The 241169-nt window shown below is 45.3% G+C and overlaps 1 protein-coding gene across 1 annotated transcript; it reads left to right on the plus strand.

Annotated features, from left to right (window-relative positions):
- Positions 1-37901: 37901 nt before the first annotated feature.
- Positions 37902-227150, plus strand: NEO1 (neogenin 1; the record flags this gene model as incomplete). Its single annotated transcript, XM_080626581.1, has 29 exons — positions 37902-38016; positions 96213-96530; positions 117151-117426; positions 121920-122073; positions 129935-130071; positions 161225-161379; positions 162203-162323; positions 179602-179821; positions 185608-185762; positions 186301-186449; positions 187255-187393; positions 191680-191729; positions 192533-192677; positions 193486-193596; positions 198367-198561; positions 199334-199429; positions 200477-200700; positions 203544-203682; positions 206828-206935; positions 209941-210135; positions 210961-210993; positions 215461-215533; positions 216445-216588; positions 218308-218546; positions 219178-219270; positions 222511-222669; positions 223947-224201; positions 224520-224656; positions 226552-227150. 29 exons carry the CDS (start codon positions 37902-37904, stop codon positions 226633-226635), a joined length of 4419 nt encoding a protein of 1472 aa, XP_080482707.1. The 3' UTR covers positions 226636-227150.
- Between the last annotated feature and the right edge of the window lie 14019 nt (positions 227151-241169).

A 241169-nucleotide genomic window follows, 5' to 3' on the forward strand; every position in this document is an offset into this window, starting at 1 on the left:
GCCTCTGGATCTGCACTTACGGGCTTGGAACTTAGGCATAAACATGCAGGGATCCTTCCTGAAGGGGTTTTGGTAGCGTTTCCTGCAGGTTAGAAGATTTTAAGATCTAGCAGAAGATGGAATAGAGAGGAACACACTTTATTTACTTGAGCGCATATTGGACTCGTAATAAAATTGAGGTGTAACAAGCCAGAGGCAAGTTTTGTTCCATTCGGAGGTGAGCCCGTGTGCAGCTGCTCAGCAGGTCCAGCAGGTTCCCTGGCAGATCCCTGGGCTCCCATAGTGGATCCATGGAGCCCCCTTTTCCCACACGGGCCCGCCCTGCTTTCTCCCTCAGGTGTGGGTGGCTTGCTCTGTGCTGAACTGTGGTACCTGCCTTTCCACAGCTCCCTATCTCCTAGATTCAAGCTGCAGCCACACAGGGCAGTTCCTCCCTCTTCTCTGCTAGAGGCTTCTCCCCACATTTGGGTCTTGTTTTCCTGACCACCTCCAGGGGAAGTTCCCTCCTGCTCCTGTCCCATTCTTGTCCTCTCCCAGACCAGCTGCTGTGACGTACTCTTCTGCCCACATCTCCTCCTCGAGCTCTGCAGCCCCCCTGCAAGCTCTTCCCATACCTCTACCTTGAGAGAGCATCTCACCAAGGCCACTTTGTGGCTTCAGCTGGTTTTGTCACAGTGCTCGAGGGGCCTTTGCATGTGAAAAGCAGAGCGGGTTCCTCCTTCCTCCTGCCCAGAAGTGGAGCTTCTGGGAGAGCAGATAGCCAGGACAGATGGGGTACAGCTTCTTCCTCCTGTGCCAGAGCCCAGCTGGGCTTGGGCTTGGCTGTCCTCCTTGGAATAGCCAACCCTGCCATGAAACAAGGACAAAACCCTTGTAGCCCTCAGTGATACCAGGTGGCTCCAGCCTGGTCCCATCCTGGCCATTTCTGGAGCATTCAGTCTCCCCAAATGCCCTGCCAGGTGCACAGAGTGGGTATCTGCTTGTCCTCAACTCCAGATCTGCAGTGAGAGATACAGATCAGTTAGAGACAGGGTCCTGGGCAAGGTGCCTGATCAGATGCCCACTCGTGTGAGCAGATGCCATGAGTGGGAGCTGAAGCATCATAATCCAGCCCATAATGCTCCTTTAAAGACATTTCAGCTGCTCAGTGAAGTTTCCACGTGTGTTTTCTTCCCCCCCCCCCCCCCTTTGCTTTCATGGTCATTTAAAACAAGTAAAGTGAGTAGAGCAGAGTAGTGTGATAACCACCAGTTCCCTCCCTCCCCATGGGTCTCCCCATCATTTGGTGATTCAATGGCAGCAGGGGGAACATTTAAGAGACAGGGAGGTGGGAGCTTCCCACAGGGATGGCTGCTCACAAACCAGGACCCCTGAGCACCTAAGAGGAAATACGTGCCTTGGGTTTGCCTTTGAAGTCCCATGGATGTGGTGAATGGAGCACCAGAGTCCAGCCTTGGAACAGGAGTGGCCACCCGCTCCCCACTTGTGTGGCGTCCCCGTTCCCATTGCACGCCTCAGTGCCCTCGCTGTTCTGGCATTGTCAGGTGTGGATGAAGACCAGTGTTGGGGATACATTTCACACTGCTGCGCAAGCACAGTGTGAGGTGAGGAATTCAGACCCTTGGACAAGGAGACAAGAGTGGATTTTCTCATAATAAAGAAAAGCAGCCAGATCAGAGCCTGCCAATTTCTCCTCAGTGCTCCCCACTTCCCTAGGAGGTTCAAACAAGCCCAAGCTTTTAAACTGGCAGAGACAAGTACTTTGTATTTATTTAAACCCCCACACAAATCCTTTTGGATCCTTATTTTTTGCATCATTCTCCCAACCTCTGCCTTGGTGGGTGACTTTTCCAGCTCTCCCCTGTTTGATCTGCTGGAACCGCCGAGGTAGCGGAGGAGAATGCCATGTGGTTTATGTGTTTGTGAACAAGTGATAGAGGTACCACGTTTCACTGGAAAAGCATGTAAAAGGCACCCCAGGAGGGCAAAAAATGACAACTAACCAGACTGTTCAGCAATGCAGAGCTTTTGCTGTCCTGCAGGAAAGCACAATGTGGGGGGCTGCTTATTCATCAGCAGCAGTAGATAATGGGTGCTCACCTTGAGCTCTCCTTCAGCCAGTTCTTCTCCCCAGCCTTGGTGCTAGCAGAGAAAGGAAACAGGTCCTGGAGTCTGGATGACAAATTGGGGGTTTATGGCTGTTTAGCTCTTGTTTTCTCCCTGAAAAGCTCTGTTTTCCTTGCTTTGGCTTTGTCTTCCCCAGCATCAAAAGCCTGGCCTGCATTCTGCCAGTCTGACACTGAAAATTAGTCCTGAGCCATTTGCCTGAACCTGTCAACCCCACATCAGAGCCACACATTGTGTATGCAGGTGCTCTGGCCTGGGAAGGACGCATCATGCACGTTACTCATTTAATACCTGTATAATCTAATCTCTCACAACAGCAGCCTCAGCAGTTTTTCTTACCCCTCGTGCAGTACCTCGGGATGTGTTTCCATCCCCGTGCTAGGAGGAACCATTGGCTCACCCAGCACCGGGGTGGATGGCTCCAGATTCCCTTCTAGAAGGCTGACTGTCTGCCCTGTGAGCCCATAGCCTCCTCACTGGGGTCAGACCCTACAGTTGTCCCCTTGACAGCTCCAGCTGCACTGGGAGTCTCCAGCCTGTGCCTCGCCATCAACGGTTCACAGCATCCCTTTGCATGCAGGCTTTCCACGGCGTCGCTCAAGCTGAGCCTGAGCCTGGAGGCACAGAGGTTACAGAGCTCTTCCCCCCAACCATCTGCACTCCAAAGCCATCCTGTCTTGTATAATTTTCCAGTGGGGAAGAGATGGGCCGGGCAGTGTGGATGTGCCAGGCGCTTTGGATGTCCTGACAAGCCATGAGTGGGCAAGTCCTGCCGAAGCATGTTGACCAGGAGAGCTGGAGGCACCGGCTCCCTAAACCCTGTGCTTTCCCTAACACCTTCAGAAAGTTTCCTGAACGAAAATGATTCAGGAAACACATTTTCAGGCTGTCAGTGAGATGCATTCATCACTCCCCTGCATATGCACCAGATTGTTAATGCTTCGGGCCAAATACCATGTCTTTTTTTAATGCCTACAAAATGTAAAGCGTGTTGCTGGCTTTGTACTCATAATAATTATAAAAGTAACGGGAGTAGCTGCATTCCTATAGGCTGGAAATGGCCGGGCACAGACAAACCCCGTGATTCATTGTTGCAATTAATGCTTGAGCTTGTACCTGTGATTCATTAGTCTGGTGATAGCAAAAGAGCAGGGTGAGAATTAAGGGAGACAAGTGCCAGCTGTTGAGGTGGTTTGAGTGCTATTTAGTGCTCCCTCCTTGGGCTGCCTCTGCCCCTTCAGTTAAAGGCACTGATAGACCCATAGGCAGGTGGTGCAGGGTATTTATATAACAGTGCTCAGTACAAAACTTCAAACTTAAATTCCCATGCAGGTCTCTAAATAGAACTTTGAAATGTCAGAGATGCGGAGAAGAATGCTGGCACCGGAGGAGCTGCCATCAGCGAGAGGCAACAGCCGCCACATTTATACTGGGCTAAATACGCAGGTGACTTCTCAGCTCTGGTGTTGGAGGGAGCCTGGAATGCTCTCATGGACATATTTCATGCGGGGGGAGGCAGAGAAACCAGCAGGAACACGTGCTGCAGATTTGTACACATGGAGGTGTCCACTGCTGATCCCTGTGGATTAAAGCTGCTGTGATCCAATGCCAACAAGAGGTTTAGGTGTGATGGCTGCAGGGGGCCAGGGCAGGAGCTGTGGGGCTTTAAGCAGAACCCAGTGTGTCGTTCCCCTGTGGTGTTGCGTCCACAGCCTGGCACATGGCAAATGATACTGGTGTAGGAATGCCACCTCCATGTTTCCTCCTCACAGGTACCACTGAGCATGGCTGCGAAGGGATAGGGTATGGAGAAGAGAGCATTGACAAATGCAGCCTGATGAGATGCTGATGGAGAGAAGGAGGATGAGAGTTGTTCCACTGAGACCTGCCCAGGGAGATGCTCTCCATGGAAAAGGCTTTGGACCCTTTGAACCACATCAGTGCAGGGCTGCAGTTTGCCTCTCTTAAATGACCTTTTGCTGACTTTGATCTCACAAGGTGTTTCTCCCTTCTCCTCCCACCCTCCTTTTCCTCTAGGTGCATCCTTCAGTGAGGAACAGCTTTGTTCTGTTTTTACAGGTGACTTTGATGGGTGAGATGGAGCAGGGGCAGCTCCCAAGAGCCTGCAAGTTCCCATGAAGCACAAACCACTCGGAAGCACCAACCTTCTAAGGTGAGTTCTGGTGGCAGTTTCTCCTCCAGGTTTTATCCATCACTCTTTTTGCTGGCTCATTACCTTTCCCTTCTGCATATTTGTGCCTCCCAACACCCCAATTCATTTCCCCAGATGCAGCAGCTATTGACTGGGTGATACAGATGGGGTTTAACCAGCCCTCCCGCTGGCTGCTCCTGAATTGCTGACGAGGCCGATTTGTCTATTCACACATCAATCTGAAAGCACATGCAAAGTTCTATCTCGGCTGACTCAATTGTTAGGAGCTGCAACCCCAATGTCTTTGTAAATAAAATAGTTTAATCTCATGGGGCATGCCTGAGAGAGAGTCGAATAAATACATCAATATGTAAATAGGTCCACGGAGGAGGATGAACTGGGACTTTGCAAAACTGATAAAGCATCTTAGGAGATGTGTTGTCACTGCACTTCTTGCATATTCTGATGAAGGAGACAGCAGCGCTGGGTTGCAGGAGAGGCAGGGAGGGAGGAAGAAGTGTGGGCACGAGCGCACCGTGACTGAAATCCTTGTATGGATTGATTTGACTGAAATGTATTCCGAGGCTGGTCTAATTGCTAGTTTAGTCTCAGGCTTTGATTTTCCTCTTGTTTTCACATCTTTGCTGCTGAGTCTTTCCTGCATTTCAAGCAGCCCGACTGGGGGCAGAGTCCAGACCTGAACCTCTGCTAGACCAGAAGAGATGACGCCTGTCTTTGCTGAACCCTTCCATGAAGCACAGAGAGAACGAGTTAAAGGCAGTGAAGGTCAGACTTGTGCTGGGTCTCCATAGGCAAAGCCTTTACTTCTTCCTGCTCTGTGGCAGCACCGTTGCACTTCCACCGCACAAGTGGAAATACTGAGGTTCAGTTCACGAGCAGCAGCTCCACCTCGGGCACTTCTCTGCTGATTTCCAGGGCAAGGAGAGGAGGAGAAACCTCCCCCTGCATTGTCTGGGCGCTGCCTCCCTTTCTGCAGGCTGAGCTCCAGCCCTTGTTTTGCAGCGCGCCACGGGGAGTTTTATCACCTTCAACAATGAAATCTGTCACCTTCAAGCTGCTTTATTGTGATCTGGGGACTTGTGCCCTGTCCGTTGTAACCCGGCGCAGGGCTCCTGCCTTTCTCCCCGCACCATCACTAACATCTATCGATCAGGCTCCTCGCTGCAACCAGCGGCGGCAACTTCAGGGACCACATTTGTACTTGTTTTCTCACCGGGATCAGGCCGTTAATTGAGCTGCTTTCTTTCTCTTTGCCTCCTTCTGTCTCGTGTGCATCTCAATCCCCTTCTTCTGAGGCTTCGCCTCCCCTCGCAGCCCCCTCCAATGTGGAGAATAAAAGCCAATCAGACATGCAGCATAGCCAGTATTCCGGAGGTGATCCCATGTTTTAAAGAGGAACAAATACATGTTTTAAACCACGATACCTTTGTGTTGCATCAGTTCTGAAGATACAGATGTTTGAATCAGATTAACTGGCGTATCTTCTCTTGGAGAAAGCCGTTTAACGGTAAACTTGGGACACCCCTTCAGCAGCTGTGGCTTGGGTGGCACAGTGTGTTGTTGTGGGAGGCTGGCAAGTTTGGTGTGCCAGGATGAGATAAACTGACTTTAGGAATCTGCTTTTATTATATGCTAAGTTCAGAACGCTCCTGCTTTCCTGTAGCTTTGATCGTAGATGCCTTTTTGCTTTAGGGAGTCAGTAGTTTCATTTGAAATGCAGTTCTGCACATTTGCATACACATTTGGACAGGCTAATTAAAAACTTAGAGTTGGTTTTGTGCTAACAATGGCTCTACAAAACGTTTGTAACTCTTTGCAAGTGTCTGCTGTGGTGCCGAAATCTGAACTTTCTGGAAAATCATGCGGTCAGATCTTCAAGGTTTAGTTTTTCAATGAATAATCAGAATCTGCAATAACAGATTTGAACAAAAAAGGTGGCCATTGGAGTTTCTCCACAGGGAAAAAATCTATAACATGTATTATTAAATATAAAGAGGCTTATGTCTTGTGTTTCATTGTGCTAGAGCTTATAATAGCCCTTCAGAAGCTTGAAATGGGTTTTCTTTCATTAAAACCCCGCGTTCCCCTGCTGCATTCATTACAGGCAGCATATTGGCAGGTGCCTGTGCCGGGCAGTCCTGGCCTGGAGGGCTGATCCCGTCCCTCTCCATCAGTGCCAAGAGTTATTTCATAAGCAGTGGAAATACCTGTTTCCAAAGTGGATGTGGAGGGGATGGCAGCACACGGAGGTGGGAGCAACAGCAAAGGGGGAAGTGCATTTTCTTGGTGGCATTTTTATACATCTGCCTCCTGAGCATCTAAGAGGGAACTCTGAGAGAGGTGCCTGGTGATGAATGGGGTAGTTGATGATGAGTGCAGCTCTTCCCCAAGTCTCCCTCTAGCCAGTGCTCTTAATTCTGACCTGTGCAAGTCCCTGCCTCTTATGCATGTGGATGTCTTAGGAAGCGTTGGTGGTCCAGGCCTGGGAATACAAGGATTTCCAGCACCACCAGCAAGGAGCTGCAGGAAAAATCTCATTAATCGGCATCCCTTCAACTGTTGGATTTGCCAGAAGTGGGACGTGCAGGCCAGTGCTCCAAAGCATTGCTTTGGCATCCAAGCAGTCTTGGAATAAAGAAATGCTTCACTCATGTTTTCATTCTCCATGACTGAGTTCCAATATCCAAAATGGGATTACCAGAAGTGAAATGCAGTTGAATTTTGCCTCTGCTGATCTTTGTCAGCTGCTGTTCCAGCTCTGGTCTCTGGAGAGCTCTGGGAATGCAACTCCACACTGATGTCTTAGTCTGATACTCATAGGAACACAGACTGGTTTGGGTGGAAGGGACCTTAAAGCTCATCCAGCTCCAACCCCTGCCACGGGCAGGGACCCCTTCCACTGGAGCAGCTTGCTCCAAGCCCCTGTGTCCAACCTGGCCTTGAACACTGCCAGGGATGGGGCAGCCACAGCTTCTCTGGGCACCCTGGGCCAGCGCCTCAGCACCCTCACAGGGAAGAGCTTCTGCCTAAGAGCTCATCTCAGACTCCCCTCCTTAATAATCCTGCCTTAAACCTGTCCTAAGCTGAGGCAGCCAACTACCATACCCAACTGGAGAGGTTTTGTGACAAGCCAGTGGAAACCTTTCCTCCAGCACATACAAATATGTTCTGCAAGATAAAAATAAGCAGTAACGCAAATACCGTACTCTTTATTTTTTCTTCTTCTTTCCCTGTCTTTTTTCCCTTTGCTTCAGGGAAGCAGGAAGAGGCAGGAAAGGATTGACTCTATCCTACCGAGGGCTTTTCCTAAGATGCCTGCTGGGAACGCTCGCTGTCTGTTTCTCTTTAGGTAGTAGCTCTTTTGATTTCTCACTGCCTCACCAGTCACACTGAGGTGCCTGGAGAAGGATTTGCTGATTGCTTATGAAATCCATTCTCCCTTGAGATTCTGCTCTTTCCGTCTTGATCAACTTTTAATTCTTGCTTTCTAATAACACCCAGGGACGGTGTTTTATGGCTTTATGAGGATTTGGTGATTGATGTTTGTCTGTGCTTGCAGGAGACCGGTAACCTCATTTCATTTTTGACAGAACATTGGGGGAAGAGCTCTGTGTCCTTCGCCCTTCTTGGTCATGTATAAATGAAAGAGAAAGGAAGGTGGATATAATGTGTCCAGACCGGTCAGCCTGGCTCACTTGTCCTCTCTCGCCACACTGGTGGACTTCTGACACTGTTTCTCTCCAGCCTGGCACATGGGCACGTGTGGAAGGACACCGTTGGCTCATTTTTGATATCATTCCATTATCTTGCTTTTATTCTTGGTTCTGCACACCAGCGTCTGGGATGTTTGGAAGTAGCTGCTTTAAGTTGGCGTGGGAGTAGATTGCTTAAATATTACCTCACAGAGTCAATGTAAATTGAGAGCAGATAAGACTTGGACCCCAAATGCCTTTTTTTAACCCATTACTGTCTTTTTCCCAGTTCCATTCTCTCTGCTCTTTCTGATTTTGAGCAGGTTTGAGAGGAATGGAACTCCTGGTTTATGCTTAAACCAACCTTATCTGTGCTACCCAAAGGCACACACACACGTATCCACCACTGGGAAAGGCTTTGTCAGTAAATGAAATCCTGCAGGAAGAATGCCCACAATGATGAATTGAGAGAAAAAGCACAAAATCCTGTACCCAGATAACCTGGTAATATCATTCACCAAACTGTGACTCTGTTCTTGTAGAGAAATGGCATTTCCCTTTACAAATCCATTTTCTTTCCTTAGCAGAAAGGACATTTAGAGCATCTCTACTGAAAGGGAGAAGGTGGAAGAGGCTGTGAGCACGCCGTGCTTCCTACGCTGGTCCACAGATTCTAAACACAGGTTTGGTTATTTCTTATAGATGCTTATTTTTCCTCTCTGTTTTTTGCTTTCAAATATGTGCTTGTGTTGTCAATGAACAACAGCTGAGAGATCACGCAAATGGCTTAAGAATTCAGCGGGCTGTAAGCTATTTGGATTTAAAATAGTGCCTGGGAGAGAGCTTTTTACACTGCCTGGCTAAACAATCCTCCTTCTGTCACCATCCGAGGTTGCCATCCTTTGTTCCTCACATGTCGCCTTCCCTCTAACTCTCCAGAGCCTTCAAGGGAAGCAGGAGAAGGGCTAACGAGGGGTTTTCTTTTTCATTTTTAAATCCCCCCAAGTCCTTCTTTAACACCCCCCCCCCTTCTGGCCATCTGCCTTTGTTTCAGTTGTGCTTCTTGGCTTTGTTTCTTCAGCATTACCCTCTCCTTGCCCCTTTGCAGGGCACTGTTAAACACTCTGGGAGAGCTGTGCGAAGGCAGCTCAGCATCCCTGGCCTCAGCCACAGCACTTGTAGCACCAGAGCCTGCTCGTCTGGCTACGGCCAGAGCCATCCCTGTTCCCTTGTTTGCTTCCCTTTCCCATGGCAGGGGGTTGGAACTGGATGAGTTTAAGGTACTTTTCAACCCAAACCATTCTATCATTCTGCTTGCAAAAGCAAAGCTGGGGCTGCTCTGCTGGGGGAGCGGGGTGCTGGCATCAGGCACGACAAGCTGGGCACCCCACTGCTTGTCCCCGCTGCTCCTCAGCAAAGGCAGGGGAGGGAATCACTGTCCCACCATGCTCAAGGCCTCTGCTGCCTCCCTTTCGTGTGCAGGCAGGTGGTGGAGGGAGGGTCCCATCACGCTCTGGTTCCCCCTGATTCCCTCTGCAGACGCAGAGACAGGCAGGAGGGAGGTGGTGTCCAGGGCTGACAGCTCATCCTTTCGCCTTGGATTTGCAGGGGATCGAGAAGAGGGCTGTGCCAAATGGACGGGCTCAGCACCGCGCACGCCAGAGGCAGGTGAGGCGGCCAAGGGGCCCTGACACCTTTTTATCACAACCCCGGATCCATTGGAGCTGTGAGCGGGACCCATGTGCCACCCTCAGCTGCAGGCCACCCTCTGTGTCCTGCCAGGGGGAATCTGCCTGCAGGACACACAGGCTCAGCTTCTGGAGTGTTTCTAAAGCTATTTTTGTTCCACAATTCCTGTTGCTGGTTTTGCTGACCTCAGCGGGCTCCACCTTTTCCAAATGTTTCTGACGTTTCTCACAGAGTAATCTATTCACATTGCAGACAAGGATTCTGCTGACTTAAGTTTGGCTTCTGTTTCCCATTGGATGGGCTCCTCTCTTTATGGGGGAATGCCTCAAGCCAAAAAAGAGAGGGGGAAAAAAACCCCAGCCCCTGAGCTAACTGAAAACAGGCCCAAAGGGAAGCTCTTTCCAGCCACATTGCTTCTCGCCGGCTGGCTTCTGTTCTGTGCTTGGGGATGTGCCAGCCTTCGGTGCCTCCATGCTTTTGATTCCTGTTTATCCCCGGCAACATGATTGTCTATAATTACATATAATCTCCCCCTTGTTTACTCTTCTTCCTCCAGGTCTGAACACAAGCTCGATGGCAACTCTCTGCTCAGGCTGCCAAGGCTCCGGCTCCCAACTGCATCCTCCACCTTCTCCTTCAGAACACAAAGACGCTTGGTTTCTTCCCAGCCCTTCTCCCCTCCCCCTCGCTGGCACTGGGGTTATTTATACAGAATGTGGAAACAATTTGCAGGAAAGTGAACAATGTAAGCTGAGGAGGCAAGGGAGGCGAGTTCACTGCGCGTGCTTCCAGCCCAGGAGAGGAGCGCTGCTTCCCTGGGGAGGGATGGAGAGGGAGAGGACTGTTTTCCCTTCTTTCTGCTCCTCTCTTTCAAGGTCCCGCTTTCCATCTTGCCAGGGTTGGGTCCAAACCAGAGCAACCAGATCTGACTGCGTGTTTTGGAGGGAGTTCAGGTTGGATCCCTCCCTGCATCACAGCTTGATGAGGCAGTATCTGTGTACTTAATCCTTGCGGAGGTTTTGCTCTCGGATCATTGCTGCTCCTGGATTAGCATTAATGAAGAGCATGTGTGGTTGAGAGGTCCTGATTCAGGCCTTGAGAGCTGCAGCATTGCTACAGGCATTGTTTTATGTTCTACATAGCTATTCCAAAGAGCAGTTTGGCTGGAAGATAAGATTCCTCAGGAGTTAACAAGACAGCAAAGTCTAATTTCAGTTTCTCTCTCCTCACCCGGTTAGCATGATGTTTTCAGAACATCCCGGCACCTTGCTAGCACCAGTGTGAGTGTCCTTGCAAATCAGTTTGCTTTAGTGCCCACCGAAGAGCTGAGCTCTGCTGGAGCTTGGGAACGTGCAGAGTGTCAGCTATGGGAAGCTGGACCAGCATTAGGTTTGGTACCACTCAACAGGTCTGAGGTCTTCAGGTCTTGCTGTGCCCTGGGCTCCGTTGCTGTGAAGTCCTCAAACAAAAGCAGCCCAAACCCACACACCTTTGGGTGCTGCAGAGGGAAGGAAATGTTCTCCACAGGTTGCACGTCCAAGTGCCTGCCTTGGCAAGCTCCTTCCTTCCCAGGAGCTTGCAGCCTCCCTTCTCAATAGCCTCAAGACTTGGGACGTGATCCATGCAAGTTGTGCGGAGCTGGTAGGGCAGGGCTGGGAAGCTGCCAAGTGGGACACCGTGTTCCTCCCTAAACCAGGTGAATTTCCAGCTGTGAGGTGGTGCAGCAGTTACACTGTGATCTGATGGCACAGAGGGACAGTTGGGAACCTGTAGTAGGGCTGTTCCTCTGTGAGATCTTGCACTGGGGCTTCCAACACAAGAGCGATGTGGAGCTGTTGGAGTGAGGCCAGAGGAGGCCATGGAGATGCTGCGAGGGCTGGAGCAGCTCTGCTCTGGAGCCAGGCTGAGAGAGCTGGGCTGGGTCAGCCTGGACAAGAGAAGGCTCCTGAAGGGAAGACCTGAGAGCAGCTCCAGTGCCTAAAGGGGCTGCAGGAAACCTGGAGAGGGGCTTGGGACAAGGGCCTGTAGGGACAGGCCAAGGGGAATGGCTTTAACCTGCCCGAGGGGAGACTGAGATGAGCTCTTAGGCAGAAGCTCTTCCCTGTGAGGGTGCTGAGGTGCTGGCCCAGGGTGCCCAGAGAAGCTGTGGCTGCCCCATCCCTGGCAGTGTTCAAGGCCAGGTTGGACACAGGGGCTTGGAGCAAGCTGCTCCAGTGGAAGGGGTCCCTGCCCGTGGCAGGGGTTGGGACTGGATGAGCTTTAAGGTCCCTGCCAACACAAACCAGCCTCTGATTCTATGATCCTCTCCACCTTCCAGTACTTACTGCTCCTTCTCAGCCTTCATCCATACATGAGGTGTGAACTTCTAGTGTTTGTTCTGTAAAACCACACATCTGCTCTGCCACATGGATGTCATGTGTCTCTGTGGACAGGCTGACCCTCCTAAAGCTAATGCTGCGGCACAGAGACTGTTCCAAGTGCTGCTTCTTTAGCCAGTTCGTGGCCTGAGTTAACAACTCTAGGCGTGAAACACAGAAAGGGCTGGAGCAAAGATACTTTTGCCACCTCTGTTTTCTGGTTGGGGGCAGTTCAGCTCCTTTCTTTGGGCTCCTCTCATTTTCACTGTCTCTCAGAAGTGCCCAGGAACAGCAGCAGTTTGTTTGCTCTTCCAAGCCAGGCACCAGCACAGGGACTGGAAGCCCATGGCTGGGAGCAAGGAGTGGCTGTCACAGTCTGCCCATCCCCGTCGCCTCAGTGCCCACATGTAGGAGTGCAGCCCCTCTGCAGCAGCCGTGGCCCCGTGGAGCGGTGGCTCTCACAGGTATCATTCCATCCACAGCGTGCTCCTCAGCCTGGCTGCCTCCCATCCCTGCAGCTGCCTCCTGCAGAGGCTGTGCATGTCTGCAGCAGCCTGCCCAGGCACGTCGCATGGGTGCTTTAGCTGGCTTGCAGTGTACTGTGTTATGGAGGGCCCCTCCGGTCCCTCCTGCAGCCATGCTTGCAGGCTCAGGCTGTAAGGACAGCAGCTCTGGTGTTAAGGGGTAGTCTCTGGACACCCCCCCCTGAAGGCTTTAGGGACAGACAGACATTTTCAATCTCTTTCTGGCTCCCAAGGGTCCCCCTGTTACTCCTGGAAACCTGTGCCATTGAGTTAAACTACACGGAGAGCTCACGACCGAACAGCAGTACAGGTCTGGGCAAAGTAGAGTCTTGCAGCTCTACCTATAGAGACTTTAAAATGCTGAGAGCAGAGGGATCAATGTGATTTCAGGGAAACAGGCATTGGAGCACTTGTGCTTTTTCCCTTCTGGTTCTAAATGTTGGAATTCTCATAAAAATATAAGAGAAACTCTCCTTAGAATGATTGTGCTGCTGAAACCATTGCTGGCTTTTTGGCATTTCCTCCTTCATCTTGTTCTCTTTTTTCTTCTTAAATTACTGCTTTTAGGGCTCTTTAGGTGAGAACAGATTTGTGTTCTTCTTTTCCTGCTGCTCACCTGAAATCCTCATCTGCTTTTTGCAGTTCCCAACACAACCATGAACAATCTCCTGAACGGAGCGTTCTAACTTCAGGTGAAGAAAAGCAACTGAAGCAGATGGGCTTGTAAACAGCAGAGGCTTGGCTCTCCCACAGAGCTCCTTGCGGAGTGGAAAGGAGGAGAGTGGTTAGTAAACACCAAGCAACTTTCATTTTCTGGGCTGAAATGGGATGATCTGGGGGGGTAGGAGAGCACAGGAACAGCAGCTATCACATCCTGGCACAATCAGCTATTCCCAGCAGAAGCTGTTCGTGTTTGAGCTTGTAGCAAATTGGAGAATATGGGAAAGGGGGGTATGTTTTCTGCATCAGGGAATTTGTGGGTAAGGAAAACAAGATTTCCAGCAGCCCTTTTGCTCTAGCATTTTAGTCTTGGTTTCTGAAGAGGCATCCTGCTGTTTATGTGCCATTCTTCCCTCCCTGTGAATTACTTCTCAGACTGCCAGTCAATCAGTAGCTTCGCTGAGAACAGAATTCCCACAAGTTACCTGAGGGTTTGCAGCTGGACAGAGGAAAGAGAAACCCAAAGGAGAGTCCCCACCGATGGAAAGGAACCTCCAGCACGCATCCGTTTGCGGTAGCAGCAGCAGCCAGCTGGCCAGGCAGCTCCAAATGAGCGTGCACTGCTCTTTGTCCGGCCAAGCACATGCAGGACTTGGAAGTGAGCAGGAATACTGCAGGGAATGGCAGGGGGAGAAGATGATCTGTGGGATCTAATTCCCTAATAACCCAGCTCAGGTTTCTCAGGGATGCGCTTGTCGCTGCAGTGTTCCATGAGTGCAGTGATGGTGAGGAGCTCCAAGGTGCATCAGCCTCGAGTGGGATGTGCAGGGACCCTCTCTGTCCATCCTGCCACGTCGTCTCCTGCAGGTGCACCACGGGGACAGTCACAAGGGAGATGGGCAGAAAAGCCTGGTGCTGCCATGGACCATCAGGGCCTTCAGACCAGGCATTGGCAAACCTCTGAGTACATCTGGCTGTCCCCAAGAAGCAGCACATGAACTGTTTCCTGTGGGGACACAGATCACTGACTATGTAAAGTCCATATTTTCTTGCCCTTTCCTTACCCTGTGTGTAATGCAGCCTAAGCCTGAAGCAGGCAGGCAGGTGTCTTCCCCTAGTAGAGGGCTGGGGACTCCTTATTTTTCTTTCACACTTGGGCAGGACCCTTTTTCCTGCCATTTCCAGCCACCCTCTGCTTCCCAGAGATTCCAGGGGGATTTGGTTGCTCAGCCTTAGAGCCAGGAAATGAACAAAGAGGGGCAGGAAAAGAAAGGAAACAGAGCAAGGAGGTTCACTTCCATCATTTATTGAGCCCAGAGAGATTTCTAGAAACCACATGTTACCAGGTGTAAAAGAAATGAAAGATGAGAACCAACATGGAAGGATGGAGCAGCCCAAAACTCCCACAGGCCGGTGAGTCTCCAGACACGTTGGAGAGGCTTCAACAGCAATTTAATGTGTACCTGCTGGCAAAGAGCAGCCCCTCCTGCTTGTGCCTGTCAAGAAGAGGTCCTGATTCATGTCAGTGTTTTCTTTCCTTGAACAGGGAAACTGCTGCAGATCCTGGGGAGTGCAAAAGTCACGGAGGAGGGAGACCTAGGAAAGATGGTTCCACATTGGGATTTCAGAGAGGTTTGTGCTTGATCTAGGGTTGAAGAGTTTGTGTTTCTGCTGTTCTCGGGGATTGGGAGGGGGGAGATCACTGAGTCCCTGGGCCTTACCATAAAATTGTTAGAATCTGGAACAGATTCAATAAAAGACATTTAGAGGCAAGTAAATGCACAGAGCAGCTTGAATTTACCTTCCACCAGAGTTCATCCACTCCTGGATAAGGCCTCTGAAATGGGCAGTGCTTTAATCATAGAATCATAGAATGGTTTGGGTTGGAAAGGACCTTAAGATCAGTTCCAACCCCCTGCCATGGGCAGGGACACCCCACACTAAACCATGTCACCCACGGCTCTGTCCAACCTGGCCTTGAACACTGCCAGGGATGGAGCATTCACAACCTCCCTGGGCAACCCGTTCCAGTGCCTCAGCACCCTCAAGTACATATATCCGGGGACTGAAAACACAAGCAAGAATGCTGAGGAGGAAGGGATGACACTTTCTTTGTTCTTTAGAAAGGGAGAAAAAGCCCAAAAGTTATGAATTTCTTTTTCCTGGGAATGTCTCAGCTGGACAAGAAGCACTACAGGGTAAGGTGGTCCCAGAAGCCAGAACTGGCAGCACTGGGGGGCTCACTTTGTTCTGGCACAAGTTGTTCTGGCATTTCTAGGGAGATCTGTAATTGCAAGTAATAACCTCGGAGGTTAATCGAGGTCTGACAAGCAGTTCTGCGGGTTGGTGGGCCAGAGGGGGCTTTAATGAAGTGTTTAGCTCAGTGTTGCTTTAAGCATTAATTGCGCCTGGGAAAGGGAGCTGCAGTATTGGGAATGACACCCTCACACGGACCTGGAGACAGAGAGCCAGGGGGTCTGGTGAAATCTCATCGCCTGTTACAGCAGATGGAAAAGAGCTCTGAATTAAAGGAATTGTTCCTGTTTGGTTTGGGCCCCACATAACTGGACTCTGGGTAAGGCCTGATTGCCTGAGAATGGGCACTCAGCAGTTTCTGACAGGCTGTTGGAGGGAAGCTATCCAAAATGCAGGCTATACACATCTGAATGAATTCCTTTTGCCTTATTTCTCTTTACTGCTTTGTGTGTCATATTCCCCTTCCAGCTTTCCAGCATAGAGCGACTCTTCTACTTGCTCCCCTTTGCCTCCTGCTGAGTCAATTCCTGTATTTTCCACCATTATTTGTACTGTAGCCACTCCTGGAATCTGGGAGATCTCCCTCAGAAGTCTCCTTGTCTCCTGAGCTTGCTGCCAACACTCCCACTGACACTTTCGATTCTTTGTTATAGAGAAGAAAAGGCCACAGAAGTGTGCCATGACACCCACTGAGGTGCCGTTACCCTGTAATTCTTCAAACACTCTCTATGCATTTGGCTGCCAGAGAGGGACTCCTCATCAGGGACTGTAGCGATAGGACAAGGGGTGATGGGTTCAAACTGAAACAGGGGAAGTTCAGGTTAGATCTAAGGCAGAAGCTCTTCCCTGGGAGGGTGCTGAGGCGCTGGCCCAGGGTGCCCAGAGAAGCTGTGGCTGCCCCATCCCTGGCAGTGTTCAAGGCCAGGTTGGACACAGGGGCTTGGAGCAAGCTGCTCCAGTGGAAGGGGTCCCTGCCCGTGGCAGGGGTTGGGACTGGATGGACTTCAAGGTCCCTTCAAGCCAAACCCCTCTGGGATACTGTGATTCTATGATTTGTATTCACTGAGAAATGCCGGAGCAGGAAGCCCATGGACTGAACTGGTGTTGGCACCTGGAAGAGAAGCAAGTGCTGTGGCCAGGTATTGGGCACCAGGCTCTGGTTTTGGTTTGGACACTGACTCACCCGGTGAGCTTGGGGAAATCATTTCCCTTCTCTGTGCACCTGCTTCCACTCCCCACCTCTAATTGCCTGCCTGGTTGGGCTCGGAGCTCTTCAGGACACGGCCCGTCTCTCACTGCGTGTACATACAGCGCCTCAGCACAATGGAGCCTTGTCTTGGTTGGAGCCTTAAGGTGTTCCTGTCATCCAAACAGGAATAAAAGGTATGCCCAGACAACAAGGCAAGCTTCCCAGACGTGCTGCTCTGCAAGCATGTCTGAAACCCAAGGTGCTGGGAACTGCTTCTGTTCCCACTCCTTGGCTTCTCCCAGCCAACCAGCAATGCATTACCCGGTTCCAGTTACACTGCAGAGGTGAACTGGCTCATTCCCAGTTCCACTGGGAGCTGAACTCATTTTGCAAACTCCAGCAGAGCCTGATAGGAACCTCCATCCCTGCAGCCCCGGATAGGAACCTCCATCCCTGCAGCCCCGGATAGGGACCTCCATCCCTGCAGCCCCGGATAGGAACCTCCATCCCTGCAGCCCCGGATAGGAACCTCCATCCCTGCAGCCCCGAATAGGAACCTCCATCCCTGCAGCCCTGGATAGGAACCTCCATCCCTGCAGCCCCGGATCTGCACTACCTCCCTGCGGGTGCAGAGCTCCTCACTCAGCCCTGAAGCTCAGAGCCAGCCCATCCCACTCTTAGCCCACACTGGCCTCAGCCTGCTCCAGTTTGCCAGGGGAGAAACGAGCAGAGACATTTTCCTCCCTCGTCTGAGGAGGTGTGTGCACGTCTTGTTGGCTTTTCTTCTTGTCCACGGGCTTTTGCACAGCCCCTTCCTCCCGTTGCCTGTTCATTCCCTGCACTCCATCTCATCTTTTGCATTCCTCCCTGGTTTGATACAGCATCTCGCTGGTCCTGCTTCACACCAAGAGAAGGGGTATTAGATGGATTCCCCATAGAGTATAAATTGAATGGAGAGAAGTGGCTGGTTTCCCAGCAATAATTTATCTGATTAAAAAAATACTCCCCAAACTCCCCCCCCTCTGCTGGTCCCGCTCCCCCTCCAGCAGGAACACTGGCACTCGGGCTGGCGTTTGAACTGTATTATTCAAATTGCTGGAAGGGGGATTTAGATGGGAAAATAACTGTCAAAAGATGGCTCTCGGGGGATTTTCCCAGAGCGTGAGCTCTGAAATTTGGATCCTGGGTTGTTGGATGGAGGAGGCAGAGAGCAAATAATTGTGAGTCAAGGACCACTGCGATTGCCAGCTTTGCCCTCATCTAACAACCACCTTACACAGATAGGCGCAGATGCTCACACACATGCTCACACACGTGTCCACACACACGTTTCATAGAGGAAGCCGTTTGCAGGAGCTCCAGAGCACAGCAAGCTGTTCTGCTCTTCCCTTCTCCTCTCTCTTTTGTTTTACCTCACTTCAGGGCTGATTCCAAATACAAGAAGAAATCGGCTTCAGGAAACGCCTGTCTGCCTGTGCAGGCTTCATTCCTTTCAAATCAGCGCTATCCAGAGCTGCTCATTTTCTGCTCCTGCCACCAACATTCCTTTACTCACATCGAGTGTTGTAATCAGGGAATGGGAAAGTCACCCTGAGACCCCTCTTCATCACAGCAATGCACGGAGGTGACCTGAGCTCCGCATCTCTGGCCTATCTGTATTGCGCTGTTGCCTTTTCCTTCGCGGGAGAGCACCAGGTATTGTACATTTCATCCTGCTCCCACAGACTGCAGTGATTTATAACAGGAGCTGCCTTATTAATGTCAAGGGCAGAATTGCTACCAACATTCCAGCTGCAAGAGCGTATGAAGATCATTCCGTTAGCTGTGGCGTGATCCCAGCACCCAGGGCTTAGCTGATGTTGCTCTCTCTGCTCGCAGCCTCGGCCAAGTCTGGGTGCTGGTTTCTGGGCCAGTGGGTGAAACATGAACAGGCCCATTCCAAGCTGGAGCTTTTCAGCCTTGGAGCAGCCCAAAGCGAGTGGTGGGGCTCAGGTTTCTGTGCTTTTGACGGAGGCACTGCTGGGATGGAACCTCTCTCTGCTCCTTCTGGAGGATTTACACTGCCACAAGGCTTCATTTTTTCCAGATGTTTTACCTAATAAATCAAGGAGTCTCATCAGAGGATTCGAATCCAAAAGGCTGTTACCATGACTTCAAAGGCGCAGGCTGGAATGGAAAGAAGCAGTGCAGACATTTTGTACCACTCTAGTCACTGATCATGAAAATACACTCCGCTTCCAGGGTTGTTTTCCCTGTGGATCCCAAAACTCCCCTGTGATTAAATGAAAAGGGGCTGTGCTCCTCCAGCCAACCTTTGCTTTAAAGAATCGAGCTGCAGTGCTCACAGGTGCCATGGCTGGCAGTAACTGAGGATGGGGCTGGTCCCGGGTGGAGGCGAGCTCTGCCACCCCCTGTCCCAGATCAGGGGCTGTTCTTGCAGGTTTGGACTCGTTCTGTGTCTTTTCAGATCAGTGCAAGGCCTCCTGTTCTCCCTGAGAGGTGGTTTAAGCTGTTCCCACATAAAGGACTCAGATGGCTATTCATGTGCTTCAGATGTTTGGGAGAGGGGAAGGTAAAGAGTTACGTGGCTGCAAAATGTGATTGTTCACATTGGTTTGTTCCTTGGTGGAGAATGTAACTCTCTTCTTTAAAGATAGTGAACCCTTTCTTTTTACAGTGTCTACACAGTGTCATTTGCTTTCACTGTTACATTGCTAAAGATAAATGCTCCCTGCTTTGACAAACTGCTGTGTATGTGTTTCTAATTACTTGATAGCAGGGTACTGGTGGAGAATGTAATGAAGGAAAGCAGCTGAAGAAAGAAAGGCTGTTCCTGCGGGTAGATGAGCAGAACACCTACAAGGTTGTGTTTCTTCTCCCTGTGCTCCCAGAAAGTGCTGGTATGGCTCCAACTGCCCACTGGAGCTGCCCAAGTTAGGATCCGTCCTGCAGCAACTCCTCCTGGCAGCAGTACCAAGGCAAGCTGCTCTTCTTTACCCTGTCCCTCATCTCCCCTGCCCATGCAGATACCTGAGGGGCCATCCACCAAACAGCTTCCCGCTTGGATTTGTCTCCCCACTCCAACAGTTGTACGAGCAGGACCGAGTGGATGGTGCCAGGCAGGAACAGGCTGCTTGTGGCAGGAGGGAGAAGGTGGCGTGGCTGGGAGTCCCTTCAGCCATCAGGAGAGGTGCCTAGGTTGAGTTTCATGAGAGGAGTTGGCTGTCTCTGCTCCAGAGCTGCCCTGTGCTGCCTCCCTGCAAAGCCAGGAGGAGGGGAAGCTTTGACGCCCCCCTGGGGCTTCCTACAGGCGGGGATGTGAGCGGTGACTCTGCCTTGTGCTGTCTGAGGGTTCTGCTATGTGAATAAGTTGTCACTGTGGGGCTGTGGAGGGAGGGCTGAGCTGCCCCTGGCTTACACCGGTTGCAGGTTCGAAGCACATGGAGAGCTCTTACTGCAAAGCAGATGTGTGGTAAAGTGCTTGTGGGGCAGGTCTCTAAGGGGAGTGGAAGCTGCAGCCCTTGGAGTGCTGTGAAAATGCAATGCAACCCCCAGTAAACACTGTAATTACATAGAACAGACCTGGGATGTGAATTTACTCCGGTTAGACCATATTCCATGTGCCTCAGGCAGCAAGCAGGGCATTTCGTCCTGCAACGCATTTAACCACTATGGTTACCCAAGAGGCGGATGTTTCGGAGAAGGAGATGTCATGGGGCATTCTGGTGGAGGGTTGTCAGAGAGGGAGGAGCCAGGTGCCTCTCTCCTGTGCAGTAATGGTGTGTTCAGGCTGAAGAATAAGCTCATCTAAATGTTGGTAATCGAGTAACAGTTACTGTGATAGAGCTGCTTCCTGCCACAGGCGTAGAGAAATTGCTGCTTGTCTTTTCCTCCCCAGGATGCTGAACCCAGCACCCCGAACTGTTGCTGCTGCTCGGGATTGGTGCCATCTAGAATGAAACGTGTTGGGCCGTCAGAACGGAACGGGAGCAGCACAGATCGGCTTCGGGAGCCAAAAATAGGTACTGTCATTTCTGAGCTGGAGCCTCCCTTCACTCTCCCCACCCAGCCCTGCCTGTTTGGCACATGCAGCACATAATCGTAAGTGTTTGTGTTGCACCAAAGGAAAATCACATTCCTAAAGCAAGCTGTGCATTAAGTAGTGGACAGGCTTTGGAGGCAGGGTGTGTTATGACATGGATCCTAAATTGGGGAGCATCAATGATGATGGTTTGCAGATTTTCTATGGGCAATGGGTATAGAAAGGAGCACAGCTCATCTGCTGCATTGCCATGTGGAAAGACATCAGAGATGTTCAGAGACGTGCTGTAATAGGGAGCTTAAATTCTTTTCACCAAAGAGCTGCTCAGATACTTGTAATTGAATGATTGAGAGATGAATGTGGCACATTTGAGATTTCTCTGGATCTTTTCTCTCTTTTATTCTGCAGCTCTGTGGATGTGTCATGCTTTCACCTTTAAGTCTGCTCTCTGGAATCAGTATTTGTCTGCTTCTGCCAAACCCCAAAAGCTGCATTTCATTAAAACCCCTGATTATTCAGGAAGGGTGAAGTTTGATTCACAAGGATAACGCTCTTTGAAGGTAGACTCCTTTAGTAGTGACTGATTTAAATGGTTCCCATTTTAGTATGCCTGTTACGCTGTTCTCAAGGCCACACAAAGGAGGAGGAATTGTGCAAGGCCATATAAATCAGGGTTAGTTATAGGGATGTCAAACACAACTGCACCATGGGGTGTTAATAGTGAGCAGGCGCGTAGTCAAAAGCAAGTCAGAACCAACTAACAAAAGCCACAAAGCTAATCTGTCTGGTTCCTGATGCTTCCCAAAAGCTCAGTGTCTGCACACTCATGCTCTGTTCTGGGAGAAGCCTGGGGTGTTAGACTGATCCATATCACATTTTCAAAGTGTTCCAGTAATGGGCTGAGTCGTTTTGGTGGAACATCTTTGGTTCTCAATTTCTCCCATCAGGAAACATCTAAAAACGAAGCAGTGTGAGCACATAACCAGGCCACGTCTCTTCCTACTTACTGACGCCAAGCTCTCTCCACTGGATTCATGCTCAACTAAAGCAGTGGTGACCCAGCCGCTGGACACACACACACAGCAGGGACCTGTTGGGTTAAACTTCAGTTGAGGAGTTCGTCATTGTGTGGAGGAAGAAAACTCCCAGTCTTTGGCACGGAAATCAGAGATTCCTCCTGTCCCAGCAGCACTTTGTGGGCAGGGTGGAGGGCAGCCAAGGGAATTTAACCAGACTGCGAAATGTAAAAACCCTTTCAGTGCACACTTGAAGAGAAGGCTCTGGAGCATCATTTCCTGTGTGCCTGACCACAGGTACTGCACATGCCGGAGCGTATGGGAAGCTTTGAGCACTTAGGTTTGCAGAGGTTTCTGCTCACTCTTTCCATCACTTGCTCTTCTCTTTAAGACTCAAGGCTGCATGATGGACTGTGAGTCTTGAAGGCAGGTTTGTGGGCACTGAGCATGTCATGGGGGGACAGAGTTTTCTCTCCAGAATGATGGTGTGGTTTTTGCAGCTTTCCAGATACCCGTTAGTCCAGGAGAGAAACTGAGCTCAAACCTCCCAAAAAGTGTTGGGTTTTCTAGCCCAGAAGAAGCTGTTAGAGCTTTAAAATGGGCCACAAGACTTCATTTTTACAGAAGGAATTCAAGACAGTGGGAAGTTTCAGGGACTGAATGTAACTTGTGAGCCAGGATCTTGGATGATCTCACGAGTCCATTGGGCAGACTGCACACGCATGCATGCACGTGTGCCTGCGGGCACATACCACCGTGGTTTCTGAGTTAGGTTTTGTTATTTCTCAATATTGCCATTAATATTCAATGTATTTATCTTGGTTGCTGGTAATTACAGCAGTGAAAGTGCTGACTCTTCTGGGACAATGACATTGTCTTGGGACAACCCAACATTTTTGTGGAGGCCTGCAAAAACTGTTCTGCCCCTTACTGTCCAACCCCAAGAACATTCCTGGTTCCTCTGATAGCATCCTTAAGCACAGCTCTACATCTTCCATGTAGATGAATGACTTGACACTTCCAAATATTATTTCTTTCCCAGGAGTTCTGGATCATCATTCTAAGCTATTTGAGTTCTACCTCTTCCTAGCAAGAAGGGCTTCAGCTATCTCAGCTCTGCACCTGCAGCATCCCTCCGTTTCATAGATTGTGTTTTGGAAATAAACACATATGGCAAGACTGTGAGCAGGGAATGAGGAGAGCGTAATGCTGGTGCCCTGATATGGAAGGCAGTAAATGAATAGGAAAGGAATAGTCCTGGTAGGGAGGACAAGCTGGGTGAACTCCAGGAAGGGAACAACAGAGGGTGCTGCAGGTCACAGCTGAGCTGGGCTGTGAAGAGGGTGGCACATGTTTCAGCTGAGGTGCAGGGATGCAGTTGTGATCCCTGGGGCTGCTGGGTTGTGTAGTGCTGGTGACAGGAATAACTGGGTGGGAATGATGGGTCAGGAAAGACTGAGGTACAGCTGGATGATGCCAGGTAGTAACCAGTAGTTAGTGTTAGGAGTTTGTGTCTCCCTTTAAAACCAGGTCAAGCAGAGTCCTGCTTCTTCTCCCAAGCCAAAGCGCTGCGTTTAGGAAGCTGCAGCTCAAACTTCCAGCTTATCTGTTGGGAGCCAGGGGCGCTGTTGGGCAGAGCAGAGGAAGCACTCGGGCACTCACTGTGCACACAGATACCCTCCAGCTCCATGCACAAAGGCTGGATGTTGCCTCTGTGAACACTTGGCAATTATAACATATCATGTGCGTCAATAATGCCTCTAACTTGCCTTAATACCTTTATATGAGAATAAAATTTGTTCTTGTATGGTGCTTTTCATGCTCAAGGCAGCTCAAAGCGCTTCGCTAAGCACGGTAATGAGTTAGATCTGGGGAGCGCAGGGATTGTGCAGGCAAATACAGGGACTATTATGTGCTCTGCAATAACTCACAGAGCAGCCCCTGCTAGAAATGGTTTTATTTATTGAGGGGAGGAATGTTGGCTGATTCTTGTGCCTGTCCTCTGGAAGAGTTTAATGCTCTTCAGCTTCCATGGTGAAACTGGAGCCAACAAGAGACCTCGATGAGGAGCAGCACGTGGAGCTGTGCAGCACCGAGGCAGCTGTGTCTGCTCTGCTGAGGGACCCAAGATCAGCTGCAGGCCTCAAGCTTGAGATTTACCTTTCTCAAGGTTATTACATTCCTCTGAACCCCCTCACTGCCTTCATGCTGGCTCTGTTATTTGATGTCCTCATTTACCTTATTTCTAAGGCAGAAGCCTTTTTGTGCAGTACCTTCCACCCCTAGGTCTAGAAGAGGGATTACTGAGGTTTACAGTGGCACTGTGAAACCCCCTGGGAGGATGGTCGTTCTCCACTGGAATAAAGGGAGATCTAAGGCTAGATCCAAGGAGACATCTGAAGAGAAATGTGCACAAAGTTTAGGCTCCTTAGTCCAAAAAGGAGTCCTGAAAAACCTGCTCTCAGCTTTCCCTGCTGCAGGAGCTCCTGTGCATGGCAGACTCTTAACTTGCGGTGTTTAACTTCTTCCTGGGCCTTCTCACAGGCACTTGGGGGGATGTCTTCCCGTAGAGACCTTTTCTGCTGAGCTGCTGACAGACTGGCTGGTGTTTCTCCCTAAAATATTTGGATCAACATGAGCTGGTGTGGTGGAGGAGGGCAGGAGCTCTTCCACTGGCCTGCCCGTCTGTGCCAGTAGATAGATACCTTGTGCATGACTGCAAACCACTGTGTGCAGTCCAGGCCTCAAAGAAAAATGACGTCTTTTTACCTTGCCTAGGAAAGGTCAGATGATCCCCAGAACATTGCCCTTGGCTTCTGTGGGAATATACCAACGGTTGGGACACCCTTCCGACTATTCTATGGGCCTTGATGGATAAGATACATGATCCGCTTGGGCTCTTCAGCAGTATTTCTCCATAGGGAGCCAGCTTTTCCCTATTACTGTATAATGAGTCTCTGACTACAGAAGCCTAAATAAGAAAGTGAGTGGAGTCAACGAGGAAGATGCTTGCCCTCTGTGTGTTGTCTCAGCCTACACATCTTCACAGACTCATTACTTAAGCACCGACCTGGCCGGTGCAGTTGATGGGCTGTTCAGTGTATTGTGCTTACTGAGCGTTTGCCTTCATGGCAGAGGCTCTATCCTTTGGTGTCCCCGTGGCACACACGGCAGTTGTAATTAGCAAAACTGTTAAAGACAGTTTCTTTGGCATTTGTGATGCCCCAGGAAGCATCCCATGTTCAAGGGTGGCTTTGAAACTCCTCCTTATGCTCCTGTGAGGCCACTTACGCTGCTGTTCCCGGGAACAAAGAGAATTTGCATCACTTTTCCACATCTCCCCATACCCAGTGATTTGTGAGTTCACTCTGAATAACAGTCACTGGCCCTCTGGAGTCTGGGGCACCAGAGGGTTTCAAACTGCATTGCAAATGGGGCAACCCCGCTGACATGAATAGAGCTGGTCCATTTGGAGTGTAAACGGGAGTCTTATTATGGAACTCACTTCCTAACCATCATAGCAGTGAGGATGGCAAGGTGCCACTTCAGGCTCCTCTGGAATGGGACAGGGAGAGCAAGACTACACCCAGCTAAGGCTGTAAGTAAAGACTAATACTACCTCTAATTGAAACCAGACAAAACCAGCCTACAAGTGCTTTACAAAAAGTGGAAAGCAAATGCTTTCTGTGTAGGCATTAATCTTTATGCCTGACTAGGGTCATAAGCAGTAGTGAGAGTGCATGGAGAGAAATCAGCTCACTCAGCACTGGTCTGTAAAGGTCTATGTCCAGTTTGGCCCTTAATTCTGTTTATCTGGGGCTATTAATAAGCTCCTTTCAGTTTCCCCATGAAGGTCTGTATGTCAGGTCTACTCTTGCACGTAAAGATCTGTCATTGATTGCTTGGGCAGCTGAATTGGGTAGGCAGTTCACTTTTCAATGGTATCTTAACTTTGCATCCTTTTCTGCTGGGGCAGGAATGGTGGGGATGACTTCAAGCTTATTGTAATCTGCTTGTACACAGTGCTGTTCTAATTTCATGCCTAGGTATGGCATTTGCATTACAAAGGAGTTTTGTTGCTGGAGCTCTGCTGGTCTGGGTCTTTCCAAAGCTGATCAGAGCTTCTGGTCATGTGCTTCTGCTCTCTTCCCTCAGAACAAAACATCATCTACACAGATCCTGGGCTATCAAAGGCCATGAAACAGTTCAAGTGCCAAACACAACCCAAACGGCAGCCTGAGAAAATGATGTCTCCCATAGGGGCTGTTGAATACGCACACACGTATGGTCTGTTTTCCTGACGTGCCTGTCAGAACCCTGCTGATGCCTCCCGCAGAGAGAACTATTTGGCAGAGGCCACTTCCCCCCGAAACTTTACTCTTTGCAGGAAATAGAAAATGTTCTTTTCCTACGTATTTGTTTGTGCTTGACTCTGATCACAAAGGGTCGCATTTTTCCCCTTTCTCTGGTGACCCATGAATGTCCACGTGCTCTCAGTTCTGCAGTTCCTCTTATCTTTCACAGAGCTCTGAGCCTTTTCACCCCTTCCTCTGTGCCTGCCGTGCTCCATGCAGAAATTCCATCAGGAGATGAGCTTTCGGATGTGTGAGCTCTATTCAGGTTTAGGTAGCACCCTGTGCAGGCTTCCCTCTGTTGTTAAATCCTCATTCTCCTGTTCAGGTACCCTGGTGAAGGTGTTCTCCTATGAACAAGGCTTTTCGACACAAGCATCTGTGCTGCTGATTTTTCAGACCATTTTGCTGTCTGTTGTGTCCCCAGACATTCAACAGTGGATTCCTTTGCTCAGAGAGAAGATCCCCACTGCAACTTAGAGCAGTTTTGCTCACTGCCCACTTGCAAGAGTCTGAGTGTACCTCTTCAGGGGGGTTTAACTGAGTTCCCAGCACTGCAGAACTTGGTGTACAAGTTCTAATGAGTTAATGTCTATTTCTCTTTCAGGCTGTGGTTTGCTCAAGTGCTGCTGCGGTGTCACCCACCCTCCCCAGGCCCAAGAAGTGCTTGGAAGGGGGATTTTGTCCATGCTGATGGCTGCGTTGGCATTCCCATGTTCCTGATGTCATCACGTGCACTACCCTTTCCCTAAAGGTGGGGACTGGTTTTTGTTGCTTATCCCACTCTTCAGGTCCATTGTGCAGGTTTTTGCAGGCTGCTTCTGAACACTACAGATCCTACCCTGCTCCCTTCCCCTGTAGACTTTTGGGTTACTGGATCTCTCCTCTCTCAGTCAGCATTAGTATAGATGAGGTGACTTTCCAGTGCTGCTTTAACAGATCCACAGCCAGAAAGGTGGGCTCCAGGGCAGCTCCTGTGGTGCAGCAGATCCAGTACTGGGCTCATTGATGCCCATGTTAGTTGTGAGTAAAAAAAAATCTACTTTTGTATGGTTTGTTCCAAAACCCAGTCAGGATCGCTTAGGTGAGTTCAGTTACTCTTTCAACACTGCAAATAAGATATTCAGGTGAGAGAATCATAGAGCTTTCTGTGCTTAGGCATTCTTTACATACATTACAGCTGCCATTTGTAGGTGAAGTGCATGGTTTCTTTGCTCTGTCACATCTAACATGATTGGCATCATTCACCTGCATCAACTAGAAATTAGTAAAACCTTTTGTGTGTCAGAACTGACTGCACAAGACAGAGAGCTGGGCTGGTTCAGCCTGGACAAAAGAAGGCTCCTGAAGGGGAGACCTCAGAGCAGCTCCAGTGCCTAAAGGGGCTGCAGGAAACCTGGAGAGGGGCTTGGGACAAGGGCCTGTAGGGACAGGCCAAGGGGAATGGCTTTAACCTGCCAGAGGGGAGACTGAGATGAGCTCTTAGGCAGAAGCTCTTCCCTGGGAGGGTGCTGAGGCGCTGGCCCAGGGTGCCCAGAGAAGCTGTGGCTGCCCCATCCCTGGCAGTGCTCAAGGCCAGGTTGGACACAGGGGCTTGGAGCAAGCTGCTCCAGTGGAAGGTGTCCCTGCCTGTGGCAGGGGTTGGAGCTGGATGAGCTTTAAGGTCCCTTCCAACCCAAACCATTGCATGATTCTGTGATTCATCTTTCTGGTTTGGAAATTGCTCTTGGTGAAGTATTTGCCCTGTTGTGTGCCAGAGTTCTCACTGCTCACTTCCTGCAGCAGGAGCCTGAGCGCAGCCTGTGCTGTTTTAGGAGGTTTCTGGAGGCACTGTACACCATGGACTGCTGCATTTGCCAGAAACTGGATGCAATACTTTAAAGAAATGAAAGAAAATAAGTGAATAGGAGCGTTACAGGAGGGTTTCATCCTGGTGTCTTTCACTGGTACTTTTTTTACAGCTTTCTTTTTAAGCTAGGCATGATACATGAGCTCTGCTCTTTAGTAAAGACACTTTAACAGCAGTAGCAGCAGTAAACATCAGAAGCATGTCACTAATACTATTCCATGTCATCCCCTATGCTGCATTCTCCAAAAGTAGCACTTCCTGACCGACTTGGCAGTGTGAGAAGTAGTGCCTTGCTGTGGATGCTGAGCTGACAATCCCAGAAGGAGCAGATGAGTCCTACCTGATACCTGGTAAGCTGGCAAGAGATCAAATGGAGAAAGCTGGACCACCACTTGAAAGGATGGTTTAGACAAAGCTAACAGATCATGAAGCAAGCATCAGCCTGAAAGAGGGTGTTAGAGGCAGACTGCAGCCATTTGGGGCTAGAAAAACACCAGATTTGTGAGAAAGCTTTTCTTCCTCTGTCAAATATATCTTATTTGTTACCTGCCTCAGAGGGCTCGCATCCGGAAAATGCCATTTCTTTTCTCCATAGAATGTAAATGTTCATTCCAGATGATACAGACATAAACCTCAATTTCTTCTCAGCCCTCACTGTAGGTTTCTGAACATGGAATGAGAGTCTTTTTGAGAAATGGATTTCTTACTGAATACACACACTTCTGTACTTTCAGAAATGAAGGGTACTTCTGAAAGCCTTAACCTCTTTCTCTACCAATTCCCAATTTTTAGCAATGGAAATTTATTCCAAGCATCTGAATTCTTTCCAGTTTTTGGTAGTGATCCTACCTGTTCTATAGGAGGTGGTTTAGCCCCTTCATCTCTTGCTGGGCCAGGCTACTCAGTGGGCAGTGATGTTCAAAAAGTCACTGTGAGTGAGCATCCTTTAGTCTCCTGCTCTGTTTAGTATCTCTGAACGCCTTTGTGTCTCACTTAGACACAAAGTCACATTCTGACCTCTTTGAAACTCATTTCATATTTCTTAGAATCAATACACTTCAAAGACAGTAGCAGAAATGCCAGGCAGTCAATAAGCCCAGTCAGGTTATGCTAGAAGTAAAAGCGATGTGTTGTAAGGGCAATGTTTTCTTAAGGAACTGCTATTCAGGCATATTTGTTGTTTCAATTGGTCTGATTTAGTGGCTCAGGCAGGGGCTGCACTGGAGCATTCTGACCCTAATTTGATTTCTAAAGCTGCCATTCAGGTACTAAGGAAATAAAAATATGTGGTAAAACCACCTTGGGACAGCAGACATATAGCTCCTGATGTGCTTAATGCACAGCGTACCCGCCGGGAAGACACAAGGGTTCATGCCATGAGCGCCCGCGTTTCATATCCCATTGGAGTTGCATGTTTTGCTCTCATGGCTTTGATCGCCGGGTCCCTGGGAGGAGCATGGAAAAACGGGAGAATGGTGGTGTTCTTCCAGAGCTGTTGCCCTAAAGGGATGTTTAAAGAAAAAGCCCAAATTAATGCCAGTGAGAAGTGCCAGATTGACAGCTTCAGGAGCGAAGCACTTCACCTGTTTGCAGGCTGCCCACGTTTTATCTGCTGGAGCTGTCAGCCCAGTATCTTCCTCAGCACAAAATGGATTCTTTGCTTTTTAAACTGTCCTCGTGTCTCCAAATTGCTCAGTCCTGCATCTGAGACAGATTCCGGCAGTGCTAATGGGGGTAAGAAGCCGCAGAGCTGAAAACTAGGAAGAAATGCTGGCAGATCTGCCCTGTTCTTGGAGATGCTTAAAATTTGCAGGAGGCTCAAAATGATTTAAAACTAAAATGTATGCAGAATGATTCAAGGCATAGCTCTGCTTTCAAACTAGAAGCTGCTGGGAACAGAACTTGTTTCTCTCCTTAGCAAATCAGGGCTTTATCGCTGTTGCTGCTCTCTTGAAAGAAACCTTCATACTCTCCTCTGACAGCTGCCCAAACAAGGCCTTGTCCAGCCTTTTGCAGCACGTCCAGGAGCTGCAGTATGGAATCACGGAATGGTCTGGGTTGGAAGGGACCTTAAAGACCATCTAATTCCAATCTTTCACTAGAGCAGGTTGCTCCAAGCCCCTGTGTCCAACCTGGCCTTGAACACTGCCAGGGATGGGGCAGCCACAACTGCAGGACCCCTGCCCTCCTTGGTGGGAAGGTGCTTTGAGAAACACTGTGGTCATGGTGCACAGATCGCGTGGCAGGAGGTCTATGGCAAAAGATGAGTCCTCCAGGACTCCAGGCATCCTTCAGTGGCACCTGATGAGCCTGAGGAGTAGAGACCTTGTGTAAATGAGGGCTTGGATCTGTTGCTTCATGGCATTGGTAATGAGCTGTTGAATTTACTGGATCGAGTCAGATTAGGTCTCTGCACTTCAATGCACGGATAAATTGACATCTAAAGCTGCACAGTAAGGCCTTCAATGTACCTGATGCATGAACCTGAAGACCTGCTATGAAGTTTCATTCTACAACTCTTTGAGCTTGTCACTTTTTCAAGTGACATGGTAAAAATGAAGTCCACTCTTTTTTCCATGAAAACCCCATTATATTTATAGGAAATTCCTTCACAGCATCTGAAGGGGTGATGAGGTCTTAAGGAGCATTCCAGCAGGAGGAAGCAGACCCAAAACTAAAGGGCTGTGAGATGTGTATGAACAAGGTAACTGCCCATTCCAGCAAACAGGACTCTGTCCCTGTCCCAACCTGTCATCCAGTGTCCATATTCTTTCCCATTGCTGTGGATCTTTGTCCCCGTCTTCACTACATGATAGCAATGATGGGTGCCTCTAGCTTTGAACTGTTAAATTTCTGGACTAATGTAATTTTGTTCGTGTTTACTATTCCGTCAGAAGGTTCTAAAACAACTCTGTGCCTCCAGTCTCTGCCATTTAAAGCAGAGGCTACTTGGAGCTCCCAGAATCATTAAATATGTATATTCAGTTTTGAACACCTAAAGCTGTAAACAGCTTGAGATACAAACCAGCCATGACTGACCAGCGACAGCAACGGACACTCATGGGAGTTGCAGATGTTGACCCAACAGTGGGATCTGTCTAGTCTCCAATTTGATGCATGAGGCTTACTCCATTTGTAACGTGGCTTTGTCTTCCCACTCGCAGGACTCCGCAGGTGCAGGTTATCGGCCCCCAGAGCAGTGGATGGCTTCCAGAGCTGGGGAGAGATGACAGCGAGAAGCCATCGGGAAGCATGCCTTGTGTGAGTGCAGGGGGTATGGGCTGCGTGTGGGGAGAAGTGAAGCAGGGAGCAACTGTGCCAAAAACAAGGGAAATGAAGGATTCCAGCCATATGAGCCAAGACATCAGCTGTACCTATCAGGGAACCAAAACCCAAAGTGACAGGGCTGTGCTAGTGACCTGCCATGCTGGGCAGAGGGCAGGTTTAACTGGTATGTGTAAAGTGTGCTGGGATAACCAGGAGCAATGGACTGTGTATTTTCCAGGCATCCTCTGTTGCTGGTCTAAGATTGTTTCCTTGATTCCCCAAGCCCAGAGGCAATGACTGTTTCTGTGTTCTGTCAGTTCTCTTCCTCTTGTTTTTAGCCTTTCTCCTCTCCGTGTTTTTCCTCTCTGTTTGGAATTACTCTCACACCACTGCAGTCTCCTTTCTCTGCCTTGGCTGGCACTGGCACCAGCAGAAAATGGGATAGTGTTTACATAGCAGTGCAGCTGCTGGACTTAGGAGATGAGAAGTGTGGACCTGCTGTGCTCCCTTTGGTGACTCACACCAGCTCTCCCTGCTTCTGATCTCCTTCAACCTTCCTGCCACGCTGACCTTCTCTAGGGAAAGGACTTGCTTTTAGTGTGTGATCCTACCGTGTCTAATACAATAGGACCCAACCTCAGGTAAGACCTTTAGGCACTCCCATTATATGAATGAGAACAAGATTGTTGGTGTCAGTAATTAACATTCCTGTGGGATTGTTGGAAGTGCTTTGGGATAAACACCACCTGGAATCCTCATTTGGCTTATGTGTTTTTTAAGCTGTAGAGGAGGCTGATCCTGTTCACACGAGAGGGCATGGACCGTCTGCCTCATCGCTTACTGGATACACAAAAGGTCTTGCAGCCAAGGAAGGGTTACAGTGCCCCAGTGAGAAGTGGGACACTGGAAAAGCAAGGGCATTGAAGGTGGGGAAGAGGAGTGGAGACTCCATTATCAGTTTGTCTCCAGTAATGATCTCGTCTGAGAACAAAGGCAATATGACAGCCACCAAAACAGAGAAAAATACCAAACTAAGTGCCACTGATAACAATGTGAATGCCTGTGGCACAGTGTCATCCCATGACAGGCTTCCAGAGATGAAATCTCACACTGGTTTAATGGATGGAAAAATCCGTTTGACTGCAATAACATCAGGCTTTCCCCTTGAGGTTACCTGCATTTCTCTCCTGAATGCCCAGCCAGCCATAGCCCACATCATTATGCACATGCTGATAACAATTAAATTATTCTTTTCCCTTGAAGTGTGGATTGGATGCAGTAATCCCTGCCTTTTAGATTCTAGGTTCCCTCTATCTACATCTGAAATCCCTAAATAAACAAACATTGGATTAGACCTCAACAGCTCCCTCTGCTCAGCAACTGAAGCCTTTAAAAGCATTTCACACCAACTGCTCTGCTCGTGTTTCAGACTCTCTTCACCACTGACTCAAGCCAAGGAGCTCCTTCTTGCTCTCAAACTTGCCAGGGAACTAACCTTAGTTATTGCAAGGTCTGGCTCCATCTAGGACCCTCCCTGACTCTGTTGAGGAGTTGGAATTGTTTAGCTGTTGACATCGGGAATGCCATGAGTATGTGCTGGGGCTAGAGGGTTCCTGGCAAGCGGCCCACTGACCTAGGATTTGCTCTGCAGAGTCAGGAGGGTGACTTTTAACCTCAGAGCAGTTTCTAAACCTCAGCTGCGAGCAATAAACATGAAAAATGAATGGTAAAAGGAGAATCTAGGTCCTCCTGAATGATGAAAGATGTGCACCTTCCTCACACTGTGGTGCTGGAATTGGCATGGAGACCTATGCAGGAACAATCAGAGAGGTCATCACTGGCAGGAGTCGTCAGTGGATGTAGCTGATGCCTCGCACACAAGGGAGGCAGCTCAGCAGGTTAAACTGAAGGTGAGTATCTCACAGCTGTAACTCTTCAATTTAATGAGCCAGGTCTTTTTTTTGTGCTGCAGCCCCTTCTTATCCCAAACCTGCCTTAACCAGCTGCTAGAGGATGCCCAGCAATGGAAAATCCTCTGGATAACAATAAATTGGTGCAATGATTCAGTGTCACCTTGCATCCCGCTAAGCAACAGAGAAATTGTGATCAGAAAATTGGCCATAACCAGAGCACCACTGAACAATTGAATCCTAATTTCATCACCCTTCTTGTGGGCAACAGATAATCCCGTGCAATTTACAGCAGCTCTGAAGTGGCTCCAAATCTCAGCAGGAGTCAGTTCTAGCCTCGGGACAGAGGAGTCACAGCAGATCAGTGAAGTTGTCATTGTTCCATAAGAACTGCAACAAACCCGGTAGCTGGTTTGAAATACAAAGCACCTCAAGCAAAAGACAAAACTTTAGTTGCTGACATTAAGGTCCTTCTCTGCATCCCTCTCTGGGAAATACTGTTTATCCATGCAATGACCATGCACACACTCCCAAAGAAGGTAAATGTTGACTTGAGAACTGCAGGATGTCAAATTGTGAATGACAGCATTAACTCTGGGCTGTAAGGCTGAGAGATCTGCAAGAAGAAAAAAACCACTTTTCCCACTGAACAGTGGCTGAGGTAGACGAGGTAAATAGAGTATCTCTGACTACTACAGGGTGAGGGAATGATTTGTACCCGTATATCACACATTTGCAGCCTAAAAGTGGCTAGTTTTGTTTAAATCAAGAATTTAAAAGTTTAAAAGTGCCAACATTAATTTGTCCCCTTTGTGCATTTGCATCATGATCCACTATTTAATTGTAATAAGATCACACGCTGTTCCCGGCCTCCCTCATTGCACACAATAGACTGTACTAAGTAATAATTGTATTTTCTCCTCACTGTTCACTGTGTGGCCCGTGCTTTATTTACTGCGCACTAGTCAAATATTGTTCTGAAGACAGATTTATTCATTTCCTCCTGGGTTTTTCCATGGTACTTGTCACTATGGTATCCGAGTGCTTCACAAACTCCAATTCATTCTCTCAGTACTGTTGTGAGAACTGGTGTGAGCATTATTTTACAGATGAAGAACTTAGGCATACAGGCAGAATACTAAAAAATGTATCTTTCAATTTTAGCTATCCAATTAGGAATACTCATGGCCTGGTTTTGTCAGAAAATATAACACGGCAAAGCATCTGATTTAGTCAAAAGTTGAATAAATTCTTATTCACTGCAGATGTATCTGCAAGTGCTCTTCACTTCTGCAAACCAGACTTCAAAACGTCAAACCAGGCACCTAGGAAGTGGAGCCTGCACAATTAGTGCAGCCCTGTCCAGTCTCTGGTTTGAGCACTGTGCCGTGCATCCCACAGGAGCTCTGAGGCTGAAGGCACTTCCTGGTGCAGCAGGCACCCACCTCAATGCAGCGCTGCACTTGCCTTCCCCACAGTTCCTCACAGGGTACATGAAATACCTACAGCTTGGTTTTAGAGTACAGGAAGTGGAAGTTGCTCAGGCACTTACCTTGACCTTGGTTCAGTGTCTGAGCACTGGCAGCCTTTATTCTGGTCACTTCGTAACTTGGGAGTGTTTTACTTTGCAGCCTAATTACTGTTGGTTTAATACATGTGTGTTTCTCCCCCTTTTAGAGGTAACCAAAAACCCCAGCAATTTAATCCTGTGTTGGCACTGATGCAGGCCATCAGCAGCGTGGAAACTTACCCTGTATGAGGAACAGACTAGCTTGTATGAGGTCCAGCACTTGGAGAGGAGGAAGTATGTTCTCAGTGTATTTCAGACATTTGCTGCCGGCAGAGACAGGGGAGTTTTCCAGGTGGTCTTCATTCCCGTTCCTAAATCCTCAGCTTTCTGCTCTGCCTCCTTTCCTCAGTCTGTCCCTGAAATGTTCCCATTTCTACACCGTTGTCTCTACAGAATTCCCTTTTCTTGGTACCCTTGCTGCATCCCACACACACCCTCAGGGTCCCACATCCTCCTCCCTCGCCCTGCTCCAGCTCTCCTGCCTGATCCCTTTTGCCCAGCAAGTTCTCCTTAAGCCCGTAGCCAGAAAAAAAGATAACTCCTGCTCTGCCTGGGCTGCACATCCTTCTCCAGACAGTTTTCTCCCGTTCCCAGCCTGTTTTCAAGTCTTCTCCCACAGAAGGTTGGCTTCCAGACTCTTGCATGTGGGTTTTGCTTTATCCCTCCCTCCAGGCAGACCCAGTTTCCCCTTCCAACTCCTTGTTCCCTTTCACTGCTGTGGAGAACCTGTCTTTCTCCAGGCCCTTTGTGCCTGCCAACTTACTCGTCCGGGAGCCAGTTCTTGTCCCCATCCCATGTTATTCAGGGAGCTTTCTGCTCAGCGTTTCCCAAGAGGACTGGAAGGACGGGTTCCTCGCTTGCCCTTCCTGCCTTCCAGAGACTTGGCATGGTCCAGAGCAGCTGGGAACTGGAACTGCAGGTCCAGCTCCGGCTCCTGCAGCCTTGGGCTGTGATGTGCTGGGTGAGCACAGAACTGCTGGAGAAGCAGTGGCAAGCCCCCCACTGAGCACAAAGAGGATCATCAGGTGGGTTTTCCATGGTGGATTTTGAGGGAACACCTCTCACAAAGTGACCTTGTTTTCAGAATCCAAGATCCCCGACAGAAGGAATGAAAGAAGAAATGTTTATAATTTAACCCGAGGGGTGGATTTAAGATGCTTAAATTTCAGCACAGTGGTTAGTCTGGCACTATTAACAGTGACTGAAGGTAGGATTTTATGGTGGGAATTGCTAACCAGCTTTAATAGGAGTTGTGCCACCAGCCCTGCCTTTTAATCAGTGCTTCCACTTTATGTATAAATTACAGTTCTTTCCTGGTAATCCTTCTGGCGTATCAGATATCCGCGGAACTCGGCAAGCATAATACGGCGAAACCCAAACATCCTTCTGAGGAGGTAATTACTCATCCTTGTGAAAACGCTCCGGGATATTTTTAGTGGAGGACAAAACCTGTTTCCTGACAGCAGCACCAAGCAGAACTACGGAATAATGAAGTTTCACCATGAGAAGCACTCCAGACACCTGTATGGGCCGAGAGCTTGGGCTCACGGCGATGGTGCATCAGTCCCGCGTGTCGCGGTGCCTGCGCACGCACACCTGCGTTTGGTGCCCTGCAGAATGTGTCAGCGTCTGCCCCGCTGCAGAGCCTCTAAATAAACAAATGTGCAAGTCCTGCTGGATCAGGGGTAATTTCATGGGAATAGAGAGGCATCTGCATCAAGCAGGACTCCCTCACCACAGGCACGGAGCATAGCAAGGTGTATGTCCCTGAAATCATTCCTTGTTTCCTTAGCAGGAGTCTCACTACCAGGGCAGAGGCCCGTTTCTTTCTGAAACAAGTGATTTTAAACTAGTTTTAAACCATTTTGCAACACAAACACCCATTTTGGGTGGATGGACCTGTGTTTCACGTCCTGCAGTGCCCCAGGGGTTCACTTATCTCACGGTAACCACTTCTGGAGTCCTATGTAATTAATGTACTGGAAAGAGACAATTCAATTAGTCAACAATAAAATGAGTGAGGATAGCGGGCACATTGTAACAATGTAATTTAGTGGGCAACAAGCTGAGATGGAAAAAAATATCAGGGTACACTTCGCATGATTAATGAAGGAGGAATGTACGTTTATAGCTGTTATTGCGTCCTCTGTCAGGACATTGCATCCAGCAGCAACAGTGAACCCGGCTGGTGCTGCTGCAGCATTCAAACGATCTGGATTTGAATGGCAAATGCTGTATAAAACTAATTACCCCCAGGAGGATGGAAACATTTCATTTGCCTTTTCGAAGTACGTTTGGTCTTTTCCTCACAGTTACTTATCCGCTGGCTTGTTGAGAAACATGCTCGTTGTGAAGGCCGAAGTCAGCGCTGAGCAGCGGGGATCTCCCCTCCCCACACACACGAAACAAGTTCCCGCAGGTTATTTTCACAGGGTCAGTGAGGTTCCCCTGTTCTCGGCAGCTCCGGAGGCCCGATCGCCGCCGGACCCCCGCGGACCCCGCGCTGCGGTTTGGTTTCGCGCGTCCCCGTGCGCGGCCACACCTGAGGATCTGCCCAGGGCTCCGGCTACGCGGGCAGAACACGCGGTCCTGTCAGGGGTGGCCGCGGGCTCTCTCGCATCGCCGCCGGGAGCACCGCGACACGGGCACGGATCCAGACCTGAAGCCGGGCGCATCCGCGCCCGCACCGCGGAGCTCCCCCACCAGGGCCCTGAGGCCTCCCCGGAGCCCCCTCAGGGCCTGAGGGAAGCGCCCCACTCCCCAGCCTCGGCTCCCGCCGCGCATGCGCGCTGGTGTCAGCGGCGGGCGCGCGCACACCTGGCGCGAGGGTCGGCGGCGGGAGCGGCGCGCGCGGGGCGGGAGGGGGGGAGGGGAGCGGCAGGGCGCATGCGCGCGGCGGGGCGGGGCGGGGGGTGTGGGCGGGAGGCGGCGAGGGGCGGGGCGCGCGGCGGGCGCCCCTCAGGCTCCGTGCGAGGCGGCGGCGGCGGAGCGCGGCGCTGGGACCGGCCCGCGATGGACTGACCGCGGCCGCTGCCGCCCGCGCCAACCCCCGCTGCTCAGCGCGGCGGCTGCCTGAGCCCCGCCGCCCGGCCGAGGGCCGCCGCCTCGGGAGTGCCGCAGGGGCTCGACGGAGGAGCGCGCCCCGGCCGGCGGAGCGGGCAGGAGGAGCCCCCCCCGGGGGAGGGGCTGGCGCTGGGTGCCCGGCTGCCGGGCGCGGGGAGCGGAGCGATGGCGGCGGGGAGAGCCCGGCGGCTCCTCGGCTCCCTGTGGATCGCGCTTCTCCTCGGGCAGCCGGACCCGGCCGGCGCCGCCGCTCGGAGCGGCTCGCAGAGCCTGCTCACAGGTGAGGGGCTGGGCGAGACCCTGTCAGCGGTGGCGGGGAAGAGGGCGCTCGGGGAGCCCCGAGGCCGCGGGGGGCGCTGAGGGGGTGCGAGCCGTCGCGGTGGGGGGGGGGGGCGGTGCCGGTCAGAGCGGGTCCCGGCGGCGCGGGGCTGCGGTCGGACGGTGTCGGCTCGGCGCGGTGCGCGCACCAGCAGAGGCCACTGCTGCCTCCGCAAGCGGGCGGTCACCGCTGCCGCCTGGCGCGGAGCGGGGGGGAGCGGGAGGCACCTGAACGCAGTTACCGCAGCGCGAACGCTGGAGCGAGTCACCTGCGCTTCGTGCTCTGCCCGCGTCTGCGGGCGGGAGCGCACCTGGGACGAGTGCGAGCTCAGACGGGCTCGCTCTGGGCTCGGCGGACCCGGTGGGTGTTACTGGAACCGGTAGAGACCCTTTGCCGGAGGGGAGGTGTCAGGCAACCTGTGGAGAGAGCGGAACTTGAGTGGAAACTGCGCAGCAATAGCCCAGAAATGAGCGGTCTGGCAGCGGTTCAGCCGCTGTCGTTCTCACACCTTTTACCATTGTTACCTCTAATGATCCGTTATTGAGTCGTGGTTCTTTATAGGCTACGGAAAACGTAATCTCATCCAGGTGAATGAAGCACGGTGTGTGTATGAGGAGGCTTTCTGAACAGGCTCTTGTAAAAGACTGTTAAACCCTCGAAGGTTCCCAGGTTTGCAGTGATGTTATCTGCTCATTTGGCAAAATATTGTCTTTGAAAAGTAACTTTTTATTTTTCCCCTTGTCAGCAACGAACTAGTAAGGAGCTTAAAGGAAAACCTGCTCTTGAATACTGGGTTTTCTTTTCAAATCCTCCCCTGCAGGTTGCATCTTGATAGTTTAAAAGCAAGCTCGTTGCGAGTGGGAAAATGCTGCTCAAATGAGCGGTTTTTAGCTTCGTGGAAAAGTGAGACTGGTTAAACTCCACTATTAAATGGTGTAATTGGCTTGTTTCAAATCACACAGTAATGTCTCTGGTAGTCCTCAGCTAGGAATACTGCTGATGCAACCAGGTACCCTGACTCCTGTTGACAGGGGATGTATTTATTCTGTTACTCTGTACGGGCTTTGCAGATTCCAGGTCTGAAGCAGTTATTCTTTTGTATTCTGAAAAGCAGTGTACTTGGACTCAAGGATCTACTGAGTGTGTGTAATAGATAGGTTACTTCTTGACGTGTGAGATCTCTTTCAGTACTCACTGCTCTGTGGAGAGCTCGCTGTAGTTCTGTCGGGTTGGTTGCTCTTTGCTACGCTAAAAAATGCTTTATGGTTGAGGAATTCCAATTGGTAGGCGAGGTTCTAGCTGTTGAAGTCAAATGTGGGAATTAAGTCAGCAAAGGGGAAGTGATACGCTGAAATATGGGATGTAAAACCTTTGTTGAAGGTGACTGTTTATCAGAGCAGGAATTTGGAAGCATCATTATGGAGGCCTTGGAAGTTGGAGTTGGTGAACTCCTGCTCTCTCCTCTTTCTGTTTTGTGCCATGGCAGTGGGTCTTGCCCTGTTTCTTCTCTGGTAAGGACCAGATGCCAGGCTTTCCCTCACCCTGAGGGTGTTGGTACCAGTTGTTTAGAGGGAGAGGCTTTCTTGATTGGCAGTCTCAGTGAGGATGAGATCTTTCATGCATAGTGATGGACTCCATCTGTGTTTGTACTGTTTTCCACCTGAATATTCCTGGTTTTTCTTAATTGGAGGATGTTCCACATACTTTCGTATTTGACAGGTGGGAGAGTGATGCTCCAGTCCCTCTCTGCTCTTAGGAGAGGAGTGTGGTACAGACACTTCACATCATGCATGAACGCAGTCGCCTTTGTGTTTGAGATTCAAGTGTGACAGTGCTGGCTTCTGTCTTGTGTCGTGTATGAAGCTTGATCTCTTTAGCTTGCTCAGAAGAAGCTGCTTGGGTTGGTGTAAAGGGCTGGAGAGGCAGAGGAACTCCTAGTGTCTAGGTCCATCTGGAGTTGAGCTGCATGACTTGTGTCTCTGCTTGTCCAGACTGCTCTGCTGCTTGCTACGTCTGGAATGGTGGGGTTTTTAATGCCAAGAAGAAAAAAATATGTCAATTTTGGTGTTGGTGAAGGTGACCTAAATGAGCAGAAATGATAGATTTGGAAGCCCGTATTCTCTCTGTGTAGCTGTGTATGTTTGGGGGACATTTGATTCCATCTATAAATAACCAGTCATTGCTCTCTGAAGAAGAAAAGAGAGCAGCTGGATTATTTTGGGGAAAAAAGTGTTTAACTTCATTTATTTGTGTGTCTGTAAACATCAGTGTGTTTTCTAGACTGGTTGGTTGCTTTGCAAATAAGGTGAAGTGAGCTACTGATTTTAGAATGGGGACAATATTTCACTTAGCTAAGGGAATAAAACCAAGAAAATTGGTAGTAGAGAAGGACCAAATTAAGCTAAATCCTGCCTCCTGTAACTGTTCAAACCTCACTTGAGATTAACATAACTTTGATCTGTACAGTTTTGCATTATTAAGTATAAGATTGAAGTTGGTGTCACCTTTTAATTTTTGATAGGAAAGCTGTGATAACCTATGCACACCATTAAGATTGCAAGGTAGATTATTCAGAAGCAGGAGTTTTGTTCTGTCTCTCCCTGGTATTTGTGAAGTCCTCAGAATCAACATGTGTTTTGGTGTTAAAGGATAAACTGGCAGTTTTGGAAGCTCATGATCAAGTAATTAGAAACTGGGCATGAAACCTGTGTCAGACTCAGAACTGCACAGGTGTGTTTAGCCACATGATTACAGGTCATTGGTGCAGTGTGTACTGCTCTATCATACAATCCCAGCCTGGTTTGGGTTGGAAGGGACCTTGAAGCTCATCCAGTCCCAACCCCTGCCACAGGCAGGGACACCTTCCACTGGAGCAGCTTGCTCCAAGCCCCTGTGTCCAACCTGGCCTTGAACACTGCCAGGGATGGGGCAGCCACAGCTTCTCTGGGCACCCTGGGCCAGCGCCTCAGCACCCTCCCAGGGAAGAGCTTCTGCCTAAGAGCTCATCTCAGTCTGCCCTCTGGCAGGTTAAAGCCATTCCCCTTTTGATGCTCCTTCTAAGGTGTGAGAGGTAAAGAAGATGGGAGCATAGATTGTCTGGGCCCTTAGAAACATAAGTCATAATTTGTTTCCATTTTGTGCGCACTTCTTGATTATTTCTAAATACATCACAAGGTAAATATAGATTAGAAATATTCAGGTCTCAGTTACATCCCAAGGCACTTAAATATGGGTCTCCAGTTGATGTCCCTGTTTCGTATAAATCTGGGATATGTCAGCCTCATGTGTATGATCTGGTAAAAGCAATTTGGCCACTTAGGGCTCCTGTGCTGTACAGAGCCCAGCACCACTGCTTCTGGTGTGTATAAATAGGCAGCAGTGGAAAGGTCTGATGCTGGAGCATGTTTCTTGCAAGAGTGAGTAAATATTGTTCTAATAATCCTTGGCTTGAGATGCTTTTTGCCTGAGGCTGTGGTGGTGCTTTGCTGCTTATCCCTGGCTGTAAGTGCCAAAGTGGCTTTTGCAGTGCGAGTTGTTTAAGAGAATGATTTGACTTGCTTATGAAGCCGTCCTAATAAACTACCAATTTAAATGTTAATTGCACACAGTTGCAAGGTGTGTGTACACACCAGTGCCTAATACTTACCACAGTGAAAACCAGTGAACAAATACTGTCATCACTTGGCATCACAGATAACTCCTGCTAAATTATCAGTGTGATTTAAGTAAGGAAATCGCACACAATAGATTTTTGTTGGTGTAAATAAGAGTATCTGGTTACTCCTGATGCTAAAATGTCCTTGTGTTTGACAAGACATTAACATTGGCCAGAGACTTTCAGAGAATTGGACAACTCTGTAGGTACTGAACTCAAGGTTGCTGCCTCACCAAGAGGAGAAGGGTGATAAGTGAGCATGGAAACGGAGGGGGAATTTAAGAAGGCCACACAAAGAGCAATGTGATGTGTTTCTTAACTTTTACTTCCAAGTTATAAAATCTTTTACCTTGTGCAACATCAGCCTGAGTGTGATACAAGGCTTGAAAGCAGGTTTTTGTACCATCACTAGTTTGGCATGGAAATAATTTTGTGTATAAAAGTGTAGGGCAATATGTTTATAGCTACCTTGGCTAAACATACAGTTTTGATATATGTGGGGTTTTTAAAGTTTCACATTGCATTGTCTTTGAGGAGGTGTAAGTGAAATTCATGCTGATAACTAAATAATGCTCCATTCCCATGAGGAATCTGCACTGCTGTCAAGATGTCAGTTGGTGGAAGGGAGGCTTTTCTCCACTTCTGCTTGGCTAGTTTACAGGGATTTCAGTGCCTGCAGTGTTAGAATTCAGCTGGCTGTAGGGCCAAGACTGCAGGTTCTCATGCGTTCACATTCAGTGCTGGTTGCAGAATGGGTGCACGTGGTTCCCTATGAATGTTAAGAACTGGGGGTTCAACCCCTCAAGTCTTAGCGCAGTGCTGGGAACCGGCAGCTGAGGCAGTGCTATGTGTTTGCTTAGCCTGGGCGCTGGGTGGAGAGGCGCTGGCCCGGGTATTCAGAGCGTGGCACTTGAGCTGAGCGTGCTGAACTGCATCTCTGTGCCTCAAACAGTTAAATATAATGCTCTAAGGCTGTTGAGCTGAAAAAAAAAAAAGGCAAAACGGTTCTTAACAGAGAAAATGTATCAGCGTTGTGGAAGCAACAGTCATATTTTACTGATTGGATGCTATTGATCTAGTTCTCCAGTTAAATTGCCAAGATGAAAGGGGTAATCCTGATTAATTACGTATAAATAGATAAACACAATTTGTATGCATGTAGTTGCAGAGATCTTCAGGAAAACTGAAAGCCAGGCTTTAGATGGTCTATTATGGTCTATTAGGTGCTTTAATTTTAAATGGCTTTTTTACCATTTAGTATTCATCCTGAAGAGAATATCTTAATTTTACAAAATAAGCAGACTGTCAATTAATGAGAAGTTCTTTTTGCATCAATTAAAATAGCTTTATATATGTATAAATATATATATATTTTAAAGCTGCCCTTACCAAAGGGAGTGAAGGAATTGAGGAATTAGGAGTGTTCTGCTGCTGAACTTTCCTGGAGTTTGGGTTATTCCCCGGAGTATGCAACAACCACGAGATGTTTGAGTTGTGTAGAAAGTGATTTAATGTTTAATTTTAATGAAAACTATTTAATGCCCCTTTAACAATCCGATTAAGAAGTTAATTGCTACAGAGCAAGAGGAGTTCATATTTTTACACTGTGGCTGGCCACTATCACTCTGCTCCTGGCTTCTGGATCTTTTGGGATACCTAAAAGGGATTGGACGTGTTAGTAGGAAGACTGTCACAGCCGAATCCCTCAAGGCACTGCTGTGAAGGGGCTCTCCAGCTCGGGAGCTCACTGGGCTCCAAGTACAGACTTGTGCATTCTTTCATGGCATTTGCTGATCCTTATTGCCAGTCTTTGAGCTTTCCCAGTTCAGCTTTGGTTTGCTATTGTGGCGTGACCAGGGCCAAGTATGGCTTTTTTAGGAAGGAACCTGTGGATAATCTATGATGTATCAAGGTTTTATTTTTGTTGTTCCTCTTACAATCTAGTTTTGATAGAGTTCAGTAAAACCTTGAGTTGGTAGGTTGATAAAGAAACAGTGAACTGCATGTTAGCTGTTTTTCCCTTCAAAACACGTCCATCCGCATACATTAGCAGTGAATCTTCTCTGCTGTTGAGTAGTTAGAGCAGCTGGCGCAGTACTGGTTACCACAGAAGCAACTCAAATGCTGTGCTTAGGCTGTATTTCTTCATGTGCAAGTTTTAATCTGTTGATGTGTTTTTTTTCTTGGTGCACTGCATAGGTGTTGGCTCATGTCAATGACTTCTTTTTATAGCATGAATTTTGACAGTTTGGTTATTTTGTATCTCATAGAAGCTCAATAATTTGTTGTATCCTCTCATCATGTTGTTTAGTCCAAAGGTCTTCTAAAAGTGGAAAAACTGTTCTGTGGTTAAATTGCCCACCACTTCATCTGTCAAAGAATTTTAATGTGCTACTGCGCTTTGTAGTTAAAATAGGTAAGTTTTAATTGTTACCCATGCACGAGTGAATCTTGCTGTGCTTCTGTTAATTGGTTTCTTTTAACTATTACCTTAACACCCCCCAACACCCCCGACTGCATATACTTGCTGGGCTTTTTCACTTAAAATTTCGCTTAATCTCTCCTAGTTTTCTAACCTCCAATGTACTTTATATACTTTTGGGTTCCAGTGAGGTTGTATTTCTGCTTGATCCATACAACTCGGTTGAACTTTGCCACCTATTTATGGTGTTTTATCTTTCTCTTTGGCTTAGAAGCAAGGACAACTTCTGAGTGTTTTTGATTCTAGCTCTGTCCTTACGTATTTGTGGGCTTTTCATATTTTACCTTTGTTTTTATTTGATGTGTTTTTTACATGCCTTGAAGCTGTCACGTTTTGTGACACTGGGTCAAAGCATCTGTCAGTAGCCAGCACAGTTGTCTTCCATTAGTATTATTATTATACTTTGATAACTTTATCTTCTTTGATGTGCTTTTAACCTTTTTGACATGTGTCTAATGATGGTGGTGACCTAGAGGTGAAAAACGCAGTGCTGCTACTATGTGTATGGTACTCTGCAGTTTGAGGTTTCTAACAATATAGGCTTACCTGGTGTTTCTTTCCTGTTGAACTGTTTAAGTTAGACTTCATGTAGGTTTGAACAGACATTGTGCTTTTCTACAGCTTCCACCTATTTGATGTTCCGCATGCAACACCCTGGTGCTACTGACATCACTAACGGGTTGCAGCACTCAGAGGCAACTTCCAGCTCTTTTTTCAGCTCAGTTTTCAGTGTAATGGCCCAGCAGCTTGCTTCTGCTTGGGCTGAAGTAGAGTCAAGTCCTTCTGTATAAACTTCATCTTTCTCAGTTTCCCTCTGTAGTTAATGAGCCTGAACATCTCTTCTTAACACTGCTCTGTAGTGAAACCTTATAATGTAACTGTATCGAGATAGGCCAGAGCCACAAATAGAGGCGTTGGCATATCCCTTCTAAAAGTAGAACAGGCAGCCAAAAGTCATTGAAGTCATTAGACCTGTCATGACTTTTAAAGCCTCTTGTGCATGTATTGAGGAGCAGAGTATAGCTTGCCTTCTAAATTTTAAGTGGTTACTGTCACACTGGCTATAAAAACGATTACTTGCTTGAAACCGCTGGCTGTTGCAGTGTTGTAGATAGCAGAGAGGAAAGCTGGGAATTAACAGGGTGAAGTCTTTCTGAAAGGAATTTATAAAGCCAAATGTTCCTGTTTGAAAACAGGCATGGAAGTATGTGTAAGAGAAATGGAAATAATGGAGAACTGCATCCAGAAATGTGTTTTGATGTGGTGGGACACCTGAACAGTTTGTAGTATGCTCCTGTGCAGCTGGAATTGGGATTTTCAGGGCTGGTCTGTGAGTGCTCCGCCTGCAGAAAATCCAGGTATTTTGTTATCAGCCTGTGAATCTTTTATTAGAAATGTGGTTGGGCAGTCCTTGCCAAATGTTAATCCTGTTTTCATGTGCTTAGTTCCAGCATTGCAAGCTGGCAGTGCCATTAAAAGGAGGAGGACCCGCATACTATGCCCTTCCATTTGCTTTCACAAGCATTTGTGGAGGACGTAGAGAATTGGATGGGTTCCCTACTCTGCTGCGCCATGTGCCTGCCTGAGAACTTGTGTTAGCAGAAGGAAGAGGGTGATGTGAGCATGTGGGGAAGGAGGCTGCTTTTTCTGGTGTGGGGTAGAGATTGCCTCAGTGTTTGAACACGAAAAGTACTGTGAATGAAATAAACCTTGTGTCTTATGTCGCCATATTCGTCTTTAATGTTATGATGTTTTACAGCATCCTGATTTCAGATCTATAGACTAAAATTTAGTCAGAAAGCATTCATTGTTATTTTAAGAAGAATTTGCTACTACAATGCTTTGTAAAAAATGATTTTTAGTTTAGTAATGAATTCTCAATTTAGTTTTAATGACTTCTGGTTTACTACTTCCGCCCCTCCCCCCCCCAAATCTCATTTGTTTGACTGGTTCCAAAGTGGGAATAAAACTGCAAGTTTCATCTTGCACTTCTGTTCCACAAGGGTAAGTATTTTAAAGCTATCCAACAGGTTTATTGAGTGTAAATCAGTGTTCTTCACTTCTCAATCTGTCATCTTGGAGTGTAGACAAGTGGTACTCCTCATAGGTGATGTAAATATTGTAGGCCTAGTCTAAAATAAGAAGACAGAATCTGCAAGGTAGCACCACAGCATGTGAATAGAGGTTTGCATATTTAAAATTTGAGGCTTTTTGGGAGGGAGAAGGCAGTTTCTGAAGATGGAAGGATGAGAACCCAGTCATCAAATGCATCCAGAGCAGGATCTGATATATTCTGCCTTCTAGATAGTGCTAGTTAAAAGTTGTTTCTGGTTCAGCTCAATTGGAGGATCTTGTGCTCATGGTGACAGCCATGTCTGCCCCAAATCTGAAGTGTTGTTTTTCTAAAGTAGTGTTTTCCAGTTGTTTTATTTATTGTTATCAGCTTTTCATTGTACTGCAGAAATCAATCTAAAGGTAAAAAGCCAGTGTTATAGTTGCTGAAAGTATCTGTCTGTCCTAGATCTGGTCTACACATGCATTTTGATCTGTCCCTTTTGTTCTCCATGAAACTTGCTGTGGAGGCACCACTGGTCATGACTCCGTAGCAGAGGCTGAGCTGATGCTTTGGAGCTTCATCTTTGCATTCACATTTGTCAGGCACAGGCTTTATGACTTTAGCATAGCATTTTCAAGGATGTTCTTTGTTTATTTATTCAAACTACAATGACCTGTAAGAAACAGACTTTTGCCTTTATTTCTGTCTTGTGATACCTTAAAGAAATGTTTTTCCCAAGTGTAAGCCTGTGAACGAATCATTCCTGTTTATGCAGAAGGCTTTGAAAGACTCTCAACTTATTGTTTCTGTTATGATTACAGATTAAGGTGTGGAGCATATTGTTTGCTTAAATCTAGTTTAGCTGCTGTTATGTGAGTAACTGTGTCATTCTTACCCTGCATGCTGAGGGCTGTTGGTTAAGGTGAGTGGAGGAGGGGGTGTGATGGGGTGATGGTGTTTGTTTCCATAAAAACCAAAACCAAATCAGAATTGGCCTTTGTAGATTCTGTCTCACCGCTACTGGTGGTATCAAGTACACTGTTGAATTATGACCAAAAGCAAAGCTGGATTCACTGGTCTGTGTAATTCCCTTGGGATACAAAGCAGCTGGATTTAATTTGTGATCTGAACCTCAAATCACAGCACATTTGGTGAACTACCTGTGTCACTAGCATCTAGTTTCTTGTATCTTGTATCTTGTTGCATGTCAGTTGTATTAAGAAGAGGAGGTGGATGGTGGGTTGAGTTGATGGTTTGCTTCAGTAGCCCAAAGATGGGCAATTTGTGTGTTTTTAGAAGCTGTGTGACTCTTCTCACAGAGCAAAATCAAGAAATGGCTTTAGTATGAAATGCACTCAGGGAGTTCAGACAGGTTGAACGTTGTCCGGTAGTGTCAGAAAAGATGGTAGCCTTTGCTTTCAGCTGGGGAAAGGTTTATGCATGCATCGTAATCCCTTTTTCACAGCTGAATGGTTATTTTCCAGCATTACCTGTTACCACAGATGTATGGGAGACTGAAGGGTAGAGACCATGTTGTTGCTCAAAACACCTGAGAGGCAATAGCAGGATGTGGCAATAGTCTATACCCTTAGTGCCCAGGAAAGTGTCCTTAGTGGTGTCAGTTGTTCTTATAACATTCTTGTTAGCGGTTTCAGAAACAGGACTTAGTCCTCATTCAGGGCTTCCAGAGGTGCTGTGTGGGTGGGAAATTATTACCTATTCTCTGCAAATAGGCCAGACTATTCCTGTTGTTAGTGCTGTGCTGGTTTTGTGGTTGTGGGAGCTGTTACAGGTTTTCTAGGTGGCGTTTGAGAATTCTGGTAACACAAGCACCTTTTGCTTCATCATTTAGAAAATTCATTTGCAAAGATGATGGAGGGGGTTTAGATGTTGACCAAGTGATAATCTGGGTATCACTGTAAAAGCAGATCCACATTTAATTCATTCTTCTACCTTTTATGATAACGGTTACGTTTATGCAGTCTCTTACAGCAGTTTGAATCGGAAGCACCCATGCTTGCTCTGTAATTGCTTATATACTCTTCCAAGGCTATACCACAGCTCTCAGTGGTGTCTGTGTAGAAGTAATTTCATTTTGAGGTGGCATTACCTAAACGTTTTTAGGACAAAAAATGTGTTCTCAAGTCTTTCAGTTCGCATGTGGGGGAAAGACTGACAGAAGAAGGTAACTGATGTCCTCTGCAGGTGCATTGCTGCTCACTACGGAGGAGAAATGAAAGTAGGAGCTTGGATAGACCAGCTGGGCAAAAATCAACTTTAAAAAAGCCAAACCCTCTAATTTTGTAATTGTAAGTGGTCTGTGTTTCAGTATACCAATGAGCACATGCATGACTTGAAACCAGATTAACATGATGTCAAGATTTGGCAAAAATAGCTCATAAATGTAGCCTCTGAGTATTCCTTTCCTTAGCAGGCTTTGGATGCAGGAAAAAAGCAACTGGACACTGTTGCATTTACAAGTGATTTGGTGTACCCGAAAGCTGAAGTTCATAACTTCCCCCGAAGGCATGAGATGCGCGGTATTTCTCCTGCACGTTGATGTGGAGTTGTTGCTTTACTAAACTGTGCTGGGGGAGGTGGATGCTGTTTCTCTAGGTTAGCTCCTCCCAGCCCTCTGCTTTGTGTCAACTCTGTAGTGCGCTTTCCCAGCTCCTGCCTCCACACTCACTACTAGCTGGATTTCACAGCTTCTTGATAAGATTAGAAACTTACTTCTGTGATAAGTGGCTTTGTCATCTCTGCATAACTTTTTTGCCTCTGTAAAGCTAGCACTGGACCTGATTTAATTACTGTGTTACATGGTTTTGCACCTTCAAACTTTGCTTCCCTGAAAGCAATAAAAGTGTTTATTGTGGGAGTCTGTTTAGAACTGTTTGTGACATCTGGCATCATTCATTATCCAACTATACTTGGCCAAAACTGAAATCAGAGCTACCATGGAGAGTCTAACCTGCTCTTGTTGATAGGACAGTCATTTTAAATTGAGCTTGTGAAATTTTGAGGAGCGCTCCTGCTAATCTGGAGGTATTTTTGAGCGTGGCTGTAATATCCCATAAGATCCTTTGGAAGTTTCTTCATGATTTTTGGCGTCTTCAGACTACATTTCCAGGATGTGGACATAACCTGGTTTGTGTCATCCACACGACTCAACCATTAGGGAAATGTATGCGAGTCTTGTAGTTAACAATCCCTGTCAGATGATGGTAGGACAAGAATTTGACAGATCTTCTAGTATCTCCCTCTTTTCCGTGCAAATTGGAGTGGGAATGAGTAACACGTCATGCTGAGCTTTGGATTTTATGTGGGTGAGGTGTTTATTCCTCCTTCACTGGATTTGCAAACTGAGCTCACGTTCTCAAAAACTTACAATTTGTGCATCTTTAATGCTAATGTAACATATAAAAGTGTGCGTCCTTTGTAGTCGTGGGATTTCACTTGCTGAAGTCCCAGAAATACGGTTTGGTTTTGGAGGAGATGGTGGTATTTGCTTTATGGCTTGCTGCAAAGCCATGGGGCTCTGTGGGGGGATTGGAGCTGCCAGGTGAATGGGCTCCTGAGGACTGGGGAGAGCACTGCAGAGGACAGCATTGGCACTCCTCCTAGCTGCCAGCAATTAGCTTTTCAAGTAAGCATTGAAAGGGTTTTGAAATATGTGAACAGGAGTGTAATGATGAGAATCTTCTCACTTCTTCAAACTGTGACTGAGTAATTTTATTTAGATACATTTACTTGGCTAAGGAGGTGAATGTAAAATCCAAACCTGAACACTGGAGAGAGGGCCTCCTTCCCCGGGATTGTTTTCTTTCAATTAGCATGGTGCTCGGAGCCTCTCTCAAGTGTTCCTCTTGTTCCTCCTTGTAGGAAAAATGTTTTTCTTTTCTTAAGGCTTTTCTTTAAACCACTTTAACCCTTGACCACTCCAGTATGAGGCTGAATAGAAGAACAATGGAGTAGCCGGCTGTGCCTGCAGCAAGATTCGGAATAGGAAGAGAAGTCTTGCTTTCTAATTTTGCTTGTTCTCTCTTTCTTTTCGTAGTCCTTATTAGTGCAAGAGCAGAGTCTGCCTTGCTTAAGCAGCACATGCAAACTTCGGTTGCATCTTGTGGGAATGTGAGGCCTTTTAATGCTGCAAAAGTAGCTCAGAATTTTTAGAGGTCTTCATTTGTCTGAAGCTCAAATAGAAAGAAAAAGCCATTAATGGTTGTAGTTTAGAGTCACCACCAGTATTGTGAACCCCAAAAGATGGCCGTGCTCCTTCCGAGGCTTTGGATGTTAGAGAGCCAGCCTTCCTCTCTGAGGCTTGCTGTAATCCTGTTGCTGATATTTTCATTGCTTGACAGAGCAGAGGAATGTCTGAGGCCGCAGCAGGGGGCTGGAAGAGCCGTTAGCCAGCAGCAGCAAGAATTGAGCTGTGACTGGGGAGAGGCTGCTGCGCTGCCCTGCATCGGGAAAGAAGTGCCTAGAGCCCAGCAGATTTTTCCTTCCCAGGGTGAGGAGTAATTTACACAAAGCACAGCACCCTTGTCTTGTGGTGGAGATGAAGGCCGAGTTAACACGGCTTTATTTGCTCGAGAAATAAATGCCTTGCTGTAACTGCTGGCACTGGGGACCAGGATTACATCTAACCACTACCTGAAGCGACTCTTGCCCCGCCATGCCTCTGATACCAACTTTGGTTCATGGTTGTAACAAAATGATAACCATTTTTAGCAGTGATAAATTCTGGAAAGACCGAGAGCTTAAACTGCTCCTGCCAACGTGATGGCTGTCAAAGACAAAGCTTTTCGTGACGTGTTGTGGCAGCTTTTCTAGGGGGTTATTGTTCTTCATTCACACTGGCACTGGGAACATTTTCATGGTGAAAAGCTGCCTTGTAGGTTTATACAGAGATCCAGCTCCTGAGTTTACTTCTTGGCAAGAAATGATACATATCCTATGTATATATATGACTAAGTGAATTTCATTAACCTAAAGACAAATGCAGAAAAGCCTCTAAGAAGTAAATAGCCTCAAATTGTATTTCTGTCAACACAATTGATTTCACACATGACTGAAACCTACAGATTTACTGTTCTGATGTCTGAGGTTAAACAGTTAAAACATTATTCTGGAACATTACAGAATACAGGGCTATGGGCAAGTTAGGTGGAAATGTAGCTGTGCATTCTTGATGGTGTTTATCCACACATTAGTCAATGTTGTAGCCCTTTGATGTATCCTTTGCTTGAAAAATGTTATGAATCTCATTGATAGATGTTAATGGTGCCAATGTTAAGTCAATTCATTCTATGAAAGCTGCTTTCTGAGGAGCTAATCAATATACAGAATTTTTTTTGTGCCAAAAATTGATTTTAATACTTTTTATCTGTCTCTGGCTTTCCTGGGTTCTTGGGACATTGTAAGAAACGGGTAGAGAAGTGTCCTCTATGTGGATATTAGTTCTGTGGTGTGGTATGGATCTGACAAAGTAATTAAACTTATTAAATGTATATAGTCATTGCAGGGGTTTTTCATGTGGGTTAAATAATAGTTCTTAACATATTAAACTGGAGCTGTTTGTGGGAATGCAGCCCAGCTAGCTGCTTGTGTCTTGAAACCTCCAGAGGAAGCACTGTAATTATGTTCACTTCACTAATTCAGAATACAACCTGTGAATTGGGCTCAACAGCTTCTATCAGACAGATGTCACAAAAATACGTAAGTATTCGTTTTGGAGAGTGGTCTTGTAGTATCCATCCAAAAATCGACGTGGCATGAGAACTTTAGGATGCATTTTTAATTTGCACCGGTCGGAGATTGCGGGTGCCATGCATACAGATTTAAATGTGGATATAAAGCATGATGTTTGCACAAAGATCTACTTAAAAATAGTTTACAAAGTGGCCTTGTGTCTGGCTGTGGAGCCATACAGACAAGCTCACCTTGTGGGGCCTCAGCAAGTATGAAACCCTCATGTTCTCAGAGGCGGTCCTTCAAAGGAAATCAGGGTTTCCTGGGAGGGCATCTGTGTATGGGGCCCAGGGTACTGGGAGGCTGCTGGCTCTCACTGGCCAGAGCTTAGAGGGCAGGAGAGCACAGCTTAAGTTGTTAAAATGTGATTGCTGTCCTGATAAAGGGTAGGTGAAAAGTTGCTGATCAGATTCCTTGGTTGCACCATTCCATAAGGCTGGGAATGGAGGAGGTGTGTGTTGGGAGCAGCAGTTAGGTCTTGCTGTTTAAGCTACACTGCTTGCTTCCTTTCCAAAATATGGAAGTTATTTGAGGCATTATTGAGTTCTTCAAACATTGTCTAAAGGTTTAGTTGTTGAGTGTTGTCTGCAGGAGGCCGATGCAAGTAGTGCCAGTGGAAGCAGGGGCTGCCATCAGGGCTCCAGTACAACCTCATTCAGCTATGGCCAGGACTTGATGGTGAGGCTGGTGACACTTGGTCACACTGGCAAATCCTCACTGGTTGATGCTTGTGTGCCCTTGTTTTGTTCAGCAGGCTTTTGCTCCCTTTTGTAGTGTATTTTCCCTGTAGATCTTTACATGCTTTGGTTGATGAATTTAAAGGCATTCTGGAGACATGGAGCTGCATCGGCAATTGGTTGGGTGCTGTGCTCCCCTGCATGCGCCCTGTCCCTGGAAGCTGTTGTTAGTGTCAGGAGGCACTTTGCATACGTGCTGTTTATTTTGAAGAGAACTAGAAATTAAACTAAAATGTGTCAGTCTTCTCATAACAGCTGTCATATGGAAATAAATCTCCTTGGCTTGTTACTTTGACAAGTGGGTTTTATTGTAATGTGGTGTTTCACTGTTGTTTTGTGCAGATTATACCATTCTTATGCATATAGTCTGGTCACATAATAGTTTATTCATGACTAAAAATTGTCACTTTCCAGAGTCTTTCTGAATGGCTTGCAATCACTGTGAACTCTTGCACTGTCTTTTCTTGTTCCTCAGAATATGAACATTATCACTTGAGAAACAAGCACAATTTGTGTGCAAAGCATGCACAATATTTCAGCCCTTCAGCCTCCACTTTTCCTTTATATGGCAATCAAAATAGGAAACTCCAAAACCTGAGTGTTCCCACGTGACCGGAGGGTGTAAGGTGACCTCCTTGGCTGGGGGCCCAGGCCAGGAATGTATCGTTCCTTTGACTTAGACTTTGAAACAGGTATTATTTTACAGTTTAATTGGCTGCATACATCTCCAGAAGGATATAAACCAGTGGGTTTTTCCACTATGGAGACATAAAGGCTTGCTCCGCAGAAGAGAAGGCAGAAACAAGCTGCCACAAGGAGCCCTGTATGAACTGAGCTATACTGTGTGCTTCAGGGGGAAACAAAGTCAGGGGTTTGGGTTTTTTTCTTGGCCTTGTGGGTTTTGGCAGCGTCAGACAAACCAGTCAGTGTTCTCCTAGGAAAACTACGGAATCTTTCAGATCCTGAAACCATATTTAAAGACCCCCTCTCCGGGTCTTTGTGCATTGCTGCAAATACTGCTCAGTGTTCTGTTTGCTGGAGGTTCCCCCTTAGGGTGGTCACCGATGTGTTTTGTGTGCTCTGGTGACAGTTTGAGAGCTGGGGCAGCAACCAGCTGCTTTGAAAGCAGAGGCCGCTGACAATTAGAGAACATTCCAAGTGTTCTGAGGGGCAAACCCTTCGTTTGGAGGGATTTTCATTTCTCTGTTTTTAAGAACTGAAAGTGATCTAATTAGTGTCTGTGCCTGGGTCCAAAAGCCTGTTGCTGACCTATATTCAGACCCCTTTCATCAGCTCCTGTGTGGTTCAGATCTTCGCGGTAGTTGTTTAGCAGTAAGGAGCCAGACGTTGCAAGCAAGGCAGATAAGCCTTTTAGTCCTTTGAATCTTGTTTTGCTAGTTGTTTGTTGATTCCTTACTTCAAATATTAGTGGCTTATCTTCAATTTTAATCTTACTTCACTGTTTTGTCCTTCCTTCTTTGTAATCTGTGGCTTTTAATGTCTGAAAAGTCCTAAATATTTGATCAAAATGAGACCTAATTCTCCTTCTGAAGAGAATAAATCACTTGAAAAGCAGCAGAAAGGGAAACCATATGCAGGCAAAATGTAGTTTGAGGGGAAAGATAGAGCGTGCAAGCATACACAGTCAATTACTGAAGCTTGGCACTAATGTTCCTGCTGCTCCCCACTTAGCCACTTCCAGGCTTAGAGTGCAACTTGGGTAGTTTCCATTAATCTCTCCGATGTTAAGAGCTCTGGGCGCAGAACTTCTGCATGTGCATTCTCTTGAAAATCTCATTTTTCTCTCATTGCCTGTGTCCTGCTTTCTCAGTTGTTTGTCCAGGTGCACTTGGTGTGTTGTGTTCAGGTAGCCAGCTGCAACAAGACTCATTTCTTAATTGTTCTGAGTGGAGAACAGGGCTTTAAGTTAGTATCTCTGCTCCTCCATAATTGCAAGTGGGATGTAGTAATGGTGTGTGTCCTTCCTAGTGCTATTGTAGCAGAATCTCTCCGCTGCCCACATTTACTACGCATTCTTTTGTGAAAAGCTGATGGTGAAGCTGCCACATTTGTAGGATTCAGAAGTGGGACTAAAGGATAATCTTGTTACCACGAACTAGTGAAGGTTGTCAAAGAGCTTTGAGCATGTCAAGGGCTGCAGAAGTGATCAGCAGTCTTCATCCTGAGGCAGAGTTAATCACACTGATGAACATGCAAAGGAGATGGTGGGTATGGGTAACATCTATGGCAAAATCCTTCAGTTATTTGCTGAAATACTTCCAGTGAGGATGTTTTTCCCTTGTGGATTTGGTTACTAATAACAAGAAGGGAAAATAATTTATTAGAAATTATCACTGTGCTCCCTTTTTACAAAACCTGACATCTCATTTCCAAGCAGTTCCTGACCCGTGAACTCCTGTGTATTTTATTTAACCCTATATACATATTTTCTGGCAAGGTGGCTAAAATATGCTTTAAAGACAGGGTAGCATTTAAAGCTGATTTTTTGTATTTCTTTAAAAAGCTAGATATTTAAAATTTTGCCTACTTTAAAACCAACATTTATATTAAAGCACGACTAAACACTCTGGCAGCACAAGCCTGACATTTAAAAGGCTTGTATAAGTAGGAGTGGGATGTCAGTAGATAAGCACTGGAAGTAGTTTAAGTGACCAGCTGGGTCCTGACAGATGTCAGGCATGATGGTAGTGCGAGAAGCGGATACTTCAGTGCAAGTTCTGTAGATACTGAACTAGATGCGACCTTCAAATATTAAGAAGGACCAGAAAAATCAGGGCTGCTGTTTTTCTGCTCCAGTCTGTAAGTGAAGAAGCGCGTATGAGAGGCTGAGATCATAGAACCTTGTGATCAAAGCTGTTTTGCTCACCAACTATAGACGCTTTTGTTCAACAGATCTTCAAAGTGCAGAACAGGGGAAACTTCCACATCAAGAGCATTTAATGTATAGGGTTTAAAAAAAACCCCAAACAAGTTTCCCATGTGTTTACAACATTCAAGTTACTTCTCTAGAAAAGCAGCTTGACACTGATACTAAATAATCTTATGTAATAAATCTTTCTAATGCAACAGTGTGTAAAAATTAATACAGGTGGATTCTGAGCAGTATGATTGATGATATACAGCAAATATTTTTCTTGGTCCAGGAATTGAAGTTTGGTGTTGTGATTACATGGTGTCACCTTGAAACTTGTCAGCCTGGCTTGGGGGGGGCAAGGTTTGTATAAATAAAATGCTTCTAAACCAACTGGGGGATGGGATGGCACAAAGGAACTGTTTCCTTGCTCTTCACAGTAACAGGGTGAATAGATTGTGTGTCTTTTCTCTTTTTTCCTTCCTTTGGTCTGACTGAGCACTCGGAGGCCACCACCTGACAAAATCCTCACTTAAAAGTTGTGCTGACCTCTTCTAGTTTCGAGTACAGCGCTTCTGTGGAAAGTCAGGCTGATGGAATCTTAGTAAGTAACGATAGGCTAGACAGTAAGATCAGTTGCAGCAAGGTTTTATTGTGCAAAAATGGAACAAAAGGGCCGTGTCGCATGTGCAGGCATGTTACTGTTTTGGAAGAGATTATTTATTACCTTAAAGATGAGGGGAAAATAGGGATCTGGAGCATTAAGAAGCATTAGGTTAAATGTATTGTGAAAGAAATCTTTTTTCTCCGCCCCCCCCCCCCCCCCTTGTTTGTGGTGATTGACTGTGTATTACTTCTTCCAGATCTGTCTCCCAGTTTGCTTTTCCATGTGTGATGGGAGACTGGGCTGCTTACAGATGAACTATAAAAGGCCTGAGACATTGGGCATTCCCTGATCAGTTTATTCTTATTCTCCTTCCTTCTAGCAATAGGTTTGGTCGAAAGAAAAACCTGTTGTTAGTGAGCCAGAACCAGGTCTGCGCCTCCATTGTAGGAATGTGCTTTTAATATTCTCGGACAGCCTACCTCTCAACAAGGATTGTTGGTGTTGGAGCTGCAAAGACTGAATAAACTTCCTGAGAGGAAGCAATTGTAAAATATCCAGGAAGTTATTAGGAAATGCAGACTTCTGCTCGTCTCTCCTAACTGTGTGAAGTGCTCAGGCGTGCGCGGCACCAACCTGCGTGCCACAGAGCTTGGAAAAAATGCCCTTTTCTTCAGTAATAGGAAACGTTCATAGGCTGAGGTCAGAAGTGTGATATCCAGTGCTGTGAGAGCTCGGGCTGTTAATGTTTTTGCCCGCCCTGAGAAGAATGGTTCATGGCAGGTCTTTGCAATGGGCCGTGCTGATAGAATTGGATCCGATTTTCATTGTTTTCCTGTTGATCCGGTTTGATTTGTGAATGCCACCTTGTCAACTTCCCTGTACTTCTGTTTGGGGAAAACCAGGTTGAATAGAAACAAAATAAAGGAAGTGTAACAAGAGAGGCAGGCCTGAGAAGGAGCCATAGGAGAAGATGAATTCCTGTATGTATGTTACCCTCTAGCTGGCTAGGGGCCCCCCTGGTTTTCCCTAGTTGAACTGAACCTTGTCTGAAAACAGCCCTACGGTTGCTGCCTGTATGGTGTTTTCTGCAGCAACACTTATGTCACAGAGTGACATAATGTGGGGTTTGTTTGTTATTCCCCCCTTCCCTGGCTCTCACCTACCCGCCAGGCCTGGTGGGTGCGATGCAGCGTGAGAGGCACTGTGCTGCTGCACTGCTGTTGCGGTGGGTGTTATCCTCACTACATCAGCTTGAATTTAAAAGCAAGGAGTGTCTTTCATGTGACTAAACAACGTTCATGGTTTTTCTCTTTTTTTGTGGAGAACGGAACTCTGTGAGGATAAAGACATTTTTAGATGATTAAAGCTCGTTCTTTGGCTGCTATAGTAGCTGTGATTTCTTTCTTTGTTGTCCATGTAAATGAGAACTGTCAGCAAGGAGGTGTATGGACTCTCAGGTGGAATAATGATTGGTCAGCTAACTGCGAGTGGTTAGAAACCAGCCTCTCCTCCTTCCTTATCATAATGTAGATAACGAGTAGCTTTTTCTAGTATTGGAACAAGGCAGATTTGAAACTTGAGCCCGGTTGAGTTCAGATTTTTCCTAAATCTGATCACACATAGAAACGCCTCTTGAATTTGAGAATGTTCTTGAGGAGAATGGAGAAAATTTGAGAAATTCCTCTAGTTTTCGGGATGTGAAGGGAAACCTTTGACATGTACATTCTGAGGCAGCACTTCTGCTGTTCAGCACAGATGCGCTTAACTTGTTTTACTAAAAGACTCCAGCAGAAGGTTATTGAGGGAGCTGAAATGTATTTTTGGAGCGTCGGAGAGCCACATTTGTCATGTGAATGTTGTAGGCTGCTTCAGAGTTGTTTCCTGCTGCCCATTGCTGCTGCACAGACTGTGCTACTAAGAACCCTAATCAGCTGCTTCATCTTCTCTCTCCTCTCCCTGAAGCTTAGTGCGACTTATTGAGATGCTGCAACACAGAGAGAGCAAAACCTGTGGTGAGCCACATGGAGTAAGACAGATTGACTATCTTTACATGTGAGCAGAGTTAGTTTGGGGATTCTCCTCCTAGAAGCAAATCTGTAGCTACTGTTTGAGGGGGATACTGTGTCTGGTGCACTCATGCCATGAGATCTGCATTATCCCAGAGGAATGTCGCTGTAGTGATGCTTCACAGATTGAAATTCTGTCTTTGTAGCAAGGGCTTTATCCAGTAGTTGCTTTGAAAGTCAGAACAAGTTCACGGAGTGATGCTGGAAGCTGGCCAAGCTGGTGAGGGAAGTTGCACTCAATTGCCATTCCTTTGTCACCTTCTGCCTTGGGAGGGAGAGGACAGCTGTGTTTGGTGTTGATTAAAGATTTCCTACAAGTTCAGCTGTAAATGCAGCAAGCTGTAGATAACACCTTCAACAGGAATACGGGAGGGTGCTGCCTGAAGGCAAGGGAAGAAGCTGGCCTAGCCAGCTGCAGCCTGCACACTTGCTGTCCAGCTCGTCAGGAAGCAATGGGATAGACTTACATCAGCACGTGTGCTGCGCGCCTGTGATCAGTGCTGCTGCTGTGGAGCTACAGGTGTGTGCTTGCAGGTTCAGAGGAGTGTTCTGTGTTCCCCTTGCTTTGTTTTGCTTCTGTAGCACAAATCTGGGAGGAAGGAGAGAAGTCATTAGTAATTCTGCAAGCGATGTGATGAATAATTCTTTCAGTGTACTTGTAATTAGCATTGGAGGTAGTGTGCACATTCTCTGATGGTGTAAAAAGTTTGACTCATTCCTCTCGAGAGCAGTAAATCTGCCTTCTTGATTTGATTGTGGCTTTTAATTAATTTATGGGACCTCTTTGAAATCACCTCTGTCAAATTTGCTTAAAATTGGCAAATATAGACTCAGAGGTTTCTCCAAGTAGGGATTCTCTGTGTGTGTGTATGTGTACAGATATATGCACATGTGCAAACCCAGCCTTGTTTACTTAAAAGCAGCTAGAAATGGTACGAGAATGGCTGATGTTTGGTGGGCAGAAGGAATTTGGGCTTGTTTGCTGTTCCCATCTCTGACATACAGCTGGTTGTGACTGCTCAGCTAAATTACAGCTTGAGCATGGGGTTTTCTGGGATCTTTAGTAGCTTTGGTGGTTTTAGTAGCTCTCGATGGGTTTAGACATTGCAGCAGCTTGCAGAATGAGCTAGCAAAACTCAGTTTGTTTTTCCTGTGCAGTAGCTGCCGTGCTTGCTTGGACTGAACTAGTTGGGGTATTATTAAACTGATTTACTTCTGAAGAGAACAGAAAACTAAGGACATCATTAGTGAACTCTAGAGGGTTGTTTAAAGTGTCTCTTTTCCTTCCTGTGGACGCTGGAAACTTTGCAGGACTTGCGGTGAAGTTTGTTTGGGCAGCAGCAAATTGAGCAGTATCCAAACTGAGATCTTCAGGCTCAGTGCTGTGTAAGTAGTACTTAAGGTTGAATGTGCAGCGCTCATCTTGCCCCTCCCTGGGGTTTAGAAAGTAATTTGATAAAGGAAAAGAACTTTGAAAGCGGTTCTATTCTAGAATTAATAATGGAAGAAGTGGTGCTAGAATTTGATCCGATATTTACAGGTTTCTGCTGTGCAAGAGTTAGAAGAGCCTCATGAGGACAGTTTAAAATTCACATTTTTAATAATGTCTTAAAGCCGAAAGAATTGTGGAGTCCTCAAGAAGAGGTTTGAAAAGAATTCAATTAGGAAGAGTTCTGCAGGTCCCTGTATTGCCAATTCTTCCTGTTAGTGCACGAAATGCTTGTCTTCAGAATTGTGCTGCTGTTCCTGCAAGATATTCCTCAGAGAAGGTAATTGTTGTGCTACAGAATGGGTGAGACCTAGCTGAGAACTCTTGTACTTACCAAAACCCATCTGCCCTTTCTTTTGGTCCATATCATGCACTGATGTCTTGCTCAGCCTTCTCCTTGTTGGCAATGACGGGTTTTATGCAGCTGCTGTGGTCGTTCCATTGATATCAAATGCTGGGCACTTGTCACATTGCTGATGTGTAGATACCGCTATAGTCTACATGTGAGAAGGTTCTGATGTATCTTAGCTGTAATTGTTTCTTGAACTATTTTGGTTGTTTTTTACAGGAGCTGGTATGTGTTTGTTAACCCTCTTGAGGAGGACTTGTGAGGAAAGCCTGCAAACGTAACCATTAGTCTGTTTGCACTTAAAGTATGGATTCATCTTCGCGCGGATCTGTTCTTCGGCCAAGGATTGGTTGCTGTGAGAATCCTCACCCAGTCCCCAAGCTGGGGACATAATGTGCCTCTCACAGTTAGAAGTGTGCTAAGTATGTTCCACTCAGCTCTCTGAGATGCTGCATTTTAGGGAAAGAAGCTATATGTTTGTTCTTAAAATTACTGTGACATGTAATCCAGCTACATTCAGTGGAGGGCTGGAATTTCCTATGTGAATGCACATAGGTCTGTGCAACCTGCTCAGAGAAAAGGAAGATGGGTGCTGCAGGCAGAAGGCAGTAGAGGGTCTGCTGTCGGGACTTCAGCTCTCCTAAGCTCATCTGAGAAGTGTGGGGACGTTGGAGAGTGTTCTCACCACGCTTTAGTCATGATTCCCTTTGGATTACCCAGTATCTGTGGAGTTCCCTCTGTTTAGATTGAACTCGCCATGTGTTGAGCCTGGGGTTGTAGAATTCAAGAGCTGATGCCCATTTCTACTGATTAGGAAAGGAAAGCCCATGTCCAGCAGAAGCTGACATTCAGTTGAGGGAGGGTGGCTTGTGCTTGTGCCATCTTGAGCAACTGCTGCATCACAGCAAAGACTCCCCGGGACACACTGAGCTTCCTGTCAGTAAGCTTCACGAAAACACTGCTTCTCTTGACCCTGGCAGTGCACACGATTGGCCTTGTGCTGGTTCTGGTATCCTTACGTGACTTACATCTTGGCTGCGTTACAGACACAAGATATATTGGGTGCTGTAACAACAGTGCCAATGCCAGTCAAGCTCTAAGAAAATGGGCAGCAAACTTTCTAAGGACTATTTTTGGTGATTTTTAAGTAGAGAATGCCTGAGCACAAATAGAATTCCCCATGCTCTAATGAAAGGATTGGGGTTTAATTTGACTTAGCATGTTTTCTGGTTATGCTAAATTACTTTGATGTGGCCCTTGTGGTTATGTATCAAACGGTTTTGCAGCATGCTGGCTCTTCTAGCGTAAAGCTTGCATGAACCAACGTTGTAGCAGATTTTGTTGGTAAAACTTCTGTATGTGTAAGCAAATGGACAAGAAAAAAGAGTTTGATTTATTAAACTCCGTTAGTCTAGTAAATATTGACAAAATGTAGTTTGGGTAAAGCTTTTGAATGAAAAGACAGATTTCAGCCTAAAGGAAAACCTTAAATGTAGGATCTAGCTGTGTTTAAACAACCATCTCCAGTGGTATATGGCTAGGACTACGTGCTGCACAGGATTTACTATAAATTACTGCTGTGCTTAAGGTTTGCCACACATTGAGTTCCCAACTGCGCCAGCATCAGTGACTTTTGTGAGAAGCTTTCCATGAGGATGAAGTAACCGCTAACAGGCTTCCAAAATTTTTTCCCTAAAGAGCTTCTATTTTCTGCCTGTTTCTGTGTAAGAGTTTAGGTTTTGGCCAAGCTTTATGCTGTTTCTCTGGAATTGCCTCTTAATGGTGGTTGTAGTTTGTGTTTGAAGGTATTCAGGACTCTCGGTGTCAGAAGGGTCCATGAGACTGCTTCCTCAAGCAGCAGTATTTCGTGGGATGTCTGTGTTGGGATCAGCAAGGAACCCTTTCTCCTTTAAAGGTGTGTTCTGTAAAACCTTGAGCAACAGCAGTTGCTTCCTCTGAGCTCATGTATTCACTTGCTTTGAACTGTTAATGTACAGCATAATTCACTAGCTAAAATGTCCAGAAGTGATGTAGCTCTTTTAAAGGATCTCTCCTGTGAGTCTCCTTGAAATAATGGCTTTCCATCAGGTAATATATGAACAGTTCTCTTTGGATGGGGTTGTAGGTATTTGCTGGGACGAAGAACAAGAATTATTTGCCTTTAACTGTCTTTATCAATTCAACACCCTCTTTGCTGCCTGAGTTCAGTTTCCCTGAGACTAACAAGGAGAGTTGGTTCATCCTTTGTTTGCCAGGTGCATGATGTCTAAAGAGGTTTGGGCTTGCACCTTGCTCTTGTAGGTGCTGCCGAGGGGAAGGAAACCTCTGTTTAGAGTAGTGGTGGAGTAGTGGCTGAGTGAAGGGGTGGATAACGCGGCCAGAGTTACGTAGCCTGTCTCTTGGCAGCTTTTGGGATTACAATAGAGATGTGTTCAAACTGGTGTTTATTTAAATATGGGATTGAGTAATAAAGTTACTGCCTTTGCCCAGCCACAAGTACCAGAACTGTCGTTATCTAAATGTGTTCCACTCTTCACAAAAAAGCTGCCTTTGTTTAGGAAAATAATAAAAAATACTCTGAGCACCTGCTTTGAAGAAGACAAAAAACCCTGGACTTCTATGTATCACTTTGTAATGGTTGCACACACGGTTCATGACTACCACGCAGTGTTTCTTGTACTGCCTGAAGCTGCAAGCATCTTTCCCAGAGTCAATGTGTGGACATTGCAACTGGTTGTCCTAAGGCAAAAACTGAGGGCTACAGCACTTGAAGACGTGGTAAAATGAAGGGTCAGATTTGAAAATCGACAAAAAGTGTGCAGATTTAGTGATTTTCGGATGTTTCAGGATAGAAGTTTGTGTTACTTCTCCTGATGACCATTGACCTCATAAGAAGTGGGGTCATGTCGTGAGGATCGCACGATGGACAAACCAGCTGCAATCCCGGATTTATCTGGGAGAGGGTTTTGATTGAAGAAAAATGCTCTTGCACGTAAGTGAGTTTAGGCTGCAGCTGATTGGATTCCTGTATTTTATTTCATTGTTTGCTACATTCAATTGTTGAAACAATTTTTAAAAGGATCTAATCTGCAAACTGCTTTTTTCACTTCCAAGCCGTTTGCAGATGTGGTACCTCGAGTACTTAGGTTTGCAGTTACAGCAATATAAAAATACAGGGAGTACAAAAATGCTGTCTGTGGCTCATCGCATCCATCTCAGCAAGTCACAGTTCCAGCTGTAATGCAGGCTTTTGTAATTCATAACTGTTCTAGTGGAATGGGTAATCTATGGGTGGAGGATGGCTGTAAGTTTATATATGGAGGGTCCATTGCTGTTTCGTCTGCTTTTGAGGCTAATGGATCACAGTGCCGCAGCTGATAGTGCAGCGTTGGTGTTCTTTGTTCACTGCTTTTTGCTTGATGCATTAGGATCTTGAAATCCCTAAGACTTGAAAAGAACTTGTGTGATAAAGCTCTTAGATAAGATTTGAGGCCAGTTTAAAGACGATAGTATTTGCTGTGATTTCAGTGTATTGAATTGTTACCAAAAAATATTCGCTTATAAAGCATTTCTTTAAATGCAAGGAGGACACCAACCCCCTCAACATTCAGGGCATAAATAATGTCCATTCTAACAGTTGTGTGTATGTGTATTCAGCATGGGTAAAAAAAGGTGGTGGTGTAGCAGAGGGGATTTTGGTTAATCCACCTTGTTGCTATGCTTTGCACCACAAAGCTGTATTAATTATTGACGAGACGAGCCTAATCCGAAGTCGCTGCAGTCTGAGACATCATTTACCCTACAGCCCCTGTGAGTAGGGACAAAAATGAAATCTGTAGATGTGAACCATGTTTTTGAAGCCACAGACATTGCTTGATGGAGTGTTGTGTGTGAGGAGAGTTTCCGTTTTAAAGAAGACCTGTGTTCTGGAAACAGTGGTCAGGCTCTGCACAGAGAGCTGGCCTTGGGTCAAAGATGAAATGGGGATTTCTGTGTTTCTTTCTCCATTTGTTTGGATGTTCTCAGTGTCCTGCCTCTGGCAGAGGACTGCTTTGTGCTTAGTGAAGAGCCATCTTTGCTGTCGGCACAGCCATTCTGCACCAGATATGGCGAAGAAGTTCAGAGAGTCTACTGCAGAGTAGATTTGAAGTTAAGTTTTATATTGGTTATGGGTGAATTGTTGTAGTAGCACTCAAATTCGGAGTGATCAGCAGGCAGAGTTACGGTAGTTGGTACTTTGAGTCTGTCTTGCAGGGGTGTGCTTAAAGCAGAGCTTGCAAGCCACTCAAAATGATAACGCCCTCCTGTAATACCTGTTGTGCATAAAAGGTCCTGGTTTTACTTATCAGTGGTTTGGAAGGGACCAACTTCCTTGGGATAAGCTCATTGCTCTCCCCTCCCAGCGCCATGAATTTTGGCTTTGTGTAACTCTCAAGTTAGGAAATCACCCATGACACCTACGTACCTGAAGTATCATTCTGCAGAGGTAGCGATGTTACCCCACAATTTCTTTGCCCATCTTTAACTTCTTGGTGTCCTGGGGGACTTCATAAATATCACTTCGTCCAGCAAAGCTGCTGACATGAAGCAAAAGTCATCAATAAATTATTCATAGGGTGTTCATTTTCTATGTCTAGGAATTAATGCAGCTTCACTTAAAATTTCTCTTCCATGGTTTAAATCGAGTAAAATTGCTGCATACTAAGTTACGTTTGAATTTTCAAGAAATTATTTTGCCTTTTAGAACTATTGGTTTCAAAACCAAGGTGCATAAAATTCCTCCCTACTGCTAAATACTGTAGGGAGGTCCTGTTTGAAAGGTTTGTGGTGTGTGCTGTGTCAATGAAGGCTGGTTTTTAGGCTATCACTTTAAGTTGTGTACTGTACGTAAGGTATAATTTGTGATATTTTAACACATGTATGAAGCAATAGCTTCCAACTAGGTAATTTTGAAGTTCTGAGATCTTTGTTTCATTAAAGAGCAAAACAAACCCTACAAGCCAAACACCTAAAGCTCTAAATCCCCCAAGCCTGTGGTGTTGATTGCTTCTGTCACATTCATGTCGCATTATGTTTCAAGAATGTCTTTGCTTTATACTCTGAAGAAAGTGTGAAATTGTGTTGTCTGTCTAATTTTAGCAATTATCTGAAAGGTAAAGACCCGTATGTGTATGAGCAGGTTAATTCTGTGATACTGTTACTGTGCACCTCGTCTTTGTGTTCTGTTTTGTCTTTGAATGTTCAGGACTTGTTTTTATGGGCTTAACCATGCTTCTGGGCATGCGATGGGGAATAAGCACTTTCTCTCCAGGTCACAGATTGCATTCCTGAAAATGTCCAGCTTTGTGCCACAGACACATTATTTCAGGCACTGGGATGCTGAGAACACCACACTGTGCGTGTAGATAGGGAGTTCATGCCTTTGCAAGGATAGCCAAGATGTTTGAAAGTGTCCACCCTTTTGCAAGGACAGCTAATGAGGAGAAGTGGTATCAGCCTTGCTGATGGGAAGGAATAGCAAAGCTCTAGGGTTTCCTGGCTGAAATGAGGGCTTTGAGACATCTAGCTCATCTCAATAGCACTTGTGCTTTTCAGTGTTATTATGACTTGTCACTGTAATTTGCTTTAAGTTATATAAAAGAAAATGATGTCAATATTTAATTGCTGTGATGGTCCTAAAAGGCAGTTGCTGTGATTAGAAAGCGTGTGCCTGTTAGTTTGTCCTAAGGCTTTTTGCCTTGGGCATAACGTGTAATTTACTGTAGCTTTTTGAAACTGATTTCTGTAGTGATTGAGTGCAGAAAACATGGTCAGAGTGGGTATCAGCTTGTGCAGGCATGTGTTGGGGTTCAGAGTAGAAAATACTCTTCTGTAAAGCTTTTCTGTACTTTTACCCTGCAGAACCCAGTGCGAAGCACTGTAAGTATGTTGAGTTGGTATGTTCAGCTGCTGTGAAAATGGGGTAGAGGAAAATGCACATACAGTTTTCTTCTGCTGTGTTCTTGCACAGTGAAATGGGCCCAGTGTGGGTCAGGCTAGTTCTGTGGTGTGCTGTTGGCCAGGAGCTTCCCAAGGACCTCACAGCATCGAGCAAGTGGGGAAGAGGCAGCGGGTGAATGTCAGCCTGATTTCAGTGTGTGTAAAGCTTTGACAGGAGGAACAATCCAGCCTACCCACTGTTGTGCTCAGAGCTGCAGGTACAGCTCGTGGAGCTGTGGTAACTGTTCTCTGGTGTCATCAGCTCAGTGCACAGGGGCAGCCAGAGAGGCTGATGAAGCGTTAGCACCCTGTTCAGTAGGGAGAGTGAGCATGGAGAACACTCGCTGCTCTGTAAAACACTGATGGCCTGTGCACCTCTGGTCTCCTGCTTTACTGCTTCTTCCCTGAGAGGAAGGGGGGAGAAGGTTGAAAGCTGTGAGGGCTCTGTCTGGGGCGGAGGAGGCCGAGGCTGGAGCAGGGTGTGAGGTGCGTGCACATTGCTCATCACCAGACCCTGAGGTGCTGCAGTGACGGAACCAATAGCTCAGTTAAAAACACAGTGCAGGGAGGACCATGTCACACAGCGGGGATGGAACTCCCGGAGCTTGCTGCCACAGGAGGCTGGAGGCAGGCATCAGATTGGGAAAGGGGTTGGGTGTGTTGGTGAAGAACAGGGACAGCAGAAGTCTAAGCAGTGATTTGCCCCCTACAATTTCTATCTCACAGCTGTAGTGTAGATATGGGAGGAGTACAAGGGGAATGAGGTAGAGAATGGTCAGGTTTTGCTGTTTTCATTTGGGTGGGAGAAGGGGGGAAGATGCTGCTGTTGCTATTGCTGGGAACTGAACTGTAGGTCTCAACCAGTGTACTGTTATCTGTGTTTTCTTACCCAAAGTAGAGGCAACTCCATGAAATGCATGCACTTAAACAAAAATCAAGCTTTTGGCTACTGGCATGCTCTTATTTCTCTGCTTCCCTTTATGCTACTGTTTCTACACCTCTCCATTCATGGAGCCTTGTATTTTGCAAACGCCGTGGCTGTTATGGCACACTGCAGGGTTCTCTTCAAGGAGTGTTTCTTATTTATTAGTACACTGCTGTGCCATATCAGTTAGAAAAGAGGAGTGTCACTCCTTCATTTGTATAACTGGAAATGTGAACTGTTGATACACCACCAGCTTTACTGTGTTGTTGCATTCAGTGCTGTTCACCAACAGTCACAGGGTTTACATACGACTGCTTCCTGAAAGCAGTCACAAGTCTGTCTCTCTACAGTGCAGCATGTTCTGGGATGGCAAATACATCCTTGAGAATCTTCCAGGTGTGATCAGAAGAGTCTCCGTGGTGGGCAGCTTTCCGCACTTGTTGGTCATCCAGTGAAGTGGTCGATGACTTGTCTTAAAAACACGATACCTCTAATTGAAGCCGGTGGACAGAGGCAGCACAAGGAATTGAAATGCATTCTAATGTTTCATGGCATTATTCTGTGCAAATAGTTACTGCTTTTGAGTTGCCTTCTAATCTCCTCGGTAAAAATTTGGTCCCTTTGGGGGGAGCTTCCTACATCACTCACTTCTGTAGGCTTCAACTTCAAGGTCTGAGTTCAACCTCCACTGAAGGTACTGGATCTGAATAGAGATTTCTAATAAGCTCTTACCCCTATCAACGGTAGAATTCATAGTTCGTGTTAAATTTGTGATGTTCTGACTGCAGAGGGAGTTATGGCCTGTGCTTCCTATTTGTACTGGCAGCTTTGGAGTATGTGGCCCTTAATGACATGGGGTAGTGGCTGGCCTCCATGATCTTGAATGTCTTTCCCAACCTAAATGATTCTATTATTTTTGTGATGGCTCGTGTTTTGTTGAGCATTAGCAGAATAGTGCTGGTGTTCTGAAAGGTCACGTTTTAGAAGGGATGTGGAATGTGTTTGTTACATTTTCCATTAAAAAACTTTGAAACCTCTTTTTGTCTCAATTGCAAGTAAGCATTTTATTTGGTGCCCTTTCTGAGGTGTCTCAAGTCACTGATGTCTCTTGGTGTCAAATGCGTGCAAGAGAACTCCCATGAGTAAGGAACGAGAAATTGGTTAGCAGGAGCTATAAAATGAGTGAGGCTATCAGCTGCAGTTGCCATCGTCTCTCTTGCCAGCAGATTGCACATTTCCTTAGGCCGAGTGCCTGCTGTAATGTTTTGTTAGGAGCTGGAAAGGTGTGCCAGTTGTGTTGAATGTGTATCACAGGAGACTGACATTGCATAGGTCCGAAATGATGCTGTTCCGTCTGAACCTTTCAGGATTGAAGCAGTGCTTAATGTACAGTGCCTTTAAAAGCATGAGATACATTTCCAGTGATTGGTAGTAATAATATGGTGGATTTGAAACAGAGCTTTGAAACCTAGACTAGGATGAAAAGAAACTTGTTTGCTGGAAGTACCTGGTGCTTAGTGTGCTACCTGTGGGAATGCTTTACAAAGTAGCTGCATGCTGGGCAGTGCATTTCCTCTTGCACACCTTGAGCAGTAACTCATCTGCAGCTCAGGGGATGCTGGGTTACAAGGGAGAAAGCGTGAGTCTGGGTGTCAGAATTATCCATGGGCTGACCCTACTGAAACACTGCTGCTCCCATGAGGTCCACTCTCCTTCTCAGGAAAACCAAACTCTTACGTGTAAGAACTGTGATTAAGACTCGAGTCAAGTATAGTCCTGTATGTACACACGTGATGTCTCTGCCAAAGAGCTTATGGTTGACTTCTAAAGAGTTAAACATTGAAAGGATAAGACATAGGAAGGCATTGAAGTTGTATAATAGAGTTTTAGCATAGGCTAAATCCCCAATATTTTCCTTTGATATTTAGAAAAATGCCAATGTTTTTGTGGACAGAGTGAACATCTGGATGTTCCGTTTCTGCTCCTGCAGCTTCCTAGGTAGCACATCAGTGGCTTTAAGTTTTCCCTGAAGACACAAATTAAAATGAACTCCCCTCCAACTTCAGACCATTTCTACAGTGCGTGCTGCTGTGGAGCGCTGCTCTGGAAGAGCTGGTTATAGGCTTTTAGGAGTTCTTGTCTTGCAGGAGCAAAAGAAGGGGCCAGTCTCAAATGCATGGGAAAAAGTTGGAGCTGTATGTGACTGCACCGTACCTGGAAGAAAAGAAATAGGCTGGTGGGATTGGAAGCATACTTTCCATATCAAACGCTTACACGCTGGTGTGGGATGGTATTTATTCTAGTCCACTTAAAGCACAAAGCAACATACTGAAGGGGTTCAGATAATAGAAAAGGAGGTACACATGGAGTTTAAGTGTTGGGGTGGTTTGGAGGACTCACGTGTATGCATATCTTTCAGGTGCACATTCATCTGAGTTTAGAGAACAGGTTTTCTCCTGGGAAAGGCAAACCTGGCTTTGGGAACAGCTGAAATGTGACTTCCAGCACTGTCTTCCGAGCTGTTACTGGGTTAACTTGTCAGCTGCAGCATCGCAGAGGTACTGTATTTTGCAAAATGCTCAACCTTCAAGAACGCTTATTTCCCAGATGTGGAAAATGAATGGTGTTTGCATTAGTGATTCCCATCTTTCCAGATCACTTGCTTAAGAGCACTTGCATATTTGGAGGTTAAAAAGAAATCCTTAGTGGGGTTTTGTTACAGTTGGTTAAATAACAGCTTCAGCTTGTTCAGTGAGACTTTTTTGAAAGGCAGATGGCATCCTGGGGAAGCAAAGCTCCCAGGAGCCTTCACTTTGCACTCAGGAGTAAAGAAATAGGTTTCCTTTTGAGTCTGGTGTGGCATTGTTAATCCAGATCCAGTAGTTGCTTTATGTATGGTTAAAATACCATTGCTGTTCCGTGGAAGATGAGAGTACAGTATCCAGACTGCCCATGTTGATGCTCCTACCACCCTAAAGGTTATTGCTGATCTTTCCTGATCTGATTGGTCTTTCAGTTTCTGAACTTCCACAGCTTAACCTGTATTTAAATGACAAAGCCCTGTTGAACTCGCCAGGTGCTGTTATGAATGTTTGTAACTTCAGATGGAATACTCAGAGTTTTACCTCCAAGAATGTTTTCTCTGTTTATGTTTTAATTTCAGTCTCTTTCCCAGAGATTTTTAAGAAGAAGACATGAAAGCCAAACCCAATGACTTGGTTGGGGATCATCTTCTAATCCCTTCTGGTCTCTTTTCAACTGTTCCCATTCTACTGATTTTCCAGAGTATAAAACTACATTTGAAAAGCTGGTCAGTGCCTTTTGGGATGGTTATTTCAGTTAATATTGTAGGGATTGTAGAAAGAAGAACACAGGCTGGCTTGCTTACTTTTAATGAGTTTGACACATCTCTTTTCCAAGCCACCATCTCTTACCTCTTGTCTTTGATCACAGTTGAAGACAGACTGAGGCAGTTGCAGTGTTCTAGTTGTTGCTTGTGCTGCATAGCTTCAAATCTGGGCCATTCCATCAGTGCTGTGGAAATGGAATGAAAGAGGAACAGATGAATTAACCAAATAAAGTAGGTGAAGGGGAAAAACTAATACCAGCAAACATGGGCATTTTTGGTTCGTAGCCGCAGGAAGGCATCCGTGTTGACAATAAATACAAGTTCTGCCTCTCTTTTACAGCCTCTTCTATTTCTGCTCACACCTTGGAGTAAAGGAGATGATTGTCCAGTGTTAGGAAGGGAAGACTGATTTATTTTAAACAGCTTAAAGTAGTAACCTTTTCCAGTAGTAACTGGCATGCTTCTCATGAGTTTGTGGTGTCTTGGTGCCCTGGTACATGCTGAGACAACTCTCAGCCAAGAAGAATGGAGGAGAGCAAAACTTGCTTCTGAGATTAAATGGTACCTTGATTTCATACAGCAGACTTTGCTCTTAGCACCTTTACTCTCTGAATGCATCCTCTTTGTGGTGTTTCCTTTCTTGGAGGTGGAATACTGCTCTGAGCTGGGTCAGGTTTTGTATGGAGGACTGTAACTGTCAGTTCACGTGGTTTTAGGTTTCCTTTGCCATTTTCATTTGGAGTAAGTTGGTTTTCATTTTGACTGCTGCTGTAGGTTGAGACTTAACTATTGTCTCCTGGTTTGACACTATCCTCTCTCTCCTTGCTCTCTCAGTCTTGCCTTTGTCAGAAGTAAGACTACTCCTGAAAGATCTGCCTGGCAAGAGCTGATGAGAGCCACTTCCCAAAGATAGCTGGGGTTTGTTTTTGTTGTCTTGAGTGTTTTGGGAAGTGCGTATCTGTGTAACTGCTTTCCCATATGTTTTTCGGCTTATAAGAGGCCTCAAACTGGTAAACCAGCATACATCTGGTCAGGGCAGTATACAGAAATTGTGGGTGGCCTGTAACAGTGAGTTGATCTTTTTAAGCCCCACATTTGGGGGTGGGATGGGGACACAGTTACAGTGATCCCCCCCCAAATATGTATTTTGCAGAACTATTGAGTGCTTCTCACAAAGGGCACATCCTATTGTGTTGTATTTGCTGTGTTGCACTTGTGAAGGCTTGTGAAGTGGTTGAAGGAAGATAGAAGAGATTATGTCCGCATCCTCGCATGGAGTCTGTAAATGGCTCATGTTTAGAAAGTTCTCTTTTGTTTCTGTCCATCACTGTCTTGAAGAGGGCAGGGAGTTACTGGCTTATTTTAGTCTGTGCTTCCAAACTAGCACAAAGAGAATAATGCGGAAGCAAGTCATAACATGGCAGTGGTGCACCTTCACAGGAATGTGATGGAACGTGAGCAGGAACCTTCCTGACAAGCATCTCTTGCACACAGAACAGTAGGAACTCTTATTTTTCCTAGAAGAGAATTCCTATGACAGGTTTCTTTTTTCCTCTTTGCAGTGTGCAGTTGTTAGAACTGCATTTGTCATTCACTTGGGAGGTTTGGGCCTCTTTGGGGAAAACCTTGAGTTTCTCCTGATTGCTACAAGAAACATTGAAATCACTTTATGTTGCTTAAAATAAGGAGCATTGGAAATCTGTAGACTTGTACTTGGTTTTGGGTGAGCTGTCCTAGTCCTAATGGAGAATCTGACACCTTGGAGGAGCTGGTTTCATTTAGTTCAAAGGGAATTTGCTCTCTCAACGTCAAGTGATGTTCTGCTTTGTGGAAGTGATCGAGGTATGTCAGTGATGGAGATCTGTGGTACAGAAAAGCCCCCACAGTGCTCCCTTCCTCTAGTAAGGAGGAGATGCTTCCCTGTGAGTGCCTGCTCTGTGAAGAGCTGCAGAGTGTCTAGTAGTAGCAGTTGTAGAGTCCATCAGCCTTTCACGAGGATCTTCTGCAGGTCAGCTTCCAGCCACAGCCGTGGGCTGTAGTGTAGGGTTGAGGCTGCTCCTGCTTGAGTAGGAGCTGGAGACTGATTTGATTTCCCTTAAAAGCTGCCAGGATTCTTAAGTGGAATTGTGGAGAGTGAAAGGGTGAAGGGATTGATTGGTTTTTGCATTTCTTTCCTCTTCCTACCAAGTATTTTTGTGGCAACCTCCCCAAAGGCCATTGGTGTAAATAAACTGGGACTGGATTTTTATCCTGCTTTTGACAACTTCACTCTCAGTCTCATGTTCTGTAAGTGAAACTCTCCGGCTGTATGTGATCAGAGGATACGTTACCGCCTTCCCTGCCTGTCACTATAAGGCGTTAAGGTGGTTAAATGTTCATGTTTTATAGGTAACCGGCCAAAAAGAAATCCTAGTTTTCTATGTTGAGCAGTTAGAATACCATGCAGTCATCTAAGTTTTATTGAATTAGAAACATACACTTTTTTCATTCTGATCTATAGCTGCTGAAGTTTTACTTCATTTCCTATGGAACTCACATTCATAATCATACATAATCTTACAAACAAGATTCTTTTCAAGAGAATGGGTTTACTGCCTATTGGATTTCCAAGATGTAGGTTACACACACAGGTTGTGCTAAACCGATGTGCAGTAAAACAATTTGATGCATGCATACATCTGGTTTCCTAGGCTGGTTCTAAAGCTTTATATGTGGGCAGTTCTTAGACTGATAACTGTTTTCTGGGTGCTTAAATGTAGTTGTAGCATTGCAAACTGATCTGTAATTTCTGGTGAGCTAAACTTTGTAGGTTTGTTTTAACCTGTACCCTTGACTGCTTCCCTCTCTGACAGATCTCTTCAAAGGCAGGAAAGTCTAATGGTGGTCTCAGAAGTATAAATTCACTTTTTGAATAACATGTGCCTGTATGTGTGTGTGGCGCTTTTTTATCTCCCTGAACTAAAGCTCTTGCTCCAGTTGTAATGAATAGTCACTTGTGTTTGTAAGGATTTGGTTGTTTACTCTGACAGACCCTTGATAGGAGACACTCGACAAGATCTCAGTAAATCAATTTGTTCAGGATCTATAAGCATCTCATTAGCATTTATTTGCAGTGCTCACTCCAAGCTCGGCTGCAGCTGTTTAACGCACTGAATCTCCCAAAGATTTCCAGGATTGGAAGCGTATGTTTTGAGGCTGTGCTTGAAGTGGAGGAATTTTGTGGGCTTTTTCCTTCTTTTCATTGCCACTGCTAACAAAGATATTTTGGCCTTGAATTGCAGGCTCTGTGTCTAGAATCCTTCCCATTTCTGACTGCTGAAAGCTTAGTTAGAAAAAGCATTGCTGCTGGGGTGAGGTGACTGAAAAACTGTTGTTCTTGTTCTCTTTATTTCAGTGTTGCTGTGGGGACAGTGCTCATGTTTTAGTGTAGCTACTGAAATAACAGTTAAAAGGAGCCGCAATGCTTTTTTCCTTCTACAAATCCCACACGGAGCTGGATGAGTGATATCATTGTCTTTGGGACTTGTGGCACAGCACAGCCAGGATTTGCATGGCCCAGGCTGCAAGTCCAATGATGATGCTTTAATTCAGATTGACTGATGTGCCTGGGAACACAGGAGGAGGCCAGGACTACTTGCAGCTCTTCCTGATTGATTTTTCAATACAAATCTCATAATAGACTATTTTAAAGAAGTGTAGCAGAAAACTAGTCAGATACCAATGTCTCAGAAGGTAACTAATAGCCAGAGTTACAACTCCAAGGTTTTCATGAGGGTAAGTTATTCTTACTGTAATTTTCATTTCACTAACTAGACTGCAGGGAATGAGCAAATAAAACACAGAGGCTTTTTCAGAGAGAGACTGGGTAATGCAAATACTGCACACTACAGCCTGGGGCCAGAAAGTGGCAGAAAGTACATGGCAGCTAGTGATCAGCAAGCCTCTATGTGTGTTCTGGATTAAAACCTCACTAACTTTGTGAATACCAGCTTTTAGAAAGTACAAGTGTATATGAAGAGGTTCTTTTTTCCCACTCTGCCATAGCTAATGGAAATGCCTCGCTGGCCAAGCAGAAGTTGGTACTTGCCACTTATCCTTCATACTGAAGTTCTCCTGACTTCCCACAACTTGTACTGCTCTCCGTGGCTCACCTTAATCGAGATAACCTGTGTTTGTTTTCCTGTTCATGGGATGGAAGAATGACTGCGAGGCTCCGAGCCTGTTTCAGCCTAAGTGGGGTTTGCATTTACCTCTGTTTGGGGGCCTTCTCCCACTCCATCAGCACATCCTTCTGGGAGGGAGTGCGGAGCATGTGCAGCCTGGTTATTGTAACAGGCTCCCTGCTCAACTGGAGTAGCCATGGAGACGGCGGGATGGCATTCCCAGCGGCAGGGGAGGCTCCTGTGAAACCTTTCCTTGTCCATGGAAGGCTTCCATGGACAGCCTGGTCTTCAACCACTGGGTGAAAAAATGGGGAAGGGATGCTTCCTGCTTCAGGGACAGGCTGGGCATTGCAGTGGGCTGCCAGAAACCTTGTGTTAAGCTTTCCAGCTTGCTTTCCTATCTTGGAGTTTTCCTATCTAGCAGTTGGAGTTTTCCTATCTTGGAGTTTTGCCTATCTAGCAGTTTTGCTAGGGTGCTTGGAATGAAAATAAGTTGTGGGACAATAAGCTCTAATAATTATTTAAGAAAAGAATAGAATATATTTGAATGGAGCTGTTTAAAAATCCAGGTTTCATCGCTCGGTCCTAGTGTACCAGCAGTCTCAGTGAGTGTACCGGTATAGAAGGTGTCTTCAGACACGTGTTCCTGAGTTAAAAAAGGCTGTTTGGTTGCAGAAGCTGGGGGAAGTTGTCTGCTTCTCTAGAAACAGTTTTCCTAACACTGTTTTCTGCAGTTGGGGATCCCATTCTTGCACTGCCGTCAGTACATGAGCTGCTGAAGCCCTCCTGTAAGTAGCCGCAGTCCAGCAAGATGTTTAAATATTGTTTTCTAAGTTCCTTCCCTTATATGGGGTCAGAAATATCCTCACAGCTCATTCCAGCTGTGTGCTTTAGGTTTCTAATACTCGGGATATCTTGCAGATATCTACAGACCTAGTCTGGTCAGTAGTCCAATGAAAAACTGGTGGTGTTTTCAGCGCAGATCAGTAATGGATCAGTGATTGGGGAGGCTCCAAATACCATGGGTACTAAAGAGTTCTCATGGAAAAAATGCTTTTACGGCCCAACCAGTTATGCTGAGAAATGGTCTTATGAGAAACTTGTGATCTAGAAGGCACAGTTGCAGGATGATGAAAGCTGAATCTTAATGTGCAGCTTTGGGGTGATGAGGGAAGCATTTATGACTTAGGTTTTGTTAATATTCCTTTTCCCCTAGTGTAACTTGAAAGAGAACACAATTTGGAGTGGGTGCAAAATTCCAGGGTCGTACCTAAAAGGATTGAACCAAGGAGTCACTGTAGCTCTAAGGCAAAGATCAGTTAGTGAGCATGTGTAGAGTTGTGGTGAGTTCTGAAGCACAGGTGTTCATGTCTTTGAACTCAGTGCTTAAATAACATACCAAAAGTGTGCCATTAACCACCAGGAATGACCATGGTTGAGAGATCCCTTGTCCGTGCCCTGGAGCAGCAATCTCATCCAAGCAGAGCACCAGACTGATTTTCAAAAGCCTGCCCAAGGTGCGTGCTGTGCCCGGGAGCTCCTGTTCCACCAGCCCCAGCCTGTGCCACGTGAACCTTGGTGGCAGCAGCCAGGAGCATCCATGTGCCAGCCAGAGCCTGGCCCTGTGCCTGCTTGGCCCCTGGCGTCACCCGGCAATCTCACTGTGTGCCCCATGTTGGCTGAGGGCTTGTTCATTCTCTAAGTATAGAAAAACTAACGTCAGATCACGACTGTCCTCAGAATTACCTTGCAGATGTAATTTGCAATACTACTTTACAAGCACTAGCCTACACTCTTTGCTGTGCTAAACTCCAGTGCCTCTACTTTGCTGTTTTTTATACCAATGATACTGTCTTTTTGTGTGTTAAATCACCCAGGTTTTCTGTAAGTCTAGCTGTTAGCTGTCAAATACTAGACAGTAGGTTTGTTCCAACACTGCACACGTGTAACGGAAGAGTGGCCAAACACAGCTATGGTACTCAGTTGTTAAGGTAAGGCAGGAATTGTTTTTGCCCTCCTGCTGATATTGCACAGGTGAAATGACGAGCGGTCCTCAAAGTACAGCTTGGTTTACTTTGAATTTAATTGAAATTTCAACATCAAAGCAGTGTGGTGGTGTAGGCTGGTAGCACGCTACCAGTTACAGTATGCTCTGACTGTAGCTTGAAGAACTTTCTTTTCCTTGAGCCCCTGTGAGCACAGTGTAAGTCTGTCTGTATTTAGTAGCTCTGCTTGTCTCGTTCTTTCAGGGTTACTGATGACCTGGAAGGAGGAGCTGGGTGATAAGGGAGGAATCTGGAGTGAATAAAATACAGACCTTTTTGTGTGTGGCTCCTGAAGGTGAGGGTCTGTGGCAGAGCTTAACAATCCTTGGTGAGCTGCAGCTTAACCTTGAGTTGTATCATGGTATGGCGGGGAAAGAGCTCCCATTTCCCATCTGATCACTTAGTGAAGACTAAATGATATTTTTGGCATAGAGTTTAGAGGATGATCTGAGTTGCATGCAAAATTAATGATACTTAATTGAATCGATGAGATATCACAGACACCTTAGTCTAATAGTGAGTTTTGACCATGCTAGTACAAGTGTTTTCCCTAGCTAAAAGCAGGTTATGCAGACTTAATGGGCTCTTCTTGTACCGTCCTCCTCAGCTGGCTGTTTGGACATGAACTTTGCATCTGATAACACTTTGGGGTTGGAGCGGTGGGTTTCAGTCACCGGCCCTTTAGGGGTTTGGTTTTGGTGCAGTGACCTTGCGACAGCCAAGCCCTGGGGAGCAGCGCTGCAGGTTCCCCAGCCGTTAGACAAGAGGTGAACCTTCACGAGAACTGGGGGTTCCTGGTTTGTGTACTTGGCTTTATGCACCCTTGTTTATTGTTGGAAAGTTGACTCGGGTCAGTGCAAATGATGCTAACTGCTCACCAGAAGATGCTCTCTGTCCAGTGTCATCGGTACCCCTTTGGTTTTGTTGTACTGTGTGGTTGTACTTTGCCTTGCTTTGCTTCACTCGCCTGTTTGAGATAGAGCTTTTGTTTGACTGCATCCTTTTATGTTTTGTGGTCCCAAAGGGTAGCCCCATATTTTCTAAAATCTCTAGAAAAATATAGTTCCCAAGGAGAGAGCTCTGATAAAATACGTCGTCGTAGAAATAGTTCACCTAGATTGCCAATGTAAAACAGGTAGGACTAGCATCCAGGGTTACCTTTTCTCTATACATCTAAAAGTTAAACTGGTAAGATGAAGCCCAAGTTCATTTCCCCAAATTTCATGGGGCTGAAAACATGTCAGAAGGGATCGATTCCTTGTGTAAGAGGTGCTGTCTCCCAGCACTGCCTGGTCACTGGATGTGTCTGTGAAGAGCACTCAGACTGCTTTAGCAGTGAGATACTTCATGGTTGCAGAGATGAAAACAACTTTTAATCCATGCAAACCATGTATTTTAAAACTTGGGGCGCCAAAGTAATTACATTTTAATAGTGGTGGTAAGAAATCTCTGCTGCATAGAAACTCTAATGAAATAAGGGCGAAGCATTCTAATAGTCTGATTTGTATCCACTCTCTTGTGTGCACGCAAGGTAATAGTGCGGTAAGTGGAGGAGGACCTCAGCGGTGCATGTTATTGGGTGATTCAAAGCCAGAAAATCCGAGATAAACAATGTTTTACAGAAGCTTACCACGTTTTCATTAAAAAACCCCACTATAGTGTACGTGTATTAGTGTTGTATTTGTGCGTGCAGAATGGTGCTGTTCTTAAAGTGCATCACCTCAGAGATGCTGCTTTTGACCAGTTCCCAACTTCACTTTGCCCATTTCCTCTTATAATCAGATCTGTAACAGCAGATGTTTCTGTTCCGGAGCTGATGCAGTGATTTTACATGCTCTCGTCTGGGACTTTTTCATGGTTAATGGTGACAGGAGCGTGTGGCTCTCCTGGAGTGCTCTATTTCATCCCTTTGACAACTGAAGGGGGGTGGTTCTGCAGGTTTGTGCAATGGTTGTAGCTCTTAAAACAAAAACCCACCAAAAATAGAAACAAAACCCCCACCACACGTTATTTGACTCTTGTTTTTATTCCTTGGCTTTCTTTTGTTAAAGAAGTGTGAACGCCTCTGCTGGAGAAGACAGCTTCCCATTTGTGCTGGTACTCATGTGCTGTGAATCGATTGGAGAAAAGCTTTTTCTCACCCTTAAAATACAGCTTGTAAGTGTTAATACCAGCCTTAGCAGGGACTGCCACCGAATTACCTGATTACACTGTGATTAATGTATGGTTGAGTTAGGGAAGTTTCTCAGGAGAAGGTTGTATTGGGCTATTTACATAAAACCTCAGACCCGACAGGGAAAATGAGTCCAAAGGAATTCTTAGCTTTATAGTAGTGGCTGCCAGTGGTCAGTGGTGGATGCCTATGGGAAGCAGGTCTGCCCTGGAGCTGAAAATGGTTGTGGTTTTATCTTAAAGGTAGTATTTTGATGACTAGGACAAATTACAGCAGAAATTCGTCAGGCATCTGGGAAAAGCTTTGCTGTAACACCTTTTGGAACTTGTTTCATGCTGCAGTGCTCAAGCTAGCTTATTTGTGTAAAACATCTTATGTTTAACTGCGCTTCTATCAACGTGGATTATTTAAAATAGAAAGCTTGTTGCAGCAGGCATTGACTGTGATGCAAATGTGGAGGATATGCCAGAAGCCTTACCTTACTACTAGCTGGAGACCTAAAACAGAGCAGGAAACTAGACCTGGCAGGATGTAGTAGGTCGTAGTAGGTTGTAGTTGAAAGGGAATGAAAAGAAGACCGTAGGTGGTGTTTAGATCCTTGGGTTCCATGCTTACCTTGGCAGAGGTCACCGCTGACCTCAGAGGGAGAAGTCATGTCTCAGAAGCTGTAGCATGCTGCCCTTACTCTGCACTTTGGTTATGGTTAAGTGTAGTGCAGCTGAGAGATACATAGTCACAAACATCCCAAACAGCTTCTGTCATAGATTAACGGATTGGCTTCTGTGGGTTGGAGTTTAGCTGGAATTGAGCACTGATGTGAAGAGGTGTCCAGGGGCACTGAAGGACATTGTGGTAGTGAACAGTTCTGTGTCAAGGTGCAGGTTGTTGCTTGGTCATTGGACTTGACTGCATTGCACTTAATATCACTGGGCGCAGAAGCAAAACCGTTAAGGTTCCCCTTCAGGAGCCTTCTCTTCTCCAGGCTGCCCCAGCCCAGCTCTCTCAGCCTGGCTCCAGAGCAGAGCTGCTCCAGCCCTCGCAGCATCTCCATGGCCTCCTCTGGCCTCACTCCCATGAGCAAGCGTCCCTCCTCTTGTTTCTGAGTATGGTGACAGGGGGATCGGGCACTTTGTGTAGCTTTTATTGCTGGCTTCCTCAAAAAGTATCCTTCCCGATGTTGCCTTTGTTGTGGCTGCATGCGCTGCTTCCTGCATTTTCTGTGCTTCTGATTTGAAGATATTTAACCCAAGTTCACTGTTCCGATAGGTCAGAAATGAAATAATGGAAAGCCAGTTTGGGGCGTGTGTCTGACCATGTTTTCCTGCTTTGGGTGCTTACTCACTTCTTGCTTGTCTTGTATTGCTGCATATTCTTGGGCCAGCTTAAAGCTTGGCTGATGAGTCCTTGAGCAACCTGACTTAACCAGACCTTGCTTGGAGCAGGTGGCTGAGCTTGGTGGGCTCCCGAGGTCCCTTCCCCAAAGGACTACATCCATGTTAGGGTTTGTGAAGCGTTATCAGCAGAAGTCTTATTTTGGGCAGCAAGTTGCCAGGTAGTTTGATTCTGCTGTTAGCATGGGTTCAAGAGCTTTTTGCCGTATGAAAGCAAATGTTTCTTTAGTGAGAACACTTTAAATTTGGTTACAGTCTATGAATTGGAATAAATGTTAAGTCTAAATACTTTGTGTCTGTCTTTACTTGAAAGTTGTGTTCTGTAGCTCATACTTCAGCTCTCCCGAGTCAGGCGTAAGCCTCTTTGCATCTTAAACACTCAGGAGGCAGAGCCGAAGCCAAGGCTGCTATCAGCACAGGCTGCACAGGTTGTTGGAGCCATCTGTTCCATGTCTGGAAGTTGTGCTGTTGTCAGTGCTGAAGCAGGTATTGCTTGCTTTCTGTGGAGCTGTTAGCTCCTTCTGGGGTTCTGTTGCTATAATTAGTCAAGTTAATATTTCATCAGGTTTGTCTATTTGTTTAACAGCTTAAAAATGCAGGTGTATGAGTTGAGCTCTGCTCTCTAATGCGATATGCAGGGTGCAGAGCCCGGTTCTGTGTTGATGCTGCTTGAGCTGAAAAATTCTGCTTTGTATTAAGCAGAGAAAAAAATCTTGAGCTGGAACCCTTCAAATAGTCAAGCAGGAGCTGTCAGAGTATCAATATGGTCTGTGCTTGCCAACACAGCGCAGCCAGCATGAGCTGGAGCAGAGCTTGCAGGCTGAGGGGAGCTGCTCGCAGGCTGCATCCAGGTTTGGGCTCCCCATTATGTCACACAGGAGGGAGCTTGGCCCTCCCCAGCATGGCCAGAGCTGAAGCAGGTGCCTCTGGGGAGCCTCTTTGGCACCACATGGCTTGGGTGAGGGTTGGACAACCTGGCAGCCTGCTGGTACCTGAGAGTGGGTATTGAGGAGCTGGAGCCAGGCTTCCACCCTGATGCAGAAGGACAAGTGACAGCAACCTCAGCTGAACCCTTGGAGGTGAACTGTCAGCTCTTCATGAACAGTCTGATCCTGATGATTGTCTGTAGCGGCTCTTCCAGTTTGGGCCTTTTTTAGGAGGCAGAATGAATACAGAACTGTAGGGTGGCATCTCTCAGCTGAATCTAAGGGGAAGTTGTGTGCTAACCCCAACTTTCAGTCAGCCAAATTGTGACGTTTTACATACTTAGAGTGAGATGAGAACTTGTACAGTTATGGGGAAATTGGGATAAAAGGGGTATAAATAAATTCCTCCGTATGATGACCTATGAATTTGCTTGCTTAAGTATTTGACTACCGTAATAATTCAGTAATACCTATATCTATATGATAATCTAGCTAATATATGCAATATTTGTATTTTCACTCCTGTGTAAGTTCTTTTTAAAGACGCTTGCTTTCCCACTTTGAAATAAGCTGTATTTTAAATGAACAGATAAATCTGTTTTTTCCTTGCACCTCTTTATGACATTTGCAAAGCTAATAGTTGCAAATACTGTTGCTAATATATTTGCAGAGCCACAGTGTTAGGCTTTTTCTTTTCTTCTGACAAACCCGCGCCAAGCAAAGCTCCAGTGTTTCATGGGAACCCAGGAGGTGAAGTTGGTAAACAAGCGAGATGAAAGCTTGTGTTTGTCTTCAGAACATGAAACAGGAAGGCTTTTCATTAATACGCATGCAGAAGAGACAAGAATCTGTGTAAAGCAGTTAAAACTGGTCTTTCACCTAATTTTACTGTACTTTCAACTGAGATCAAATAGGGAAAGCCGTGGCAGTTAGACACTCGCCATTAACATCACAGGGTTATGTTTGCTGGTCAAGTTAGACGTACAACTCCAGTGCTTTCCGGGAAGTGCTGGAATGCCACCGTGACCCTAGTGCTTTCCTTCTCCCTCTTCGCTTGTAGAGTAGTGGAGGTAACCACACACCACTCCCCTTGTGAAAGTGGAGCCATCAAGAATCAGGAGTTAAATGGAGACTTTTGGGTATTTTGGCTTTCCTTGGCTTATGAAGAGCTCGCTCCCAGCTTAGGAATGTGCTGTGGAAAAAATATCAACTGGGTAAAATGACTGCAAAGTTGCCATAAAACATTAGTGCAATTAATTTCCTTCATAGATCTGTCTGGAATACAGATATGTTGTTAACAGTCTGCAGTTGCCATCCTGATGTATAGCTGTTTGATTTCATATATTAAAGAAGTCATAAGCAGCCCTCATTTGCTCCACTCCATGGATGTTTAGTGCCCTTGAAATAACGAAGCGGCAGTAAATAAGACCTGCATTTCATTTTTTAATTCCAGATCATGTTTGTGCCTTTCACAATGAAGGATCAGTAACACCCATTTCTGTTGTGTGTTGGCTTGGTGTGTGAAAGGAGGTTCATCTATAGCAGCTCAAGTTTGCTGTAGGGCAGCTTTGTCGTAGCTCCCACTCCCTTCCCAACAGGGAGTATCTAGGCCAGCCACAGCCTTACTCTGGTTTTCAGTCATGACAACGTTCTTGAAGCATTATTGATCTTGGCTCAGCCAAATTGTATAAAAGGCATTAAATGTTTCCAGGATCTATACGGAGATTTTGCAATAGAGAGGGTGAAAAAAGCATCCGGAACTTGTAAAGATGGTGTGTTGTTGAGATGAGACAAATGGACAGTTTTTATCTACTACACAAGGGGAAAAAAAACGGAACTTGAAGGAGTCATTAGCTTGATGATGTGTGTTTGAGTTGCTGTTTAAACTCTTGGTGAGCACTGGCCTGTGATTGTGTAGCTTCTTCTCTTCTTGGCTGTAGTTAAAATGTTCTTCATTTGTGATTAGTTACCCTCTTTTTGTTAACATTGGAGCTGGTCTCAATATCAGATGGGTTCAAACCGAAACAGGGGAGATTGAGATGAGCTCTTAGGCAGAAGCTCTTCCCTGTGAGGGTGCTGAGGCGCTGGCCCAGGGTGCCCAGAGAAGCTGTGGCTGCCCCATCCCTGGCAGTGTTCAAGGCCAGGTTGGACACAGGGGCTTGGAGCAAGCTGCTCCAGTGGAAGGGGTCCCTGCCTGTGGCAGGGGTTGGGACTGGAGGAGCTTGGAGATCCATTCCAATCCAAACTGAGCTGAGATTCTATTATTTTAATTCCTGCATTTATGTCTACATTTAGTTACCAGTTCTCTGTCTGCTGAGGTTCCCTGAAACCTGGCTCAGTGACATGCTGGTTTTGTAAAACATATTTTATATACATCATATGGCACATTGATGGTGCCAACATGCTGTGTTTGGTTGATGTTTTTGATGTTCTATAATTTTAAATGCTTGTCCTGAAAAAAAAGTAATTAAGATTTGAGAAATAGTTATAGAGGACAGTGGTAGGGGTGCATGTCTATAGGTGTGTATGTGTGTAACTTAGATATAAAACTGTGTGTATGGGGAAAGTGTATATGAAGTGTACAGGTATATGTAACTAGACATTAAAAGTAACTGGGGCATGGGGTACATGATCTGGTGATCTCCTGCTTGAGTTTCAGCAAGGTGCTTTATGCAGTCTTCTGAATGGGTTATATGGGTATAGCATGGCTGGAAATGTTCAACTCGGACAGGTCTTTACCAAAGATTGTACCTCTGGAAAATTCCTGTTCCTGGGATGGTGCCGCAGTCCCCCACAACCACAGACATAGGAAGTGCCTGTGCAGGGGGGTGGTGTGGCTCTTTCAGATGTTTACCCCTTGTCTTTCTGTGCAGTGCTCTGCCCGAGCTCTATAGGGAAGTAAAAATTAAGCCTTAATTGTGCAACAGAATCCAGGTATTTTCTGCCTCCGTTCTCCACTTGATAGAAAGGCAACTTCTTAAATCACAAGGTTCCTTCCTACGTTTCTCCACTGTAAGAATAACCTCCAAAGGGTCAAAACTAGGCAAATTTCTTATCTTTTCCTCGTGTGAAGTGCCTTGCTGATTTTTCTGTCGCTCAGTTAATGCTGAGTGTGTCATTTTTCTCTGGAGAAACGAATTTAGCTGCAGCCACAGTATCTTGTCCTCAGTGACCGTCAGATGCTCTGCCCCAAGGCATTTGTTTCCTTGGTTATTACAGTGCTAGCAGGGTCTTAAACATGAACAGTCAACCCTCAGTTTAAAAAACAGAGGGATGGATGTGGTTAAAACTGTGGAGAACTTGGGCTACACAGAATCCCGGGAAGGTTTTACTTAGTGTTCACTTAGTGTGGATGCTCTGATGTGCAGTGGTCAGAGGGGAGAAAGCAGAGGCTTGTTTCCTCAACTGGAACAAAAGTGGGTGTCTCTTCAGGTTTTTACCTTTAAAGTGTTCAGCTTTGATTCTGGGCTGCTCAAGCCACAGATACAGCAAACCCTTACACCCAATAGCAAATTTCAACAGGTGATGCTACTGATTATCCATCCTTTTCTCCATTTCCCTGGTGCATTACTTGGTGCTGGTGTAGCTGGAATGGGCCATGGTTCTTTGTGTCACTTCAGGGCATGTGCTGCATCTCTGTCCTTCCTGTGTGAGTGATGATGTCTCTGTCATCTGGCTACAAACCCTTCTGCTAAAGAAGGTCTCAGCTTTGGACTCTCTGGTTGGTCAGCTTGCGTTTACAAGAGTAATGTCATGACTTAAACTTGTGAAGGTTCAGTTTTATTGCAGCTGAACTTATCCATGTAGTGAACTCTGCCACACATGCTGAATTTTATGGGGTAGAAAAACCAGTGTAAATCTTTTTAAAGGAAGATGCTTAAAACCAGTGCAGGGTGTTTCCTTTTTCTACTGTTCTGATTTTCTTTACTAGTATCCTGAAAGATCAATAAAATCTTCATCTACACATTGCTAAGCTTGTTATATTGTGGATCAGTAGTGTGATTGGACCTTACAATAGTGGTTGCTTTACTAGTGTAGGAAGCCAGAGGAGTGAAAGGGGCTGTACGATGAATGAGTGTCCAGCGTTAACCAATTGTCTTCACCTTTCAGCATTACTCCCTTGAATAAGGGACCCTTGCGTGGGTTGCTGGAACTTATTCTTTTGCTCTCTTCCCTCCCTTCTTTCCTCTCCCCATCCTCCCCAGGCAGTTCAGAGGTAGCTGGTAGCATGTTGTCCTCCAAACCCCTCATTGCAAGCGGCAAGATGCTCAGAGGCTGAGTTTGGGGCAGTTTTTGCAGCGTTTGTTCTGCTCTTGGTGCTCTTGAGCGTCTGCTCTCGACTACTGCAACAAGACACTGAGTTAAAAGGATTCTTTTTGCTCTGATTTGATGCAGCTGTTCCTGTGTTTCCAGGTTCTCTCAGATAGTCCTTGCTTGGTCTGACATTAAAGGTATTTGTTAAGAATTTCTTCCTCTTTCATGAAGCGTGACAGAGGTGTCTCTCTTTAGAAAGACACTGGAATGTTTGGTTCTTCTTGCATCTTTTTGTTTTAATGTTCAACTCTTTTTCACTTTAAGTTCCCTTAGAAACCAGGCTTCCTCTTTCCCTCCTCATATATCTGCCTCTCTGCCATTTCTCACTGTTGCCTATGATTGGATCACCCCTGACTCCATAACACCATTTCCCCTTGCCCTTCACACATCTCCTACAAGCATCCTTTGTAATCTCAGTCACCACCATGGAGCAGTGAATCGGGTGGGTGGGCTGGAGGAAAGGCACAGCATTGCAGCACAGCTCCTGGCTCAGTCAGAGCACAGCTTTAAATGGATTTGCTACATCGAAGATGTTCTCTTGGGTGCCCCATAACCCTGTTGGAGCCTTAGAAATAGCAGGGTTACTTTCCCCTTCCTGCAGAGCTCTTGGGTACTGCAGTGTGTTTACTGCCTGGAAAATACGTAAGTAATTGGTTTCAGCACAGAACTCCTGTGAAGTGTGGGGATTTTTTCCCTGTATTTACATTCTAACCCGTTTTTGAAGCACCAGTCTGGCAAAACCCCTGACCGAGGCGAGGAACCTGCTCCCTGGTTATTTGGGCTTGGTTTGCAAACCACCAGGGAATCTCCATTCCTTTATAGCTCCCATCACAGGGAGCTAAACCACTGCTCTATCCATGGCTTGGGCAAGCCAGTTACTCAGGTCTGAGCACCCCGAGCCCAGGGTGAGCACTGGGTGGTTTGATGGAAGCCCAAACAGCATGTAAATGGGGGAGGATGGGGAAGGCTTTCCTGGGTGTTTAGCATCTTGCTTGTAGTGTGTGCACTATGTATTTTGAGTCTTACAAATGGGTTTTTTTGGGGGGTTTAAGCCTTTGAAGCCAGTGTTTGTTTTTACTGTTGCACCTATCTGAAGAGGTAAATGATGTGCCTGAGTGCCCAGAAGACTGGAACTCCAGGAAAGGAGATCCATTACTCCAGGAAAAAACCTGGAAATTCTTCTTTCCCTGCCATAACAATGCAGTATTGTCAGTAGCTAACACATGGCACCTATTTCTGTGGAAAAGTCAGAGTACTATTGTTCACCGTGATGAACACAAATGAATTTTCTTCCTTTTGTAGGTGTCTTTACAGTGCCCTCTAGTAATCTTTCGTAGAAGTGCTGCATGTGCCTTTTCTGAGCCCGGTTTGACAAGTAATGGAGTTGGCCACTGGAAGAATTAAACAATAAACAAGTGAACTCTGGTCCCCTGTAACTGATGTGCTCTGTAACTGATGTGCTTTCCAAAGGAAGCCCTGCTGCTGTTAACAACTGCAGATTGCTGGCTATTCTTTTCAGAGCTGATCAGGAAGAATATGAAGACTATAAGCACTCTGAAGTCAGATCACTATAAAAGTTACCAAGCTGGCAGCAGCAAACTGGGGGCTTGGGTAATGGGGTTTCAGCCAGGGCGGGGAAGTTACAAGCAAAGAAACTAGTTTTATCTTTTTGCTTAAAGTCTGAGGAAGAAGACTGCAGGGGAATAAGGGGTGTAGAAAGCATTCAAGAATGGGCAAACCCCCCCCCCCCATCTGGCATATTGTGTTGATTGTATTTTGATAGATGAGAAGTTCTGTGTAGACGAGGCCCTCAGTGCCATGGGTTAGTGGTGGCCTTGGCAGTGCTGGGGAGCGGTTGGACTGGATGAGCTTAAAGGGCTTGTCCAACCTGGTTGATTCTGTGATTCTGAGTTTGTCACTGGGTAAAGGCTTTGTTAGGAGGCAGAGTGCATGTGGGGTTTTGTGGTGCTTGCTGCAATGCTTCGGGGTGATGAGAGTCATCATCCTGGAAGTGTTGCTGCTCCGCCTTAGATCGTGTATTGTGCAACTAATGCCAAGAGATTTTGATTGAGGTAACTTCTGTGCCTGGAATTTAAGTAAAAATGTTTTTCCTCCTTATTCCAGCTCATTTCTGTCATTAACAGCAATAGAAAGGGGGTACTGTGTGCAGGAAGGTGTTGCCTTTTGCATCAAGTAGAGCATGGTATCATGGTTAAATCCTCTGCAAGCTTAAAGGGATGTGTCAGAGATTGGCTGGCTGACGAAAACCCAATAGTTTCTGAAATGAGATGGGGCTTGGGTAATTCCACAGCAAAAGGGAAAAATGGCTAAAATCCTTTAAGCTCTGCTTCTGAAATGGGTATGAAAAGAACTTTTACCATTCAGATATTCAGAGTAATTCCTTTGTTGGCTTAACTCAAATACAAGGCATTAGGTGGTGTCTTGCTTTTCCTTTGACTTATACAAGCAAAATCTCTTTGAAAGGATGTCGCTTGCAGAAGTGAGGGGTTTGTGGGACTCACTTCCTTGATGTGAATTCTAGAAGACCCAGGGTTTGTTTTCAAGCAACCTGAAAGGCATCCAAATGTTTGGTCTCTAATGGTGGTTATAAAGGATTCTTCCTCCTTGCACATCAGGAGGAACAGGAAAGCCAACAGAATGTGATTATGAAGCACGGCTGGTAGCTGTTTTCTAGGTTTCAGTGTAGGTTCAAGTCAGATAAAGAAATCCTTGCAAGAAGGTAACTGTCTAACAGTGGGCGTCTGGACCAGACGAGAGAGGAGCATCTCCCTTATGGGGGTGTCCTTCGGGACAGGTTGCACAAGACAGCCGTGAGAAGTGGTGATAGTGGGTTGCGCTTAAGGGGACGCTGTTATAGGAGGGGTTTGTGCCATCTTTGCTCCTGCAGTTTTCCAAGCTTCCTGGAACTGCAGCCCTGGAGTGCAGGGGTGCAAGGGTTGGGACTCAGCGTGGCAGCGTTTGTTAGCTGGCTGTTGAGGGGGGTCATCGTCACCCAGCTGTGGACAGTGAAGTGGCAGCACTGTAACTAACAGTTGTTTCTGTGTGCTCAAAATCCAGGTAAGACTTTCTGACTCCCTTGAGGTGGTAGAAGGGCCATGCAACTGAACACCAGGCACAAATGCATCTCCAAAGACGTTTGAGATCCGAGATTACAATCTGTGTTTGGATTTTGCTGTTGATCATTATCTTGTTTTCCTTCCCATTATTTAATAATATATGAGGAGATGGTATCACTTACAGCAGGAGTGGTTGGAGTGAATGCTCGGATGCTCACTTGTCAGTGGTTTCCTGCAGGCAGACTCTATGCCATTTGGATCTGTTTTCCTTCTATTTCTTCATACTTTTTTTAATGGGCTCTTTTGTTTTTAATAGGGTTCTGTGCTTGAGGTCTGTTGGGGAGGTGGGTTCAGATTAAGCCAACAAGAATTTGTTATTAACAAGTGAAAGATAACGAAGTATCGACAAAGCTGAGAAAGCATCATTGCAAAATGTAGCTTGCTCTGCTTGATTTTGTTCTTTATTTATTGACTGTGCTGTCTGAAAGGCAGGGATGCTCTAAGGGTATCAAAGGCAAAGCCTGTAACATAGACAGAAATAATGTAATCCCTGTGATGAGGATGAGTATCTTGACTTCGATGTTCTTGTTAGCACATGGTGTCACAAACCATCTCAACTCGGTAACATTAAACCATTAGAGGATGATATGCAAAAAATCCTTTGCCTTTTCGCAACCCCATGTTTCTGGAGGGCTGCCTTTTGAAAGCCACGGCAGCAAACCGGCACAGTCCCTATACCTGGAAGCTCTGATCTGTGTGCTGGTGATGGGCTGCACGTAGTGGTGGCGTTCAGATAGCTGCTCTTCACAATGACTGTAAAGAAGCATTTCTCTGAACTTCCCATTGTAGTGAGGAGAATGATTGAGGTACAAGTTTTCCGGTGCTTTCCTGGGCTCTTAAAATTCCCTCAGCATTGTCTGCTTGATCTGTATTGTAAGGTGGCACCTGCACACAGGATTGACAACTGAAGAGAGGAGAAGGACAAAAGCATCCTGCTTTATGCCGCTCGCTTTCAGGGGAATTTGCTTGAACAAGCAGTTTTGTTCGTGTCTTTCTGCAGTAGAGAATTAGCCCTTTTCAGTAAAGGGGAAAGGGGCTCTGTACGGGTTATTTTCCCATATCACAAAGAACAGGATGTCTCTCCCTTACGGATCTCAGAACATGGCCCCTTTCCTTGTGCGCCAGGGCAGATCTGAGGCACCACAGCATTCCTCAAACATCATTGCTAGCCCACAGTGCTTAATGATGCTGGGGTGAAGATAAGCCGTTCTTTTTGATGGATATCTTTGTTACAGTGTATTAAATCATAAAAAGAGGAAATCTGCTTGTGCCCAAAGACAAAGGAATCTCCTAAGTCTGGGAAAGGCTAGATTTATACATGGCATAACTTATCTTGTAATGTTACATCACTTGCTCTCCCAGGTTCCACTGTCAGCCTACCACTGGAATTATTAACATACCAGCAGGATTTATATTGTACATCTGCAGTCAGGGGTAGCTCTTACACATTCTCCTTGGTTTCTTGATGCTTAAGTGCAGTATCATTTTTGTCTTGTAATTTATGGGTTGTAGAGTCTTTGCAAAGAAAGAAATGAAATGGCATTTAGAGAATGCAGTGTAGAGAACTTAACCTTCCTTTTCCAGTCTGAGTGAACTTACTAACCACCATGTATATACCATTGGGCTCTGGATGTGCTTTATGAAATGTAAGATCTAAAGCTCTTTGGTTGATGTATATTGTCATTAATGCACTTGAATTCGGTCAGGAGCTGTACATTTATGTTCCCTATAAAGGAAAGATGTAATATTAAGCAGAGAATGTATTTGTCTAAAGATTGGTTCTGCTGTGGCATATTGTAATATCATACAGAAATTGTGCTTATTGGGTAGTGTCAAATGTTCCCAGTGTTGTCAGGGAGAGAACAAACCCCAACCTGCTAATACTTACATTTTATTTAGAGATGGATGCAGGTAGCAATTTGTCCATGTAGGTAACGTGCTGTGTAGTGCTGAATAGTTCAGCACGACCACAAACCAAGTTCATTGTGAGCTCTTGCTGGCAGCTTGCAAGAACAGTGTTTGTAACATCTTCAATTAAACTACATTTGGCTAGTTCTTGAAGATAGCTTTTATGATCTAGGCTAGGAAGGGCATGACATGGTGGTTTTAAGAGTACAAGGGCCATTGGGAATGTTAATTAAATCCTGGTGAAAAGCGTTTTAGAAGTTGAATCCTACAGCTGGAGACCTTGGATCTTTTATCATTGACTTGCAATGAGGGGCTTTCTAATAGTTCCTGCTGGTCTGATTAGGATTTTGTCAGATGCTTCCATTTCAAACGTCAGTTTCAAGGGTGTTATATGTGTGTTCTCAAATTGCTTTGGAGGCTAACTTAAAAGGATGAGTGTCATCCCTCCCTCTTGACATGTCTTTCCTCAACACGTAAAAGTAATCTGTCTTCATCAAAGCCCTGTATGGCTCCTTCCAGCGACTGAATCCTGTGTCCTACTTGTCGAAGTCAGGTGCTTTTGATGAAAGATGGGTTTGGTTGCCTTAATTCATCATCCTGTTTGGAAAATGTGGCCCTGAAATTTTACCTGGGCTGCACGTTTTCCTTCCGGGTGGTTATTGCATTTGGTCCTTGTAAAATGTGAAATCCGGTGTTAAATTCCTCTCCTTTCAATACAGTTGATGGTTGTTGTCAGGAAAACATTGCAGCCAAATAGTTTTGATAGCAAGAGTGGATTCAAATTGCATCTGTAGCACTGGTTGTAGGGAAATCTGCTGTGACATACTGCCCTGTGCCAGTGTCAGGTAATTCACATGGACTAAGTGGAACTGAGATGAGAGTGGTTTTGTCTGAAGGTGCTTACCTGAATGCCATAACTCCGAAGAGCTTATGTCAGGCAGTCGTTAAAGCACACATGTAAATGGTTGAAGTTTGATACTGGAATGCTTGTGTCTCTCAGAAATGAACTGGATAACAAAGGGAAGCTTCTGCCCACTTGGGCAGCTGCTTTGCATTTACTATTGCAGGTGTTTCCTCACCTGAAGCCTTGTGAAAGACATAGCACTGCACAAAGTGGCATGCAGCTAGCAGAACGTACAAAAAATGGATGTGATCCTTCTGTAGGCATGGTAGCTGTGAAAAGAAGGATAAGGGAAGTCCTGGGGTCCTCTTTTTGCACTGAGGAATGCCCCCCTTTGGAAATAGAGCATGACTGATGAGAAATAGATCATGACTGATGGAAAGCATGACTGATGAGCTCTTTCCGCCTTACCTGCCTGCTTGCAGGTTCCCTGCAGCTGAAAGCGTTGCATTCAAACTTCCTTCTTTTGAGTTTAAAAGCCTTTTCGTGGTCTTTGGGGAAGTACATCAGGCAGATTCCTCTTAACTTTGTGCCCTCAGTGTCACATCTCAAACATGCTGTGTTTGGTCCTTCTGTGACCAAAAGTTCAATGAGGAGAGGTGCATGCTTGCAGTCCTTCATCTAGTACTGAGAGCAAAAGAGATCAGCTGGGCCTGGCAAAGGACTAGAAGTGCTTCACTGTTAAACATTTTCAGTTCAGGCTTGCGTGATGAGTTTTACGTTGGCTGAAACATGGCAGAACTGTGGGTTCATTTCGAGAGCTTGAGGAGAGAAAAGCTGCAAGGAGGACTAAAAGCTCCCCATTATTTTAAATGAGGGGAGAGCAGGAGTTAGGGATGTATGAAAGTAGTCAGCTTGGCTGCAGTTCCTGCAGGGTGATCTGGGTAGGACGGTAAATTGATATGGAATTGCCAAGGAGGTATTTTTCAGACCATTCTAATTTCCTTAGTTTAAATGGTTTCATAGCAACCCAGAACTCCCCTTATTCTTTCCTTAACCACTGCCATCTCCTTACACTCTTGTAAGGAAATAGGGAAATGTGGTTTTAATGTAGGATAGCTATGAAAAGGGATGGGTAAGTGCTGAAAGAAGTAGCAAAGATAATGGCAATGAAGGCTGCTTTGTATATGGGGGTTTTGCACTGATGTGTCCTGAGTAAACTTCTGTCACTGCCTTTCACTCACAGCCTGGATGACAGTCAGCTATATGTGTTAGAGTTTCACAAGACTTAAGGCTGGAAGAGAAAGGACAAGGTCAGAGATCAAAACTGGTCTATGTTTTTGGAAGGAGGAGAAGTTTGGAGGAGCCAAGTGCAAGTTAATGCACTGAGCCAGGAGTAATCAGCTGGTCAGACATTACAGGGAAAAGAAGAGGCCTTGCAGCGGTTCCTGAGATTAGCATCTAGGGAATTACAGTAGTAGAAGGATTATAGATCAATGTGCTAGGTTTTCTACCTAGTACTAAACTGGAAGTGCTAAGCCTGAAGAAAAATCCTTCTCTAGCCTTAAGTCCTCAAATATGTACAAGACTTGGGAAAGGTGAACAGCCTGCTCTCCTTGCTCACAGTGGCAAAAAGAAGCGTGCCAGTATAGACAGAAATCAAGCCTATGTGTGTGCACCCTCCACCCCCCAAAGGTAAGGTCTCCCTCCACAAAATACACCCATTTTGTCCCAAATTTGTGTCCCTGCCCATGTCAGGGGGGTTGGAACTAGATGATCTTAAGGTCCTTTCCAACCTTAACTATTCTATGATTCTAAATCATGCAGGCTCAGTTAACTGAACAATCCAGTAGGTTGATGGAGTGGGAGAAAGGACTTGTTGACCCAGTATAGAAGTCTATTAAGGTTTTGTATGTACAAAACCTTTCCTTGCTGATCAGGGCTTAACAGAGCCTGAGCTCAGGTGGCTGCAGCCCAACAGCACTTCCCCAGAGTGCCCCTACCTCCAAACTGCAAAACCTCTCTGAGCCTGTGAGCAAGTAGAAGGGTCTCAGTTCTCGTTCACCTTCCTTAAAGATGGATCAGGGTCATTTACCAACTCTCTCATCTTTTTATCCACTGCTTTCTGTGCAGGAGCATGGTAGCGTCCGGAGCTGAAGCAGGCTATGCTGTGTCTTCACAGCTCTTGGCAACAGCTTTTCTTATGCTGCCTCTGAAACCTGGCTGGGAATCTGCTTCCCATTCTTCCTGAAAGTCTCAATTCCCTTCCGTGCTGCTGTTTCTTGTGTATGATCTCTCTTGACATCCTCTGCTCTACACTCTGCAGTAGTTCCTTGACACGTTACTTTTGCAGGGTAAGACCAATCTGATCTCATCCATTGGTTTTGATCTGCTCTGACCTCTGCACCAAAGCCAGATGAGGCAAACCAGAAGCTGGCCTCTTCTTTCCAAGGATTTCTGTGTTTTAGGTGAAAAAGCAGAGGATAAGGGCAGAGAAGAACAAAACTCAGGGGTGTGTTTTGTTCTGGTAGGGGTCTGGAAAAGAAAAACATGGAAGCTTGTAAATGAAGGGGGAAAAGGTTGACAGCTTGTGTAGAATGCTTCATCCTGAAAAACCCAGGGACAAGAGGGCTGTAATTTAACTTTAAAAACACCTTTTAGGTGTCTGGAGTGATGAAGGAGATGATCCTGATAAACAGGTTGAAGTATTTTCATGCTGCTCGTGACTCTTGTTTCTTTTCTGCCATTTGATGTATTAGAGCTGAAAGTCAGAAATGTGACTGTGGAAACCAAAGGAACACAGCAGCACCTAGAAATGCTGTAACTGGGTTTGGGTGTTCTTGATGTGTATGTCTGGGGCTTTTTTCCTGTACTTTTTTATCCTTAGGAAAGACACAGTCTCAAGGATTTGCATACCAACATAGCAGGTCTCCAGCCCGAGACTGTTGCTGTCACTAGGGAAACCTCAGCCTTTCTATGCTTTATTCCCTTATTTCCTCTTTGAATTCTTGAAGGTAGAAGAATATTTGAATGACACAGCCAACAAAGGCAGAATTTATCTGTTGTTTCTTTCACACCGCCCCTGCCTTATCTGGAAGTTTGAATTCTGAGCAGCAAAGACAATAGCCAGGCTCTGTGCAGGAGGCTGGGGTCCCTCTTGGGGGAGAAGCTGAAGCCTCTTTGGGGATGAGGGGCTTTCTGTGCAATCCAGCGATAGAGGCAGTCCTGTCGCTCTGTTAATGAAAGCTGTTTCAGAAGGTAAAGCTGATTTATAACAAGCAAGCCATTGAAGAAGCTCAGATGCTACCAGGACAGACTTCCTTTACAAGAAGAGGTCTCCTTCATGTTTGTACTTTCTCTAAGAAACCAGGCTTTGTAATTATTCTGTGACTTACTGAAACAAATCTGATTATTAAATGCATGTTTCTCTGCAAGGTGGTCTTGCCATGCTTCAGTGTTTCATTATTGACCTTACTGTGAAAGATGAAATAGTTTGGAGAGGCATAATTTTCTGACCCTTTCTGAAAGGTTCAGTGTGCGTGGAAGAAGCTTCATTTTGTGTTTGGGAATGCATTTTAACCCTTTTCGAGCAATGCATTTCACAAGTGCTATGGTTTTGCCTTCAATTTCTTAAAGTGCCCGAAAGGAAAACCATGTTCTTAACTGGGTCATGCATTGCTTCCTGCCGGATCAAGTAGGAAGAGTGGTGCTGGTGGAATCTTCTTCCTGGTCTCAAACCAGCCTGGGGCTTCAAAAGGTAGTTTGAAAACTTTTAGCCAAGTGGGGTTTGAGTGTGATGCTGCAGTCTGAGAGTACACTGGTAGGCACAATGCTTGTAGAATGTGCTTTATGCATGAGGGTTGTCGCTTAGCTGTTGTGTCTATGGAAAATGAGGATTTTCTAAGCCCTGCAAACAGACCTCGTAAGTTTGGCTGCGTGGTTTGTAAGTGTTCCCTTTGGCACTTGCTTTATATAAAGACAGGAGGAATCCTTGCAGCTCTGGGTTGAAGTGACTCCTTTCAAAAGCCCTACTAACCTTTTAGTCTGCGCACTTTCCTTTTTGGTTTGCTGGCAGACAGCTGGTAGTATCTCAGTTTATATTGCTATTATGCTTTGTACATCCTGCTTCTAGTCCTAGTGGAGGAAAGGTGGACTGTCAGAGTACAAGGTGGGAGTCTTGGTGTTAAAGATCCCATTTTCCCTCAACCTGACTTTATGTTGTCTGGAGAACTGTTCTCTGGGCATATTACTCTTCTTTCTGTCCTCTGTGGATGATTAAGTTGAGACAAGGCAAAGTGTTACTGACACACAATCTTTCTGCCTGACCAAATACACCAGATATACAGTAATTAAAATTCCCTTCTGAATGCAAAGTAGATGTTAATTACAGAACTCCTTTGGGAATAGTTAAAATGGGAAAGTAATCATGCTTGTCCTGAACTACAGTGGAAGTAAAACAATGTTTTATGGCACTTGTGAGGTGTGTTGAGCTCAGAATTGGAAACACTCTTTAGGGTTGAATTATTCCTAATGTTTCTTAATCTTCGTTATACAGAACAAGTGACTGGGCTGCTGTGGTGTGGTACCCCCACCAGAAAAGGCCAAGCAAGGAGCCTTTATGTCGTTTGATATAAACGTGGTACTCAAGCACGTATATTGGTTTGTGTGAGCTTCGATGAGGCAGACTGCTGGATTGCTCAATGGGTTGCTCAGGAGCTGCCATATGAGCAGCTGAATGTGTTTGTTAGAGATGAAAACCTCTTTGAGTTCAAGAGTCCATCAGTGTATATAGCCAAAGCAGAAAATCCTGTCACATATATGGTATGTTCAGGAGACAGTATTGCCAGTAGTGACAGCTCCTGTGCGCGTTATGAGATCTCAAAATGAGGATGTTGAAAAGCCCTAGAACACTAACCCCAATGTTGTGATCTGTGTTTTCCAGGCTCCCTCGTGAGAACCTTCACTCCTTTTTACTTCCTGGTGGAGCCGACGGACGTTCTGTCAGTTCGTGGAGCCTCAGTTATAATGAACTGCTCAGCTTATTGTGAAACCTCCCCCAAAATCGAATGGAAGAAAGATGGGACTTTCCTAAACCTGGTGTCAGATGACCGGCGCCAGTTGCTACCAGATGGATCTTTATTAATAAACAGTGTGGTGCATTCCAAGCATAATAAACCCGATGAAGGATATTATCAATGTGTGGCAACTGTGGAAAGCCTGGGGACCATTATCAGCAGGACAGCAAAGCTCACCGTAGCAGGTAAGTCTCTCCCTTGTTGTGGAGTACCATGAGCAGCATGATAATGTTGATGTATGCTCTTCCCGTGCAAAAGGAGGCAGGTGCTTTCCAGGAAAGGGAAAGCTCCTTTTGTCAGTTATCAGTGAAACTGGGGCTGTTTCTCTCATTTTGGTAGCTGAAATCTGTCATGTATTCTGTTCATTTAAGTGGTGTGGGTATTTCTCAGCAAATGCTGAAGATCAGGAAAGCTGAGATGAGTGGATTAAAAAGAAGTGTCAGGAGCATGTAATCACAGTCTAGCTTTACTACAGCTTAGAAGGTTTAAAAAGAGCAGGGATCTATTGTATGTATAAATACCCTTAAAAAATGACTTTCTCTGCCTGCTTTTAGGTTGACATTTATCTGCCCTCTGCCATGAAACGTTTGGGAAGCTCCTAAAAGCTGGTGATGTGTACAGCGTCTGGGGAGCTGCAGGACTGGTGGAGGAAGAAAGCAGGAGTGTTCGGGGGTTGTAGTTTTCTGTTGAGTCTCAGGTGTGTGATACTCAGCAGGAAGTCTGGAAAGTAGCAAACCACCAAATTATTAGAGCTTCCCTGACAGAGGCTGAGGAACCCCAGCCATCACCTCACCTTAGGGTTTTGAGTCACCTTTAGACGTGACTTGCTAATAGCGTTTATTTAGGGGGTAGGAAGCAGTAGGTGACTGAAGTTTGCATGTTAGAATAAAGACTGTGATTTGGGAAGTGATCTGTGTTCAGAATGTTGTTTCCGTCTCTTGGAGGTTGGCAGTGTCAGATTGTGTGTGTCTTACGAGCAGGGTAGCTGGAGGAGACTTAGCATTAGTAAGAGTGAGACTGCAGAAACCAACTGGGGAAAAAAAAGGTGAACTAAGGCAGTGTAACTCGGAAGAAGCCTATGAAGCAATTTTCCTTTGTGTCTCTAATGATGTTTGCCAGCCTTTTTCAAACAGTGGCTTTTTTCTTTGCTTAATAAATGTCTGGAGGTAATGAATTCTTCCTGACTAGTGCTACAGCATCTCCCAGAGCTGCTGCTTGCTGTCATTTATATTCCAATGTTGTCTCGATTAAGTTAGCTTGCAGCATTGTTGTGGAACATCAGAAATGAAAAACTGGGGGTTTTATACCTTAGGAGTGACTTTAGGAGTCTCTGAATGAGAAATACATTTCTGAGTTTCTTGGCAATGAGGACAATAAAAACAGTTCTCAGGCAATTACCACCTTCTTCCATCGCTGCTGCTGTGATTAATTGTGCTGCGTTCTACATGAGATCACTCAGCATCTTGCTTCTGTTACCATCCTGCTCTGCATGATCATTAGGTAAGGTTAATGGGGTTAAAAATGAAGGTAATCCAAAATGCCATCAGAATTTCCAGTTCAGGTTTTTCTGTACTGATGTTGAAGACGGTATTTTAATTGATAGGTTTTAAAACAGTGGAGTATTAAAACCAGCAGCAACATCAATGCAATGCTGAGTTTTGTTTTCACAATTTTCAGTAGAAATTTGAACATATATAGTCTAACCAAAGCCAGTACAAATTTTTAGCACATAAATTGTTGCCCCTTTATCTCATGTTGGCCTAATGGCAATTGTAGAGGGTTGCTGATGGATTCCATGCAATTAAAACTCTAATTTTTGTTGTTTAGAACTAGAGGAAGTGCTCTTGATGCATCTTCTGTGCTGCCTTGTGCCATCCTGTTTGGTCAGAAACTTGCCCAAGAGCATCCTCTGCCTGCAGGGTGCGTAAGTTGTTCTGCTGCTCCAAAAGACTTGTCAAATGGAGATAGGTGTAGCAGGATTTACTAACTCAGCGTAGTGCCAAGAGCCTTGCAGCACTGCAGAGTTCAGCCCTGTAGCTGGGGGGAAGGATGGCTTTGGTTGCTAAAGGCTTTGCAATAAGAGGGCGAGCATTTAAATTCTGGTTTAATGATACTGCTTTTCCTGACCTCATTTGAATCCCTCAGTTCATCAGTTGCTTTTAATATGTCTTCCCTCGCGCTTTGTTTTAATTGGGAGCTCTTAGGCTGTGGTACGTGTGGGGTTCGTTAGCATGGTGAGGTCTCTCTTTGGCCTTGAGATAACAGTGGGAGACAGCTAATTCCCCTCTTAATTGAGCAGTGGTATGTGAATTTGTATGGGGTGTGTGAACGCTGCTCTGCAATGCACCTGATCTCTTAAAAAGGCTGTTACAAAGCAGAGCTCACATCTTTTAATGGCTTCCTATTCATGTAGTGACTTCATTGCCTGAAAATGCCTAATTCTGGGCAGTAATGTAGGCCAGGGCAAAGCAAATCCAGTAAAAACTGCTCAGTCCAGTAAGGATGTTTTATATGTTATAGTTTGGATGTAAAATTTGAGTGTTAGGAAGTGCAGCTCATTCCTTGCCATGGGCTGACAGGAGCTGATAGCACAAAGTGCTGCGAGGTGACAGCAGGGCTTAGTCACCCTTTGTGTGGAAAAAGCAAACCAACCCATACACAATATCCATACCTGAGCGTGGGCTCTTCACACACTGACTGAATGCTTCATGTTAGAGACCTACTTTCTTGGTTTCATGCTTCAATCTGTGTGTGTGTGACACGGTGCTGTAAATGTGTCACGGCAGGGGAAGATTCATGCTGGTTGGGATTGGCAAGTTTGTCGTGCATTTGACAATGTGCTTTTAAAGAACCTTTTCCCTACATGATAGTAGATGAGAAGCCTTTACTTTTTGCAGGTGGTTTTGAGGTGTGAGAAGCAAAGTTTCTGTGGCAGCCGAGATTCCCACAGAAACGGATCTTTTCCTTCTTTAACCTAATTTCTCACGTGATATAAAAACCCAAGTCAGAAGTTACGGTAAAGTATACGAGTATGAAGAATACTTTAAACCAGTACAATTAGTCTGTAACTTCAAATTGTATGAGCTGCCCCTGGATAGCATGCTGCTTTTAAGAAGGGTTTTCCTTCCTTGCCTTGAGCCCAGACTGTGACCCATCAGACTTGAGCGTAGGGGAGTGACACAGTGTTGCGGCCATATAGTCCGTATAATGTAGAGTGTTTTGCCATTCTTATGATGGGTTTGAACTAGGGGAAGTCAGAGGAACTGCCTAATTTATGTAAAGCCACCACTTTTTAATCAGTGCCTTACTACAGTGTGTTTTAATTGGCTTTTGAAATGCAAATCTGTCTGCGATACTTAAGTGCTTGTTAGATCTTAGGAAGGGGGAAGGGTTGGAGTAGCTCTTACAAAACACGGATTAAAGAAAAGGTTTACAAACGTTGAGGAACTGTGTAATTCCTCTTGGAAACAGAAATGTGTATGCATTTTAGGAAAAAGTTTAGTGCTAGCTTAAGAACATCCCTGGGATCTTTTTCCTCCCGTCACTATTTACTAGTACTTAGTGAAAGCTTTCTTAAAGCTTTGTTTGAGAGAACAGATACATAAGGACCTAAAAGCTCTGAGGCATGACAGTGGCACTGAGTTTGTAATATTGGATCTATATAGTCATTTAAAGACTGTTCAGTAAATTATTTTTCACCTCTGTGCCCTTTTTCCCCAAATGAATCCATCTTCTTCCATTTACCTTTGCATTAGATATTTGACTTTGAGCTTTATATGTAAGTTGCTTAGTTGTGTTGATGTAGCTGTATTGTATGTATTTAGGTATGTCTGAGCTTCATTAGCTCAAAACCCACTTTTTTTTCCTCCGACCTTGATGATGTAATCGTTGTGTTACTGGTTCTCATTTTAATCCCGGACTGGTTTGTGTTGAACGGACCTTAAAGCTCATCCAGTTCCGACCCCTGTCACGGGCAGGGACACCTTCCACTGGAGCAGCTTGCTCCAAGCCCCTGTGTCCAACCTGGCCTTGAGCACTGCCAGGGATGGGGCAGCCACAGCTTCTCTGGGCACCCTGGGCCAGCGCCTCAGCACCCTCACAGGGAAGAGCTTCTGCCTAAGAGCTCATCTCAGTCTCCCCTCTGGCAGGTTAAAGCCATTCCCCTTGGCCTGTCCCTACAGGCCCTTGTCCCAAGCCCCTCTCCAGGTTTCCTGCAGCCCCTTTAGGCACTGGAGCTGCTCTCAGGTCTCCCCTTCAGGAGCCTTCTCTTCTCCAGGCTGCCCCAGCCCAGCTCTCTCAGCCTGGCTCCAGAGCAGAGCTGCTCCAGCCCTCGCAGCATCTCCATGGCCTCCTCTGGCCTCGCTCCAGCAGCTCCACGTCCCTCTTGTGCTGCTGCCCCAGAGCTGGATCAGGGCTGCAGGGGGGGTCTCCCCAGAGCCCAGCAGAGGGGCAGGATCCCCTCCCTGAGCTGCTGCTCACGCTCTGGGGGTGCTGCTGGGTCCTGGGGCGCTTCTCCTCACCCAACACCCAAAGGTCCTTCTCCTCAGGGCTCCATCCAGCCTCCTCTGGACTTTCTTTGTGCTTGGGATTGCTCTGATGCAGGTGCAGAATCTTGAGCTTTGTAAGGTTTGCACAGGGCCACCTCTCCAGCCTGTCCAGGTCCCTCTGGATCCTGTCCCTTCCCTCCAGTATGTCTTCATAGGAAATCTATTTTCAAACCTTTATTTTGTAATCAGCTTTAGGAAGTGTACGGACTAATCACTGCTGCTGGGAAATACTCCTGCCATGTAGTACCAAGATCTAAAAGGACTCAGTAATCAGGAAAGGCAGGTTTGTGTTTAGTAAACCCGCAGTATTTCCTTTGGAACCACCTGCACACATTGCAGGTGCTGCCCCATCCACCGTGAGCCTTGGTTCTTCCTGAAAAGCAGTTCTGAGAACTGCCATGGTGGAAGTTCAGGTGTTTGTCCTGTGTGGAAAACATGAACACCAAAACTGTGACAAGCTTCCCGTTGTTCCATTTACAACCAGTAACACTTGAGTGGCTTGTGTGGGTTGAAGCACATCATGTGCGTACTTGGAAGGAAGACTTGGAGTTTAATTCCATGTGCCCTAGTGTGTTGTGCTCCTCAGCATCGTGTCCTCAGTGTTCTCTGTACTTCTCTGCTGTTCTGACTTGAATAAATCCTCCTCCTCCTGCCAGGTCATTGAGCTCATCATGTAGCTCAGACTCTTCTGGGCTGCTGGAGCCTCTGCCTTCGGATCCTGCTGCTGTGGGCTGGTGGAGGGACTGCTGCTGTTCCATTAATAAAATCTGCACTGTTTTTCACAGCTTCACTTAAAACCTTTGTAGTAATAATTTTGTCTGTGAGTTCAAGTATCTGAAGGCTAAAAGTCAGAATGTGTTGACCCTGCGGTTACCTCTCCCTTTGTATATGGTACGTGGTACATAATCACTTCCTTTCCTTCTGCTGACTTGTCCCCATCTGTGTGGGCTCAAACTCTCAGGAGCCAGGGAATGGGATAGGGCTGTGTGGTGGAAGAACTGTTCCCTAGTACTGCTCCCTCCTGTCTTGTACAGCTTGGAAGGTAGAGCACCCCTTTGTTCAGGGGTTGCAGGAAGTGAAGGTGATTCCCTAGTGAGAGGAGAGTTAAGATCCAAAGAGGAAAGCTGTGAACTGTGTTCTCTAACCTGCTGCCCAGCGCTTGCACAGCATCTCCCAGTAATGAGGGTAGCAGGCCCTTGAGTTGTGCTTGAGCGGTTCTATTTATATGGTGTCAGTACATCAGATGCAGAGAATGAATTTGACTTGTGAACCCAGTCCAGTTTTGAGCTGACTGGATTGCCTTTGTGAGGTTTATTTGCTTCTGGAATGTATCTAGCTTTGGGCTTCCAAATTGGTGACTACAAGAGCTGTCTGTGTAGCTGTCACTGAAGTTATGGGAGGCCTTGATGAGCAGCTACTGTGGTATTTAATGTGGCTTGAAGGAATCATTGAGTTATGAGCCAGGAGATGCTGATGTCTAATTCTGCTTCTGTTGCAGGATCATTATATGGCCTCAAGAAGATCTCTGTACTTCGCCTTTTTCTCAATGGGCTAACAAAGAATTTCTTCCCAATAAGTTTAGAGTATTACCTTTTATAACATACCAAGATGGTGTAAATGAGTATGCTGAGAGAAGACCATGTAGAAATAAGTAATTCTGGATCCATCACAGTTTCTGGATGATACGCAGTAGTGAAAGTTGTGAATGGTGATCTGGGATGTTCCCTGAGCACAGCTGGTGGGAGAGCAAAGGCCTGGATGGATGTGTTGTTGCAGTTAAAGCTAAAGCTCTGCAAAGCACATCATCAAAGAGGTGTCTCGTGGTGGGGAGAACTTCGTTTCTGGTATATTATAGTATTTAGCTATTTAATATAAAAATCACTTCTATATAAACAATTTTGCTCAAAAAACCAATTTTGGGGTTGAAATTTTACCCAGTCTTTTGCCGTAACTACTCAGAACTATGTCAAAGCAGCCAGGGTGTGCAGAGCCCAAAGAGCGTTTTATTTCTTACCATCCTCTGTGTGTCTGTGCCATCCCTGAAGGGTGGAAGAGAAGGGGCTGAGAGGAAAACTGTGTGCATATAGCAGCTCCTCAGCGGTAGGGGAGCGATAACAGCACATTTTGTACTCGGTGTTGCAGATTGCCTTTACGAGCGAGAGGATTAAAAAATCTTGATCTGATCTTCATGAATAAAGAACTTTCTGTACCTTGGAATTGCAAAAACCTAAGAGCACAGATACTCGAGTGGAGGGTGCTGAAGAGCACTTAACGCAGTAAAAGTTTTATGGGCCGTAAATTTTCCTTGCAGAGATCCATTTTCCATGGAAAAAGCATCTGCATTTTTCATAAATTGGCTTAGATCAAAGTGCATTTCTTGTCAATGGCAGGGGAATGGGACGGGTGGGTTAACACTCCTGCCGTTTGTACAGCTGCTGTCAGCTGTTACTGAAAGTGTGAGAGTTTAGACATTTAAGATAATGAATGCTCTACTTTTAGTTGTCATTCTAAACTCTTACAATCCGCTGTTGACCAGTTAAAGGAGGAATAAAAATCTATGGGAGCCATGGAACTGATCTGTGTGACTGGACTGAAAGCAAAGGTCCGGATTCAGGACTGCTACAGGTATTTTCAGTGTAAGGTTAGGGAACTGAATTTGTAGACTTCCATTTACTTGTTTGGGGTTTTCACAGTAGCTGCATAACTTTGGAAGATGGGAGCCAAAGTGGTTGAAGTGGTTTATGTTCTAGAGCGCTTCGCTTTCTGGGTGTGCAACCTGCAAAGGTTTGCCTTTGGGAGAGGAGACTGCTGCTGTACCATCTATTTCCTTCTTCCTTTCCAACAAAAGCCAAACAAATGCCAAACCAGGATGGATTTTACTCTGATCTTGAATGACTCGCACATGGTGTGAAGAGTTGGGGCACAATTTTACTGCTAGAATTTGATTGGATTTAATCCTTTTTAGGGGCTGTGGCAGGAGAGGAATTGGAATTGCTCGTGACTGCAATAATTTATTAAAAATGGTAATAACCAAACTAAATCAGAGCCATTTCATGCGTGAATTGAAAACGTTGGAGAGATGGATCAGCAGGGTAGCATGTAGTAACTGCTCTGGATTTGGAGGAGGAAGTGTTGCTTCTGATCTGGGATCTGTTCCCTCTCCTGCAGCAACAGGTCAGCCTCCCTTACTCTTGTGGTGCACATGCCAGGAGTTGCTTCCTAGAATTCCTCAGGCCTGATTTCAAGTCCTTGTCTATCCAGTTAATTTATCCTGCTGCTTAGTGCTGTGTTCTCTCCACCAGCTCATAGGAAAGCAGTTTGTTGTCATGATTTACTATGGGACAGCTTCCTCCCACATCCAGAGCAAAGCGCTGTGCACTTTGTCAGCAGCTGGACTGGTTGTTCTAACCCTGGGTGAGAGCCCATGGCAGCAGAGTTTTACGCTTCTCTTCATTGATGCCTAAAGTTATAGCCTACGTGAAGAGATTTTGTTTGCTGATTGAATGATACTAAACCCTCCTTTTTAAACAAAATAATGTTTCTTAAGCTTTTGTATTTCAAGTTTATTATACCTTCTATTGCATAAAAATCCAACAGCTGCTCTGACTAATACTACCTGGCCCAATTGTGCGGGTCAGTGAGCTAAGGCTTATTTGTGTTCACTGGAGGGTAAGGAGTCCTCTCCTGTAGCTACAGGAGAGGGGACACAAGTAGATCTGTAACCCTCGTGCCTAAGCTTTCTGCTTTAAGAGCAATTCATTATTACCGGTCAGAACTCAAACTAGTGTGTATTGTCTAGAGTGGAGTTACTGGTTAGTGCAGTGAGAGATCCCTTGGCAAGCCCAGTCAGAATAGAGGGGCAGAATGATTGTGAATCCATTTCTGTGATGAGTAAATGCAGGAAAAGAATCCAGGTTGGTGAAACCTTGGCTGTCTGTGACCAGTTGTCCCATTTATGTGTGGTGGGAATCTCCCTTCTTGCAGTGGTAGCTTGTGTAGGATGCTTGTGGCAGCTGATCTGGATTCCTGCACACCCAGCACGGAAGTGCTTCAATCCTGTGATCATCCATGAAGATTTTCTTAAGTAGGCATTATCTAGGGTGCAACATTCCATGTGATTATAAACCGAAAAGATGAGGTTTTATCAGTCTACCAGTTTGCAACTTAAATTGTTGCATCTTGTAATTAGCACAGCAAATACCCTTTGTGTGTTGGCAAATGGACAAAGTTGTCTTTATGTTAATGTGCTTCAAAAATAATATAAGCTTACTGTAAATCATCCAAAATGAAAGCTCTTTGCAGTATACATTCAAATGTTGACCTTTGGTTTGAAAACATGGGAGGCAATGTAGTTAATCTCCAGAGAAGCATCAGTTCTGTGAGAGGGAGCTTCAGTGCCAAATCTCTAAGATCACTTGTGTTTATAGTAGTTGATGGGTGATTCTCGGTGGTGATACAGAAGTAGCAAGCGAGAGCATACTGATGATGCCTTCAGCACCCCCAAACAGGAAGGGAGGCTGCACTTGGTTTAGGTCAGCTTTCTCGTTTGTTAACGTTGTCATTCAAATATGTATTTTCCCCCTTATTTATGCTCTGCACGCCAGCAGCAGCAGTCCCTTTTTTGTGATTCTGTGTGACAGGTTTTCACATAGATTGCTCACTGAATCCCAAACTGTCAGGAGAGTGATGGGTACAGCCTGGATTCTTCACTCCCTGTGTTTTCCAGTGTGGGATTCAATGGGACATTTCAGCTTTAGTTAGTGTACAAGTGAAGGCTCTCAATGCATCAGCTTAATAATTGCATATTGGAAATGATTAAACTTGTACTGTCACACCTACCCCAGTGAAAGGTGACACAGGCACAGCATCATGGCAGGAGTGTGTGTAAGAGTCATTCTTTCTTTTTTCACAATAGAAATCCAAGAGGAACTTTTAATGACACATAATTTATGCCCCATCCCTGGCAGTGTTCAAGGCCAGGTTGGACACAGCGGCTTGGAGCAAGCTGCTCCAGTGGAAGGTGTCCCTGCCTGTGGCAGGGGTTGGAGCTGGATGAGCTTTAAGGTCCCTTCCAACCCAAACCATTCTATAAGTCTGTGATACTGAAAAGGAAACAAAATGGAGAAAATGTTTTAATAGGGTAAAATTAAGTTATGAAGTTTGCTGTGATTGGTATCAGTGAGGTTAGTTCAAGGTAACAGACTTAAAAGCATCGTTCTCATCATTCACACAAGTACATTAGAAATGATGTTAAAAATGACTTAAAAAAGGCCTTTCAACTCCTTATTTGCTTATAGAAACCCCTATTTTTGGAGGAGGATGGGGAAATGTCTCTAGATAATTCATAGGTTGCTGTAAAGGGGTTGCTTTTCCTCCTCTAGTAATTTCTGAAGTCACATTCCTGGGCTAGATGCACCATCAGTCTGCTCTTGTGTGACTGTTCTTAGATGGAACAAATTAAAGCAAAGAAAGGCTTTGTTATGCAGAGACCTTTAAACCCTTATTTCTGATGTGATGAGCTGAACTCCCAGCACATGCCCACGATGCAAGGTCAGTGGTGTGCTCATCCACACCTTGGCTGGGTTTCTACAGGTCCCTTTGAGACAGCTACAGTTTTGTCACATCATTTGCTCCTTACATCCTCCTTGGTTTCATCTTTTCGGCTGTGCTTCCTTCTTGTATCTAGGCATCATCTTTTCAGCTACATGTTTGCATCTGTAGAAGTCCTCTCCCCTTTGTATTTATGTCTCCTGCAAAACCAGCCTTCAAGCACTCTGTTTTTGAGGCTTTTCTTCGCTATTCCTGGATTTGGATAACTTCTCTGCGAAGTAGTTTAGGTTGTTTCCTATCTGTAAATGTCTGTTGTCATGTACCAGCTGCCTTTGTCACTGTCTATAGAGTTGCCTGCAAAAGTTTTAGTGATCTCTCCTTTCTTTCAGCTTCATGATAAATTTATCATGACAGTCTCCTCTGTACATTAATCTTCTTTGAATAGCTTGTTCACATGAGCCTCTGTAATTGATAGCCGTGCCTGGATTTGGAATTATTTTGCCTGTCAAGCTCTTTTCTTTCACCAGAATACTCAGATCTCAGTTGCCTTTTGTTATAGCTCTTGATTTTGTTTTAGAGTAATTGTGAACCTATACTTCTCTTTTTCTTTAGGCAGTCTGTTGGTGAAGACCTAAAGCCTCTTAAATGATGGGGCTGTCTACACACCTTATCTGAAGGTCTTCCCTTAAAGTCCCTCAGTGCTGTCTTCATTGTCCTCACTGTTGGAATGATCTTGATCAGTACAAAATGAATTATTCTATAGTTTGCAGTCCCTCCGTTCATTTCTGTGTGCCATTAGAAATGTCCACTAAGCATGTTTCTCAGTGTCTGTATAGGTCAGGCTCATTGTGGCTACTGCAGCTTTTCTGGTTGTCTTGTGCTGCTGCTGGAGCTTCTTTGGCCCTTCGTTTGCAAGTCCAGTCTCTGATTTTACTGGTACTATTAGTTCCATTACACAGAATCCCAAGGGTTGGAAGGGACCTCAAAAGCTCATCTAGTCCAACCCCCCTGCAAGAGCAGGGTAACCTAGAGTACATCACACAGGAATTTGTCCAGCTGGGCCTTAAATATCTCCAATGTAGGAGACCCCACAGCCCCCCTGTGCAACCTGTTCCAGTGCTGTCACTCTCACAGTAAAGAAGTTATTCCTGATGTTCACGTGGAACCTCCTATGCTCCAGTTTACACCCATTACCCCTTGTCCTATCATTGGACATCACTGAGAAAAGCCTAGCTCCATCATCCTGACGCTCACCCTTTACATATTTGTAACCATTGATGAGGTCACCCCTCAGTCTCCTCTTCTCCAAGCTAAAGAGCCCCAGCTCCCTCAGCCTCTCCTCATAAGGGAGATGCTCCACTCCCTTAATCATCTTTGTGGCTCTGCGCTGGACTCTTTCAAGCAATTCCCTGTCCTTGTTGAACTGAGGGGCCCAGAACTGGACACAATATTCCAGATGCGGTCTCACCAGGGCAGAGTAGAGGGGGAGGAGAACCTCTTGACCTACTGACCACAGCCTTTCTAATGCATCCTAGGATGCCATTGGCCGCCTTGGCCACAAGGGCACATTGCTGGCTCATGGTCATCCTCCCATCCACCAGGACCCCCAGGTCCCTTTCCCCTTCACTACTTTCCATCAGGTCAACCCCCAACCTGTACTGGTTCATGGGGTTGTTCCTCCCCAGATGCAAGACTCTACACTTGCCCTTGTTGGATTTCATCAAGTTTCTCCCTGCCCAACTCTCCAGCCTGTCCGGGTCTTGCTGAATGGCAACACAGCCTTCTGGTGACCTTCCACTGTGCCATGGACTGATATCCCCACCTCATCCCCTTTACCTTTTACTCAGTATTGTGCTGTTAGTCACCAGTCTGGTGGTTTCGTCAAGGTTATCTTGCTGCCATTTGTCCCATTTCTTTCTGTCAAGCTGTGGTGAGAGAAGCGCAGGTGGGATTCTTGTGTCCTGGTTTGCATCTAAAGAGTTGTTCCAGGCCCAGCAAAGTTTCTTCAGAGCTCAGGATCTGTCTCTGCATTCCTTTGTGTTGATGGACTTTGTGTCAACTGGTACTTGGAGCTTTGTGTCCTGGTTCAAAATCAGAATGGATCTCTAGTGCTCTATCACATGTGATCACATCATGAAACTCACGTTTGTGGTTTTTTCCTGACATCTACGTGGCTGTGTTGTTATGCCACTGTGCTTCAGTGTGGGCTTACAGAGCATGAGGCTTTGCAAAGTCTGCCACTGGTACTATGTAAGCACTTTGTCTAAAATAGAGAAGCTTTTCTGTCAGGTAGAACTTTAGGATATTTGTATGTGTTTTACTGGTCCAAATACCCTCTTAAATTTTTTTTATGGGTGGTTGCATGCTTTGTTTTCAATCTGTGGTTCAGTGCTGAAGCTCACATCCAAGTCTGAGAGGGGACGGTGGTGACCTCAAATCTGTGTCATCTATCCGCGTGCTCCAGAGCATGAGCGATTCTGCTCCAGCTTTCTCCATTACAAGCTTGTATTGACAGGTGTAATTCTGTTCCTCCTTGTGCTATGGTTCATGCAGTATTGTGCTGTACCTCTCCATAGCTTCCTGGGTAGCTTCCCCTTATCACAGTGTCGCGGGATGGTTGAGCTTGGAAGGGACCTCAGGAGATCTCAAATGCAGTTGCCAGTTCAGAACAGCTCTGAGCTCACACCGGCTCACTCTGTGTTAATTGTGTGCCTATGGCTAGATATTAATATATATGTATGCATATAGGTAGATACATCAGCATGTGTTACTGATAGGCACAGTGCCATCCTCTGTTTCTTAATTCTGATCAAAGGATACCTTATTAAATCAATATATACCATGGTAACTATGCTGCCAAGGCTGTGTTTAACAAAGCCAGATTCTGGTTATGTACTCAGATTTCACATCCGTGCTGTGTATTCCACATCATTCCTGCTCTAGTTTAGCCATCAGGAACATTTGGTAGCTTTTCTTCATGTTACAATTCTTCTAATACTCTTACCTCCCCTGAGTAGTTGTCTCTTGCCCAGATTTCAGGCCGGCTTGTGTTCTTTCTGCTCTAGTTTGCCTAAGCAAGGTGGGGAGATGATGTGGTAGTTGGTATTTCTTCTTTGTAGAAAGGACTAGAAGCGGCTGGTCTTATCTTAGTTCAGGTAATGCTGGACTTCTGCTGCCCGTGAATGTTTTGTAATTACCAAGTGTGATCTGTTCACTGGTGAGTCTCATGAAGTGTGTCTTATTAACCACATAGCATTTTAAAACATGTTTCACACCTCTGCCGCTCAGACAAACCATGCTGAATAATGTTCAAGCAAAGGGGAAGAAAAGGAGCTGTGATAATTTAATGAAGTGTCCACAGATGGTTGGACTTACTGAATTTCTAACAGGGCTGGGCTGAGAAGCTGAGGCACTGACAAATACGTGGCATTTCAAGATCCGCTGCTTCGCTAGAGGACAGCAGATGTTGGAGCTGTTCTGACAATGGGCAATCGTGTTCCTGTAGCCTTCACCTACTTGCATTGCTAAAACCTTCACCCTTCCTGAGAGGCTGTTTTAATGAAGTAGTAATAGAGTTATGGATTTGTTGTAAGTTGAAATTAGATTAGGCAAGCAAGACCTGGTGCTTAGAACTCCCGTCAGTTTGCATACCCATTCCCAGTGTCTGTGTTGGAGCAGAGCAGGTCGGTGCAGCAGGACTGTAAGATGGAAGCTGGAGGGTGGCAATGGTTGTGCCTGATACTACTCAAGTCTTAGTTAAATGAGGGGAAACCAATGTAAGTGTAACAGCAGGCAACAGAGTGTTCATAGCTGGTGTGCAGGAGGTAACAGGTTTGACAAGTCAGCTGCTCCTGTGTTTTCCTTAATCCGTACTGCAATACAAGTAACCAAGGGAAAAAACAAGGAAAGCATTTGCTGAGCACACTGAGATGCTACAGAAAAGCCTGAAACCAGCTTTGGGAAACAGTTAATTGCATAAGTATGTAGTGTGTGTGTGTTTAGAACTGTTTAATGCTTCTACAGAGTATTATGTGAAAGGCCGGGCTGTGGCATAGCAATAGAGGAGACTTGGGCGCAGGACAACAGTGCTTGCAAAGACTTGATCAGACAGGCTGGTGATCACTAGTGAAGGTTCACAACCCTGCCATGGCCAGGGAAAAAGTGAATCCCTGTGCAGCCTTTGGTTGCCCTAGAGACAAGGAAGTTGTTCTCTTTTCTTACTTTTCTCTTGTCTTGATTTGGCAAGATTGGTGCCAAAAGGTTAGCAGGATTCTAAAGAGGGTCAAACCTGTGTATGGTAACAGCATCCACATTAAATAAAATTGAACATATACAGCGACTGCTGACTATTTAGAGCAGAAGGCAAGCACTTACACTGAAGTTAGCCAGGACAATGTATAGGGAGTTGTTATATAGCGAGTTATTTAATAGTTGTTGAATACAGAGGTTGGTTGTCTTTCAGCCTCCTTGAAAATGGTTGGCACTGCCCGTGGTGGCTGGATCAGCATCTGACTCGAGCAGTGAATTCCACCTCTTCTGCAAAGTGCAGGAGCTGAAATCCTGGCCCCATTGATGGCAGTAGGCTGCAGGCAGAATTTTTGCCCAAATCTGTGTTTTCCAGGAGCATGGGAATTGCTGCTCTTCCAGGCACATCTTTGTCTCAAATGGAGACAATGGGCCACAAATCTCTGTGATTCTTGGACTGGGAATGCCACTGAATGGAACAAATTTGCATGAAGTAAATTGTTCATTCACATTCCCAGCATTGTTCTTCCCTTTTGATGAGGCAAGTGGAGAGATAAAAGGGAAGGAGTAAATGGGGACAGAGTAGACTCCCCCCAGCTCCATTTGCGTTGGCCTTGCAGAAGATCTGAAGTTTGTGCCACATCTAACTGCTATTGTATGCATGTGAGAATTGCACTGCTGCTTATGTGTTATCCTGCCAGAGTTTAGAGAACATTCCAAGTGGAAAATCCTCCTTCCTAAATCGAGTTTATTAACCTGTGTTCCTGCTGCGTCAGGAGCATTTTCCTTCAGTGTCCTAAAATCGATATACATGTGTGCTGCCACAGGATGATTAATGTAGGGACAAACATGGAGAAGTTGTCTTGAATATCAGAACCCCAACGTATCAATTTATCAGCATGAGAAGATGCAGTAATATCTTCAACTGAGTGCCTCAATATGTGGGGAAGAGCGGGGTTAGAAATGTAACCAAGAATTGTCATTAGTTCCTCTTGCAATGTCTGGTTGGTTGGAGTGATTGGGAAACTCAAACCATTGAGGAAAAAATCCAAAGTTTGAAATATAACTTTAAAAGCCAGTTTTAAGTGTGTTTGTAGTTTAAATAAAATAGTTTAAATAAATTTGCTTATGTGGTAACTCGTTCAAAAATGATATGGAAAGTTAGGGAAGTATGCGGTTACAAATCCATGAATTGATATTTTGAAAGGGAAAAGAGAAGCTCTGTAATGGAAAGATCAAGGACTGGTGGATGAAAGAGTATTTCCTGGGAGCATCCTGCTGCAGAAGGCACGCCAGCACTCGGTGACCTCTTACTGTATTTATACACAAGGCTCAGAATTAGTAGCAATTGAGGCTTGTGTCTAGAATGGCCTTTGTAAAAGCATCATTCCTGGTTTGTGGTTGTCTGTTGGCTGAAGCAGAGGAATTCCTTCTCCACAACGGAGCCTTTTGAGCAGTGCAAATTACAAATAATTGTAGAACAAGAGAAAATTACTCTTTAGGACAAAATAATAGCCTTGGTTAAAGTGTATATTTTAAAAACACACAGGACTATGATCAAATAAAGACTTAAGATGACCTGGAAAACTATCTGTAATTTCATTGCTAGTGAGTAATGAAACCATCTGAAATGATGCTTGTTTAACGTTAATGGAGCACCTGCGCACAACAGAATAGCCAATGCCTGTCTCATCCAAAAAGTGAGTAATACTTGTAAGGGATTTAAATTAAAGCGTAGTTAAGCTTTATGTTGGAAATTGCAGGGCTTTAGTCCTCCAAGTTTCTGCTTGTGCCGGTATAAAGATTGGGTAAGTGGTAGCTGTATGGAGGTTGGGACAGCCAGGATGAAACCCAGAAGTCACAGTGCTTGTCTGACCAGACAGGAGGTGCAGCGCTCCCTTCCAGGCTGCTGGAAGAATTGGCTTAAAGTGCAGGTCTCTCAATAAAGATTCCTTGTGAATTGTGAATTCCAGGGCTGGCACATCCTTCTCGAAGAGCTACTGTAGCACGTGTGTCCAAAAGGTAAGGGGTGATCGTAGACCCATCCGTCTGATCTCAGCACTGTGCCCTTTGAAAGGGATTTTGAAGGTGAGGATAATTAAGACAGAGGACGTGGAGAGAAGGTTAAACTGGAGCATGACTTTTGTCCACGGTTCACATCTGAGTTTCTTGATGAAGCGGTTGATGTCTCGGAGCACTGTGAAACGATGGGTGTGCTGCGACAGCCTTTGGATGCGCTGTCCTGCTGGCAATTATTAAAGGTCAAAATGAGAGCAGTTTAACTGAGAGTAGTGAGATTGATAAGAACCCTGATGAAAACGGAATGGGTTCAGACTGGAAAGCTGCATCAGAGTTTAGAAAGATCATGTTCAACATCCTCATCAGTCATTTTGCTGTAAGAACAAAGTATTTACCTACAAAACTTGCAAGCACGGCAAATTGTTCTTTTTGCTGTGGCTTCAGTGGTCTTATGGGAAGAATGAAATAATGTTGTAGACTGAATGATGGTGACACGAGCACGCTGTGCAAAGGCAGGCAGACACAGCAATATTGTTGGTATTGTGCTAAGCTGGGGCAGAGGGACTGGTGATTTTCTGAGAGAAAGGAAGGCAACTTGGTGCATTTTGTGGTGGTTGTAACCTGCTGGTGCACAGAGCTAATGGATTGTTAAATCTTGTGGGAAAAGCTTTTCAATAGACACGGGGAAGCAATTGTGTTATAGTTCTGTGGATGTTTGTGATCTTAAATTGCAACAGGCGCTTCAGTTTGTCTCTTTTTGTCCTTCTGCCAGCAGTGCTAGTGAGGGAGTAGGAGGCACTGGATACTGGATGAAGCAAAAGAGGTTCTAACTGGGTTTAAGGAGCAAGTTCTTCACTATGAAGACAGTTGTGTGTTAGGACAGGTTGACAAAGAGGTGGTGCAGCCTCCATCCATGGGGATTTTTGAGTTTGGACTAGACAAATCCCTGAGCAACCTCCTCTGACTTTGTAGCTGACTCTGCTCTGGCTGGGTCCCTTCCTACCCAGGTGATTCTGAGTCTTTAAAGATGGGTAGGATGGCTGGGGGAATGAGGAAAATACACTAAGGGCTGTAGCATCATTAAGCAGAAGGGAAGTTGAAAGCAGCCCTGAATTTTATTCCTGTGAATACCGTCGGGGGAGGGAGGAACGGATAAATATCAAAGATGCAAAATAATTAATTCCAAAACAAGGTCAAGATCAAAGGACTGGAAGTTGGTTGTAGAAAACACCGGGAGGGAAAACTGGAAACTTTCTTTTCGATGGACTGAAGTTGTGGAAGAAGGCTCTAGAAAGTATTCCAAGAGGAGAGAAAATATGTACAGGCTGGAGATGGGCCTGTACAAGGTTGTGAAAGGAGTTGCTTGATGAAACAGGAATGTAATGTGCTAGAATTCAGTCCAGATGTTCTGAAGGATTGGGAAGGTCTCTGGTTTTGTATCCCCTCCCCAATTACATACATGTTTCATGTTCAGTTTGCTTTCTGTCTGTAGCATCAGAGTTTGGCCACAACTTGAGAGCAGGTACATAGCTGCTGCTTCTCCTGGTGTTAATGGTTCTGGTTTCTCACATGGGGGCACATGATAGTGCATTTGGTCTTCTACGCTAGCTCTTCTGTTAAATGCAGGATGTGAAGATGGTGCTTTGTGGGTTTGCTCATGCCAAAGTTGGCTGGCTTTGCAGAGCACCACAGTTGGTGCTATTGGTCTGGCTCAGACTTAGTTTTCTATGGGGGAAATATATATGTCTTATGGAAAGTATGTACTGAAATTTGTACTTAAGTGGGTGCCAGTAACAAACGATTCTAAAACTGAGTAAAGAAGTTTTTCCTTCAAGTGAGAAAAGCCTCAACAGGTGACATCAGATGTTGCTGCTTCCCCAAAAACTGCTGCAGAAATTGGAAGGGGAAGATAGGCAGTTCATAAAGCAAACAAAACCCTGCCAAAACCTGGGGGATTTACGTGAAAGTAAGTAGGGATTCAAGCTCAAAATGATGGAATGTAACATGTGTTATAGATTCTTCCTTAGGCAGTCAAAGGTAGTGAATATGGACAGAGGAAACTACAGGAGATGGCATTTTCATGCTGGTATGTAGCTGACAAGCAGCACTTGGTAGGCAGTTACGGCACAAGAGGGAGAGAACTTGTTCATCCCTGTTCTTCCCCTTCACACTGAAGAGCCAGGCAGTGTTTTCATCCATGGGCATGTTTGCATACTCCAATATCAGGTTAAAGTCTCTGACCTGAGTAATTGTTTGTTGTCTGTTTTTAAAGGAAGAAAGAATTACAAAGCACTGAATTGGGTATTTATGAAATACATCTAAAGATACAGAAAAATGGGTCCTACTACTGTTAAGCTCTCAGTACAGTCTTGAGGGGTGTTAAGTGAGACTTGTAGCAGTATTGGGTTGAACTGTTTGGAAATGAGTGACCAAAGCAGTGCAAATGAATCATGTTCACAAGACAAAATGGGATATTATGAATAAGGGTTTTCGCCCTTAAGCTTGCTAAAAGAAGTGGAAGAAGCCAGAGCTGAGCTAAACTGTGCAAGCCTCATTCATGTATAGTGATGACTGAGGTATCAGCTGCGGAGAGAGCTCGTGTTTGTTTTCTGCTCTGGGTCTTGGCCCTGTGCAGTAGCACTGAATTGGAGGTTACCAGTGCCTGCTGCTTCCCAGCAGGCGCTATCCGTGTGCTGGGATAATTGTACCAGGATGGTTTAATGTGTGCGAACTGCGGTCCCACTCTTCATCTTTTATACTGAAGGCACACAGCGTACTGACTTTAAAGAAGAGAATCATAACATGTACTTGAAGCTGTGCACTATCTAGAGGGAAAGGGAAGATGTAAGAGTACCAACAGGCTGTTTCTATGACAATATTGGTTGTAAGCGCGAGAATAAGAAAGAATGAAAATGTGACTTTGAGCCTGTTCCTACAGCAAGCGAGCTCTGCCTTCCCCAGGTCAGTGTCAACCCAACAACCACCTCTGTGCACACTGCGCAGGAGGAGCTGATAATGCAGCAAACCACCATGGGAAGTGGAGAGTGAGGATGTAATTCTTCCTCCTGTCCCATGCTTTGCCCTCTTTCTTGCCCTCCTTATTGTATTGTATTTACTGAACCCTTTGCTTACACCGGTGATGGGGGACAGGGTATTTCTGCTTCAAGATCTGACATTTCCCTGTTGTGGGAAGTTGTGCAAACTGCTTGTCGTTTGACCTTGGCTGGCTGCTGGCTGTCCACCCAGCTCTCAATCGCACCACTCAATGGTTACTATGAAGGGCAAAACAACCTGGACATGGGGAAAATTAATGACATTTTCTTGCCAGTTAAAATTGGGTGGTAAGAAAAGAGACAAAACCCGAACCACGTCTCCCTGCCCTCTTCTCATCTCTTGCCATCTCCCAGGCTCAACTTCCCATCTTCATTCCCATCTCTTCTGCCTCCTGCTCCATCCCGATCTCCCCACAGCAGCACCTCGACCTCTGCCCTCTCTCCTCTCCCTCCTCCTGCTCTGACCTGCCTGTTGCAGGGCTGTTTCTCACCCTTTCCTCACTGCTGTGCACGTTTCCCTGTTCTTAGATGTGCATTCACAGAAGTGCCACCACCTCCAGTGCTTGGCTCAGCTGTGGCCTCTGTGGGGCAACTGTGGAACAAGCCCCTGCCTCTTCTCATAGAGGTCACCGTGGCAGCTCCCCATCCACCACTATGCCATGGCCACCCATTTCAAACCATTCAGCAGCTGTGGGTATTTCTCCAGAACAGTTTTACTCAATGATGACATGTTCATTGCCAGGTCAGCACGGCAGCTGTGGAGAAACTCACTTCTTGGCTACACTGACACAAGAGAGAGAACTCTGCATGTGAAAAAGTGCAATTTTTACCTTACGGTGCCGTAGCTGAGGCTTTTTGTAGCTGCAGGGAGTAAGTTAAGGTCTTGTGTAGATTGTAAACTTAAGGAAGGCATCCAGGAGCTCCTCTCCTTGTTCCCATCTCCTGAGTGAGTGCTAGAGTGTTCCACTGCAAGGGAATCAGGAGCTCTCATAGGATACGGTTTAAGCTGTATTTATTCAGGTGTACCAGGCCCGTTTTTGCCACTCCTGTGCTGTCTGCTCCTTAAGTAGAGCAGCAGCCTGGGGAAGTGAGCAGAGGTTATGTGTATGTCTCCGTCCGTTTTTGGGGACTCAGAAGACTTTTGTTACTGACATTTGATTTGCTTGTTTCTAAAAAGACTCTTGGTTTTATACTGCTACTTTTCTTACTGGCTTCGTTTGCCTTCACACCAGCTATGGTTAGTGTTATGGTATCAAATGTTGAGATTTTTAATGAGTTGGAGTGCAGTGTTTTTAAAGCTACATTCATGAATCTTGACTTGGGCTTCACCGCTTTGGTGTCATCTTCAGAACACCTCTAACTTATTACTCTTTTTTGTTTCCTATTTGCAGGCCTTCCCAGGTTCAGCAGCCAGCCCGAAGCCTCATCTGTCTCTAAAGGAAGCAGTGCAATCCTGAACTGTGAAGTGAACGCTGACCTTGCGCCGTTTGTGAGGTGGGAGCAGGACCGGCAGCCGGTCCTCCTGGATGAGCGTGTGTTCAAGTTACCCAGCGGAGCTCTCATCATCAGCAATGCTACTGACACGGATGGAGGCCTCTATCGCTGCGTCATTGAGAGCGGGGGGACCCCCAAGTACAGCGATGAAGCAGAGCTCAAAGTTCTGCCAGGTACTCACCTGTTTTTCTTTTAAAAATGAATAACGAAAACATAAGTGAAGGATCGAAGGAGGGGATCCTGCCCCTCTGTTCTGCTCTCGTGAGGCCCCACTTCCAGCACTCTATGCAGCTCTGGTGTCCTCAACATAAGAAGGACGCGGAGCTGCTGGAGCAAGTGCAGAGGAGGCCACGAGGACGATCGGGGCTGGAGCAGCTCCCATATGGAGACAGGCTGAGAACACTGGGGCTGTTCAGCCTGGAGAAGAGAAACTGCGTGGAGACCTCAGAGCAGCTTCCAGTGTCTGAAGGGGGCCTACAAGGATGCTGGGGAGGGACTCTTCATCAGGGACTGTAGTGACAGGACAAGGGGTGCTGGGTTCAAACTGAAACGGGGGAAGTTCAGGTTGGACCTAAGGCAGAAGTTCTTCCCCATGAAGGTGCTGAGGCGCTGGCCCAGAGTGCCCAGAGAAGCTGTGGCTGCCCCATCCCTGGCAGTGTTCAAGGCCAGGTTGGACACAGGGGCTTGGAGCAAGCTGCTCCAGTGGAAGGTGTCCCTGCCCGTGGCAGCTTTAAGGTCCCTTCTAACCCAAACCAGTCTGTGGTTTCGTGACATTAGATGGGGAAAACTGCACAAGAAGTCTTACAAAGTGGAGCACAGGAGAATCTACTCTGTTGGGGTTTTCTGTATTTTTAAGTTGATCTAAGTGTGAAGTTGTGGAAGCTGGTGGTTGGGGTTGGTTTGGTTTTGTTTGCTGCGTAGCTTGAGGATGAGTGCTATAGGCTAAAGGATTTTGGCCCTTGGGAAGACTGACCCATATCTTGCAGTCGAGAAGCAGGAAAGCACCATCAGTTACTGGGGTCTGAGCTCTCTGCAGGGGCTGGAGGCAGGCCCAGACATGCACATACTTGTTCGTTATGTTTAACTTTAACTTTTAAGGGCTTTTGGGGAAAGATTTCCTTTATAAAGCCATTGAGAGATGTTACAAGGAGGGAGCTGACTGACATTTGGAGTATGAATGTTTGGGGATTTCTAAATTTCTCAGGCTGAAGGTGTCTGAAAAGAGATGGGTGCTTATTCCCTCCTCAGTTGTCCTGATATTTAGGAAATCCTGGTTCTTTAACATTGGACGCTTTTGGGAAGTCTCCAGGCCCCCCAAATGGGGATGATTTTCTCTTCTGCTGGGTTTGGCTCTGCTTATTACTTTGAAATGTTAGGATATCTGTATAAGAACACAAGTGCAGTCCTGATGTAAACTGCTTCTCCATTTAGTTCTGTTTCAAACAGCACTGGTGCAGAGCTGTGTGTCTCCAGAGTTTTGAAAGCTGACCAAGAATAAGACAGAAATTGAATTGCTCTTTCCCAAACTAGGGAAATACAGGCTGGGGTTTGTATGGATTTTCTTAATGATTTCCAGAATTTTATTCCGGCTCTTTTGAATTAGTCTTCATGATGGAATCCTGATTGAATTTTGAGGAATTGCCAGAGAGGCCTCCTAAACTTCCATCTTTGGAGGCTTTCAGGGTTGGGCTGGGTTGATAACCACAGTTGACCTTGACCACCCCGTGTTGGCTACAGGCGGAGCTCAAGAAGGTGGGGGCACCTTCAGAGGGTCCCTTTCAATGAATATTTCTGTTTAATCCCAAACTGGTTTGTGTTGAAGGGACCTTAAAGCTCATCCAGTCCCAACCCCTGCCACGGGCAGGGACCCCTTCCACTAGAGCAGCTTGCTCCAAGCCCCTGTGTCCAACCTGGCCTTGAACACTGCCAGGGATGGGGCAGCCACAGCTTCTCTGGGCACCCTGGGCCAGCGCCTCAGCACCCTCCCAGGGAAGAGCTTCTGCCTAAGAGCTCATCTCAGTCTCCCCTCTGGCAGGTTCAAGCCATTCCCCTTGTCCTGTCCCTACAGGCCCTTGGCCAAAGTCCCTCTCCAGGTTTCCTGTAGGCCTTTCTCATAACTGTCACTTTTTGAGTTAAAATGCTAAAATATGCTTTAAAATACCCCAATTTTACAATTGCAGCCATCTTTTAGAATTGAGGTGTTTGCTGTCCTTTGGACATGAATCATGCTTGAAGTCGGAAGTTGTTTCATAAAGTTCTTGAGGCTTTCTTTTCGGAAAGCCTCATCTTTTCTTTGACTAAGGATAGAGCTTTTGAAGCATAGCACTTTTGGGAAAGGTGCTTATGTGAGTTATTTTGGTTTGATTTGCCTTCCTGTTTCTACAGCCCCTCAAATGAACTCTTAAGACGTTTCTCATTTTTGGCAATAGAAGATTTCTTGATAAACTTCCATATTGTGTTGATCCTTCAAATTCTTTTGCCTCCAGATATAGTTTATTTGCTTTTGTAGTGTTTTGCTGAAGGTGATGCAGTAGAACCGTATTAGGGGATTCAAATAATGCTGTTTCCTTGCTTGGTCAGGAGTTGGAAAGTGTCGATACTGAAGTTTTGTGACATCCCTCCTGGCAGGCATGTATGTGAAAGCGGGATGACACTGCTCAACAGAAAACTCTCTTAATCTTGAGTGGCCCCATAATTGACTCTTTGGTCTGAGATGTGTTTGAAAGATTTGGATTAATCTGTTCTTCACTGGGTTTATTCCCTTTTAAATCGTTATTTGATGTGTGCCTGGCTGTGACCCCACTGCTCTGCTTCTAAAGCTTTGGGATATACCCACTGTGTCTTCTAGCACACAGATTTGCATCCATGAACAATGTGCTTGTTCTGATAGCCATTTCCATAGAGCAGTCTGTCTGCCTTTATCTGCCACTTAGAGCTCTGCTCTTAGTAGCACGTACTGTGAAACAGAGTGATGCAAAGGAAAACATCACTTAATTTTTGAAGCATTTCCCACTAATGTGAGACCTGAGCTCTTTTTTGGGAGCTTGGAGCATTAACGAGTGTTGTCTCCAGTGAATGCCACCCACTCCTCTCCCGGGTGCAGGGATTGCTTGCTGGCAATCTGTTACATCCATGTTCTGCAGCTTGGCTTGCTCCGTGCGCTACTCCGTGTCGCTCTCGCTTCGTTACCCGCCTGCTTGCACATGGTCTTATTTCTGGAGCGAGCAGACTACTTCTTAATGGGAACGTGGGCAGAGCCACTGTGGTAGCTTGTGTGTGGGCCTGAGCCAGATGGTGCGATCCAGGATCGTGCCAAGTTTGGATCCCTCTGCCTAGGACAAGTCTGAAATAGGAGCCAACAAGTGTAGTTCTCTTGACTACCCTGGCAAGCTCCTCATTGATACCTTTGAGGACATGCATGTCCTTAGCTTAGTGCTGTAAACACTCCCTTGTTCACAGCACTTTGAGCTGAGGAACACCAAAACCAACAACTTCCAGAAATTCCCAAGTGAGATGGGCTGAGATGGGTGCAATAAGACACAGAATGTGCTTCAGAGAGCGAAAGTAGTGTAGGCACAGAGGAGTTTGTTCCCATTTAGGTGGACAAAAAGAATTTGAGGACTTGTCTGATTCCGGAGATTACCTGTCATCAAACATCTGAGTATTGAGAATCTAGCAGCGAATGCTGTGTAAACATGGAGGGGTTGAGCAGTTGGCAGCAAGAGGTAGGATACCTACTGCAGCAGGAATGCTGTAGCTGGTGTGTAGGAACACATTTGTTCTGATCATGGTACAAAGCATATAGGGGACACAAAAGGTACAAACTGCATCTCCTGCCCACGTGTTAGGGGGCCCCTTGATAATTTGATTTCAGTTGCTGTTAAAACTCATTTTAGACCCTTTTTCCTAAGGTTACATTTGGAACAGTCATGGGTCCTTGGGGGAAAGTAGGAAAATAGCCTTTTGTTCTGCATATTTATTTGTGGTAGTTTAGCTCCAAGTAGATTGCTGGACAGTCGTTACTGGTGGGTATGTTTTCAATTCTCACAGTCAGAATGGCCTTTTCCTGTGGTAAAAGACTGGGTGAATACATGCTTTGTGATTGTTCTTAAAGGGGGGGAAAAAAGAAACCAAACCCGTTCCAGCTCAATTCAGAGCAAACCCACAACTAATTCAGAGGGTTCATTTCCATAAGGGTGGAAGACCCTGGCTGATATTTGTTTTAGTATAAAGCTTGTATTACTTCAGCGTGCAAGGTACCTCGTAGTTTTACTGCAGTCAGGGTTGACTCTCTGCTCCAGTAATTTCATTTTCCACTGTGTAAAAGCACTCTCTCTGGCAGCTGCCTGGTAAAGTCAGGCTGGACAAAGCCAAGCCTGTACCTTTCTTTAGTAAATCTCTACCAGGTGATGTAAGTCCTGATGTAAGTCAGGATCCTGACGGTGGTGAATCAGTTTGCATGTCTGGAGGCGATGGCAGGGAGCTGTTCCCGTGGGAGGCTGGGGAGGGCTCTTACTGAAAACCGTTTACATGGGTGTGATGGTGATTGAATCCTGGGAAGCTGCAGCAAGGAAATGAGATGTTTCATTTGGGGTTGGTTTTAGTAATGTGGGCATCTTCTGATTCTGCCTCTCTAACGACTTTGTCATCTACAACATATTTGCAGATCCGGAGGAGCCGCAGGACTTGATGTTTGTGAGACAACCCTCTTCACTTACAAAGCTTACTGGGCAAAGTGCGGTTTTCCCATGTGTTGCTGTAGGATTTCCAGTTCCATATATCAGGTGGACAAGAAATGAAGACGAGCTTATCACAGAAGGGTGAGTAATGGCTAATATGTATTTTTGTGCTGGAGCGCTCCTAGACTGAGTGTTAGGACAAGTAAGGTAGTTCATGAGGCTTGCGGAACAATCTCATAGTAGGCTTTTTGCAGATACCTGAAACCAGGGCATCTTATTTAAAGCACGAAGGTTCTTAGAGTATATATTGCTTTTAGACTGCCACTGGAGTAAAAGAAGCATTTAAGAGAATAAGGATGCTGCAGAAAAGCTGAAACATCTTCATGTTGATACATGATGTGTCAAGCCCTGCACTTGCATTACGCTTTCTGCAGTGAAAACGTTCAGTGTGTGTCTGAATGTTCCACAAGAATTTAAGTTTTTAAAACAGAATCTCGTGATTTCTCATTAAACCAGAATATTAAAATGTTTGGCATGAATAAAAAGCATTGTGGGCTTTCAGGAATGCATTAAGTGCAAACTACTCTATTACACATTGTCATTGCTGGTGTAGTCATTCAAAATAATGTGGTAGAAAATATAAGAAAGCAGAACGAATCTTATCAGGAAAATTTTTGTCCATCTTATGAACATACTAGAACACGGAAATTCCAGGTACTTGAATGTTCTCAGTGTTCCTCAAAGTCAGCAGTGAGATTAATGTGGAAACAAGTGAATCGTGAAGCAACAAGAGGTAAAGTTATGCTGTGGCACGACTGACACCGAAAGCAGCTAAAGTATGTGCAAGTGTCTACGGTACTAGTGGTAGTAATATATCTCTGGGCAGCTCTTAAATTAACAAAATCCAGGAGCTCCTAATTTGAGCTGTCTTTATCTGGAGAATGCAGGATTCTGTGGGCAATGACTAACAGTTCCACTAGCACGGAGGAATTGATGGCACATGATTTAGGTTCTTCCTTCTTTTGTAAATATAAGAAATCACTCACGTACAGAGGATGGAACAGGCTCATTAGAGTTGCACAATCAAATGTGATGGAATGTCAGAATAACTGTTCCTGGTAAGACCTTAATTTGTTTCTCCTCTCCGTAAAATGATGTCATGTCTCATCTGCAGAAGTTTTTGCTGCCCACCCCCAGCCCATCCTTCCTTAGGTTCTGTCACATTCGGTGCACAAGGGCAGTTCAAGTCACTTACCAAAGAGCTATTTTCTTCTTGGTTTTGATCTAGTGCCCAAATATTGAAATCCGGCTCTGAATACAGTGCTGTTAATTCCCTCACCGCTTTTCTGTGCAGGTTGTCATGATAACTTGTGAGGGCTTCACAGATACTATTTTTTCTGTTCAAAATTCTGAGCGAGAAATTTTCTTGGAGAGCTGAGGCTTAACATTCAACACATTTGTTCTTTCTGTGTGCACAATTTGAACCACGTATGACCGTGTTCTTCAGGACATTTAGTGTTAGTTTGTGGTGTGATGTCTCTGTTACAAGGACGGATGCTGGTTGATAGGTTGCTGTGGCCTGCATGTCAGGTTGTGGCTGTGGACCCTCAGCAGAGCACTTCCGCTGCGCTGACATCAGCTCTTGGCTTGGTGCTGCTTTTGCTTGAGCATCGTTTCATCATCCCATGGACACGGTGTGGTAAGGCAGGAGCAGGAGCCACGAGGCTGATGGTTTTTCCCAAATCATGTTACTAACCACTTGTCTACGCCTACAAGTGAGCTGTGCATGTCTTCTACCAAACCCAAGGAAAGCTTCTTCACAAACAGAAAGCTGCAGGTGCCTGGATGCTCTTGGAACCTACTGGTTGTCACATCCTTTGGATGTGTATTCCCTAAGGAGGATAAAGTTGAAATGACAAAGAAATATTCCTGTTCCATTTGAAATAAATGTTTTGTTCTGCACAAAGATACAGCCAAAAAGGAAAAGAAGGGGTATGAACAATGGAAATTGTATTTCCTTTGACTTACTGTTACGTATAGAACCTTTCTGGCCTGGCTGAAGATGAGTGAGTAAAGTTTGTTACAGAGATCAAACTGTACCAAACCTCTGAGGTCTGCTACTCGTGGCTGTGGCTTCACAGGGGAGGATTCAAACAGCAGACGGCAAAAAGTTCTTTAGCTTCATTTACCTTGGCAGCTGTCGTATTATTCTTATGACTAGAATAACTGGAAAATCTGTGGAACTGAAAATTAAGATTCTTTGTTGGAGTAAAGCCTCCAGGTAGACTGTTGCAAAATAGCTACGGTAGCTTGTTATGCATGGTCTGTTAATTTAATTACAAATTAAATCACATTTAATTTGTATTAAAATCCCCTTTTGATATAAATGGCTTTTCTTACTAGCATGGCTTTTCTTTAGCCCAAGAGAAAACTGTTCTTTTTCATCCAGACAGGTTTTAATGTATCTTCTGTCTGGGAAAAGCTCTTAAATCATGGGTTTTGTCTATACACACACACACGCTACAGACATTCCCATGCATATATGTAGGTATACACACATGTATATACATACATATATATATATATATATATAGATGCATGCCTCTGTGTATGGATGGGGTTAGGAAGCAGAACTCAGATAGGCACAGCCCTGATCATGCTGATTTTTACTTGTTTTTAAGTGGTAGCAGTTAATCTAATACAAAATGAAATGTTTTCCTTTCAAGCAGAATATGGACAGGACCCTGCATTTATAGGAAAATAAATGGTTTTGAATGAGTGATGGGGCTTTGAAATTAAATATTTGTTAGAAGACTTGAAAAAAGGGAAGGTGTTTAATTTCAATGAAGTATGTGTTGAAGACGGCAATAAGATTTGCGACTGGATAAATAAGAGTCAGCTTTAATGATGGCAGTCTTGGCACTTCTTCAGAGAAGCAGCCTGTAATGCAGTATATTGTGAAATGAGCTTGCTGTGATAAAATAGTTTCCAAATTAGAGTGAAAAAGAAGGAAGCTTGGAGTGTAGAGTGAGAAACTGGTGAAGTTCAGTGCAATGCTAACAGTTGCCATTGTAGTAAAACTGTTAGAAAGTCTGAAAGGCTTCAAGGAAGCCTCTCAGAACTTGTTAACTGAAAGATTTTAAAGCAATAGAAGTGATAGTTATACTGCTGGCTTTCTGGGTCCTCATCAAGAGCCCCAGCAATGACAACAAAATCCCCAGCTTCCACCCAGGTCATGGAAGTCTTGGTCCTCTGAAGCTGAAGAGTAAGATACTATTTGGAGGAAGGCTCTGTGTATGTTTGCACTGCCTGTGCGCCGTTCTATAGGCATTGCAGTCTGGCTGTGGTCTGCTCCTCTGAGGCCTTTCTTACAGCGTTCACAATTTCAGAGATAAAAAAAATCACCAAGTTGAAAATTGGATCCCATAAGCTGTGACTGGGCAAAGCACTGGACTTGTGATGGAAGCTCTTCATTGAGTTGGCTTGCTGGTCAAGCAGTAGTTTGATGACATGTGATCGTCTTCTCAAAACTGCATTGGAAAGAAAGGAAAAGGCTAAACCCTGCTTCAGGTTGAGATTTATGTTGCTGGTGCTCATAGCTCCAAACTAGAGCTTCAAAATATGAAGCCAGCCTCCAGATTCAATGGATTCATGTAGGTATGATGTTGAGGTATAGCGTATATTGCACATAGTTCTTGGAGAGCACTACCAGTGGACACCTGCCCTGTCATATGTGTGAGTCAGCAACACAAATGTGCATTCTGCTTGTTCAGCTGGACTTCTTCCATAAACTCAGTGAGTAATTTCTCTGCCAGGAACATAGGAAATACGGAGGGAAATGGAAGGAAGCGAGGAAAGTCACTGAAGTATAAAGCTGATTGAATAAAACTTATGTCCTTTACAGAAAACCTTCTAAAGTAAGATGTACCGTGTGGTCAATATTACCCGATATTATAAGGGAAATTTGATATCCAAATTGAATAGTTTTTTGGCAACTTTGATGCCAAGGTGGGTTTTCAGAGCATGCAAGACAGACACAGAGTTTCACGTGTTTGGAAGGTGAAGTTCTGCTCTGAAACCTTTGCAGTGTGTGGATCAGTGTGTGTGCCCAAAGAGCACTTATTGTGTGTCTTGATTTATATTTGGACATTGATACGGAAGAAATTACAAATGAATGCACAAACTCTTGAAAAAGCTGCAGTAAATAAGGTGGTGAATCTGAAAACTAACAGTTGAAAGGTCTCTGAACAACAACATCCTGTTCTAATAAAGCTGTTCAAGTACAGGTAACTCTTCGGTGGTTTTGAGCTGTCCAGTACAGTGAAATCTTACACTGAAAAATGCCTTCAGAAAACTAACAGGTTTGTGTGGTTAATCCATGTTCTGAAGTGAGGAGATCCCAAAGCTGTGGTTGCATGTGTGCCATTCCTTTTATGCTCTTGCTGTTTGCATCCAAATGAAGTCTTTCAATGTATGATCACATAGGTACTCTTAGTGCAGGGGTTTTTCATTAATACTTCATACAAATGTGTGATGGTTTTAATTGCAGATTATTGTTTGCCAGGCACTCTGAGTGGTTTGTATTAAGTGAATTATACTTGCTCAGCCCAGTAAAGGTTAAACATAGAGTAATTATGGAGATTTTTCTGGTAGTCAATTCCACAAAATAATGTAATTTACTGTCTAATTTTATCTGCTGTACTTTACCAACACTGCAAATAGATTATAGGACGTTTGGGGAATAGTCATTTAAAAGGGGGGAGCCAAAACCTCAGGGTATAAGTGGCTATTTGAATACAGTAAATTAATAAGGACTCGCTATGTTTTGTGATAATGAAACACAAAAAAATCATGTGAGTGGGTATCCAAATAGCTCCAGTAATTGTATATGAGTGTGTAACTGAGGGCTGTATGGAATGCATAGAAAAGATTTGAATTTGATTTTCGTGTTCCCTGACATTTGAATGATCAATCTTTGTTGTTTTTAATGACACTTTAAATTATGTTATCATTTTTACATTAAGCTGATTCTTTGTCTCCAGTGTCTGAAATCTGATTGCTTCACTCTTCTGTGGAAATGCTTCCTTGTCCTTACAAAATTAAGGTGTTTTTACTTTATTACAAAAGCACTTTTGCTTTAAGCCCATAGCTTTATGCATACAGAAGGAATCACCATCCTTCTTCCATGTTTTTAACAGTGGTGAACTTGTGTTGCATCACATACGGGTAAAATCTGGACTCAGCTCTGGGTTTTCTTGAGGAAGATAGAGAAATGCATGGCACACAATCGAGATGACTGAAAACTATAAAACCTTGTTTCTTAGCAACAAGTCAAATCTATGTAAATGCTACCATGTTACCCATAGTTTCTGAGGTCCTATATAACTGACTTTGGTGGCCTAATACGACAATGTCTAGTAATTATTAATAGTCCTAGTAACATCTTAATTGCTGGTTAATAAATAGTCTGCCTCAGTAGTCTGCTGCATCCCCATGCAGATGTTGCTTCCCTTTTCCAGAGGCTGGTGATGGGAAGATGAACATCATAAGGCACATGTTGCTTGGAGATAGGTAATGATGGAATATCCAGAAAATGGTAGAAATCCAGAGGTTCAAGTATCAGGAAGGGCATAATTTTCTTACATCTTTTTAGACGGTCTTAGAACTTTCTTAGTTGATCAAATTTGCCTTGGAGGTGGTGTAATCCATGATGTCTAGGTTCAGTTTCTTTATGCTAACTTCAGTAGACTTGTGTGGTTTAAAACTAATGATTTTACCTAGGCAGGATACAGGTAAATAAAATCATAGAATGGTTTGGGTTGGAAAGGACCTTAAGATCATCCAGTTCCTATCTCCTGCCTTTGGTAGGGATGCCTCACGCTAGGCCATGTCACTCAAGACTCTGTCCAACCTGGCCTTAAACACTGCCAGGGATGGGGCAGCCACAACTTCTCTGGGCACCCTGTGCCAGGGTCTCAGCAACCTCACAGTAAAGAACTTCCTTGTATCTAACCTGAACTTACCCTGTTTAAGTTTAAACCCATCACCCCTTGTCCTACCACTACAGTTTTTGAATACAAGAAATTAGAAGAAGATAAGGAAAAAGGTGAGGTACTTTTGGCAGCTCCTGTTCTCATCTCCTTTGTATCATTTTTTCTTGCTTGAAGTAGGAGCTGGATCATCATTCACTACTTTTTATTACCACAAAAGCTCCTATTTTTTTCTACATATTAGTTTTTCATCTAATTCATGATAGAAGGCTCCCGCTTGCTTTTAGCTGCAGTGACAATAAAATATACACAAAAGATGTATGTAGTCCTTGAAGCACTGTCAAGCAGTTCCAAAACAGATTTTAATGACAAACTTCTTGCTGTTTTCCTCTTGGCTAGCACCCGTTTGCAGTGCTGTCCACATGCTGCTCTACTGTTTCTTCAGGCATTCTTCCTTTTGAAGCTCAGATTCCCTACACTACTCACAAAACCAAGTCTTCATAGTCCTCCTGTTACTAGATCATGAAAACAGGATGCCTTTCCTTATGGTGTACCTGGGTCGGACGTCTCTCTGGATGCTTTTAAGACTTTGCTTCACTTAATTCCAATAAACATTTTGTTTGCTTTTAAATGTATTGAATCAGAAAATTGATCAACGATTATAGCGGTGTCATAAATCAATACTAATGTGGTAATTAGTTAGGTGAGTCAGAGTTGGCTGAGAAAGTTGGGGCTGTTCAGCCTGGAGAAGAGAAGCTGCGTGGAGACCTCAGAGCAGCTTCCAGTATCTGAAGGGGGCCTACAAGGATGCTGGGGATGGACTCTTTATCAGGGACTGTAGTGACAGGACAAGGGGTAACGGATTCAAACTGAAACAGGGGAAGTTCAGGTTGGATCTAAGGAAGAAATTCTTTACTGAGAGGGTGGTGAGGCACTGGAATGGGTTGCCCAGGGAAGCTGTGAATGCTCCATCCCTGGCGGTGTTCAAGGCCAGGTTGGACAGAGCCTTGGGTGCCATGGTTTAGTGTGGGGTGCCCCTGCCCATGGCAGGGGGGTTGGAACTGGATGATCTTGGGGTCCTTTCCAACCCTGACTATTCTATGATTCTATGAAGTCTTTGTGTCCTAACAATTCACCTTTCAAAGCAGGTGAAAGCATTGGTTCTGCTAACAGAATTCTAGTAAAATTTCAAATGGAGAAAGCAATTGGGTTGATTTGTTTGTTTCTTTCTTTGTTTTTTGCTACTTGGGGTGATAAAGGATCTTGGAAACTTTTGTATCATGTAAAGGGGAATGATGGTTGCAGTAGAAGAATGTCGCTGTTGGCTCTGGGTACTATGTTTAGTATAAGATGCCACTTGCATCTAGTACATTAAGCATAAAAAGCAAATAGTTTCTAAGGACTGAGTTATAAATGCTTCCCTCAGCCTTACAAGGGGGGAAATTCTGTACGGAAACGTTGTCATCTTGATGAATTTGTATCTTGAAAACGTTTTTAAAGTGTTGCACCTTAGTGAAGTGGCTCTTTTTACCAAAATGCAATTACTATGTGTTATACCGTGTGTGCTTCTTTCCTGATGTTGCACAGGTATAAGTCTGTCATGTTACAGCCTTTCACACAACCCGTTACTCCAGCTGTGTCTGCAGAATGGCGGGTTTTCTTAGCGATGTGGTTGTGTTATTTCATTTTCCTTCAGTTTTACTTGCTATTTTCTAAATGCCTTGGATCACGTTTAATTGAGAGCAACTGAAGCTGCAGGTGCCGAAAGATGAGCTACTCTTGTGGAATTGATGTAGTTGAACTTCATTTTAAACGTGAAGCCAGGGTGTCGGATTTGATTATGTAGTTAAAAATCCCTCACCCTAACATGGCTCCGCGTAAACGGCACCTACAGATACTGTGTGCAAACACTTCTTCAGCTTAAATAGACATTTTGGACTTGTGTGTGCTTCTGCGGAGGCACTGTTGAAGTCAGTGTGTCTGTCAGCTCACCCATGTCGTGTTTTACACAGCTCTGGAAGGTTTCTCCTGCTTGCGGGGGGCAGCCTGGAGATCAGCGAGGTTACGGAACAGGATGCTGGGACCTACACCTGCATAGCGGACAATGGAAACGACACCATTGAGGCTCAAGCAGAACTTACAGTTCAAGGTAGGTCCAATACTTGATTTTCAGAGAGAACACATCTCCAGGTGACCTTTTGCAAGGGTTTTATTGTGTGGTCAGTGAAAGACCCTGTGTTGTGGGGCTTGTGCCCCATTTAAAACAAAATAAAACACCCACTTCTTCTAATGGTGTTTTGTGGTATTCTGATTTATTATTCAAACTGCTTAAAATTTCACAAGGATTTAAATGGGAATTTACTTATATAATGCATCTTGAGCATGGTTAAAAGCTGCTGTATATGTTCATTTAATATTAAATGTGGTCAGTGCTATCTGAAGGAGGAGAAAGGCCCGAGTGTGGTTGATTACATCTGAAAACTCACCTTACAGTGCTATGACTTAGGTCTTCCTTGTCAAGGACATATATGAAGAGTTTTTCATAATCCTTAAATATACTGTTGAGTTAGTACTAAGTAGATATATATCTAGGATGATACATTTTACGTTTCTTAGCCATGTTTCAGAAGTTCCAGGTATGCTTCCTGTGTATAAGAGGTAGAGAAGTTCCAGAAATGAAGAAGGGATAACAAGAGTTGCTCAGTATTGACCAGCCAAAATATTCCTCTTCAGGAAGTGGCATATGGAGGGAGGTTTATACTGACATTCACAGCATTTCTGCTGCGTTACAACTCTATTTAACCACATCTATGTAAAACTGAACAGCAATTCTGCACCTTATTAACAAACACATGGAGGGGAATCCTCTCCTTTTGTTACCTATACCTTGAGCTGCACCTTGTGTTTTATCCCCCCTGGTCTGGGCACTTGCTCTCTGAGCATGCCTCTTGCTTTCTATGGGTTACTGGTACAGAAGTCAAGTGTTTTGGCCAATTCTGCCCTTCTTTCAAGGCTGGGGAAGAACACCTGAGGCCTGTACTCTCTGTGGGGCTGCTCAGATGCAATAGAGCTCTACTTTAACTCAGAGTGTTTTGTAAGCCAAGAAATTCCGGGCATGCAGAGAAAACCCCTCCACATTTTTCTTCCCTTGTTTCTTGAGCCAAAAGACTGAAGGTGGTGCTCTGTCTTTTGAAGTCCTTGTGTGTTTGATGCAGTGTAGCACTTGATGGTGGTTGGATGCAACTCAGTGTGCTGTGTTTAATTCAGTTCTGACCTATTTTGCAGAATGGGCAGGAGGCCGTGAGTTTTATGGGCAGTGGCAGAAATTAATGATATTAATGATACGATGTAATTAAGCTAAGCAAGTGATAGATAAGACTGAGTTATAACCTTAATGAAGGATGTACAGTCGGGTCACTCGAGGGATGAAAGTGAGCTTGGGAAAACTCTTTTGTTCCTTATCTAAACTAATGGAAATGATTTCTTTATTCAATTGTAAAGATACAGAATATGTTCTGCCAGATCTTTTATGCTGAAGTTTTCTTATACGCCTGGCACAAAACCCCAAAAGATTTCTTCTAATGCTTGAGTATTAAAAGAGATTAAAGATGACAGAGAATACATTTTGGAAAGCTGCAGTTCTGATTTTACTTCTTAGTTCTAATCTAAATTCTGCCTTTCCTTTGGGAGGTTGCTGGAGAGAGTAATTGTATTTCTGCATTACTGTAATTTGGTGAAGGGTTGAATAGTTTGAATAACTGTTCTGTGATCACTGTATCATTTTCTTCTGGACTAGAAAAATTGCCATCTCTTCCCACCTAATAACTGCATGATTTTGCTTAATTTAAGCTTTTTCTGTCAGTCTTAGAAATTAGTCTGGCAGAAGTTCATATGAGAAAGCCATTTTTGGGGTATCTAATTCCCTTGTCTCATGTATTTTTCTGCCTCTCCTCGAGTACCTGAGCGTGTGTGGAGATTCAGTACCATGCTAGAGGTTGTACTGAGACAGTCAGTCTCTTTTTTTCCTTCTATTACCATTTCACAGTGCCAGTTCAGTATGGGTAAGATGGCGTTGTTTGACAGTGTTAAGACAGTTGAGAGTGAAGCAGTGTTCCTATTGATGCCTCTTAACTGTTAGAAGCTGTAAGCTTAAATTGGGCATTGAATACAAAGACTACTTGTTAGATGTCACTTTGCTGCAAGACCGCTTTCCTGGATCCTTTGACAAGGATCTAAGTCCCTGGAAGCCAGCAGGCCCTGTCTGTGATGTGGTACCAGTGGCAGGAAGCTGCCAAGCAGCCGCTGTGTTGGAATGATTACTTGCATCTTCACTCTTCCCTGGCAGTAGGGATGAACTGGCTGATTTTCCTCTTTCAAGGGTAGGGTGCCATGAAGCGTGGCATATCTGGGTTGTGTGCTGTGCTCAGCTGGCAAGAAATACCTGCATCTTGGTGTGCTGTTTGTGTGTTTGCACAAGGTACGCCTTGTTGAACAGGTTACCCTGTGTCATTTAAAAAGATTTGTATTGCCTTAATGTTTGGTTTTCAGAAATGATTGGATTTTCCTGCATACATCCCTGAAGGGCTGGATCTGGAAACATGACTTTATTAGGAAGGATTACTTGGCTAGAAAGGTACTTAAGGGTCCAGAAAGATATTACACAAATTTGTTTCCACAAAGCTGAGACTTTAGGGGCTGAAGTTGAGTGCTTCTGAACCCCATTCATGCTGAAGATAGTCTTTAGGGACACAAATCAAGCGGATAAACATGTGTACAGCATTGGACTTACTCGCTTCTTCTGGACTTACTCTTGGGTGCAAAGAGCATGTCATCATGCTGAGCACCTCGAAGGTACTTTTGCCAAGGCAGGTTACTTCCCACAAAGGGAGGCAATAATTTGCTGTCTGAAAACCTTTGCTACAAAGTCAAGTTTGTTTTAACTGTGTTGACAGAGTTCTTCCCCTTGCTGTCAGCAGGAGGAATGGTGCTGGGGACCAGATTTATTTACATCACATGTAATGAATCGAGATCACTAGGAAAAGTTGTTTTGCTCTCTTCAGCAATGAAAGAATCTGTAGTATTTCCGTTCGATAAGGTGGAAAGTGATGAAAGAAAAGCTGGGGAAACAAGAAGTACATGTATTTAAAATGCAGTCAGCTGGCTTCTGTTCAGTCCTAAACCTGTGGCCTGGAAGAGCCATAGAGGCAGTTAAATACGGGGAAGGTTACAAGTTCATTCTTCATCTGGGAAATGTTTCAGATTTATTGCTGTGCCTGGCACCCCTGGGGATTCTGTGAATGCTGTGGCTTGAGTTAGGTCACTGCGTGAGCTTCCTGTCGCCTGTCTTGGTACTTATGCTGCAGATAATGAGTTTAGAGGGAGTTTTCTCTTTCTGTTGAAATATTTACTGCAGTTAATAATGAACCAGAAAATAATAACCCCCCCAAAATTCCATTTTCCTTATGAAATTGATATGGCAGGTCTGAAGGCTTTAAGAGAAATGAATCACTGTGTTACTGCGAGAAGAGGCAGAATAGCTGCTCTTCTGTTGTTATTACCTTGCAATGATTGTTTGGAATAGCAGAAAGTTGGCTCTTGAGCAATGTAAGACAGCATTCAGTGTCTGATAGCGTATCTTAAACACTAGGCATTAAACACCTTGCTGTGTTAATGTACTAAAATTAAAGATGGGAAAGTTTTATTTACGGATCTCTAGTGATAAATTGGAGCTTGCACACAGCAACAGGCTGATCACTGCCTCATTTGTGCTGCCAGGGCAAGCTGTATGCAGATAACAAAAGCAGAATAAGTGTTTTGATAGAATCACCAATTCTGTGCTTTGAAAGGAGACCCTGGAAATATTTTCAGTATAGCTGGAATTGTGATAATGACAAGTCCTTACTCCATCAAATAATACATATATTGCAGTTGGTCCTGCAGTGTAAGGAAACACTTGTGCTTTCTGAGCAAGGGCTGGGGAGTAATTTAGATAATAAAAGCAACTGAGATAAAGTCTGCATTTTGTCTGCCAATAGGTTTTAAATTGATAGTCAGTGACACAACTGGGATTGGGAAAGACGATGTTGTGTCAAGGCAGAACTGTAGTTGGTTGTGAGTCTACACTAGACCAGCTGAAACAGCCTAGAAAGGTTGGATCAGATGATCTGTGATGTCCCCTCCAACCTGGGATTCCATGATTCTGGCGATCGGTGGAGCACACCTAAGTGTGGCACATGCAAAACCATCCAGGATGGTGAAACCTGTGGTCTTAAACACGCCGGAGCAAGGTTTGGCACGCTCAAAAGCCTGCAGAGGTCATGCTCAGAGAGAAGCAATCTGGAATCTTTATGGGTGTTCTGCTTCCATTTGCCGATGGTGTAATGTGTGTTTCTAGTCCAGGAAACACTTTGGTTACTGATGGCAGGTAATGATTTTTAAGCTTTTGTATTTGAAGATCTTGGCTTAAGATCTACTTGTGATTGTATTTCTGTCCATATATGCATTCTGTTTTGATTCACTGTTGTTTATATAGTGTAAGGCTGTTGATGAGGCTTGTAAAACAGCTTGAAAACTGTCTCCCATTTACATTATTATTGAGAAGTAGGGTCTTTGGTCAAACAGCTCCTCCTCTATCATTCAAATAAGAGGAAAATGTACTAGGAAAGCGTAAGGAAAGAAAAAGAACCTTACTGACCGCTGAGGTTGCAAAGAGGGAACGTTCAAGCCATTCACTCATTTAGTTTCCCCATCTTGCAGTTTTATTCAGTTTTATTTCCTAACCCACCTGAGTTAAACTTACGACTGGCTTAAAATCAAACCAAAACAGTTGCTGAGGGAAGAGCCTTAATGTAAAGAATCTTAGACTTGTCTTCCAGTAGCACATTTAATCTTGGCTGAGGTGGGTGCATTGCTTAAGGTAATGCCATCCTTCTCAAGGAATTGTAGATGTTTGGGAAACACATTAAACCCTGGATTAAATCCTGTAGCAAGGGAATAATACATCTGGGTCACTCTTACTTTTGCATTAAGCTTTCAGTATTATTGGAAACAATTCTAGGGAAGAAATTTGACCCAAGACTGAAAATTGCTAAAACCTTTCTCATAGCTTCTAGATTATCTTCATCGATTTCTGTTTCTAATTAAGCTCAGTGCTGTATCTTGATAACAGGCTGCACTTCAATTACACATTCAGCAGATAACTGCACTAAACCTGATGCTGGCGAAGGCTTGGACTTTGGGACAAAGTATCGTCTTTTCTGGTTATCTCAGAACCATTCTGGTTGAGGAAGCTGTTGATGGCAAAAAGAGCCCCTTAGCTTCATGCAGGTTGTATCTTTTCCTTGAAGCTGTGATGTGACTTGCATTAATGGTCTTTGTTCTGTAGTGATATAAAAGATGTGCTGTAGGTCAGAGAAATCTGAGGTAGGGAAGGTGAAGGTGTGATTTGGGTCATTACCATTGTGCTTCACTGTATTATAGAATCAATCATAGAATCATAGAATAGTTAGGGTTGGAAAGGACCTTAAGATCATCCAGTTCCAACCCCCCTGCCATGGGCAGGGACACCCCACACTAAACCATGGCATCCAAGGCCTCATCCAACCTGGCCTTGAACACCGCCAAGGATGGAGCATTCACAACCTCCCTGGGCAACCCATTCCAGTGCCTCACCACCCTCACAGTAAAGAATTTCTTCCTTAGATCCAATCTAAACTTCCCCTGTTTCAGTTTGAACCCGTTACCCCTTGTCCTGTCACTACAGTCCCTGATGAAGAGTCCCTCCCCAGCATCAGTGTAGGCCCCCTTCAGATACTGGAAGCTGCTCTGAGGTCTCCACGCAGCCTTCTCTTCTCCAGGCTGAACAGCCCCAACTTTCTCAGCCTGAAAAAGACTGAAAAGACTTTCTAATAGTCCTTTCTAATAGTCCTTTCTGAAAAGACTTTCTAACAGTCCTTGCTGCTGCTCTTAAGTGAAGTTTAATGTTCATGGAATTGTACAGTTGACTTGTGGATTCAGTTATGGATTCAACTAAATATAACTATAGGTACCTTGCACGTAGTTTTTGCCTCTCATATTTGTGTTCAACACCAGTGTTAGAATCATAGAATCCCAGCCTGGTTTGTGTTGGAAGGGACCTTAAAGTTCACCCAGTTCCAACCCCTGCCACGGGCAGGGACACCTTCCACTGGAGCAGCTTGCTCCAAGCCCCTGTGTCCAACCTGGCCTTGAACACTGCCAGGGATGGGGCAGCCACAGCTTCTCTGGGCACCCTGGGCCAGCGCCTCAGCACCCTCCCAGGGAAGAGCTTCTGCCTAAGAGCTCATCTCAGTCTCCCCTCTGGCAGGTTCAAGCCATTCCCCTTGGCCTGTCCCTACAGGCCCTTGTCCCAAGCCCCTCTCCAGGTGTCCTGGAGCCCCTTTAGGCCCTGGAGCTGCTCTAAGGTCTCCCCAGAGCTTTCTCATCTCTACCCTTGCCCTCTGCAGCTTGGGCAGTGCGGCTGGAGCTCTTGTTGGTGAAGATGGAGGCAAAAGAGTTGTTGAGTACCTCGGCCTTCTCCATGTCCCGGGTGACCAGGTCTCCTGTTTCCTTCTGGAGCTGCTTTCCTAACTTGGTCCCTGGCTGCTCTGAGTGTCTCTCTGTGCTCCTCCCAGGCTGCCTGTCCTTGTTTCCACCCTCTGAGCCCTGTTACTAGTGAAAAGGTTATAAACAACTATTGAGAAACATACATGGAATGGGCAGGAAGGAGGAGGTGGTTGGTTAATTTAAGACTATACCAGTGGCTCAGGGTTTACCTGGAGACCAAGTGTGGCCACTTGCGTGAGATGCCTAACTCTGAATACCAAATGGGCATGTCCACACCAGTAAATGGTTCTTTGCATTAAGCAAAACATTGAGGTTTTGCTGCGTTTGAAGATACTGTGAGCTCATTTCTCATGCCCACTATTGTACACAGAACGTGGGTGCAGAGAACCTCCAGTTGCCTCTTCCCACCTTCTGAGTCTTCCTGTGGGGCTGATGAACTGTTGTAAATTCTTTTGGTCTGCCTGATTTGTATCTAACACCAGGAGAAACCCTTGTCCAGTTCTTGCCGTGTTTCAGGAGCAGAGGACGTTAAAGCTTGTTGAAAAGCTTGCCACAGCTCTGAATAGGGGCACAAGGATTTGTTTTCTTCAATTGCAGTTCAGAGCAATGAATGAGCTTTGGTCCGGTTCGGAAGGAGGATTCCTTTGGAGCAGTGCAAGTGTTTAAAATTCAGTAGTGGTGTTACAAAGCAATGGAAATGGAATGCTGTAAGGAGAAGCACGGGGGAGCCTCCACAGGCAGTGACCTCTGCCTTGTTGCTCACTCCTGGGTTTCAGTGTTTAAAGGGGGCAAATGCTCTGTGAAGCTCAGGGCTGGGAGGGTTTTCTGACCTTTCCTGGGGCCAGCGTGAGCAGAGGCAGCTGCTGCGGGCTTTGTGCTGTGATGTGAGCAGTGTCTAACTGCTGTGGCCAGGGCAAGTGCAGGATGGTTATTGAAACCTGGTACTGAAGGCAAGGGTTATGTGTGTGTCTTGTAGAGGTGCAGCCCCTGTGGTATGACCCATCCATGGGTCAATGAGTGGTGTGGAGGCTTCAGACTAGGCACTCATTATGGTAACAGATGGGGTTTGGTTTGAACTGTGCTGCAGAGGTATGAGTGTGGTATGTGCAACTCTCCACCCACTGCAGACCAGGATGAGGAACTGGAAATGGGTGTAAGCATCTCCCTGAAGCTTTGGCACAGGATGGGAAAGGCCACGTTTGTCAACCTGAAATTATTCCCACTCTTTGATCACACCATAACTGGGAGTGTCCTGCTCCTGCTGCATCCAGAAACACCATTTTGCAGCACGTGCTCTTCCCAGCAGTGGTGACTTCCTGATAACCAGCAGGAAGACCCGTGGATGAGGCAGCTCACTGGGTGTGGACAGGGAAAAGCTGCCTGTAGCAACCCAGTGCAGATAGAGCTGCAGTGATTGGTAGGTAATAGTATTGCAAGGTAGGCTTTTGCTCTTAAAAGAGTATCTTTTCTGAGTACCTGACAAGCATTTATCATAGGATCCCAGGCTGGTTTGCGTTGGAAGGGACCTTAAAGCTCATCCAGTTCCAACCCCTGCCACGGGCAGGGACACCTTCCACTAGAGCAGCTTGCTCCAAGCCCCTGTGTCCAACCTGGCCTTGAACATTGCCAGGGATGGAGCATTCATCACTTCTTTGGGCAGCCTGTTCCAGTGCCTCACCACCTTCACAGAGAAGAGCTTCTCCCTTATATGTAATGTGAATTTCCCCTGTTTGAGCTTAAACCCATCAACCTTTGTCCTGTCGCTACAGTCCCTGATGAAGAGTCCCTCTCCAGTATCCTTATCATGAGGTTCTTTACATGAAACACCCATCATTCGCTAGACAATTTGATTAGTGATTAGAAACTAGTGATTGATTGATTGCATTAGGGAAAACTGTCTTTGTGTCATGTAGGCACTGCATAGTTTTCAAATGGGCTTTTCTGGTACCAGAAAACCAGTTGCAGAACAGTCCCAAATGGTGAGGTGTTAGTGAGGACAAAGAGGAGATCGTTTTGGCTATGTAATTGTAACTGGATTGCATGGAGGGTGGGAGGTAGTACGTCCAGAACTGCACATGCAAGGACGATGAGGTAGGTCTTGAATTTAAAACAAGCTTTGTGATTTATGCAAATACATATTTTATATATAAGCGTATATATAAAAAATATATAATGGATATTATATATCTAATATGTAATATAGATATAACATACATATAGACACATATATATATATAAATAAAAAAATACCATTAGGAGAGACAAACCCAAATGATCAGTAACCCATACAATTTACACAAATGGTTTTCTTTGTAAATGTTCTTGAGTAATCCTTGGGGATAATGAAAACGTTACTAAATTAAGCAGCAGCGTCTTAAATATCTACAATGTAGAAACTGATATTGAACTATGGGAATTGTAAAAGCTGGTTTCTCTTTTGGCTAGAATTTCTAATAACTGAAGGATCGTCTTAACAGGGGTTAGAACCAGCTGCTGCTTTATGGAAAGAAGTTTCCACGGAATGGCTTTTAAAAGAGAATAAGCTAATGTTGTTATCAATACCTTTGGCCTAGACGGTCAGTTACAGAAAATGCTTTTTCTTGCCTGAGTTTCATATTAAGAGCTATTTGTCTAGTCTCCAGCCTAAAAATGTGCTTTTTGGATCAGGATTTCCTTGGCACAGGATTTACTACCTTGATTCTGAAGTCGGTTATGTGATGATTTGAAGTATCTAACACTGCAGGTTAGAGACACGTGCTGCAGGACAGGGCAGGCCGTCCTGCACCAGTCTTCCACTCACTAAAATGCCCATCAGAAATCGTACTGTGGAGGTGACTGCTTTCATTTGGGAAAAGACAGTGTGAAGGCTGCCAGCTCTGTTTTCTGTTCAGAGGTTCAGTTTGTTTCTGGGGGAGTGTTCGTTATCAGAACAGGTTTTATGGCTTCCTTTCCAAAACAGGCTCCGGGCAGAACCTGTTTATCAGTATATTTATACAGGCTCCATTTTACATTAGTATATAGGGCCAAATCAATGCTTAAAAATCATAATCACTGGGTATTAGTTGGGCATCTGCTCATTGTGTATTTTTGGTGGGCTCTTTGCAAGTAGTGTGCATTGAGTGAAGAGTAAATACCACTTCTCATTCCCCTGGGAATGTAAATGAATTTAAGGCAATTTTAATTAAAATAATAAAATAAAGAAGGCGTTTGCCTGCCTGCTTTAGGCAGGAATAAGTCAGTGAGCATCTCCATTTGCTTGGGTGAGGAAAATGAGGGAGGGTCTGTTCCTCAGGATGGGAGGTTGCACATAGATGAGGCTCTCAGTGGTGGAATTAGTGGTGGACTTGGTGATCCTGGAGTAATGGTTGGACTTGATCTTAAAGATTTTTTTCCCAACCTGAACAATTCTATGATTCTAAAGTTGATTCTATGATGTGTTTTCTGATAGATTGTTTGGAACAAAAAGCTCTGTTTCCATGAACTTTGTCGTATCATGCATGAATATACATGGTACACTGTATGAAGTGTGCTGTTAGGTTCCTTGTGAGTAAGGCAGGAGGAATAATGATTACTGGGTGGAAAGTTCATCCTCTGCACAACTGACCTGATAGTATAAATGACGCGTGGTTTTCAGGCAGTGATGTAGGAAAGGTAATCCAGTGGGGCAGCCCAATGGCTTCGTTTTCCAAGTGCTCTTGAATCCTTGTGAAGGATTGAAGTATGTAGTAGATAGCATCAGAAACCAGAGATAAGCTATAGGGTTATTTATGATTGGTTTTATTCCCTATCAAAGAGATGTCAGAATTTCAATTACAAAATAAAAGTGGAAAGGTTCAGTAGTAATTTTTAAGTTGCATGTGCCAAAGACTTCCAAGGAATCTGAATGTGTGAACTGAGCAGCTCATTAAAATGCCTCTTCCTCCAAGTGAGAACTCTTTTTATAGAAATTGTACCCTAAATTGCAACTATTTTCTCTGTACATCAGGGTCAATCCTCTGTGTTTAATTGGTGGAATTTGAGTCTTGGATTTATGGGGTTGAAGGTTGTGGTTTTTCCATTCCAACAAATATGTTTGCATTGGTTTTGTAGTGCCAAATTTCGTGCTGAGATCTGAGGGTGATGTTGAGCTGGAAATGCTGCAGAGCACTGTGCTTAAGCAAGTCTCCCGAGAGAGGCCATCCCATAAAGCATACATAGTTTCTTTCAAGTTAAATTTTTATGATAGTTAAGCTGACTCTCATACCAACAGATAATTTATTTCTCTAATGGGAACTGGGTTACTGCAGCTACTAGAGGTCTCATTATGAAAACTTCCCTGCCAACGACTATAGTTGATCCCAAAGTTACAAAGATGAAACAATTGGGTTGTATGGAGGTTGGCTGTTATCTGTGGTGACTTATTCCCTGCCCAGTCCTGCTGTTAATGAGTTTGTCTTCAGGAGGAGAATAACTGAAAAGAAAACCACCATGAAGTCTTGATTCCTCGACTAAGCACAGGTTCTCTGTTTAGCGCCAGTTGACATTAAACATACGGGTTTGTAGTAGAGGTGAAAGCCTTTCAGGCAGGTGTGATCTGCATAATAAAGCCCTTACGTGCTCTTCAGTGACACGTTGAGGCTCAACCTTCAGGAAGGTGCTGGAAGGAGGCCTACGAGAAAATGTGAACAGAATCCAAGCGACTGGATAGAAGGGAACTGGACTTCCAGCAGGGTAGTTAATGGCTAGGAAGTGGCAGGAGACAGTCCCAATTCCTGGCAGCTCTGCTCATGTTTTTCATTTTCAAGGGCTGGCTCAAAGATTTCTTCCATGGTCGTTCTTCCCTTGCATTCTTAGGAGCTTAGGTACAGTCTCAGCATAGTGTTGACCAAAGCACTTACAAGGGAGGACATAAATCACTGTGCTGTGTGGTAATTCAGAGCACCCTTGTGCTCCAGAAGTGGCATTCCACAGGTTACGTGCTTCTGGCTTGCGTCAGATGGTTTTAGTTTCAGTCAAGTATTTTGTTCTGTAAATACAACTTGAGTATAAGGGTTCTGTTGTGTTCATCCTAAGTCACAGCCCTTGAAAGGCCCAAAGAAGGTGGCCTTGAACAACCTATTGTAACCTTACTGTCACTGGTAAGTTAATACACAGAGCATAGGCTTACTAAAATTTTATCTTATAATAATATATATAGTACAATAAATGTATTGGCTGCAATGGCTGTAGGCATGCAAGTTGCAAAATCTACCCAAAGAGCATTGAAGGCAGGCTTTATGCATAGTGATGAAGCCAAGAGGCCAGAAGTGCAATTTAGAATATGTCAGTCTTTGTAATGAAAATCTCTTTGGAGATGAGTTTAGCAGTTCAGAGCGTCTGAGAGTGGAGCCAGTGCAGTTAAGCATCCATTTTGGTAAATTCAAATGTTTCATTACCAGCTCCGTGTGATGCTTTAGGGACAATTTTTAAAGCATAATTTTGACATTCCTATGCCCTTTGGGCAAATAATTTTTCTTCAGCTTTTCCAGCACATGTATAATTAATAACTTTGTTTACTGACAGTGTCAGCAGTAACATAGCTCTGATTTATAGGCATTATCTTTTGCCTGTTTGCTTCCTTTCAGGCACATCATGAGAAGCCACACAGGATAAACCACATCTCAGGATGGGGTTCTAGTGAGAAGATAATAGAAATACAGTGCAGGATCACTATCCTGTTGTATTTTCTTTGGTGCAGAAAAAAACAGAGCCCAAATTATTGTGCTTTAAATAGCAAGTTGAAGCTTTGTTTTGGATGGCTAGGCAGGAATTTGCATGGGGCAGGAAGGGAAGATAACCACGGGAGGCTTTGAGAGATGGAAAAGGAGTGTGAGTTTCGTTATGCAAGATCAGGCTGCTGAGGGTTTGTGAGCTGCAGTGTATCTGTCCTTGGCACTGACTGTAGATTTCCTTCCAGTCATACACTTCATCTGAATATTGCATGGTTATTGCTCTACTAATTTGCTTAAATTATCATTAGTGTGATTAACCATTATAGGAGTGATGTTCAGAGCTGCTCATCTCCCTGCTACTTCTTTTGATTATAATGGAATAAGATAGGCATCAACTCGGAGAATTACAAAACCTGAGGATTTAAACAATTAACCTACTAACTTGTATAAAACTCAGCTGGATGGTAAGCAAGTACAATAGAAATACAAGGAATAAAGCTTTTATGAAGCCTCTTAAGTGGTTTCCATTGACCGTTTTCTCTGTATTACTGGTTGTAAAGCTCTGCATCATCATATTAATTATACAGTAACATTAAATCACTTGTTTGAGTAGTTGGGCAAAATATTGTGACTTCAAATGTTAAGCTGGCTCTCTTGCAAGACTTAAACCTGGTTTCTTTAGTTTCAGATTGGATTATAGTTGTTGATCATTGTTTTCAAATTAAATGTCTTTAAAGTGCAGGAAGATGGTGCATATGAAGGAGAACAGTTTTATACTAACACACAGCAAGACTTATCTGTATTCACTGGACTTGCCCATTTGAGACTGATTCTTGTAATGTGATAAGAAACACACCCCCAGATTCCAACTTTGGTCGTTCTAGAAAGCTGAGAAATTAATGAGAAGATTAAGTTTATTTTGTATCTGTATGCATTCAAGTTGTTAGAATCCAGTCCCTTTTTCGTAAGGGAAATGAGAACATCCTGGCTTCGTTCAGCACAGTTATAGTGGTGTGCTGTTTCTGGTCAATCCTAGAGAAGTTGAAAGATATACCCCAAATCCATTCTACCTTTAGCTCTACTCAAATATAATGCAGAATGTCCGAGATGCGAAAGCATCTATTCCCTTCAGTCACATTCCGCTTTAGGAGTGTGTTCTCCATAACGGCTCTTAAAGAGCTCTCTTAGTGCCCTCCCTTGGGAAAATCCTGCTGGTAACAGCACTGCAGGCTTTACGTTACCCAGCTGAGACTTTTGTTAGTATCATACATATGCGTTAAACCTCCTGTTGTAAGATGTGGCTGCTGCCAGCTCTGATGCCTCAGGTGTCCTCCTCTTTGCTTCAATGAGGAGTGTGGCTGACATGGGACCATGAATGGGGAGAGTAAGTTGGAGCAGCACATGGGATGGGCAGGAATTTGGGGCTTTTGGTCACCAGGCTTTGAGGCTGAACCGAGTGTCTGCTGTCAGGGTTGGGAATGGGCACAGATTTCAAGTCCTCTCATTTTAATAGCAGCAGTGTGCACAGGAAGGTGTGTGACAGTGTGCTGTTGTTATGCACATGGTTTTGTGAGTGAAGGGACCACAGCAGTACAGCAGTAGCTGTGCTAAACCAAGCGGAAGGCCCGTGCGTTTGGTGTCTTGTTCCTAACGGTGTCCGAAGCAGATGGCTGAGAGAATTCAAGTAAAGGGCAAGAATATTTGTTGCTTCCCTTGAGTAATGTCTCATTCGCCAGCCATTTGCAGACTGGGGATTTTGAGTTATATGTAGCTTCTACATGATTTAGCTATTCCCAGTAGATTTCTGTCCTATTAATCCATCTCCTGCCCCTTTTTCTCCCATGTAAACATCTTGTATTTGCAGCATCCCCTGACACTGATAGGAACAGCACCTTCTTTTTGTTGGTTTGAACCGATCTCTGTTAACTTTATTGGATATTCCTTTTCCTAGCTTGCATGGGAAGATGCTGAAGCAATCTGGCCTTATCCCCCTGACACCAGACATGATTTTGTAGCCCTTTATTATATCCTTTTCATTTGTTCCCTTTCAAACTGCAGAGTCTCAGCTTGTTTGCTTATTCTTTATGTGGAAGCTATTATGAAGTAGATTGTAATTAAGGTTGTTTTGGGGATTTGAAAATTAGAAGGGACTTTGATATGAAGATAGGCCTGCATTCATTGATCTGGAAATGAAAGGGATTGGATAACTCTGTAGCAAGCCTACAGAATTGGTGTTATTACAAGCAAAAAAACCCCCAGAAAAGCATAAACTCTCCATCGCTCTTTTTACTTGCTGAGAAAAAAGCATTTTTCCTTGTGGGCAGTTCCTATAGGGATACACCTGGTAGTGTTGGAAGTTCCCATCAGTTTGGTAAATATGAGAGGGGCTTGGTGGAGCCAATCAGTTATTTTTGCTGTTTACAGACCTGTGTTCTGAGTTTTTCCCCCCAGGTGATCCCAGGCAATCTGTATTCAGTGAACAAATGGTTTCATATCTGAAGTTATCATCAAAAGCTGTTTCCTTTTTGGCCTTTGCAGCTTCTTGGTCTCGTCCAGCACACGAATGTGCTGGCCCTCTGTGAAGACTGCACAGGCAAATATTGCGAGATCAGAAGTTTCAAGGCTTGCTGTCTTTACCTTGACACCTCCCCCTTGCTTCTTGTTATAGGGTGAGGGTATAAACATCTTAAAATCTTAACATACGTGTTCTCCTGCTCTTTCTCCACAGGATCCTGCTGCCTTGTGCAATGAGCAAACTTCATATACTGCTTTATTGAGAAAATACTCAATATTTGATTATTTTTTCCTTATTCGGGGGTAGTTCCATGATTTATTTATCATGCTCAGCTCAAATCCATATTTATTTCTGTTTTGGTATTCAGCACCATGGAACCTGAATCATTCATAAACACTAATGAATGTATATTTGCGCACTGCTGAAATGAAGTGGTATTGAATCCATTTTAAAAATTGACCGAGACATAGAAAAATTAAGGTGAAATGTATCCAGCTGTGTTAGTGCCCAGTGTGAGACACTCCAGCATTGATTTTCAGAATATGCATCTCTTAATACATCCCTCTAGAGCTGTGATGGGCATTAGGCACTGATGAGGGGCGAGTGGCTCCGCTGCTCCAGCCGGCCACCAGCCCACATCACACCACTGATGGGCTGCAGTCAGTGCTCACAAACAGCTTTGCCCTTGAAACATCCACCTCCCCAGGCCCACCCGGGACAGCATCTGAAGGTATCTGCTCTCCACATGGGGCAGTGCAGGCAGAGTTCTTCCAGCCTTGTCCTCCTCTTCCCCTGAGGCCCCAGCCTGCCCTGCCCTTACTCCTGTGCCACATTCATCAATGTCTTTTTCTACTGCACCGATTGTCTCTAGTGTCCTACTAAATTCTATTAGTCCCTCTGGGGACCTGTTCTTTGCTCAGCTGATCCCTACCCTCCTGAGCTATTCTCAAATCATGGTGCTATCAGCACTCCCATCACTCTCGCCTCCTTTGTCCAGCCGTTTCTCTTGCTGTGCTTCTTCCATCTATACCTGTCTGTGCCTGAATTTATCCCCCTTGGCCCAGCTTTCTCACCCTATCCTGATGTTTTCCACCCCCTTCTTCTTTCTTCAGGCATCTCCCTTCTCTTGGGCATCTTTGACAAAATTGAAAATCAAGTCTGTTTTTTCCTTCACTGATCAAAAAGATGTGAACAAAAAGAGGTAAACTCGGGTTTGTTTGTGAAAAATGCAGTCAAGGAAGAAAATACCTGTGGAAAATTTGCCATCTTCCCATTTGGCAAGTTATAAACTTGTCCTTACCAATGCACTTGGGTGTCATTCACTGTAGATGGAGGCATCAGCTTTACCTATAGCAATAATTCATACAATAACCAAACCCTTGTTTCACAATCTGTTAGAAAAGCTCATCCTTAGCACTCACAACCATTTCCTAACTTTGCGGTAACACTGCAGTGCTGTGCATTAAGTGTGGTCATCATCCTTTTAAAGTCTTTATACAGCAATAAATGAGTAATGATAATGTGATAACACATTTTACTGAGGACTGAAACTTCATGGTGGATGTGTAAGAACTTGTATGTCATGACACGCGCCTGTGATGCTGGGGATTGATTTAAACATATCTTTAAGGATAAAAATCCCCCTATCCAGAAGGAATATCTATAAGTGCCAGAAGGGTTTTATCTTCCACTGACTGAAGAAGTGCTGCAGATCATTTATTAAATAGTCTTGGTATAGATGGAGGATCCATGTTGGGGTTTTATTTTAGAGGGGCAGGTGGATCTAAAGAGAACATCCCAAGCTTCTCTTGCAGCTTCGTGTATAAGAGAGATGGTGCGATAGTAACTGAATCGGGGGGTTTCAACTGGGAGTAGCCTTACACTGAAGATTGGAAGCAAGGGCTTGAAGGCCATAGGCTGTCATTGCAGGGGGCTGTCTGCTGCCTCTTCACCATGGGCTCTTTGTGTAGAAAATGAGGGCTCTGGAATTCAATAAAATTTTCATTGCCTTTGGTGCTGCTGCCAGAAGTTTAAATTTTGATGAGCATTCTTCTGATTCCGATGTTTCCATGGTACTTGGAGTGGATTCAGGGTCAAACAGGCTTGGTTCCTCCTAGGAGGACTGGGGAAGGAAGGCTTAATAAAACATAGACACAATGAACATAGTGTTTGAAATTACTGCGGCTTAGATTCAGGTTTTTGCTTCTAAAAATCATCCTAGAAGTTGCTTTGAAGGCTGGCCTAGAATAATAATCAGAAATACCCCACTACTAAGAATGGTGAGCAGGCTCTGTTTTGGTTTATTATGATTGATAAGCTTTGATAGAAGATCTGGTTACCTCGTTTTAATATAGAAATCCATTTTGTCATCTGTTTGTTGTTGTGAGTTCTTCCTTAATTGCAGAGTTCTCCCTGATAACAGCATGGTGATCCCAGACTGTGCCTTCAGGAGTTTCACAGAGGGTGTCCATACGCAAAGGGTGGGCTCAAGCTTAACAAAAAGGAAATACATCTTTGGTATCTAAAATTATAAATGGCCATAGAGGGGTTTTACTACAAGCTGTGGCTGCCCCATCCCTGGCAGTGTTCAAGGCCAGGTTGGACACAGGGGCTTGGAGCAAGCTGCTCTGGTGGAAGGTGTCCCTGCCCGTGGCAGGGGTTGGAGCTGGAGGAGCTTTGAGGTCCCTTCTGATCCAAGACAGTCTGGGGTTCTATGATACTTTTCATGTGTTGCTCCTGTGACATTGTGCAGCACTAATAAGTCTTCCACATGGGCTGTTGTCCTGGGTTCAGCAGTAGCAGTCATTTTTCTCCTCCTTAGTAGCTGGTGCAGTGCTGTGTTTCTGACTTTCAGCCTGGGAACAGCGCTGATAACACCGATGGTTTTAGTTGTTGTTCAGTAATGTTTACTCTGACCAAGGACTTTGTGAGTCTCATGCTCTGCCAGGGAGGAGGGGAAGCCGGGAGGAAGCAGGGACAGGACACCTGACCCAAACTAGCCAAAGAGGTATTCCATACCACAGCACGTCATGCTCACTATATAAACTTGGGGCAGTTACCCGGAAGGACGAAATCGCTGCTTGGGTCAGGCTGGGTATTGGTTGGCGGGTGGTGAGCGATTGAATTCTCTTCTCTTGTTATTTCCAGTATCATTATTATTATTATTGGTGGTAGCAGCAGTGATTTGTGTTATACCTTAGTTACTGGACTGCTCATATCTCAACCCGTGGGAGTTACATTCATTCCATTCTCCTCCCCATCCCTCCAGGAGCAGGGGGAGGAAAGAGGGGGGGAGAGTGAGTGAGTGGCTGCGTGGTTCTGAGTTACTGGCTGGGCTTAAACCATGAGAGCTGTCCCAGGAGCCGGCTGTCCCCAGTTCCCAATATAATGAAAGACAAAAAACCCACCCCAACCCCCCCCCCAGCAATCTCCTTAACAGCAAGGGAAAGAACATGATTTTTCTTATGCTTATGTGCAAGTAAAATAAGACAAAGCTTTCAGTTATGTGCTAATAGCATACAAATCTTCCAATAGTTCTTCTCTAAGCCTGCTGGAGACAGGAAGCCTGCTAGGGAAAATGTAAGGTCAGCAGATGACTGAATGTAAAGAGAAGGGGGTGAGAAGATGGCCTGAAGCAGAAAAGCGAGTTCTTGCTGTGTGTTCTCTGCCCCAGTGGAAGCTTTATTTGTTATATATATTTCTTCTGTTTTTAAAAGGAGAGGGAGCTGGGGAGGGGCTACCTGAAACTGGAGAGCTGGGAGATGGTGTTTCAAATCAAATCCATGAAGTGAACAGTAAGTCAGCATCAGGACCAGATGGTGTTCACTCAGAATTTCTCAGCGAGTGTAAGTGTGAAATCCTGTTTCCAAGTGTGGTGTGTAACCTATCACTTCGGCTGGCTAATCAGACTAAGGAAACAAAATCAGACTCAAGCGATTTGGTCAATGTGACATGAGGTTTTTAAGAAGGCTTTTGGGGGAAATCTGGGAAACTGTGGATGAGTCTATCTGATGGCTGGACCAGTTAGATTGACAACAATTGTAATAAAATATAGTGGTGTTAGGTGTTTGGGAAATACTGTGTGTTCAATCTAGTTGCATGTATTTTGTGGGGAAAGAGCCATGTTTTAGTATTGAAAACGTTTTGGAGGATGTTTTGAAGGATGGAAGGCTGAGAACATTGGGGCTGTTCAGCCTGGAGAAGAGAAGCTGTGTGGAGACCTCAGAGCAGCCTTTCAGGATCTGAAGGGGGGCTACAAGGATGCTGGAGAGGGACCCTTCATCAGGGGCTGGAGCAGTAGGACAAGGGGTGATGGGTTCAAACTGAAACAGGGGAGATTAAGATGAGCTCTTAGGCAGAAGTTCTTCTTTGTGAGAGGGCTGAGGCGCTGGCACAGGGTGCCCAGAGAAGCTGTGGCTGCCCCATCGCTGACAGTGCTCAACTCCCATGGCAGGAGGTTGGAAATGAATAATCTTAAGGTCCCAAACCAGTCTGGGGTTCTATGTTGAGGGCTCTCCCATTCCCGCAACAGTTCTGCCGATCTCTTGCTGAGAGTCTCAAACCACAGTGCTGTGGACTCAGAGGAAATGACAGGCAGGGACACTTGTTTAGACCAGGTTGCTCCAAGCCCTGTCCAGCTTGGCCTTGAACATTGATCTCTGATCTGCTGGGATTTGCATGGGCATAAATGATTGAAGTTGTAATGTGCAGGTCTTTGGAAAATGCAAGATTGTAAAAAGCGGATTAGATGTTAAGGAAGGAATAAGCACCTAAACAGAGGAATCCTTGGGGCACTTAACCTGTCATAGCCCCATATCTTAAATTCCAAGAGGCATTCTTGTTCCCTCCCCTCTTAAGTATTTCAAATCTCTCAGGTGTAGTAAAGCCAAAGAAGATGTAGGATGTAACAAGGCTGATCAGAGACTAGTGGAATGTCAAAAACTCTTCTGTAAAATCATGAGTGCTATGGGGAAAGCAAATAGGAGGGGAATGCTTGTTTCAGCTGTCAAGAGCCAAGAGACAGCATGTGGCTGATTGATTCAAAGACATGTGAAAAAGGTACATTTTCTCAGGGAGCATCACGTGGAACTTGCTGTTGGGAGCATTAGGGCTGCTGGAGGCTTACCTGGATCCAGAGAGCAGCCAGGACAAGGTTTTAAAGGCAGAATCTAACCAGGACTAGTAACACAAAGTTATCTCCTCTTTCTCTGGAAGTCCTTCCTGCAGGGATTGTTTGATGCTAGGAGGTTCTCTGGAGCTGTGTCACTTTTATGCTTTTCTTCTGTTCTCTCCTTGATACTTGCAGTTGGCTGCTGTGTGGTGCTGTGAAACCTTCACCATGTTCTTGTGTTCCTCGAGGTGTCCTGCTGATGAGCAACCTTTGCTCAGCAGTTCTTGGGGTACAGTGATGTTAAAAGGAGCGTGAGCAGCAGCTCAGGGAGGGGATCCTGCCCCTCTGCTGTGCTCTGGGGAGACCCCCCCTGCAGCCCTGATCCAGCTCTGGGGCAGCAGCACAAGAGGGACGTGGAGCTGCTGGAGCGAGGCCAGAGGAGGCCATGGAGATGCTGCGAGGGCTGGAGCAGCTCTGCTCTGGAGCCAGGCTGAGAGAGCTGGGCTGGGGCAGCCTGGACAAGAGAAGGCTCCTGAAGGGAAGACCTGAGAGCAGCTCCAGTGCCTAAAGGGGCTGCAGGAAACCTGGAGAGGGGCTTGGGACAAGGGCCTGTAGGGACAGGCCAAGGGGAATGGCTTTAACCTGCCCGAGGGGAGACTGAGCTGAGCTCTTAGGCAGAAGCTCTTCCCTGTGAGGGTGCTGAGGCGCTGGCCCAGGGTGCCCAGAGAAGCTGTGGCTGCCCCATCCCTGGCAGTGTTCAAGGCCAGGTTGGACACAGGGGCTTGGAGCAAGCTGCTCCAGTGGAAGGTGTCCCTGCCCGTGGCAGGGGTTGGAACTGGATGAGCTTTAAGGTCCCTTCAACCCAAAGCAGTCTGGGAGTCTGTGATTCTATGACTGTGAACGCAGCACAGAGCAGGCACTGCATCTTCAGCAGGTACTGGTTGGATAAGGTTCTTTCTCCAAATGCTCCTCACTGTTGCTGACCAGACCAGTTGACCATCGTTGACATTATTTGCACATGCCTTTTGGATATATAGAATTTTAGGAACAACATAAAAGTACTGCTAGTATATAGGATGCTTCCAGAACCCACTGTGTGCTTCTGCACCTGGAAGACTTCCCAGCCAATTCCATTAGTGGGTATGTGTACTGACCTCTCATGGTCTGCAATCTAAATCCATGTGCCAAGCTCACAGCTTTTAATGAGAGTTCTTCCTGAAAATGTCATCTCCTACACATTTAGGAGTTCATAATGGTTACTTTAGAGATTTTTATTTTAATTTTAATCGAGTTTCTACTGAAAAGAACCCATTTTCATAGCAAAGTGGAAGAGTGAGCAAGTAACTGTTTAGAATACCAACTTTTTTAGAACAGGGCACGCATCTAGATGTTACTCCTGTGTAGGAGTTGTTCTTGTGCAGGAATGATATATATATATATACATACATATATAAATATCTATCTACACCCCCAATTTTTCTTTCTATTGCTGTATTTATGTGTATTTAAGCTCTCTTAACCTGTTTGAGGGGTCCGACTGCATGACTGCTCAATCTTGCCTTTGCTCAGATAACTGAATCCAGGGCTTCCATTCTGCTTTTGGAGCCAATTTTCTGAGTCGTGGATGGTTTTCATTGCTTTTTGTAATTCAGAGCTCCTGCTTTCCTTCTCTTGTGGTGCTGCCACGGGCAGCTGGGGCAGTAGAGTGTGCTGGATGAAGGAGAATCTCAGGAGCTGGTGTTAAACCTCCTTGCGTGATTGCCTCTTGTCGCACCACGATGATCCTCGGAGTCTTGTTTCGTTCGTGGTTGTGTTTCTGATCTCTGTCGTTGTCTCAGATCTTTTCCTGCAGTGTTTATTGCTATTACTTCCTCTTCCTTAAGTGCACATTTTATTACTGCTCTCTGAAAAAAATAAATGCAGGATATTATTGAATTATACCCTGACATTTTTATTCTCCCTTTCTAATTGATCAATGTAATTTCACTTTATTATTGTTCTGTACTATTCATCCTTAGCTGGTTAGCTCTGATATCACTGAATGTGGTTTGGTTTGTAGTTTCTGCTTCTGAAATGTTTATCCAGGGGCTGCCTGCTGGGTTGGTACCTCCGCAGTTTCTCTGTAGATACACAATCTTTGTTTTCAAATGAATTCAAATGCAATCTGGCCACCCCCGGCCCTGGAATCATACCTCCATGGAGTACATGTTTCAGCATGTGTGGAGGAAGCTGTAGAGCACCAGGGAGTACACATGAGCAAAACCATACAACATTAGGTGCTTGCTTTTCAGACTCTTTTCAGAGTCCTTATCCGTGTACCTTTGCTGTTTTTAAGGGAGAACATTGTAATTCCTCATTTAAAGTGTAATTTCCATGGTTTAGTTTAAGATACACTTGAAGAAAAGCAGCTAGTTCGTACAAGTACAGCCGAGAATGAAAGGATAATCCAAAGTTCATCTGTGAAACATCAGTCTATGTGTTCTGTCTGTGTTTTGGTGGGAATGGCAGGAGGTCAAGGATGCCACATCATTTTGGATCAGACTCCAGAATCAAGATGTTGGAAAAGCATGGATTTAGAAGGCCAGAGGGCTTGCTGACTGTAATTACACTTTGGTACCATGAAGTAGCTTGAGGTGAATGTGAGACATAACCGAGACATTTGACAACTGTTGCTCCCACCTTAACAGTTGAATGTCCTAATTTTTCCTAGATTTGTTTGATTTCAGTGTTTGCCTTGCGAGACTTCAACACTTTGCCTTTTTTTTTTGCAACCCAGTGGAGCTGCTCCATGGGTGCTCCCAAGCACTGTAAGACAAATGATAGAAACCATTTTCAGTGGTCTGCCCTCTGTGCTGAGCTTGCTGTCCGACTGAAATTGCCTGGTTTCAGCTAAGTGACCAAGGAAATTGCTATTAGTTTAACTAAAATGCACTGTGTACATAAGGCAAGTCTTCTGGGGTTAGCACTGAAAGATGAGCTTATCCCAGGCGATGAGATGATGTCTGGGGTCTGATTTGGACCCGTCCACTAAAGCACCCTCCAGTTCAGCACATTTACCCAGAAAAAAGCCAAGATTTTTAAATCCTGTTTAAATCAAACATCTCATTAAAATAGAGGAGTCTCGCTTGACAGGTAGATTTGGAGAAGGAGTTTTGTGCTGTACATGTTAATACTGGCCTAAGGTGTGGCGGAATGGATTAACAGGGCACTCATCGTAGGGCAGAGATACAGCCTTCTTAGAAACAAACTTGCAGTTGTTAAACTAAGTTTGTAAGGATTCTAATAGAATTTCTAGCATGTCCTCATGGAATATCTTGTAATCCCCAGAGGGGAAATTAGAATTCCTCTGGATTTACCATTTTAGGCTGATATGAAACAGGTTTTATATTAAAATGTCCAGTTTAAACACTAGTGGTAATTCTGATTGTTAACTGAAATACAAGGTAAGGATTCTCCCCACAGAATCAGAAATGTAGTTAGAATCATAGAATCATAGAATAGTTAGGGTTGGAAAGGACCCCAAGATCATCCAGTTCCAACCCCCCTGCCATGGGCAGGGACACCTCACACTAAACCATGGCACCCAAGGCTCTGTCCAACCTGGCCTTGAACACTGCCAGGGATGGAGCATTCACAGCTTCCCTGGGCAACCCATTCCAGTGCCTCACCACCCTCACAGTAAAGAATTTCTTCCTTAGATCCAACCTGAACTTCCCCTGTTTCAGTTTGAACCCGTTACCCCTTGTCCTGTCACTGCAGTCCCTGATGAAGAGTCCATCCCCAGCATCCTTGTAGGCCCCCTTCAGATACTGGAAGCTGCTCTGAGGTCTCCACGCAGCCTTCTCTTCTCCAGGCTCAACAGCCACAACTTTCTCAGCCTGTCTCCATACAGGAGGTGCTCCAGTCCCTGATCATCCTCGTGGCCTCCTCTGGACTTGTTCCAACAGTTCCATGTTCTTTTTATGTTGAGGACACCAGAACTGCACACAATGCTCCAAGTGAGGTCTCACGAGAGCAGAGTAGAGGGGCAGGATCACCTCCTTCGACCTGCTGGTCACGCTCCTCTTGATGCAGCCCAGGATACGGTTGCTTTCTGGGCTGCGAGCGCACACTGCAGCCGGCTCATGTTCATTTTCTCATCGACCAACACCCCCAAGTCCTTCTCTGCAGGGCTGCTCTGAATCTCTTCTCTGCCCAACCTGTAGCTGTGCCTGGGATTGCTCCGACCCAGGTGTAGGACCTTGCACTTGGCTTGGTTGGACTTCATAAGGTTGGCATCAGCCCACCTCACAAGCGTGTCGAGGTCCCTCTGGGTGGCATTCCTTCCCTCCGGCGTATCAACCGAACCAGAAAAGTTGTAAAATGGAAGTAATTTGACCAAGGATGCTGAAGTTGAGATTAACCAAAGATGCATGCTATGACAATCTGTCTGGTCTGCTTAATTTTTATATCTGCTGTTTGGATTACGTGAAAACTTTTGGCTTTAGCAAATGCTTTTGTATTGGAATAGTAAGCATCAATTGCTGAAGGAATACTTGTCCTGGACAAAAGTGTAGGAAGCAGAGGGGAGGTGAAGAGATGTTGGTAAGAACTGTGGTTTAATTGTGTGGCTTTGGAAAATGCACCCCATCTGGGGGGAACTGAGGGTGTTTGTAGGTGGCTGAGGAAGCTGAAATGGCTACTTTGGTCTTGTCCTTGGCGATTCCTCGTTGGAAAATCAGTTGTATTTCAGTCCTTTGGCTGGTTTAGGCTGCATAACACTGCTTCAGTGTGCAAGGGGAATGGTCCTGTGGTGGTGGTAATGCATATTCTTTGTTCACGCTATAGAAAACAGCAAGTAACCAAAGATATGCATCCAGCTTAATCGGGAAACTTAATCTAGTGTGAGTTGTCAGTTTGTGATACTGCAGTGCTAGGTGAGATCTTGGGTTTGGCTTCAAGTTGCTTGTTGGTACAACAGCGATCAGAGGAGAAGTTCTCCTCACTTGGAGATGGTGCTTTTCATCACTCTGGACTTCCCAGCGGCCTGTTCAGGCTAGTGAAAAGCTCCTTTGGTTAGTGGTTCTAATGAGTTTTGACTCGCAGTTAGGGAAGGTCAATGAAGAGGCTGTTTCACCTGTGCTAGAGCCAGCATGTTGTACATAAAGGATGCTTACATAGCTCCTGAGGGACAGTGGAGTCGGATCTGCAGTTTGGTGAGTGGATGGCAACAAGGCAAGTAATTCATCAGCACGGAAGGTGATGGAGGTGTGAGGAAACAGCAGAGCAGCGCAACAGAGATGATGGTACCTGAACCCAGTAGAGTTTTGACTGATGGTTTTCTCTGATGCCACCATCTCTTGGGCCGCCAGTGTATCGATTAAGGCTTTTTAAAAGGGGAGTAAGTCTTCCTCAAGTATGGTGTCAATCTGTGTTTGTTGTGTCAAAATGAGACTCTTCTTCTGCACCCCATGTATGACAGAGAGTGTTTTAGCTGCATTAGGAAGTGAGACAGAAGTGCAGTTGCCTGTCCTTTGAGGAGCACTAGGCATGTAACACCTTGTTGTCTTTTGGATACTCTTAAAACAATGATTCCAAACTGTTAGATGTTGTTGTGGTGATGGTCTGAATGCCCTGCCTGCTTGAGGTCCCTTTCCTGCTTCTGCGAGGTTTCCTTTGTTGCTGAAGCTTGACTGGCAGGAATTGCTGCTCTGCCACCACTGGGGTTTTCTTCCTCCTTATGGGGAATGATGTGGAAGGGATTTGGCTTTTGGGAAAAGTTAACGTGCACAAACGTGAGACCTTACCTAGAACTGCAGGGTTTTGATGTGGTTATTGCAGCAGAAGGTTCATTGTGCTTGAAACTGAGAAAGTTGAAAGTTCTGGTTAGTTAATTGTGCAGAACTTGGCTTTTCCTTTCCTTGTACACAAGGCTTGGCTCGATGCTTCAGGTTTGAGAGAGCACTACGAAACCAGAGACCTTTGTTCTTACATCAGTGACTGTGAGACTGAAAGGAAAGCTCCTCTTCGAGAGATGGAGAGGAGGGTTGAATGTAATTAATTTCCCTCTCATTTGAAGCAGTACAGATGGCTGAGTTGAAAATAGATTCTTTCAGCTATGCCCCTGAAGGCCACAAAATTTCCCTCTTAATAAGAGAGAGCAGGCAAAGGCCAGTGACCACTGAAAAGGCGTTTGAAGAACTGGTTGTTCTGTCAAGTCCAGACTAAATGATGCTGCTTTCATACTCTCCACATGGCTACTGGGAGGTTTCTAAACCTTGAGCATTTAAAAAGTAAGGCACAGAACAATGTGGATCCTGAGCCAGTGTTTTCTGTGTGAATCTATGTTGGATCCTGCTGGCACACAAGGATGAAGATCAGAGCTTCAGCCCTGTGCAGCAGCATGTTACCTTTCACCACTCAGACCTGAAGAGGCAGAAGAGCAGAGAGTTGGAGCAACTTGTTTCCATTCCCTTCTGGTCACCTGTACTTGGAATGGGATCTGTGCCCAGCATCCACCCCCTTTTCCACTTCAACGAAGGTGCAATTCCTCTTGCATATGTGTAGCTCCTCAGCTCTTCCCATCGTTTTACAGCTGTTGGCTTAAAATAGCATATTGCTTTCCAAGTATTTCACCTTCCCTTGGATTTAGCTTAGAAGCTGGAATCAACTGCTCGCACAGATTGGGGTTTTTTGTTTCCTTCATCACTGTTATGATCAAAATATTTTGTCTTTTAAGTCTACAAAAGGGTGGGAGATGCCTTTGGATAGGAACCCTCGAAGGGTCCCGTAGCACATGTGAAATGCTGTGCAAGCACCTTGCAATTAAAGGAGTTGTTATTTTTGTGCTAACATCAAGAGGGATAGAAGAGTGGGCAGAGCTGCCAAGTCTTCTTTGCAGTTTAATTGTCTGTTTGGTAACAGAACACATAATATTCCATTACAGATCTTATTTGATATGGTAATTGGCTCATTTGCTCTCTGGTTATCAATGTAACTTCTCTACCACAGACATCTGTACTTGCATTGTGTTAATCTGTGTGAATGCTAAACACTGACAGAGTAAAACTATAAAAGTGTATTTTAAAAGCTTTTTTTAATTCATTAACTGGAAAGTAATTGATAATAATGTGATCTCTTCTCATATTATTATCCTTTGTAAGCAGCTTGGCGTTTGCTCCATAAGCCAGAAAAGCAAAGTCACTTTGAAAAGATAATGTGTTTCAAAATCTTAATCTCCTAAATCAGAAATATTTGGGAGCAGGTAACAGGATATCTAGCTCAGCTCTCATTTTTTGTGGCCCAAAATACTGCCTCTTAGGATTCACTAGTAACGCCTGCTTGTGAATGATGCCCTGAGTTAAAGCTCTGTCAGTTGGCAAAGAAACCTGAGTACTTTCTGAATGTCTTCATCACAAGTTAAACCTCAGCGAAGAAACCAGAAATGAGCCCAGCACTTTACTTTGTACTAAGTTTGTTTGAGATGGGATGGTCCATCAGTTCCCTTATGGTGCTCCTCCCTCCTCCTCACCCTCTACTCATCTCTCAACCTCTCAGATTAGCAACGGCCATTCCCAAACTACCACTGGTTGTTGTTCTGCTGGGTATCTGTGCCTCCTCTGTGCTATTTATGCTCATCAGTTCTGAAATAACAGAGTGTCTAAATATGCTTTTGAAAGAGAATCATGGAATGCCAGGTTGGAAGGATCATCTGGTCCAGCCTTTCTAAGCAAAGCATGACCTGGACTAGATGTCTCAACACCCTGTCCAGCTGAATCTTCAAAGCGCCCAGTGTTGAGGAGTCCACCACTTCCTTGGGGAGATTATTCCGATGGGTGATTGTTCTCATTGTGAAACATTTTCCTCTTGTGTCCAGTCGGGATCTCCCTGAGAGTAACTTGTGCCCATCACCCCTCATCTTTTCCATGTTACTCCTTGTAAAAAGGGAGTCTCAATCTTTTGTAGCCCCCCTTAAATACTGGAACTTGGGGATAAGGTCTTTCCTCAGCCACCTTTTCTCCAGGCTGAACAGTCCCAGCTCTCTCAGCCTTTCCTCACATGCTGCCCAGTCCTTAGTCATCTTTGTGGCCCTTCTGGACCCTCTCCAGCCCATTCACATCCTTTTTGTGTAGTGAGGACCAAAACTGAACCCAGTATTCCAGGCGTGGCCTAACAAGTGCTGAGTAAAGCTGTTGACACCTTTATATCTGCTGGTGATGCCCTTAATGTTCCCCAGCATCCTGTTGGCTTTCTTTGTTGCAGCTACACACCATTCACTCCTATGGAGCTTGTGTATATCAGGACCCCCAGGTTCATTTCCTCAGAGGTAGCCATCAAATACAAGAAGTAAGTGGAAAACTGGATTAAAACGTGGTTTAATTAAGGGTAAATTGTGTCCTAATGCTTCTTTTGATGGAGTGACCCACTTTGACAAAAGCAGCTTAGAACCCAGAGCAGGTATTTTTTTGTATCAAGAGCTGCTCATTAAGCTTCTCGTGTGTATCTCATTTCTTGTCCTTGGGTTTTACAGTGTAGCTACTGAGGACAGCACTTTCCATGTATCCTGAGGTGGTCAGATGTTTGGGGTTTTTTAACCCAAGTTTTGTGCTTGTGACAGGGGATGTCCTTGACTTGTATTTATTAGGCTTCCTGTGGCAAGTTTAATACGCGGCTAAGGAATTACATGTTATCCTGTACCTAATGTTATGAAACAGGAGCCATTGTACATCCATGGAAAATCTGAACTTTTCATGTGTCCAATTTTCACATTCCCTTTTATCAACTATGTAAGCATTTCAAGAATTGATGTGTGCATGTGTCTGTATGCATATGGAGAAAGAGACTGAACGGGAATGAGAACATAAGCTATTGATCAAGGAGACTGGAACAAAATTAGTCATTAGCTAAAAACAGCCAACAGTGAGAGAGCAATGATCTATCACAGGCTGATCTCAGTGTGATGCATCTAGGAAAGGGCAAATACAGCAGAATGAATGTGGCAAGATACTTGCTGTAGTGATAACACTGTATTTATGGCATTTTTCAAGTCCCTGGTGAGACACCTCTGAAATGACACACAAGTAATTGGAACTCTGCAGCCTACAAAGAGTAATTCGAAGGAGGGCAAATACAGAGGGTCTGTGAGGAGGGTGTGAGGGGCTTGTCACCAGGACCAAGCACCCCTGACTCGCTGAGCCTGCCAAATCAAGGCTGGAGTATGGGAAGTGGAGCTCACAATGAAGACAAATACTGAGGAGGAATGTGAGGGGGGAATAAAGATTTCAAATCAGAGGCGCTGTTTTCATAAAGAATTAAGTAATTTGGTCACAAATAAATGCAGAAGATGGTTTTTCAAACGTCATTGTAACAGCCATCTGATACAGGTAGTAAGTACATAAATATCTAAATCATTTTAAGGTGGAGTTTCTGTTGCGTGTGTTAAAATCACGGGGAGTTGATGTGAAATGGATGTCTGGAGTCACAGCCAATTGGATGCAGCCGTATCCAGGTTTTTGCTCCAGTATGTGAAAGTTTGAGCTGTGACGATACGCGTACATCCTTGCGCAGTTTCTGGTGTAGGTTTACATGCTTATCTGATAGTGAAGCATCATCTGACTCTATAAATAAATATTGCCATATGTTAATGTTCTCTAGTTTATAATGCAAAACTTGGAGGGGGGTATTGAAGAGCTGCTTGTTTTAAAAATATTAAATCCACCTACAAGCCTTTACAATGATTTCACAGGAAGAAGGAAACCATGACCTAGCATTCCTTATTCCCCAGCATGGAATAACTCCCACTGATAGGTGAAGCGTGTAGAATGTTTGTCTAAACTCTGTGGCCCTTCCACATTGACTTGCTTTGATAAATATTAAAGGGCAAAAGGCTGCTTTAACTTCCTGGAACTTGAACAATCAAGCCTGCCAACATCGTAAGCAAATTACCCTTATGTCAGTGGTGTAGTAAAAGAACAACGAAGAGGTTGAATGTTCTTCATGATAGATGATATTCAAATTGTTTGTGGCTTTAAACAGCTCTTCTTTCTACTGCCAAGCTAAAGCAGTGTTGAGTCCTAGTACGCAGCCAACAGCTTTGCAGTATTCGCAGAAAGTTCAGTATCTCTGAGTTCTTATGGATTTTACATATCTTTAGGGTTGCTCAGAGTACATCAGGACATTTTAAAAGCAGAGACCCGGAGATATCACTTCTTACACATGTCTTGAATGAAGAACTTGTCTGGTTTGCTGTTATGAAATACACATCTTTGGTCATATAGAGCTTCTGAGGTCATATAGAGCTGAGATTCTATATGGATAACATATTCGTTATCAGTATCAGTTATCGATATCAGTATATCAGCCTGGTTTGAGTTGAAGGGACCTTAAAGCTCATCCATTTCCAACCCCTGCCACGGGCAGGGACACCTTCCACTGGAGCAGCTTGCTCCAAGCCCCTGTGTCCAACCTGGCCTTGAACACTGCCAGGGATGGGGCAGCCACAGCTTCTCTGGGCACCCTGGGCCAGCGCCTCAGCACCCTCACAGGGAAGAGCTTCTGCCTAAGAGCTCAGCTCAGTCTCCCCTCTGGCAGGTTAAAGCCATTCCCCTTGGCCTGTCCCTACAGGCCCTTGTCCCAAGCCCCTCTCCAGGTTTCCTGTAGCCTTTTTAGGCACTTGAATGTGATGCAAGTGAAAAATTGGGATGTGATACAAAAGTATTTGCACACAGGGTTTCCTTGAGCTTATACAAACCAGAGAATAGAATCTTTGGATCAGTAGAGCACTATCTATTTGCTAAGCTGAATTTCTTCACTAAACACAAGGCCATGGTACCCTTGGAAAGTTTCATCTTAGTTTTATGTGCATTTTAATATAATTTCCGCTTTTGCTTACCCAATGACTTAAGTATTGAGTACAAAGAGCTCTCTGAAAAAAAACTCCTATGTATCAAGTGTGAGGTGTCCCTGTCCATGGCAGGGGGGTTGGAACTGGATGATCTTAAGGTCCTTTCCAACCCTAACTATTCTATGATTCTATCGAGTGGAGGATTTTATCTGACTAAATAAATTGTTGAGATGTAAATAAGTGTAAATAAAATGATGTTATACGCAATGTAGCCTGATTACACTCTAGTGTTGTGTGTTTTGGGGAATTCCAGCTGGATTTTTACTGTGTATCAAAGTGTGGCTTATTGGGAAAAGTTATAAACAGCCATTGTCATGGGGGCCTGATGGCCCGGATCCTGTTCTGAAATAATGCAATGATAGAGCTTGTATCATATTCTGTCAAACCCTGATCTGAAACTTCCTGTCCGCATTGCTACTGCTTGTACTGTGTTGAGGCTTACTCTGTGTTTGTGTACGAGCACAAGCAGTGTTTCTGTGGATGCTAACCCCATCTTTTGTCTTTCTTCCATTTTATTTGAAGTTCCTCCTGAGTTTCTGAAGCGCCCGGCAAATATTTATGCCCATGAATCCATGGACATTGTCTTTGAGTGTGAGGTGACTGGAAAACCTACTCCAACAGTGAAATGGGTCAAGAACGGAGACATGGTTATCCCGAGTGACTATTTCAAAATCATTGTAAGTATATTGTCTGTTTTGTTTGTTTCTGAGCTGTTGACCTGTTAGTCCTCTAGCACACGCGTATGGAAACTTGGTTCGTTTATAGGATAGGCTTCCTGGTTCTGTACTACTGATGTTTAGGGCCTGGAGGAGAAATGGCTTCTTGAAACCTTTAATGCTCTGTAATTCAGTCACTTTACTGAAACACTACAACATGTTGCTTATACTGTACAAATTGATTTCTTTATGGCTTAGGTTTTCCATGAGACAGACACACACACAGTGACAAAAGGCACTTTGTTGGCTGAACCAGCCGAAGTGCAAGCTCACAGAGAACAGTGACTGTGCTCGGCAGTCATCTGTAACCAGGGACAGTTGCCAGAGTTTAAATATAAATATAACTGAGCTGTGCCTCGTGAGTTCTGCTACTTCTAGGGGGGAATTTTAGATGTAGTCAAAGTCATTACTGAGGTGTAGTTGAGAACTTAATGGTTGGGCAATTGGTTGTGTACCAGAGGTTGTAGGATTGTAACAGTGATCTCAGTGTGCTTACATCCACTGCTTAGAATGTCATAAAAATGCCTGTGGAAATGCTATGAGTTGCCAGTGATATGTGATGCTACAAAATCATAGCTGTTAATGAGAGCTGCTGCTGCTTTTTGATACCGTGTAATTTGAAGATTCAATGCAAGAGAGGTGAAATCTGAGGGCAACTCCAAACACACTTTTCCATGTTACCCATTTGGGAGTTGCTCCTGTCATAGCAGTGTGTCCTAATAAGAGCAGTGCTCTTGCAGTTGCAACCCGTTTTTAAGCATTGTGTTTTCCCTTTCCTCTTCAGAAAGAACATAATCTGCAGGTTTTGGGTCTGGTGAAATCAGATGAAGGATTCTATCAGTGCATTGCAGAAAATGATGTTGGAAATGCACAGGCTGGAGCCCAGCTGATAATACTTGACCTTGGTAAGATAAATCATGACAGTAGAATGCCAAAAGGTGGGTAGGAACGATTTCAAGGGGCCTTTTCCATGTGATGTGTTCTATGTGGAACTTAGCTACTGCAGGAGGTTGGATTTTTTAAATCACGAGTGATTCTGTGTCATCTTCTGTGCACCCAACGATACTTAGGAGAAATTGGGGAATTCCGTAGGATCAACCTTGTATTTGTATCTAAAGTATTGTTGCATGCTGAGATTTAAACACATTACTAACAAAGCTCCCCTTGCAATGCTCTGCCTTTTGTGTTTTGGATCTTAAAAGAGAATAATTGCTGTTATGATTAAAGACCTACTGTCTTCCCAAAAAACATAGTACAAATATTGTTCCTAAGGCATCAGCTTGTTTTGCTCTTTCAGGTCACACAGTTCTTTAAAATAACTTCTAAGAGCAGAAAGAAAGAAGAAAACTAATAGTAAGAGGGATAAGGGGAGAGACAAGTCAGCCCATTTTTACTTGGGGGGGAGGGAGGGATTGTGTTGCCTGGCTTTAGAGGGTGTTGTTTCCAAATTGTAATCTTTGTTTGGGTGGAAAGCCTTACGGATGGTCAGAGGCATGATGTAACTTCATGCTTGTAATGGTAACAGATGTGAATCTGCTAGACCTGGGTTTGGTGTTCATTGTGCACAGCGTGCCACAGAGATAGATTTCCTTTCCTGAATCTTGTAGAGTAGTTGTGCACTTACAACCTCTTCTGAGTTCTCAATTGGATATGGGTATGTTTCCTTGTGGGCTGAAGAGATAGATGCATGTACTTCCCAAAAGGATTTGGGGAAGGAAAGGTGCCCTCTACTGGGTTCAGTAGCTTTAATCCTGCAGAGCTGTGGGGTTTCAGCCTTGGAGTGGTGGTAGGCATCTGGATCTAGCAGCAGCCTACTGTCATCAGGTTGCCAGAAAACTCAGTAAAACTAATTTTCTTCCTGCTCTCTGCATGAATCACCTCAGTAGTTCCCAAATCTTCCAAACGGAAGCATTATTCCATATTTTCCATGTTTGAAAAATACTGAATAATTAATGTACTCCGGTCTTGAAGCCCTGCCCGAGTCTGTGCTCTCACCCTGCTCCCAGTAGTGGGTTATAAGTTACTACTGCTGTTATTATTTCAGTTCCTGTAGTCTCACTTTTCTTCCTTTCCCTCCCATGTTGTTTGCCCAGTGGTTTCTCCTTCCTGTTCTACTCTGGCAACCTGTCCTGTTCCATTAGAGGACTTTGCCTTATAATGCTGTCCTTTTTCTTTTGCATGCTGCCAACGGATTGTGGATGCAGTGTTGATGGAGTCTCATTTCGGGTGTGAAGATACACCCCGGCGTCTTATCGTTCTGTTCCATGGCCTGCAGTGTTTAACAATGCACTCCCTGTGTAACACTGATGCAGTTTAGTTGTTGTTCTGCAATGGTAGAGATAAACACATGGTACATCACCAAAAGTGCACTTTATTTGGTTGGGTGCTGAGTACTGGCGTAACAAGTAGTGCGAGTAGCAAGGAATGTGCTGTGTCTTAGTTGTGAAAACTGGTATACACAGCCAAAAAATACAGCTATTTAATATTTTAATACCTTCTCACAGTATGTGAATGGCAAAGAAGGAAACAGTGTTCAGGGAACAGGGGTGAAGGGATCATACACAGCAGTTCAGGACAGCTACCTTGGTATGAAAATTAAACCCACTCCTTTGAGGAAAACCTATTCTGAACACTTCAGTTGTTCATTCAGAAAGCTTTTTATTCTAAATTTCATACCTCATGATGGGAATTATCCACTTTACCAACTGAAAAAGCAGTTCAGTGAGAAAATGTGTTCATGGAAGTTCTTCCCAATTAGCAGCCTGCCCCTTCCCTTGCTGTTCTGTTTTCTCCTTCCGAAATGGAATTGGCAATTTCCAGACTAGCTATTTGCAGACTATTTCCCATGAGCCATTTTGCTTATCAAATTGATCTTTAATTAAATTTAAATTAGAAAGTAGAGGCCTCATGGAATTTCTTTATGGGCCAGGGTTGGGCCAAGTCTATAGCGTGGGCATCTGTAAAGAGAGCACAGCATTGAGCATGGTGTAGCAGACAGCAAGGAAGGAGGTAGTTGCTGCCATTGAAGGTGAGTTTGAATAAATCATAGAATCAGCTTGCTTGGAAAAGACCTCTAAGATCATCAAGTCCAAGCATTACCCCAGCAATGCCAAATCCACCACTAAATCATGTCACTATAGAGAACACTGTCCTTTACTATCATGGTGTTTCTAAGGCATCTATGATTTAATCTATATGGTGCTCTATAAATACCATTACACTGTAATTAATATCCACATAAGATTCACAGAAAAGAATAATGAATCTGGTGTTTGGCTTTTCCTGGTTTAGAGCATCTGGAAAAAGTAGTTACTCAGACTTTGAGGGAGATACAATGAGAAAAGTTCAGTCGTAGGTGGTAGCATTATTGTTAAACACAACAGGCATAAAGTGTGCATTGTGATTATCTGCTCCAAGTTTCTTTTGGCTTGGTCCTTTTTTGTCTTTGGGGTGAATTCTGAAAAGCTTGTGCTAGATACGGAGTTATTTGCGGAAAATATTAAAACTTAATTAGCTAAAAAAGGGGAAGCCGAAGGCTTATTGGAGAGGCTTTTTGTTTTCCGACTCTGTAATTCTGTGTTAATAGAAAAGGCTGTACTTGGAAATGGCTTGGCTGTACAGAGCCCACAACTTCTGGTTTTTCTGGGACATACAGAAGGATTGTGGCATCAAGAGTTTTAGGGCAACTCTTCCATCAGTGAGAAGGTTGAAAGTGGGAAGAGAGGGAGTAGGAGTTGGGTAGATGGTCTGAGTTAAATACGCTTCTACCAATATCCCCTGTACTTCAGGTGTAGAATTCTGCCATGGAGTTGAAAAGCATCCCACTGCATTCTAAGTGCTTTGAGATTTGGAATTGTGTCCCTGTTTCTCAGATACCTGCCTTCCCCTTTTGGGAATTTCACTGGAGTTGTGGGTCGCCTTTTAGGGAGAATTTAAGAGCTGCCTAAAGGAAGTGAATTACCTCGATTACCATTCCTCTGCATTTGCCCTCCACCAGCATTTGGCATTGCTGTGCTCCTCTCTTTGACTCGTGTTGAGATAGGTGGTTTGATCTTATGTCCTGCAGATGCCACCATGGAGGACTCCTGCATATCCCAGTGAGAAGGAAGAACCTCAGTTGTGCCTTGGGAGTGATGTTCTCAGCAACCTCCAATCTCTCCCCTCCTTTTTTGCACAAACCCAGCCTTTTTTATGTCCAATTGATTGGTCAGCCCTGACTATCTCAGTTATGGATCAGATTTGCTCATGTCCTCACTGAATTACAACAAGTTCATTTTTTCCAGCATCACTTTATGTGGGCTGTCAAAACCTCAGGGATGGGTTTTCCTTGGGAAGGTTAAATAGCAGTGAGGAGCCTGAAGAGCAAATCCAGGACCTGTAACCTGGCCTTTTCCAGAGGATCTGGCATGGCTCAGAGCTGCCATTTGGGGACTGGAAAAAGAACAGGTGGTAGTAAGTAAGAGGAGGTGCCTTTGGGGAGGGAGGCAGATGGTTCCCTGTCACCCCCATGTGACAGGCATTTGACAAGTACGCAGGCACCGAAAAAAAGGAGTGATTCTTGAATGCTGTATAAAGACAAATCAGTGTAAATAAATATGCCACGTTATTTAGAGAACAATTTCAGACTGTTACTGAGATGTGCTGTATCACCTTCAACATTCAAAGTGAGGGTGGTAATATACTGCAGGATTTTAGCTCTTTTACACTGCAGAAGTGAAGTGTTTGTCATCTGTGAGTTGTGCAGGGGTGAGATCTTCAAGTGAATGACTGGAATGCGCTGCTGGTACCCAATAGTACACTGGTAGTGCACCACGGCAGGAGGTTCTGTAGTGATCTTGGAGATGCTTCAGTCACACCTGAACAAAGGCCTGAGCAACCTGGTCAAAGTGGCTCTGCTCAGGTGAGGGGTTGCGTAGGTAAACTCCTGAGATCCCTCCTAAGTAGCAGTATTCCATGATTCAGGAAGAGTGAGGGATGGCTGAACCCTGTTTATCTCTATGTGTAGCCTTAATGTAATAGTCAAATTATGACAGTTTTGTGGTATGTATTTCCCTGCTGATCTCCTTGGGAGAAACAAATGTTTGCTACTGGTGGCAGTTTGACGTTCCAAACCAAATTTGATTACAGTATGATGCCACTTCGGTTGCACTGGGTGATGCTAATTCCTCGCTGAATTGCATTATATGAATCCTAATTCTGAGCGATTTTAAAAAGCATCATTTATTGACCTAAATTGGTGTAATTTAATCCCATCCAGAATCACTGCTGCATGAATAATTTCATTTGATGCTGGTCCTTCTCTGCCAGTGTTTGGCCATAAGCTCCATCAGGGCACAGCAGTGAAACAGGGTGGACAAGACGCTGGATTGGGTCAGGTCGGGGCTTCACCAAAGCCCTGAGAACTCTTTTCCACATCTGATCCTTCCAGCCCTTTTGTAGCAACCTTCTCTAGAAGTTATTTGCTGTTGAAAATGTCACACACGGCCATGTCAAAAGCCTTATTTAAATCAAGATAGATGAAATACTCTGTTTTCCATCTCAGTTCCACTCCTCTGCCATGGGAGGCACGTAGAAGTTCTGTTTGACAAATGCTGGCTTCTGCTGAAAGAAGTCCAAATGTTGGCACTAAGAGGCTTGTGCTCCACTTTGAAAAACTCGGTGGCACTTTTGGATACTTTCCCATATGTAGAAAATTACATAGATTTGAGTTGTACCCTCAGTGGTTGAGCCCTAGAGGCTGACAACTCCCATGTTACTTTGGGGCCCATTTTGGGTGGTTTTACAGATATCAAATGTAACTTCTCAGGCTCACATCTTACAGAGGTATTTATTTAGGGTATTTTGTATGCAGTCACATGCTGTGAATCAAGAATGTTCAGTGTTGAGGTAATATATGCTCAGTCCATGGAATTCTGTAGAGTTCTTGGCAACAGTAGCAGTACTGGAAAAATACATAGGGTGTTGTGGATGATTTGTCAGAGCAAGATGAACAGAAGTTCACTGAGTAAAAGAGAAGGGCTCTGGTGGGTATTGCTCCTTTGGTGGGTATTCATCCTGAAGACTGTTCTGGTTCTTTGATCAGCGAGAAGTGGTTTGTGTTCAGAGATGCTTCAAGGGCTGGAGAGAGCTGGGCTGGGTCAGCCTGGAGAAGAGAAGGCTCCTGAAGGGGAGACCTTAGAGCAGCTCCAGTGCCTAAAGGGGCTGCAGGAAACCTGGAGAGGGGCTTGGGACAAGGGCCTGCAGGGACAGGCCAAGGGGAATGGCTTTAACCTGCCCGAGGGGAGACTGAGATGAGCTCTTAGGCAGAAGCTCTTCCCTGTGAGGGTGCTGAGGCGCTGGCCCAGGGTGCCCGGAGAAGCTGTGGCTGCCCCATCCCTGGCAGTGTTCAAGGACCAAAGGGTACGAGACTGCTGGGATTCAAAACCTGGTGAGATGTGAGAGATCCCATCTGCTCTTGTGGGGAGAAGATCCAAAAGCAGGAGGCTGTAAAATCCGCTACAACAAATACCGTTAGAGACGAGACTAGCAGGGGACCTCACGCTGATGGCGTAAGGGAGTTTGTAACAAACACTGGCAGTGCTTGTGTTGGATGTAGGTGAAATCTTTTCCAAACTTGCTGCCTTCATCTCTGACTCACGATACCAAAAGGGCTTCATGTGAATGATGGATGAACAGCTTGGAAGTCTCATTTTGAAAGTTGTGGCTTGGGAACATAAACAGCATCTGAAATCACAAACTGACTTCAAAGTGTTTTGTAAAACCAAAGCCAAACTCTGGGAATATTTTGTTAGTGGCTGCATACACTTCATTGCTAATTTTCTGTAAACAGAGCAGTATGTTCAGTGCTGAAAGATAGGGGGTTTGGTTGGGTTTGATTTTCATTTACATTACTTAGCTATTATTCCTCAGTGAAAGTCAGCATTTGTGTTTCTCCTGGCTGCATGGCTATGCAGAATTGCCAGAAAGCTGGTTTAATTCAATTAGAGTAGTTTCTTGACTCAGTCCCTGTTTAAAAAAGAGCCTTTGTTTAGTCCCTCTGGCTATTATTATTACTAAATAAATGGCTATTTATTAGTAATTTATTTAGGGCTCTTTACGGTCCCTGCTTATATATAGTCCTGTTGAGAAGCTGAACTGATTAAACTAAACCACAGTAGATCTCAAACTGCTTGAATTAGAACTCCATGAAATTGGGAGCCCAACAGTTCTCGTGCTGTGTGTTCAATCGACTGGTCTGGTTTCAACACACGCTTTAAAGAAATGGCTCTAATGTAGATTAAATTCCTAATAGATGAATGTTTGCTGGGATGTGGTGGGTCACAGGGTGCTCTGAATGTGTTTATTAGTTTCGTTTCTTGGTTTATGACTGTATTTACAGTTGACTTGGCAAAAAAGAAGTGAAGGCTCATGAAGGTGCTCGGATCCCATCATGTGTGCCATGATTCGGTGTAAGGCTGCTGGGTTCCAGCGATCACTGCTTACACAGTTGCACTTCGAAGCATTTGGGCTGTGTCACCTCTTTAATTTTGGTTTTCATGACTGAAATTAATGGTTAAGAGCTACTTGTGTTTAAAGCAATTATGTGTCATATTGTGAAGAGGAATAATCTGTAAGGAATATGAGGCGGAGGTGCAGAAAGAACCTGTAGGCACAAAAAGCTTCGATGTTCTTTGAGAAACATTCAACCTGCTAATACACATTGTCTGTTCTTCACCTGTATTTCTTCTATATTTATGCAGGAAAAGTGGAATGAACTAGGATGTGTATATGTGGTACTGCAGCTGTGGAATGGGCTTTTTAACATCTCGCTTGGCTTACTCTGGATTCGCAGTGGAGTTTCTCAGTCCAAGAACAGTCTCTTTGCTACCAGAAAGGCTGATAAAAGCAAACACACATACCAAAATAGCACTTACCAAATCCACCAATTCCAGTTTCCATTTATCCTCATGTATTTTATATAATTGCTGTTCCATTGTGAGCAGCTGCAGTTGTCAAGTGGCAGCTGATTGTTCCTCTGCCTTTACCTGGCTTCTAGTTAGAGGTGAAAACAGAACATCACCTGTAGGCCTAGGATGTGTTCACTGCATCATGAGGGTGTTTGCTTTCAGTGTGTTTTATGGCTTTTCTGGTTGAGATGAAGAGTATAACGGCAGGATTAGCTTTAGCTTGGGATCTGTGACAGCTACCGAAGATTCCCTCTGCCTTTATTATTCACCCACAGGCTTGTGAAGATTGACAGGAGTAGCCGTGATTTGTAATTGATCCAGCCTGGTGTTGTAAAGGGAAAATCTCAGATTCTGTCTGTCTCGCACCAGTGGGGGGAACAAACGTGTGGATATGATCCTAATTGGTTGCTTATCTTTCAGAGCTGCTAAATTATACAGTAATATCAGAGACAGCTGAATGCCATTTGGAGAAGGAAAAATGATTGGTTTACACTCTGGTTGCATATGTAATAGGACTTGTACAGCTGAATATTTGAATCAAGGAGGAGGCTCTCTTACTGCTGCTGTCAGTTATTTTTCCAGCAGTCCTGACAAGATAACCTGGATAGGCTTCTAAGGAAAGAAAAGAAATCTAACAAATCTAAATTCAATTTTTAATGATGGGCATTCACTATTGAAACTGGCTGCAAATTGTCCCTGTTCTCACTGCGTTAGAAATATCCTGTGTGGTGTTCTCTTGTTTTATTGGTTGTTTCCCCTCTCCTATTGCCTCTCTTCCACACTAAACAAAAATGAAACTCATTGTGGATCCAAAGTCTCTAAAAGACAAATGCATTCTGTATGGTTCTCCACTTGGCATATCTTTAGTGAAGGGGCTAAAGGAAGCTTTTAGCAATGGTCATTGACCAGAGCAATCTGGGTTTAAAATGTTACATCTGTTGCTATAGACTCATTTGAGGAATAACCTCAATTCTTGTGTCTCAGATTCTCCAGTGCCACACTGGATAGTGTTGCTGTGTACGTGCTTAGAGCCTGAAAGAGGAAAGGTGGGTGTTCCTTTACACAAATATACAAAAATAAATAATGAAGTGTATGTATCAATCTAGGTGAAGAAAACCAGAATGCACTGGGTACGTACAGAAGTAGTTAAATAAGTAGATGTTTGATAAAGAGACTAGCAGAAATGAGTACAATTTTACCATCTGTACCGCTTGTTCCATCTCATCTGCTGCAGCTGCAACTTGCCAGAGTTGGTGCTAGAGATGCTTCAAGTGTCAGCAGATCCCAAATGAAGGGCAATTCTTTCCCATCCAAGTTACTTCTCAGAGATAAGCACGTAGGCTGACCCTGAGATAAATTGTGTGTGCTGCAGCCACCTCTGCGTTGGCAACTGCAGAGAGCCTGAGCATTGAGGAGTGTTACAGTCTTTTAAATGAAATACTGCAATTTAAAGCCAAGGGTTATCAAAACTGCCTACAGGAAGCCATGTTGAACGGTAGCAACTCGAGGATGGGTTGATTTATTTCAGTTTAGGCTGTTACTGAGAAAAGAGAGAAAGAGCAACAACCCTATGGTGTTTCTTTGCAAATACATCCTTAAACAGGCAGGTAATGCAGGTTGATGGTGGTACCAGTGCAGTGGTGGTGCTCTGCTGGCAAAGCAAGGGTTTAGTCCTGAACCTGGCTGGTTGAAATGGTTCTTGTTAATGATGTGTAGTTTTTAGAGCTGACAGCATCTCTGGCCCTGTTACTTTGGGTGTGCAAACAGTGAGTGACAACAGCGGTGCGAAAAACATGGAAGGTGAGAGTGGGAATGTGGTTTGCTCAAGGTGATAACATGAGTGATGGGCAGCACCCCAGGGAAACCTGTGGCTCAGGGAGCAATCTTGCCCAACTCTTCAAATATGCAAGCGGCTGCTGTAAAAATGAGTAGTATTTTGATTAGTAACTGCTCCATAAAGAGCTGCGCTCAAATAGAACACATGGACATAAAATCACTGCTTTCCAGCTGTTTAAAGTGAAATTACAGCACACTGTTGCAGGCTCGACTGTTCTCAAGAGCTTCTTTTTATTCTGCATAAGACTTTAGTTTCTGAATATTTCCATGAGGAAGATAACCTGTACCAGGTGCTTGTGCACTTACATGCGTTCTTATTGCCTTGGGTTCTGTATGTGTGTTTTGTTTCAGGTTTTTCCCTCTCTCTTCTCAAAGAATGGTTGCTAAAAAAACCCTTCCAGTTTTCTTTAATCTTTTTAGAAAATGAACTAATCACTACAGAGCTTTTAAGATTTTGTCCATTTTGCATTATGTTGTTATGGTTTGAATTTCTCTCCGATAACAAAACCTGTTGACAGTAATGTTAAACTCCCTAGGGCTAGGTACAGGTATGTTTTGGCTTTTGTCCTCCTTTTTCACAATGAGAGTCTCATGACCAAACACACACAGGCTTTTTTCTTCTCTTCCTGCCCTGCACCACCGGTATCTGGTCAGAGCTGTAGGGTTCCTGCGGGCTCCCTGCTGCGTGCACTACGTCAATAGCTCTGTCACACCTTTTAACAGCGGCTTTATGAGGCAGGAAAGACTCAAATTGCTTCCTCTACACCAAAGCATTTCATAGTGAAATGAAAATGGGAGGAGTATTCGTTATCAGAGCACGGTTTATGACTTCCTTTCCAAAACAGGCTCCGGGCAGAACCTGTTTATCAGTATATTTATACAGGCTCCATTTTACATTAGTATATAGGGCCAAATCAATGCTTAAAAATCATAATCACTGGGTATTAGTTGGGCATCTGCTCATTGTGTATTTTTGGTGGGCTCTTTGCAAGTAGTGTGCATTGAGTGAAGAGTAAATACCACTTCTCATTCCCCTGGGAATGTAAATGAATTTAAGGCAATTTAAATTGAAAAAATATAAAATTCGAAGAAGGCATTTGCCTGCCTGCTTTAGGCAGGAATAAGTCAGTGAGCATCTCCATTTGCTTGGGTGAGGAAAATGAGGGTTGCTTTTACCTGGGGGAGGGTCTGTTCCTCAGGATGGGAGGTTGCATATAGATGAGACTCTCAATGCCATGGATTAGTGGTGGCCTTGGCAGTGCTGGGGAGCAGTTGGATGTGATGATCTTGAAGGTCTTTTCCAACCTGGCTGATTCTGTGATTCTGAAGTTGATTCAGAGAAAGCTATGTTGGGTTCTTATCCTCAATCCTCTTCCTTCTTGTGGTAGGATGGAGGCTTCTGTTTGGCCTGGCTCAGTCTTCCAGCTGTGCCCACCATGGTCGGTGTCATGTGTCCCCTTGAGCAGTTCCTTCAACTCCTCCTTGTTTCATGAGCAGCTGAGAGCATCCAATGGCTCTTCACATCCCAAGGGGGAAGTGTAGTTCTGCCACCTTTGAAACCAGTCCTGGCATGTGTCAGACCCTTTGAGTACCTTCAGCTCTCTATGTAGCCTGCACAGAAAGTTGTGTGATCTCTTTGCTGGACTAGTGAGGTGAGTTACTTTTGTAGTCTGGGCCATAAAGCCACTACAGGACTTTATCTATGTATTTATTTAAGTGCAGCCAGTCACAACATGCAAGAGGAATTTCTCCCATTCAGCAGACATAAGCTCCCAGACAGCATCCCCTTGTTTTCCCATCACTCATTGATTGTGTATTATAGCCAAAAGGATTTAAAATACCACAGACGTTAAAAGCGCTGGGTTTAGTAAGACCGGCACATAAGTGCATAGGAAATATGCCCAGGGTTGGAAATTGCTGGCAGCTTGGAGGTTTCTTTGCCCAGGTAGAGTGGTGAAACAGACATGAAGATGCTGTTGGCATGTGAACATGTCATACAAAATAAACAGGTCACTGAAGAAGTGCCTTCATCAAAGATTCTCCTATTCCTCTGCTCGCTTTGATATCAAATGTCCTTTATATCCAGGGGTAGGCATTACTAGTGGCTTTTCAGTTCCTCACAGGGGGCCTACAACGATGCTGGGGATGGACTCTTCATCAGGGACTGCAGTGACAGGACAAGGGGTAACGGGTTCAAACTGAAACAGGGGAAGTTTAGATTGGATCTAAGGAAGAAATTCTTTACTGAGAGGGTGGTGAGGCACTGGAATGGGTTGCCCAGGGAGGTTGTGAATGCTCCATCCTTGGCGGTGTTCAAGGCCAGGTTGGATGAGGCCTTGGGTGCCATGGTTTAGTGTGAGGTGTCCCTGCCCATGGCAGCGGGGTTGGAACTGGATGATCTTAAGGTCCTTTCCAACCCTAACTATTCTATGATTCTATGATATCAACCATAAAAGCTCTGCATGTTTGAAGGCCTGAGCCCCTTGTCCCTGGTCTGTCCTACATCCCTGTTACGCAGTCGTGTAGGCATGAAGCTACTTCTGTGGGGTCAGTTCCTCAGCAGATGTGCTTGGCATTTCTGAGCTCTGTGCAGTTCTAATGCTAGGGGTAATTTCAGGCATAGTAGGCTTTCTGTCCAGCTGGCCCTGGTTGTGCTTTCCTGGAGGTGTTGGTCTCAATGTTCTCCCGTGCTTTTCTTTTTCTGAGAAATTTCCTCATCACAACATCCTGCAGTTTGAATCATCTCAGGAAGCACAATTTTGTGCACAATTATTGATATCATTTTGAATTTTCTCTGAAATACTTTTTTTGTTAATCTTTCATGGTGCCATGGAGCAGATGTAGGTCTGTGCCTTACACCAGGGAAAGGGAGGTGCTGGTGGTCGTTGTCAGGAAATCCAAGAGCTTCAGGAAACATATGTGTGTTATATACAGCAGAAATCAGTCTAATCCACTCTTCTTTACATGTCTGTTTATTCACTCATGCAGCTTTGCATGAAAGCACCTCACAGTAGCAGAATAGGAGTCTGATAGATTTCTTTAATTAGTTTTTCCAAGGGAAGGAAGTAATTGAGTTGTTATAGCTGAGCTATTGAGACAAAGCACCAGCTCCGGCGGTGCAGGTGTTCGTCCTGTAAGAACAACTTGGGGCCAGTTAACATGGTTTTCTTTGTGTTATCGTGCAAGGAACTACTAGAAGTAACAAGATGATGTCCCTTCCCTCCTAAATTTATGAACTAAGCCCTTGAAGAAGGATGCTAATTTGACACAAGTGAAAAAAAACAGGGGAAAAAGTAGTAAAGAAAGCAGAATTCTAATGGATAGTTGTATAGCATGGACTTATGTTATTATTTCTTACCGCATTGTGGCCAGTTACTGCTGTGGTTTTTACATACTACGAGGGAAAAGGTATAGCAGGAAATCAGTGGTTATCACTATGACTGTCTGAGCTATCACAGCTTCTTAATCCTGATCAAAGCTGAACCCTATTCCAGAGCAGGAGGAATGATGCCATACACTAAAGCTTGAATTTAGGAGAACAGTGCATCCAGGGACAAGTGAGAGAAACGGCTGAAAGCCTCGAGTGCCTGTCAGGATTCAGCCAAATAGCAGTTTATGTGAGGAATATTTTATATTGCATGAAGAATTTTATCCAAATACCCCAAGTCAAAATTAAACCTATTGGTGCCTCAGAGATACTTTTTCCTTGTGGCATACGGTTAAAATACTGAAGGAGTTCGGAGAGGTGTCCTAGGTCATGTTTTCTCCAACAGGCCCTTTGACAGAAGAGGAATTGGCTGGGTTTAGTTGTAGTAGATCTGTGGGGCTGAAAGCAAGAATTCATGTGTGTTTACAAGCTGTAAAATCCATTCTGAAGTCCTTATAAAGAAGACTTCCTTTCCTTCTATCAAAGTACATATTGACCGCTCTCTGCTCCAGATTCCTCAGCTCTGCCCCTGATTCCTGTTGGCTGAGTCTGTCTTGTTCTCTACTTAACCTCTCTGTGGCCTCTCAGGGTGCATCAGTGTGAAAGTTCTTATTTCTACCCCGATATTTCCCACCTATGCCTCTTCCTCACCCACTGAGTTGCACCTCAAAGCAGTCTTGGATGTCCATGACTTTGGGATGAAACTGAACTTGAAGATGCTCTCCGGTCCCGCTTGATGTCCAGGGAAAGAGCTAGTCCAAAGTGAAACCTATAGAGGAAGGTGTAGCTCTCAGAAACAGCTGATTCACCCCTCAATGCCTCTCCTATGGCCCTCCAGTGTAAGTGTAGCCTCAACCCTCAGTCACAAGTCCCTGCTGCTCTCATTGGACATGCACTGTGACTTGGTGAGCACTTCAATATGGCCAAGAATACTCTAAATGTGGCCACTGAGTAGTTCTTAAAGTGTTTTACTGCTTAATTTCATCCATTTCAATACCGCCTTCCTGAGGTGGGTTGTAGCAGTGGCATACTTACTGTACATATGGGGTAGCCAAGGGAATTGGACTTGTCGCAGGTCATTCAGATAACAGCAACAGAGCTGAAGCAGATAACATTCCTATTCCACTTCCCCTTTGTGTAGTATATTCGATGGTATAATTGGAATGTTATTGCCCGGAGCTGGAGGAAACCCTAATAGGCCAATAATGTACCACAGGAGGGAGAAAAGCAGGAAAAAGGAAATCTAAACCGGAGGGGCTGGACAATGTGGAAAGTATTTCTAATGATTAGCTCACAACCAGGGCATTTCAGTGACCGCTTTTCAGGTGTGGCATGTTTGACAGAGTTGTTTTGAGAAGATCCCATCGGCATCCTGAAGGGCTGATAAAAGAACAGCACCGGAGATATGGGCAAAGGGGTTGTGATCTCGCCGCGGAGAATTATGCCAAGAGTGGTGGTGGGATCATTTCTGTGGCGTGATTAAAGGCTGGGGACCGCATCGGAGCATCAGACTGATGGGCACGGGTGGCCTTGTGCTGGTAAAATTAAAACATCATGGTTTTGCCAGTGAATGGTTCAAGTTAGGGAAGTCACTGGTGGTTATTTGTTTGAATCAGAGAATCCCAGCCTGGTTTGGGTTGAAGGGACCTTAAGGCTCATCCAGCTCCAACCCCTGCCACGGGCAGGGACACCTTCCACTAGAGCAGCTTGCTCTAAGCCCCTGTGTCCAACCTGGCCTTGAACACTGCCAGGGATGGGGCAGCCACAGCTTCTCTGGGCACCCTGTGCCGGTGCCTCAGCACCCTCACAGGGAAGAGCTTTTGCCTTAGATCTAACCTGAATCAGCTCCTTGTGGGTTCTTGTGCACCCTGCTAACCACTGTGATAAAACAGTTGCAGTAGGCGATGTCTGCTCAAAAGAAACCCTTGGAAAGAGCAGCTTGACAGAAGGGACTTGAGAAATGTGTAATCCAGATGTTAGAAAAGTCATTGTGCAAAGCAGAAAAAGGACTGCTTGAGATGTTTTGCTGTGTTTTAACTTATTTCTTAACTTTGTTAGACACCGATAAAACAAGTGACTTTCCCCGTCTATTGATCCAGGATTGAAATGGCATTGCAGCACTTTTAATGTATTCTCTTAGCAACATTTGTTTACCCTCGTTTTCCCCTCCCAGCCCTGGCTGCAGTGGAGCTGCTGTGTAAGGAGTGATTAATTTACTTCAGCTCTTCTGCTCAGTGACTTCTTTCAGATGCTGCTCAAGACAAGGTGCTGTACCTCACCTGTACAGCCGTTGCATGATGCCAAACTGAATGAGGGCTTTTTCTTGCTCCCTTAGAAACAGAACAAACTGCTGTCAGCAGTGGCTGCAAAGATACATCTGTTGTGTAGCTCTCTGGCATGCAGCAATGTCACTCGTTTTCCATGTTCTTAGCATGGGAAGCCTGTCACTTGCTGAATAGGTGTATTTGATACTTCGCTCGAAACCGAGATCCATGTGAAACTGTGTAGGAAGACCCCTGCAAAGAGTGTTCCGGAGCATAGGTACTTTATACAAAGTGATTAAATATATGTTAATGTTACTTGTTACACCGTGCTCAAAAGCTTGAAGTTCTAAAGCTGCTCCCTTATTGGTATTAAAGCTGATGTTAGTGTAATTACTCATCGCCACAGCTCTGCACTGCTGAGCCCTCTGCTCACACGGCTGGGTACAAACCAGGGTGTGATGCCACTCGAGGTGTTGGGAAGAAGAGGGGGAAAAGCAAAGGAAATAACCTGGTCTTCTAAATACATTCCCCAGCTCTCAATAGTACCAAATTGCTTCCGAGCTGGCATTAATTGCAGCTTGCCCTGGGTGAGTTTTCGTGCCTGGTCGTTGTTGAGCTTCCTCATAGGATTCACAAGTCCCTGTGCTTTGATGTGGTTCAGTTTGCTTCAGAGGCCAGTAGTTTGTTGGTGTGTTTGACCAATCTATCTGGAACGCTGGCAGGAGGAAGAGTTCTGGGTCTGGGTCTTGCGTGAGGATACAACCGGATTCCTGTTAACCTGGGAGTTCTTGGCAGCTCTCCCAGACTCTCATCCTGATGCCTGCAGGTTCTTCAGGCACCACGTGCAGATCAGTTAAGTAGAAGATGGATCTGTTGCCTTATATAGAAAGAAACACATGAGCGTGTGGGATGTGTTTTTGATGAAGCAGATGAAGTTTAAACATTTATCAGCAGAATATTTTCCTTAGAGAAACTTCAGCATTTTGGTTCAATGGAATTATTTAAAAAACCGTATTTGTATTACATTTTTACTAAATAGAATGATGTTTAAAAATAGGGAAGATGCAGCTTTGGCATCAGGTACATGTAATTTGAAGCAGGTCACATAGCAATATGACTGAGACAAATAAGAGAAACCAAAGTGTTCATGTAAGGTGGTGGAAGATACATGGCTTGCATTTAGAGCTCTGGAAGGACAGCTGCTGTGCTGAAGGCTGTCAGTCTGATGCTGCTGTTTGGCCTTTCCTTCTTTGGAAGACCACACAGTAGAAGCTCATCCGCTGCAGTCAGCTGGAACGGTGGCTGTATGGAGTTTGTGCATTGAAGTAACTGCGCTGGTGGACAAGGGGGGGTTTACAGTTTAATGGTGTTGAAAGACTTCTCCATGCAGCCAAGATGTTCTCAGTGTGTCTGCCTGAAGGTTTCATTGTTTAGATTAACATGTTCTGCTTTAGCCAGCACTCTTTGTGTGCAGTTTTCTCCTTGTCTATCAAGACATGTACTCTGGTGGTGCCTTAGGTGGAGATGCTGCAGCTCTCAGCTAAAGCTGTACTAGCCCTGAACTGTTTTCTGCAGAAAACCTGAGGAGTTTTAGTTAATGTAAATAATAAGTGAATAAATGTATTCGGCAGCATAGATTCCCATGTGGAAAAGGGCATCAGGTGGCTTAAGCTTGGTAAGTAGTTAAGAATACAGAAAAATTCAGGGTATCCTGAGCTTTAGGGTTTTGTTACTAATTGTGCTGCCTGTAATACTCTGTGTAATTGGGGCCCAGCTGCTCAGAATATTACTGTTAGATTTACCGGATGGATTACTTTAATAGGATTTGGAGAAGAGCTTTTTGTACCCTACAACTCGTGCCTGTTAACTTGCAACCTTTTAATGTAATAATCCCAGAGCTTTACCCTGGCTTTAACATGGTAATACAGGAAGATGTACATGACTTGCCACAAAAGAAAGTTTATAAAGTCGTCATCTCATCTGAAGCAAGAGTTGTTTCTGCTTGTTAATATCTCTGTAAAATGAGGTCATACGTGTTAGGAGAGGGAGGAAAAGCGTTGATGGAAAGGAAACGGTGCCCTTGGTGGAACTGAGGAGGAAGCCTTTATTTCTGCTGCCATACCAAGTTTGTCACCACATCTTACCATGGTCAGCAGCAGCATCCAGACAGTTACCATGTGAATTGACTTCAGTGTTTAACTGCATGACCTGGATGAGTCTGCAGTTCTTAAATGAATTGTGGCTATTTGTCTGTCTCTGTGATTGAGATCAGTATAACTGAATTCTGCATGGTAATGCACAGCGTTGGGTCTGGGTGTGTTTTTGAATAAATAATATGAGTTGGGTGGCTTTTTGGAGTATTACATCTGGTTTGCAAGGAAATGGGAATTGTTTGCCGCTGGTACGTCCTCTGATGAGGTCATATTGTATCCCCAGTCTTCACCCTTCCCTTTCCCTTGCCACTTCCATTACAGTGGAGATCTGGTCTGCTTGCTCAACAGTGATGTGTCCTTTAATATTCCCATTAGTTTCCAGTAGTACCTTTGCCCGCATGTCAGCCTTCAGTTTAATGGCCTTTTTTGTGTGTGTTCATTTTCTTTTGTTTCCCATCGTGGTTTTGTTTATTTCTTTTGTGTTCTTTTTCTGTTTTCTTTTTTTAACCCGTGGTGATGTTTGCCCTTCATATTCCCCAATGTTTGCACATGACAAGATGTTGCCATCCCAACATTACCTCCCACTTCACTGACCAGTGCCACTAATGACCATCTAGCACCAGCGACAACAGGACCGCTGCCTTCAGCCCCGCGGGACGTCGTGGCCACCCTCGTCTCCACTCGCTTCATCCGGCTGACGTGGCGGACGCCTGTATCTGACCCTCAAGGAGACAACCTCACCTATTCAATCTTCTACACCAAGGAAGGTATAAACAGGTAAAGATCTCAACACGCTGGCTTTGCTTAGAAGCACTACAAACGTATAAAAGCTCTCAGTGCTCCAAGTCTGATGGGCGGCGGAGGTGAGGGTTTTGTGTTTCCTTCCCTCCTGCACCCTGGTTAAACAAAGTGCATTATTTGCTTTGTTGCTGCATATATACATAGTCATAGAGGCAATGCTTGTGCATGGTTTTGGTTGACTGCAAACAGTTGCTACCTGCTTTTAGTAGCCTGCTTAGGCACTAAGAGTGAGCATAGACAGTAATACCTCTTCAGGAACCCTGCCACTGCTGTAAGTGCCATCCACCACGGGCCTGGAAACACCCTCCAGATACACTGTGTGCTACTGAGAGCAAGAGGTCACTTCATGCTTTAAAGCTGCAGACACAGAGTCTGATTCTAGAGAGAACCATGGGGTTGGTGTTGGTTAAATGTTGAGTCTCTCCAAGTCATCCCTGTCAACAGAAACGCTGTGAATCTGACCCATTTGTGAATTTGTGACATATTATGCCAATGGTTTAGTTCAATCAACCCCTTTTTCATACTGACAGGCTCTACTGCTCAGAATTACAGTTTCAAATTGGTGTGATAGGGTTTTAAAGAACTTAGAGCGAGCAGTCATTTGAGCGATGCTTAATTGCAAATTAGCTTGTTGATCACATTCATTACTCAAGAGAAAAATAACATCTACTGCAGACTAAAGTGTGAGAATCCAAGTTGAGAAAGTAATTTAAAGAGAACACAAACCTCACCACTACTTGCAGTGAATTGCCACGCTCTCAGTTCAGTGGCCAGGCACCTTGTCCAGGCTCGTGGTGATTAATTGAGGCAATGAGGAAAGTGTTTCTTTGCCTCACCAGTGTTGCTTTGCTGCTTCCTTACTTGGGTAATACTCAGTTGTACTGGAGATACTATAAGTGAAACAGGAAAGAAATGTGGGATCTGGCCAGCCATTGTTTCTTCTTGCCACTCCTCCTCCACGTCCCTGGTTGTAACTCACTGGGTTTTTAGAAAGCAGTTTGCTGGAGAAGGCTCCCTTCCTCTCTGTATTGCTTTGGAGGAAGCACAACACATCCCCTTCCACTCCATACAAGACTACAGAAATCTAGCAAATACTTCTCTTGTGCCAGGAGCATGTGCAGAACAAAGGGGAAAAGGAATCTCTTAATCTGGTGCACGAATCAAAAGGTTATAGGACAACCTGCAGAAAATGCTGTTTCCAGTTCTTGCAGAGCAGCCCTGCAGGCTTGGGTTCATGTACTCCACAGAACCTTACACAGCAAAGTGCCTAACCTGGTGCTTAGATGGAAGCAGGTGGTTCCATTGCCTTCAATGAGATCTGTGTTTGCTTGAGCGTCCTTCTGGATTAGGGTTCAGAGCAGGCTCTGGAGCCTTTTATTAGCACATATTCACTGTTTTCTCAACTTCAGTGCTCCTTTGCTTTTGGGGAGGTTTTTTGCTAGACAGTTGGTAGCACACATTGCACAGATACAAACCCACTCTGAAATCCAGCCTTTCAACCTGCACTTAGACAATAAGAACAATGAAATCTTCTTAAAAAGGGAGAAAAATCTGTTCACTGTGTTGCTGTTACATGGTACTTGTTGGCCAGTTGGTTGGACCTTATGGAAACATTGCTTGGGTATTAAATTAAGATGAGCATCACATACATCTAAGCAGTTGGAAATCAGGAAATCTGGAAGTGAAGCTTGGATGCGCAACCCTCTTTTCTTTCTCAGCACTATAAAACACTGCTTAAATGATGGCTTTTTTAGTCCTTGAATAATATATGATCCTATATCTTTTATGGGTTTAAGTGCATATGTACCATCTCCTCATACCATTATATTTTTGCCTACACATACCACTTTCATTGCGTGTATTACTGGATCCTTTTAGTAGTTAAAGTGTTGTCCCTGCCTCGCTTGTGTTTGAGCAGCGATCAGACTAAGTATTTGATTTATTTACCTTTTAAATCAGGCTTGTGAAAACTGAGAAAATTACATCTAAGATGGAAGGGGTTAGCTGGATACCCTGACATCTGTAACCCATCTTAACGGGCTGGAGAGAGTCATCTGCATACTGTGAATTGTAGGAGCACTTAAATCCCAGCAGTATCTGTGTATACTACAGCATAGCATCGCAGATTGGTGGGGATTGGAAGGGACCTTAAAGCTCCTCCAGTTCCAACCCCCTGCCATGGGCAAGGACATCTTCCACTAGAGCAGCTTGCTCCAAGCCCCCATATATATGAGGCGTGTGGTTCCTCAGGTACCAGCTGCCTCTCTCACTGCTGATTTCCATTCCTGTTCTTTTCACCTGTTCAGTGAACAGACACACACACAGAAACATGGAGGGTGCTCCTTTACTTTGCCCTTTGGACTAATGGAACACTGGCACAGGGTGCTCAGAGAAGCTGTGGCTGCCCCATCCCCTGGCAGTGTTCAAGGCCAGGTTGGACACAGGGGCTTGGAGCAAGCTGCTCCAGTGGAAGGTGTCCCTGCCCGTGGCAGGGGTTGGAGCTGGATGAGCTTTAAGGTCCCTTCAACCCAAACCATCCTGTGGCTCTATGATTTAGAGGACTGTGAGGTGACAGGAACATGGTTCACCTCATACTCCTGGGATGATCCTGCAAAAGGCTCTTCCTGCACCCTGTGTCGGCTTTATGCCATGAACTGCTTCAGCTGCCAAGAGGTACCCTTTGCCCAGAGAAATTCATGTTTCATGTTTTAAACCCCATGTTTGCTTGCAGAAACTGTTGGCCCGAGTTGACATTCCAGAAGATTTGTAAGAGCAGCAAGGAATTGCAGCTAAAATGCCAATGCTGCCAACAGTGGTTGCTTCTGGCACTTTGGAAATGGTTAAAGCTGGGTTTGGTAGTGAGCAGTGTCTGCTGAGGGGTGAGAATGAAGATCTGCAGGACGTGGAGGTTGCTTTTAGCAGAAAAACTGAAACTCTTTGTGGCAGAGGAGCATTTCAAAGCATGGACATCAGCTGTAAGGTGGCTGGTTCCTGATGGTTTCACTGGCTGCAGAATGTCATCAGCAGGTGCCATACCTTCCCCTTGGCTTGATGACTTCAGGCTGGCTTTTATTGAGGCAATTATATGGACGTCTCATGGCTTTATTGTCACACTTGTGGAAGGACTGAAGTAATCTGATCAGAGGGAAATGGCTGAATCCTTATAGATTGTATGGTCACTTGGTTATTTCACCCAAACTGAAGAGGGTTCCCCTGAGAAGGGTATGGAAATTCAGATGTGGAGGGGGCCAGGGGAGGTTTAATTCTCTGAAGCTTTAGACCTGCACTGAGCAGAACAACTCCTAACTGTCAAGACCTAGACAAAAAGAGAAGTAGCTAGCACATGGCCAGTACAAGAGGGCAGATTACACCATGGGGGTGAGATAGCCCAACAATATTAAAGCCATGGTTCAACACGGTGTGCTCCAAACACGGAACATGGCGTTTAACTGTGTATGATCCCCCTGTCACAGTGTCTCTGAGAGCTCCCTGGCAGGCTCTCAGCTGACGCGGCTGCACAGACAATCCTCCCTTGCAGTCATTCCCTGAAGGCGCATTTCTATATCCAAGTGTAATCCGAAACTTCGCATTTCCAGATTTTGTTCCTGGTTTTGAACTGGAGGCTTTTGCCCTTCGATACTTGAGAGCGATTTGAAACCTTAACTCCAGTTTACAGAGCTCTTTAGTTGGGGATTAAACTGGACTGAGAATAGTCATAATGTTCTGTCTGGTAATGGAGACATTCATACAAACCATCTGTTTTGGTACCTGTTATGCCTACTTAAACACATCCAAGCTCATAAAAGGTGCTCACGCCTCCCTGCAAAAGGGCAGGAATGACAGATTCATGCAACATTAATCAATCTGCCCCTATTTTGAGCATCCCGTTGCGAGGGGAGGCTGCAGTTCCTCCTTAGTGCCCCAGATTGCAACCCATTGACGCATCTTTAGGTTTTTGAGGAATGTGGTCTTTCCATTAAAATAATTTTCCCTTTGGGGTAATTTTAAATAATACCCTTGGGTTGCTGATGGGGTCTGCAGAGGGAAATCAGTGAGGGCATTTACACTGGAGGCAGCAAATGCAAGAAACCTTGAATGTCATTGGGAGGTGCTCAAATACCATCATTGCATCTCGGGCACCTCTTAAAGGAAACAGCTGAAAATGTGTTTTCAAGCAAGCCCTTTGTCCTGGTTAGAGCTGGGGAAGTGAAGGAAATGTTCCTCTCTTCCCCTGCCCCAGTGTCAGTCTGTGTGGGGAATGGTAGTTTGTTAGCATGGGTCTTGTTTCCTGCTTGCAAAAACTACTTGATAAACATGAAAAGAGGAGGAACCTTCTGTAAAAGTTTGTACATCAATGTGTGGTGATGATGATGCTCATGTAAAGAAGGGAATGACTAAAAACCTGATCTAAATTAAGCTGTTTATGCAGTGCCATTTCAGCTCAACTTGCAGGAAGGAGAACGTTCTAGAAACTGTGTTCAAATAGCTCTCTAGTTACTCTAAGTGTAGTCTCCCTCTGTATAGGCAGTGTAACACTGCAGAAACAAGCAGGGAGTTCACTGTGTTTTCACCCAGGTTATGGTAAATCAACCAAACCACTTGATTTAGAAAGAAATAAATTACAAATGGGGCTTTTGGCCCCATCGTGGCTGGAATGTAGCGAAGGGGAGGCTGTGGAATGATTATGCCTGGGCTTCTGCATTGAAAATGATTTAATAGCAGCTAATGGTCGAGATGAGAATCGCCTGCCCTCTGCTGTAGAGTGAAAAGAAGTCTTGCAGACAAAAGGGAAAGCATTGCATTCAGAGCAGGCACATTTTCCCTTTATGTTCTCAGTGGGGAAGGGTTTGATTTCTTCTTCAATAACCCTGGTTTTACTTGTATTTACAGGGGTAGGGAGCTGCTGTTCGGGGGAGGCCGGTATGGAGATGTCGTCACCCAGCCGCAGCTCTGTGCACGTTCACATGGCAGCAGCAGTGTCTATGAAATAAAGGCTGTAGTCAGTTGATGATCAATCTTTTAATCTTCCCCTCAAGCCTGAGCTCCATAAGAGCCGGTGGAGTTTCCTGAGCTGTGTTGGGTGCAAGGCCGTGGTGCTTCCACAACACGAGCATCAACCACTGCTGAGGGATGGCTTCTGCTCCCACCTCAGACTGACCGAGCAGCGGAGCTGCCTCTTGCTCCCACTGCTGGTGTGCGAAGAGCAGAAAGGCCACAGCTGCCTGCGCACATCAGAGGCTGTGGATGTTTGCAAATCATCTAAACATTAGGGAGGAACCAAGTGAAGTTCGGAGGTCGCAAGATGCAGTGAAAGCTTCTTTGACAGACACACAAAAAGCAGCCCCACAATATTAACAGAAGTGCCTTCAGCCTCCCCAGACTCTGTGTGTGCTCCTGAAGCAGCTTTTCTTCTGGCTTCAGACTGGTAGGGGAAACTGCCACTGAATTACCATGCTCTGTTATGGGAATGACAAAGAAACTACTCTGAGTTTTGTGATGTTGGGTATAATTCATTCTTTTAGGTCAGTGTGTCTGTATTTTCTGAAGAGAAGTTACAAAATCAGAAGCTATTTATCACATGTAATTTTGCCATATTCTCTTGTTATTGTCTAGTCATTGCCGTATAAATAACCTCCTCATTAAGGCATTAGATATATTCAAACGGGATACATCTTAGGAGCAACTATTCCTTTATTTACCCCTCAAAACCCCTCTTACTAATCAGTGATGATCGCTGTGCCCAACCTTTTTGTTTCCCAAAGGGAACGCGTCGAAAATACAACTCGTCCTGGAGAGACACAAGTGATGATCCAAAACCTGATGCCAGAAACAGTTTATGTGTTTCGAGTTGTGGCTCAGAACAAGCATGGCCCTGGGGAGAGCTCAGCACCACTGAAGGTGGCAACTCAGCCTGAGGGTACGTGCTAAATACCTGGAGTCTTCCTGACTTTGGGATCCATGTTGTGGTCGTGGTGGTGGTTTTCTCATTCCTAATGTTTCCTAGAATAAGTAGGTACTTTGAAAGTTGTATTTGCAACCATCAACTTGCAGACCATAGTTTCAAACTGATTTTCCAAGTTGATGAGCTTACATGGTTTATTCTCACCATTAAGAAGAACTGGTGGGAAATTCCTTGTTAAATTATCTAAACTTTCTGTTACAAGAACTTTTTTAAATGGTCATTAACTGAAAAAGGGACAAAAGGAAAACTTTAAGCAAACGTGAAGTCTGTCATTCGTTAGAATCGTTCAGGATAAATGGAATCTGACCCTGGGAGCAGGATCTCCTTCAGAAATTGGGTCCCACCTTAAGTGCCCCAATGAGTCTGTGTGAAACGTGAATAAATACACCTTTTTACCTTAACTGGTAGTGGAGTTGATGCTAAAATGATGAGCTTACTGCAGATGGTGATGGTTCAGCTCGGTGACGAGCAGAGTTTCACACTTGTGTTTCAGTTCAGCTTCCTGGTCCAGCACCCAACATCCGAGCGTCGGCCACTTCCCCCACCTCCGTTACTGTGACCTGGGAAACGCCGCTGTCAGGCAATGGTGAAATCCAGAACTACAAACTCTACTACATGGAGAAGGGGCAGGACACCGAGCAGGTACAGAGCCCGTCCCTTCCTGTGGGATGTATAATGCTGGGAAGAGCTTTTTTCCTTTTAGTACGCTTTTACCTTAATTTCCTAAAAGCAGCTAGTGTTCATCTCCCTGATAGGCTGAATCCTTTGGCCTAAACCAAGGAAATGCTAAAAATGAAAAATGCAGCATGAAATGTCTTGGAATTAAACTTATTTAGATACTCACTAGCATGGAGTGCCTTTTTGGGGACGTCCATCATATCATGAGAGGAGAATGCAAATATTCGTGAAAACCATCTTCCCTCTGGTTCAGACAGTGCAACGGTTTTGTAGTAAAATAGTTTAACTCCTGATTTTTAGCATGCTCCTTAGTCTGAACTGTTCTTACTACTGGAGCTTTTTGATTCACTGATGGATATTTTGATAGTGTGGAGCATCTTATTGATTGAATTTTCTCCTGGGAGGATCCAGTCTGTTCTGTACAAGTACAGGCTGCCACCTGGGAATAAACACAGCTTTGGGAGGATTAATCCTGGCCATTTCATTTCCTTCTGATGGCATATGAGTATGATCCCAGCTTTAAAAAGCTACAGGAAGAGTATTTTTGTTAGTTTTCAAGATAAGTTTTTACATCTGTTTTAAATAGGAATGTTGTATTCCTCAGGCAAAATGCCCCCTTCCACTCCTGCATCCCGCTGTTGAGCACATAGTGAGAATTGTTACTAACAGGCAGGTTTGCCAGGTGACTTCAAGGATTGCTTTACTCTAACTCGTAAGGCATGTCTAATAGTGATGATTCTGACCTCAGTGTGTGCTTCCTTATGAACAGGATGTTGATGTAGCGGGGCTCTCCTACACCATTAACGGGTTAAAGAAATACACGGAGTACAGTTTCCGTGTGGTAGCCTACAACAAGCACGGCCCCGGTGTCTCCACGCAGGATGTTGTTGTGCGAACGCTGTCAGATGGTAAGCTGCTTTATTCCTGGTCTTTTTCTTTACAGGAATTATCCAGTCATTTCCTTTGAGTGAATTTTTAACCAGGCTTTGTTCATTATCGCCCTGTTTTATTAAGAAGGTCCTTGTTGCATACGGCCATACATGGTTGAAAGGTGCCCCGGAGGCTTTCCAAATTGGCTAAAGGAAAATCACTGTACCTGCAAAAGTACCAGGTGTTCTGCTTATGAAACAATTCATTTCAATATCAGGAGCTTATTTCATGGGTTATTGAGTCTACAAAGTATTAAAAGCAGTCAGAAAACCAACTGTATTGAATGCAACGACTCCAAATTATTTGTCAGGTTCTGGAGCATTTTTACACATGAGCAGAGTTCTGCTCTTGGAGCGGTTTTATTTAATTGTGGTCATACAGGCAGAAGTTGCGTGTCTTTGTTTTGACACAGATCCTGTTAAATCCATTGCATACAATAATGGAAGAGAAAGTGGTAGCTGTGTTCTGTGAGGCAAATGAAGAGGTGATGTGAGCAACTATAGGTCTGTGGTCAACTGTGGAATGATCTGAGTTCATGTTAACTTTTATGGATCAGTTTACCCCTGTATGAGGTCAGTGCAAAAGGGAGCCTAGCCTGGAATCCTCTCGCCAGGAGTGACCCAAACCAGAAGAGATGAGCGGAGAGCAGCATTGTCCCAAATTCCCTGTGCCCAAGTTCGTTTCTGGGGGACTTCCTGACCCTGCAGTGGTTTCTGTGTATTTACTAGTTTGGTTGCTCTTGTGTGAAACCCTTTCAGCATGCTCACGTCAGCTTTTACCATCCACAGCATCAAACACACAAAGATCTACCAGTGAACTTACTGTGAAAACCACCCCTGTTTGCCTGTTCTGAACCTGCTGTGTTTTAGTGTCCACTAGCCCTCTCTGTCCTGCTTCTCATTTCATAGACCTTTGCCATGTTCTTCCTCATCCCTCTCTTTCCCAGATTCCCAAGTCACAGACGTGGTTAGCCATTCTTTCCATGGAGCCATTTCAGCCTCCAGTGTCCGTTCCTGATTTCTTCCACGGTTTCTTTTCTCCTTTGCTTTTAAAAGAGGGGAGTAAAATTGTGTCAAAGATGCAAGTGTGTAATGACCAGCATTTGCCTCCTTCTTGGCTCATTCTGAGCACTGGGTTTGCTCAGAATCTTGGGGGTAGACAGGTCTTGGTGGAATTGGTCTGCTTAGAGCTACTGTTTTGCACACAGAGGTGGGATCTTTTTTCCCATGTGCGTAACGTTATCTACTGTGAACTTCATCTGTGACTTTAACATCCAGGCACTAAACACGCTGAGGTCTTTCTGCAGTTACCATCAGACCTTGTCTGCACTTACCTCGGTCACCTCACTGCTCGTCCCCCTTTCATCACTTCCCGGTGTGTTGAGCCACAGGGGTATCAGTGCATTCCATGGTGCACCTCCACAGGTCATCACCATGTACGTTCCCACCTTTTCTTTCCTTTCTTTGAACCAGTTGTTTGCTCAGGCAAGGCCTTCTCTCCTATCCCCTTCCCGAAGAGCTCTCCAGCAGGTTTGCAGTGCAGAATTTCCCTGTAAGAAGTGACAAATATGTATTATTGCTCCATGTATGTGGGAATTTCACACTTATTGTAACTTCAGTTTATTTACCTCCTGCAGGTTTCTGACTTACACTTGAAGCTTCTCAAATGGGAACCCCTTTTAAATCCCACATTGAATTTGCCACCTCCCAGTAGCAAGGTAACTTGGTGAGAGGTTACAGATTTGTCACGGAGCCGTTCTGTCCCAAGTTCCTTGTGGAATCCTGGATGGATAGCAGCTAACCCTGGCCACACGCTGCTGTTCTCTGCCTGACTTTCCTGCAATCTCTTGTATTGACATTTCTGTTTGAGAGATCCTGCAGGTCCCTTGTAAAGGGTAATTGTGGAGCCTCTCCTCTCCTTTTCACTCAGTACAAACACAAAGATAGATGTGTGGCCTTATCTCTTCCTTTATTTGTCATACCCTGACCATTCACTAACTCCACAATTTCTCCAAAGGGCTTCCAGCTCCTTAGTTGTTTGAAGAAGAGTTTGTTATTACTTCTAATGTCGTTTTCAAGTTTTCCTGAAGTTCTTTCTGGCCCAACTTCAGTTTTCACATTTAACCGACAGAAATGGCTTTTCTAAAGCTTTCTGAAGGATGTCATTGTGCTGCTTACAACCTTACAACCATGCTGCTCTTCTCCTTCAATCTCAAATCCTTCCAGATGAATGATGCAGGTTTTCGTCTGTGTTCCCTTTCTGTGGTGCCTGTAAGCACTCTCCATGTCTCCTGCAGGGATTTCTTTCTGACCTTCCTTTAGGTTCTATTTAACAAGCTTCTGCATTCTTGTGTAGGTTCTTGCTGCTGATCTGTTACAGTGGTTTGTTGCAGGATAGCCCTTTTAGGTATTACAATGTGAACCACAGTTTACGTGCTGCATGTAAGCATCACCTCTCTTCTCATCATCCTCCTGATCTATGGGAAGCAGTTGTGTGTTACAGCTAGAAATGTGATCCCTGTGTCACACCCTGAGCGAGGACATTGTCCTTATGGGTCATCACAGCTCTCTGAGCCATCAGCACATCATGGTCCTCCGGCCTGGATGGTCGCCTGTGTACAGGGTACCAGATGAGGTCAGGCCTTTGCTGTCGAAGCATGGACTATCATAGAATAGCTAGGGTTGGAAAGGACCTTAACCACAGAACATCCATTTCAATTGCTGGCCTGGTTAAACTCTTCATCTGGTCTGAGTCTAAGCTTACCTTGACATAAAATGAGCTGTGCACATGGCGAGATACGTGTGTATGAATACCCCTATGTGCATGTATCCTTTCCTGTGTCCTGCTGATTGTCCTTCTCTCACCGCCTTTGCAATATAGATGTTAATTATTAATCACTTCTTGGGAAACCTGAGTCTTTTCTTAAGGTCACTATGAAAGTAGGCACCAACCATGTAAAACTAACAGCAAAAAAAGCTCAACTTCATTTTCTCCTCTTAACCTGTGTTTCTTTTTAAAGGCCATAGCACTTAATCCCTTGTCTGGTCATTTCAGACTGTTCATTGCGCAAGAGAGAAGGAAAACCAGATCCTTGTTGTCTCCCTTTTAGCTGTGGGATAGTGGAAGACGGGTATATAGAATCATAGAATAGTTAGGGTTGGAAAGGACCTTAAGATCATCCAGTTCCAACCCCCCTGCCATGGGCAGGGACAGCCCACACTAAACCATGGCACCCAAGGCTCTGTCCAACCTGCCCTTGAACACCACCAGGGATGGAGCATTCACAGCTTCCTTGGGCAACCCATTCCAGTGCCTCAGCACCCTCACAGTAAAGAATTTCTTCCTTAGATCCAATCTAAACTTCTCTTGTTTCAGTTTGAACCCGTTACCCCTTGTCCTGTCACTACAGTCCCTGATGAAGAGTCCCTCCCTGCCATACTTGCATTTATTTGACTCCACCCCAGTGTACCTTTCACTTTCTGCACTCAGGGGTGTTTTCTTAGGTATTGTTGTAGCTGGGGTGAGTTATTTGGGAAGTATGTAATTTGGACTGGAACAGCCTTTACCCTGTGAGCTACATCCTGGTCCTTGTACTTTGCTGCAACCTCAGGGACCCTTATCTCTGCCTTTGAGGTCGTCTTGTGAGTCTGAAGTGCTGTGACAGGATTTCCATGCTCTCAGGTTCCCGCTCACATTGCCTTTTGTCTAACGGAGTTACACTGTTGTGACCAGTGAGTTGCTACAGCTAGCAAAGGACTAACAAAGAATCCAAGTTTAAAAGCAGAAACTGCCTTTGTGGTGCGCTTCACCCTTCAGTAACACAGGGAGGAGCTGACCCTGAGCTTTTCCTGTTACTGAAAATCATGCTCACAGAATCCATGGCTGGAATTTTACATGGGGGTTCTCAGAATCAAGCATGAATATTAAAGGTTTGATTTTGAGCAGTACAGAATGTGATCTCTTTTCTTAGAGTTTATGGGAAGTACCTTAAAATAGAAACCATTTGTTATTTAGATACCTTTAGTAAGTAGAGACCTGAATAAGAAGTGAGTTTGTTCTTGGACAAGGATACAGAAGCCTCTAAGCCAGTCAGTGCATGTCATAAAGTACCTGGTTGTATATTGTAGTTCTTATACAGTGTCTTAAACCACAATGGTTTGTACTTTCATAAGTGACTGATAGCAGAGAGCATTTGTGTATGAAAATACAGAACTTGGTACAATATGTGGCAAGTTTGGAGTTGTAATTCCATGAATGTTTCTAGTCCCCAGTGCTCCGCCACAGAATCTGACGCTGGAGGTCCGCAATTCCAAGGTAAGATGGGGAGAATCTCCTCTTTGTAAATAAAAGCTTGGCAGATCTTGGATTTACCAAATCCGGGGTCTTTTTTTCTCTTGTGCTGCTTTTCAGCTGTTTGTATAGGAGAATACCTGAATGTGGCACTTGAAGCCCTAGAAACTCCAATCCCATTGTGGGTTGTATGTATGGAACGCAGTGAAGACCGTGACAATGCACCAAGGCACGGCGGCTAATTATGGAATAGGTTTCGTCAGGCACAGGGGCCAGAAACACCATGGCTCAAACATGTTCCTGTTGATTAATTATTGCTTAACGTTGTAGTGTCCTGGGCATTTTAAAGAGAAAGTTCTGCACTTGGGCTTTATGACTTTGGTGATCATGAATGGAGATTCTTTAAAAAGCCTTTTCTGACAACTCCCAAATATCTTCTTTACCACCTGTATAACTAAAACTAAATAACTTCATGCACATAAACTACAGGTCAGGTAACTTGTACCCTTTAGAGAAAATACCAGTTCTTAATGATAGATCCTCAAGTAAACCCTATCTTAACCTAAAGGAAATGAAAGGGAAACCCAAGGGGGCTGTTTGTATCAGAAGGTCTAACAGGGTAGAATGCTTCGAGGTGAACTTCTGTAGGCACATGTATGACCTGGGTGGCAGCTGAATTACAGGGTTTTACTTGTTACGTACAGGCTCTGCTTTACTACATGAAAATGCAGTACTTTGTCCTGTGTCTCATGAGCTCTTGGCACTAGGGTAGTTTCTCTGGCTGTGTGGGGGGTGATGACATTGTAATGAGCTTCTGCCTTCCACAGAGCATCATGCTTCACTGGCAGCCTCCTCCTGCAGGGACACACAGTGGACAAATCACTGGCTACAAGATCCGCTACCGTAAGGTGTCCCGCAAGAGCGACGTAACAGAGAGCATCGGTGGGACCCAGCTCTATCAGCTCATTGAAGGTGAGCCTTCATCTGCCAGTGTTTGTTAGCACGAGGGGGGTTTAGGTGCATTTAGTGGGTTCAGGCTGAGGTATTTACACAGGGTTCTTACCTTGGAGGAAAACTGAGAACACTTCAAATGAGTGTGTGTAGGTTATGAGGTAGTGTGGGCTGGCTGGCAATGACCAGTACATAGAACAGGAGGAAGGCTTCATTTGGATCTTGTTGTTCAATCTCTGTAAACAAGCAGTTGGTCCGAAGAGGAGGAGTTGTGCCTCTCCAGAAAATGAATATGCACTTTTTAACAAGATGTTTTGATTTGTTCTCCGAATCTCCAGCTGTGATTCAGGAAGTTCTGGTTTTCCCACAGAGCAGGAGTTGATCTGTGCTTGTAACTAGATGTATTTTTGCCAGCAGCAAAGCCTGTTGAAGATGTTCCATATATCAAATTCTAAGTGCATTTTCATACTGCTTTCATTATTGACTACACACTCTTCCATACAGGAAACAAACTGTCTGCACAGTTTATACTCTTCACCTGGGTTTGGTTATGGAGTGGGTGGTTCTGTACTTTAACTAATAGGCAGGAATTAAAGCCAGATGCAAACTGTACCTCGCAGTCTTTTCCAGTGGCCCACAGGGACAGTCTGCAGTGTCATAACCCTGGGTGTCTCCAGCCACCGTTCAGCTCTTGCACCCTGTGGTCGAAGCTGTGGTGTGGGTAGTACCATTTCTGTTCTTGACCTCCTGTTATGCTCCAATGGCACCAGTGGGGTGGAAGGCAGTTGGAATTCCTGGTTTGCTATCTTGGGTACTCTTTGTCTCTAAGGTCTTGAACGAGGCACAGAATACAGCTTCCGAGTAGCTGCCTTGACTGTCAATGGTACCGGACCAGCGACCGACTGGGTATCAGCAGAAACATTTGAGAGTGATCTGGATGGTAAGATCAGGAGTGTACCCATATTTGTGACATCAAAACCATTAGAATTCATGGGCAGGACATGAATTTTATTGCCTTTTTCAAGTTTGATTGTCATTGTTGAGGGCAAACTTACTGTTTTCAGTTGGTTTTCCTATATTCTAATTGTACAGTGTGCTTTATTTATGATTAACTGAAATTAATTTCTAACACAAAGTTCTTGCAGAGTCAATACAATAGCTTGAAGTTAAGCTCTGCTTCTACACTTCCTGTAGAGCTGTATGATGGCACTAAGATTTTTCTGCTAAGAAATACCTGATTATGAATGTCAGTGATATCAGTGATTCAATATTTAAATAATAATACCAAATAAGGTTCGTATTATACTAATAACAATCATAATGCCCCAAATTTTATACTGTAATAAAATTCATTGTGTTAATCATGCAGGGGTTTGTATGCTGTGAAACTGAACTAGGAGGACTCTTTTCCTCTTGGGAAGTAAAATGGTGAAGATGTATTTACATAGCCCTCCAGTGAGGCTGATGAAACCACAGAAGTGTACACCAGATTGCTGGGAGTGGAGATGTAATCATAGAATCATAGAACAGTTTGGGTTGGAAAGGACCTTGAGATCATCCAGTTCCAACCCCCCTGCCATGGGCAGGGACACCTCACACTAAACCATGGCACCCAAGGCTCTGTCCAGCCTGACCTTGAATGTTGGCAGGGATGGAGCATTCACAGCTTCCCTGGGCAACCCATCCCAGTACCTCAGGACCCTTACAGTAAAGAACTTCTTATATCCAATCTAAACTTCCCCTGTTTAAGTTTTAACCCATTACCCCTTGTCCTGTCACTACAGTCCCTGATGAATGAATTTGCTGTTGGAAGGTACAGTGTGGTGACTGATGAGGTGCAGTGCAGTTGGCTGCAGTGTGGTGTGCTGCTGTCTGCAGTTTGGGGTGCTGCTGTCTGCACTGTGGTTGCAGACTTGGGTTGGTTGTAGACTGTCAGATTTGACACAGGAGCAAAGAAGGAGCGGAAAGCACTGTGTTCAGCCCTAGACCTTTGCAAGCTTCCCATCATTGGTACCACACTTCCTTAAAATACTTTTCCTGGGCTTCTAGTTTTGCTCAGACTCTTTCTAAAGAGAACATTTGACCCACAGGAATTGTTACTTTTGTTTTTGTTCCAGTTTTGGTAGCTGTATACTAGGATGGACCATTATCTTCCATCAGAAGTCAAGTCTCTTCCACTGCTTCATCATACGCAGTGCACAGAGCCACGTTAACATCTTGTTTTCCCTATGTAGGGGGTTTAAAAGTAGAGAATGTTTTGTGAAAACTGTTGACCTTTGATAGTTGGCCCAGATGTTGGTTATTTACTACACCAGAACAGTTTTCAGGTGGGAACCTGCTTCTTGCAGAATTCAGATCCAGGTGTGGAATACAGAATGCCGATCTGTGAGCATCTCCCAGGAATCTAAGAGCAATTAAAATGGAAGAAAAGTGGTTCTTCTTAAGAGGATGAGGCGAATCTCTTTGGAGCTGCCTACATGGAGCTGCTGATTCTGGTTAGACTGTTCCCATTTCAGAAAAGCATTTAATTAGTGCTCTTGCACACAAGTTACCTTACACTTTTTGGTAGGCCAGTTTCCCTCTTGGCTTTGTTAAAGTAGCTGCAGGGTCCAGTGATGTCTTTCACATCTGTGTGGCTTGAGATTCAGTTCTGCTGGCAGCTGGAAGACAGAATAATGAAAGAGCTCCAGTATTTGCTCTGTGCTGTTGGAAGATTGCCTCGACAGTCAGCTGATGAAAGCTCTTGAGAACCCGGCCTTCAATCTTTGTGTTAACGCAAAGTTGATGCTTGGCTTAATACTCATCCTCTTGCTGCTTACTCTCCACTTCCTCATCAAGATCAGTGCAAAGCCCGGTGTTCAGGGTACAGTTGTGTTTTGTAGTTATTTCAAATGCCTTTTTAGAGTTGAAGTTACTCTCATCTGTGTCTGTCTTCCTCTAACTGGCTGTGACACAACCATGCAGCTCTGAGAACCCGGTCATTCCCCAAACCTCAGCAGAGCTCTGCACACAGGCAGCACTTACACACGGTACTGAAAGAGTGCTCTGCTTTTGAAGCAGAGTTCATTGTACTTTGCCAGAGGATGGCATCAGGACTAAATTTAATCAGGGCAGTAGGAGGGAAAAGGAAAGAACCTTTACATTCTGTGTGGGCTTTGCCGTTTTCATTTTTCTCCAGTGGGGATGTTGCAGACCTTAAGAAATTTTCACTTTCTTTATGCATATTCTTTTCAATTAATTAAGTAATAAAAACTTCACAGTTAATGTTACAACATAACATGGTGTCCATATGATTCTGTATACATGCATGAGATCTTTCTATATGTGCATGCTGGAAAGAAGGTGTACATACTCCTATGGAGCCAGGCTGAGCGAGCTGGGCTTGTTCAGCCTGGAGAAGGCTCCTTAAGGGAAGACCTTAGAGCAGCTCCAGTGCCTAAAGGGGCTGCAGGAAACCTGGAGAGGGGCTTGGGACAAGGGCCTGTAGGGACAGGCCAAGGGAATGGCTTGAACCTGCCAGAGGGGAGACTGAGATGAGCTCTTAGGCAGAAGCTCTTCCCTGTGAGGGTGCTGAGGTGCTGGCCCAGGGTGCCCAGAGAAGCTGTGGCTGCCCCATCCCTGGCAGTGTTCAAGGCCAGGTTGGACACAGGGGCTTGGAGCAAGCTGCTCCAGTGGAAGGTGTCCCTGCCCGTGGCAGGGGTTGGAAATGGATGAGCTTCAAGGTCCCTTCAACCCAAACCAGGCTGGGATTCTATGATACTTTTTGCTTTTCTTTCTTTACTAAGCTCATGTGGATAATTTCAGTACCATGTAAATCTGTTTACAACCAAGCTTTAATTTCTCAGGTGTAATGGACATGTGAGGCATAACTCCTTTCTATTCCATTGAATTTAAATAGAAACTAATTCACTTTATGGTGTCATCAATGGAAATGGGAGCCAGACTCTTACAGTTTAGTTTCAGGGGGGCTGTGTCATTTTGCAGTTGATGCGGGTCCCTCGAGGAGCACATATGGAGGAGGTGTTAAACACTTGCACAGAGTTTCTCCCCAGTGCAGTAACTTGTGTGCAGTTAAAAATGTCACCTCCCCTACTGCAGTGCTGTAGCTTTTCTGTAGTTAATAGTTGTGAACTTTAATGGATCAGCTGTGTCAGCTGGCGACTGTGAACTCCCTGGGCTAGCAGGCCAGTGGCATATTATGATCCAAATAATCCTCCTGTTGTGGTGCTTTATTAAATGCTTTTAGAGAACCGCTCTGCATGTTTCATTACAATGAAATCCCTGCAGGAAGCACAACCCTCGGAACCGATGCTATTTTAGAGCAGGGAACTCAACTTCTATTTGCACAGAATTATTTATCATCTGCCAACATCCAGCAGGCTCCAGTGGCCTGACAAAAGCTCTTACTTAATTTGGGGGAAGATAAAACAAAGGCCTGGACACCAGTAAGTGCAGCCGTGCTTTTAGATTGCTCTGAAGTTCTACTCAAGAGTGGGGAAAACACAATCCAGTAAAAATACTTGGGGATTTCAGTGCCGTGTTGTGGAAGTTCTCCTATTGAGGATCCCCATTCCATTGCTCTGGTGGATTGTGGGGGGGTTTGTGTTGCTTGTGGGGTTCCTTGTAGTACAGTTGCATTGTATTTTGTGAATTATGTTAAAGAGGCCCAAGGATTTAAACAGTGGCAAGTGTAGGACAGACCAGAAGAAACCTTTGTAGCACATGCAACAGTGGTTTACGAACAATTCTTAGAGCATGGAGCAATTCTTAGGACATGGAACTGTTGGAACAAGTCCAGAGGAGGCCACAAGGATGATCAGGGGACTGGAGCACCTCCTGTATGGAGACAGGCTGAGAAAGTTGGGGCTGTTCAGCCTGGAGAAGAGAAGGCTGCGTGGAGACCTCAGAGCAGCTTCCAGTGTCTGAAGGGGGCCTACAAGGATGCTGGGGATGGACTCTTCATCAGGGACTGTAGTGACAGGACAAGGGGTAACGGGTTCAAACTGAAACAGGGGAAGTTTAGATTGGATCTAAGGAAGAAATTCTTTACTGAGAGGGTGGTGAGGCACTGGAATGGGTTGCCCAGGGAAGCTGTGAATGCTCCATCCTTGGCAGTGTTCAAGGCCAGGTTGGATGAGGCCTTGGGTGCCATGGTTTAGTGTGAGGTGTCCCTGCCCATGGCAGGGGGGTTGGAACTGGATGATCTTAAAGTCCTTTCCAACCCTAACTATTCTGTGATTCTTTGGAATAGTCTATTGAAGCTCAGGAATGTTGCTTACATCATTAGGATGTTTTCGGTATAATTATGGTAATGCCCACAGGTAAGTAATGTGATGGAGCTGGAAGTAGATGGGAGGGCAAGGCCGTGATAAATTTCATGGCTGTTTTGAAGAATGACAAACGAGAACATGCACAAACATCAAAACATCTGCCTTGAAGCAGGTCTGATGCTTTCCTTCAGTACAACTGCCCTTTCTTTTAAACAGAGGATCTATTAAAATGTATTAGTCTACAAATCTGTGTTGATTTTCTTCTGCTTATTAGAGGTCTTTGCTCTCTCTTGCACAACAACACTGTCTCTTTTGGAATGTGCTCATGTCAATACAGACACAGAGTAAAGTGCTTCATTTGACCATCCTAGCTCGTAGCTCTTTATGCAATTACCTTTCTTTACAAGGAATCCTTTCAATCCATCATTTTTCTTTAACAGAAACCCGTGTTCCTGAAGTTCCCAGCTCCCTGCACGTCCGTCCACTTGTCACCAGCATTGTAGTGAGCTGGACTCCTCCTGAAAACCAGAACATCGTGGTGAGAGGCTACGCGATCGGGTACGGCATTGGCAGCCCTCACGCCCAGACCATCAAGGTGGACTACAAACAGAGATACTACACCATCGAAAACCTAGGTATGGTGAGAGAGTCAACACTCGTGCCCAAGTTTTACCTCTCAGTTCTGCCACAGTTCCCTAATTATGGAGTTATAAATAATACTACGTGTGTGTTCTTAAGACGATCTCTTTCCTTATTGAAATAATTGCAGTGGATGTCACACTGTTGATAAATTTCAAATAAACTCTATTTTCTGATGATAAAGAGGCAGAGGAATAGCCCCCCCCCCAAGCCCAGAACCCTACATCCACCGAGTTTGAAGCACAGTGTGTTTTGATGCGATGCTTTCCCTTCAACACTTATTAAAACGCTTCCCTGCTGAGCAGCATTCCCTGGTTCTCTTTCTGGAGTTGCAGAACAGGTGGCCTCAGGCGAAAAACAAACTCAAATGTCACCAAGATACAGTGGCATCTACTTGAAAACTAGAGATTCAGTCCTCCAAAGAGTTCTCTGTGTTAGGTAAAATATCCTGAAAGCAAAATAAACATTAGTGTCACAAACTATGGGGAAGTTCCATGAAAGAGGAGCTTTGAGTAATTTTGTAGTAGAGCAACTGAAAATAGTCATTTAAAGATGTTTTTCCTCACTGCTGTTTTGACTGCATTTGAGGAAGGTTTGCTGAGACAGCAGACTTGTGCTGCAGGAGGACTGTGGAGCACTGACAGAAGGGCTGTGTGGAAATTTAGCCCGAGTATTTCATGTATTTCTGTTATAAAATACTGAGCAAAGCGAAGGAGAAAACAGCATTCACTGTGAGCTTGACTTAAGATGTTTGTTCTTTCCCTTTAGACCCAAGCTCCCACTATGTCATAACTCTGAAAGCGTTTAACAACGTTGGGGAAGGGATCCCTCTCTACGAGAGCGCGGTGACCAGGCCTCACTCGGGTAAGGGCAAGGGGCTGCTCTCAATGTCTTGCACAGCCAGAATCCTCCTTGAACTGCACGAGGCTGAGCTTTCGGTGCTGGTGTGTAAGCGAGTGGCCTTGGGGTGGTGGTGGTTGTGTTCACACATCATCCATTCATTGAGCCACCTCAAATTGGTTTCATTTGTAAATTACAACCTTTCAAGTGCTAATCCCAGCCTGGTTCTCTGTGCAGCCTGTGCCAGAGCCTCACCACCATTACCTCAGCACAGATCCTGTGGGTGCAGTTCTGAAGGCCCTTGTTTTGTGTTTTATGGACAAGTGTAGATTTTTGAGGGTCTTTTACACTGAGGTTTTGAATATGGTGCCTGCATTTTGTTTCTCTTAAGTCTCAGTCTCCTGTCACGCTAAGCAAGTTCCTGGCATACGTGTTTCTTGTCTTGTAATGAAACATTTTAAGCAGAGAAATCAGTTTGCAAGCGAGCTACTACGATGCTGTAGCTCAGTGTGCTCGCTGTTAGACTCTCAGTGTTAACACAGTCACTTTGTGTAGCTGGAATCCTTATCCGTTATGAGGATTTGCAGTTGCAGTAGGTCTGTGTGACACTTGGAACTTGAGCACCATCAAGAGTCTTTAAAAGGTGCTGGGAGTTCCCCTTAATTTCTATGAAGCAGCAGTGACCCATCTAGGAGTTCAGCTCTTTTTCCTCATGGTTTTCTGAAGGGGAGGGATCAGTGGACATTCAGTCAAATTAGTTCAAATTACTGCATGCTGGGGGTTCTTAGGCCATGGTTGAATGCACTGAACACTAATATATTAGGTGTGTGTATATATTAGCATATATATGTTGTCTGACTGTCTTAAGAAGGGAACACGATGCAAGAGTAATTTTATTAGCCTGTCTTATGTCACCTATTAACTCTGGCTTTTCTCTCTTTTTCTCCATTTCTCACCTTTCATTTCATTGCACAACCCTGCATTTCCCCTTTTTGTTTTTGTTTTACGTTAAAATGCCACCTTCTCCCTTTTTAATTATTATACACTACTTTTTACCCATCAATTCCCTAGACACTTCCGAGGTTGATTTGTTTGTTATTAATGCTCCATACACTCCAGTGCCAGATCCGTCTCCCATGATGCCACCAGTGGGAGTTCAGGCTTCCATCCTGAGTCATGACACCATACGGATCACTTGGGCAGACAACTCTCTGCCGAAGAACCAGAAGATCACAGATGCTCGCTACTACACAGTGCGCTGGAAAACCAATATTCCTGCTAATACCAAGTACAAGGTATCGGAGCTTCACCAGCACTAACATAGCTGCCTTCTGTCAGTAACAAGTAGTTTCATGTTTGAGGCAGGGTTAAGTGAAGCAGAGAGTAAAGAAAGACAAGGGCTGAGGAAGCGGCGTAGAGGAGGGCCCCGTTTTCTTTGTCTGAGCTGAGTTCATAGAATCCCAGCCTGGTTTGGGTTGGAAGGGACCTTAAAGCTCATCCAGTTCCAACCCCTGCCACAGGCAGGGACACCTTCCACTAGAGCAGCTTGCTCCAAGCCCCTGTGTCCAACCTGGCCTTGAACACTGCCAGGGATGGGGCAGCCACAGCTTCTCTGGTTCACATTGGTTCTGGTCACTTACATCATTGCTTCAAAGGTTCATCTAGACTTGGTGGAAGGAGTTGGTTTTGTTCTCTTCTGCATGTGTGGGGTGTTGGTGTGAGTGGAAGGGTCACCACAGGGAGCAGAGGTGAACGTTTCCACGGTTACTTTCTGCTGTGGAACCATGGAGACAGTGACAGTTTTATACTTTCTGCTTCACCTGATCATGATCACATCCACAGATGGGGACTTACCTTTAGAGGAGCCAGTAACACATTAGTAAGGCACATGTTACCAGTGGCTTCTCTCCAGGTAACAGATCTGAATACCAGGGGTGAGTCATGCAGGGAAGATACCCTGGTTTCCTTTTACAACCTTTCCTGTTCATACCAAGTTGACAGTGAACCTACTGTTTGGGAACTGCATGGGTACGACATCTGTAACAGTAACTGCATGAGGGCCCTGCCTCCCTTGATTTTCATCTGGTGTTTGGATTTGAAGAGCAGATTTGGGGCTCGCTTTATGGGTTTGCATTTTCTTCAGTCGGTTGGGTGGATCGTTTTTCAGTTTTTGGAGTTATCAGGAGGCCTCGAAACTGCTGACTTCAGATCTCACAATTTAAATGAGACTCAAAGGAAATGGTTGTTAAAACCTCCAGCGAGTGGAGCTCCCTTTATGCTCTCACAGAGCAATCTTGGTACAAACCGGGGGGTTTTAATTGAAATGAAAAGCTGTGTATATCTGTGTTCTCCCTCTAAAGGCAAGTTATTGGAGCCCTCATTCCTGTGTCCTGTGCAGGGGATGGCTCAGGAGTGATTTATACAGTACTGCAGTTTCATTAGTTAAATGCTAGGAAATCCCACCCTGTGATAAGTGAAGTACTGCCCCCATCCTGTACTACTCTGGTTACCTTTAAGAAAGGCAAAACCTTTTTCAGCAGCGTTGCTCCATCAGCTGCTGCGTTTCAGTCAGGTCTTGGGTAACTTTATGAAGTGTGAGCTAGTGTACTGTTTGTCACAGCCAGCTCTAGCAGCCGTGTTATTTCTTGCATGTTTGGAGGCTGTTGGCCCGTTGCATCAGAGCTCCTCTGTTCCACCACCTTGCACGCAGCAATTGTATGTTGGTGTCAGTTCTCTGATATCCATCGGCTCAACATAGTCGTTTCTTCCATCCCTCTTGTCAGTAAGTGGGATGTTGGTATAGTTCATTCGTGTTTCCAACATTTACTCCCCACTTCTGCACTGTTGCAGACTCTCACTGAGGAAGAGTAATAACTTCAAACACAAGTTAGGTTCCACTTTTACAGAGCCTTCTTTTCCTTAAATTTGTATAGGAGTAGTGTCAGTCTAGAGCACATAAACCCAGGAACAGATGAGATGCAGTTCCTGAAGCTAATAAACTTGGCTGTGCTTTGAACAGTGTCAAGCGTCTTTGTTGGTGGAGCAGGGTTGTCCTGCTCACAGGCTACCCAAGATGTATTGGTGTGCACTCCAGAGTCAGCTGAAGTATTAAACCTTAACTCAGATCTTTAGGGCTGTATAAAAGGAAAATAAACTTTACAAGGCAATATTTATGAAGTTTATTCTCTAGTAGGTGAGCAGCGTTTAGTACCATGGGACAGTTGTGATCTTAAAAACAGTAAGTGGGGTTGAAAAATGAAGAAAGCAAAAAAGTCTCCTTTCAGCCTTTCATGTGTCATTGACATTCAATGGGATGTGCAGGGAACACCACCAAGTTTCAAAGCTGTAGATTAAAACCACAATTTGAGCCTGTAAAAAGGACTCCAGCTGCCACCTCTGACTGCAGCTACGAGCAGACAAGTGGTACAAACAGAATCAAATGCTTACGTGTGGTTAGGCATTTCCCTAGGGGTTGTGGAGGGTAAGAGCTGATGTGCTGTTCATCAGGGGTGCATCAGCTCCTAATGCAAGGTGTAGGAATCACAGAAGCAACTAGGTTGGAAAAGACCTTTAATATTGCTTAAAAAAATCTTACGGTTTATGGTTTTAAAATCTTACGAAGAGAGGATTTCTCCTTTGAGCTTGTCTTTCCTTGTACCTTCAGGTGGGCTTGTACCTTTGTTTTCCACATATGTTAAAAATTGACTGAAAGTTGTGGCAGGAATGTGGAAGACAGATGGAGATTTCAAGCAGGACTGTTACTGTTAGCTGGGCTTCAGTGTTTTCCCTTGCCAGATCAGTTAATGAACTGCTGTAAATGACCCCCCCCCCCGATCACACAGTGATTTACCCTGCTGCAGAACAAGTGTGCCCAAGATCTCCTATTGCCTTTTATCTTCCCCTTTAATTTCTAATTGACTGCTGTTAAATGCTCTTGCTGATTGCAGAAAGCATTTCTAGTTGAGGATGAAACAACTGCACTTTAATTCTTGATGAATGAATTTTCATGACAGAGCAAAACCATCACAGAATTAATGACTGTGGTTATGAAAATGCTTTAAGCACTTACCTAAGACAAGGGCGTTTGGGAGCCGGCGACTGATGGTTTCAGAAGTTACTGACTCTGTTTTCCTTTCAGACTGCCAATGCCACCACTTTGAGCTATTTAGTGACTGGGTTAAAACCAAACACCTTGTATGAATTCTCCGTGATGGTGACTAAAGGGCGAAGATCAAGTACTTGGAGTATGACGGCGCATGGAACGACTTTCGAATTAGGTACTCCTCCTCTCTCTGGAAGTTGCCAGCATTCCCAGTGGGATGAACGGAGTATGCCACAATTCTGGGAGAGGGAAAGCATGTATTTAAAATGATTATGCTGATGAATACTTGCTGGGAGGTTCTTATCTTTATAGCTTAGAAACTCTGATTAAAATCAACAACAACACACTTCAGATTTGAAAGGGATGATTGCATGCCAAAGTATGTACAGCAAATTACAGAGAAGTAATGAATAATGTACCACAGGTCATGGACAGGAGAGAAGAAGGAAGTGTATGCTTGGAGCATCTCAGAGCACGTTAATACAAATACAAAGAAAATACATAGAATAGTTAGGCCTGGAAAGGACCTTAAGATCATCCAGTTCCAACCCCCCTGCCATGGGCAGGGACACCTCACACTAAACCATGGCACCCAAGGCCTCATCCAACCTGGCCTTGAACACCGCCAGGGATGGAGCATTCACAGCTTCCCTGGGCAACCCATTCCAGTGCCTCACCACCCTCACAGTAAAGAATTTCTTCCTTAGATCCAATCTAAACTTCCCCTGTTCAAGTTTTAACGCGTTACCCCTTGTCCTATCACTACAGTCCCTAATTCCCCAGTATCCCTATAGCCCCCCTTCAGATACTGGAAGGCTGCTCTGAGGTCTCCACGCAGCTTCTCTTCTCCAGGCTCAACAGCCCCAACTTTCTCAGCCTGTCTCCATACAGGAGGTGCTCCAGTCCCCTGATCATCCTCGTGGCCTCCTCTGGACTTGTTCCAACAGTTCCATGTCCTTTTTATGTTGAGGACACCAGAACTGCACACCGTCAGCAAATAATAATTAAAACTTGCTGTCATTGTGCTGATGGTGTTACAGAGGAGGCGCATGAGGCAAGTGAACTACCAGAAATCCCAGTAGAAGCTAAGGCATCCAAATCAGCCCTAAATTCTTGTGCCTTGGGGGCATTGCCAGTGCAGTCCTCAGTGCCCCAGAAATGCTGGAAGCTCAGAGTACAGAACAGAAAGGGGTTTATAGCTGCCAGGATGAACTTGTGCCCACTGAGTACCCGGGAGATGCAGGACCTGTGTCCCCTGACCTGACACTCATTAGCTCTTTTTATCCTGCAGTGTTAAATGATCTTTGTGCAATTAAATTGACTGCTTATTATGCTTAGGTTTCTCTTGGTATGAACTGTAAGGATTAAAAAAAGCCTCTCCTGCTTAGCCTGTAGTTCTTACACTAAATAAAATACAGCAAAAAGAAATCAGGCATACAAAGAATTAGTTGAGATGATCCAAATACTCTACAGCAAGGCATAAGAAAAAGCAAGACCAGAAATCTAACTTATTCTGAAGCCCCATAAAACCTTAGTGGGCTTCAGTTGCTTTTGAAAACATTATCTTAGTTTTTGGTGGGAAGTCCATGATGTGGAGGCAGATCTGGACTGAGGCTCCTTTCCCATTCCAATTACTGTGCCCATCCCAGGTTAAAACACTTTATTTGGTGTTTGTGGTGACACACATACAATCCTCATTCATAACTACATGGGGGGGTGGGAAAAGTTGCAGAAATGAAGTTCTTGAAACAGCATTTGAAACCAGAAAGCACCAGAGGGAGGGTGAGATACAGGAATCTCACTTCATCTGAATAGAAAGTAAATACAGGGTGGTTGTAAAGGATATTTGCAAATGTGACCTAAAAGCTTGGAAGCCAAGAAACAAATAACCCCAAAAAGGCTAAATATCTTTTCTCATAACAGATCTTGTGATTTATATCACTCACCAAAGTCCACAGGGTGTGACCCATGGTTTTGGATACCCCTGAGTAGCAGCGCAGTGTAGGACTTGCTCCTCAGCTCCCGCTGAAGGAAACCCAGGATACTGGGTTCAGTGTTGGTCTGTGGGTTAGAAATCTCCTGTGGGCTAGTCCTGGGGTTTGTTTTAGTCTCAAGTTTACTGTAGGGCCTTGAGTTGTGCTTGACATCCATATGTTTGTTGAGTGTGTTTGTAAGAGGCTGGGGTAATAGGTACAGTAACTGTTGAGCTTTTGCTACCCTGGATTCCCGCTGTTACTGTGCACAGGGTTAGTAGGTAGCCATCTCAGAGGATGTATGGATTAATTTCTAATAGGTAGTATCCATAAAGCCCTTGAAATGCAGAAAGCCCTGGAAGCACTAAATGTTACTATTACAGTATTAAGTATCCACTGCGGATTTACTTTGCTAGAAGTTACATAATTAGAAGTCTCCTGTTTTTCACGATGTGGCTTTGCAGAGCCTGGCCTGGTTAATGCACCTTCAGAGACGTTGGCTCTGTGCAGCCAGAAGCATTAATCTGAGCCCCAGCTGGAAATCTCAGTTCACAGCAAGCAAGGACTCACATTTCAGGCTTGCGCTGCAGCAACCTGTGCCATTTCCTCAGTGTGAGGCAGGAGGAGGCTGATGGGAGAAGGAAGCATGTTCTCCTTCTTTCTCTCAGTCTTGCTCTCTGGCAACCCAAGGAAGAGAAGGTTGGACAGTTGTGCTCCACAGATATTTCTGGATTTCAGACAGTGCTGCAGATTTCCTTGCAAATTACACCAAATTCTTTGCTGAAGTCAATCAGCAATTATGGATTATGGTTCTAAATCTTGGGTGGGCTTCCTTCACTGACTCAGCTTTAAGTGGCAAATTGGCATTACTCAGTCCCACCATAAAGCTGAAAATATGGAGATATTTCATATAAAACATACTTATTTCACAAGTTTGTGTCATTTTTATGGTGTCTGAAGAAATTCAGTTAGAAGTCATTGACCCCAACTGTTAGAGCTGTACAGTGATGCTGTGGTTTTGGAGACATGGGCTTATTCAGTCATGAATCACAGCATCTGTTGGCAGAACCATAGAATGGTTTGGGTTGGAAGGGACCTTGAAGATCATCTGGTTCTTTAGAAGCAGGTACCTCCTCCTGGAAAGGAGATGCTGCACACCAGGTGGCATTTGCTGATTGAATGGAGTAAATCAGTAAGACCGCTACACACCGTGGTGGATTTATTTGAAGACTGAATGTTCTGAGATTTTACTGTTAGATGTGCCTTTTTCAGTGGTAAAACAAAGACAGATGGCTCTGAGGTTGCTTGTATCTGTCCAGTGACACGAGTCTGTCTGCTTGGTTGCAGTTCCTACTTCTCCTCCCAAAGACGTGACTGTGGTGAGCAAAGAGGGAAAACCTCGGACAATAATTGTCAACTGGCAGCCTCCATCGGAAGCCAACGGCAAAATCACAGGTGCAGTTTGCATGAGCAATAAAGTCAATACAAGATGCTGGTTAACAGCAGGATATAATGTGCATAACCGTGTGAGCATGTTCCGTGGTGCGAACCAAGAGGTGTTTATCTTCTTTGTCAATCTCTTTGGTTGTTCGGATTAATCATTTACTTTTGTACCCAGTCAAAATATATTAAGATAGAAAGTAACTGCAGTGTGAAATTGGAGTTAACCAGATAGAGAATTGGAAGTTTAAATATCTTAATAACCTTTGTCTTCATCAGCTTGTGCTACTCCAACGGCGTGCCTCCAGAAATCCATCTGTAATGCCTCTGGCCCCTCAGAAATGTATTTAGGAGAATCCATCCCAGTGCTTAGTGTTGTCTTTGTGTCATCTTTGTGGCATGGAACAGACTTATAGTCAGTTATTAGTCCCTTGACAAAACCCATTAGGAGTAAACTGTTATTTGCCTCTGTAACTACATCACTTCCATGTAGGAGAAATCATTTTACAGAAGATATTACTGTTTCCCTTTGGTAGTTTCTGTCTGGAATCGCATTTCTAAAGGCTTCCTGAACAGTTCACTTCCGTTTTCTGTTTGTTTTTACCCCAGACTTTATGCTTGAAGCAGCTTTTAATGGTACAGAGTTTGCAGTGTGGGGTTTTGCTTTTGTTCTCAGACTCAAACCTTTGGAAGCTGTCACCACTCGAGATCTGATTAGATTCCAGACAGGACACTGAAGATCTCTTTGAAAAGGCAGAACACTGGATGGAGACTTAACCCTTGGTTACAAAGCCAATTCTGTGTTATTATCAGCAAGATGTTTTTCCTCTATATAGGAAAGAAGGTTTGACTGGAGAAACAAGAGCCTTTATCATAACTACAGGTTAAAGGACTTGGCTGCTAGTGGTCAGTAGGGGTGGGAAACAATAGGCACAAATAGTCCCAGTCTATATATGTTCCTGAAAAGATAAGCCTGTCATCATATGTACAGAGAAAGCAGGACACATATTCAACTTTCCAGATAAAATATCTTGCAATTTCTATTCTGTGAAAGAGAACCTCACCTTTATTCATGGAGTATTTATTAGGTTTTACATAAGTAGCAGTTGCCAGCTAAAAAGTACATCACATCATTCTGCGGTAAGTCTGAGTCTCCCAAACAGGAGATTCAGTTTACCAGGAGCAAGGCATTTGGCAGGGATGTGTGGGGTGGGTGCCCTCTGGTGGGAAGAGCCCCTGCAGTGAGAGAGGCAGCTCCTCATGCCAGAAATCACAGAATCCCAGCCTGGTTTGGGTCGAAAGGACCTTGAAGCTCCTGCCACGGGCAGGGACCCCTTCCACTAGAGCAGCTTGCTCCAAGCCCCTGTGTCCAACCTGGCCTTGAACACTGCCAGGGATGGGGCAGCCACAGCTTCTCTGGGCACCCTGGGCCAGCGCCTCAGCACCCTCACAGGGAAGTGCTTCTGCCTAAGAGCTCATCTCAGTCTCCCCTCTGGCAGGTTCAAGCCATTCCCCTTGGCCTGTCCCTACAGGCCCTTGTCCCAAGCCCCTCTCCAGGTTTCCTGCAGCCCCTTCAGGCACTGGAGCTGCTCTCAGGTCTCCCCTTCAGGAGCCTTCTCTTCTCCAGGCTGACCCAGCCCAGCTCTCTCAGCCTGGCTCCAGAGCAGAGCTGCTCCAGCCCTCGCAGCATCTCCATGGCCTCCTCTGGCCTCGCTCCAGCAGCTCCACGTCCCTCTTGTGCTGCTGCCCCAGAGCTGGATCAAGACTGCAGGGGGGGTCTCCCCAGAGCACAGCAGGGGGAGAATCCCCTCCCTGAGCTGCTGCTCACGCTCTGGTGATGCAGCCCAGCCCACAGGGGTTCTGGGCTGCAATCACTCATTAACTCAGCTTAGTCCTTTCTGTACACTAAACACCACCATAAAAACAAAGCAATGATGGGATTCCCTGCCCTGGAGAGCCTGTCTGTTTAATACTTGTCTTTTTTCAGCTCTGATCTCCTTTTGATGTGTGTGGAATGGATGTGAAATGCTGAACTGTGCTCATCTGTGTTCCAGATGCTTTTGTGTTGTTATAGTTGCTGACAAATTAGTAGAGTCACGATTTAAGTGGATATTCTTGTGCCACTATACTATAGATAGTGCTCTTAACTGTCACTATATATATAGATATCTGTGTGTGTGTATATGTATCTGTGTATATGTATATATATGCATAAAAAAAAATATATATATATATATATATATAAAATGTTGCCCCTTCCTGGCCAAGTTATAGCTGTGTTGCTTTGTGACCTGGACAAGTAGCAAACATTAAGCCTTCTCCTTACTGTAACTCCAGCCTGGTAGTGTGGGACAAGGAAGCAGCTGGTGACCCAGCCCTGTAGTGGTGCAAGTGTTTATTTTATGCTGGGGCTCTGTGTTTCCTATATTAGAAAAGTCATAAAGCTTTTACTTCATAGTGGTTTGTAATTGCAGCATATTCAGTAACAGAGCTTCTCATACCTTTTTCCATGCCTGTGATGTGCACGTAACTTCAGTTCTTTTCTGATCATCGTCACCTTTATTTAGACCCTGAAAAATAAAACCATTATCAACCATTGAGCACATGCTCCTTAGCTGTGTGTGAGAATCTTTTGTTGTTTTAACGTTAACTGGTTTTATAAATATTAATACTTGGAGGATGCTTTAATAACAGCTTTATGTTATTTTACATTATTTGGTCTATGAACAGGCAAAGAGATGGAAATGAAGAATTTCTCCACATTCAGTGAACAGGGGTCAGAAGTAATTTTGACTTTTCAATGGCTTTTTTCCTCTTAACACAGACTTGTGAACAGTTTAAAACTTAAGCTGGGCTGGCTGGCTAAGACTTGAATGCATTCTTAGTCGCTGAAAAAGTAAGAGAAATCCCATCATCGTTTAGCTGTGTATAACAAGAAGTCAATAGAATATGTTCTGTGAGATCTTACCACTGTCCTGTTCTCTCATGTATAAAATCCTTTTGCTTTTTCCTTTCAATAGGATACATCATTTACTACAGTACGGACGTGAACGCTGAAATACACGATTGGGTTATCGAGCCCGTCGTGGGAAACAGGCTGACCCATCAGATACAGGAGCTGACCCTCGACACACCCTATTACTTCAAAATTCAGGCCCGCAACTCCAAGGGCATGGGGCCAATGTCTGAGGCAGTTCAGTTCAGGACCCCCAAAGGTAAATCATCATGGAGGTCTCGGGACCTTCCTCTGCTTTCCCTGATTGCAGCTCCTCTAAGATCAGGGTAGTGTGAATTTTGTATTTCATAGAATCATAGCCTGGTTTGGGTTGGAAAGTGCCTTAAAGCTCAGCCAGTTCCAACCCTCTGCTATGGGCAGGGACACCTCACTCTAGCCCGTGTGGCCCAAGACTGTGTTCAACCCGGCTTTGAGCACTGCCAGGGATGGAGCATTCACCACTTCTTTGGGTAGCCTATTTAAATTGGAAGAGGCAGGAAGAGCAAATGGAGTTTGACTTGAATGGAATTTTCTATTTGCATGTAGTTAATAGATAAGCAAATGTTGCTCAGCTGCTTGGTTCGTTGTAGTGTTTCTCAGTTACTGGTGGGCACTTAGGTCACCTGGTTATAGTGTCCTAAAGGTGGTTTTTAGGAAAGCAGGTTTTAGATGTTTCAAGGTTGTGGGGTTTGTGTGCCACACTGCAGCAGTACAAAGCCACAGGCTCTCCAGCTGGAGCCAGCGGTGCAGCTGTGTGCTGGTGACTTGGATGTCACAGTGGGAATAATGAGATAGAGCAGCTCTTAAATCAAGAACTAGTGAGGCAGAACAAATGCACATTGCTTGGGAAAAAGTACTTGAAGGAGAGGTGAAATGTAAAAAGTTAGGAGTTGATTTCTTGAAGTGTACCTTTACCACTGGTGGTCAGAAATGGGAGCTCCAGCTGGTCTGCTTGAGCAATGTGAAACTTTGATTTCTGTCTCTCACTCCTTCAAGCCTTGTGATCTCTCTCTTGTTTTTTCCTTCCCTGTGCTTGTCCCACTAGCTGAATCCTCAGATAAAATGCCTAATGATCAAGGTAAATGAACAGCCACACTTTCTTTTTTATTCCAGCCTTCACACGTTTTGTTTTCCCTGTCTATGTGCTGTTGTTGCTTGTTGTAAATGAAACTGTCTGCTGCTCTAACTGTAAATGAGCAAGTTCCTGTTGTGCTTTCAATAGTGGAAGAGCTGGAAGTCCTGTTTGTGGTTGGGGTGGTGGGGATATAAAGTGATCCCTGCAGTTAGATGTCACATGAAGGGACCAAGTCTGTGCCAGAGCTGGATCGTTCTGTCAAAGGGCATTTGGATGAAGTGAAACTCCAGACAGCTCTCCGACCACTGAGGCAAGATCTCAGTACATTGAGGTGGAAGATCAGTCCCCTAATTGGCATGAGAGCTGTTCTGTGAGCTCTTCAACTCTAATTCTGTTCATGACAAAGGCAATATGCCTGCTCTAGGAAGGTTTTTTGCAAGAGACATTCTGCTTGTCAGCTCATTCAGACTCCAGGCGCTCCTGAAGAGCACAGCATTAGCTACTAAAAGCCTCAGGTTTTAAAACCCTAGCTTGAAAAATGGCAGCTTTGACTTTATGACATTGAATTATAAGGTGGATGTCCCAGAGCTATTGCTGCTTTCTTCCAAATAACCTACAAGCCCAATAAAAAGGGAAAGAATTAGTCTAAAGGGATGAGTTTAAAAGGACATTGGCGGGCACTCAGGCACACAATTAAATAGATCCTGAAGGGGTTGAGCATGAGGGGTTTTTTCACTTGCTTTCCAACTTGTTGCTTAGAGGTAATTTATTATATATGCTTTTACCTTCTGTGTGCCACGTGATGCTCATATTGGGCAGAATGGGGTAAATTCATATCCAGCTTTGTCTAGCAGAGCTGCAAGCTGAGATTCAGACGTGTCTCAGGGGAAGAGACCCTCATGGTGTCAACAGCAGTGCTCAGCTGCAAGAGGAAGGGAACAGGGGAAGATAAAAAGGTTTTATGTAGAAGCTGCTATTTCCATTCTGCGCTATTCTAACCTTATTTCAGCAGATAACTAAAACTTGTCATCCATCGTTACCATCCTAAAGTAGCATATTCTAGTAACAATTTGATTCATTTATAAATCAGAAAACTCTACCTAAAAGCCATGAGAGTTTTGTTTCAGAATTCCTAGAAGAAAACTCATGGATTATAGATCCTGGCAGTAGATTAAATGTAGAAAAGGAGAAGACAAGCTGGAGAGAAGAGCCTGTTTGGTGACAGTACCACTGAATTGCAGGATTGTGTCTTTCAGGAAGTAGTAGGCAAGTTACTCGAGACTGGGAAGAAACAAAACTGCAGTGGGATTGACTCTGGCCTTAGTGGTTTGTCCTTTTTTTCTCTCCCTTACTTTTCTTTATTAAGCTACATTGTTCTCCCTGCACTTCTGTAGCCCAGAGCTGGTATTGAGCTCCCCAGAATTTAAATGCTAAACTGCTGGTCCCTGGTTTCAGGAATTAGGTAGTGAGAAGCATCTTGGTTGGGTACCTAATCATAGACTCAGACTGGTTTGGGTTGAAGGGACCTCAAAGCTCATCCAGTTCCAACCCCTGCCACAGGCAGGGACACCTTCCACTAGAGCAGCTTGCTCCAAGCCCCTGTGTCCAACCTGGCCTTGAACACTGCCAGGGATGGGGCAGCCACAGCTTCTCTGGGCACCCTGTGCCAGCGCCTCAGCACCCTCACAGGGAAGAGCTTCTGCCTAAGAGCTCATCTCAGTCTCCCCTCGGGCAGGTTAAAGCCATTCCCCTTGGCCTGTCCCTACAGGCCCTTGTCCAAAGCCCCTCTCCAGGTTTCCTGCAGCCCCTTTAGGCCCTGGAGCTGCTCTAAGGTCTCCCCTTCAGGAGCCTTCTCTTCTCCAGGCTGCCCCAGCCCAGCTCTCTCAGCCTGGCTCCAGAGCAGAGCTGCTCCAGCCCTTGAGCATCTCCGTAGCCTCGTCTGGACTCCAGCAGCTCCACATCCTTCTTATGCTGGGGGTCCCAGAGCTGAACACAGTACTCCAGGTATCTGAATTTCATCCTAGTTTGAATCCTGGACTTTGTATCTTTAGTTACCTTTGTGGTTTTGGAGGTGTGCAGATGCTGACACCACACAGTAAGTGCCAGTGTCAGGCGTCCCTGAGCTGCCACATGTGGTTGTTCCCAACAGCCTTTGATAATACAGCTGTTTGCAGAACAGTCCTTCCTCCCTATTGCTGCCTTCCCGTGTTTTTATCATTTAAATATGGTTTATGTCCTTTGTCACCCATACACACACGTATGGGGGTATATAATAGCAGCAGCTGGCTGCATGAGGATATAGACGGTTCAGAGAGTGCAGACCCCATGATACACTGCACCAACTCAGTGTGTTACACCCGTGTGTACTACATGATCCCTGCTGCTCTGTGCAGGTGACTCTCTGTATCTTGTTATCGCCTCCATTATTTTAGGTCATCTGTTAACTTCAGGAGCAATGATTTTCATTTTCTGTCGTGGTGTTTATCAGGATATTGAATTTCCTTGGCCAAGCACAGGTCATTGCAGTACTCATGAGATATATCCCTTGTGAATAATGACTCTGCACTTATGATTCTTATTCTTATCAGTGAATTGGTTGTTAATCTCGTTATTATGTGCCACGTGGCTTTTTTTAGGATGCTATTTTTAACCAAGCATTGCACAGTGCTCAGGGAAGTGTTTTATGGAAGTCTAAATACAGAGTGCCAGCATAGCTGCTGTTACCAGCCACGTTCATGGGCTCACATTTCACTTGTTTGAAAATACCTGTGCTAATAAAACAGAAAGATGGGCGTGAAGTGTGCCACCATCTCTGATCAACCACCTTTGCCACGGTCTTGCCTATGTTAAGGCTCCAGCTGCTGCACTGGAATGGCATAGGGTGTCTGTTTGTCCTTTGTCAGTTTTATTGCCCCCCCCTTCTCCCACAGCTTTTCTGGTGCTCCAAGAAATCCTAGCTCCAGGTTCAGCAATTCAGAGAACCCATCTAGGGTTGTTTGATTTTCACATCCTTTCAGTGCAAATTATCTGGTCCTGCAGGCACAAATACCTCCAACAGAAGCTGTTTAAAATTCACTTAGATTAGTTCATGGCTGCTGCAAAATGATTCGTTCTGGACTTAAGAAGAGTAGGCAACGTCCTCTCCATTCTGGCACGTGCAGTTTGTCTTTTTCAGTGTAGATTTGTCCTGCAGTATGTCTTAATTTATTACAGACTACATCTAACTCTTCTCTGTAGGATTCTTTCTCACTGCCCTTCTCAGGGCTTACTCAGTGTTCCTGCTGGTTCCTTTTGCTGGTTTTCCCAGCTGTCCTTATTTCACAGTGAGCAGGTTACAGGCTTTGGCTTCAGGTTCCATTTGTTACACATCCTTTACCACTTCCTGACTAGGATGGATTTTTAACTGAGAAAATTCCTTCTCCTCATTGTGAAAGTGCCAAATTTGCTGATTTGGGGGGACTTTGTGCGTAACAGTGTAAAAATGGCCAAAGGATTATGGATTCCTGTAACCAGAGGAATGCCTTCTCTCCATCTTACCGCAAGTTTTCCCTCCTGCAGTATTTTCCCCATTCATGGTCATTTTGCTTTAGTGCAGTTTAATGACGACACAGAAGTGGAAGAACCAGGGCTTTGTGTATCTTTATCTGTAGGCAGCTTTCTGCTAACTCAGGGCAGGTCTTAACACTAGAAGCAAACTCATGACTTGCAGCAGCAAGTGATCTAGAGCTGAATTATGCAGGGGGGATACCTGGTAGAGTACTAAGAGGACAGCAGCTCAGCAGGGAGGTCAGCTCTTGCACTGAGGAACCCCCAAGCAGTAGCCAGGGCTCAGGAGGGGCTGTGTAATTTGCTTCAGTTTGTAATTATTGGGGTACAGATGGGTTTACTTCCAGCATCAGCCTTTAAACTTAAAGCTTAGAAACAGATTTGTTCTCCCCGGTTTCACCAAAAACCGTTTTGTGAAGCCTCATTGTCACTTGTGGTGAAGGTGACATGAACAGAAGAGAATGAGGAGAAGCTGAAAGCAAGTTTTTATGGATTTCCCCTGGTTTTGATCCTCCATTTATTTCCAGTCTTCCACACTCTGTAATTAGGTATTGGGAAAAAAAACTCCCATGTAATTACTGCCTCGAGATGATTAACTCTACAAGTGTGGCAAAGCCACTTGCCTCAATAAAACCTGTGTATTACTGCAAATAATATTGATTATGTTTTTAAAATGAGTAACAGGAGAGGCTCCTGAGCTTACTTGGGAAAATAGTAATGTGGGAAACTGGTTATTAACTAGCTCTTTGGAAGAAGTGGTTCTCAGGGAGGAGCACAGCTGCTGCTCAAAGGCAAATCCTGCTGTAGGGGAGGGAGAAGGAGGAAGTTTGAAAAGAGCTACCTTAGAGATGCTCAAGTGTGTGTTTATGTGTATGGGTGTGGATATATATGTATACACAATTACCCCCTGCATCCCCTTTTCAGCTTCAGGGTCTGCAGGGAAAGGAAGCCGCCCTGTGGACATAGGACCAGATTACAAACCGCCGCTGGGTGGTAAGTGCTGTTCTTCAATCTAAACACAGTATCTTTTGGTGTTTCACCAAGTGATGCCATATCCTCCTGAAAGTACTCATTACGTCTGTTCGAGGAACTTTTTCTGTCTGTGGTGATAGTTGTTCCCACTCAAGACATCATTTCCTACTTCTGTCATAGGGCTCTTGCCTGCTGTGTGGGGTATGTGGAAAAAAATATTGTTGCATGCATGTACATTTCAGCCTGAAGCACGATAACCAGATCGTGTTCCCAGTTTGGTTTTAAATAGCTGCTGGAGTGCACAAGTGTAAAATTAATTCAGGAAGAACATAGGAGGAAGGAAAAAAAGTCATCTTAATCCTTCTCCTGATCAGCACTTTGCATTGTGGAAGCCTTGCCCTAAGGTATTGCTTGTTAGTGCTACATGAAATGTGAGTCCTTCAGAGGAGGGTGCCCACTGTAGAACACCAATACCAGTTCTTGGGATTTCTGATCATAGAATGCTTTGGGTTGGAAAGGACCTCAAGATCATCCAGTTCCAACCCCCTACCACGGGCAGGGACACCTTCCACTAGGGCAGGTTGCTCCAAGCCCCGTCCAACTTGAGCTTGAACACTGCCAGGGATGTAGCATTTAACACTTCTTTGGGCAGCCTGTGCCAGGGCCTCACCATCCTCACAGGAAAGAACTTCCTTGTACCTAAGCTGAGCTTCCCCCTGTTTAAATTTAAACCCATCACCCCTTGTCCTGTCACTACAGTCCGCGGTGAAGAGTCCCTTTCTGGCATCCTTGAAGGCTCCCTGCAGATACTGAAAGCTGCTCTGGGGTCTCCACGCAGCTTCTAGAAGTCTTTGCTGGGCTCTGCTGGCTTTTGATGAGGATTTTTTTCTACATGAAAAATAACGCCTTTCTCTTGTCTCAAACTCTTCCAGGCAGCAACAGTCCCCACGGAAGCCCAACCTCTCCCTTGGACAGCAACATGCTCCTTGTAATCATAGTGTCTGTTGGAGTGATCACCATTGTGATTGTGGTGATAGTCGCCGTCTTCTGCACCCGTCGTACAACTTCTCACCAAAAGAAGTAAGCTGTCAGGGTGGCACTGGGACAGTTGTCCTGCCTGTGGTGGTGATGGTGATGTTCTGTATTCCCTAATCAGTGTTGCAGAGTTTACAAACCAGCAAGAGTTTAAAGGCAAGCTGGGGCAATGCCTTCCCATATACCTGCAACTGCCCCTCTCTGAGGAGGGTTAAAGTAGTGCTTCCAGACACTAGCCAGTCCTTCTGTTTAGAGCTGTGAGCTCAACAGGCAGATTCTCACTTCTGTTCTTAGCAGGTACTTCATGGTGTGGAGTTGCTTTACGAGCAGGATAATACCCAGTTTTTAGATAGATGCTGGAGTGGAATTGGAGTCTGGTGCTGGACTCCTTAGAAAAGTGCTCCAAAATCCAAAATATAGATGGATATCTGAGTTCTTCCCTCATGTAGAGCATCTGAATTCAAACTACAGCAGCAACACTTCCATGTATAGGCTCCTGACGAGGTTGCTCCGGCCTGTTCTTTCAAAAGAACTGAAGAGAGCTGAAAGCTTTTTTGGTTTAGTTTGAAAAGACTCTGTAATGCAAAAGAAAGGTTTAAGAAAGTGATGAAAAGCCAGGCTTGGAGGATAACCTCCACTTCCTTTGCTGAAGGTGAACCCTCCTGCAAAAATGCAAGTCCTTCCAGAGAGAAGAGCAAGGATATGTGAGTGGTGGTTGAGCAACTGGGGGATATGCGTGGGAGAGGGCAAAATTCATGGCATTTTGTTTTCAAAGAGCAGAAATAACCCTGTGAACTCTTGCCTTTGTTTCTCCAGTCCTAAATGCCACCTCTCTCACATGCAGCAACCCACAACCAGTGAATAGCCTTCTCATCTGTTATAGTTGCAGTGCCTAAAGCAGGGTGCCAGGAGCACGTCTGGCTGCAAATCACCTCACCAGAGGCTCTGCTCACTGATGGCTTTCAAGATTGTATTTAGTCCTATCTTAACCAGTTCTAGGAAACGTGCTACCCAGAAGGGATGCCTTCCTGCATCACTGCCAGGGTCCAAAGCAAGCGGGGTGTGAAGGAAAGTGCTGGACTCTGCACAGCATGTCAAATAGAATCACAGAATCCCAGACTGGTTTGGCTTGAAGGGACCTTAAAGCTGATGCGGTTCCAACCCCCTGCCACGGGCGGGGACAGCTTCCACTAGAGCAGAGTGCTCCAAGCCCCATCCAACCCAGTCTCATGTCTGCCTCACAGTTTGCTGCTGCCTGTCTTTAGCAGCGATGAAAAGCTCCTCAGTCAGATGTGTCTGTCCTGAGCAGCAGTGAAATGAACGTTCTTGTCATTAATCTTCAAAGTTAACCATCCCATTTGGGGTAATCAGCTCTTCGCACACTCTTCCCACAGCTATTGTTTGAGGTTGGTTGTGCACCCTGGAGTATGGGCACAGCATGATGGATGTACGCTTCCTGTTTAGAATATTCTCTTAATAAGCACAAGTACTGGAAACTTTACTTTGTTGGTGAAGGCTCGGACTGCAGAGCACAATTCTGCAGCGAGTGTAGCATTTGAGACAAATTTCCTGGCACCAGAGTTGTAGAATATGCTTTGAGGTGTCAGATGTGCTTATATGTAAAATTCAAAGCTTCCTGCCCAGTGGGCAGCTCCTGCTCAGCTGGATGCAAGATCTGAGGGAAATCACATTGCAAATTTGCCTTTTCCAACAAGTGAAAGGAAGCCTCTGTCTAAGAACATTCCTTTTGTTTCCCTTCCCAAGGAAACGAGCTGCCTGCAAATCAGTGAATGGGTCCCACAAGTACAAAGGAAACTCCAAAGATGTCAAACCTCCTGACCTTTGGATCCATCACGAAAGGCTGGAGCTGAAACCCATTGATAAATCTCCAGATCCCAATCCAATCATGACCGATACCCCAATCCCTCGCAACTCCCAAGACATCACCCCAGTTGATAATTCCATGGACAGCAATATCCACCAGCGGCGGAATTCCTACAGAGGTGAGGTTTAAAATTAACTGTATCTGGTGAAATCACTTTACTGACAAATTACTCTTGTTTCCAAGTAGTGAATTGGGTTTGTGCCTAGTTTATAGGACTCTCTGAAAAGGATAGATCATACTCCTAGTGTGAATGTTGAGTGCCCAAGAGTTAAATCATGACTGTCCCTTGGTAAATACCAAATAGTAGTCATCTAACAAGTGTTTCATGTTAAGTAGTTGAGACACATGTGACGTTCTCTCAGTGGTCAAACACACAATCAGGTTTTGGTGCTTTAACCAGCTTGACTCTTGAGGTGCGGGTGAGTTTTCACTTGGGGAATGGTTAACTTGGCTTACCCAACATGTGACTCTTTGCACTGCAAGCTCATTCCCCATAGCTGCACTGCCTGAGGTTTGGTTTTGCAGTATGGCCCAGAGAGTTTCTCCAGTGCCTAATAATCTTTACCCTAACTGTCCTCTTCTCCACCTTTTAGTGAAGGATGAAAGAGCTGTTTTTATCAGTTATGAGTCACAGAACTGCTTACAAAGAGGACAGCCCAGAAATAAAGAGAGGAGGATTGAAACAGTCTGGTACGGTACCACAGAAGTCTTGCTGCAGTGGTAAATAACCTTCAGTGTTTTTCCTTCAGGGCATGAGTCAGAGGATAGCATGTCCACACTGGCAGGAAGAAGGGGGATGAGGCCCAAGATGATGATGCCTTTTGATTCTCAACCACCTCAACGTAAGTCAACAGCCCACCTACTAGCTGGCTTGAAATGGGGAGCACCCAAACAACCGTGTTGATACCATATGCGCAGACACACACTCACATACTGCCTTTCTACTTACTGCTCCTAAGTAATTCTGTTGTATCTGCAGTGGAGCAGTTCAAAGAAGGTACCCTTAAGAGGAAAAACTGGATTAGGTGTATTTGAGCAAAGGCAGGTGTGCTGCAAAAGTGGGGGAAGAGTTAGGAATGTGTCCAGCTGTCCCAGTCTCCAGCAGTGGTGACTGCAGGTGGAGTTTAGGGAGAGCCTGTGTCACTGAGAAAGACGATCGATTAAACAGGGATACCTGAAGAATCTCCTGCTTACTATTCTCCATCTGTGAATCTATCCTCTGAGAATCTATCTTCTCATAGTGGCTCAGGAGCAGCTTCAGAAATTATGCTGAAGTAGTGAATTAGGAAGAGAGAATTGGATAGATCACTGCATGTTTCAGTGCAAGATATCCCCGCTTGGGAGCTTGTCCCCTAATTTGCCAAGCAGAAGGAACGGCTCTAGCAGTGTTCAAGGCCAGGTTGGACACAGGGGCCTGGAGCAACCTGCTCTAGTGGAAGGTGTCCCCGCCCGTGGCAGGGGGTTGGAACAACCCAAACCCTTCTGATTCATTCTATGATTTATCCTATGATTCTATGAAGGAGTAACATGCTCATCTCTTGGAAAGACTACCAAAAGCCTGCAGTATGTACTTTAGCTTTGCTCCATGATGTGTCTGTTATCAAATTGATTAGAACATGGCTAGAGCACTGATAGAGGCTGAGATTTTGTGAGTCTGGCAGAGCATACTCTTAAATGAGGAGGATATGTAGTGTTCAAGGCCAGGTTGGACAGAGCCTTGGGTGCCATGGTTTAGTGGGAGGTGTCCCTGCCTGTGGCAGGGGGGTTGGAACTGGATGATCTTAAGGTCCTTTCCAACCTGAACTATTCTATGATTCTATGATATCTGGGGTTTTATTTCTTATCTGTGCGTTTCCTTATCACTTAATGATGATTCGAGCAAAAGTGCTGAACTGAAATATTGTTGAGGCAGTAGAAATAGATTTTAATTACTAGAATCAAACAGTGTATCTACTTTTCCAATGATGACTCTGAGATGGAAAAAGACTTGGCAAAACCTCCAAACAGCTGGGAACCCTGACGGCAGAACACAGGTAAAATGTACCCGAGTTAATATGCAGAGACAGAATGATGAGGCAAAATCACTGTGTGCTTATCTAGTCTGAGCTTAGACTTCCCTGAGCACCATGGTCGTGGTCAACCCTGGAGCCAGGTGATTGCTACCCTGACCTTTGTGTTAAGTGGAATGATTTCACACTAGTCCAGCATGTTTCAGCTTTATTTTTTGCTTTATTTACCTGAAGTGAGCGCTTGGTTTATGGGGCCTCTTTGTGTTTTTCCAAGTGTCCTGATGCCTCTTAAGTGTCCTTAGCTCACTTTGTGAATCTGTGACTGTTTCCTTATTTTCCAACCTTTTTACAAGAGTAGTATTTTTATTCTTAGTTTTACTATAAGTAAAGAGTTGTTTTCTCCAGGTTTTAAATGTGTGAGGAAGGAGTGAAGGATGCAGTTTTACACTGATAATCTGTATATTCTAATTAGTTTCTTGAAAGTTTGTCTTCTGTCAAATATGGGTATCTAACAAAGGGCATTGCAGCTACTGGATTCTGGTGGTTTCTTGTCCTATGCCGGGTGCTGAAACATGTTGAATTCAGGCTTTTGTGACCCCATAACAAGTTCAGATTGCAATAGGTCTTACCTTGCACTCCTCTAAGTGTTTCTTCTCTCAAAGGGATGCAACACTGGATACACAGAGCATCAGATAGACCCATACAGGAGCTGGTGCTGAAAGGTGCCAAGTGCTCCATGGAAACAGCGTAGCAAAGTACTCCTGGTGCTGCGTTATTCAGTGAGAAAGATACTCAGCATCTTCCATGCTCAGTCCCACCTAGGGTGAAAAGATACACAGTTGACAGAGGTGATAGAGTGGTGATAGTTATTTTAGGGAGGTGGTATATTGCCGTTCTACCTTTTGCTTGTACTCAAGCTGATGTGGTAATGCTGCAGATCGAGTTGTGGGTATGACCTTTTCTTTGCAGCACAAACCCCAGCTTTGATTTCTCATTGTGATACCAGCCCTGCTGCCTTTGCTTGGAAAGCCGCTCTGTTTTCCCCCTCTTTATTAGATCTTGCCTTGTCCAGAAGGAGCAAACCAGAAGCAGACATAGGTGGCTTGCTGTGACAGGTTAGGATGATGCACTAAATGTCAGGAAGGATGCGTAAGGTCTTCTGGTGCCTGAGGGCTGAAGATTGGGTTTGTGACTGTGTTTGAGGTTTTTATCCTGGTCACAAAAGCTCTGAGGGCTTCCAGCTGTAGATTTCCATCTTATAGTACGTGGAAAGGTCGATATAATATCTGTGTAGATGCCTTTTTGCAGAAGCTCCACAGAAAACTCTCACTGGTATGTGAGGGCCTTTCTCAGCAAGCAGAAGGCAGGACCATTTCGTATGTTAAAGGCTGTGCCTGCAGAGACTTTCCTATGGACTTTTTTTGCCTCCCACTATTCAAACGTAGTTATTTACCTCTTAAATCCTAAATAACGGTAATTTACTGTATTCAATTTTAGTGTAATTCACAGTAATGGTGTGTGCCTGGTTAGCTCCTCCTTTGACAACTGGAATACAAAAATCTGAAAGGATACTAAGAAGCAAAGGGCTGGTTTTTTCTTACCACATCACATTTTAGCTCTTCATGCGAACTTTTCTCTTCCTCGAAACAGCTCATCACGATCTTCATTAGGAGCAGGTGGTACAAGTTGGCCTGTAAAGATATATGTAATGTAGGTCTGATAACCCAGTGAATTACTGGCAAAGCCCAGCAGGTTAAGCTGGCTTAGGGTGAACTTCCTGAGGATGTGGCTTTTCACAGGAGCAGGTTTTCCTCCAGATTCTGCTTTGGAATCCAGAGCTGCTGCCATTATGGGATTTAGCAGGGAGGGAGCTGAAGTGCTGGAGCAGAGTTGGAAAATTGGGATTGAAATACATCATCTTGGTGTCACTGTGGACCTGCTGAGATTTACTCGCTGTCAGTCTGCCTCCCCTGCTCAGTGGCTTGGTGGGGATGGGAGGGATGTGGTGTGTTTCAGTACATGTGCATGCTTGTCTGTATGTTAAGCATTTTTCTGTCTTGTATTCATTCACAGCTGTGATTAGTGCTCATCCCATCCATTCACTCGATAACCCTCACCATCATTTCCACTCCGGCAGCCTCGCTTCTCCAACTCGCAGCTATCTCCATCACCAGGTCAACCCGTGGCCGATTGGCACATCCATGTCCCATTCAGACAGGGCCAATTCCACAGGTGAGACATTAATGAGCAGATAGATTTTGCTTGTAATGGAACAATGAGTGGAAATCAAAGCCTGGTACTTCACTTGGTTGATCTCTGTTGTGGTGTGCCCTGAGGGGCAAAGTGATGGCTTTAAGTGCAGACCAAACCCTTGGCAGGGTTTTCTGTGAACAGTTTCTGGTGTAGATCAGATTATGTCCTTGGAAAAGGAAGCTTAATGTTTTATATGCAGCTTCAAGTAGGAAGATTCCTTATTCTAGAGCCTTCAGCCATGGAGTCTGAAACATCAGATTAAATCTAATTTAATCTACTTAATACAACAACTTTTATCCCAATTAGTTCCATGTAAAACCAAGGGAGGACAAAAATCCAGCCTTTGCTCTGAGAGCTGACTTTGATTGATCTTCCTGAAGCACACAGAGAATTGTATTGATTCCTATGCAGGATTTTCAGGCCTGAAGCCCAGGCATTTGCTATAGTTCTTGTAATGTCTCCAGTGCAAGGGTACTTCTAAGTTGCACGTAAGTAACGTCATGAGATGAAGTGAATTCTGAGCTTCTCTAGTTTAAGGTTACATTTTAACTAAGGTGCCGCAGCCAACAACTTGTTTCCTTATGGAAGCCATTCAGGAGGCTGCAAATACCCAGGCAGATGGTAAGTTGGAGGTTTCCCTTGTTCTCTTTGTATTCCTGAAGTGGCAGCCTCTCAGAGTCCAGATCGTTCCCTGCATGTGGTCCAGGTAGGATCACGATGCCCTCAATTCAAGGCACCATCTCACTGTTTTCTTAGATCAGTAGATTCAGCAGAGTGGAGCCTGATGAAAACAAGCAAATAAAGGCAGCAAGTAAAGGGTTTTCAGTAAGTGAAGGGATTTCAGGTTTATCTCAGGAACAGTTTGGCTTGTCAGCACACATTATGTATACCTGTTTAAGAAGGCCAATCCTGTGAAATACTCCAGGGTAAAGTAAGATTTGTGTTTCATGCTGTTTATTCAAGGTCTTACTCCGTGTAGCTGTTTCAGTGTAAATCTTGATTTGGTGTTATATCCATGGAATCATTCAGTCCTCAAGCTTATTCTGTTATTAGACAGTCATTGTCGTTCACCTCAGAACAGAGCAGTTACACAGAATTGGTGTCATTTGCTACACAGAGGGTTAATCTGTGAATTCACTTCTTAGCTGCTAGCAGTGATCTTGGAAAAGGTACTTGCAGACACTCCTGGTTTCATCTGCCCATAGAGAATATTTCTGTTAAAGAAAGGAAACCTCTCCATGTTGTGTGTGTTGTAGAATCCGTTCGGAACACGCCCAGCACAGACACCATGCCGGCTTCCTCATCCCAGACCTGTGCTGACAACCAGGACCTGGAAAGCACCACAGGGTCCTACCTGGCTAATGCACAAGAGGAGGACTCGGCTCAGAACCTGCCCACGGCCCATGTCCGTCCTTCCCACCCACTGAAGAGCTTTGCAGTGCCAGCCGTTCCACCTGCTGGTTCCACGTACGACCCTGCGCTGCCCAGCACGCCCCTGCTAACACAGCAAGGTGAGCAGGGAACAGCGGGCAAGACAAAGAGAAAAAGGGGATTTTAAGGAAAGAAGAGAAGCTCCTACAGGGTGAGGGGGAGAGTTGGACATCAGCGGAAATATGCCAGAGGCTGGGGTGATTTTTGTCTTTCAAGGCCCTTTTATCTACATCAATAAATGAGACAAAATGTCAGACTCGGCACTCCATAATTTGAAGTGCTTATTTTCCTCTAATAGAATCCTTTTTATTCTCCTACTTTCAAGAGCTTTCTGGATAGGCAAAGCAATTTGTTACCTGGTATAACTGTGGTATAACTGTGTCACACTTCATTTTAAGCTCCTGCCCATCCAGTTCACTCGGTGAAGACTGCGTCGATTGGGACTTTAGGAAGAACTCGACCTCCTATGCCCGTGGTAGTTCCCAGTGCCCCTGATGTGCAAGAGACCACCAGGATGCTTGAGGACTCAGAAAGCGTAGGTACTCTTAACACTGCCAGGGGCTTTCTTTGGCAGTGCTGATCAAACTGTGGTGAATCTCTCTTTAGGGGACACTTGGAAGCTTTAGTGATGTCTGCACTGAGACTGTCAAAAGGATAACAAGTCTTCTGACTTCCACCAAGTGCTGGTTAACCCATATCCAAAAACATAGTGCAAGGCAGTAAATTCAGAGAATAAGCACTTCAGTTTTCAAGTTCTTTCTAAATCTGAAAGTTTAAGAGCATACCTTCATTCCTAGTTACACAGTACCTAGTCTTTGCATTCTTCACAGTATTCAGCACCTAAGGGAGCTTTGGTTTATGACTTGGGCTTCCATGCTGGAGCTATAGTGCCCTGCATGTCTTGGTTTTGCCTGCTTCTCTTGATGTAAAGAGCATCTTTGTCTGCAGAGCTGAAGGCCTCCAGCAGTGCCTTTTGCTCTCTGTACAGCTGAAGATGATGTATTCAGGCTGGCTTTGAGATGTCAGTGATTTCACTCAGGTTTGCCAGCATACTGTGTCTGGATCCTATGAAAGTCCTGCAGCTGCAGGTTGCTGCGCTGCTGCAGAGCAGCCAGAGTGTCACTGCAGTTGGAAGAGTTAGCATTAGTGCTAAAATGAGCTTCAACCTCAGGGTGATGAGCCATCACCCCAAATCTGGGTTTAGATACTCATATAGGAGTGTTCTGGTTTGGGGGGAAAAATGCAACCAATTGCTGAGCTTCTTTGGAAGCAGCTTTTAAGAAAAGGAGATGTGTTGGGCATCAGGCGCTGGAAGAGCTGTTTTCCTTTCAAATTGCAAGCCAAAAAGTTACTGCATTACTGCCACAGGAAATGCTGATCATTATTATTATTTCTTGTTTCTTTATTGCCATTTCCTTTTGTCACCCTCTTGCTTTTCTTTCTGTATGCAGCCTTGATTTGGTGCGCTTTTGCCCTTCTGTCTTGTTGTCATTCCTACTTCATTCTTTTTCTTCAGTTGGTACCAAAAACATACTCATTAGTATATTCATCGAATTTGTAATACTGAGATATGGCCATTAATAAATGTCTTCATTAATAAGTACAGTCTGCAATCAGCTGAGCAGCAGCCTGAATATTAGACTCTAGCCAAAGGTCTAATAACAGCCTTTAAACCTATAGAGCAGAAACTATGAAGCAGGTTCTAGATCTGGCATTAGCAGAGCTGGTATTGGAATACCATGAGCAGCCTGGATGCCTCCTATGAAATCGGTGCTGAGAGAGCAAAGAGGGTTTGGAGAAAGGCTCCAAGAATGTAAGGGCTTGAAAACCACACAGTACTGGGAAAGACTTGGTCAGCTTAGGAAAGGTTTTGAGGTGAATCAGTTCATGGTATCTCTGTACATCCATGCAGTGATGGCAGAATAGAGTCATAGATTGGTGTAGGTTGGAAAAGACCTTTGAGATGATCAAGTCCAACCGGTAACGATGATAGCTGTTCAGTATAGCTGCAGCTACAGAGTTGAGGCTATAAATGGAGTGGGATTTTAGCAAAGCAAAATGATTCTCAGAGCAGTTCTCCTGAAGTGATTCCTTTGACCTTTTTTCCAAGTAAGCTGGGAAGATGTTTCTAAAATACCTACTTTGATTCAAAGGAAGCTGTTATCTCAAAGCAGGAATTGATACAAGGAAAACAGATAAGATGGTCACAGCCTTAAAAGTCAGTGAAGCTATGAATCACTACTGTGCTTAAAATAGAGACTTGTTTCAAGTTACTAATTCCTGTAACTGTCAATAAATCTGCTCCTGCTTATTCATGTGTCAGGGTCACAACCTGCTCCAGAACCACTGACTGTTCCTTGTTACTTCTTGCTCTGTCCCTCTTCAAAGACAAGAGGTTGCCCTCTCAGTCACTCTTTCCATCTCCCACAGAACTATGAACCGGATGAGCTGACCAAAGAGATGGCCCACCTGGAAGGACTTATGAAGGACCTTAATGCCATCACTACAGCATGACCGCCCTCGCCGGGACATGACTCCAGACAGTGTCACAAGTCTTGGGACTCAGCCTTGGAACACAAGGAATTGTACAGAGGAAAAAAAGAGAAAAAAAAAAAAAGGGAAAAAAAAAATAGAGGAAAATGAGAACGAGGGACAGCACATGGAAACGGGAACCAGCCAGCATTCGTGCTACAGCTGGTCAAAAAGAGATGACCCTTCTTGTCATCGTCCTGCAGTGAAGTCTTTGCCAAGTTGAATTCCAGTGACCTGCTGAGACCGTGCAGGGTGGGATGCAGCAGGCTCAGATCCAGCATCCAGACTAAAGGAAAGAAAGTGGACTTGAGGGTTGTTTTATTTCTGGTCAGGTTTTGTCTCAGTGGTGTGATTGCCCTGCCTTTTCAGTGTTGGACATTGGCATTTATGTACAATTTTATTTGTGTTTTTATTTTAACTTTTTTTATAAAAAGGAAAAAAAAAATTGTAATAAAAAAGAAAAAAAAAGGAAGAAGAAGAAAAAGGAGAAACTGTTGTTTTCCACAGCCTAGACTGAAGTTTGACTGCTTGTTCTATTGTGTATGGAAATTCATTGCCAGTGTGGGTTGTTCTGTTTTGTTTTTTACCCTGCGTATTCCGACGTCCCCTTCTGGCAGTTAATCCATGGCCTTTTGGGATGCTGCACTGCTCTTTGTAAGCTTTTTTTATTATTTTTATATTATAATTATTAAAAGCCTGACTTTCTCCTCTCATCACTGTGAGATTCCCGCTCTGTTTGAATTGAAATGTAATTTAAAAGGCTTGTTTGTCGCTTTTTTGTGCCGTTTCAATATTTTGAGTGGGGGAAATATAGCTGGGGAAGGGGAGGGGATCCAGGGGGAGGTTTCAGTATTGTTGGTTTCCTGTCTTTCCCCATGGACCCGAAAGACTGAAGAAAATGAAAGCATCTTCTGTAACGTCCTTCCTTGGACCTTCAGCATACTGTGTCCCTGGTTACTGACTTGCAGTGAGAGTCTCATTGAGAAACGTTAAAAATCCTAATTCCTCCTGTAAAGTAAGGTAAATCCTTGTGTTCAGATGACACTACAGCTTGCTTTGGCTCTGTTTTGTTGGTGGTAGTGGAAAGTTCACCTCATGAAGCTCTGAAGTGCAGATGGAGCTCACTGAGCAGGGAGGCAGCAGCTCCTCACTGGTGGTGCTTAGGTTTGGGCTATGGGGACCTGTTCTCATCAGCACTACACCGTATCGTACTTCTGAGAACGCTGCAGATGTTCCCAGTGCCACCCAGTTGAAGTTCTGGCCCAGGCCATTTAAACAAGAGTCCTTCCCTTAAGGATTCCTCAGAGACAGAAGAAAGGCAAAAATGTATTGGTTTTAGGCTTTTGAAACCAGTTGAGATGAAAACCGGTGTTAGTGACGGGGGTGCTGGGCACAGAGCTGTCTGGAAAGGAAGGGAAGATAAAAGGGAACTCCTGTGTGAGGGGAGGAAAAAGGGGTTTTCTTTTCTCCCTGGCTTGAAAAGAGGGACTGTATTTTGGTCATTTTAACAAGGCCAGGGTTGGACACAGGGGCTTGGAGCAAGCTGCTCCAGTGGAAGGTGTCCCTGCCCATGGCAGGCGTTGGAGCTGGATGAGCTTTGAGGTCCCTTTCAGCCCAAGAAGTTGTCTCTGGAAAGTCTGTAGCAGGTTGCCCAGAGAAGCTGTGGCTGCCCCATCCCCGCAGACACTGAAGGCCAAGCTGCATGTGGTTCTGAGCAACCTGCTCTAGTGGAAGGTGTCCCTGCTTATTGCAGAGAGGTTGGAACTGGATGAGCTTTGAAGGTCCCTTCCAACCCAAACTATTGTATTCTATGATGATTTTAGGTAAAAAAGAAACTGCACTCAGCTGCCTGAGGAACTTGTGTGCCATTTCACTGAAAGGAAGCTCAGAACTTACTGATGATTCAGATGGAGAACCTGCTCCTCCTGAGCAGTCAGATGTGGGAGCTGGGACACGCAGGTAACAGGCATTCCAGGTGAGAGGTGCTGCTGTAGTCCACAGCGTCTCTGCTGGATGTCTGCACCTGTTAGAGCAGGAAGAGGAAAGGCAGTCATCTGCTTAGATTTAAAACCCAAGAACTTTGCTTCATTTGTGTCCTTTCATCCACCTGACTAAAGCTCTGGGCCTGTTTTCACAGTCCCTGGCAGCAGAAGGGAGAGCCAAGGAATCCTCCCAGAGAGCAGCAGGGCTTGTGTTGTACTTTTACATCCTTTCTGTTCCTGGACAAATTGTGGCATCACTTCTAGCACATTTGCTGGGTTTCTTTATTGAGGAGGGAGGAAAGGAAATGAATCAGAGCACCATGGGCCACCTGGAAAATGATGGTTGGAACTTTCAATCAATACAACTCAGAGCAAAATAAGCTATAGAATATGTATTTAAATGCTCAAATCCACACCTTGTCCTGAAAGGAGGGGGGGAAAGGGGGAATGTTTGCTTATTTTTTACCTCTACCCAAAGAAATGCCATCCTACATACACAGTGTTCTTAGCTGGTGGGTCTTTGTGAATATTCCTTCTGTATAACACCATGAATGTTAATATTGTCATTGAATTTGGGGAGGGGGAATATTTTTAATGCTAAAACAACTGTTCAAAGTTGGTTTTTTAAGGTTAAACAAAAAAAAAAAAAAAAAGGAAAAAAAACCCCATTCATTTCAGTGTACAATCTGTATTGCACTTTTTCACATTCTAATGCTACGTTTTCTTACCTATCCTGTGATTTTCAACTCGGGACATTGTGTATCCTTGTAGTGTCATAGTCAAGCTGGTAAGTGACAGCTTCCCTCAGCCCTTTGGGGGAAACCAAACCAAACCTGTATATTGTTTTCTGATTCTCATGTAGACTATTTTGAGGGCTGCTGTAGATGTCTGCCTTTCTGTACCATTTCTTTGCTTTCCTGTAGTATTTGCTGTATACTCAATGGCTATTTTTTTTAATACCTTCATGTTTATGATTTTGTATTGGCCATCCAATACACTTTTTTTAATCCAATCCCAGTCTGGTCTGCTTGGAGAGTTTGTTCTCTTTTTAATGATTCCTGTACAATTTTTCCTTCATCTGTGGGGAGCAGCTTTGGGATTTTATTGTCCCTTTTTTCTTGTGGTTTAGTAGGTTGTGTCCTCCAGAGAGAGAAGAATGATCCCCTCCTGCCCCATCTTTGGGCAGACACTGAGCACGTAGCAGCTCTCTGGCTAACTCCCCTTTGTTTCAAAGCTCAACAGTAAAAATATCACTTTCTAAAACCAAGCATTAGAAAAAAGGGGTTTAAATAGGTAAAGTTCCTTTAATAGCCTCAGTAAATCACAGAAAACCACTACTAGAATTCTTAGAATATAGTCCATAGAGTTTGAAGTGCAATAATTGATGTCCAAACTAACTCCAGACTCTTCCTTTCAGTACTAGAGCCTGACACTGACCATCAGCCACTTTCCCCTGTTACTTGCATCCCATGTTCATGGCAGCATCAGAGCATTCCTCACCCTGAGCCCTGCACACAGGAGTAGGAGCCACTGCGCTGGTTTACCCCCAGCACTGTTCGCTAGTCAAATCTTCCTGTTTACTCATTAGATTGTGCAGCCACGCTGAGGTCTTGGGTGGGAGCTGGACCCTGGAAGTCTGGAGGGATGCCGTGATCCTGCAGCTGGCCAGGACTTCTCAGCCATGCCAGCACTGGTGGGGTGTGTGCGTGTGTATGTGTGCATGTGTGCAGGAGAGGAGAAATAGGGAACAAAGACATTAGTCATTACGGTGGGAGTGTCACAAGGCACATCTGAGATGCAGACAGGCAAAGTGGATATAGCTAAAAAAACAACCCTGCCCTCTAAAGAGCTGGGCTGGGTCAGCCTGGACAAGAGAAGGCTCCTGAAGGGGAGACCTGAGAGCAGCTGCAGTGCCTAAAGGGGCTGCAGGAAACCTGGAGAGGGGCTTGGGACAAGGGCCTGTAGGGCCAGGCCAAGGGGAATGGCTTTAACCTGCCAGAGGGGAGACTGAGATGAGCTCTTAGGCAGAAGCTCTTCCCTGGGAGGGTGCTGAGGCGCTGGCACAGGGTGCCCAGAGAAGCTGTGGCTGCCCCATCCCTGGCAGTGTTCAAGGCCAGGTTGGACACAGGGGCTTGGAGCAAGCTGCTCTAGTGGAAGGTGTCCCTGCCCGTGACAGGGGTTGGAGCTGGATGAGCTTTAAGGTCCCTTCAACCCAAACCAGGCTGGGATACTCAGTAACCTCTAGCTTTAAAAGTGAGCTATTCCTTGCTAGGTTAGCTCATGTGCTGTGCTGGTTGCTTTGCACATCGAGCCAGGTGAAAAAAGCACCAGTTTATCAAGCAGCCCATTTTAAGCCAGGTAAAAGCGGTACCTGCTGGGTATTGTTCCCTTCCGCAGGACACTAGAGGGCAGCGGTGGCTTGCTGCTGAACAAAGCTGCTCGGCAAACCTGCCTACACCCTTCTTCCACCCACCTCGCAGAGAACACATCCTGTGTTCTGTAGAGATACTGCGATACTCTTAAAAGCAAATGCCGAGTCGCGGTGTGACTCTAAAACCATCCGCTAGCAGACACAGCAACATTCCTGCCTCTCAAAAAGCCTGTCAGCTCCGCAGTTTGATGGACACCCTGGAAGTCAAAGGGACAATCATCTCAGCAAGGAAACGTGCAGGGCTGACAGAAGCAGGACCAGCAGGTTTGGAAAAGCAAAGCCAGTGTGGAAAAGTGGCAACACATACAAGCAGCAAAAGCCTGAATGTGATGGGAGTGCCAGGTGGACACATAACCTATTCCCTGGCCTTTAGTCATTGAGAATCAACTTTTTCTGGGTACTTCCCAATTCCAGCTCTCATTTCCCAACCTTCTTCGGCACTGCCTTTCCCTAGGAAGTCCCCTGCAGGAGCAGTGGCCAAGAAAGCCAGCTCCACAGGGCTGGAATTCAGGGCAAACCCTGACTTTCCTTGGCAGCTTGTTAGGAGGAGTTTCTGTGCCCCAGCCAGGGATGTCTCGGGACATCCCACCCTCCGTGGTCACTGGCTAGGGGGATGCTGCAGGGTGCACTGCCCACAGGGGGTTGGCCATGGTGGCAGTTTAACCCCAGCCCTCCCATTCCAGACCCAAATGCACCAGTAACACCACTGCCAGCCTTGGAAACATGACGTAATGCTGCTCTCACATCTGCAAACCCTCCCCACTTGAACCAGGCACTGGAGAGCCCTGGTTACAATATCCTGCACTGCAGAGGCTGTTTACATGAGACACACTAGAGATGCAGCGCTAAAATTGTCACATGTTAACTTAATCCAAATCAGTGGTACTCACCCTTGGCGGGCTCCACGCAAGGGAAGACTCGACTGTCAAATGCTCCTCTACCTTGAGGTTTTGTGTGTCCCTTTTGCCTTCCTTCATTTTAGGAGTAGCCCCATTTGTAATCTCAGTTGCTATCCCTGCCTGGCAGAGCCTCTGCAGCAGGAGCTGGGACATTCAGAGGCACATGGGGGGAAGCCCTGATCCTTAAGACCCTTTCAGTGCAGCCAGAGCTCAGCCTCCCAAGGGCAATGCTAATGCAGACACCCAGGTCCCACCCTGCAGCAGGACAGGGGAACCGGGGTGGGGACACCCCGGTCTGGGGCTGCAGCACCACCCGGGAAGGGTGCAGGACACACAGGTTGGTCCTTGGGCTCAGCAGAGCCAGGCTGTGACCAGACACGTGCAGGGAGAACCCGGGGAAGGCTGCTTCTCATCCCGCCCAGCATCCTCCCGATCCCAGCCTGGCATCCTCGTACGTGAGGAAAACACCAGACCCCGTTTCTCCTCACAGTCACCATGGCAACAGCATCCACTTCATCCAGCCAAGGACGGCGAGGCCGGGGCGCTCCCCTCCTACACAGGGGTTTCCCTGGTAGCTGCTGCCTGGCTCCCGAGGCACAGCCCGGTCCTGCGCTGCTCCGATCGATTTCCTCAGTGCCTGCAGGGAGGACGCGGAGTCCAGTGACAAAAGAACCCTGTCGCCGGAGAAGGACACGGAGGTACTGCAGAGAGCAGCTGCCAGGGGAACCTTCCCCAGGGTCTCTGCAGCACCCGCGAGCCCCGCGCCAGCATCACACAACCTCGAAGGCTGCCCCACGTTATCCGCACCCTGCCGAGCCCAGGGAGCAGGCACAGCCAGAGGAGGAGGTGCTTCACAGGGGCTCCCCTGGCTGAGCTCCCTCCCGGACCCTGCAGCATTGCTGCCCCTCCAGTGCTGGTGGAGTGGGGCTGGGACCCTGGTGAAGCTGGAAGGATGAGGCACCCTGACAGGGGGCTGGGGGGAAAATGCTGCCCAGGCCTAGCACCAAACCTGGTAAGGGAGCCCTAAAGAGCCCCGTAAGGGTCATAGAGCCCAGTTACCAACACACTGCAGCACATGGCACCTTTCAGACCCTTTCACTCCAACCACATCCCCCAGGACCACCTCCATGGCCAGGGCAAGAGAATCCCCAGTGCCGACAAGGAGCAAGCACAAAGCCTTTCCTTCACACTTGCTCCCAGCAGCCTCCAAAAGTGAGCTTTAGACACTGACCCACTCCAAATCCCACCACCCCTAACCAGACCTGGAGGACCCTGCTGTAATGAGCCAGGGGCTGTAAGGCTGGAGCCTGCCCCTGGGCTCCACCTCCCACAGGTGTTTCCCATTCCCATTCCCAAGGCCAGGGCCTCTTCCCAGGTGCACAGCATCAGCCTGAGTGCCCAGCCCAGTGCTGCTCCTCACCTGGGCTGGGTCTGGCCCCTGGCCTGGTTCGTCTGTGGGCTGGGAATAGGGGAGGTGCTGGGCAACAGTAGAGTTCAGGTGGGATGGGGGATGGAGCCCTTTCCCCATGGCTTGGTTTAGGTGCTGTGTGAGCCTGGCTGTGAGCCACTGAGCTCTAGTAAAACCCAGCAGGCAAAGAGCAGCATCATGAGTCCCCACTCCTTGTGACTCACTGGCTCTCAGATGATATTCCCCAGGCCAGGTGACTGCCTGTTTTCATACTGCTTGAACCAAATTCACGTTGTATGTTCCAAACCCTGTGATTCTGGAGACCATTTTGCTGGAGGCAGGAAGGAAAATGTGTGTTGTGTCCATGCACAAAGTCCCTCCAGGTCTCCTGTTCATCCCTGGGGTATCTACAGCTCCTATAGGTACCCTCACAGCGGAGGTGACACTTGAGCATTGATGGTAGGGCTAACTAAAAGCTACTTTCAGCATCTTTCTAGAGCTAAGTGTGCATGCCCTCATTGCTACAGCTTTTGGTAGCACAAGGCTTACAGTGATGTGGTACTAAATCATTGTCACAAACCTTGAGCTGCAAGAGGGCCCTGAAGCATCAGGGGGAAGGTTGATAATCTGTCAGGGACATGGTTCCTGTCCTGCAGTGCAGACATCAGTACAGATGTGGTGGTGGCCAGGGGACCTGTGCTCGTGGGAATACATCCAGGCTGCTCCTGGGGGGAAGCAGAAATCCTTACAAAGGAGCAGCACGGAAGCCTCTCCTCCATCCTCCTCCCCTGCTAAGAGCAGGACATCAGTCCCACATCTGCCAGGCCCTTCTGACTGTGGTGGATGTGCTCCAGCAGTGCCGGGATGTGCTGTTTTCCCCACCCCATGCTGGGGGTAGGGGCGAGCTCCCTTCTCCCAGGTGGATGTTTCCAGGCTACTGAGGAGAACTGGAGCATCAGGAATAGCAAAGAGCAGCTCCTACCTCCAGCTCCCCAACACAGCCACATGTCAAGCAGAGAGTTGACAGTGATCAGTGTGCACAAGGCTGGCGCTGACAACATCCTTTGGCCACAGTGGGCACTTGAGAGCCAGCACTAGCTCTGGGGAGGGCCAAGATGGGCCCCACTGGTCCTGCAAACTGTGTCTGCAGAGCTGGAGGGGGGAGCATGTGTTCTCCTGCAGTGCAGGTGAGCCCCAGCCATTCCCATCCCAGCTGAAGGAAGCTGAAAAACCACAAAATTAAAGGGAAGAGAGGAAAAATGACCCCTGAAGAGCATTCTAATTAATTTTCTAAGTAATTAGCAGCATGGGCAGGGGGAGGAGCTTTCCAGAAAGGGGAAGGTGTTTAAACATGTGACACTGGGAGATGCTGTTAACGCCTTCCTGCTCAGTGCTGCAGGACAGCTTCAGGCAGCTCCCATTCCCTTCCATACATAGCCTTGGAGGGGGGATTTCTGGAGGAGGTGGCCCACAAGGTCCTGACGTGCCCATTACAACAAGAGGTCATGCAACAGAAGACCTACAAAGGACATGGCATTTGCTGGGCTAAAGCTTCAATTTTAAGCGATCAAGCTGTTGTTTCTCCTCCATTAAAACAAAAGAGCATCTTCTTTTGAGAGCCTTCATTCAATGTCTTCCCTAATCAGATGCCTGCTAAAAGGTGACTTGAGGAGAAGAGGCAGTGCTGGTGATTGGGGTCAGATGGTAGCTGCAGGCTGAAGGCAGCTGCTTGGCAATGCCTTCTTAAAGAGAATCAATCTACCTTCCTGCAACTCTAAGTGGCAGAACCAAGCTCAGATTTTGTTCCTTTAATTTGCCCATAGTAGATGGCACCATATTCAGCTCCATTAAAATCAGAGTTTAAAGTCCTCTCGGATTGCTGAGAGCAGAGACAGGGCTGGGGACACTGGAAAGGACCCAGCACTGCCTCTGAGGCACCCTCAGCTCCTCCACAGCTTCACTGAGGTGCTGCTGAGAGCAGAAAACTCTCACACAGGATCATTGTGCGTGTCCCCAGGGACCTCCCAGCCCAACACCTTCAACACGGAACACACTTGGGACCTCAGACCTCAGCACTGAAGGTCTGTGTTGAAAACCAGGTGGTGCTGAGCTGTGACTTGGGGCCAGGACCGTAGCATGTCCATAGCTTCTCCACTTTGCTCTCCTGTCAAGCCTACGCCTCTGCGAGGAGGAGGTAGAGCTGCTCACAACGCGCCTAAGTGCCATGACATCATTTCTGCACATTGCTGAGAGGAGGAAGAAGCTCAGAACCAAACAGACTGCAGGTCACAGCCTGCACAGCCAAGGGGCACCTGCACGCACCAAACCTGGCTTGACAAATTGTGAGGAAAGGGAGAAATGCGGGCAAGGAAGGGCACAGCTGAAAAGCAGCAGCAAAGCCACCTCCAGGGCCTGATGGTAAGTGGGGTGGGCAGCCTGTCTGGGACAGCTTCCTAAGAAAGGGCTGAAATTCCCATGAACAGCCCTGGCCAGACTGGAACTGGGGACAGGGAGAAATCAGAGGAAGCAGCGAGCCATGCTCTGAGCCGTGCTGGGTCTTCACAAGGCACTGCAGGAGAGGTAGGAGTTATCAGGAGCTGGACAGCCCACCCTGTTTATAGACTTGGTGACTTGGCTCTGATACCGGACCAATTTGCTCCAGACAGCCCATGCACAAGCATCATGATTGATTGATGAGAAGATGAACATGAGCCGGCTGCAGTGTGCGCTCGCAGCCCAGAAAGCAACCGTATCCTGGGCTGCATCAAGAGGAGCGTGACCAGCAGGTCGAAGGAGGTGATCCTGCCCCTCTGCTCTCGTGAGACCTCACTTGGAGCATTGTGTGCAGTGCTGGTGTCCTCAACATAAAAAGGACATGGAACTGTTGGAACAAGTCCAGAGGAGGCCATGAGGATGATCAGGGACTGGAGCACCTCCTGTATGGAGACAGGCTGAGAAAGTTGGGGCTGTTCAGCCTGGAGAAGAGAAGGCTGCGTGGAGACCTCATAGCAGCCTTCCAGTATCTGAAGGGGGCCTACAAGGATGCTGGGGATGGACTCTTCATCAGGGACTGTAGTGACAGGACAAGGGGTAATGGGTTCAAACTGAAACAGGGGAAGTTTAGATTGGATCTAAGGAAGAAGTTCTTTACTGTGAGGGTGGTGAGGCACTGGAATGGGTTGCTCAGGGAGGTTGTGAATGCTCCATCCCTGGCAGTGTTCAAGGCCAGGTTGGACAGAACCTTGGGTGCCATGGTTTAGTGTGAGGTGTCCCTGCCCATGGCAGGTGGGTTGGAACTGGATGATCTTCAGGTCCTTTCCAACCCTAACTATTCTGTGATTCTATGATACACAAGCAGAGTCTTAGGTCCTTTCAATAAGGAGTCATCAACACACATGCTAAACCAGTCAAGCCCTTCCAAGCTTTTCTACAACTGATGGGGCTTCTCCAGAGTGTGGAGCCAGGGCTTTGCTTTGGTCAGGGAAAAGCTGCCTGTGCCATCCTGATCCCCAATGGCCTAGAGCAGAAACATGGCTACTAGCTGTGATGATACAGCTAAGCCATGTCATTGACTCCTACGCAGTCTCATGCCTGTCATGAGGACCTCATGGTTACTGTATTGCAGCGATCTCTGCCCACAGGAAGGGCATGAGATCCTCCTGGTGTAGTCTGGCCCACCCTTCTGCACCTGTGGCAGCGGGCCTATGGCTGGAATCCCTGCTAGATGTTCATGGAGGGAAAAAAAAGCAGGTTTCACAGGGATGCTGAAGAGCTCAGAACTTGGCTTTTGTTCTATTCCAGCAAGAAAACCTGAAAGTTTGCAAATACTTAGTGAAATCGAACTTAAAAAAGTCTTGATTGGGCAGCACTGACACAATCCCGGTAACAATAACAGCATGCAAAATAAAATAGCCTGACACTGACACTCGTTTTCAAAGGCAAACCAAATATTCTAGTGCGTGAACTTCCCTCAGTGAACCTCCGGGACAAGGGACCCACCAGGGCAGAGCCATCTGGTATCAAGGGAGTGTCACTTTCTAAGGAAGAAGTGTGGTTTACTCTTTCCTCACCAGCTCTGTTTACAGCCACACAAGTACAGGAAACTGCTGGAGAAACACTCACAGTGTCTCCAGTTTCCTTGTGCCATCAGGAGCTAACAGGAAGAGAAGTGTCCTCCTTGGCCTGAGCCCGGGCCTGCTGTGTCAGTGTGTGTGTCTGTGCATCCTCTGCAAAACACTGCTTTCACATGGCCCTCAGCTCCCTTCTTGTAAGTTTTTGCCATCTCTGGCATGGGGAGTAAAGCAGGTCCTGGCCCTTGTTCTCATCTCAGACACGCTGTTGTGGTGTGTTAGCAAATTCAAGTCTTTCAGAGGCAGGGCAAAATCCCAGCCCTGGGTGAGCAGGTACAAAGCAAATGAGATTTCAGAGGAGAAGTGAGGCTGTCACCAAGGCAGAGGTGAGGCTCCTGGTGTTGACTGGTGGGAGGAGAGGCAGCTGTGAGAATGGGGTCTCTCTCTACACCTCATTGCCACAGGCTGCAGGACACGCCAGCAGCTCAGCTGCTTTGCCCTATGGTTTTCTGACTATGGAGAAAGGGCACGAGGCCACACAGCTCCTCTGTGAGCCGCCACCAGCATTAACTTTGTGCGTAATACTTCAAGTGAGTTTGGCCAAAGACTCAACGAGGGAGTGAAACAAAAGCTGGGAGCTGAGTCTAGTTTTACCTTGCTAAAACACACCTGGTCCTGATCTTGGCAACATCATCCAGCTTAGTCTGAGACCTCAAAACAGCTTCTTTCCTCCCATTGTTTGGCTGCTTCCTGCAATATTCCCTGTTCCAAAGCTGTTCGCGTCTGTCTCCTGTGATAGGGCTCCTCAGGCTCTTCTGCAAGGATCATGCCAGCCAGCACTTCCATATCTGCTATGAATATGAACGATTGTCATACACACATTTGCAAAACAACTACTAGATTTTCGGGGAAATATCGACAGGAGTGAGGCCAACCCCTGCCTCTTCTCTGCTCAACAGAAAGAGAGGACTGAAAGGCCACCCAAGGGTTCCTTTTCTTTGGGTTTTTAACCCAAGGGTTAAAGACTCCTCATCTCATGTTGCCTGGAGTTCACACTTGAAGCAGACAGCAAGTGAGAGAAATGGGTTTTCACGTTTTTATTTACTAAGGTTTTTATTGTGTGTTTTATATTGCAAACCCCACCCCGAGAACTCTTCCCTCCCTTCCCCCCCCCAATCAACCAAAAAACCCAGTAATAATAAATATAGTTCCACCTACTGAGACAAGCCTAGTGCTGACTGGGGTCCAGTTGGAGTAACTCAAGATGGGCTACTGCACTGCTAAGAACTGGCAAGTCAAACAGTATCCCCTTGAGAAACAAAGCAGAAGAACCCAACCGAAGGAGGATGTTCACCAGACTGGTGGATGGAACACACAGAGACAGAGACAGCCCTCGGGGTGTTTCTGTGCACCTCCATTTGTCAAAGTGTCCACAGGGGTTGCTGAGATTCAAGTACCAATGCAGCAGTCACAGGACAGTCATCCATGAGGGCTTGGCATTGCTGGGCTGAAGACCTTTCCCACCTACTTCTGTTAGATACCCCAGACCCAACCAGCTCAGCTCCCAACCTCTTGAGATGCTCGTTCTAGGGGCCCTCTAGAATATGGAGGGAGAAAGGTTGCTAAAACAATATAAAACCTCAAAGGACATAGGGAGTCTTCCTCCTAGGAACTGCCTCATACCTGTGAGAACACGAGGGTGTCTGAGTCTGCTTCAATTCCAGCAACTGATTTGGTTTCAAGATGAACCTGTACATATTTGGAAGAGCAGGATCTCTATGTTAGAATTCTCACCTGCCCATCAGGCCTACAGGAGGGTCAAAACTGACATGTATTTGAAAATGAGGATATATATAGATATAAATATACGTATGTGTGTGTGTGTGTGTGCGTGCTTACACATGTGCATAAATAGACTACGTATGTGTATAACTGTATGCTATATATAAAAAGGTGTATATATAGATATATATAAAATCTATACACACACACGCACCCCTCCCACCACACACACTCACACATTGTAGTTAGTTGTTGTATGTAGCTAGTAGAAAAAAGACCATTTCTGGAGTTGCCCTGACCCTTGAAGGAAGACCAAAGCTGATTACATCTGAACTCTCAGCCACCGAAGCACTTTGAAGCAGGAGTGCCCAGGAATGCTGGCAGCAACATCCGAGATACAGGCATGTGTCAAGGGTTTTGCAAACAATTTGGTATAAAACCCCAACTGTCAGCCAGTGTTTGGGGAGAGGAGGTGAGAGAGGGAGTTCTATGGACATGGGTTGTTCCTGTGATAACAGTAGGAAGGGCTTTGGCACTGCTGCATGAAGTCCTGCTTTCCATCTGAGGGCTAGAGGGATCCCGTGAGAGCTGGGAGCAGAGGGAGGCTGGACACGTGCAATGGGTGTTAGAAAAGTTGAGCACCTGACTCTTGAGAGCGAGGTGGCCGGAGACACCTCTTGGCCTAAGGGAAAACAGAAGACCAAAAAAAGGGTCAAAGTAAAGGGAGACATTTGCACTAGAGGTAAAGGCTGTAGCTCCTCCGTGCTGTGTGCACCAATGGCCCCTCACTGTCTGCATCCCACTTTGACAGCCTTAAATCAGGGGTGCCCCACAAATCCAGTTCAAGGTGCCCGCCAGGCCCCAGACATGTCCAGTGATGCTGCAACTGCAGGGTGAGACCAAAGCCAATTAGGTGCAGACTTATTGCTGGTGACATCAAGCAAAGGATTTAGATTCCCCCATCAGAAGAGAAGCATGGACCATGGCTGGCCAAATTTCTGGTCTAATCTGGTTTAATGGAACAAACACAGTTGCAAATCTGGAGGATTCTTGGCTGGGCATCAGAATTACCCTGGGTGCTTCAAAGCTCAAACCCCCCTGGGCTAAGGAGGAAGAGGGCTGGAGTGGCTGCACCCCACCTCCCAATCTTTCTCTAATCAGTTCTCTTCAAAGCAGTCAGCCCCTGGACACTGAGACATTCAAATGAGAGAGGGAAGGTTCAAGTGCTGCCTCTATCTTCATCCCTCCCTTTACTCTGCACAACCCAACCTGGAAGGCAGCACACCCACTTTCTGAACCATGGAGAGGTTGTTGCTTGGGCTCTCCTGCTGGCTGAGGCCAGCTGCCTGGTGTGGGGCAGAGACAGACCTTCTTCCACAGCCCACCCCATCCACGATGCCTACAGAAACACAGAGGGGATATTCACTGCCTTCCCTGTGACTTACAAGGGATTGCTTCTCGTTCCTACTAGAGCATCAGTGGAATAAGGAAGAGACAAGCATCTGAAGTCAGGCCATCTCCTGGTCACCTCTGTCCTCTTCAGATGGAGTCCGAACAGAAGCTCAGCCTTTCTGAAAGCCCTAGACTATGTTGCTGGAACTCCCCCTCTTCTTGCTTATTCTGCAGCCTGCTGATCACAGGGGGGAAACCTGGAAGGAAGCAAAACCTGATGCTCACAGGGCCCATCCAAGTCCCCCACGACTAGGTGCTCTGGGTCAGGTTCAGGTCCAAAGCGATGCCAAGCTGAGGCCAAGCAGAGCTGTCTTAAAATCACCAGCTACAGGCCTGACCTGATGTTCCCTTTTATGGCTCACATCAACCTCGGATCTTTGTCTCAACAGGAAAACCTTTTTTGGTGGCTTCTATGGCTGAGCATTCACATGTTCCAGCTCAGGCACACGCCTTGTCTGTGCGTTACCTCGTTGGATTAAATTTACTCATATC

Source organism: Psittacula echo (genome assembly GCF_963264785.1).
Source record: "Psittacula echo genome assembly, chromosome: 10".
In the NCBI taxonomy this organism is placed as follows: Eukaryota; Metazoa; Chordata; class Aves; order Psittaciformes; family Psittacidae; genus Psittacula; species Psittacula echo.